Source organism: Bradysia coprophila, chromosome IV, assembly GCF_014529535.1.
Source record: "Bradysia coprophila strain Holo2 chromosome IV, BU_Bcop_v1, whole genome shotgun sequence".
NCBI lineage: Eukaryota > Metazoa > Arthropoda > Insecta > Diptera > Sciaridae > Bradysia > Bradysia coprophila.
In genome coordinates, this window is record NC_050738.1 from 1,305,982 (window position 1) to 1,556,097 (window position 250,116).

Genomic DNA, 250,116 nt, shown 5'->3' on the forward strand with positions numbered 1-250,116 from the left:
AAAACCTCTTTAAATAAAAGAGTTCTATCGACAATGAAGTCGCGGTAACGTTGTTATAACACATGTTATGTTATGTGACTACAAGCTAACAAAATAAACGATGAGCTTTGATCACAGCGAAAATAGACTCGTATTTTATACCACTCTGATGACACCGGACCCTGGTGAATCAGCTGGTAACACTCATCCACACATTATGTAACAATCCACGACAATTATGCAGCTGAACAAATTAATTTGTTACACACAACCATTTCAGCCGATCCGAAGGTCGACAACTAAATTTTTGGATAGAATTTATTAGCAATTTCAATGTAAATATTTAAAAAAAAAATTTTTGTTAGCTCGATTTTTTCAATTTGAGAACGGCGGACACCAGCGCTTTATCGATATCTATATACGAAAATGCGTCTTAAATGAATAAGTTAAATTTTTGGTTGTAGTCTGTACTAATATGTTCAACAGAAAGACACACATTTTGAGGAAGTAGGATGTTCCGAAGTACGAATTTTACTATCCCTGGACTCTCTTCAAATTTCTTTTTTTCGTTAATTTTGTTTGAAAAGGACGAAAAGAAACTCGAAGTGCAAATCTTTCAAAATTCTCATTGATCGCTTTTATCCCGCTCATATTGCCCTAATTACCATCCATAACATCCAAACGGTAACAATTTATTCCGTCTGGGCCCTCACAACGGTCATATGCAATAATGCTTTCAACTTTGTAAAAAATACAAAACAAGACATTTCCTCATTGGTTAGAAGAGTCTTATCAACGTACGGCAAGTATATCGATCGTATTTAACATTTTTCGTATCACTTGAACAATAATTTCCCACTGTACGGAGATATATTTATGCAGCAATTTTGTGTGTCAATATTTAAATGGTTATATTGCTGAGGCAGTTAGTCTGCAATCAGCCATCAGCGTGCGTATAAGTCGATATCAATTGAATGGAATTATCAACAACGAAAAAAAAGTTACAAAGTAAAACGTGCACGGCGAATATAATGTTTCTGCGTAGTGAATTTTCGTTACAATTTTTTTTTTCTGTTTGAATATCCGTTGAATTGAAACAGTCAATTAACGTTTAATGACCATACGCGATTGTGTTAATCTTACAATTTCACAAAAAAATTAAATAAAAAAATCGGCGTGTTGACGATCTCATTTCGGTACAATCAATAAAACGTCGATTAACAAATCCTTAACTGAAAGTGTTAATTGTACCGAAAGAGTGTGAATCCGCATCAATAAATTTACCGAATTACCGAATTCAAAACGGTTGTGCATTTTTATATTAATCCGAAATTATATTCATCGGTTGGTTCACCAAAATAAACAGTTGACAACATTCTCAATAAGCTCATCGAATCATGACAAAACTGGGTAAAAATTTCTATATTTAGTTCAGTAACGACAACGACAATAAATTTTTTTAAATAAATAAAATTTTATTGAATTATTGGCATCAATACAATGTTGACTGCTACTGTTGTTGTTGTTGTTTACACACAACATTGTGAACCTGAAAAATTGCAAACACTTTATCCACTTTGCATATCAATTTCAATTACCCACTTTGGCATCTAATACATCGAATACTTTGCAGCAGCAATTATCTTTGCATTTGGTTTCGTTCAATCATTGATTCAATTAACTGAAACCGTTGCTGATCAAGAATTTCAACGACCAAACGTAATATTTATACTTGCAGACGATTTGGTAAGAGTGAATATAATAAACAACAAAATAGAGAAATTCAAATTCAATTTACTTGAGATTATGTACGATGAGTGATTGTATGTACACTGATACGATTTATTACTCTAATTTTATGTGACAATGTCACGTATAGGGCTGGAACGATGTTGGATTTCATGGTTCGGTATGTGACAAATTAATTTCATGTTTTCAATACGGATTTACACAATAAATTTTGGTGTTAATATACGGTTGCAGGCGCAAATACCCACACCAAATTTAGACGCACTGGCTTATTCTGGTTTGATATTGAATAACTATTATGTTACACCAATATGCACTCCGAGTCGATCTGCATTGATGACTGGAAAATATCCGATTCATACAGGTAATGGAGAGATGCATACAGTTTGAGCCGTTTTTCATTTCTCTCATTTCGTTTTACCTAACATCAAAATTGGAACAATTTTTTGGTTTTGTTTACATAACAAATTGTTATTCAAATCGATGGCAACAAAATGTAATTTCTTTCTCTTCATGTAACCAAATTAGGAATGCAACATACGGTACTCTATGCGGCTGAACCAAGAGGATTGAGTTTGGATGAGAAAATTTTGCCCGAATATTTGAAGGACTTGGGGTGAGATAAGAAATTTTCTCAATTACTTGATGCGTTTGCGTATAAAATCTTTTACTTGCGTCGCAAACCGTAATTTTCATGTTTCAAGCACGGGATAACTCGGGATAAAAAGGAAAAGTCTTGTTTCCGTATGTTTATTGACCTCGGCTACGCCTCGGATCAACAAAATTCACACTAAAGCTCTACTATTAATCTATCCCTAGTCATGTCGTGATTATGATTAGGGCCTCGAATCAAAGTAGTGCTTGAAACATGAAAAGTACGGTTGTCGATGCATAAACCCTCTAATGGTACATTACGTTCTTGTTTGGAGATTTTTATCTTGCCGAGAGGGAGCCGAAGGCAAGGGCTACCATACCTCTTGGGAAAATAAAAATCTACAAACAATTATGTACTTGCCAAGCCCTGCGAAAATTAAAATTATCGCAAGCAAAATCCTATTACAAACAACAAACGTGCCGTCATTTTTAACGATTAAATCTGTTACTTCTATTGTTTAAAGTATAACTTAGCCTTTGATGCAAAATTGTTTACTTAATTCGTTTTAACATACAATTTGCTTACATAAGAGAACGCAATCCACGACATCATCGTCTTATTTTTACCGTCTTTATTGATAACAGATGACCTTTAACTTTATGCAGATAATTAGTGAATTTTCATATGATTTATAAGCCTCTATTGGCTAACACTATTACGGACTTTGCCAATTACAATTATAATGACATGAATTCTGCAAGACTGCCACGCTATTAGCTGAATAGCACAAAATGCGTTATGGCTATAGCGATCCCAATTCCTCTATCTCGACTGCAATGAAACTCAACTGACATGATTTTAAAGATTTTCATGTAACTCTTCTGAATTTTAGTCGAAGCAACGCGCTTTAAGCATGAGTGGTACTCTAAATATAGTACTGAAACTAGACAGCGCATCAAACAAATTTTGGAATTGTAAAAAAATCTGGAAAAGTTTTGATACCAAATAGTACTCTATTTGGCAGAGCTGTCACTCGAGGTGCGTTGGTCAAAGTCAAAAGTCAAACCGTTTTGGTGATGACACGTCAGACACGGTGGTGCGATGGCTAGAACACTCGACTGATAATCGAGTGGTCCCAGCTCGATCACACATGGTTACAAAGTAATTTTATTTTCAAATTTCAATTCAGTTTCGAGTCATTTTCACCCAAACAAACATTGCCGATATCCTCAGCCTCAAATGCCACCCAATCGTTAATTCACTACATTTTTTGACAAAGAAGTTTCTTCGATCTTTATATGAAATTCGTATTATTAGCGACAGCGCGCTATTTTGTTTTTCGAATTCAGTCGAATTTCCTTGGAATTCAGTGTATTTCGAAACAAATTTTATTTACGTCGGTTCCATCGGTCTACAGTATCAACAGTTATAATGTTGAAATACCTTAATCGTTGAATATAATGGATAATGGACAGACTTCCGTCATCTAACCTTTCTCGATGATTCTGTTCAGTTCGTCTTGCCTTGTTAAAGGTCAGTTCCACTATAGCATTTTTGAATTTTCATATTTTTGACCACCGACACTTCAGAGAGTTACAAAAAAAGTTAATGAAACTGTTAAATGTTGAACTTGATTTCATTACAGAAAGTTTATGTAACGAGGTTGAATTGAATCATTAAATGATTAAGCCGAGGGGTCACATACGTCTCCGTTAAGTGTATTGCACATTCAACATTTACCTACGTTGCATTCACAAGAATTCGTTTGTTCTTTCGTAAAATTCCGTGGTAACTGTAACGTAGGTAACCGTGGATTGAGGATCATTTAGTCAACCAATTGTGTCGCCCAATTATTTAAGCGTCAGTCTCTTCCAATGAAAGTGTAAAACAGGTATGGTCTATTGTCCGCCCGGAGGACATACAAATTTGATTTTCGTGCTTAAACGCACTCATTTTCATATTATTTTGACATAAAATGAGAGTGCGTTTAAGACGAATTCGCCGATCGACCATACCTGTTCTGGACTTTCATTGGTCTCTTCGACCTATCAACAATTCAAATGACAACTCGTCTCTCTTTCAGGTACTCGAATCATATCGTTGGAAAATGGCACCTGGGTACGTAATATTTAACCTTTTATAAATGGCAAACACGACAAGATATCAACCAAAAACCATTTCTAAATCTGTTACTTCTTTTGCTGGAATTATTGCTTAGTGTTTGATACACACATTTTGAACACAAACTTAAAAGAAAACATTTTGCTCACTGCTAATTTCTGTCAGAGTCCTCGATAGCCGTTTCTGAACGGCTAATCGGAAGTCTCTTAAAACTGATAAAAATGAAGTCCAGTTTCCCAGACTGTAAAATTTGAATGATTTTTTGGAACAGGGCACTTCAGGAGAGAATACACACCTCTGTTTCGTGGATTCGATTCGCATGTTGGTTACTGGACAGGCCATCACGACTATTTCGACCACACAGCTGATGAGAAACCATCTTGGGGTCTTGACATTCGAAGGGGTAGAAAATCGCATTTTGATCTTTTTTTTTTGCAAAAATTTTATGAATCACAATTTCACAATAGGTCTAGATGTGGCCTACGATCTTCATGGTGCCTATACGACTGATATAATAGCTAGGGAATCAGTAAAGATCATTCAGAATCACAATGCATCGAAACCATTATTCCTATACATGGCTCACGCAGCGGTACATTCAGGCAATCCGTATAATCCCCTACCAGCACCAGACGAAGCCGTTGCAAAGATGTCGCACATTGGCAATTATAATCGGCGCAAATTTGCGGCTATGAGTATGAATGATTAGTGAGAGTGAAGACTTCACTTTGAATGTTTCGAAACATGTTTTCAGTGTCCATTCTTGATGAGTCTGTCGGTGCCGTTGTAACAGCGTTGCGAAAACAGAATATGCTTCAAAATTCGATAATTATATTCAGTACAGACAATGGAGGCCCGGCTGAAGGTTTCAATTTGAATGCCGCATCGAATTGGCCATTAAGAGGTGTCAAGAACACATTGTGGGAAGGTGGAATCAGAGGGGCTGCAATGATTTGGAGTCCATTAATTGAGAAAACGAGCCGAATTGCCAATCAAACAATGCATATAACAGATTGGCTACCGACAATTATTTCGGCTGTTGGTGGTGATCTGAGGTACAGCGAATCTTTTTCTTTTTAATTTCGCACAAAATATTAAGGCTCGCTCTTACCTCTTACTTTCCAGTAACTTGAAGTCTAACATCGACGGCATTGACATTTGGAACGCACTATCCACTGATGGCACATCAGACCGTACTGAAATTTTGCACAACATTGATGACTTGTATGGAAATGCAGCAGTTACTCAAGGAGACTGGAAAGTGATGAAAGGAACTACGTATCAAGGCAAGTGGGATAATTGGTATGGTCCAGCCGGATCGCGAGACATTCGAGATTATGATCTGAGAGCAGTATCTGACTGTCCAGCTGGCAAAGCATTGAACGACATGAGATTACTACCTAACGAGGCGAAGATCATGTAAGTTCCATGAAGTTGTTGTACGATTAAGATGACGATTTGACGAATTCAATTTGTTGAACAGCGAAATGAGGAAGAACGCAATCGTTAATTGTTCGAAAGGTGGTTTTCAAAACAAGCGAACCGATGACTGCTTGCCATTACTGAGACCTTGCCTGTTCAACATCGCAGAAGATCCGTGTGAAATGTTCAATTTAGCTGAAAGGTTCGATGGTGTAAAATTACGTTGAAATGGTTCAAGAACCCAATCGATTCGTTGCAGATATCCAAACATTTTGAATACAATGCTGCAACTACTGAATAAATACAACTCTACAGCCGTACCGCCAGCAAATCTGGATCTTGATCCTAGAGGAGATCCGAGAAGGTGGGGCAATGTGTGGACAAATTTTGGAGACTACGAATAGTAATAGTTGTGGCGAAGTTGTGCAGCCATCAAATAGCCAAATTTTTTAGTGAATGTTGCTGAAAATGATCTCCAATCGAATTTTTTTTACGTTTCAAGGAAGACTTTGTAACCACAAATTATTTTCGCGAAGAATTGAATAAAGTTGACCTCTGAGCTATGCTCGAAATACGTTTATCCGTGTCAGCGAGATTGTTCTAGTCGGATTATCCATCCGACTAGCTACACACACTTTGTTCACTCCTATTGCACCAAGCACGAAGTTATGTAAATTAGCGTTGCGCCATTGCAACGACTTTCGTATTTGGGATGATTGAAAGGATATGATCAGTGTAAGCGTCACCTCGGTCAATGCTCCCTTTAGAAAGCATTGACTAGGTTCAATCTTTGATTGTAAGTATTTTCAACAGATCGATGCAAAATCTATTACTTCATCAGATTTAACAAATCACTGCAAGCCAAACACCACAAAGACGTTATCGGAATCACCATAACAACTTTCTATAGGTCGGCATTTCGGAACGAAGGGGTTTTCAGTCCTTCGGATTGAAGAAACGTTTCGTTATTGAGAATTCTAACTCAAGAACCACAGTTCTTCGACAGGATAAAAACCACCAACTTTCATCTCTGTCGATTGCAGACCATATTGGCAATTAACAGAACAGTTCTATCGGAGCGGAAAAGTTGAATCACCAAAAGATACAAAATGTACAACAGACAGTGGTGGACTGGTGGACACAAAATGCGCAACCGTGATTTACATGTATAGAAGGCAATATCATTTCTAGAAAATTATTCAAAAAATTGCGCCCATTCGGGTGGATCATTGGTGTAGTACTTTCTCGATATGTCAAAGTATCAAGCCATTCAAAACCTTCAAAACACATTCGTGACAAACTCTCGTGGCTTTCGTTTGTTGACAATTTTTCCGTTCAAAATAAAATCAGAAACTTGCATAAAATAATGAGTGAAACGACCACCAAGCCGGGCGAAGTTGTAATGCCCGGTGACACAGTTGACATTAACAAAGATTTGTTCAAGAACAAACGCATCATACTCGGTCCGGGACTTCGAAATGTTGACGATCAAGTGATTGCTTGTAAGCCGGGGATTTTACGCACCAAAAATCAAACATTCTGGGTGGACAGCTATCAGAAGCGATACATTCCGTGTCGCGGTGAAACGGTCATTGGAACGGTGACGCAGAAAGCCGGCGACATTTATCGGGTGGACATTGGTGCTAGTGAACCGGCCTGTTTGCCGTATCTCGCATTCGAAGGTGCAACGAAAAAGAATCGACCGGACGTGAATGTGGGTGATTTAGTGTTTGCCAAATTGTTGAACGCGAGCAAAGACTACGAATCGGAATTGATCTGTGTGAATTCGTACGGTCAAAAGCATAAACTGGGAGCACTGACCGGCGGTTTCGTGTTTAACTGTAGCATAAATCTGGTGAGGAGATTGCTGAACGAAAATGGGAATGTGCTTCGAGCTATTCAGAAAGAGATTCAAGTTCCGTTGGAGATTGTTATCGGAATGAACGGTCGAGTGTGGATAAATGGGAAGAATCCCAGAGACATCATTGCTGTGGCGAACGCTATTTTAGCAGCCGAAGACATATCCGAAGAAGAAGTTGCAGAGATGGTGCACAGAGTCGGTGGTTATTTTACGGGAATTAAGTGAGTGTTTGTACGATTCATTAGAGAAATAAATTGGTCAATCAATCAACGGTTGTCGCTTTTGTTATGGCGCTGGAGAAAATATTAATCAAATTCCCATCAGACTTCATAGACCTCCTTTGATGAGAGTAGAGCCTCCTCATTTAAGGGAGAATGACAAGGTGTTCGTGAAATTTTTATTTAACTTCTGACACATTTCTCTCAATAGCCTCAATAAGAACAACACACACTCTACGAATAATAGCGGCAGAGTCGAAATTTTGCTTGATTTTTGCAAGTAGTTCCAGGTGGTACCTGTGGTCCAATCGAAAAGTGATGTATGGAAGGTGCCCCTTATTTTTGATAATGTACAAGTCGTCCATACATCATTTTGTCCAAAAACTTCAAATTTAGCCGATATAATTTTGGGTCATTTTGACTCTGCCGCTATTATCCGTAGAGTGTGTGTTGTTCGTATTGAGGCTATTTAGCCTTACCTCTATCGTATAACATTTGTCACTCTCCATGCCTGTATTATCCTCCTATTCAAACATAAAATCCTTCAGATTTTCAAAATACAGAGGAAGAGATGGCAGCATGAGCCCTTCAATGCCACTTCTGACTCAATTTAGAATTGCATAGGACCCGGGACAAGGATTATCGACGTCAATATTTGATCATTGCTAGACATTGATCAAGAACGTTCGGCGATTTGGGGTACGTGGTACTATTAATCCTGGCACGTCGAACATTTTTTGTGCATAGCAGCCACGACTCTAGCATTGACTGTAAACACGTCAGATGAAGGAAAGGTCTGTTGGTCCACTTTACAAAGAAATTGGCTCAGTGCCAAGGGTTGAAGTTGTTAAATAGCTACGATCTTTCGTGATATCTGGCAGTAGAGGGACGAAGCGAACGAAAGTTCTTCACCAAATATTTTGTGGTTGCAGAGGGCATACAAAATCAATCCCAATGTCTTGCAGTGTACACGATAGATTAAAGGTGGCACGATTTTTAGTCAAAACGTCTGTATGTTCCCGTTGGAAACGTCTGGTAGAAAAGGAATTAAATCTTTGATCAGGTTGAATCCAAAATTGACCTGTTCAGTCTTAACTGCGTTCCCTATACTTAAACCACGGTGATGCAACGCAACAACACACAAATTTCCTACGAACAATGTCTCTTCAAATCAGTTGCCGAGTCACTTACAAGGTGATTAATGTGATCATTTTGTTTACAAATTTGGACTTGTGTCTAGCCTGGTTTTACAAAACTACTCCGATGTTCAGTCATTAATTTGACGGGTTATTCTAACGATCAACTTACCTTTTCTTGATTTTATGTGACCATCTTGTGTGTGTCTTTTCACTTGCTCATGGACGTTCTTCTAACAGAAATGACTGAGTCACTAAATTGATTTGGTAAAATTGTGCCGGTTGCATCACGCGTGTTAGAATATCACCAAAGTCGTAGCCAGTAATTCGTTTCGGTACGGATTTTAGATATTTTTCGTGCTTCGTAGGACTCTGCTCCACAGACACATCAGTTAGAATTTTGATCACTATACTGCCAGTCATTACGTGGAAAATTCACTCCACTGGGACATTGGTGATATCGAAACCAACAGATTCTCCAGCTAACTGATTTCCGTCACGGTTTCCATAATATCACCACCGTGGCACTCTTCAAGAACTGGACTTTCTCGGAGCAGGAAAAACGTTTACATGAATCTCGTAAGCTTTGATAGAAACTTTATTTTCGCCCAATTCGAGTGTCAAAAACAAAGAATTTATCGTTTTCCTCCGATTCGTGCTGCCGGCTTTTGCACATTCTTGGCGGCCTTCTGTTTCGGTTGAGCCTTTTTGGCTGTTGGAGCAGTGGTCGTTTTCTTTGCTGCCTTGGTTGCTTTCTTTTGATCTTTAGCAGCCCTAAAAAACGACAAGCACATGGAAAATCAGTTCAGCCCGCGAAAGCCACTTTGCGCAGACGAAACACTTACTTGATGGCCTGTTCCCGTTGTGCCTTACGAACTTCTGGTTTCATGTTTCGCTTAGCCATGATTTCTGTGAGGGAAGCGCCGACAATAGCCCGTTGGAATTTCTGTGTACGGCGTGTACGTTTACGGGTGGTCTCCTCTTCGATACCTTTTTTGTGTTTGCGTCGGTAAAGAACAGTCCATGTTACTTTACGTGGGTTACGCTTCATCAAATACGATCGCTCGCATTTCTTGTTGAGGAAAGTGAAGGTCTGTCGGAAAGAGAACAAAACGACATGATTGCAGAGGTTATGTTTACGTCGAATCGGAAATTTGTTTTGATCCGTGTGACTGGTTCAAAAGCACTTCCGCTGCCACACACACTTAGCCACAAAGGTTTCACGTTTTAAAATGCGTCACAAACATCCAAATCAAGCTTACCTTTCCGTCAATTTTGACCATAGTTTTACCATGTCCTGGGTAAATTTTGTACCCGCTGAAAGCGCAAAGTCCGATCCTGAAATTGAATAAATTTTATTAGATTACACTGCCGGCACACCCAAGGAACATTGTTTCAATCATTTCGATTGGTAAAAATGTAAGATGACGCCGAATTTTACGAATATTCGGAAAACATTTTCACTTACTTCATCTTGTCACGGATTTCTTAGCAAAAAGAGACAGATGTGCAGTGCTGAGCAACGATATTTTCGAATATGCGCTAGCGTTGTACAGAAAATGTAGTAAAACGTCAAAAAGACACAAATGTATTTTGACAGATCCACAGATCGAACATGCGCATATGTTCGATAATATTCTTGTATCGAACGGTGAGCTAAGTAAATACCTTAGTGTAATAGATTGGTAAAGCCAATTGAATTCACTGAATCATTGACTTTTCCCATAAGCTATAAATGGTAAGTAATGTCTGATGATGGTAAAGTTGCGAAAATGGTAAGTATGTTCTCGACAAGGTAAATAAACATAGTGAAGGCAACGCAAATCTGTAAACGTCACGGTTGTAACATATTTCATTTCATTTCATTTATTTCATCTTAAAAAAAATTCTGTTTGACATGACCTGCGTAACTCTAGTTTGCATTAAACAATTCAAAAGAGCTACCATAAAACATAACAAATCTAATATTTACCCGAAGCTTGGGGTCAGTATTTCTAGCTATTCCCTGACGGTTTGCGTTACCTTCAGTATGTTTATATAAAATGAGTATGTCATGTGTTCGAAGCAAATAGTGAAGTATGAACTAATTTTGTGTGTTAAAGAATCCATGTAACGTTTACGATGGTCAATAAGTATGTTCTAAGGTTATTTAAGATGTCAAGTCATAACCATAAAAAAAAGTTGACAAATGTTCACAGATAAAAATCGTAAAACGTTTTTATAATACGATGAAGCGGACTTATAATAAGTGAGTGAAGTTATGCGGATCGAGATGGATCAATGGTAAAAACGTTGAAGTGTCCACTCCACTCAACAAAAAGTACTCCGTGAGAGAGCGAGCTGTCAAATAAACAAGGAAAAATTGAAAAAATTCAATTTTGTCTCTCACACGGAGTACTTTTTGGTAAGAGGAAACTGAGCATAAGCATGGCCTATTTTGGGTATAATATTTTCCAATATTTTCTAAATTTTGCCAAAATTTCATGAATTTTCCTACATTTCCCCCAATTTTCCTAAAAATATTTTTTTGGAAAATATAGGAAAATGTGGGATGGTAAAGTTCAAGAAAATATGGAAAAACTACCCATTTATGGTAGTTGGTCTGTAAAACAGATTTTTGACAAACACAATATTCCGGAGCAGTTCTATTTCAAAACATACCACATAGCGAGTCATTTTAACACCTAGTTTTTGACATTTATTAAAAGACTTCAGGGTTATTTTGTCGAACTGTCAGTAGAAAATATTTAACCTTTTGGCACACTTATGGCGTGAATAGTGAGTGCCTTCAAGCTAAATCGACCGATTTTGAAGAATCGCCCATACCTGGTCATACTTACAAAGGTAACTGTCATGTAACCTCAATTTGAACGGTTCAGTTGATAGGATCCGTATAAATGTTTTTGTAATCGACTTAGATGTGCCGTAAACGCTCAAAAGCTCAAATAGAATCAGTAGGATCTTTTACCACAGACATCAGTGTTCCTGATGTAAGTCTATTTCCGATTATTTTTTTTTTGTTAAACTGTCAACACTGAACAGGATATGAAAAATCTGTCATTTTAGTTTCAGTTCACTTTTGACAAGCCAACTTTTTCTGCTGTCGATTGTTTTTTTTTATAGAAAATCGCGATAGATCGAAACATAGTGCAAAAATTGAAGATAAAACCAAAAGTGAATGATTGTTGAAAAAGTGGATAAAATTGACTGTTTAGCCAGTAGAAAATGATGTAGTGATCTGAATCGATTGACTAGTGAAAATAATTGAATAAAATCAAAAAAGTGAATTGAATTGAAACGTAAGTAAACAGTGAAACGACTCCTTCACCGAAAAGTTTATATTTATTTTTCGCATTCAAAATTTTATTTTTCTTGGCATTGCCAAGCATAAACATCGTATTCAAATCGAATATTTCGTTTCATTTCATAAAATCATAATCATAAATCAATCAACAAGTCAATGGGAGATAAAAGAACCGTGGTTCCACGTATAACTTCTACCCAATTTAACATTGAACTTGGGTGTTTTTTTTTATTGTTTTGCTAAAAGCATATACACACATCCTTTGGCGTTTTGTCTGACCCAGTTTCTTCGCATAGATATAATTCGTGTGCTATGTGTACTCGTATAACAAGTTTGCATACTAATTTGTATTTTCTTTGAGACAATATCAAGTGCAATGCTACACAGTAAACAGTTAATTTGTTGTTTTGCTCTTATTTACCTTTCTGAGATATTTACGTTTGAGTTGCTGCGTCCATAGAGTTTTTTTTTTGGCTCGAGTAATTGTCGGAACTATAAAAATTTAGATGAAAACATGCGCTCCAATTATTATATGTCACATGAGTAAATACATATTCTGATAGCTGAAGTGGACACTAAGCGGTGGAAAATACCATGACATATCCCGCAGCGTATGTATCAAGCATACATTTAAAAAAAACTTTGATCTGAGAACAACATCTGTTATCTACAACAATGACACAAAAAAACGATAACCTCTGTTTATTATGTTAGTTAAACGTATAGTGTAACTAATGAAGTAGAAGATTTTCTGACATTGTCGAAAATATTTGTGATATGCCTTACAGTCCGTGAAGGGTTAAAAAAAAAGTTTATTTTATAAAGTTAAGGGAGATGGTACAAAGAAACGAGAAGCTCATACATTTTAGATTATGTGTGATGAGAGACTGGCGCGTAGGAGTAACAATAAATAAATTGATACAAATAGCGAGGGAAGTAAATGTTTTACGTAAATACAAAGTTTGTGAATTATATTGGCAGGTTTTCATCGCAGAATTTATTTTAAAAAAAGACGTCAATTGAAGCGATGGAAACAGATATTGAATCTGCTTAGGAGGTAGGAAAATTGGATTCTGGAATGAAGAGGGTAGACCTTTGACTTCCTTTTTGTTTAAACAATCTTCCGTTCTTTATCACTAATATTTTCCCATTCTTACAGCACCTTTTCTGCCCTAAACGACTTATCTTTTGTTACTATCAAACTCAAAATTGTTCTAAAATTATTCTTGTGGTTTCGTCTCTTTGCTTGAAAAGTTATGACACCTCTCCCTTGGACAATTGATTTTAAAAATTATCGTATTTAGCCACCGTCCGCCACAACAAGAGAAATTGTCGACGAAATTGGGAAATTGTCTAAAACCAATTGTCCAGACTGGACAATTATTGCAAAAATCGATGTTATCGTAGATTCCATCACATGTTTTTTTAATTTTTTCTATTATTCTGAAAATGTCCCAGATGCGTGACTGACACTTTACCTTTACCAAATAAATTGTGGGAACGTTTCTGAGGGCATCAAGTTAATTCAGATAAATCTTTATCACGTTTATACTAAAACCCAGGTGGTACACACTTTTTTTTGTTTAACCAGTGACTAATCATCGAATTCCCAAGAATGACCACGATTACCAAATTACCCATTGACTAAAACTAGCATGACTGACAATGGAATTAGGTGTTAGGTTCTTAATAACCTGAAGATCTTCATACAATAAAATTCACTCGAAAATTGTTATCAAGATGAATACACTCTAAGGTTTCACATTAATATAAACTTCACAAAAATAATTTGATTCGAGGTTGATAACAGATTCAAGAAAATTCTGTCCTACCAATTTCTTCTACTGTTGTCTATTTTTCCTCTACTGAAAGACATTTCCCACCTATTTGCAACAATTTTGATCTATCAATAGAAATGACTTCTATTTTTACCAAGAGGTAATACTCAGTTTTACGATTTTGGAGCATTATCCAATGTATTCAATAAGTAAAGTAACTTATTTCCAATAAATTGCATCATTTTAACAAAACATTTCCAAGAATTCATCCGAAATTCTGGGAATTTCATTGTTTTTCAAATATGAATTTGGGATTTTGTTTTGCGAAATAAATTTACTCATTCAGTTCTCATTTCTTTATCTAATCATCTGATGTGCTTTCAACCATTTATGATTGGTTCTTATAATTTGACGATTCAGACTAACTGATTTTAAATAATTATCTGATTGCGATCGTGAGATTTTTTACATTCAAAGTGTTCGTTTACTCGCTACTAGAAAATTTTGAATCACGAACACGACATGACAACAATATGAGCTAGGGTAAGAGCTCGTTCAGGAACGAAAATTCTTTCACTGGAGTTGCTCAGTTAAATAACTATTGAGCACTTGTCTTTACGAAAAGTGAAGAAAGTGAGAACTGTCATGAAAGACGTTCGTACTATTTGTTCTTTATAAACAATGAATATTTTGATTTGATGCGGAAACTTATGTGATTCTTTTAGTGGTAAATAATTGAATTTTAACAGGTGCATACATATTTACGTGGAAAATATGGCATTTTATTGAAGTAATTGTTTTGTCTGTAAAGCTGAGTTAACGGCAATGTTTTTGAACGATTAAGTGTCGAAACAGCGCAGTTAATTTAACTTTGTTTAAGTTTCTGAACGAGCTCTAATGTTCCAGATATCATGTTAGTTGCATATTAGCAGTCGTCACTACCGACACAGACCTGTCATAGATTTTGACTCCTTTCGCCCAACTTCAATTTTATCATTTTTTCTGACATATATCAAATCGCCCAAAACCACTTGCAGTGGAGGTGTGACGCAAGTCCTGTTATCCACTTACAAAAGAACTGATATCGGTGTAGGTGACGCTTACAGATTCTACACGCAAAAAGATATGCGTCACAAATGGCAGCTGATGAGCAAAGTACGCGAAAGTTTTATCAACAAAAATCTTAACAGAAAAATTTTAGGAAGAAAATTATAATAAAAAAGTTTGCGTCAAAAAGTGGCAGATGATTCGGCTTTCTTCCGTTTGAATTCCATTCATTAAAGAAATATATTTCATAATTATAAAAATTTTCCTTCCTCAACATCTTCTCTTCTATTTCTCTTTGATATCAACCTTCCAGCTTTCATTTGACGAAAATCGAAAATTTTACGGAATTCAAAAATTTGATGAAAATCGAAAAGTCTAAAATCGAAAAATTCACGAATATCGAAAATTTGACCAAAATCGAAAATTTGAGGCACTTAAAACGCTCATAGCTCCCAAATAAGCGACTTTTTAAGAAAACCATGAAACACGTGTCGACTAGAATGTAAAACTCTATCAATTTGTCTTTTAAACGAACTTTCTATCTGCAGTATTTTCCGAGTTATGGCTGACATAGCTCGCACTTAAAACGCCCATATCTCCAAAATAAGCGACTTTTTAGGGAAACCATGAAGCACGCATCAACTAGAATCTAAAACTCTACAACTTTGTCTTTTACACGAAGTTTCCATCTGCTGTATTTTCCGAGTTATGGCTGACATAGCTCGCATTTAAAACGCCCATATCTCCAAAATAAGCGACTTTTTAGGGAAACCATGAAACACGTGTCGACTAGAATGTAAAACTCTATCAATTTGTCTTTTAAACGAACTTTCTATCTGCAGTATTTTCCTAGTTATGGCTGACATAGTTCGCACTTAAAACGCCCATATCTCCAAGATAAGCGACTTTTTAGGGAAACCATGAAACACGCATCGACTAGAATCTAAAACTCTATAACTTTGTCTTTTACACGAAGTTTCCACCTGCCGTATTTTCCGAGTTATGGATGACATAGTTCGCACTTAAAACGCCCATATCTCCAAAATAAGCGACTTTTTCGGGAAACCATGAAACACGCATCGACTAGAATCTAAAACTCTATAAATTTGTCTTTTAAACGAACTTTCTATCTGCCATATTTTCCGAGTTATAGGTTCCATAGTTCAATAGCTTAACACGCTCATAACTCCGAAATTATAAGCTTTTATAAAAATTCCTTCAAATTAGTTTCTTAGAATTACGTCCTTAACATACCCTGAAAATTTCAGCCAAATCCGCCGGTAAATTCAAAAGTTTCGGCTAACAGAGTGACAAAGTGACAGAGTGACAAAGGTTGGTAAAATTCATCAATTTCAAAATGTATGAAAATGAATTTCTTCATACAAATTTCTACAAATTTCCAAGTTTTGAAATTTAATATCTCGGCCAAATTTTAACCTTATGAGGCGTGTGATAGCTCGTTGAACTCGTTACGAATAAAATACTATGGGGGTAGTAGGAGCAAAGGGGGAAAAGTCAAAAAGTTCGTGTATATATTCCTCAGTCCTGCGGAAAAAAATTTTTGTCAAATTTTTCAGTGTGAACGGACTTGCGTCACGGCCCTTCACTAACGTAGGGCCATGACTAGGTATGCGCTGAAAGTACTAGACCTCAGCTTTGCAACGAACCCACTCACATCGCCCATTTATCGACCTTTGACGACCTTCTACCAGTAACCAACGATGGCTAGAGACTATTTGAGGTCTGTTTAGAATTCCTCAGACCAAGACCTTTCAAACGCTAAATGCATCCATCCCAGACGAAATGGGCCCGACAGCGGTAGGTGGTTTTTCAAATCCCTCGTAATGTCTGGTCCTGATTAGTCCTTCCTTATAATAATAACGCATGACAAAATTTGCTAGTCACCTATCTTATGTATGATTCATAATAATAGACCACTTACTACAACGACTACTCTTCGACAATAATCGACAATTTATCACTAAAACAAAACATGTGTCGCTGATACTTTAATTTTCACACAAACAATTTACTTCCAATCCTCGAAGCGTCTAGATTGTGAATAATCAATTAATTCGTCAACAAGCACATGCTCTAATTCCCAAAAAAAAAAAAAATGAAGAAAGAAATCCAGTCACATTATCAGCGATATAAACATAAATATAATAATCTCATCGAATGAATTGATAACATCGAACAACAACAACAACACGACCAACAAAAGCACAGCCCATTGTTGATTGAGTTGTAAACCATATTTTCCACCAGATAAGAATCTAATGTTTATTTCATTACCAAAACATATCTCCGCAACCCATCCATATCGTGTCAGTAGAGACAGAGGTGTAAGTGATTTTGATGTGATGGAGGAATGGAGGAATTTCAATTTTTTTTTCTACGTCTTCTCTCTTTTTGAAATTTCATCGGTTGATTATTGGTAGTTAGATTATGTATATAATTCATGCGCATCTGGTGTACTATAGGCTATATATATTGTGTACAATAATATACAGTCAATAATTCCAGAGGATTTTTTTTTTGTTTTTATTAAAAGAAATATTAAACTCAAGTGTTTGCTTTGGTTTTGTTCATTCATTAAATTCGAAATGAGTTTCAGTTTAATTTGATCGGCATTCAGAAACGGATCGACTAAATATTTTCGCTAACATAAATAAATCTTCAGAGACTGAAACTGAACGGCTGGTTGTTTCGTTCCAATTTTTTTTTTATTACTTTGACCATATTTTCCGTTGGTCCATCACTTGTTATGATTGAAATCATTCTTTTATTACTACACAATTCAGTGCGGTCGAATGAAATAAGTCAATAAAATTTTGCACTTTTATTATCGAGAGAACATTTCGTTTGTGAACTTCTATTAAATAATAGGAAATTGGATTGAATTTCTGGTTGTAATTGAATGTTTGAAAATTTTATTTTTTCAATATCACAGTGAATGACTGAGTCCCAACTATAACGTCGAAATCAAATTGCTATAAATAATAATAGAGTCAACGCTAGGAAAGTAATAAAAAATTGATATGCCTCATACGGTATAAATGTACACAATACACAGCACATACTTTATATCAGCTCACCTTACGCTTGATATATACCTAGCGTAGTTCAATTTCATTAAATTATTTAGTTGAATCATATTCTCATATCATATTAAATATCTTTTCGTGTGCTGTGCGTATATCATGTCATGGTGCTATTTCCATCATTTTAATTATTTCCATTGGAGGTGAATGGATTACATTTTTGGTACACTTCAGTCAGTTAGCTCGCATCGTTGCAGTATTAAGTGCGGGTATAAGTGCTCATAGGTTCTGTCTCTTCGGATAATGGTTGGCAAACTTGATAGAGTTTTAGTGAGATAATTATCTAATCGGATCACGAGGTGGCGGGATCTAAAAGTCGTCTAGAGCAAAGCATATTAGTAAAATGTTGCTTATGTCAAATAGAGTAATAAACTACGACCAGTGTAAGTACCATGCAATTTTTCATTTTAACACTATTCCAAGGTCATGCCGTTATTTCAAGTATTACTTTATTTGACACATGCATAATTCTACTGTGCTTTACTTAGATCATGGATGACAGTCCTTTCATTTCACATCTAAAACTGATAGATCGATGTCTATTGCTTGAAGGCACAACGGTTATGTTAGATATTTAATTCAAATTGAATGCTCTAAATAGTGCACTTTTGATGCTGTAAATACCTCAGTGAAAGCTGGCTTACATGGTTTTATTAGAAACGTAAACGAAAAAACAATGTAAAATGGTCACCTAAAACTTGTCGCGTTTAACATTAAGGTTTTCATGTTTTCAATCATTCCATACACAGACTGTTCAGTGTTCAACGGTTCAACATTGAATTCATGAATGTTAATCATCAATATACGAGATTTTGTGAGACGAACGATGTAAAACTGGTCAATATTGAGCTGATGTATGGAATAATTTGAAGTGAAAACGAACGAAAACTATAAAGATTTTGCATTCGCTCCGGTCAATTTGTGCACTGCTGCATTACTTCTGCAGGACAACTTCCTATTGCGCAAAAGGCTTTCGGTTAAATGAATTGATGAGATGATTATGAATAAAATCTTATTTTGTAAATTTATCATTCGGAGTTTTATAGAAGGTGAAAAATTTTTTGAATCGGACATACCATTTTTGTTTCCGGACGTTTATTTATGGTGCTATCGATAGGGAATTTCAAGGTGATCATTTCGTAGAAGAAGTTTTTTTTTTAAAACGACCTCTCCGGCTCGGGGCGACTCTGAGAAAATTTTAAAATTTCAAAATCATGACTTTTTCAGAAAATTTTTCCCCGTAGTGACACAACCCAGCTGGTTTTGATCTAATGGTAGTTTGTAGAGAATTAACAGACGATTCTAATAAAAGTATCGTCGGGTCGAAAGGTTGTAGCTGTGAGTCAGGGGGAGGCATCAAAGTCCAATTTTATGGTTTTATCAATGAGCACCCCAACCGATTTTTCATTTTATTTGCTTAAAATGAAGGCTTGCACATCCCATTTAACATATCAAAAAATTGATAGGGGGTTTTTCAATTTTTTCTAAAAATCTTAAAAAACTTTCTTGTGGGTGCCCACATTCCTGAGATTTTTTAATGGAAATGTATGGAAAGTTCTACTAAAAATGAAATTAATTGCTATATACTGGTTGTCCCTGGTCTACCGAACAATTACATGCACTAAAAAGAAATTTAACATTTTTACTTTGTGAACGTGGACAACTTTCACTGATTTTTTCACCATCGGGAAGCTTTCTGGTCATGCCTAGCTCATCCACTGCTGAGTATAGCTTCAGTTGCTACCATATCTCATAGCCTGAGACCGCACCTTTCCAAAAATACCAAACTTGCCCTATTCGCTATCTGGCTTGTATTCTTCACGGTGTCAAATATGTGGGTAAGTCGTATGTGGGTAAGAATGTATCACTTTGCATGTGAACTTCATTAAATCCAAGACCTCCTTATTTGACATAATTTGTAACTTTATTTCGGTTAAAATTGGAAATAAGAAACTGTCTCAAAAATCTTTCGAGTAGGTCGACTTACCCACATATTTGACACCGTGAAGAATACAAGCCCGATAGCGAATAGGGCAAGTTTGGTATTTTTGGAAAGGTGCGGTCTCAGGCTATGAGATATGGTAGCAACTGAAGCTATACTCAGCAGTGGATGAGCTAGGCATGACCAGAAAGCTTCCCGATGGTGAAAAAATCAGTGAAAGTTGTCCACGTTCACAAAGTAAAAATGTTAAATTTCTTGTTAGTGCATATAATTGTTCGGTAGACTAGAAAAAATCAATATATAGCAATTAATTTCATTTTTAGTAGAACTTTCCATACATTTCCATTAAAAAATCTCAGGAATGTGGGCACCCATAAGAAAGTTTTTTAAATTTTTTTAAAAAAATTGAAAAATTCCTCTCAATTTTTTGATATGTTAAATGGGATGTGCTAGCCTTCATTTTAAGCAAATAAAATGAAAAATCGGTTGGGGTGCTCATTGATAAAACCATAAAATTGGACTTTGATGCCGCACCCTGACACACAGCTACAACCTTTCAACCCGACGATACTTTTATTAGAATCGTCTGTCAATTCTCTACAAACTACCATTAGATCAAAACCGGCCGGGTCGTTTCACTACGGAGAAAAATTTTCTGAAAAAGTCATGATTTTGAAATTTTCAAATTTTCTCAGAGTCGCCCGAGCCGGAGAGGTCGTTTTTTAAAAAAAACTTCTTCTACGAAATGATCACCTTGAAATTCCCTATCGATAGCACCATAAACGTCCGGAAACAAAAATGGTGTGTCCGATTCAAAAAAAATTTTCACCAGAAGATATTGGTATCAACATAATTATAGAGCAAAAATTCGATGAGCTCATTGATATTAATTTAAAATAGCTTCATCAGGACTACGTTGATTGTCTGGAACGCATTTCTGACTACACGGTCCAATAAAGATCGATTTTTCGTCTGATGGACATGGAAGAGGAGGAATGGGACAAATTGGTACCATTTCAGCGGTCTAAAATAAAACAATTCTTTTGATTATTGACCCAAAAGGTTTTAATTTCATCACCTTCATCATGGCAAATAATAACACAACGCAAACGACAATTTTCATTTTTTCTCTTTACTTAAGAGTAACAGTTTGTGTCAATTTGAATAAGCGACTGAGTCACACACAAACGATCACATCGATTTTATAGCTTTTGTTAATATTATTGGGTTACTTAACGTTAAAAGCTAAAGTAAATAAATTGACTCAAAGGATGACGTAACGATGGCATTGGCCTAAATTTAAATAGCACACAAAAAAATGCTAATTGAAAAGATAACTTCCGAGATGTGCCTGAAAGTTGTACAGATTTATCGAAGGAGTTTATGGTTTTCAGGTTCATCCTAATTCAATTTCGAAATTACCTATCTTAGAGATCTAAAATCGTTAACTCATCCTTAGGCGCTTGGCTAAAAAGATTAATTTTAATCAGAAAGAAGATATCAAATTGTAGCTCAACGACAATGTCATGAAGCTTATCTAATCGCTGCTTAGTTTCAATTAAGCGATAATGATCGAATAGTTTTATAAATTACGTTCATAGCGAATATTGCATATTTGAAAATTAAAATAAATGTTAAAACAGTAGGGTCAATATCGAAGATACCGAACTTGTTTCTACAATGAATTGAAAGTACGCCTGATGTTGAAAATTTCCCAGCATCAGGATTTTCCTTATCATTTCTTCTATATTTATACGGTATCCGTTCTTTGGGTACTTCCGTAGCTAAACTAATACTACTGGAGTTAAATTGTTGGAAATATTTCTTTTCAATTTCTAAAAATTGAAACAGAAACTACGTTGAATCCTATGACGTTCGGGTTACACATTGAAATTATCGAATAAAACTCGAATCAAGAAACGGCGGGCAAAACTCTCAAACATTTTGCATAGAATCACAAACAATTTTTAGTAGTCTGACCTCTTAAAGTCTTTAAATCTGGTACTCCTTTTGTTCAATGTATATCTTAGTAAATAATACAAAATCTATTACTTCCCTTGTTTCAACTAATATTATCCTATAAAAGATAACATAGACCTCGCCCAGTTGACCACTTATTTTCGTCGCAGCTGTCCATAACATTCGTTTAAAAATATTTTTCTGTGTACAGCTTGCAGCTACACCGCATTAATAATAGACACACTGCACACTATTTCAACGCTTTTATCTTTTCGTTTTCAGCATAAAAACAAAATTAAATTAAAATGGGAAATTCAAGTACAAAATTAGCCGAAAAGTGCTCACTTCTATCCAGAGATGAAGTTCCAGTCGTTGCCAGTTCATTTAAATTTGTGAGCAAAAATTCGGAACGCATCAAAGAAGATGATCTTATGGTAATTAGCATGCCTAAGCCAACTAAAATTTCCTTTGATTACCAAATACGTTTACACTCCCACTCATGTAGAAATTCTGGGGCTCTCAAATGGATCCACGACTAGCACAATACATAACAAATTTCCTGTTCGGTTCACATGGGAATCGATCAACTGTCGTGGAGTTTCAAAGATTTGCCGAACTGTACGTTTTCTGTGTTCGCGGTACAGTCGATGAGCGCATTTCAGTGTTACTGTCTAGTCTGGGCTACGTAGTCAGTGAATCGTCAGAGATAGCATATCCACTAATCAAAGAGGTGGGTCATTTCGATTCATTAATTTGACAATTTGATGTTAATTCAATAATGTCCCCCAGTACGTCGAAGCTGTTGTCAGCAGTTACATTCGTTCGTTGCGGTTGCAATCCGGCCCGCAATACAAATCATGGGAAAGTAAGGGCTTCCGAGTGGTGAAAGAATGCGTACAGAAATTAGCTGAAAGTTTGGCTTGTGAAGTTGTTCAACCGAACACGCAAAAGGTCACCCGAACTGACGCGGAACGCTGGCTACAACAAAGTCCCACGTTTCTGCGAATGCTGGAACATGTCTTCCTTCACTTATATCACCATCGTCCGACAACTGCAAAGAGCCCACACGAAGACAAAGAAGTGATGTCCATCAGGCGTCGGAGCGTCGTACCCGATGCAAAATTGCTGCCATGTTGCGAAGGGTTACAATATGTTCCGGACTATCCAGCATTCACCGACATCTCACAGATGCTGTTTATCAATTCAAACCTGCCGATGGATTACAGGGTAAAATGGAGATTCCTATTTTCGTCACAAATACACGGGGAAAGTTTCTCCACTCTGATGGGCCGGATCATGGACCAAGGACCGAGCGTGATTATATGCGAAGATACGGACGGTTACATATTCGGAGGATTTGCACCAGATTCGTGGTCTTTGAGTCCGAATTTTGTGGGTAGGTCGATGGAGATTTTTGATATTCCGCCATGCCATTAACACCATTTTTATGCCACAGGTAATGACAGTGCATTTCTATTTACGCTTCGTCCGAAAATGCGATGCTTCCAGAGTACGGGATATAACGATCACTATCAGTATTTGAATTTACATCAACAGACGATGCCGAATGGATTGGTAACCATTTCTGGTTTTTCATTTTTATGACTCAGCAAGTAAATTTGGCGTTAATGATTGCAGGGTATGGGCGGACAGCACAATTATTGGGGTCTGTGGCTGGACAGTGAATACGGCAAAGGTGAATGTTCCGAATCATGCACAACGTTCAGGAACTACGTTCAATTGGGAGTCAATAAGAATTTCACAATCCGGAACATTGAAGTGTGGGCTGTTGGCGAGAAGCCAGTGAAGTCGACGGTAATTCAATTTTTTTGTTAAAACTTTTTAAGAGCTCTTGAGTTCTCATTGACGTTTTATAAACGACAGGCATGTTGTAACATAAGGATTTAATCTGACAGTTCTTCTTGATGTGAAATCTAGTACTTCTTTAGTTTAACTGTACATTTTGCTATGTATGAGAACCAGGACTATCTTTGGGACATTCTCCGTATTCTCTTGAATTTTCCCAAATTTTTCTACATTTTTCGAAAATAGTTTTTGGGAAAATATTTTCCCGAAACTAGTCCTTGATCCCCATCATTCACGTCGTTGTCAATAACGAATGACTAGCCGTAAATAAAATCATTTATCTTTACAGGATGGATCGCCGGAACGCTCGATTCTGGACGGAAACGTGGAAGAGAAAGCAATATTGGAATTGGCCGGACGGAAACAGTACTCTGACGGTTATCGGGATCCGGTTCGGGACGAACCGCTCGAATGAAAATCCACCAGACACGTGAAATTTGTTAGAGCACCGAAGTCTATTTAGATATCAATGATGAAGAGAAGGAAAAAAATTTTAATTTTAATTCCCACAAAATACGCTAGAGCTATGCTATTCAGTCAATTTGATTACCGGAAGTGAGTGTAGGAAAATTATTGGCATTTTTTTAAAACGTCTTGGTAGTTGCATAAAATGCACAAACCAACAATTTTCAGACGTTTTTGATTTGAAAACAGTTATGTAACAACAGCAATGAAACGAAGGAAAATGGAAACGACAATCGAATTTTTCACAAAAAAAAGAGTTTAAAAAAATGAGAAAGAAATTTCACGGTCATCGGACCATTGAGTAAATGAATTTTTTCTTTCTAAATTGTAAGAGTAAATGTTTAGGTAGCAGAGCCAAAAGTTCAATTATTTTGTGTTGAAAGTTCGATTGTTAAGTTGAAAAATTAAAAGTCCATCGATTGGCTTGCGTTAGATTAAGAAGAACAGAAGTATGGACAAAGAACAATTTTTTTTTTGATATTTTCTATCTTATGCAGGAAAATTGATGTTGAAAGTAGAAATCATCAGAGAAAAAAAAATGATTTTAAATTGTAATTCAGTGATCTTCTATTGCATGCCATACAACATAATATTAGAGATTAAAAATGAAAACAAAATGTCGGCGGAGTTCATCTTGAAGTCCTAGATTCAGTCTGGGAAAATGAAACTTTTAAGTAAAAAATTCGTTCAAAAAATGAAAACAAAAAAGAAACTCAAAGACAAAGTTCACTGAAACTATGCCAACTTAGAGGCTAACAATCAGATGTTACCACGCCGACAGATAAAGAAATTATTGTGATTTTGTTGTTAAATTTATTGTTATATTGATGTTTTGTCAAAGAAAAAGAAAATCTTTCAGACTTTTAAAAACACATTTACGTTTCAAATTTCACTTATATTTAGTCGTTATAGCGTTTGTACATATTTGTTTGCGACGAACAGCGGTAGAACATGAATGATTTAATCAACGATAGCAACCACTATAAACCTCTCACGGTCGGCAAGAATCTCACAAGCATCATTGCCGAATCTTCCACTTCTTTTGAACGAAGTATTTGCGACAGACTGAAACAAAATCTTGTACTTCATTAGCTTTAACAGACATTATTTTACTGTACAAGACTCTGACCATCGCTTTTTATTGGTGTCATCATACCGTCAACTGACTGTAGTTTTTTCGTCGATATTTAATCAAAGTCATCCAACAGCATTCTAACGAGTGTGACCATTTTCCAATTACAATCAGGCTGATCGGATCAGCTCTGAACTGATTTTTTGTATATTTTCGAAAAATGGATGAGAAAGAACTGGTGTGTACTCATTTCGTAGAGCGAGCCATTATCATTCATGTAGTCATTGCACAACATATCGAATTCGCCAACCAGAGAAACGGGGAAAGGTTTAGAGATATCAAACTCGTACTGAACAGAAAAACTTGTCTGTCTGTATCTGAATCTTATCCGATCTTTCCAGTAACAGATTATCAAAATTGTAGATCCTAGGTCAACGATGACGTGTAGCGGTCATTTTGCTCAGTTTGTGCGAAGAGCGGAGTTCAAATTGTTTAAAAGGTCAAAAGAGTTCACCTGACTTAAAAAATATCTGATCCTGATTATGACATGACATGAGTTGACCTGAGACCTGAATAAAATAGTCATCAGGTCTAACCTAACCCGAAACTTGGGAGATTACTCGAAAAATTGATATCAAGATTTCATGCAACCGGAAGCAAAATACGAAGTGCTTACAGGTAACTTAGCAAAAAAGGAACCACATTGGCTCAGTTGGTTCTGTTCTACAAATTCCATTATGTTCTACCGTCGCTGAGCGTTTCTGTTTTTATTAAATTTGTTTAAAAGAAACAATTGACCATTCGCATCATTAAAGTTTTGTTATATTTTTTATCGATGAGGAATATAGTTCTGAGGTATGCCTCGAAAATGGTTCGTGTTTTTTTTATAAATGACATGAACTGCCCCGGTTTGAGATTCTCATGTAGTCATGAAAAGTCAGGAGTACATTGCTAAGTGCTGTAGAACAATATTTTTTACTCAGAATAAACACGTTGATCAATTAAAAATGGTAATCCATCAGTCACAAAAAAAAACATCCTCTACCAGCTCTACAAAAAAAGCAGTACGTTTTCGAGGCATATCGTAGAACACTTTTTACTCAGAATTATATTCTGCATCGATAAATGATATTAAAAAAAATTGATGAGGAGAATGATCAATTCTTTATGCGGGGTTTGGGAGATGACATAACTACTTTTTGGAAAAGAAAGTGGCGCTTTAACCGTATGCTTTACACAATCAAGTCGTTTTTTTAATCATTGAGAGAAAGTTGACCTTGACCAAGGAATCAAATAAAATGCTTTTTACCTAGACCCTTAATTGACGATTAGTGACGAAAGGATTATGTTCTAGTTTGTATCGATTCGGAAAATTCAATTCATCGATAAAATTCGTTCAATTAAATAGCACCAAAATAAGCAACCAATTATGGAGAAGTTTTTCGTTTCATAAAATTTCGCCAAAAAAATATTTTTGTTAAATTAAATGTTAAATACAGAGCACGCAACGCATGATGCATATTTTAAACGATAAGTTTTATCTGAACAGGTGTGTTCAGGCAGTTTCAGAAAAACAATCTAACCTAACCTGAGCCATGTTTCATCGAGGGTTTCCACTACCAGTATAACGAAAATCATAGCACTAGAAAAACCGAAAACACAATGTCCCGCTAATCGATTCATATCGTTGCTAATGTTGCACTGAATTTCGTTGTGTCACTGTTGTGTTCATTAAAATTTCGGCGAAATTTTATAAATTTCAACATTTTCATGAACTAGAGCAAATAGACAGACATATTCGGTAGAAATTGTAGAAAATTTAGAGAAAAAGATTTATTTTGTCGTTTGTCAATTAATCAATTTTGTCAGCTCAGACACTGACACGAACCGTTGCCATAGTAAAAGGTCACATTTCGTGGATTGAAGATCCTATGGAAATTTGTTTTCACATTTTTTAGTGGGTTTGGCTTTGCTACACGTCCCATCACTAACGTTTGACCATGATGTAGATCATTTGACCAGGAACACAGCACTGCTGCTAGTAGCAGGGCTGTGCCAGGAGGGTTTGTCATGTTCGTTGTTGGTACGAGTGATGAGATAAAAATTATAATTATATGAAGGTTGGAGCTGCAGTGGCTTCAGTGTCAAATTATCTTCCCTTTAAACCAAATTTCAATAATTTCTCGCAACCATAGTCCCAGATGACTGTTCATTTGTTTGAAAATGGTCACCACATAATGACGTATATTTCGTCTCGTAACACACTTTTTTGACGATCGTAGTCATTTTGGCGTGTAAAATCCATTGCATAACTCGTGATGAAAATGAAAAGTCTCATTTTCGTGTGTTTATTGACCTCGGCTTCGCCTCAGATCCACAAAATTCACACGAAAACTTTTCTTTTAAACTTTTTCGCAGCACATAAGAGGTAAATAACTATTACATCTTACTGTGTTCGGTGCAGTGGTCATTCGAAGAAATTGAAATTGTTAAAATTGAAATTGATGAGCATTCGGCACAATAACATTGTCAAGTATTCGCAAAGATTGGTTCTATTTTGCAGCGATTCGGAAAATTCAATTCATCAAACTTAAATGTTAAATAATACAAAGCACGCAACGCATGATGCATTTTTTTAAAAACTTTGATTCTCTAATTAAGTAATGCAGATGCAGTCAAGCAATTATTATTCACATCAAAAAATACAATCAAAAACTTAGCAAGAAAACAAAGATGTTCATTTCGTCAAGATAAGTTTATTTTTTGTGTTCTCTAAAACCAAAAGCTAATGGTACAAAGTAGAAACTTAAGCAACCGAGTGCCAAATGCTTTATTGGACACTAGATGTGCAATTGTCACACGGAGCCGCAGTATGAGTGTTTTATTGTCGTGTGTATTTATCGTGTGATTAATAATAAAGCATTTTGACACCGAGTTGCATATACAATGTTTTCACAACATAGGTATCGAAATTGTGCCATTTTGGCACATTTATATGATGCCGAGTTGCGAAAATAAAAATATTTTATTATCTCAGTGTCAACAATAGTATTTTACATGGCTAGGGATAAACAGATGAAAAGTTGATTTTTCGTGTGAATTTTGTTGATCCGAGGCGAGGCCGAGGTCAATAAACACACGAAAACGAGACTTTTCATTTTTATCCCGAGTTCTGTAATGGATTTTACATGCTGAGGGCGTCGAAAGACGTGCTTCAAACATGAAAAGTACGGTTTTCGACGCATGTAGGATGTAAATATAATTTCCACAAAAAATGAGTCATAAAGTGTAAGAAAAAGCAGCAAACAGAAAAAATAAAAATATTTTTCTTATTTATAATTAAACATAGCAAATTTTATGTGAATCGATGTGATATTCGTACTAAATTGAAGAAATTTTAAAGAAAATAAATTCAATTTCAAAGAAATGCACAACAATATCCATATGGTTTTTCGTTAAAGATAAAATCTCCGGCCCCATAGAGTTATATACACTTCTTGTGGCCTTCACGTGGACAACCCTATTGTTGCAATATTTTTAGTTATATTCACTGAGACACTACTTTCACGAAACATTTAAAATTTGATCGTCTGTCGTTGTAAATGCTGAAGTGACTCGGGTTAGAGATGTAAATCATATGATTTGGTTTTGGTATTGGATCTGGTAAGTAAGTAAGTATTGGATCTGGTTGATTTGATTTGGTTTTCGTCATGTCCTTTGCTGGCAATTGACATATCTCCTTTGCCAGGCTTGTAACAAACCGAGCAAATTCTTCTGTTACAGTATCGTCGGTTGTCCGAATGCGATCTATAATTACACGAAGGTTAGAGCTGTATTGGCAATTAATATGTCCTTACCAAGTTTCTTTAGCTTCTCGCAACCATAGTCCTGGAGAATTGATAGCGTCAAAATTAAAAAAATAAAATAAAAGTTATAGCTCGGCTGGGACCATTTTTTCGAGTTTTTCTTAAAAAACGGCCTTAGCCAAGCTATAACTTTTAATTTTGTACTCAGCCGTTTGCTGAAACCTACAAAATATGATTCCTCTAATTAATAGCTAATGGATTGCTAAATACACTAAACCTGTACAACGTCATCTACACCCCAAGCCGAGGCTTTAGCCGACTTAAAAAAATATTTCGGCTCTCCACTCTGCTAAGAGGTAAAATAAACTACATAATTGTGCAAAAATCGTTGTTTTGACACGTGTGGTTTTACATCACGATGAGTAAACGTGTCTCGGGCTGAGGCCTTCGGATACTTTTACTGGATATATATCTGGATAAGAGATATCAAATTACTTCCCTTGTATAGCAATCTACTACTAAGCTCACATTAATACAAAAATTTGTACCTGACCCCAGTCTTTTTATATAATAATGTAAAGGAATCTAATCGAGAGAACGTAAAACCAGTCGAAACACATAAAGTTAAAATGTGACGCAAGTTCTTGTTATTTTATGTTGAAAGTTCGGGGTTGGTCAATTGATCATTAGCATATTTTTTTTATATTTTTTATCGATGCAGAATTTAATTCTGAGTAAAAAATTGTTCTACGGCAGGCCTCGAAAATATTTCGTTTTTTTTATGAATGACATAGACTACCCAGGTTTAATATTCTCGAGGAGTCGTGTAAAATCTGGAGTACATTTTTAAGTGGTGTTGTAGAACAACTTTTTACTCAGAATAACACGTTCATCAATTTAAAATTTTAATCCTTAAATAGTCACAAAAAAGTATTGATGCACTTGGAATTGAACCCTCTCTGGCTTTATAAAAAAGACGTATTTTCGAGGCATATCGTAGAACTGTTCTAGAACACTTTTTTTTACTCAGAATAACATTCTGCATCGATAAAAAATATAAAATTTTTTGATGAGAATGATCAATTGATATACATTTCATCCTCCCATCCAGATTCAATCATTAGCTTTAATCAGATACCGACTAACTTTGGACTACCCAGTATATACTACCTTAAATCTAAAAACAGAAATGTATTTTCGGCCATTAAAATAGACACACCGTTTCAGGGCCTACTTTTTGGAAACTAATTTCTTGAATTTTTCGAAATTTCTCGAATTTTCTCGAATTTCTTAAAATTTCTCGAATTCGAGAAATTCGAGAAACTTCAAGAGAAATTCGAGAAATTAGTTTCTTGAAATTTCTTGAATTTCTCGAAGTTTCTCGAATTTCTTGAATTTTCTGGAATTTCTTGAAATTTCTCTAATTCGAGAAAATCAAGAAACTTTGAGAAATTCAAGAAATATTTTTCGAAGTTTCTTGAATTTCTCAAAGTTTCTTGATTTTCTCGATTTTCTCTAAAAGTTTCTAAAAGGTAGGCCCTGCACCGTTTAGTCCCAAATATACCAAGAAAAGGCAATTATTATGTTGATTGGCGAGTTATGATTTACTTCTTCAATGAGTATATAGAAGAGAAACTGGCACGATAAGGTAAGTCCCAAATATACCAAGATTGGCCATCAGGGCCGACTTTTTGGAAACTAATTTCTTGAATTTCTTGAAATTTCTCGAATTTTCTCGAATTTCTTAAAATTTCTCGAATTCGAGAAATTCGAGAAACTTCAAGAAACTCGAGAAATTAGTTTCTTGAAATTTCTTGAATTTCTCGAAGTTTCCCGAATTTCTTGAATTTTCTGGAATTTCTTGAAATTTCTCGAATTCGAGAAATTCAAGAAACTTTGAGAAATTCAAGAAATATTTCTCGAAATTTCTTGAATTTCTCGAAGTTTCTTGAATTTCTCAAAGTTTCTTGAATTTCTCGATTTTCTCTAAAAGTTTCTAAAAAGTAGGCCCTGTTGGCCATTGATAACGTCCTTGATGGGAGGACGAAATGTATCAATTAAATAAATCCTAACTTTCAACTCTAAAGTTTTGATATAAGCTCATCCTATTAAACGTATTTCTTATTATTGGTCTTTTAAGTCCAGGTCCTTGTGTCAGAAAAAATGGCTCCGTTCGCCAGAAATGTGTACTGAAAAAGTCAATTTTCGAAAAAGGAAATTTGTTCCATTACGTTTCATTCCCAATCATGTATGATACCTGAAATCTCGGAAAACGTACAGCGAGCGAATTGACACAAGGGACCTGACTATTCAAATATCGATGTTGTCGGTTCCGGTTCACGTTTTCTATGTAAGCAATTTTGTGTTTTTAAAGAAAGCGAGGGATGGCGTTTGTATCGGACTTTCGTGCCACCAGCATATCTGATTCGGTTATATATAGTATTACCTCCGCCCATATATACCTTGGAAAAAGCAGTCCATTTAAATGGACTCATTGATTTGTTTTGAATTTAAGTTATTCGATATGCGCTAGATGTCATCACAAATTCAACCATCCTTCAACATACACAACTCCTCACATTGTTAACCTCTCAAACAACACATTACTCTTCTCTATGGCTTGATTACCTCAGCTGCTCTGTGTCGTAAATTACAGTCAAAGTCTTTTCTGTTCATTTTTCTAATTTCCTCGTTAAATTTTATGTTGTGGGTAAAGAAACCCTTCAACAAAGGTTTCATTGTTCGTTCATAGGAGTTGGAAGGCGTGAAGGTAAGTAATATACCGGGGACTGACCAAGTCTGAAATTGAACACGCCAAATATGGGTCTGTTTCAACGATTTTTGGTTATTAATTGAATTGTTTCTCATTTCCTTTTACAGATGATTGGATTTGGATCCAACGACTCATTTGAAGTCAAAACCGTTACATATGACGGATCAGATGTACAAAATGTTGTTAGGAGCAGCGGCAAATTGATTCCGTCTATCGCCATTTCTGGACAGCGATCAAAGGAAATCGACAACGCGGTTTTTGAAGATATTTGCATGCATTGCAACGAGACTGCAACGAATTTAACACTAAATTATATGGAACTGGATGTCGATCGCATCACCGTATTCAGTAAATTAAGTAAGCTGACTCTCTACTATTGTGACCTGAGTTACGAGTTTGTCAAATTTGACCAATGGTGTCCCAACCTAACCAAATTGGAAATCAAAAACATTGATTTTGGTAACGACGAATGGTATGATGATTGGCTGGCATTGATTGAAACTCACAAATCAGTGACGTTACGAAGCTTAAGTTTGGAAGCTGGCATCGACGATGTATTCGCATACTTCAAACTCATGGAAAACCAATTTCCACGACTGCAAAGTCTCTTTTTGTACTTTGGCACAGAGACCAATTTTACAGCAGGTCGAACACTGTTGTCTAGATTTTCAGGTCGAAATGATAAGTTTCTTACCGATGCAGAGAGAACCTACCGCCCGATGTATTTTAATCAATTGAAAAAGTTGAAAATCTTCGCTTACGGACAGTGCGAAGAGATTTTCAATTTCCTGAAAATATCCAACAAAAAGCTCACCGAACTGGAATTCTGTGGCATGATTGCTGACGACTTGGTGATTCAATCACTACTCAACTATTCAAAGTTGAGCAAATTACAGCTGGGTTGCTCGTACGTGGAAGAAGAAGCATTGAATCAACTGCCTGGTCATTTACCGAAACTGATGAGCCTGACGCTCGATACAAAATATTTGTACTGGAACCCGGTGAGCATCATCAAATTCATGGAAGATGCGCTGCGATTACGTCGATTGATCGTGACAGTCGATCGGAACAATAACAATTTTCGACTCGACGACGCATTCAAAAATCGATTCCAAGCGCTTGTGGATGGCGGTCGACGATTCTTGCAGTTGAACATCACATTTTTTGAGTCATCGCACTCGATTAAATTCTCTCGAAAGGCATTGCTTGACAACATAGATGAACTGGATTCGGATGATACGAAGGATGATGATTGGTTGATGTAGTTTTATTTGTTAAGGGAGCAAAGGCATCCTAACGTTGACTATTTTAAAGATTTTACGGAATGTTCAAAAACGTTCAAACGTCGTCGTAACTCGTTCGAAAACCATTTTTGTAATAAAATGACTTTAAGTTAAATTCACTTCGTTTTGATTGTGGTTCACAAGGAAGTGTTTGAGCTAAATGCACTGACGCCAAAGTATTTACGGAAGTAAGAAAACTGCGATGGATTGTAAAACGTTTCGATGACCAACGATTGAGTTCTATACCTTTCAAAAACCACGTCTCGAGGATTAAAACAATTTCAGTCGTACCATCGGTTCACCTTTGAGTGAATTAACACAATCCGGCGTAGATGAAAAAAAAATCGAATCATAAATCACTTGACCAAGGAAATGGCTACAGCCGAACTAAATTATCCGAATTGAAATCACTAAACACAAAAACAAATCAATTAATTTCAGTCAGATGCTTTCGAAGACGTTTGTTATCAATTTATAAATTTGAATGAAAAAAAACCAATTAGTACGCAAATTAGTCCGGCTATTTATACCTGACCACATAAATCAATGTCTAACGAACGCATTCGGTTCTATATAAAACGGCTTAGAGTTTTGCATTGGATCACATTCGTTTGTTAAGTTTTATCGGAAGAACAGAATATTCTCATTCAAAATTCGGTTATCGCACAACCAGTCCTCAATGGCTAAATTCAATCGATTCGTTTTTGTGTTCGTTGTGATGTTCATTTTTGCTGCAGTCGCTTTACAATCGGTAAAGAAATTTATTGGGATTTTCTTTAGTTAACCGAACCACCAGTTTACCTCGGCTGTTTTTCAGCTGGCACACTCATACATTCTCACTGTCTTCTACGTGTTTATAAGGTTCTACAACTCACGTAGAACCGTATAGACATGTAGGAGACAGTGGGTTTGTATAAGTGACCAGCTGAAAAACAGTTGAAGTAAATTGGGGCACTCATTTGGTTGGACTTTATCCCGACAGTGTGAAGTTAACCAAGCAATAGCGGTCGATTTGACGAGGGACCTAATGCATAATTAGGCCTTTGCTTTTGGTGCGAAACGTTTACTAATACAAATGCATGAAACGAATACGGAACGAGACTTAGGTCCATTCTTCGAATGTATTAGTGTCCTCTGCTCCTGCCACCGCCTGGTTTACTTTACTCTGCCGTTACTTCATCGATTTTAAATTTAATTTAAATTAAAAAAAACTCAATTCAGGTCGCAGCAGAGTCTCCATTGTGCGCTGTAGGGGGTTCAGCTTGTGCTGACGGATGCAAATCAGCAGGATACGAGGGTGGTGCTTGCGCACAGCGTGGAGAATGTCTTAAGTGCTATTGTATATAATGTGATAGATGATCTAATAAATGCATAGTGATGATTATAGAGTCTTTGTTAAGCTTACGGACGGAGAGTACATTGCGTTGGAAATTGATTGGGCGATTTTGTTACGTAACAAAAAAATTCTTTAATTTCCTTTCAACAAGAAATGTACAGATCAACATAACCGAATAGTAGACTCAACAGCAAAATAGAATCCCTCATTGACTTACACACACACACACACAACACTATAAAACTGACTGGTAGCCCTTATCCTTCCAGCATTCTTAAAATTTCTTCAAAACTTTTTCCCTTCGTTTCGGGCAATACGAAAATGCTAAATAGACAGCCAGCGAACGAACAGCCGGCAAAGAATGCCATACATCCATGCATGCCAATTGCACCACTCAAAATTGGTAAGTATTTGATCATCAGAAAGGCGAATATCCACAGTAGTGCCATGCAGATCGATGTGCCTACACCCCGAATCTGTGAGAAAGAATTTTGGTTTTATTTCGGATCCATTTTGTCTTGCTAGTCAGATAGAAAATTCTAACCTTTTCCGGTGTCAGCTCAGAAATCACTAGAAACGGAAGTGTTAAAACACCCCACGACGCAATGAAAAGGCAAAACGAAAACGAAGCAATCGGGATCCATGACCAGCCATCCATTTCGAAGCCAAGTGTTCCAAGGTATGTGTAGGTGCCCAGACAAGTTAACCCAATAGCTGTACCGCCCGACGAAATTGTGAATAACATCTTGTATAATAGAGAAGCAGAGATTGGAACGTCTGACAAATCTTTTTTTTTGCACAAAAAATTCCAAACCTTTCTTCCGGCCCGATCGACCAAAAACGTTGACATGTACGCTCCGAATAATTGTATTACTCCCACGATGATTGCGGACACATTCGGTGTTAGATTCGATCCGGCCTCGGCAAAAATGTTTGCTGTATAGTTTAACATGGCAAAGCATCCGCAGAACTGATTCAACCACACCAGAACCACTCCAATCGTAATAGCCTTCCTCGCTGACACCGAGGCTGTGTGATGATAGATATGATTTTGTTAAAATCTTTTCGCCACCGACCGGTTCACAAAGTCTACCGGAAGCAAAATCGTCACTTACTCAGATCGGACCAAGTGATTGACGTGTTTTCGTTGTCTTTCTTCAGAACTTGATTGCTCATTCGTAGCTTTTCCAGTTCCGTTTTGAATGGTTCAGTTTCGTCCGATGTCGTTTGTCCTACGTTGCGATAAAATCGCAATGACCTCTCCGCTTCCTGTTCGATAAAATGTCAACAAAATGAATGCTAAAGACACCGTCTGGCTTACCTCTTCCTTTCCGACTTTCATTAGATATTGCGGTGACTCTGGGAAAAATGAAAATGTCACGAAGAAGATTATTGGCAGCGACACAAGAACGACCGGCTGAACGGTGTAATGCAAATAATTGCCGCATATGAAAGCAATCAGTATGCCAATATTGCAGGATAAAACCAGCAACGATCCCAACGAGCCTCGAATGCTGTCGTCGGCTATTTCAGCTACAAATAGCGGAAGAAAGATGAATGCACCAGAACCGACAAAGCCGCACAACATTCTAGCAGCATACAGATAAACTGGACTCGTTGCGTAGATAATCAAGCCCCAACTGATCTATAAATGAATCAAGCGGCTGTGTTATCAACAGCATTCTTAGACGAAATTGCGATCGAACGAACCGTCATTGGCAGAGCGAGTGAAAGTAGAGGTAATTTTCGACCGTAGCGATTGGTGATGCTTCCATAAAATATATTTCCGACGAAACCTCCGACGCACATTAACGAAACCATCCAAGACAGTTCCTCCACGTTCATCGAACCGGTATGTAACGGCGTTTCGTCGTTGGAATTCAATACGGAGTATGCAGCTGAGGGCCATCCACAACCGGAACCGTATGCCATGGCAATCACATTTCCTGGAAGTGGAGACAGTACGATGTGACGTTCAGTTTTTATGATGTGTTCAAGGTGAGACACAACTCCCCGAGACGATGCAAAATTTTTGAAATTTCTAGGGTTTTCGATGCCCTTTAAGGCCAGTTCATACTCGCATACATTTTTGCGATATATGCGACCATGAACTGGCCTTAACCTCGCCTTTAACAAACTTAAAGGCGGCACATTAAGAAGTGTCGGATGGAGAGTCACAGTTTTACCTTTAACATATGTGGTCAGGCTCAGAAAAATCTGACCTGTCCTGAACCAGGTTTCTCTCAAAAATATCAGTTCAGGCCCGAAACTTTGAGCCTAACTGTTCAGTTGACCTGTCAGGTTTCATGTCAGTTTTTCCTGATTAATACATTTCAGGTTAATTCAGGTCTAGTCAAAATTGATCACATCAGGCTCAGGTCGAAACCGAACTTAGGCATTTCACACATAACGAAAGGATAGTTTCTGAATCGTTCTGAATCGACGTCAAAGTTGGAAATCTCTCCATTTGAAAAATATTGCATCGATGACAAGAGAGATCAATAAATTCGTTCGTTAAACAATCTCGAAGTAAGTCTTGATTTCCACGTACGAACTCCGTATTCTCTCCGTTTACACTTTAATCAATAGATAAGAGGCGTGGTTTAGCTAAATGGGGGCAAAACGGAGTGGTGTGAGTGGAAATCAAGCTTAATTATACTGTGGTGGAGAGGTCAGACAGTTGTGTCTGTGAAATTCATTCAATGCATTCAATTCACACAACGATATGCGGACTCAAAGGCATATTGCCTTTTCTATTCCCATATGAATTGGTGACCCCGACGATAAGATTTTTTCCAATGTCGATGTTATCGCAGCGCACATCGATACAATAAATATTTTGTTTTATAATAAACTATTTTCAAGAAACATTTAACAGCAAACAATCTTTGATTGCCATTCCATTCCAAATAAAGACGAATTAATTGTCTCAACAAAATCAGTTTGCTAATTTTATCAATCTTCATAGAAGTGGCATGTAATGTGTACATAATTCACACTAAAAGTAATTTTGTTTAATTGAGCAAATACAGGAGTCTTACTTAGTAGAATAGGAAGTTTTTTTTCACTTAAATTAGACTGAGTCAAGGTTGGTTTTTGACTGACAGAATGAACAACAATTTCATGCGGGCGTCGTGTTCTGCCTTATTTTCTCCCCTCAATCAATAGGTCATCAGAAAATTGTGTTTTCTTTACGATTGGTCGAATGCCATTTCTAGTGAGAAAATTTCGGCACTTTATCTCCTGTGTGGAGAAAATAGAACTTTTCTCAATGGAACTGTCAATTTGTTTATGTTTTCGAAAATTGTATGGCGAATTGACGTTTTGTTTTGTAGATAAAAACGGCCAAACTGCTCCTAGCATGAACATAAGAAATATTTGGAGGCTGATGAAGTCACAGTAGTCACTGCGTTTCTTTCGTAAAGATAGATGACTTGTTTTTGTTGTATGAGATAAAACACACAATCAATCTTAAGCGGTAGCTCTCATCACAAAAGCCTCCAAATTGGACATTTGTCAAAGGAGTGTTCATGCTAGCAGTGCGTTCCAAACGCAACATGCACGCATGAAAAACGTTGTGTTATCTCTGGGAGAAATAGGAAATTCCTACTCGAGCGAAATTGCTCTGGCTCTTGGTCAACAAATTACTATTTCTGTTACAGAGAGAACAATAGCCTTCCGTCAAACAAGTTGCAGTTTCGAATGTAACTTTTAAATTTCCAACATCAGGAATATCTCGATTTTCATGAAATTAGCCAGTACCAGAACACCATTGTAAGAAAACACTAGCACATGAACAACCGAAAAAATTAGCTCAAATTTCCATTTATCACACAATGTTGCCCCATACTGATAGATAACTCCACTTTTCTTCATTTTGTGGTATACACGGACTAACTTTAAGACTTTTTCTACAGCAATCGCGCTAACCGATTCATATCGTTGCTAATGTTACACTGAACGTCGTCTTGTCACTGTTGTGTTCATTAATCTTTCGGCGATATTTTATGAATTTCAAGATTTTCATGAACTTGAGCAAATAGACAGACACATTCGAGAGATAATTACAAAGCATTTTTCTGCCCGATTACAGAAGCCAAGTCAACTACAGTTAGAATTTTACTTGAATGAGATTTTGTTGTATAAACAACGCCGTTTTTTGATTTGTTGTTTCGTCTGCTTATTTATGATTATTTATGGCATCTAGAAGAGTTACAAGTCAATTGTTTCAGCGAATTCAAAAAGAAATAAAAATTTTCGATTTTCGATGATGAAATGAAGACAAAATTGCAGGAAATTCAGCGAAAAAGATTTTCTTTATTTCAATCATTCGAACAATTTAACATTTTCAAGCAACACCCAATCCGTACGTAGAGTCCCATTTTTCGTACTGTTCCAAATCATCAGCGGACACACTAGCACGAACCCTTTTCAACGCATTGGTAAAGTCCTGAAAACTGACCCGTGGAACATCCTTTGCGTCGATCGTTCTTAACAATTCCACTGGAATCAATCGCATCGGTTCCATTAACGCCTCATGGCACAAAGTTTTCATGTCGGCTCCGGAAAATCTTTAAATTCAGAGAAATTTTGCAATCAATTCCGTACGCAGTGGTGGGTGTCTGTACTACATACCCATTGGTTAAGCGACCGATTTCTGTTATTTCCGTTTCGTTAAGTTGATGCGACACCTTCTTCAAAAGCGATGTTAATATTTGGATTCGGGCATCGATTTCCGGCAGTGGAATGTACAATCGTTTCACCAATCGTCGCCGTGCCGCTTCGTCGAGCTCTTGCGGTCGATTTGTGGCACCGACAATAAGGACGCGCTCATCATCACTGGTTCGAGCACCATCGAGTTGAACCAAAAATTCGGTCTAAGGTGAAAAATATAGTGGAAAATGGCATCGGTATGGTATACGGTATAGTATACGCACCTTCATCCGTCTTGAACTCTCGTGCTCCTGATCGGAACGCTGTGACAACAATGAGTCAATTTCGTCAATGAAAATAACCTGAAAGACGAGACAGTGTAACAGCTGATTCCTTAAAACGGTGTATTTGATAAAATTGCTACCGAGGGTTGCTTAACCGCTGCAACAGTGAATAAGGCTCGAACCATCTTCTCGCTATCACCTATCCATTTCGATGTTAAACTTGAAGCAGATATGCTGAAAAACGTTGAATTCGATCTGGACGCAATGCATCGTCCAATCAACGTTTTCCCCGTTCCAGGTGGACCGAATAGTAGTATGCCTTTGGGCGGACCTCGAAGCCCATTGAAAATGTCTGGTCGTAGAAGTCTGAAAATCGATTTTCTTTCTAGAATGAAAAGGTCAAGTTTTAGAATCTGTGGAAACTTACGGATAGATCACCGCTTCCTGTATTGTTCGCTTGGCATACTCTGGAAAAATTGGCGAAATTTTCGTAATAAAAATTATTCTCAAACAAAGTTTGACAAAGTCTTACCTAGACCAGCTATGTCATCCCAATCTGTAATGTTAAGAAGAAATTATAGTAAAAATATGGTAGATCGAAAGGACAAGATTAGTAAGGAGGAATGACAGAACGACAAACACAATTCAACAAAAAGGAAAACCCAATGAAGTACGAGGTGTTCCATCATCAATGGTGTAAAAGGTCACAAAAGATTCAACTCAACACACATCGTCTACTTCAATGGGAAAACCCCCTGGTTTTTGCAAGATGCCACAAACGATTCCCTTACCGACATTCGCCGCCTGATGCATAATTTCATTCTGAATGAATTCGATCATCTTTGGATCAATATTTTTCAATTTCGCATCCATCTCGCTATCGCCACCTCCAGATTGTTCGTACGATGGCTCAACATTTACGGGTGTTATTGGTGGAACAAATTTACTGTTTACGTTCCGACGGGTACCTAAAGTTTTCGTAGATTTGCCGTAAGCGAACAAAGGAGGTGCGGATGACTGGTTCGCATTCTGTCCAGTATTCTTCAATGCTCGTTGTCGTTCCAATTCTTCTGTACCGGTGACGAACGAGTTCCTTTCGCGAGGTGCATTCTGTTGAATCTGCCTCTTAGGCATATCATAAGCGAAGAGTGGATTGGACGACGACGGGGAAATATTTATTTGATTACTTTGTTGTGGCGCGATAGGCGGACGATTAAAATTGATGTTATGGCCTGCCGGAGGTATTGAGTGAAGCGATGGCGGTGGTGCTGTTGCTGGTGTTGCATTAACGGAATTTGCATTTCCCTGTCGAAAAACAAATTTTTTCACTGGCTCATTTGACGGTGTTGTATCGGGAAACGGTCGTTTATTGTTTGAACCGACTGGTGTTTCTGCCTTAGGGAATAAATCATTGATGTCTTCCTGCGTAATTTTGTCACTGTCACAGTCCAGAAATTCACCGCGACACGGACGTTGCAGATACTTCTCAAAATCGTTGACATTGAGCGTGAAATCCCTACACGTTCCTTTAGTGTTTGACGATTGATTCGGTTGCTCGAGGATAAACTTTTGAAGATTCTCTTCATGGATGGCACAAGTGGCATCGGCTGAATGATTTCTATGATTAGAAGAATATTGAAATAAAATTTTGGAAACAGAGGAAACAAACGAAGACAAAAACCCTCACAATGCGATCGACGATTGAGCCAACAGCCAACCCAATCGAAGCAGATCGGCTGCACTTTTATCACTGTCAATTCGTTTATTATCGTTAGAAAGTAAGTCATCGTAGATCGAATTGAATGTTGCTTTATCAAAGCTCATCTTGGAATATTTTTCAAAGATTTCGTTGATTCGACAACTTTTAAAACAGAAAATCAAAACAACAACAAACGATCAACACATTGTTGTGAGGAACTGATATGACTGAGAGAGAGGCGGGAGAGCAACAAGGAGGCACCGCGCATAACAGTCATACTGGTAAACGTGCACTATTACGAAACACGATAAGACAAACAGCGCAATACTTTTGAAATTTCATTTAGAAAATGGAATGGGAATGAAAAAACATGTTGCACCAGCCATGACTGCCGAGATATTTTTTAGCCCCGTACGAAGTACTGGGGGCTTATAAGATTAATATGCCGTTTGTAACACGTCGAATTGGAAGCAGGCAGTAAGGGCAAAGCATTTGGTTATGTTCATAGATGACGAATCCGCAATAAAAAAAATGTCCGTCCGTCCGTCCGTCCGTCTGTGACCCCTCTAGCTTGAGTAAATCACAACCTTTTTTGAAAATTCTTTTTTTCCCCGATTGGTATCGACAAAAGTAAGGTCAAGTTCGAAAATGGGCATGGTAGGGTCGGCCCTTCCAGAGCTAGGGCCCTATAGGTGTTTTTCAGTCTTTCGACGATATCTACCGAAATACGCACGCAATAGCTGCTTGTGATATATCAAATGAAAGGTATTGACGAGTAGAACAAAGTTGCTGAACATTTTTTTTTGGGTAAGATGCAACGCGGGTTTGTTGGGAGGGCCCAAAAGTCGTTACTCGGCCCTAAGTGTTTTTTGCACATAAATCGAGTAAATCTCATCCGATTTTGCAAGATTTAGTTTTTTATGGAAGGTAATTGAATACCGAAAAGAACGTGGCGGAAAAAGTTTCAAATTTGGGCCCTTGGACTAAGGCCGCTACTCGGCCCTAAGTGTTTTTTGCACATAAATTGAGTAAATCTCAACCGATTTTGCTAGTTTTTGTTGAATACCCAATAGAAAGTTGGCAAAAAATTTTGGGTTTCTAAAATAATGTCGTAGATTGTTGGTTTTATTTGAAAGGTACTTCGTACGGGCTTCGTAATTGCGCTATGCGCAATTTTAAAAATGAACACTTTCAGTAAATTTGACTTGCATTTTGGTAACAGACGCATTAGAGGGTTGTAGACGTATTAGGGTTCCGGGCGTATTACGGCTACGGACGTATTATGGTTACGGACGAAATAGGATTACGGGTCGTACGGGGCTAGGTCGCAGCAAACGCTCCGACTGGTCTGATGCCTTGTTTTAAATAAAATCGTCTTCAGATTCAGATTATATTGCAGAACATATGACTCTTCAGCCAATCACGCCAATCAGTGGAATTTTTCAATGTCGAGACCTACTGCCCTCTGAACGTAATGACGATTCTCCAGCCGATTGAAAAATGTCTCGGTTCGACTAAATTTGACCAAATACTTGCCTGATGGATTATGAAATAAATGGTGGTAGCGTTACTCGTTGTGTATCGAAGTCGAAGTTGGAATAAATCCACATGGCTGTGCTGATTGAACTTATATTTTTATTCATTTGTGAAAGAGAAAACAACAAACTCAAAATTCACTTTTATAACATTTGCTTCATACCACGCTTAAGCGAACCATCGCTTATGCATTTAAGAATTTTCGCACTCGATTCGCATCGATCTTTGTCCGTTACCGCTTTACATTCGTCTAAAACTTCCTTCATATTGGCTATGGCTTTTTCATCTTTACTTTCTGCTGCATAAACTTTCATCACGGCGTCCACATTAAGTTGGTTGTCAGTAGTCATCTGAAGTGTTATCGATTATTATTTTTTTGAGTTGGTGGGCTAGTTCTCACCATTCCCATTTGTTCTCCAGCGCAAGCTTCCAAACATTTCACAATTGTTGGTTTCGGCTCAGTTCCACTTTTCCACATTTCCATATCGGCGTCTGTAGCTTTCTCTTTAGCTTTGCAAAATTCGCTGATTTTGTCCATTTCTGCATTGTCGCAGAGCTGCGGTTTTTATCGCAGAAAGAAATGAGTTTAGTTTTTGAAAAGTAAATTAATGAAAATTGCAAGACGGAGTAACATTTTTCTGATCAAGACGTTCTCTACATCGATTTCTAACCATTAAGCCATTTTGGCTCATTTCTGTACAAATAGAGAAAAGTGTAGTAGACAACACGATCTACACGTTCCCCTATTTGCACAAAAATGAACCACCATCGCGTTACGGTTAAAAGTCGATTTGAAGAATGTTTTGGCCAGAAATATGTCTAGCTCCAAGTTGGCTAGTGACGGTCAAAATTAATAGGAAAATATTAATTTTTGATAAGTATACCACATTGCCACAAAAACCAATCAAGAAAACTGCAACAACAGCAACGACTTTATTTAATTTCATCATTTTGATCTATGACGACCGATGTGCGATAACAATCAAAAGCTTTACACAAAATATTCTTCGGCACTCGTATTTATATTTATGTTCAGACGGATGTGGTCTAATGACACTTTTTGCAAAAAATTACTTTCGATTCAACGGAAGTTTTTATTCAAATGAAAATACGTTTTTGTGGCTTTTTTTTTAATTTAATTGGACCTGACAAAGCACTTTGGCCTTTGGAGCTTTTGGAACTGATGATGTAAAATATTGTAGAGCATCAGGTTCAAGGTATTTGTTTATGTAACTCTGTTGTAAGTAAATATGACCTATAACCATAGGTCATATTTACTTAGATTTTGCAAATTTTTTGTTCGAGGGGTAACTCACTTTGATTTAATAAAAATGAAAACAATGATTTATAAATCACTGGTTGACCATGCTAAATCGGGTTAATCAAAAAAAGTGTTTTTTTTAACAATAGGAGTGGATTCAAACATATGAAACGTTTTTTCTGTGGAGATTGTTCGTACGCAACATTTCTACTCCTGTTCTAGCCTGTCACAGACGGAAAGCATATTAACAGTTACTTAACGAAGATTTTCAGAGATTGATTTCAGAAATCTTTTACTTCATTTGTTTTGAACATGCTTTTTGCTATATAAGACCTCATAGTCAGAGCTTGTCGTTTATTATTGCTGTCGTTGTCGATAACAGATGACAGGCTATGTAATGTATTTCCTTTAATAAACGATACGATAGTTCACCTGTTTATCGATAACGATCAAATAAAAAACCATGGAACGTTGGGAAATGTTTTCAATACGTTCCAAATTCATTTTGTTCAAGACTTATATCACTGAGTTTGATTTTTATAAGGGCAATTCTCCAAATTACACTTTGAATCAATTCAGCTGATGTTTTCAATCCACCTCAGACTCGCGAATCCGATAAAAATTATTAATTAAAATAAATGGACTGACACTTAGTTACAGACTAAAACGATTTTCAGAACAAAAAACAACTGATCGACTACACACAGTATGTACGCAATACTGCGATGATTGCAGGAATGATTCAGTTCGTTACACCGACTGTCCAGTATGTATGTGAAGTACTGGCGAACTTGAACCTGCGAATTCTACAATAGAGTATTATGATGAAAGAGAAAGACATATTTTGACAAGTACCCCAAGGTAAGTTATAATAAACTGGTCGTCGGTCTTCTCACTCACATTGTAACATGTTGAAAGAGAAGCTAATACTTTGACAAACACCCCGAGGCAAGTTATAAATTAAATAGTCTTCGGTTCTCTCGATCTCGCTCCGGATAATAGTCCGGTCGTTGTGACAATCATTTTACATGACTTTCTACTGAGGAAAGTTCCAAAAATTCGCAGTTTCAAACCTGCCAAAAATCCAACTCCTTGCAGTTTGTAAAAGGATGAATAAAGTAGGAAAAAACCAAACTTCTTCCTTAAACAGAATTCATCCTTCAGTTAGAACAAACTAAATTCCTTCCTTACACAGTTTGCAAAAGGATGAATTCAGTTGGATCAAACCAAACTCCTTCCTTACACAGTTTGTAGAAGGATGCATTAAGTGGGAACAAACCAAACAAGTTCCTTACACCTAGGGTTACCATTCGTCCTCTATTTAGAGGACATGTTCTCTTCTTTCATCTCGTTCTTCTTTTTTACAAAAATTCTAAGAACATCACTGTTTTGAAGAAGACGTCGTCTTTGTCCTCTTTTTTTCAGCTCATACCTAAAGAACGGAAAATTTTCGTTGCGCGGATTTAACTAATAATCTTCTCTGTCAGAGAATCTCTGAACGGTAATACAACGAAATCTTCATCACAAAAAAAAAATTCGCTCGCTCCGCTCGCATTCTTTACCACATCATTTTTTCATACATTAAAGTAAAAGTTATTCATTTTACAAGAACGGCGTAGCGTTGTGTGAGATACCGAATATCACGCAAGGATAAGGTAAAACGAAGTCTGTATTCAGGTAATATGGTGTGGATGTTATCACTGAGAAGGAATCCAAAAGAATATCAGGAAGATTTCAATGTATATTGTACGCAGACTTTTTTGTTTTTAGCATGAACTGGTGTAAATTACACAATAGTTGCACAAAGAGCATGTACAGTTGCTCTAATTCCGTGTCAGAAATTCACTTTTCGTCCTCTTTTTTGAATGTGAAGGCGTCCTCTTTTTGTCCTTTTTTTGATGCCGAAATGTCCTCGTTTTCAAAATTGAAAAATGGGAACCCTACTTACACCGTATTATCGGGGAGCTGCGGTTTTTATCGCAAAAGAAATGAGTTTAGTTTCTGAACAATGATTATACCAAAGTAAATGACTCTATTTAATGGTAAATCACTGGTTAACCATTACATGATAAAGCATCCTTTAAACATCCTTTAAAAACGGTGGAACGTTGGACAATATTTTCACTAGCTCTCCCATGCGAAATTTAGCAATTTGTCCATTGCAAAATTGATTCGATTACATGTGTAGAAATTGAGCATCTGAGTGAGTATGGTAAAACCATTAAACTCATATCGATTAAATGGATTTATCACCGTTTGCTCATTAATATAATTTCAATGTTCCAGTTATAGTATTTCGGCTGTAAATTCTGTCAACTGGACCAGGTTCAGGTTCATCTGCAACGATGGCTAGTACAGGATTTTGTCATACTATGACATTTTGGCAAGACTGTGCTGCAATCTAGAACCGGACCGTAACACCGAGTAAGTATATAGAAACTTCCGATGAATATCTATTCTAGCTTCTATTTACTTAATAAATTTGAATGAACTGGAAGGTAGAGTAAAATGTTTCTAGCTCTAGCATCACCTTTAAATGTTTATAAATGTTTTAGAGACATGACATGGCTATCTTCATTGGATTGTTAATTGAATGGTGATACGTTTACTCCATACTCCACACACATTTTCGATTGGACGAAAAGTGATAATATCCATGGTTTTAAGTATACAATACCAGTTTCATCGAAGCCGTGAAAATTGATAGGTAAGTTTCTTAAACCACACAAAACAAAGACAAAAAATTAACCAGAATTTGCAATTGCAGGCCACATTTTGGCGGATGCTATTCGGTTTACCAATTGCTAACGTAGAAATACAGGTACAGCGTGCGAGTGATGCTGACAGCGGAGATAGCACTCTATTATTTGATCCTGTACAAAAGTCAAACGAATTGGTTGGAGTAGATGCAACCGACAGTTCTGACACATCCGGATCAACAGCACTATGAAAAACAGCGGTCTATATAAAATTCGATTCGATGTTTGATTGCTACTCCGATTTGATTGTTGTTTCTGGGTGTTGAGTCTTTAATTTCAATTTTTCGTTTATTTTCCTATCGGATCTTCGGATCACTTTCCTAAGAGCATAGGAATAATCTGTAACGGCTACTGATCGATCATCAAACCAAAATCCTGATTATTGAAGATTGGCTTCCCAATAATTTTCCAGTGTCTCGGTCAATTGCACAGTTTACAACCTAATGTCCTTAAATCATATAATTTAAAAAAAATCAACCTTGTATTGTTGCACAAAGTAAATAAAAGTCTGGTATTGTATATTTGTCATTATCATAAAATCCATAAAAACTCTATGTACAATTTATTTCAATTATAAAAAAAATGTTTTAACTTTTTCGTTTATAAATATTAGTTTATGAGAGCTGTAATGTTGTAGGTTATTGTAAAGTTTTGCGTTTTGTAGGTTATTGTAGTATAGCTGAGATTTCATTTATTTGTCGCATCTGTGCTCCGAGTACAGATTACGTAACAGGTCATATTTAATGGTAAATAAATTTGTAAAAAAAAAAAAATTAAATAAAAAAGATCACTGGAGGCACTGTATATATAGTCCGTTGTAGATGAGCCCAATGTTAGTTTGTTTATTGATTTTATAAGTTCACATAAAAGGAAGCCCAATGCAGAAAGATCATTGCTTTTTACGTATTTTCCTGATTTTTGTCGACTTGCCAGTGCTTCAATTTGTAAAAAAAACACCGAGAAACAATGGAAAAGACGCGTTTAGTACAAAAAGAAAAAACAAAGGAATTTTCGGCCTTGCATTCTAAGTAACGGATTGGTCCTATTTCTAAACACTTTCTAAAAAAGTGGAATATTAGACAGAGATGGTGAAGACAAGCAAGCCATCAATCGATTCGATATCTGCTAAGTTTTTAATGACTTAGGGGTCAGTGCCGGATTGGCCCTATGGGCGTTCGGGCGATTCCCGAAGGGCCTTTTGATTTTTGTATGGATAAATGACGACGAAGGGCTTTTTGAAAAATTTCTCCATACAACGCCCGAAGGGCTTTTTTGAGCCAGTTCGGCATTGCTTAGGGTCCATTTGAGTAGAGTTAAAACTTGAAATCAGTGTTGAATATCGAATATATATGTTTCGTCCATTGCTTCATAGAAATCTTAGTTACTTCGTCTAAATAAAAATTCGAGCTAAACAGATTCAATACGAAGAACAAACATTCCACTCCATGGATGACAGCGACCGATTTGTTTTCAAGTTGAGGTGTTTCCGTTAGTCTCTTTTCATGATTATTTCTCCCAAACATCACTTTCAAACTAAAAATTTAGCGCTTAGACTGTTAGAATGTAACCGAATTTTCACTGTGTTAGCCTTGCGTGTGTTCTCTATTTTGAGGGATAAACAACTCCGGAGTTCAAGCTCCGTTCAAATTCAAAAAATCATGTCACACCCGTTCTGGAAGTCATTTACCCCTCGGTATTAAGGCTATTTGATTGGATATTATTGAACAAAAAAAAATTTAAAAGAAAATTGCCTCTAAAATGCAAGACCCTAGCACGTTGATTGCTTTTGATTATTATTACCACCAAGTTCCATTATGGGACTCAGTTTTTGTACTTTTACTCCTAAAGTGAAAAATAAAATCAACCGAGAAAAGGATAGTCGTTAACTTACATCAACCCAATCCCATATTTATATCTAACGTTACCGTAATATCAATAAAACATTTTGATTGAATTAGAGAGTAGAAGTGGTGGACCTATGCTAACACTGTGTCGTATTTATCCCACTCCCACTTACTGATGAGTGCACTTGTCTTTACCTTTCTTCTTCTTATTATTGTCAAGTGAAATATTTCGTCGAGTTCCCTGAATCGGCATGTACGGCGGAGGCACCGCACTCGAGCTCTGATCCAAAAAATCTGGCAAATTTGTCGCCGGATTATGTTGGGCAATACTGTTCGGCGTTGTTGGACTTCCCTTCGATTCGACGTACGTGGGATCGATAACTGTAGCAATATTGCCCAATTCGTCGCGATCGGGTTTCGGTGGCCTTGGCGGCTGATGAGGCCGATTCAGGTGTCGAATATCTAAATTGTTCGGCCGTTTCGGACCATTATATTCGACGTCATTGATCGGTCGTTCATACATATCGTCGTCGTAGCGATGATTTGCCGGCTGTTTACTGCCGGATGAAGTCGGACTGCGGCTTGTTGATCGGATTAGATCCACCGGGTTCGAATAGTTGGCATCGTACAGATTCACAGCATCTTGGTAGTACATGTGTTGGGCCTGAGTTTGATGCACATTTCCGTCGCGGTTGGGATGAGTTGATTTGGAGCCGTCATTGTTTGCTATAAGATCGATTGGATCAGAATACGAATCTCCATCCAGCTCGGAATGGGTTCTTGAATGAGTCGAGCTGGCGTTTTCTGATTCTTCTTGTTTTTGCTGAAGTTTTCGTTGGCGTGCTCGCTCCTTAGCCCGTTTAGCTTTAGCTCTTTCCTATGGGAATACCATCAGGTGTTAGTACAGCTGTTCTCTTTCAACAATTTAATGAATTTTACCCTTTCTTGCAGCATTCTAGCCAATTCCTTATCCTGGGCTTCCATTGCAACTAGCCGATCCTGTTCTTCGAACGTCAAATTTTTATTTTCCTGTTGCTGCAGGAGACGGGCAAATTCCTGAAAATAAAGTTTCCTTAGAATCTACAGGCATTTCAATAAAGAACAAAAAAAACATTCGACCAACCTCATCCCGCTCCTGTTGTGCGATTCTGCGATCTATCTCGATTATTTCATCGGCCGGTACTCCCAACTCTTGCATAGCCTTGATCCTATCCACATTCCCATTGTTACCTTGACGATTTACATTCAATTCCACATCTTCACCACCTTGGGCACCATCACAATGATCATCCGCTTCATAGTTTCCCATGATCTGGTCATATTTTTCCAGCGACAACCTTTCAAATTGTGCTCTTGTCGAATCGGACTGGTTTTTCATTCGTTTAAAAGCATCCGTTTGTTTTAACATTTCGTGTTGCTTGTCGGTTCTTTCTGGACGAACTGGAGGTGCTTCATTAGAAACGGATTGCGAGTGGCCAATGTGTTGATGAGTGCGTATAGAACTGTTCTCATAGTGATCAGGTGATACTGTTCTATTCGGGTGTCGTTCAGTAGGTTCAGCGTTCGCATATAGTGGTGGTGACGTATGTCCGGAAATTTTCGTTGGAGTTCTCTGGCGATAATTTTGATCGAAATGCGGCTGCGGTTTCTTCTCTGGAGTATGAGACTGTAGATTTATGTGGTCGTAATGGTGATGCTGCTGTTCATTATAACCGGAAAGATCATAGTTCGGTTGTTGCGACTGTTGCGGCATCACTTGCGTGTATTGTGTCCTCGACGACGGTGATCGCTGTTGAATCAATTTCGCCGGTGGATTACTCAAGTCCAACGAAACGTAATTCAGACGTGAGTTTGTGGGTGAAGGTGATATCGGAGAATCTTCGACAACTGTTGGTGAATACTGTTGTATGTTTGCCTTTTTCGGAGAGACATTTGGTGGAATTAAATCATTCGGTGACATGGGCGGCATTCCAACACGTTTGTCACTGAACAATTCCTTTTGCAGTTTTCTGGCCATTTTTTCATTTTCCGCTGCTTGGTGGCGCTGTTCGATTTCCATTTCGGCTTTCAACTTTTCGGCAAGCTCACGCGCTACCCGAGCGTCGGCTTCCTCTTGTTCATTGATCATTTGATGGTACAATGCTGCCTGTCGTTCGGCATTCTCTTTCTCTTTATTTTGTTCGTTGAGAGCGGTTGGGAAATCTTCTCGAACAGTTTGGTTTCTGTAGCGGTTGCCCTTATAGTGCTCGTTGACTGAAGTAACGCACATAAAACAAAGAACTTTTTAATGGTCGAATGTTGGGTCGAATTTAAAGTTTAGAAAACTCACTCTCTTGTGACTGCAAATGATGAGCCAGGGCGTTGTCCTCGTGAACTCTCCATTCCTTGCATACTAGAAAATTTAATAGAGATTTCATTTAGTAATAATTCTCAGAACGATGTGTGTGGACTGTATACTACGGAAACAGCCCAGACTCGACGATCTACGCAGTGACTTCATATGAAAATATTTCCCGGTCTGACTCAGTTCGCTACAAATCGGACAAAAACTCTGGGCTTCATCGCTACATTGTGATATTTCTAATCTCCAGTTTCATGTCCACTCTACGGCGTAGAATGCCCATACCGCCCATACACATACGCTTCATACAAATTGAAATTCTTAATGTTGCTGGTTTGACCTTGCTCTCGCACATAATTTTATCGTTGTTTCATATCATCATTGTACACGCATACAGACTCACCCATGACCAACGATACAATCAGCGCGGATCGCAACGGTATAATATACAACACATCTTAGCGCTTAAGAAAACCGAAAGAAAGTAAAAATTTCATTTTCAAAATCATTTAATTGCTTGACTTGCCAAGCGAGTCTCTTTGTAAGGAATTTCAAAACAATCTTTTTGTCAAAACATTTTATCGTTAAATGACCCAGATGCGATTTGATCGTATGCATACCGATTAAATTTACAATAAAATGATACTGAAAACCGCTTGTGATGATGTTTTTTCCATACAAAAACACCGAAAAGTTTTGTTTTGATTTTTTGTTATTGTTTGGTTTTGCAATTTCACGGACACCCAAGGCATTGCGGTCAATTAATTTTATTAAAACAAATCATTTTAATTTCATGATTAACATTACTCACATCAGGTGGTATGTGTGTACCATGAACGTATAGAGCAGATAGGTATATTATACGATAGATGACCCTTTCGTTGGAACTCTTCTCTACGAATTACAACGTACATAATTACAGGAAATTGTTTCTTTTTTCCCACAATGTATTAAAAAAAATATGAAGAAGAAAAATGAATGAAACGAACGAGTAATATCGAAGTTAAACTGTGTTCATGTCGCCTATGACTGTGTCTCGGTAATCAGTCACACAATTTTTGACTCAGCCATTCCAATTAATTAATTTAATTAAAGTAAAAATTAACCTTCAGTAACCCGCCCGTTTTTTGGAAACGTATCCGTCATGTCTTGGTGATCTTTTTGATGTTGATGTTGCACAAATTCACATTCACAACACACGTATCACTTTTCTATCGTCTACTTAATCGTACAATTCGTTTGCGAATGTTTTTATCATTTTTCACTGAAAAGAAAGTGTAAAATTTAAGAACTCGTTCACTCAATTCGGTTGAATAAATAGATTATTTGCGAACACTTAACATAGAAGACCGTATAACACTTCATCGAATACTAATAAAAATTAAAAAATGCCAACGAAAGCGAACAAAAGATATCAAAGTTGTACGAACAAGAGGAACAAAAGAAAAAGTCGAATAAGTTGACGTTTCAAAAAGTTTGTTATTTTATTTCAGTGCTCTCGCTCTATCTTTATCTCTCTCGGTTACTTTTTTGCAAACAGATCCAAGAGCCACCGTTTCAGTTTTTTATCGTTTTAAAGTCGGTTGGTTTTGAGCGCGTAAGTGAAGTTACAATTTGAAATTACTAGAGTTCCTCAATTGAATCTGTTGTTACCATAATCATTTGAGCTCACGAACCAAACATGACGCTAATTATTTGAATCTTTGTTTTGTGTTTCTTACATCAGAGTTACGCTCGAGTTGATATGGTGGAACCAAAATTAATCGGCACACGAAATTTGCTTGTGGATCCAGATGTATTTTCATTTTCAACGCCTTGCGAAATTTTTCTTCAGCGCCCTTTTCGCATTTTATCATTGAGATTTAACAAACAGTCCGAGAGGCAGATATTCCTTAAAGAACACTGTGGTTAGTCAGTCAAACTTAGAAATTTCTTAAAGAAGAAATTACCTTATTACCACTTAAATGTCAGTTTTTGGCCTACACATTCCTAAAATTGATTTTTGACCGTGAAGCCATGATGGCACATTTCTGGCCAAGTGGAGAAAAATGTGGAAGGCAGCATGATTTTTATCTTTCGCCATTTGACCGAAAATATGCCATCATGGCTTTTCACGGTAAAAAATCGATTTAAAGAATTTGTAGGCTAAAAATTGACATTTAACCTTACCAGACCAGGTTGAAAGCGTTAATTCCAGCACACCAGGGCCCACTTTGACGGCCACGAGATGTCCCATCTGTGGGTCTGTCCCATAACAGATCTACCGTTTTTCGAGTTATCCTTCTAAAAACATTATGTAACCATGCAATGTCACAAACGTGCAACGATCCACACGTCAACTTTGAAATGGAAGGATACAATTTTATATTGCCTGCCCCATGCGAAAGTTGACCATTACATGACAATTTGCCCCCAGCGAAAATGATCCATTACATCAAGAATATTTTCGATTTTTTTCTATATTTCAAGCCACAAATATGTTGGAGTATGCTACGTAATACATTAAATCGGAAACAACCTTGGGACTTGCTTCTGTAACTGTTTCAATGTCAGATACTGAACGTTACTGAAGTTTATCGTTCAAACGCCAGCGGTTTCACTTTAGTTTTTCTAGCAAGTTATATTCAATTCAGCTCAACTAATAACAGAAACACATTTATTCAAGTCTAATGTCAATTTTCAAATGGTTACACAGTTTTTATTCCTGTTTCTTTATTGTTCTTCCTGTTGTCCCCGTTTTCCTCCGAATCGTTTCTCATATGGGCAATTTTTCAAATATGTTCGAGCCTTATTACATTCCTCATCTAAAAAAAGTGAGACATCCAACAATGGTAAAAATGATCAAAGCTAAAAAAAGTTGTTTAGTTTTACCGTTCTTCCACAACGAATCGGGACAGTGTTCGATGATCTGTTCATTGATACAAAAGAGAAACTTTTCCTTGACCATATTACAATGACCGGCGTGTCCCTTACGCCCTCCAGATCCTTGTACAGCGCGATTTTTGCACGTTTCTATCATCGTCGGTGATAATGATTGCCATTCAGGTCCTTCCAAAATTTTGTCTAGAGCTGGTTTGACTTCTTCGGTAATTATTTCATTATCTGATGTAACGATGTCTGTGGTAAAAATGCAATCCGATGTGCACTAATTTTTGACGGTAAATTGAATGTTGGTTTAGCTGAACTTGAATCTCAAAGTTTTGCCTACCCCAACATCACTCATATCAACATTTTCCTTGTCGGATGAGTTCCGCTTTTCCATCCATTTTTCTTTGATTTTTCGAGCACATTCCACCTGTTCTGGGCTTAAATTAACATTGCAACAATCCGTCGTTGACTGTAAAATATTCTTAATTATATTCAGAGTTTAATTTTGCGAAATATATTTAGAACCCCGTTTCGATGTGGACGGCCTCGACATTCCGGAGGGTCTGCTCCCTGAAATAAATATTGTTATACGGCTTCTTTCATTGCACTATTCCTAGCATTATTATTATTAAATAGGGCGTCTCCTTAATTGCTTAAGTAAACATGCACTTAGGCCGCCAGTGGGCCCATTGTGCTAGCATTCCTAGCATTAACATAGACAATATTGAAGGGCCTTTTGTGTTCGTCGTATGAGTCAGAACACACATGCATAACCATCTTAAGTAGCGCTTATCACTTAAGCCAATTATCCTTCGGCACTGTTCACTGTACTCACCACTGTACACCACACCATCCATAGCGTCGTTAGGGCGACAACAGAATAGACTTTTACCATTGTTGTTCTCCAACTAACAATAATCAAGTTGAGAATAGAATTTCGTTTGAATGTGAACTATATTTTGCTGCCGACTTGGCGCTTTTATATACAATAAGCTTTGACTAATTCCTAGAAAAAAATTGAGACAAAACTGATCGCTTCATTTAAAATTAATTTTTAATAACTCTCCTCATTGCCATGCAATTTTGTTCGTGTGCTAATAAAAACGACAAATGAAAATTAATTTATTTAGAGCTCATTAACACAATCCGATGATTAATCTGTAATACCGCTCTTTGATTCAAAAAAAATAGTTTGCACCGGTTGAATAAGTAATTAATTAGTGTGCACGTTGCATTTACAACATCATCAGTATAGAGTGTAACGAAGTGTATTACTTACCATGGAATTATTGAAATAACTAGCGGAAATAATATCTAATTTACCCATAGCAATGCTCCTAGCATTAACATACAAAATATTGACTTACCACAATTCTCAAAATGCATTGCAAAAACAATCTCGAAAAATATTCCTGTAGTCTACTGTACCTCGTTTCCTTGTTTCATGATATATCATACGAATCTCATCATAATCGATAAATGTAGAAAGGATTTGTTGAAAATAGAATAATCGATGAAGGAAGAGAATGATTAAAAGTGTTACCCGGTGGGTGTTTTTTCTGATATGGAAGCCTCAAGACTCAAGACAGCAGAAATGAGAGATTTTATGATTAAACCAAGGTATGCTTACAAGCAGACCATCCAAGAAGAGGACGCTCACCTTTTCGTTAAAAATGTAAATTATCTACACACCATCCAGTTGTCCATCAAAATGTCTTCGCTTATACGAAAAAAAAAAAACGTCTGCATGCCGTAGGTGGAACCACGGAACCTTACGAAGATGAATGGTCGATAATGTCATTACTTTTAAAATTTATTTGTATTTCGTTCGTTCAATAGAAAAAACTGAGCTTTGTTTCAGCACTTTTCCGAGCCCGAAAATGTCTTTCTGATTAATTCGTTGGTGCTCATAAAATTTGGCTGTATTGCTGCGTGTTCGACTGCTGACAGGAGGCCAACAAACATTATTTTCATACTGGCTTTTCTGTGCTATTGGTTCATCTTTTTCCATCTTGATCTGGCGATTCATCTTCGTTGTTTTTCCTTTATGATGGAATAACCACGGTACACAATTTTCAACCACAGTCTCACTTTTCCAATATTCTCTCTCTCTCTCTCTCACTCTTGAAATGATACCTGATGCCACTGTTGGAATAATTCCATCAACATTCCCCGGAAATATTGCATAGTCAATAGTGGCATCTTGTACATGAATTTTAATGGATGAAGACGTTAGAAAGAATATTGGAAAAGTGAGACTGTGGTTCCGAATTGTCTACTAGGGAACGTAACACTCAAGATGGTCAAGTGAATTACCTCGAATTTTTGTTCAAGACTTCTATCACTGAGTTTGATTTTTATAAGGGGAATTCTCCAAATTATACTTCAAATCAATTCAGCTGATGTTTTCAATCCACCTCAGGCTCGCGAATACGATAAAAAATTATTAATTTAAAAAATAAAGGACTGACACTTAGTTACAGACTCAGAAACAACTAATCGACTACCCACATTATCCAATACTAAACGCAATGATTGAGTTCGTTACACCGACTGTCCAGTATTGACAACTTAATATTCGTTAGCCACCATTTCAATCTATCAATCGCAATCAACTTAATCAAATAAACGGAAACTATTAAAATGCTTATCTGAGATCCTCTGAAGCCATTACCGATTATAGTGTGCCATTGGTTGATCTAGCTTAAAGGATAATATATGCATACCTCCACACAAAACTTTAAGCCAATTATTGGGAATTCGATATACTGAAATTACTGTTAAATGCCAAAATTTACCAAATTCAACAAATTTTTGGTCGGTAATTTTCAGTAATTTTAGTGCTTTGCTTTGCTACGAATCAAAGGACCTCGATTACCTCAATATAGGTCCGACGTTTTTGAAACATTCCTCATTAATCTTCCCCAAACAATCTCATCGTTTGCAGATGAAACTGTTGTGCTTCCTCTACATTTCATGCAGTTGTGGATGAAATTGAAATACGTTAAATTCATTCGCTAAACAAGCATTTTAGCATGCGTTAGGAAAATAACAAGCCGGTAGATATTTATGACATGACTACATACAGTAGTACAATACGGTACACGACTCTATTCATGTAGTGTGGACATTGAGGAAGTTTTGTCAGTTTTGGATATATTCGGTTTCACTAAGTTTATTGCGTAAACAGCATTAAAATTTGTAAGTAAATAAACAAACAGCAGATTGTCGATTGTCCTACCGATAAAAATTGTGAGAATTTTTTTTTTTTTGATGAATAGTCATTCCTGTTTGTTTATTATTCTGGACATCTAGAAAAAAAATCGACCAGCAACGAGATTTACATCATAGATAAAGCGTTTTCTGAGCTCCTCGATACTATCCTATTGTGTACTTTATACTAGTTGAAATATTTTATAATAATAATAATTTATACTGGGTTGAAAAATAAATTTTATTTTTCTCAAAAGCCTTGACCATTGGATTGAATGATCCAAGGTATTGAAAAACTGAAACTAATTTTTACAGCACAGAATCGTCTTGACACGGTTCGACAGAAAAACAATTTAATTTGTTATTATTGTTTTTCTTCTAGCACGGCAGAGTAAAATAAACCAAATCTTGAATTTTGAGTTTTCAATTTGTCTGGCATCGGAAAATTCTGAAAAATTTTTGTCTGACAAAGTGTTTTTGGTTCATTGGGATCTGTGGGCGTCTAATGGCACCCGTTTCGAGTCGTGGGGTCATCACGACAAGAAACTGCCATTTACCAGATTTCGTCTGGTATGCCCTAATCTAGGTAAAAAAAAAATCGTGTCCCTCACACTCATGAGCGGCCAATAGCATCAATGAAAGTCCGTGGGGTTATGAGGGACTCAAAATGTCACGGGGCAAAGATCTAGAAACTTACATATCTGTCACTTAATACGTAACTCTTTCGGCCTCCTCAATCGATACGTAAATAACTATTTTCTCTAAATGCTCTCAAAATGTACCAAGTGTGAATTTCTTACAGGACACAATTGGCTACCAGCACAATGTATGAATGTTTATTTGAAAATGTTCGTCTCACATCGCATTATCTATTAGACTTTAAATTCAAAACAAAATTAGTATATTTTGATCGTCAGCGCCAGTGAAATTTTAGCATGAATTTTCCAAGGTAAATATAGTGAGGAGGTAATGCCATTCAGACACGCGGCCTAGCACATAAGTTCGATGCCAATGACATCTTTTTTTAAAATGGTTGACTACGATTTACTTGCATTTCACAAAAATATTTTCGCTATCTCACAACAGATGGCCCGACTTTCTATTGCATTTTTTGCTTTCAACGAAGGGAAGAGGTGGCGTTTGTATCGAACTTTCGTGCCACCGCACATCTGATTCGGTTATATATGGCATTACCTCCTCACTATATTTACCTTGGAATTTTCTTCAGCTAATTTTCAGCTGATCCACACAAACAATCAAAACGGTATGAATTAATAGTTTCGTCGAAATTAATTTTCCATTATTATTTTGTGGTGATCGAGAAATTAGATTTTTGTTTTGAAGAAATAATTCGAAGAAAATATAATTTCAACCGAAGAACTTACATTTCTTATTTTGTCAACTGCTCATTGAACGATTAAAATTGGATTTCGTCTCTTTTTGCAATGAAAGTAGATAAGTAGGTATCTATTTACTTTCATTGTCTTTTTGATCTGAAATCTATTGATCAATAATTATAGTAGTAAAACACAATGAACGTCAACACAAGGTATGGTCGAATGTCAAACTTTGTCCGGTTTGTATGAACAGACCATACCTGGTTTATACTTTCATTGGTAAAACATAAATTATTCTTTCTAAAATTGAAAAAACATTTATTTAAAATGTCTAGAGTTATTCGAGTCATTCACAACCAGACAAACATTTGACTTTTTCATCACACGAACTACGAAAATTGTAATTTTCGGTTCCCAAACGGGAAGCGATAGTAAAAAAAATGCAAATTATGTATCGAAATCGGCTAATACATAATACGAAAGTCTATGAACATAATGCGAAAGTCAAATCTTGTCAAGATGTTTACTTTGATCAATATTGAACAATCCGTGCGCCAGTGCTCTGATTAATGTTAACATACAAAGTTGATGACGAATAATTCAAAGGATAATGTTGTCGTTTTTAGCCCCGTACGAAGTACGAAGGGGCTTATAGGATTACGATGCCGTGTGTAATTGATGGAATTCGAAGCAGACGGTGAGGGCAAAGTGTTTGCCTATGTTCATAGATGACGAATCCGCAATAAAAATTTGGGCCGTCTGTCCGTCTGTCCGTCACGTCGATATCTTGAGTAAATCAAATCCGATTTCAAAAAAAAAAAATTTCCCTGAAAGATAGTCAAAATAGTGAGGCTAAGTTCGAAGATGGGCATATTCGGGTCGGCCCTTCGTGAGTTAGGGCCACCTAAGTGATTTAAGGTCTTTTGGTGATATTTATGGCAAAATAAACGATGGAAATGTAAATGACACGGCAAATGATAGGTATTGTCAATACGAATCCATGAAAAAAAAGTTTTTTAAAATTGGGTGAGTGGACCGTGAGTTAAGGCCTTAGAAGTGAAAAGCTACTAGGGCCCTATGTGTATTTTACATAGAACTCGAGTAAATTTCATTCGTTTTTCGTAATTTTTGTGTCATTTGGAAGGTAATCGAAAGCCGAATAGAATGTTGTTGAAAAAAAATTAAATTTGGGTCCTCGGACTAAGGCCGCTACTAGGGCCCTATGCGTATTTTACATACAACTCGAGTAAATTTCATCCGTTTTTCGTAATTTTTGTTTCATTTGAAAGATAATCGAACACCGAATAGAATGTTGTTGAAAAAAAAATTCAATTTGGGTCCTTGGACTAAGGCCGCTACTAGGGCCCTATGTGTATTTTACATATAACTCGAGCAAATTTCATCCGTTTTTCGTAATTTTTGTTTCATTTGGAAGGTAATCAAAAGCCGAATAGAATGTTGTTGAAAAAAAAAAAATTTGGGTCCTCGGACTAAGGCCGCTACTAGGGCCCTATGCGTATTTTACATACAACTCGAGTAAATTTCATCCGTTTTTCGTAATTTTTGCTTCATTTGAAAGATAATCGAACACCGAATAGAATGTTGTTGAAAAAAAATTAAATTTGCGTCCTTGGACTAAGGCCGCTACTAGGTCCCTATGTGTATTTTACATATAACTCGAGTAAATTTCATCCGTTTTTCGTAATTTTTGTTTCATTTGAAAGATAATCGAACACCGAATAGAATGTTGTTGAAAAAAAAATTAAATTTGGGTCCTCGGACTAAGGCCGCTACTAGGGCCCTATGTGTATTTTACATATAACTCGAGCAAACTTCATCCGTTTTCAGTATTTTTTGTTTCATTTGGAAGGTAATCAAAGGCCGAATAGAATGTAGTTGAAAAAAAAAAATTAAATTTGGATCCTCGGACTTAGGCCGATACGAGGCCCTATGTGTATTTATACTCAATAAATTAAAATTTTAGGGCTATTTGAAATTTTTGTTCTATTTGAGAGGAACGTCGTACGGGGCTTCGTAATTGCGCTATGCGCAATTTCTAAGATGTACACATTACATAATAATTTTACTTTAACTACTTTAACCGGCGCATAGGCTTACGGTCAAAGTAGGGTGACAGACGCACTAGGGTCACGTACGCAATAGACATACGGGTTTGTACGGGGCTCAGTCGCAGCAAACGCTCCGACTGTTCTGATGGCTCGTTTACGTCTGATTGTTGTGATGGTTGATAATATTAATATTTTCTTTTACCAACGTGCTGCCGCCCCTGGCCCCCGCAAATGTCAGCATATGTTGGTTTAATTCATCATACGATAACGCCTCTCAATAGAACAAATTGACAAATTAAAATGAAAAATCATATATTTGAATGAGTGTGTGACAGCTTCGTGTACAGACAGTACACGGGACTCTTAATGTCAAAAATAAAGGGACTCATAATGTCAAAAGCAAAGCAATGTGTTTTCGTGTTAGTGATGTGTGTGTGATATAATTTTTCAATGAATTTCGGTCATAATTCCTCTAAGGTAGTCTACCTCTATGTGATAACGCATTTCTTCTAGTTTATGTGCCTCAATTACAATTTTCGTAGTTCTCGTGATAAAAAGTTATGTGGATCACACGGGACGACGTAAAGAAATTCAACCTGTGCAATTGCGGCCTCTTACTTTCGTCCCTTGTGATCCAAATAACTATACATGCTGACTTTGTTCATTTGACTCCATTCGCAGAGTATTTTTAACACTTTAAATATTTATGAATGTTTTAGAGAAATGGCTGCCTTTATCAGTCTGTTGAGCGAAGTCCATTGTGTGCCGTTTATTCCATGTTCATTTACGACTGGATTTGACGGGATAGTATCCATCGCGGTTAGTACAATGCCAGCCCTAGTCGAAGCAGTGAAGACTGAGAAGTGGGTTTAAACAACACAAAGACAAGAACAAAAAATTAAGCAGAATTTACAATTTCAGGCCTTACTTTCTTCCTCGGTTCGAAAAAATCGATTGGCGCAATTTGTTTGGTATTCCGATCCCGGAAGTTGATATTGAGGTAAATCGTCCAAGTGACAGTGATAGTGGGGCCAGTTCAATGTCAACCGTACCCGTCGAAAAATCGAACAACTTGGCTGCCATTGATGAAACCAACAGTTCTGAATCTTCGCCAAATACCTCCGGATCAACATCTTTGTAATCATTCATTTAATAATATATTTCTGATCATGTAGCCAGATCATCTTCAGTGTATCGGACAATTTATAGAATATCACATATCGATCCTAAGTAAATAAAAATCAGGTTTTTCTTATTATAATAAAATCTTGATGAAGATCTTTGTTCGTGTGCTAATAAAAGCGCCAAATGAAAATTAATTTATTTAGAGCTCATTAACACAATCCGATGATTAATCTGTAATACCGCTCTTTGATTCAAAAAAAAAATAGTTTGCACCGGTTGAATAAGTAATTAATTAGTGTGCACGTTGCATTTACTACATCATCAGTATAGAGTGTAACGAAGTGTATTACTTACCATGGAATTATTGAAATAACTAGCGGAAATAATATCTAATTTACCCATAGCAATGCTCCTAGCATTAACACACAAAATATTGAACAGTGCTGTGACTTACCACAATTCTCAAAATGCATTGCAAAAACAATCTCTCGAAAAATATTCCTGTAGTCTACTGTGCCTCGTTTCCTTGTTTCATGATGTAATATATCATACGAATCTCATCATAATCGATAAAGTAAGAAAGGATTTGTTGAAAATAGAATAATCGATGAAGGAAGAGAATGATTAAAAGTGTTTCCCGGTGGGTGTTTTTTCTGAAGCTCCAAGACTCAAGACAGCAGAAATGAGAGATTTTATGATTAAATCAAGGTATGCTCACAAGCAGACCATCCAAGAAGAGGACGCTCACCTTTTCGTTAAAAATTTAAATTATCTACACACCATCCAGTTGTCAATCAAAATGTCTTCGCTTATACAAAAAAAAAACGTCTGCATGCCGTAGGTGGAACCACGGAACCTTACGAAGATGAATGGTCGATAATGCCATTACTTTTAAAATTTATTTGTATTTCGTTTGTTCAATAGAAAAAACTGAGCTTTGTTTCAGCACTTTTCCGAGCCCGAAAATGTCTTTCTGATTAATTCGTTGGTGCTCATAAAATTTGGCTGTATTGCTGCGTGTTCGACTGCTGACAGGAGGCCAACAAACATTATTTTCATACTGGGTTTTCTGCGCTATTGGTTCAACTTTTTCCATCTTGATCTGGCGATTCATCTTCGTTGTTTTTCCTTTATAAATGAATGATGGAATAACCACAGTACACAATTTTCAACCACAGTCTCACTTTTCCAATATTCTCTCTCTCACTCTTGCAATGATACCTGATGCCACTGTTGGAATAATTCCATCGACATTCCACGGAAATATTGCATAGTCAATAGTGGCATCTTGTACATGAATTTTAATGGATGAAGACGTTAGATAGAATATTGGAAAAGTGAGACTGTGGTCTACTAGGGAACGTAACACTCAAGATGGTTAATTGAATTACCTCGAATTTTTGTTGAAGCTGAGTTTGATTTTTATAAGGGGAATTCTCCAAATTACACTTCAAATCAATTCAGCTGATGTTTTCAATCCACCTCAGGCTCGCGAATACGATAAAAAATTATTAATTTAAAAAATAAAAGGACTGACACTTAGTTACAGACTAAAACGATTTTCAGAATCAGAAACAACTAATCGACTACCCACATTATCCAATACTAAACGCAATGATTGAGTTCGTTACACCGACTGTCCAGTATTGACAACTTAATATTCGTTAGCCACCATTTCAATCTATCAATCGCAATCAACTTAATCAAATAAACGGAAACTATTAAAATTCTTATCTGAGATCCTCTGAAGCCATTACCGATTATAGTGTGCCATTGGTTGATCTAGCTTAAAGGATAATATATGCATACCTCCACACAAAACTTTAAGCCAATTATTGGGAATTCGATGTACTGAAATTACTGTTAAATGCCAAAATTTATAAACATCAACAAATTTTTGCTGTGAATCAAAGGACCTCGATTACCTCAATATAGGTCCGACGTTTTTGAAACATTCCTCATTAATCTTCCCCAAACAATCTCATCGTTTGCAGATAAAACTGTTGTGCTTCCTCTACATTTCATGCAGTTGTGGATAAAATTGAAACAAACAAAAAATGACAAAACATAGGACCAGAACTTTGAGGTCCCCTTAAATTAAGCAGAATATCCACGACAGACAAGTGTGAACGGATGCTGACTAGGCACGACATTCCTGGCTTTTAATCAGTATTTTTATCAACTCATGAATCGACCCACCACTACACGGTTGATAGATGTGATAAGTTAAGTTTGAGTAGTAGATAATTCGGGTGGGTGTATTGGATTAGTTGACCTACATAAAATGCTTCAAAATACTTCAAACTAAATAACCTCCATACAAACTGCACACACACTCTACGGGGAATAATGATCGAGATATCCGTCAGCGTTTTTTGTATTTCATGCGTCAGGGACCTCTGTCGGTTTTTAACGCGCGAAAAATTTGAATGAGTTGAGTTACATTTAATTTGCGTTTCATTAAATGGCTCATTTATTTAGTTTTTAATTGAATCAGGTTAAACTACGCGAAGTGAAATCTGCGTTTCACTTTCACAATCAGTTCTGAAAATGAGTTTTCATAGTTCAAACGCTGTAACATGAACTTTTTGAACAAAGGCAACACATCAGTGAAAAAGTTCGGGTTATTGAAAACGGGACACGGACAAATATTGCGAAAAATATGTTGGTGATGTTATTAATTGACATTCTTAGTCCTGTGAACTGAACGATTCATAAAAAAAAACTTCATTCAGTGTACTGGGATGAGATTTGCAGTGGATGTCGGTCATGTACAAAATAATTTACCCATCTTTCCTACGCGCGATCTTTGTAAAGGCCCTTTTAAAATTGTTACATCTTACTATTTCGCTGGTCGCTGGAAATTTTCTTACATACATATATGTTTGATGATCTTAGACCGGATTCGTCGGAGCTAAAGTTTATTGTCAAATCCTCATTCCTCAGTGAAGCTACAACAGCCAAGAGGTTTCATTCCAATTTTTATAAACTTTTTCGGTACATCACAGAACAAAAGAAGTAAATGCAAACACATATTTACTCGCCGACCCAACATTGTCCAAGAATAACGTTACAAATTTTATCAAAACAACAATTTCATGTTACAAACGAAAATAAATTTTGACAGTTCAAATTTTACGCAAGTAGTGGTTCTTTTAAGATAGCATGCAACGCAATGCAACGGACATCTCGATCATTATTCCCCGCAGAGTGTGTGTGCAGTTTGTATGGAGGTTATTTACTTCAAACAAATTATTATACGGAATTTCGAAGGGGACCATAATTGAACAATATTAAAATTGTAACCCTTTTTCGACTCATATCAAAGGAGCAACATCAATATTATTCAATAATAGTCCAGACGCTTGTGTCACGAAAAGTGGCTCTGTGGGATTCGAGGCTTTAAGATTTTTTGTGAATGGATTCTGATAGAGTATCAAAAGTTGTAGAACTAAATTTTTTTCTTGAGGTCGATGAACCGGTATTACCGGTAAAATTACCGTTTTCGTGTAAAACTAAGAATCGCTATAACTCGAGATACAAGTGACTTGGTTCGGATTTCTTTATTTTGTTAGAAAGGTACATGAATTACCGCAGTTTTCTACAAACTCTACAACAATTTCATCAACTATCATAAACACACTCGATTGTGTCCGAAAAAGTATATGTGAAATTCCATTGTTGGCCGGAGAGAGCGTCCGTGAAAGTAAATTTTTCCTAACTAGTGTTAAAATATCGCGACTTCGTCTATTTCCCACGTCTGTTAGGAAACGTTGTTTCTAACTTATGCTAAAGGGCTTTTTTTAGTGAATTCGATTGCAGCACTCGCCTCCGGCTCGAGCTGGAAACCTCTCATTCGCTAAAAAAAACATTTTAGCATGCGTTTGGAAAATAACCAGCCGGTAGATATTTATGACATGACTACATACAGTAGTACAATACGGTACACGACTCTATTCATATAGTGTGGCCATTGAGGAAGTTTTGTCAGTTTTGGATATATTCGGTTTCACTAAGTTTATTGCGTAAACACCATTAAAACTTGTAAGTAAATAAACAAACAGCAGATTGTCCTACCGATAAAAATTGTGAGAATTTTTTTTTGATGAATAGTCATTCCTGTTTGTTTATTATTCTGGACATCTAGAAAAAAAATCCGACCAGCAACGAGATTTACATCATAGATAAAAAACGTTTTTAGAGCTCCTCGATACTATCCTATTGTGTACTTTATACTAGGGTGGGTTGAAAAGTAAATTTTATTTTTCTCAAAAGCCCTGACCATTGGATTGAATGATCCAAGGTATTGAAACTAATTTTTACAGCACAGTCAAGCACAGCGAAATATCTGCACAACAAAATTCTATTGGAAATAAGCATTAAAGTCGTTTCTAGATCCAACCTAAACAACGAATTAGTCTGCACCGAAGATCTACTGGAGTCAGCAGAAAAAAAGAGTATTTTTCTGTGGTGGTTGTACCTTCTTGATAGTAATTTTCCATAGAAAAGATTTAGCATCAACTGCAGAAAACGGTGAGGAAATATTATATTGCATTGATACGGTCGACCACTTTGAAATTAGTGTTGTATTTCTTTTGAGATGTTTTTGAGCTGTTTTTCAGCTGATCCGCTGTTACAAACAAATATGTCTTTAAACGGTTTTATGATTACCACGCATATGTGTGTACATTCTTCATTCGTATAAACAAGCTGTCAGGTATTCTAGCAAGTCACTCGAGAGGAAATATAAGAAACAATCAAGAAGGCGTATGCGAGCAGTCTTTTTTCGCTTTGAATAAATAAATCAAGAAGGCGAGTTTCGGGGGAGAAGAATCTAGACAGCGAGAAAAGGTGTGTGTCATAGTTGTGTAATCGAGGAAGAAATAAAGAAATTGTCGGACAAGAGTTCGGGGGACAACATCCCCAAGTAAATAGTTTCAATGTAGAAAATAGTATTCCCATCAAGTGGCACATCTGTTTGTATAAGTGGAAAACAGCTGCAACCTCGGCTGCAACAAAATGCATCAAAATGGAAAGTCGCTGATTGTAGTGATGTTTGTGGAGATAATGAAACAAATGCCGATTTTGAAGAGTGTCCATGCAATTAAAATTTTATTTTTAGGAAACAGGCAACAATTGACCTTTTTGAAGCTTCAAAATTTTAAGAAGCAATATTTAAGAAAATATTGAATTACCAATGAACCATCGCATGAAGAGATTTTGTCATTCAAAATTGTTTTTGGGTTAGGGCATAGACTAAATACTAAAGAAATCATTTCTGCACCTCATTCACATAAAAAGTAGTGAATAAAACGTAGATCGATTGCATGAACATTTCCAAAACAAATCAAGAAATTAGTTCCCTGTTTCTCACAAATAGCTATTCATATTCCATGCACAAAATCTGAAGTCAGGGACTTAGATCTAAAATGAAAATTATTTTTCGACCACCCTATTACTACACATGCTTGCTAATGCATACTGTCCAACTGTTAGAAAAGAGAGAACCCTTTCAGAGAAATATGTAAAATCCAATTACTACTGCGCTCTTTTGTTTTTCTACAGAAAATGTTGGTCGTCTCTCTTAGTTGCAGAATCACACAAAAGTAGCCATAATATTTCAAAAAAATAAATATAAAATTTGATTACTTCATTACGCATTTTGTCTTTGCATAAGTATTCTGTTTAACGTTTTCAAGAGCTGAATTTTCGTTTTTCATAGAAATAAAAGCAGTATAATATTACCAGTGTAAGTTTTAGCATTTTAGCTGAGTGGACAAATTTCTAGACATTATGTTCGTCGATGTGTATGTGTATTGGCTTTTGTTTATCAAATTTGTTGAACGCAAATAATTCAGTGCAATTTAATTCTCAATCTCTGGCAAAAAATCGATAATTCGGGCAACATTCATTGAAGTAAGATTAATTTGTTTAACATAAAATCAATCCACAGAACGTTTTAAGTCCTTGTTTGACATGAAAAGTGCAGCAATTTACCAAATTCATAACCTCTACAAGAAGTGTGTGACAATCCATACAAACCTATTACAGTTTAGAGCGTCAAAAATGATTCTTTAGATCATTTTCATCATACGGTACTTGTCAACGTAACCCCACTTAATTTTTCGTCAAGTAGTCCTTAACCTCAATCAATTGACGTTAACTGCGTTCAACTTACTGATTTTTATATGAAAATCGTTCGTTCAATTCATTCGATATTTTTCGACATGTCTGACAGTTGGGATCGTGTCTGACGTTTACAAGGTCATCATGAAAATGATCTCGCCTCTGTGTCATAAAACGTTGTATGAAACTCGGTGCAAAGTACTTTATTAGGCTCACAACGTGTGATTATGACACACGGCCTGCGACCTCCTGTCATAATTACACATCTAGAGCCTAATAAAGTACCTAATAAAGCACTGCTTCTACTATATCAGTCTTCAAGTATTTTCTATGTTCATGTGTGACTCGTTTTCGTTGTATGAGTTAAAACATACAATACAAACAATCCTAAGCGGTAGCTCTTATCACTAAAGCCTCCAAATTTGACACTTGTCAATTTAGTGTTCATGCTAGGAGCAGTGCTGTGACTAAATAAAAATAGACTGGCCCTTCATACAAAAATTTTGTTCGAGCGCTGAAGCAAAAGTAAATACGAAATGTGTTAATTTGTGTGGATTAGTGTAAGTGAGTACCAAAAAATTTATGGCACTCGAGAATCGGTGCCAATGTTGATTTGTATGAATTATTTTTTCAAATTTTGTTTTGTTTTTGACATTCGATCGATGTATAAAAGCAACGCACTTCAAGCATGAGTGGTACTCAAAATATAGGGTGCTGAAACCTGAGAGTGTTACATAACTGTGACACACTGTAAAAATATTTTCATGTAAAATTGAGTACTTTCTGAAGCTGACCAATTTTGCTTGAGGTGTGCGTTGATGAATGTTGAGATGTATTTTGCATGTGTTATACGTGCGTTGACCGACGAATTTGAAGACACTTCAAGTCTAAGATTGCTCGGAACGAATGTTACCAGCAAGATGCTGTGGAATGAACACGTAGTGAGTGTGACGAAGGCAGCGGCAAAGAGATTGGGATTTCTCAGGAGATGCAAAAGATTCTTCTCGTCCACAGAGCTTGTGACTATATACAAAGCTTATGTAAGGCCTCTAGTTGAATTCAACTCTCATCTCTGGGTCGGTGCTCCACCCTCAACGTTGGATCTTCTCGAAAGACTTCAAAGGAGAGCTATCCGATTGATCGGTGACGAAAGCGTTACAAATCCAATTGACACTCTCGAACATCGGCGCATCGTTGGTGCTATTTCGTTGTTCTACAGATACTATTACGGTGAATGTTCATCGGAGATATCGACGCTGATCCCGCCTATCCACAATTCGACTCTTGTCACTAGGCAATCAGCACGAGCACATCCCCATGTTGTCGCTTCTGAATTTTGCCGCACGGCAAAGTTCAAGGGAACTTTCTTCTCAGTTGCGATTCGTTTGTGGAATAGTCTTCCGGCTCATGTCTTCCCCCCCGTATGTAATCCTCAACTTTTCAAGAATAATATTAATTCCCATTACCGAGCATTTCCCCCAATTATTTAGGCTAGACCGTGTTGATGTGAACCATCAACATCAAAGGGATATATCCCTTGTGTTTGTGCTTGCATGTAAAAAAAAAAAAAAAAAAAAAAAAAAAAGTAATATCGGTTTACTTTAGCTTCAGTTTTACCGTAAAACTTTTGCGTCAGTCTATACCATGATATTTAGTCTAGGATGTCATCCAACATATTCTAAACTTCTAACTATCAAAACATCAGTGTGCTGTTGTGAAATTTCGAAATTTTCGCTAAACGCATGATTTTTGAAAACTGCATTTACATACGAAGCATCGTCTAAGCTTTTGTTAATCGATTTTCAATAAATAACCAGTTCTGCAGTGATATGTAAATACTAATTGTTTTGAAATGTTTTCTATGTTTTTGCTGGATGTTTGTTTAGCTGGTTCAAAGCAATCAATTCCTTGATCTTGTATTGCTTGTGTGGACAACCAATGAAACAATTTGTTTACGAAAATTTGTTTATTGTTTCCCCTTGCATTCGGTCGTCGTTACCGACCATAATCATGGCTAAAACAATAAGTGGTCATAAACGAATCGGCTCTACATGTTCAAGCTGAGCTTCTCTTAAACTTACGTTACTTCTAATGTCACAACAATTTTGAATTAAATTCGATTTCTTGGCCGCAGATTATATCTGGGTTCAATATTGTGTTGATTGTTGTTGTTTGTGTTGACATGACCTATGTCAACATTTGTCAGAACATAGATAGGTCATGTCAACACAAACAACAACAATCAACACAATATTGAACCCAGATATAATCTGCGGCCAAGAAATCGAATTTAATTCAAAATTGTTGTGACATTAGAAGTAACGTAAGTTTAAGAGAAGCTCAGCTTCAACATGTAGAGCCGATTCGTTTATGACCACTTATTGTTTTAGCCATGATTATGGTCGGTAACGACGACCGAATGCAAGGGGAAACAATAAACCAATTTTCGTAAACAAATCGTTTCATTGGTTGTCCACACAAGCAATACAAGATCAAGGAATTTCTATGTTTGATCGCACACTATCCTATTCTGCATCAATCTCAGTTTTACATGACATTCAGCGAGATCAATTCCATACTCTTCGCTGCAGACAGATTTTCCTTAATCTGATTGTAAATGTTTTATTGTTTACAGCAGACAGCAGTAAGGCAAACATGCGAACAAAACAAACTGCTCGAAAGTCAACGGGATTGGGATTTATTCATAGTCCTCATGGATCCAAGGGTTCCAAAGGTTTCAAGGGTTCCAAAGGATCCAAAGGACCGAAGTCACATACACTCACAGCATTCCTCCGAAATATGCAAACGGCGCGCAAATCCACCAGTCACAAGTCGCCGGTGAAAAAAGGGTTCGCCCGAAAAAGTTGCACTCCCCGTGTCGCTTCGAATTCGCCACCACAAAGACACAACGATGCCAATGTTGTTAGACCACCTGGCTTTCGACACGCGAATGGAGCGAAGGCTTTAAAAGAGATTCGTCATTTCCAGAACACAACGTCGTTGCTAATCAATCGATTGCCGTTTCAACGGTTGGTGCGTGAAATTTGTCAACAGTTGAAGGTTGATGTACTCTTTCAGGTTGGATCTTTGGAAGCGATCCAGGTAATTTCTATCTATGTCCGTAAGAGTCATTTGGGTATGCCACATTCGAATCCATTGTTTCAGGTAGCCTGTGAGAGTTATCTAACTCAATTGTTTGAAGACACCAATCTGTGTGCCATCCACGCCAGACGGGTTACGATAATGCCGCGCGACATTCAATTGGCCCAGCGACTAAGACGATGGTAATACGACGTAAAGTGTAAGTTATTTGCATTGATTAAGTGCAGAATTATTATTATTTTTTTTTTTGATTTTGTTATGATGTTCCGTTTGTTACATTGAAAATCCACTGAACTATAATTTTGTGAAACATTGACCAAAGCGTAAGGTTCCTTTAAGATTTGAATTCCAGAATAAGATTGGTGTTCTAAATGAAATAAAGACTTGTTTGCGAGAATTTCTGTTGCGTTAATTGAAATAGCTTCGAGCTGATGTTTGAAGCTTGGTATTACTTATTATGTCGTTTGCATACGATTCCGAACTGGAGTAACGTAGCGCTAGAAGATTCTTGGTGTAACGTACCGTTTAGAAAACCCCAACCCTAATAAACCGAGAGCCTACGTGAAAATCAGTCAGTCTGAATTAAATCTCAGACAAAACAAAATAGTTTGTAGACCGAAGTTAGTGTCACGCAGAAAAGGCATCAGCACCGTATCACCATAGTTCAATTGTTATGGTCCCACAATATGGAATTTGAAATTGAATTCAACATTGAAAAGTGTGGCCTGATATGTTCAATTTTGAATTTTCTATTTGTCAAGCACACCAATTCATTCATTTTGACTCCTATGCGACGATGCTCGTGTTTTCGTAACTCCAAATATTCGTAAGTTGACAGTTGCGCGTATAAAATCTTATAAGAACTGTCAAGTAACGAATTCGTAGAGTTGAGAACGCCACGAGAATCTACGCCCTGTTGAGTGTGTTTACCATATGAAATATGACAGCCAACCGGTGCCTAATATTAGCGAAACAAATTTTAGTGAAATTTAGCGAAATTTTAGTAAAATTTTGTGAAATCTTAGTGAAATTCAGTTAACCGTTTCGCTGATATCAGGCCACGGTGCCAACGTGTTGTTGTCCTAGGCCGCGTAATAACTAACCATTAATTTCCCTCATGTGAGGCAAATAACATAATCTGATTGGCTCTCTCAGGTTAGGCTGATGATATTGTTTGATTGGTTTGTTTATTCTCTTTTGCTCTCTAAACTTGTTTGCCGATGTACGGTAAAAATACTATGCGTGTGTCTCATTCTTTCCCACTGTTCAATGGAAATTTAAACAATACCGTACAGCGACAAAAATTAAATATACAGCGGAACTGAGCGAATCCTCTCTTTGCGTCGATCTATATGGCATATCAGCCATCAGTGAGGCTGAACGAACTTTAAATAAAAGTGTAAGTTAACATCCCGGGTTTTTACATAAGTGAGTTGGGGGACGGAAGTGCTATTCAAGTAAACAAGTTTTAGCAAAATCTCCTGAGAACCAGCATCAGCGTCAGCCAGGGCTTGTGAAACACCGAGGACTTAAGACTGACATTGGAATTGATAGAGGGACAAATTCTAAGACCTACAGTGTAAAAATTATTGCTCTCGACATTTTCTTCATAGAGCAATAGCAGCTCTAATTTTATCTAGATAGCTCAGCTCTAGATTTGCGAGAAGAACGACCTCGATGCAAATCTCTTTCATCAACATTTCTTGTACCACCTTGATTACCATTCAGAGGCTTCCTCAGTTACTTCGTGTGGGAGATATCAGTCTTTTAACATGCTGAAATTTTGACTTTAAAGAAAATTACGATAGCAATAATTTTTACACTGTAAGTCTTAGAATTTGTCCCTCTTTCAATTCCAATGTCAGTCTTAAGTCCTCAGTGTTTCCCAAGCCCTGGCTGACTCTGATGCTGGTTCACAGAAACAACTCAGGAAATTTTGCTAAAACTTGTTTACTTGAATAGCACTTCCCTGCCCCAACTCACTTATGGAATAACCCGAGATGTTAACTTACACTTTTATTTAAAGTTCGTTCAGCCCCACAACAATACAATTCGCTGTGTAATACTTCATGATCCACAAGATAATTCCAAGAGCTCATTGGTTTTTTAGACTCATTGGAACAACAATCTCTAAGAAATTCACTACGTTGACAAAGTTTCGTTGACAAAAATATTTTATTAGTTTCGTTCACTGACTTATATGTCTTCCAAATCTGGACACAAAAACGATTAATTGCATTAGTTTTCACAGTACGCTACATCAAACACAAAACTCAAAAACTCCAATCAATTCAAAGCACTCGCATCACTCAAAATAACTGTTCGCTTCGTCGGACAAATACAGATTCTTCCACTTCTTAAACTGCTCCCAAAACGTAAGATTCAAAATTGTATGTGGTGCTGCACGCCAATAGTTCGCAACGAAACCTTTGTACAGGCCACGCAGTCCTTCGATTTTGAATGTTTTGTAGAAACAATCGAAAATGTTTCGGTACAGGAGTCCTCTGCCATTAGCGTCAACTCCTACAAAAAATAGTCGAAGGCGAGTCGTTTAAAATTGTGAAATTGGACACTGAGAGCATTCGGAGGACGAACCTTGATTGAACAATCTAGTAGCTACGACATCAAATGGTGTCATACCGACAACGAGGAAAAAACCGCTAACCATACTAGCTGCTGATGCGGTTAGAAACGTTGACTTCTGAAATGTCTACGATAGGAGAGATGAATTAATGCTTAGTCATATAAGGAAATCAGTGCCAAAAAATGTTTCATTTCGCAAATCAAATTGGTGCCAAATTTGAATGATCTTTTGACCGCTGCAACTACTACACAACACGTACCTCATATTTCAAGAAGAAATCTTTACATTTTGTAAATGTTGTCAATTGGATAGCGGAACCAACAGCAGTTCTAGGAACGATACCGGTAAAGCCTCTCCACAGACCTTTAAACCCCTGTGTCTTATACGTTGTAATCAATGCACTGACAGTCCCACGGTGTTGATGCTGATATCCTACAGCGAATTGACCGTGTGATTGGGCTTGTATTTGTGTCTTGATCATATAAAACGGACAACCAATAGCCGAACCAGCGATTCCTGCCATTCCACCTAGTTATTGCACGAAAATAAACAAATGAGCATCCGACTTTGGCCGACAATTTCTTTTTACTCACCCCAGAACACGCACAGAACCGGTGAATGGTCGTTCGTTTTCGAATATCGTGTCCAGCCTAATCGGTCAACGGTTTCGTACAATCCCAATCGGGTACTGTTCATAACAAATTGAAATCCCAGCGCTGAACCCAATCCTTTTTGTAAACCTCGCAGTCCTTCAGATTTGACTATTGTTACGATGGCCTGACCTAATCCCCGGTACGGTAACTTCGTTTTTGTATTCTTTTGCAATTCACCTTGTAATTGTTGCCGTGTTTTTATCACATCGAAGGGATTGCTGAATAGCCTTCGATGGTGGAATTTTGGATTGAAATGTTAAGTTAATTCAAAAAATTATATCGAAATCAATACCCTGCACACATAGCTGCTGTGCCGCCAATAAGAAAATCCATTGTTGTAAGAATTGACTATATTTCATTCACACCATAATATCTGTGGATGGATTTAAATACCAATGTAGCTTATATGCCTTCATTCAATAAGATTAGCTTGCAACTGAGAAATTGTTATTTTTCAATTGGGAGACAATTGTTGCTCTCATTGGAAAAGTTATCGCCATTCTTGAGACAGAGGAGACAGAGAAGAGACCGATTAAAAGGGAGATCTTCGAACAGACTTCGAATTTTCGATTATTTTTGCCTTACATCAACAACAGTAGACAAACAATGGACCAGTACAACGTAAAGCATTTTCAAAACTCTCTCATTTAATCGGTCTATTTCAGAAAATTTTGGAAAGCCATCGTTTTTAGTGTCGTTCTCCGCCTTTTTAAATGAATAATCTCCTTGTATTCCGCAGAAAGAATAGATCAAAACAAGCATCAACAGATAAATAGACCAAAAAAAATACAACAACAAAGACACGGTAGTAAACGTGTATCATCGTTGCCTCACATATGATTCAATCTATTTTCAGCGCATAATGAATGCAAGCGCACCGACTGCGATGATCAACATTCAGTCCAATAATAAACGCGGACACATTGAAAACAACGAAAAACTAACATTCTTTCAGTATGCAAGCAAGCAATAGTTCACATAGCGTATGCGCGAATGGCAAGACCTTTCTACCTTCAAAATTAAATGAAACTTACGTAAGAGGAAGATTAGTGCATCGAATTTTAGAGTCAAAATACAAATTAAGGTAAGTGGTCCATTGTTCACGCACGGTTGAGTGTAATTAAGTGACACTATCAGAACACTTGCAACATACACCACCACCGGGTAATATTTACTATAGAAACGATCGTCTTAACGTATAGTACCGCGCGTACGTGTGTATGGTAAAAAACAAACGATAACCACTTGACGTTATAAATGTTGTGCTATCATAACAGCGATAGCTTTACAACTGACTGAAAAAATAAATAAAAAAATATTTGGCCAACATTCGGTCGATTCATAAAATGGTGTGATTGTGGTGGTATGGTATAGCGTTAAGCGGCATTAATATTACGAAATGAAAACAAATTTTCTTCTGCTTTGCTACGAACACCTTTAATCCTTCTCGGTTTAGTAAGATTACAATCTTATCTGTCTGTAATCGAATTTTGTGATGGGAATCCAGTGGCAGGTTGAATTCGTTACGACACCGTAAAATAGTGAAATTGTCATTCTTGTTAGGAGGTACAGTCAGCGAAATGTTTGTTGAAACTAGTGAAGTACAAGATTTCCATTACTTTCTTATCAAATGACGTAACAGATTCGATGAATGGAATGGTGACATAATCCTCGACGATAGGAAATTGTGGGGAAATTTACTGAGTATTAAAGTTACAGTCGGCAAGATGTGAATTTCATTTCAGCTGATTCACTCATCTAAACAAAAGTGTTCATACTTTCCGTAATCGTTCCGTAACCTGTTAGAAGTTGTCGTAACTTGATGCTGGAATTGGTAAATGGGCACATTCTGAGATCTAGAGTGTAAAAATTATTGCTCTTGGTCATTTAGTCGCGGAGTAATAGCATCAGAAATACAAAATGGCAACATTTTTGGAGAAAGATGTCATCTTGGCGAAAAGGAAATTCCTGACGACATAAGTATCGACGACTTCCTAAAGAAAAGGTGACTAGTTTTCGTATTTCAGTAGCTCACAGTTTTTTCAGAAAGTCGTCGCTTCCTCAGGAAGTCGTCGATTATTGTCACCGTTTCTTCATCCTTCAACTTTTTTCTGTATTTCTGTACGTTTGGAAACGGCGATTTCCTGAAGATACGGCAAGAAGAATCAACAACTTACTGGAGAAAGGACGATTTTCTGAAGAAACGGTGAGTTCCTAAGAAATGACGACTATTCTCCGTTTCTTCAATAAGTTGTCGATACTCCTGTCATCGAATTTTCAGAACAATCTGAGATAGCCTGTTAATGGTAATTCTAGTCAAGGTTATACAAAATATTGAAAGTGGTGTCCTAAGTTACATTTCCAAAAAGTCAGTTTTTTCGCAACCCTCGGCAAACTATGGCTCTTATATACTATACCTTTACGGTACGGTTCACGACAACACTTCTCTCTTGTTTTAATCTGAATTCTAAGCTTCACAAACGATACCAAACATGTCATGCTTCAAGCCAGGGCCTACTTTTTGGAAACTAATTTCTTGAATTTCTCGAAATTTCTCGAATTTCTTGAATTTTCTCGAATTCGAGAAATTCGAGAAACTTCAAGAAACTTGAGAAATTAGTTTCTTGAAATTTCTTGAATTTATCGAAGTTTCTCGAATTTCTTGAATTTTCTGGAATTTCTTGATTTTTTCTTAAAGTTTCTAAAAAGTAGGCCCTGCTTCAAGCTTCATCCTCAACAAGAAGTCTTGATGATAGAGATGAAAACAAAATGGAATGGGCATAAGTGAAAAAGTGACCTTTTTAGCCCCGTACGAAGTACGAAGGGGCTTATAGGATTACGATGCCGTGTGTAATTGATGGAATTCGAAGCAGACGGTAAGGGCAAAGTGTTTGCCTATGTTCATAGATGACGAATCCGCAATAAAAATTTGGGCCGTCTGTCCGTCTGTCCGTCTGTCTGTCACGTCGATATCTTGAGTAAATCAAATCCGATTTCAAAATTTTTTTTTTCCCTGAAAGACAGTCAAAATAGTGAGGCTAAGTTCGAAGATGGGCATATTCGGGTCGGCCCTTCGTGAGTTAGGGCCACCTAAGTGAGTTAAGGTCTTTTGGTGATATTTATGGCAAAATAAACGATGGAAATGTAAATGACACGGCAAATGATAGGTATTGTCAATACCAATCCAGGAAAAAAAAGTTTTTTAAAATCGGGTGAGTGGACCGTGAGTTAGGGCCTTAGAAGTGAAAAGCTACTAGGGCCATGTGTGTATTTTACATTGAACTCGAGTAAATTTCAAAAAAAATTAAATTTGGGTCCTTGGACTAAGGCCGCTACTAGGGCCCTATGTGTATTTTACATATAACTCGAGCAAATTTCATCCGTTTTTCGTAATTTTTGTTTCATTTGGAAGGTAATCAAAGGCCGAATAGAATATTGTTGAAAAAAAATTAAATTTGGGTCCTCGGACTAAGGCCGCTACTAGGGCCCTATGTGTATTTTACATATAACTCGAGCAAATTTCATCCGTTTTCCGTATTTTTGTGTCATTTGGAAGGTAATCAAAGGCCGAATAGAATGTAGTTGAAAAAAAAAAAAAAATTTGGATCCTCGGACTGAGGCCGATACTAGGCCCTATGTGTATTTATACTCAATAAATTAAAATTTTAGGGCTATTTGAAATTTTTGTTTTATTTGAAAGGAACGTCGTACGGGGCTTCGTAATTGCGCTATGCGCAATTTCTACGATGTACACATTACATAATAATTTTACTTTAACTACTTTAACCGGCGCATAGGCTTACGGTCAAAGTAGGGTGACAGACGCACTAGGGTCACGTACGCAATAGATATACGGGTTTGTACGGGGCTCAGTCGCAGCAAACGCTCCGACTGTTCTGATGGCTCGTTTGAATTGGGTACAGTGAAAAAGTGAAACTGTCTTCTTCCTAGTACAGATATGACTCAACATCTTGGAGCTATGATGAAATCGTTTATCATTCGACGAGGCAGCTTCAAGTAAAATTTTCTGGAGTATATCAACCACCAACCAGCAGAGAACTAGTCGACTTTGCAAACCTGTAACTAGCCAGCCTATTATTTGATACCAACCCAGAGCAGACAAATGGAACTCAAAGTAAATTTAATCCTCACACATGGAAGAATGTTCACTCATGGAATTGCCATGGCCAGGTCATAACGAAAACGCAAACACGTTTGTGGAAAAATAGTTGACTTTTTATTTTATTTCAGTTAACTTGATTTTCTTCTTGCACTTTACTCAATTCAGCCTTAAACCGTCCAATGGTTTCACGAGCCAACTTCAATTTATCTTTGAGTGCAGTAATTTCGACTTTCACTTTTGCTTTTACTTCCACTATGTTGTCCATTGTCTTGACGATTTTGTCCTCGACTAAAACGAACCGAAATAAATCAATGAAATGTCCCGAAGAAAAAAAATTGGATAGACATCGTTCACGATAAGAAAATGACTTACAATCAGTATCATGCACCCATGGTTCGTTGGTAATTGGCTGAGAATTTGTTAAATAATGTTGCATCAGCTGTGTAGGTTCCTGAAACACTATTTCCTCATACGATTCCGAAACTAGTCCTTTTTTCCCATCCGTACCATCAACAGCAGCCCCATCAACGATGGGCGATTGAAACAATTTCAAGATGTGATATAGTGTGACTGGCCGTTCGGTCGGATCGTGAAAGTGTAACTTGATGACAACTTCGAATTCACCCCAACCAGTTTCGGTTACCTGGGAAGTGATGGATTTGTTTATTCGATGTTCGAGTATTCGTAGAACAAAAGCTTGGCTTACCTCGTACGGTGGTTTCGACACAATTCGATTCGGATTGGCATAGCTTTCGTGCAGTTTGAAATGGACCTTTTTCACATAGGTCGACATGTCTTCATTCATGTATGGTTTGACGTACACGTGCCATTGATGTGTGTGACCGTCTTCTTCTCGTTTCTTTCCGAACGAACGGGCAATGTTACCATAAACAATAGGTTTAACAATGGTAAGTCCCTGTAAATGATTGGTGAAAAAAAAAACTTGGTCAACCGGCTTTGGCACAAACCGTTCGGAGACACCGCCGTCCATATGTCGTATCCGAGAGATATAAAATCACAGATCCGGAATGGAACTTTTGAATATAAATAATTTACCTTCACTCTGCCTCCAGAATCTGCTGATGCATTAAAATTGTTCATATTTCTAGAGGGTGCAATTTATGCGGTGTTTACAAGCAAATAAATACAAGTAAGTGACATTTCATCAAACAAAAACAGAACATGAGCACCGCCTTCAAACAAAAATCGGCATTTAGACAATGAGCCGCATTTTCAGCACGTTGACATAACTTTACAATAGGTGTCGCTGTATAGAATTCTAGAGTGGAAATTTTGAATTGATCTTTATAGAGTGTCAACTAAAAGAAGTTGGAAAACCATTTCTTTTGTTTGGGTCTGAATTTTCTCCTTTTAAATGTTTGACGTTGTCCCTAAACTTTTCTCAATCTGTATACTTCCTTCGTTTCAATGTAACACTCACTTACATGTTATTCTAATGGTCAGTTGCCTAACCATCTCCAATTCATTGTTTAAATAATTGGAATACGTGGTTTATTTATTTATTTTATTATTTTTTCCGAGCTTTCGCACACAAACTGTGAGCTTCATCAGGGATGACAATAACTGATGAGACCTACTTATCGTTTTTCTAATTGGTGTGAAAGGGATGGGTTACTACGAATTTGGCTTTCTTGCATGAAATCTTTTATGTTCGGAATTATTGCATTCCATGCGTTACTCAAAATTAATCCTTGATCAGTGTTCATTAACGTTTTTGTACTTTGTTGGATTGCCAGTCCTTCTTTAATTTTTCTAAGACCAAAATCTTTCTCTTTTATGATTATTTTTCCGTTGTTCCAGTCAATTTCATGATTTCTGTTTCTGATGACATGTCTTGCAACTGCCGATTTCTTGTATTCTCTTCTTCTTACGTTGCCTTCATGGTCTTCTTTTCTTTCTTCGAAGCGGAAGGTTTCACCAATGTAAATGTTCTGACATGTAACACAGGGAATGGAATAGACTCCAGCTTGATTCGTTGCTTCTTTATCTTTGAGGCTTCGGGTCATGTTTAACATTTTTATCCCTGGTGTGAAAGTTACTTTCCATTTCATTTTTCGACGTAAATAGCCTCCAACTTTGTTCGAGATGTTTCCTATGTAAGGGAGTGGCACCCAATATTCTTCTTTTTCATCCTCGTTCTCGTCTTCATTAATTAAGATTGATATGTTAGAATTTGATTGTTGAAGTGTTTGTATTTGGATTTGGTTTTCGGTAACTGGTAAATTTTGATTTGGATTCTGTATTTCATTTTGAATTGTGTTTAGTGTTGTGAATTTTGAACTCATTCTTTCAATTCGTTTGTTAATGAATTCTATCGGATAATTATTTTCTTGTAAAGTTTCTCTGATGTGATTCAATTCATGTTGTAGATAATTTGGACTGCAAATTTGGAATGCCCGATATACCAGAGCGTCGATTACCGAAATTTTTTGTGATTTGTGATGGAAGGAATCAAAGTTCAAATATTTGTCCGTGTGAGTGTTTTTTCTGTAGACCGATGTTTCTATTTTTGTTTCTTCTGTTCGTTTGATGAGGATGTCCAAAAAAGCTATTTCATTGTTTTCTTCAACTTCCATGGTGAATTGTATTTGTGGATGGTATGAATTCAATTTTTCTTTAATTTCATTAGCATCATGTATGTCTCCTTCGATTATTGCAAAAACGTCGTCCACATATCTCTTCCAAAAAAATATCTTTGGATTTTTTGGAATTATGTTCTTTTCCAATTTTTGCAAATAAATATCTGCCACTGTACCAGATATTGGTGATCCCATTGGACATCCAGAATTCTGAAGATATAATTCGTTGCCATATTGAAAGTATGTGTTATTTAGACATTCCGTTAATAGTCGTGATATATCTGGAATAGTCATATTTTCGAAAATGTCTTTTTACCAATTCTGGTTTTCGTTCAATCTTTCTTCTATAGCTTGGATGGAATCTGGTATAGGTAAATTTGTGTACAGACTTGTGACATCGAAGGATACAAGAATGCATTGTTGTGGTAATCTCAATTCTGGTAGATGATTCATCATTTTATATGAATTTTTGATCGTTGATGTTTCGAAACCTTCGTTGGTGAGTGATATTAGTTTATTCAATATTCTTGCTAGTTTGTAGTTTACAGAATTTCGGAAATCGTTGATAGGTCTGAAAGGGGTTCCTTGTTTGTGTATTTTTGGAAGTCCAAAAAATTTTGAAATTCTTGGATGATTTTCAATCATGTCATTATGCAGTTTTTCATTAGACATTTGCCTTGTGTTGTTACTAATTACAGTTCTGTTGAAATCATAAAACTCTCAGAATTAAATCGCAATAGATTGAATATCATCGCTAAAGATTTAGATGTTTTAACGAAATTAATCGAAATAGTTTGCAGTTTATTCACAGCATGTCCATTAACATGCTTTGAAAGAATGTCGACAACAGTACATTACCAACCTGCGTCCTGGCCAGTAGGAAGTTTATAGCCCGAAGGTTATAGTTCCAAGTGCCAAAATAACAATTTGGAAGCAGTTAGGTACTATTTATGGTATCTGAGTGTGCGAGAACCCACTTTACCTCCCTAACAGATAGGTTCATCTTTTTGTTTCAGCAAGAGCGATTTCGCGATTTCGCTCGAGTTTCGCTCGAGTTGAAATTCACCCAGAGGTGAACACAACGGTTTCCATGTGGACATGGTGTGATTAAACATTCTTATTGCATACGCATGACGTTTTTCCGAATTAATATTGTTCTAGCACTTATAAAGAGACATTATTTCTATCTATCTATCTGTTTATCTATCATTCCCTTAAGTCTACTCTTTTTCACTTATGCAATAAAATAAAGCATCGAGGAAATCTCCGCAAGCCCCTCATACGTCAATAATCCACTCTCCACAAAACGAAAACATTAATTCGGCCAACGCACTTCAAGCAAAAGTGATACTCTAAATAGGACTTGACAGTGCTCCATACAAAATTTTACAATGTAAAAAGAGTGGGGATAAAATTTCATACAAAATAGTACTATATTTGGCAGATGTCAATCGAAGCACTTTTGCTTGAAGTGCGTTGATTCGGCACATCATTTTTGAAAACATAAACAAAGTTACAGTTCAAATTAGAAATGTTCAATTTTCTCTCACGGTAGAGAAAATGCTGAACTTTTCTCATTAGAAATGTCACACGACCAATTGTCAACAAAACACAATTTTCTCATGTCCTATTCAGTAAAGTTAGCCACGCCGCACGCATGAAAATAACGCCTAAAGAAGTGCTTGAAACATGTGAAGTTCAACATTGAAACTTCATAAGATTTAATTAGAAAATTGTCAATGCTAACACGTTAAAAATTAATAAGATAATAAGATAATTAATTAAGTCAGACCTCAGCCTCTTTAAATTTTCATACATGTATGAGTGTAAACTTGCATGTGTGTGTGTGTTTTAACTCACACCAAGAAAGTAGAGCTGAATGAAAGTAATACAAAGTCCATTCTGATACCATCAGCCACTAAATACTTTCTATGTTAATGCTAGCAGCAGTGTTATGCCTGTAGCAAACATATAGAATGGAGCTAACGATGAGAATTTTTCCTTTCGGTGCCTGAGGAATGCACGATAGACGGAAAAATACTTTTTATGCCACTCAGCATCATAATGTGTAAAATCTGCAAACTTTAGTTGCCTTCGGTGTCGTGTCATAATTACACATCTAGAGTCTAATAAAGTACTTTGCACCTCGATTACATAAATAACTATTTTACTTATTTATGTTTTCCCTAGGGTCGAAAGTTGCGCTAACACCACTAAGGAAAATAAATTTCAAAAGCATGTAAAATCCATTCCAAGACTCGGAAACTTTTTAATTCAAATAACTATTACGTAACAAGAAATTGTTTGTCTTGTGTGTGTGTTTAAATAAAGACATTGTCTCGTTTGAGACGAAGCATAGATATATTTCATTGTAGACTACCAAACCGCATAGATGGTGGTTCAATTTCTTATCTCAGCAGATGTCGCCGATGATACATTTTGAAATGATGACCAAGCATCCTCTCACCTCCATTTCTTTCATAATTTTAAACAAAATATCTTTCCTCTACATGTATCCTTCGCTACAACCACCTACTCTTAAAACTTATATTTCTGCAAATTTCAAAAGCAAGAAGAAAAAAACACAGAAAAAATATCACCATCAAAGTTATGTGTATGGTACTCGGCTCATTCGCGTTCACAGTTAATGCGGAAGGTGGTTTTAGCATTATTATAGTCTCTGTTCTGTGGTACATAAAACATATATAGTGGAATGGGGTCAGACATCCCCCATATTTGTTTCCTATTACCCTCCGTTTCGCGTTCGTCGACCTTGCATTTCGTACGCTTGCGTAAAATTGCCCTTCTCGGTGTGTTATAGCAACATTTTCTCGCCTCGACTGCTACTGTGGTACATACACAGCACACACACACTCACACAAAAATACTTATTATTGTAAAACGGTTTTCGGTTCTAGAAAATGCTAACAGAACATTTCTTCGTCAATTGAGCCATTGTGCTCTGCGATATATAAATAAATTGCAAACATGAACGAAATGAAAGGGTTTTTAGCAATGAATGTTGCAGACAAAATTGAATATTTTCCATATCACATTTCCATTGTACTGTTAATCTAATTATATGTTTTCCCTGGCGTCTTTCTTCTATCTCTCTCTGGGATTTTCCTGTAACTGTTAAACGGAACTTGTAATAAAGAAATGCCGAATTGATTTGGATAAATTGATATGTGCCATTTCACATCTATTACTAATACGAAGTGTGTAATTATGATAAGGTCTTGATATAGAATAGAAGGGATAGACTGGACATCAGATTATTAAAGACATAGACCTTGCCTTGTTGACAGAGGTCTTTCAACAGTGACCTCAGTTTAACAGATTTTATTCCTTCTTTTGATGGAAATATTTTCTGCAGATTGATTGAAAATCTTTTACTTCCTATAATTTAGCTTACATTATCCTATATGTATGATCAACCCATAGTGGAACACTTATTTTTGTAGTATTTGTCGACAATAGATTTCTCAGGGGGTTGCGGGAAATAGTAACATTTGTTAAAATTTTTTAATTCACTCAACTGTCACCGAAAAAATTAATTAGTTCACCCTTCTTCTAGTAAAATTCTCTAAATATAAAAACCTGCGTCACCAGGATTTTTCAATAGGTACGTAAATCACATTAGACTAATACATTAAGTGTCTACGAACCTATACATTCGTTACAAATCTATCCTTGAAATCAAATGTCACCCACTATTGTCTTAAAATCCTTGAAAACTTCTAAATATTTTGTGAATTCAATTTTTTCAGATTTCCTAAACAATAGTTATTTACATGTTTTTGCTTTCCCTAGGTTCGAAAGTGGCTTATTACACTCCTAGGAAAAACAAGAAATTTGGTTTAGGTTTTAAAAGCATGTAAAATCCATTCATAACTCGGGATAAAAGTTGAAAATTTCGTTTTAGTGTGAATTTTGTTGATCCGTGGCGAAGCCGAGGTCAATAAACACACGAAAACGAAATTTTCAACTTTTATCCCGCGTTATGTAATAGTACATTACTGCTATAAGGGTGTATATAAGAGACGTGTACGTATACGAGCGCTTGCGCAAGTATTAGTACGAGTCTCTTATATACTATACAGCCTTATATCAGTGAGGTATTTTATCGCAGTAGACAAACATCTCTTTTTCTAGTGATATAATTTTGCTTGCAAAACCTTTAGCACTCTAGGGTAAATTTGTTTACTCTTAAGTACGTCGTGTATATAGCGCTCAATACACACACACACACCGTACGCGCGAAGGACGGATGTCAAAATTACTTAACTAGAAGAATAATTCAAAAATTACACTTCAGGTCTATGTTGTTGTCTCGTTTTCGCTTATGTAATAAAATAGAGTACACACTTGTCACTATCAGTCTTGGCAAGCCTCCACTTCTTCGTGACAAGTGTGTAATACATTACATGCTTTTGAAACCTAAACGAAATTTCTTGTTTTTTCTAGGTGTGTAATTAGCCACTTTCGACCCTAGGTAAAACAAAAGCATGTAAAGTAAATTGTTTCCTCCATCTATGCTCTAAAACAAAAAAAAATCTGTGAATCGTATGAAAAATAAACTTTCAAAAGAGGAAGAGAAATGAATATGATCAAAGCATTTTATATGAATTGTTATGCTCCGTGCTGCAGGATGAAAGTACACACACGAAATAAAAGGTTTTTTTTTCGTCTGTAAAGTGTATTATGTACCAGAATCCATATAGCCAAAACTATGTGAAACAAATAAAAACTTCCACAAAGCAAGAGCTCTGCGTTGCTCTTCATACTACATACTATACGCGTGCTGTGGATATATATTTACGAAATCGATTTAAATGAGTCTCTGGAATATGAGAAGTCTGGAACAAGGTCATTGATCTAGAGTAATAGTACAGATGAGCGCTTTTCATTTATTAAAAGCTATCATATAGTGCATTTCAATGTCTGCTGCGTCTGCTGGCATACACTAATATAGTTTGTCAGTTTGTTGTGTACAATGTAAGTATCAATAATGTTGTAGACGTAGCAGTAGCTGGTGTATATAGTGTAATATTGATGCTATATTGAATTAAGCAATAACATTTAATTGAAATAGATAACTTTGCCATACGCTCCCAACAGTTAACGAGATGACAAAGTACTTTTCAAAGAATTTTTGCACAATTCATAATCTGAAGTAGTACATTAAACTTCAAAAGAATGAAATTATAACGGAAAGTATAAGAGAAAAATGTCTACGCCAGACGAGGGGTAAAGTACTAGCACGGTTCAACCATGATATTAAAATTGCTTCCTTTGAATCGTGTTTTTAGAGACTGTTAAACTTTTCATAAATATTACGACATTAATGGGGACAGGAATAGTTGGGCTCGCGTGACAAAATTAGTTTTTTTTTTAAATTGGCTCGGACAGACGTCGAGTTTCTTGGGGAGGGTAATTGACTCATTTTATTGAGTGACAGCCATGACAGCAGAAGTGTGTCTGTTGAATTTTAAAGAGGATTTTCAATGATTTCCTTACCGGTTTTCGGTGGACTTTCAAGGATTTCCATGAATTTTGAAGGATTTGCGTGAAGGATCTTAGATTTCTGAGTTTTCTTAGTTTTCTAAGGATTTTTGGAGGATTTTCAAAGTTTCAATTTTTTTTTGTCAGAAGATTTTCCAGCTTATGCCCCTCGCTTTAAACAAAAACAAAAATCAAATCATCACGAATCATACTTGAATACCGGCCAGACTTATCCGGATATTTTAAAAAACATTTTTCGCTAATAACATCTTACCACTTTAACAAATAAATGTTTTTACGCAATGCAGTACATATATAGTAGTTTGATAGTTTTGCCGTTCCGATTACGCAACCATCAAACTTTTCCTAATCAAATTATATAGCAAATGACTCATTCAAAATAAATTTTGCGATCTGGTACATATAGGAGAAAAGACACTTTGCGTGAATTGTTATATAAATACACATCGATTCATCAAACCGTCCCAACTCCCTGTGACTAAACGAATACACAAATATCCAAAAACACTTCCAGCGAATAAAAATTTATTGTGAAAAGACTATGACTCATTCGTTCTCCCTACATAAATGTGTACATTTATTAAGTCCTTCTTGTTTGAAAGAAACATCCCTCTTACCCTCTGTAATATTTTTTTCCTGCAAACATTTGCTTTTCAAAGCGCCTACACCTATTACATTCCCTTGGTTATTATAAATTTTATTTTTTTAATCAAAATTGTATAAATCACGCACTGTGTCGGTGATGGCATAGATATAATCGTTTATTTAGTTTAGGGCTTGCACAATAAGGTACTGCTTTTCAGGATTGACGCCGGTCTTAAGAATTTTAATGGTAAATGATTATCGTGACTGTGGTCTTATCTGATCGAGTTTCTTATCTTCTAGAGATTTGATATTTCTGAACAAAATGATTTTCTAGAAGAAAGTCCTCAAAGAATTATCAAGGATTCGAAAGGATTTTTTTGCCAATTTCAAACGAGTTTGATTTGATTTGAATTGATTCATTTATTTCTACAGGTTTTGCATTGCCTCTCGGTTCAATTAAATCAAAAACTGTTCATCCAACCATCTCACCTATTTCACGGTCGTTTCTAATTGCTTTCAAAATTGATTTTCTCTGATTATTGGTAGAATAATGAATCTTTAAACATGATGAAAATCAGTCGATTGGTTCAAAGTTGCTCTTGGCGAATAATGGAAAGTTTTTCTCTAATAATTACGCTAGTGCCTATAACAACAACAGCAAAAATAAAAGGTGGTATCTTGGGAAATATATTAAAACTTCCTAGGGTCGATGTTGACACAATGGCATTTCATAAGTTTGCTCTAAAAATTGTATGTTAGCAATCAATTCGCATCTGATCCTGGCTTCGTTTCTCAAATATTCAGTCTTGTTACAATAGAAATCATTGCCCTTGCGGTGAATAGACTCTAGCGGTCAATGGCACTGCAATGGATCAAATTTATTTTTAAGTTTTTTTTTCTTCGTACCAAAGTCGAAGCACTTAAAATTAGTTCGTCGTTAAAAATGTTATGTGTTGTGGATGTGTTACTCGTCGAGTCTGGGTTGATGTAATGCTGTGTTGATTTTTGTCCGATAAAAAGTTTTGTTTTGCTGTTTATCAACATTTAATTAGCAATAATTACGCAACATGCTCGCTTGAGTATGGTCATTACTCATACTGCCATAAAAATGGTCGTAAAAATGAAATAGATGTGGAATGTAGAAGCAACTGGTCATTTAAGAAGTTCTATGTTATCCGTGCATTAGAAGTATTATAATTAGCTAATCGGCTAGGATTTTTTACTTTTCTTATTTTGTACATACCAATCCCATACTAATGCAGTATTCCCTAAAATAAAAACGCGACAGTCGGCAGTGAGTAACTATACTTTTGTTGGCGTTGTTATGGAGTCGTATATAAATGAACGTACAACAAATAAAACCCCCATTGCAACGTGTAGTCTGGAGAAATGATATTAAATAAACACGCCGTTTATAATACATAATGTACAATCGAAATAACGAGATACTTCCTGGTAAATATCCCGACTTTTCCTCATTCCCGGTTCACGTTATGTACTGTATGTATTCGAACAGTATATAGAAAGCGGAACATGTTGTACATGTCTGGAGCCGAAAATATAAAGCCTAAATGTGGGGTAGAAGGTCTTGTGTTCACTTTTTATTATGTGCACTACATATCGGATTCGGAAAATGTTTCCTATATATAAATGATGGTAAATACGAAGACAAAATTCAATTTTGTGTTTATGTGTTAAGCGTGCTGTGTGAGTCACGATGGATGTAGCTGACAATAAATCTACGGGAAAAAAATGTTTGAGTCATTTAGAGCTTAATACAAAAGAAAACGCAATCAAACTGCCAAAGGCTGACCCGAGTCGGTAGACATAGAGACTTGTGGTGGAAATTTTTCTCAAAAGAAATATTGTCCCTACATGCTCCGTCGCACAAGAATGTAACTCTCAGACAGTTTAATTTTCGATGTTCGATTTAATCAGAAATTCTTCTGTCTGCGATCCTGAAACATTCCACTATCTACCCGGTTCGATCCATATACTAACGAATACATGCCAAACTGCATTCCTTCAATGTTACTATGACAACCCGGGCGTCGCGACGCTTCGTAACAACTATATGGATCGACTATATATATGTACACAAAAATTACCCTCCTGTCTGAGTAACACACTGGCAGGAATATCAGCTAAATTTTATAACACATTATATTCTGAGGGATACACACCGAATGTGTAACTACTATATATGGAGCCAGACGGGGATAGTTTTACCTTCTGAAATATATTTTTTACATTTGCTGCTTTGTCTGCGTTTATATAAATGCATTTTATGTACGGAAAAAAGTGTCGGAGCAGGATTGAACGTTTTTAATATTTAGAAGCCTACATTATCGACTTACCGATGAAATAATAACTCGCTCGGCTTACAGAGACGCCTGTTTCACAATAAATCTCTAACAGCTAATTTCATGAACGTTTCCTTCCTTGATATTTCTCATTCAATTGTTTATTCATCTTCAAAATCACAACTCTTTTGTTTGAGTGGCACTAAGAGCATAATATAGACTGTCAGCGTATGTTTACTTAATTTTAACATTCTAATTCAAAGATCAATAAACCCACTCCAAACAAAACAAAAAGCTTGAACTGAATCCTTAGGCACACTTAACGAGTCTAGAATTAGCGGCGTGCCATTTACACGTTAGGAAAATAGCTTTCAAGTTTGCATGCAAAATTAATATTTTCCTTGTTCTGTAAAAAAAGCCGAGTTATAATCAAAGGGATTATTACATGGGTTTCGTTTGTCGATTGCATACGTGGTGGTAGGTAGATGCATATTATAATGCAGTATACTTTAATGAGTCGGTTGTTTTTATGATGTGAAATATAATTGTAGGAAAATATCTTGAGACAAAATAAAGGGGGTTGTGGGTGGTAATGTATAATTGAGGGAGTTTTGATTGTACAATATAATTTTAGCGGTTTTCTTTATACAATTTAGAGTGATGTGAACTGAACACGAGCTTACAAAGTGCTTTGAATGTGCTCGGTTAATAAAATTGTATTTGGTAGGTATTAAGTTGGTTATTCGTTATGTTTGCATAAATTAAGAGGAATGTGATAAGTTTGTACCGAAACTCGAAAATATATCGTCAAAATTGTTTAATTGGAGTGTGGCGGAAAATTAATGTCAGACACAGAGAATGTACCCGAATGATGCTGTACGTTGCTAGAATTTCGCTCTGAAAATTATGTTGCACGTTTGATTTTCACGTGCGGTTTGTTATTTGTCTACTAAACAAATGCACACCGTTCTCTAAATTATTACGATTGCAAGACAAATGCTTTTTTGATTTTGTTAACCTTTCACAGACGGGAAGCATAACGTTAGCATAGCTGTACGTATAGAATCTAGTACTTCTTTCGATATTACAATTATTAATTGAAACCAAAAATTTTACTTCATTTGTTTTGACATACATTTTGCTATAATAAGACTGCTTTATCTAGAACTTGTCCGGCACTGACAAACATCGTAGAGAAATCAGATTTTAGATTTAATTGGAAATTTACCGTCAAACGAAATGTCTCACAATGGGTAACCGTCTATCGAAAATGTTGGCAGAAATAGGAACTAATTATTTGACTGTAAAAGCTTTGGGAACGATCGGAAGGCACGACGTAACGTTTCTGTATAAATTTGTCGACGATTTGACTGCGTTGGATCCAAAATTATTCACGTACATAGAAGATTCAATTAGGGGAAAATTAAAGGTCTCCGAGTGAAACGTAGTGAAGAGTCAGCCGAAGGCTCAATAACGTTTTTGGACACGATGGTGATTAAGGATCGTGACAATGGAATTCTAACGAGATGGTGGCAAAAAGAATGCAGTGCGCGGCAAATACTGAATTATCATTCGTCACATCCGAAAGCTTTAAAAGTTAACGTCGGGAATTTGTAAGGCATGCGTTAGCGGTTACATCTCCGGCTTTGTTCGGTATAACCGTAAAGAATTTGAGGAAGGTTTTGAGGAGGGTTTTGAGGAGAAGCTCGTATCCGTTCGGGTTTATTCAGGATATTTTGAAAGAAGTGTTAACGTCCATTGGTAATGTGTCAGAAGTCTCATCGGTTGGAAATGTGGACAATGGGTTTGATTTTGAAATGGAAATAGCAATCAGATCACAGATACAATCGGACAAGAGGACGCAAAATTCAACAAAATCAAAGGTGAAACGGTGTGGATACAGAAGGTTTGTATCATTTCCGTTCGATAACAGTAGAATATACAAGAAAACCGAGAAAATAATCAAGAAACACAAGGTTGAATGTAAGTTAGCACCGGCAGCAATGAAACAAAACAGGAAGTGGATATATTCAAGACTAAAGGACAAGACTAAACTTGCTGACATAAAATATGGGATTTTTAGCGTGGTTTGTGAAGATTGCGATTTTCAGAAATTTTACAGGACCGAAAATCTGGATTTGAAAAGAACGTTCGAACATGTAACGTTGAACGAAAAGTCAGCAGTAAGAATTCATGTGAAAAAGTTTCCGGATCACAGTATTTCAGAATATCCTGGTGAGGTGAAGCGGTACAGGAACGCGACGGATTTAATGTTCGCTTACGGAAGAATTTTGAAATGATGAATAATAAAATGAGTTTTGTCAGAGGTTTTTTGGCCTTGGTTTGATTTTGGTTTTTTCCGAGTTGTCCAGCTTCCGGCTTCCGGGTGTGTTTAGGTGCGATGAAATAGTTTTCAGTTTTGTCGTGTTCGAATGGGGTTTTAGAATTGCTAAGTGGCCTGAGAATTTAGAATTGCCTAGTGCTCTGCTGGTGAAGTAATTTGAATTGTCAATGAGTGAAAAGAAGGACGAATTAAAAGGAGGAAAGTGGCTCTTCAATGATTGAGGACGTTCAAGAGTTTTGATTTTTTGACTCCGTTCTGCTGCGTATGAGGGATGTTTTTCGAAGCAGCCTTCCGAAAATTGTTTCCGTATTTCCATCGTAAGGTGGCACGAAATTCATTGAACAAACTTTAATACAATAGTTCAAGCGTAAAGTTTGCGGCTGTATCGTGTAACGGACCAGTGGAAGCGATTGAAGATGGTTAGACCACGCTAACCTCTGACCGCCACTGGATCCGGAGGTCGAAACGGCAATTTGTCTCCACATTCGCTTCACGCGTACCATGGGAAAGGGAACAGTGATTCTGCTCTGTTTGTTTAGCTGTCTTCGATTGAACTTTACTTGTTCTGAGCTCAGGCTCCTTTTGTGAGAAAAATTTTTTTTGTTGCGTGTTAGATAACGCCACCCCTGGAATTAGTCTGGCTTCCAGGTAAAATAAAGTTTTGTACCACCGGTCGATTACAATCGTCTATAGTGTCCTGACGAGCCAGGAACAAGAGACAAGAGATTTTGGGGCTTAAAACCTTATTAGGGTTGTGACTCACGGTTAAATGGTTTCGAGTACGATTTCTGTATTAATTTTATAAACAAATTCGTTTGATGGCTAATTTTATGGTTTTGGCATGAGTGATTACATCCTTCAACAGAGCCGGAGTAGTATTTGTGATAATTGATGTAAATTACTGACATTTTCTTATGTTAAAAGCTCATTGATTTTAACCTTGTACATTGTTCAATCTACTGCTTCTTTTGTTTAACACCAGAAAAACGAGATCTTATCTTTTCTGGAATTCTGTAAAGAAATTTCTGGAAAGTGCGGTCAATTTGACCGCATTCTCGTTTTAGTGAGTATCACCCATACAAAATATTTTACTACATTAGTCGTTCAATTCTGATAATGGTGTTGATAAAAACAGTTGCCTAACCTAAAGACTTAAAATTTCGTAGATCATTCATTCATTTATCTAGGAAAGAACCATTATTAAGTGCAATGTCATTGTTATATGAAAATAAGAAATTAGTGCTTCACGTTGGTGATACCGAAATAAAATTCTAAATCTAAATGAAAGTTTAAAAATAATTCAAAGAATCGACTGTTAAACGATAGACTTAGGCCTGTTTTCAAGTATCATGACATTTCTACGATACAAATTGTTGGAATTCTCGAACTATACGAACAAACGAAAGAAAAACTATATGGAAAAACTATGATACCAATGCACTTCGTATACGTGTATTTGTATACGTTGTTAATGTCAACATTACCTCGGCTTTTCCTTTGGGCTTTGCCATACCGTAGTTCATCGAATTGTTGGTTAAATTTAGAATTCAAACATTTTAATTGAGTGGTAGATGGATATAATAGTCAGCTCCACTGCGGTAAAATACAGTTCTATAATTAATCTTATTTGTTAGATAATCTCTAATGATATGTAATTCATTCTGGCAACCAGCCATCCAGCTCGGCTACTCGTTTGACTCCGTACAACAAAATTTATGGTCATTTTTTACTTGATATGCGCAAATATGTTAGTATATAGATGACCATTAAAGGGATGCCTGTAACATCCCAGACACATAACCGATCGCTTGTCTGTGGAAAGAAGTACCATTTTTACCAATGTCTCTCACTTTTACTAAAATCCAATATCGCGGTCATTTTGTAAGGCACTCATAGCAGTACCTTCACTTTACGACCGACTCGTCGGATATGCTCTCACTCCAAGGGACCAAGTTCACGATCCGGTGAACCGACTTTCAAACTTTCAAATTTTTGGATTAATTTTTCCGGTCTGGAAAAATCACCAAAGTATGTATGGGAACCCCTCCCCCAATAAAAATTGTGATTTCGACCACTATCCTAGTGATTTTTTCGGACCAGAAAAACGACAAAAAAATGTTTGACAAAATTAAATTGTTTTCCTACAGTCGAAGAAATATAGATTTCTGAATTTTAAGAGACAAAATCGTTTTCAATGTTTTTCTTTAATCTCTCATTTCGCATGTTATTTCAAATCAGTCATAAAAGCCTTAAAGGGTAAATGTGACGCAAGTCCTTTACCTTGCGTGATATCGCTGAGGTTGACGCATTCTGCGGCTGTACGTAAAAGTTATTTCAACACAAGATGAGCCCAAAAAATTGTAGAAAGAAAATTTTACAAAAAAAGATTGCGTCACATAGTATGTGCTAAGTGCTTCCTATAAACGTTATTGTTTACTAACTCGCAAACCTCGGTATTTGTTTTACTAAAAATATTATAAAAAACAAAAATATCCAACCCTCAGACACGCTGTATTGTCTCAGAGACATTAAGTAAATTATCTTGCACATAAAATGAAACTACTTACATTTATAGAATTTATACTTTACACTCAGATAAGTTGGTTTGATGAGTGTGCATTTCAAAAATCCTTCATTTTATTTTCGATTCGTTTTGTTTTCCTTTTATTGTGTGTGGAGTGTATTCTCATTTTATTTTTAATCGCCATAAAGTACATTACCTCGCATCCATTTTATTTATCTAGCTTTCTCTTCCTTCTGATGCGATAACTCTTTTTTTTTCGTCTTCATTTATAAATTTAAATGAAATATTTATCTATGCACACAGCACACTGCACCATTACTTTATATTAACCATCCTACATACATGTGTGTAATGATACTGCCCTTGACCTCATGCAGTGCATTTGCATCAACTTTTATTACATTTATAATAGAGAGATAATTCTGAACTGAAAGAGCTCATCGTAAAATGTAACCAAAATATTATACGGAATAATGTTCCATTCAATACATCACGCTGGAAATAATATGTGAATGCATTGCATATATCACAGTTAAAATAAATATTTAAAAAAAAAAATCTTTGAATGGTTTGTTGTCTGAGAGTCAGATAATGGTTTTATGCAAGAGTAGGTAAATTCGGCTTATTTATTTGTACATTCCTCGCATGACATGTAATGTTATGACAAAAAATCTTGTATTACGAAAAATGAAAATGAAGCGATTCAGAACGTTCTGTTAGTAAAAAACATCGAGACTGATGTATGTTATCGCCGGCCATCGTATATTAGTTGTCCGACCATTACCATTATATTATATGGCAAAGACAGATATTTCTCTCTTCACTAAAAACTATTTTACTGGTTCCCATAATTTCCTCTACAATCTATCAATTATTACAAGTTGCTTAGCCTCGCCCGATCAGACGTCCCTTATTTAGTCCAGCACCGACAATACCCATTTCATTGTTCACCAGTGAACTTCGAAAAATGAATGATAAATTCACGCCGTAAGTGCGGTCGAAATTCAAAATGGAAAGTGCGGAGGTCTTTCTAACATAGCGTCATTTTCATACAATGAAGCGTTGAAATGCACTTTTCGGTTCACTTTTTCATCGAATCGTTCACTTAAAATTCAAATTTTAGGCACACTTACGGCGTGAATTAACAACTGCTACGAACTAACACACATCAACAATGACCAATTCATAAAAAGATAGTAAGTAATCGAAGTATAATTGGTTGATTACGTCCCTGTTTAGAACTTTTTATTTTGCCATCTCGGAGGGCTGATATAGCCCGAGCCGAAGGCAAGGGCTGTAATCACACACAGCAAAATATAAAGTCCCAAACAATACTGTTAGTTTTTTTTAAACACACTTAGCTCCCGGGAAATGATTTTTAACACATTGCAGAATAATGAACTTTAGACACCCTGGACACCCTAGTAGGTTACAGTGCATGCTGCGAAAATGATTCATTACATGGGGGAACAATTTTGAGATACGAGCAACTCACAAGTGTGTGTTTAAGCGCCAAGGTTTGAAAACTGTTATTTTGACAAGGGTAGAGGTTGCATATCCGAGCCGAAGGCGAGGTATGTAACTACCCGCGTCAAAATAACAGTTTTCAAACCGAGGCGCTTAAACACACACGCGTGAGTTGCGAGTTTCAAAATTGTTTCCCCAAGTAATGAATCATGGCAGCAGCTTGCACTGTATTCTATTTTATTGCTTGTCCAAGCGAAAATTGATTCTTACATATCAATTCCTTAACGCAGTAACAACGAATCTAGTATACCGCCGAACCCTCCGAAATTGGCTCACACGTCTACGAAGAAAAAAATCCCGAAAACAACACTAATGTTATGTTGGTATTGTTACAGCAGTAATCTCAATACACGTCACAACGGTCACAACAGTCGGCTTGTCACTGAATTGTTTTTCCGTTTCAGGATAATGCATTAATTTTGTTGTTTTCGTTATTTAGAATAAAAATTTTGCAGTGAAGTGAAGTGAATAATGTCTAACATAAGCAAAGTGTTTTGTTTAGTGTTCTTGAATAAGTGAAAAATACGCAACTAAAAGTGTTTGCCATGTGTTCATTACAAACATTGAATTTATTGCTGGAGCAAAAAATGGCTGACACTTTCAGTTTTGTAATTTTCTTTTCGAAATAATTCAAATGCTTTTGCGACATTCAACTCACGCCACTGGAAAATTTGTGTTCAAAAACACAAAACATCAATAATTATTTTCTTTTTTTCTGTTGGAAGGCATTAAATATTTCAGATGATGCATTCTCCTTCATCTGGCTGCACCCCGCGAAAACTCGTTTTACGTGAATGACTGTGCACCCCGCGAAAATAGAGATTCCTTGACGATAGTGTCACACAAATATCCCTCATGTAATCGACCATTTTCGCAGGGGCCAAATTGATATGTAAGAATCAATTTTCGCTTGGGGCAAGCAATAAAGTAGTAAAAGAGTCGAGGGTTACCTCCAAATAAAATGTAAAAAATCTAAAAGTGTCATCGCTAATGTCAATGAAATAATGACTCATTTTCTGGGGGTGCAGTAAGTAAACCGCGAACATAATGGTAAATTATACAAATTTTGCTCTTGAAAGGCATCGACAGCCTCTTAAGTAATTTTTGTGATCTGAAATAAGCTCTAAGAAATCGTTGGCAGGCTAATCCACAAAATCCCACAATCTTAAATATCAATCACGTGTCAACTAAAAGTTAAGGAAATTTTTTAGGGAATCTTAATTTTAAGAATCGTTCGTGACGCAACGTATCATGTCTCAATATCTAGGCAAATGTTCAAAGTACTTATTGACGCCAGCTTCACAAAATACCTGCATTCGTAGCAATCGATTCAGACTTGACCGTGGTAGATAGTTTCAAAGTTGAAGAATTTCCTGATTACTTTTTGAGAAAAACACTTTTTTTGGATTATTTTGTTTCAATTGTAAAAATCTTGTTCCACAAATTGTTGGTTATTAATCAAGCTTGTACGAAAAATAAAAAGAATTTTCCAAAAATGTTGTATCATTCAGGAGACATTTTCCGGCCAGAAAAGCAATTTTCTAGTATCCAGGAAAAAAATTCATTCCGAAACTTATCGTTTCCGCTATTATTGTTAAGAATGCTTATCTATAGAAGAATCGAACAGAAAATGAAAATCTCTAACATTATACTAACTGACGCGTATAATAGACAAAGTACAACGACACGGCTATGGGGTGTATAGAAGATGAAATATTGAACTGCTTTTCCAGCTGAGAAATCTGTATTTTATTGGATGGTCCACTAGAAACAATATATTCTACTGCGACGAAAAACAAGTAGATGCAATGACGGAAGCACTCCCAACTGAAATAATAGTTAAGTCTGCCGGATTCACTTTCAACGATGTTAGTTTGCACATGCCGACTAATAAGAAAAAGATCGTGACCGATTGGAATTGCATTGAAAAAGTGTTAACAATGAGATACGATTGGGTAGCTAACGCCAGTAAATTGAGCAGACATCGTTTGAATCTTAGTGATTCGGTTAGAAAATTTGTCGAGCGGCTGCCAGTAGATGTGGAACATTACACGTTGTAAGAGCTGCTCAGCGACTGGAGTAAATTATCTAGAGGCAAACCGTTCAAATCAAGTAAGCTCTGTTCATGTTCCCTGAAAATTTTTTTTATTTTTGACTACGATCTGCTAGGGAATGGTTTCCGAATGAAATTATTAATTTGATTTAGATAAGACTATTGACAGTTGATAGTCTGTTGGATTGTTTTTTTTAGAAACCACGAATGGAATGCTTATAATGCTTAGTTTCCTATCATAGCCGGATTAACCCATGGGCAAAGTGGGCCCGGCCCAGGGCGCTGGGAAAATAGAGGCGCTGAGAAATTAATTTTTTTCGACAGTGTAATCATTTCACGTTCAACATAAGTCATGTACAAATCAACGTCGATTAAAAAAAATTCGCGCTCGCTTCGCTTGCATCTGTACATTACATTCTTGGGGTAAATGTGAGCTACAAGAAATGCATATATACATCTAACTTGATATTTTTGAATAATACACACACATCGACTAACCCAAGGCTGTTCGTATTTGGTTATTTAAAGCGTTTTTATGATGGTCCTGCTTTAGAAAAGTTGAACTTTGAGGCTTCTGGCTGAAGACACTATAAATAATTTTCAATAACCATTCCATTGCTTCATTTTCGTCAGCCGCCGGTGATAGTCGGATGACGGAAAGCTTTTAGCTCATGAGGAATTTTCGAAAATTTTGTAAATTCCTCATGAGCTGAAACCTGCTCATGATCGCCGGACAACGGGAGTTTGGAACAAATAAAGCAGCTGGAAAAGCTGCAGAACAAATCCGTTTCCGCCCATTGAAAATTGTTCATGGCATATATTCGCGATTTTTTTTGTCGAAATCCAAGGCCAATTTTACCTAAATTTCAAGATCTAACACTTTCAGAGTGAAGACAAAGGATCATTCTAGAGTGCCCTAAACTTCAATACTTTTGGGATCCCGAGTCCTATATCCTTGAAATTGCTTCAACGCAAGTCGTTTTTTCCGAATCATGACCTTACCCAACGCACTGCTCCTAGCATGAACATAAGAAATATTTGGAGGCTGATGAAGTCACAGTAGGCACTGCGTTTCTTTCGTGAAGATAGGTGACTTGTTTTAGTTGTGTGAGTTCAAACACACAATACAATCAATCTTAAGCGGTAGCTCTCATCACAAAAGCCTCCAAATTCGACGTTTGTCAAAGTAGTGTTCATGCTAGGAGCAGTGCGTTGCCTTACCAAGTAGAGTAAATCTCGCAATATAATGAAACTGTAACAGTATCACAAATATTGTGTCAAAAATTCACGTTTTTTTCTTGGTTTTTCCTCACAACGCGTTCATGTTCTAACGATCTTCCAAGGGAAGTGAAAAGTGAGAATAATGAGAGGACATTCAAGTGTAAATTGAAAGAACACCTGAATGAAACTATAGAATTGTGATGTAAATTTGAATTGTATTGGAACTTTGTATTTGAAAATAGCTATTTGCTAAATAAATTTGTTTGATTTGATTTGTTCTTCAAGAAGAATTTCAAGAAAAAATTGTTTCGGATTCATTCTACAAACTTCAAACTTAAAATCCCGAAAAATACGAGCGAAACCTTTTTATAACTTTACTTGATTTTTGTTTGTGGGAAAGTTTTGCGAATTAATCACGAAAACTCTGGTTATATCATATATCTCTCATTCATATATGGTTATATGTTATCATAAGCTTGCCACCTCGCCGTTTCTAACTACACATTACTTAGAAAATAATATTCTTGAGGAAATGTTGAAAACATTTTATTTGATTTGGTTGACAATGTAGGAAACAATTTCTTTAATAAATTTTTCATGCGGCGCTGCAAGGCTCGTTGCCCAGGGCGCTGTAAATGCTAATCCGGCCCTGTTTCCTATTACCAAAAAAGTACTCCGTGTGAGAGACAAAATTGATTTTTTTCAATTTTTCCTTTGCTTATTTGACAGCTTGCTCTCTCACGAAGTACTTTTTGTTGAGTGTAATGGACACTTAACTGAGCTTCGAAATTGTTCCGTTAATAGATCAGTGTTAAATAGCGGTTTCTTCTCTCAAGTCAAATAAATTGTCCATTTCACAAAGCTAACCTAAAACAATGACAGCTTCATATAGAGTGTTATGGAAATAGAAGGAGATATTTTGACAAGTACCACACGACAAGTTAAAATCTCAACGTACCACGTTGAAAGAGAAGCAAATACTTTGACAAGTACCCCAAGGCAAGTTATAATAATTAGTCTTCGGTTTTTTCGCTCTGATCATAACAGTCTATACATTTTTTAATATTGTGCTTAGGTTTGCGAAATGACAACTTATTTGACGTCTCAAACGACATTGACAATGATCTATTCAATAGAGTTTTTATGTGATCTTGTGAGCTTTTCTGTCATCTGAAACAATATTTTTCCGGGCTACACAAAGTATTCTAGAATAGCAATTCTGACTTTCAACAAAAAGTTGATTTTTTTTGGTTTCTTTCTTTACCATCCGTGAACTTTCATTATGTTAGTACTTCATATGACTCACGTCACAGTTAGTTGTGGTGCTAGAGAGAGCATTGACTAGATGTTGTACACAAATTACATGTGCTTTTTTTAGTTATTTTAGATCCCTTATCGTATGATTTTACTTACAAAAATGCTATTTTGCATGAACCATACGATGTCCTTGACACCCCTCTACCCCAATTGATGTATACGTAATTTGGGGGCTTAGACTAATTTCGTGACAGCCGTATCGGTAGATTACCTAGATTTACAAGATTACCAAACATGTCACGCATAAGTCACGACAACTGTTGTTAGATTTTTTATTTAACACCTTTAAGGAATTAATTTCAGATGGACATGCCACAGAAAATAAATAATAATTGACAACTAGTAGGGTGACCTTTCATCAAAAATTCTACGTATTGGGACTGATGTTGCCTCAACCGACCATGATAAGACGTTTAAGGATTAAGAGATTTATATGGTCAATGTGTGCGTCACCATAAGTTTTTCCCAGAAAAATGCTGCAGTAAATATCTGTCCCCTTCAGGTCTTCTCCATGACTTTTCCTATTTCAGCGGTTGCAATTCAAAATTTGAAATTCCTCGATGTTAACCATGTGTTTGAGAATAACGTGAACGTGATATGTCTGGCCGATTCAAGTATTGCATCTAACTCTGAACTCTGAACTCTGAACAAACAGTACAATGAAGACATGAACTTTACAATTCATCTCTAAACATACCTTTGACCTTTACGAACACAAAGTTTGGCTACTATTGCTACAATGCGTTATAATTCTTCTCCGTCTATCTGTTAATGTACCCTTTGCTTGCCATTACTGAAATGAACTTGTTTTCGAGTACGAAAAAAAATTTGAATGGAACATAATGATTGTCTGCGTCTCTTCACAGATATACATTCTCTGTTCTAACTTTATCCTTTATGAAAGCTAACAGACAATGTACAGAGAAACTCTCATATCTGCAATGAAGTTCAAGAGTTCTTATATTTTTCCATCCGGCTTCCCCACATATATATATATATGCTCGTACTTACTGCCACACCATTCTTCGTTTGTCTGCATTTTAAATTTAACACAAAAATTCCCCATCTTTCTCTTTTCATCATTTTCACCGTATACACTTTGAATCGGGCAACCATAACTATCAAGCCCCAAAGCACCGAAGCAATCGCATTCACATGGTATGTGCACACACACACAACTGGGGCTGATGACCGAGTCGCTCGTAAACCCAGACAGGTCGGTGAAGGTCATTGCTTTCTATATGTAACAACGATGGAAAAAAAACGGCTCTGGCTTTTTAAACATTTTAGTTTTTTGTTTGCCATTATTCCCAACCCCATAAAATTGATACCGCAATGTTTTAGTTTTAGAGTTTGTAATTTTTCTTTTACAGCAACTATAAAATCAAAAAAAAAAGTTTTTCAAGCATTTTCTCCATTATACATGGCTGTGCCTCGGTATACACATATTGTATGTACGTACGTATACACACAATATTATGCGAATTCACAAACTCATATCATTATTGGTTTTACGCCATTCGGTGTTATGTATGGTGAAAAAAAAAACTTTGGCGACTGAAGGGTAAATTATACCTTGTTACAACTTGCATTGCAGTAACCGGTGATGTATGTGTATTACGTGGTATGCATTCCAGTAATTTGACGTTATGTTTTATTATACATTATGCACCCACATTAATAATGTGGAAAAGTTTCCATATTTGTTGGAATGAGGTGCAGACAGGGTGGTTTTTCGTTATACGCTATAATGGCAAGGAAGCGGATAGAGTTGCACGCTTTTTTTTGTTTGAATTGTCTGAATATAACTGGTTCGGTGTTGTAGCTTTGTTTGCTTTTTCTAGTGTTTTTCCGGTTATTTTGTTCCAAGCCCAGACTAGCTACAAACAATTTGATAAGTGTCATCAATCGAGAGAAAAAAATCTTGATAAAGGAAAATCAAATTAAAATGATTGATTCTGAGCATTTTGATTGGATTGTGTGTGATTCGAAAACAAGTATAGATTTACATAGCGAGCATTTGAACTGTTTTTATAGCATTCAAAATGGTAGTTGATAAAAACAATTTAAATGCTCGTTATGTAAGTCTATACTTGTTTTCGAATCGCGATATATTTAAATTGCTCAGAATCAATCATTTTAATTTGATTTTCCTTTAAAATACTTTGAAGCTATCGAAAATCCTTTGAACAAAGTCCCTTAAGTCACTAACATTTCTCAAAAACTACACCCAAAAAAAAGTTCTACGTTTTAATCGTCCAAAAACACGATAAGACCAATGGTTTACTCATCCGTACACCATGTACATTTAAAACGTACAGTAAGTGTCATACAGACTTTGACGTTTATTTGTCAATTTAAAAATAGATCAAAGCTAATTAACGATTGGTAATGATACAATCATATCATATCATCTGTTTTTAGTTTGGAAAAAGGATCACAAGCATAAATAATAAAAGAAAAAAAAACAAGTTTAGCTGGATTTGAACCGGGTACCTCTCACACGTCAGGCTAAGACTTTCCTGCTGAGCTAACAGGCCGTTGAGATAATCAACGTGAATTTCGACCGGCTTCTAATTAACGGTTAAAAAGTAAAGTAAATAATTGATTGGCACAGTGGTGCTTTTTTAGTTTCAGATTCGACGATTTTGTAAAAGTTTTATTTCGTTTTAAAATATTTCCCGACTTATATATCCAAAAAGTATAATTTCAAATCGAAGTTGGCAAAATCTTTTAAAAAATGACGTTCATGTTAAAAACTGACACGACAAAATTCATAACATCTTGTCAGTCATTAACATCACCTGCCAAATGACAGTCTTCCGCCATCAGCAAATAGTTTTTTCTACTTCCTACGTCTGTTGTGCTTCAAGCCTGTAGTCACATTTTAACCTAAGTGGGAATGGTAGACAAACTAGCTGCAAATTTTACGAGCAACATTACATTTATCAATCACCTTGATCGGCCTCATCAGATCAAAGTTAGGAATTCTTGATGTGGCTGCCCTCTCAGTAATTTCGAATCAAACCCACATCAGATTTTTTTTAACATTTTCATTTAATTTTTTTAATTCCACAAATAAAAATTATTATTGTCTAAGAAAATAATTGCAAAAAAGATATCTGAGGAGCGGAATGAGGTCAAATTGGTTGAAATATAGAATTCACAATTGCAACTGTGACAGTTGAACTGTCACATGATAAGTACGGATTAAATGTACAACAATGTACGAATAAAGTGTACATCAACATACGGATAAAACCTCCAAAAACACGATAAGACCAATGGTTTACTCATCCGTAAATTGTACATCCAAAACGTACTTTTTACGGGTTACTCGTAGAAATTGGGCGATTTTAATATACATCCAAAATTTCATTTTTTTGGGTGTAATAAAAATGTCCTGAAAATCCTTTAAAATCGATAGAGCAAATGTTTTGACATTCAAAGAGTAGAAAATGCTTAGAAAATTGTCTGACTTTTCAACCCCTAGATTTTATTCTCATAAGTCATAAAAGACGGTGTACTATAATTGAAACGGTTTTTGTCGTAAATTATTGTTTAATTCCAATGAATGCAGATTAAAAGTATCCTTTCATGCAGTGCTAGCATTGCCATAGAAAATATTTGGAGGCTGTTCGGATCGATATAAGCCTTGTACTTCTTTAGTTAAGACAGAAGTTATGCTTTCTTGATGTGAGTTAAAGCACAGCATAGTGCAAGAGAGAACGCCCAAAAATTACGCGGAAAAGGACGATCGTTGAAGAAGTCAGCAACCAAGGAAAAACCTGGAATAAGGTCAAAGCGCAGAATCGTGTTCGCTGGCGACAATTTGTTGTTGCCCCATGCTCCCCGCGAATTAGGACAAGATGATGATGATGATGATGATGAGGATACATGCATCAAAATTTGGAGGTTCTGTGACGTCTGGAATACTGTTGTCCCTTACAAAAATCATTTAAAAATAAATCACCCAACAGTAGGTACTCAATGATAAATGAGTAAAATGTAATATGCTTTTTGACGAATTTAACCGATTGCTAAGGCGGTAAGTATGATCAGATTTGAAATAATAGTGTATTACTTCCGAGGTTCCAAGTTGTGTATTTGATAAGTGGGGTGTCAAATAACAACTTGGAACCTCGTAAGTCCAATGCTTTACGTGATTAGGCAATGTAAATGAAAATGAAACATGCCGTAACACGTAAAAACCATCACTAAACTCATATCCATAACAACACCATTGCATTTCCATTGCAGAGAGTGTAATAGCCATGTTCTTATTTGGTAATGTTAAGGAAACTAACTTAATGCAAAAAGAATGATCTGAATTTTATAAAATGCAATCATCAATTGTGCCCACATCAGCATTAAAAGATAAAATTTACTTAACACTACAAGGTGAATACCAGAATATCGCATCAGAATTTCATATATATATATCTATGAACGTGTTCTCTTAAAAACAGATCTACAAAAAATTTTTCCGCTTTCTGCGTAGGTGAAACCAGTTAAATTAAAATTATCGTCCTAGTATTTATACACATTGTCATATCGTTCAAGGTCAGTTGTGATGATGATGATCTGCTTTAATTTTGTTCCTCATAGCAGTTGGTTTTCTGGTAATAATTTCATCAAAAACCACTTACTGCTTTACACAAACTGTGTTAAATAAAACAAGATTCGGTATGTAAACATCGACAATGACAACAGCTCTCTGATATATGATGAGGAAAATGTGATATTTTTTTTGGTTTGAATTCAATGTCGCTGAAAAATGAATCAGTAAGTAACTTGCAATCGTTCATAGAATTTTAGAGTATATTTCGTTGTTCTGAGACCCTCAGGTTGAGGGAATGGATGTGCCCTTACTAAAGATTTTATAGTAATCTGTTTGAAGAGTCTTATACCAAAAGAAGTACTAGATTCGCTAATTGTTTATATTCGATTCTATAGCCAAATATTTAGTTTTCTTACAATGACTAATTTTGTATCTTCTCTTATCGATAGAATAGGAAGTAAAATGTTCGTAGCACCTCTGGTGCAATAAAACTCTTCTATCAATATTTATATGGCAGTTACAGTAATCGATAGATTTTATCGCGTTGTCAGTTTGTTGTTTTGTTTTGGAACTCATAAAACGCCCACATGTCGAATTTGACTTTTTGACAGCAATAAATATAAACTATAAAAAATTTAACTGAGAAAATAAACGGACAATGCTTTTTGCATGGTGTGATAGACAGAAACTTTTTAAAAAAAGCTTAGTTATGCATTTTTGATATTTTTACAAATTCTTAGTCAGAAAAGTGTCCTAAACTTTCGTCGAAGCTAGACTCTCTCTCTCTCTCTCTCTCTCTCTCTCTCTCTTATGCATACAACAGATTGGTAAAGCCACTCCTTTTTTCTCTCATATGCATTTATTTCTAACATTTATGTAAATCAAGGATTGCTTCGAACGTGCCAATAGATCTCAGCAAAGAAATCTTCTTCTTCAAGATTTTCAATATTTTCTAGGAGATGTTCCGATGTTTGCTCTGAATTATTACATAATCTGCATAGTGGTGAATACTCCCATTCTTGCAAGGTGTTTATATAACAGATCGTGCCCCGTTTGTTTTCTGAAGCTATGTAGATTTTTCGACTTATTGATCGGATAGATGATGGGTTTATGTCCGGCCATGTTTTACCGTTTGAATCATTTTGCTGTTCCAATTGTAGTTCTTTTGTAATCGATGTTTGGATATTTTGTTTAGTTAAACGAAACATCCTTATTCTTGAGAATTTCTTTCTGTAACAGAACCTTCGTACTTTTTTGTTTAGTGGTAGCGAGTATTTGTCGTATAGTGCTCGTACTCGGTGAACACACGATACTTTAGATTTGAGGCGATTTTCTATACAATTGTAATTCTTCCAAATACTATTCGGTGTTCTCAGGATACGTTCGTACATTTTTAACGATGCTATTTCTCTAGAATATTAGAGCGGTCTGATGCCGGAAAACATATCCATCGCCATTATCGGTGTTGATTTCGTTCCGCCTGGGATGATTCTCAGTGCTTGGTTTTGTACGACATCTAGTTTGTTGCAATTAGATTTGCTGGCACATATTAACAACTCTGTGTTTAAACAGTGACCAAAATGTAAGCTTTCATCCGTTTCCAAACCAAATCATCCCACATGCGATGCTCTCGTTTATTTACTCAAATTTTTAAGTGGGTGAAGTGAGTTACAAGGAGAGAAAATTTAAATTCGATATGTAATTCTGCTTTGAGAGTTGTTGTGGTTTGTAAATGATTCCACACAAAATATGATTAGAGGCGAGGAAACATTTTTTAGCCCCGTACGAAGTACTGGGGGCTTATAAGATTAATATGCCGTTTGTAACACGTCGAATTGGAAGCAGACAGTAAGGGCAAAGCTTTTGGTTATGTTCATAGATGACGAATCCGCAATAAAAAAAATGTCCGTCCGTCCGTCCGTGACCCCTCTAGCTTGAGCAAATCACAACCTTTTTTCAAAATTCTTTTTTTCCCCGATTGGTATCGACAAAAGTAAGGTCAAGTTCGAAAATGGGCATGGTAGGGTCGGCCCTTCCAGAGCTAGGGCCCTATAGGTGTTTTTCAGTCTTTCGACGATATCTACCGAAATACGCACGTAATAGCTGCTTGTGATATATCAAATGAAAGGTATTGACGAGTAGAACAAAGTTGCTGAACATTGTTTTTGTGTAGGATGCAACGCGAGCTTGTTGGGAGGGCTCAAAGGTCGTTACTCGGCCCTAAGTGTTTTTTCCACATAAATCGAGTAAATCTCATCCGATTTTGCCAGATTTAGTTTTTTATGGAAGGTAATTGAATACCGAAAAGAACGTGGCGAAAAAAGTTTCAAATTTGGGCCCTTGGACTAAGGCCGCTACTCGGCCCTAAGTGTTTTTTGCACATAAATCGAGTAAATCTCATCCGATTTTGCTAGATTTAGTTTTTTATGGAAGGTAATTGAATACCGAAAAGAACGTGGCGAAAATTTTTTCAAATTTGGGCCCTTGGACTAAGGCCGCTACTCGGCCCTAAGTGTTTTTTGCACATAAATCGAATAAATCTCATCCAATTTTGCTAGTTTTTGTTTCATTTGAGAGATAATTGAATGCCGAATAGAATGATGGCAAAAAAAGTTTCAAATTTGCGCCCTTGGACTAAGGCCGCTACTCGGCCCTAAGTGCTTTTTGCACATAAATCGAGTAAATCTCAACCGATTTTGCTAGTTTTTGTTTTATTTGAGAGGTAATTGAATACCCAATGGAAAGTTGGCAAAAAAATTTGGGTTTATAAAATAATGTCGTAAATTGTTGGTTTTATTTGAGAGGTACTTCGTACGGGCTTTCGTAATTGCGCTATGCGCAATTTTAAAAATGAACACTTTCAGTAAATTTGACCATGCCCAACTTGACTTGCATTTTGGTAACAGACGCATTAGAGGGTTGTAGACGTATTAGGGTTCCGGGCGTATTACGACTACGGACGTATTATGGTTACGGACGAAATAGGATTACGGATCGTACGGGGCTAAGTCGCAGCAAACGCTCCGACTGTTCTGATGCCTTGTTTTTTACAATCCGGTTTTTCTTATTCAATCCACATACATTACAAATGTTACGACATTACGCATGTATTATAAAGTGAAAATCGCATGTGGTTTGAACAACAATTGGATTGCATTCGTTGTAAAATGTGACTTATGATTTATTTTCTCGCACTGTAACAAATGAAAATCTAGATTTGTGATTTTAGTATTTCATTCTTGAAAATAAAAATCTAGATCTTCATTTATTTAACGAAATTCTTGTATACAAGCCATAACAACTCTCAAATTAGAAAACATGTCGAATTTCTCTCACTGTATCTTATGGAAAGACCGAAGTTATATTTACTTCACTATCACTAAAAATTGGCTTTTAGACGAACTTTCGATTAATTTTTAAAATTATAATTTAAAAGCAAGGGTAAAATTTGAAAACTGAATGCACAAACAAAATAAATCACCAACAGACCAATAATTCATTTCTGTTTATCTAAATATATATAAATACCGTCGATACAAATCAAAGACAAATATTGAGGAAAATGAACTTACCAGACTATAAATAAATTCATAAATATTGTGCACATACTGTAGAAATTAATCCCTTAAGATGTTATGCGCGCTCATAGCAGAACATCTCTCTCTTCTTCTTTTTTTCGCAACAAACTGTGCAAAATGTATTTCATACACTTAATTGGTCAAGTTAAACTTGGAAATCCGCAAAGAGGAGAGCATTGCCACGTCATGACCTCTATAACCTTTCATGTATGTCTGCAAAATCCACCCAACCCATATACACAGTCTGTTCTAAATAATCACATTCTATTGTAAAGCGATGCCATGTTTTCTGTTTGGAGAGTTTTTAATGTGTGCGTTTTTCATAATTTCTACTACAAGTTCTGGGTTCTGGTTTCATGTTCGGTTCGTTCATGATGATAAAAATGTACAGCACATATGAAATTGTGCATAATTTATGTCTGTCTGTGCCTAATTCAGTGGGGTATATAATACGACTGGTTGGGGTATTCGATTTCGTGAAGAAAATAATGTTTGTTCCCTTTAGCGTGTACACGAAATGAAAGAATTTTTTTTCGAAAATGAACGCAAGTCTAATGTTAATTTCCTTTTGGATATTTAATGTCTCCGTACCTTCCTGGGTAAATGTAGTTTTCCGTCTAGCTGAGACAGACACATTGGTTAATATTTACGGGGGATTTTTCCGATTTACCAGATGAAAAAAAAAAACTTTTAATTCATACAGAATGTATCAGTTGGTTTGTGGGATCGCCCATGAAGAACGTCCACTAAATTTTCAGAATTCTTGAACCCCTTCTCCCCCTCGTCCACGTTTTTTCAACACCTATAACATGGCATGCACTTTGTCAAACCTTCTCCTCCCTTCCTGGCGAGCGTCCTACATGGACAATCCTGGTGGAGCCATTTTAAACTTTTATTGAATTTCAGATCTATTTAATGTGAGTGCAAAGTACGTGATAAAAATAAAATTCTTTAACAGCTTTATGCTGTTAAATGAAAAAATTATTTCTTTTTAAGCAGCAAGTGATTTGTCATAAATAACGGTTAAATCTAGTACTTCTTTTGTTTGAAGTATCGAATAATACACCTTTCGTACGCATCTATTACTTCGTTTGTTATAACACACATTTTTATATAATGAAGAGAACAGTAGCTATAGATCTTCATTTAGAGCTGATGTAGTTGTCATCATTAACATTTGATGAGATGATACATGTAAAAAGGCTGTAAGAACGCCTAGAAGTACAAAAAGATGAATAGCTGGAGATGCCTAATAAAATGGAATTTTATCGTCCTTTATTAAGTGTTTAAATGGACAATTTAATCTCTATCAAACATCTAAATTTAATCGACTTGAATGATAGAAAGTACAATTGGAGGAACTGTTACAGTATTCTTCTTCAATCGGTGGGAAAGTACACAAAATGCGTACGTGCAAACGCTCACATATTGTATACATGATTTTACTTCTCAAATATGTAGACATTACGTCTAGTGTGCGAACAGTAAATGTACCACAAACCAGCTGAAAGAAGTTGAGATTGGTTACCATATTCCATATTCTCGCTAATGTAATCTCCTGGATGTAAAGAAATTTGTAATAATAATGTCATATCACATTCTATTCCATTCTCGGAATTGCTTCAAATCGATTGATGTTAAGGAAAGAACTTTCGTCGAAAATATTTCCATCGTAGCAACAGTTCAGTATTGGTAAATTGTAGAATGCTTGTGCATGATAATTGGGTCATAAATTGACTTGATTGATGCATAATATCTCTACCAAAAATAAAATTCATTGCGTAAGATCTACAACACACAGCGTCCCTGATATACAAATGCAAAGAATACGTTTTTTTTCTACATTTTTTTGTCTCTCTTTTTGTTTGGTGATAAGGCCGAATTTCAAAATAACTGAACTAAAGCTGATAATGTGCATTTTTGAATGCGAATCATTCCGTTTCAAGTGATACCATCGAAGTTATAACAAGGTTATTGCAGCATAGTCATATAATGTAATATATGTATGTACGCTAAGAGTGGAGATAAGCAATTTTCTGTGTGTTGCCGAATGTAATACAACGCAGATCGGTTTTTTTTGTCACCAGTAAAAAGTACACAACTTATATTTTTGATACAATGAAAAATAATAAAAATCTAAAATCGTGTGTTTGTTTAATGTGACTTTGCGATGACGATAAAATGACAAAATGGCATTGAACTTGATAAGAAATGGTATTAATTGTTAAATATTCAAGGACAAATTTATAAAAAAAATATTTAATTTTGCATGGGAAACGAAAGTTTTGTTCGCTTTCAAATAGTTTCCGGTTCGAAAATAATGAGGTAGACGATGTTATGATTGCAAATGTAATTCAGTTTTAAGCTTAAAATACAATCGAATTGTAACACACTTTACGTTCTTTGTGCCACCAGTCAGTGAACACAATAGGTTAAGGTTACCCACTACAAGGTTAAACTATAATTTTCTACGTCAACATTTTTACAGTCAAAGACCTACAACCTGCAACTTAGTTAGGAAAAATACTATAACGTGTACCAGGAGAGGAATTACGGTATCAGTTTCCTTTTCTCAATTCTACCTACGAATCGTAGGCTTTTTGAAAGATGTCCCTACACCAAATCCGGTGTCTACAGAAAAATTATTAAATTTTACTCGACTGATTTAAGTCAAATAAAATGCCATTGTATAGCACATGACCTCGGGACTCTGGAACAGTTATCAGTTTTTAAATCGGCCCTATATCAGCTTGGAGAATTGTAGACTTGTAGAATGATGTCAATTGCTCGTTCGGGCAACAGGTCGCGAAATTGCTTAAAATCAATCGTCCAAGACAGGTACGTACGTAATTTTCCATGCAAAGTGATGAAAACTCGAAAAAACTCGAACTTATTTTCATCCACGAATGGTTGCCTTTGCCTTTGTGCTACGCATGTCGTGGCTTTCCTATCATAAAGGTAATAGTTACTGGAGCACGTGAACTTCAACCTAAGCTTTCAACTTGAAGTCGATTTGCTTACAGTTCTATCCTACAGAAAGGCATACATGCCATCATAGAGGTAGACTACCTAGAGGAATTATGACCCGAAATTCATTGAAAAATTGTATCACACACACCACTATCACGAAAACGTCAACGTTGCTTTGCTTTTGACGTTATGAGTCCCCTCAGACCCCGCAAAAAGTCTGCTTTTTTGTAGGCTTTACTTTTGACAAAGTCCCTTTTAACTGTCTGTACACGGAGCTGTCACACACACATTTAAATATATGAATTTTCATTTTAATTTGTAAGTTTGTTCTATTGAGAGTGCCCTTGCATGCCATTTACACTACCGTGCGTTTTCACAAGCGACTGAATTTTCCAAGACCTGAAAATTGATCCATTCCGTCCTGGAATTTCGGAGACTACTGTTCGAGCTACATAGAGAACTAAATTCACTAAAGCTCCAAAAGGGTCATAAGTTTCCATGTCAAAAGTTTACATGATTGAACATAAAATCTCTTTACCCGAATTGATCATTACTTCGACTAATCTGACATGTACATGTGTATCACTAATATAGCGATTCACTTTGTTATATAACCATTAAATCTTTTACTTCTTTTGTTCGAGGTGTCGCCTAGTGTATCAATACAAAATCTTTTACTTCATTTGTTTAAACATAAACTTTGCTTGATAAGTGAGCACTAACCGGAGATCATAGCGTTAGGTTTCAGACTTTGGTGTCGATAACAAGAGTTATCTTAACGCATGCTAAAAAGCTTTTCTAGCGAATGGACGATTTTCAGCACGAGCTGGAGGTGAGTTCTGGAATCGACATCGCTAAAAAATCCTTTTAGCATAAGTGAGGAACAACGTTTTTCCTAAATGACCCCGGAAATACGCGACAAAGTCACGATATTTCGACATTAATCTTATGTGCCGTGTGCCGTGATAAATAGAATTCAACTAATTTCATTCTGACACTGCAAACAAAAACATAAAAATAACAAAATCCTAATGCAAACATTCTCGCTATACTCACTTTATTGCAGAACAGCAATTTTCCGAATTTCAGAGACCTTCAAATCGATGAGACCACTAATATAGCTCGTTACTAAAATTGACCCGAGATGTGTTAATCAAATTATTTATTGAATTGGAATTAGCTGACTCAACTGAAGCAACTTGTATATAGGTATGAAAGAAATGATGTAATTTATCAGAAATTCATCGAGAACATTTTGTTCACGCCATCTAATCAAGGTCAAACATTTATTGAAATAAGGGAGAATATCGACCGAATTTATGTTTCGTTTATGTGTATATAAGGAAGTCTTCTCAACATGCTGTTTGGGTACTATACGAGAAAATATCCCCTCTGATACATATATGACTACTCAAACAACATCTAATGAAAAAATATTCCAGAGGAGTGTTGGAGTGGGTGTTAATTTCACTGAAGTAAGTACAAAAACGGTCTTCCAGCGTTATGATGATGTTCAGTTTTCCGCACGAATATATTCGAATATATTTAGGTTTCCTCAGTAATATAAATGACGACGCCACTTTTTTCCCTCTGTTAACAATAAGGGTAGCAATTTCGACCATTTCGTCTTATTTCCATCATACATTTAGGGTAAAATTCTTCATCGCGATTTGATTGTATTGGTTTCGAATGGAAATGAAATTTTATTAGTTTCTTGGGGGCAATTTCGGGTATATATGGCTGTGGCGCGTTGTTTAATCGCAAAACATTTTACTATCCACAATATCAGAACAATCAGATCAGCTGTTTGACTCAGTGTTTGCATGTTCGGTAAACGCAGAGGCAATGATAAATTTGCTTGATACCTAAAATAATTTCATTCGATGGGCTTATTTATAGCGGTAAGTTGCGCGATGCGAACAAAGATAACGATATTATCACCTTCGCAAATATGTCTTGTGAAAAGTTTGAACATCTTGTTTCTGTCTATTCGAACTGAATTATCTAATCGGTCATCCTACACTCTAAAGTGCAAACGCGCTTCACACCTTGTCTCATTGCATTATCATTACATTTCAAAATTTATGATTTCCAAAATTAAAAGTCGTTTTTCTTGAGCTTCTCTTTGTTGAATAATCTCTTATACGTAAAGGATAAAATGAAATACAAAAAAGAAACTTATCTTGCAATGAGTCAGTATTACTTCCAATACTAAGTTTGTGGGCAATCATTACGAAAGTACATTTCCATTCCAAATGTCACATTTAACCTTCATTTCACTACAATCTTCATAGCCTAATAACCCTGACAAATTTATCGTGTGGCCAAGTTATTTTTTTGGTGTGTACGTTATCTCTTATTCCCTACTTCTTTACGTGTTTATTTATTTACTTTAAAACAGTCCAAATATAAATGTATGAAATGAACACATTTTTAAAACGACGTCTCTATAATTAAATACGCGTATACAGGCGACTGATTAGTATTTTCTGTACATATTTGGCATAATAAATGAAAATCCACAATATGAAAACAAAAAGATTGTTTAATATTGAAATATTTGCGAAAAAAAAAACTTTTTTTCTGTTTTTTTATCTTTAACACTCAGATAATGTTAGCGCAGAAGATAGACAGTGGATGGTAATAACGTTCGTATTTAACATTTGTACCTAAACAATAGTCAAGAATTTGTTTAAAGACGCATCAGATCCATTCGCACATGCTAAGCATATCTCCCGAATAATTACTCAATCTATTACTTCTTTTGACTGAAGTAACGCCTTTACATTTTTTTTATATCAAAGTTCGGACTAGTTAAAACTGACCATTTATAGATAGTTCCTACATTTAAGATTTAAAAATGTATCACATTTAACATGCTCTGTTTGTGTTACTAAGTTGAGGTTCTTGTTAAAGAGGGTTAATTATCATCTTTTGGAACGTAACTCATTATAGCGTTAAGAGAGTGTTCATAAATTACGTCTGTGTTTTGGAGGGATGTCGATGACATCTATGTTCATATAAACAATTCTTTGCAGACAAGGAGGGAGGGGTCTAAAAACAGAGAAGAAATGCAGATATCATTTATGAACACTCCCTAAGTGTATCACTTAAATGATAAACTTTTGTTGCCTTTTTTGTATGCAACACTGCGATTGACCACGGGAAAAAGTAGGAAATTTCGATTTCTCAAGTGATTTATGGCTCTAGGTACGCACTGTCACAAACAACACTCTCGAAAAGAAATTTTTAACTTTTCTTCCCTCGATGAACAAATAACTATTTTATTCACTCATTAGGCCCATTGAGCGTTGATGATTGGTCGATGTTCATGTTTTCGCTTCGCCCTGGTCGAAAGCATCGCTCTTGTTGAAATTTCGTATTTTTTCTACTCGGTAAAGAAGCATAGTATATTTCAACATACCCCAATACACACAAGATGTGTGTGCACGCGCGGGCGAAGCCCAAGCGAAAACACACATCGAGTGTGTATTGGGGTATTTTGAAAGATATTTTTCTGTAATAGTGAGAGTGTGTTGGTGCATTCCTTCCCAACCGTTACTTTCCTTCTCGACCGTTTACTTTCCCTACCAACCGATTCATATCATAGCTCACCAATACACTCTCACGTATACAGAAAACTATTTTCCTAACTAGTGTTGACATATTGCGACTTCGTCGCTTATCTCCCACGTCATTCAGGAAAAACGTTGTTCCTAACTTATGCTTTTTTGGCATGCGTTAGGAAAATAACTATTTAGGTCCAAGATGTGTATTGTCAGACTTGAGTTGCAGCCTACATGTTCCGAGACGTCAGATAGAAGTGTGCAGCTTTTGTGGAACCATATGTGTAAGATAAAGTTTCTCACATATTAGTAAGATTGAGGCGTGGTTTTCGAATGTGCTGAATTTAAATTTGTTTAAAATTATTCCTGAGGGCATCATTTAAACGAATACGCGTTAAGCCAAGTGTGTCGCAATACTATTATCGATTCTCTTACTTCTTTTGATCCAAGTAGCGTCTCATGTTTGATTGAAAATCTATTACACTTAACAAAATTAACGAATTATCACATTTTCGTTTTCAACAGATTCTACATAATTTCTGGATCCACAAATTTGACAGTCTTGATATTGAATGGTTTTATTTGGTTTTTATCCCAGTAAACTGGTCGTTACAAATTTCGACTGGGAAAAAAATTTAAAATTGCATTCATTAACAGCTGTCAGAATCTGTGGGACTAGTATTATCAGATCCCACATAAAACAAAAATGTGATAATTCGTAATTTTTCATAATTGTACCTAATTCACGCGTTCTATTTCAAAACATACATCATAGTAAGTCACTCAGTTTAACACTTAGTTTTCGACATTTACAATACAACGTCAGCGTTATTTTGTCCAACTGTCAGTTGTTTAAATATTTAAATTTTTGGCGCACTTATGGCGTGAATCCGTTTTATTATACATTTTACTATTAAACACTCATGAACCGGAGGTTATCGTTCAATTTCGTTATTGCTTTCGATAACAGATGATGATTAACCCGTTTCTGTCTTGAAAATTTTCTTTCCTCAACGAACAGTTTATATAAATGATAAGTGCAATTAAACCAATTTTTTTAAACATAACATTTTCTATGTATATTACTTCACAATTCTGTTGTTGGTGTTGTCTTCATTTTATTTATATGTAACAGTCGTATTGATAACAGTTAGGCTTTCGAGTTTTTCTTGGTCACTGAACTGATATGAAATTGACATTGAAATTTTTTCAACGAGGTCAAATTGACTGCACGTCGTCATATGTTTTTCCTTATTGAAGTTTATTCGTTTTGCTTTGCTTATGACCGATTAAACGAAGTATGTTAGGTCCTTCTTTCAGTTTGTCATCGAATTTTATTTGTTCATCGACATTTTGTCCTCGTAAATCCCTAAGAAAAGCGCAAAAATTTATCACTTTGAACCAATCTATCTTAACGAGACGAAAAAGAAACCATTGGATGAAATACATATTTTGTCCTCATAAAGTCGTTTTTCCGATACCATTTTCGAGTACCATTAACAAAACGTTGTCGTTGAACTTTCAAACTTTCCTGGAATTTCATTCAATGAACTTGAGTGCAACAAACTGAGCCCCATCCGTCTTAAACCACCCATCCCAGTCAGTTTGATTTCCCACATTTTCCGTTTCTATTTTCTTTTTATCTTGCGAATATGTGAAATCGACTTTCACTTTTGTGGTGTGCAAAATACACCTTCTACCGTATGCTGTGTGGCCCCCAATCGAATGCCATAGGTATCAGAAAGGCAAGGACCTTTAAGCTACGCTACGCAAATATATTGGTGCCTTAGTGGAGGCAATAAAAACTTTTTCTCTCGTAAGGTGAAGAGTTTAAACGTTTTCGAAGACGTTGATCGCGGGAGTTCTAAATGTCGAGAAAATTTATGTCTTTTCGCCCACGGCATGCAGTACACTGTGTGTGTGTGTGCGACAACTATTGGAAGAAGTTTCAACGATTTATTTGTCTGCTCGAGTTAAGGTCTCATATACTTTCTAAACGAAAAGAGTAAGACGTTAACATCGATTGAATGTTACATCCTCAGACAAATATCCGATACTGTAAATCAACCAGATACAATTCCTTACACTTAATGTCAGAAGTCCATTAGTGAACAATGTGACAAACACAAGGACAAAGCCAATGATAGCCATAAAGACAGTTTTATAGTCGTTCAATTGTCATCACTCTCGTAATGTGTCTACAACAAAATAAAATCATAATTCCTTGTCGACAATGAAACCATTTTTTTTGATCAATAAATTAAATCAGGAAAAATAAATCGTAACCAAAAACCCGACGACTAAACATAAAAAGTCAGTTTTGTCCGCATAAATTGACGCTAAAAATTTTTACCCTATGGTAAGAACACAAAAGCATTTTGTAAGTGCGTCGTCTGGAAACTCTTTCCAAATACCCTCATTCTATTACAGACATATATGTTTGTGTATACGATTCACCCAGAAATCATCCTTGGGTGTGTTTTTCTATGTATTATGTTGCCGCATGTCGGTCATCCACCCTCTCAGATTATTCAACTCCGTTTATATATATCCTTGTTGTTTTTTGTCATGCACAGCTAATGCTTCTTCTTCGTTCGTTTTGCAAAGTTTCCATCAGCTACATACACACAATGGATGGCGTTGTGTTATGCGATATAGTGTTATTCGGTGGGGTGTGTTACACTTTTAGAGCAAAAAAATCTTTTTATTGAAATGTTATTCGGTTTTCTTATGCAGCTTAAATGTAAGCGCGCACCGGCGAAGGTACTGGAATATATCTATGGAAAATGATCATATCACAAAGTTTACTTTGTGATATTCGGATATTGTATCGTGACCAGCGACTGAAACATTTTTTTAAGAATTTTCGAATGCAACAATAGAGAAGCTAGAAAAGCCTTTGTCATCGTGATTTGGCAATGACGACAAATTTTTTGTACTGTTTGTTCAAATATGTGAAGTAACAGATTTTGCATAGATCTAATTATGTTATGGCTTCACAGGTGAAAATGGAAGAATGTTGCATATCAATAGGGAAATGATGTTTCGAAACTAAAGCTGAAACGTAATAGATTTTTGTACAATTCTAGTACATTAAATGTATACCGTTCTAGTACATTCGTCTTAAATTTTCGATCTATTTTTTATGAACTGACTTCACTGCTATGACATTTCATGTAGATTAACCAGAGTGAAGTTATTCACAAAGAATGCAGTACTGAAAAGAAATGTGGCGCCAATGACAAAAAGTTATAAAAAAACGAAGTTTGGAGAAATAATTCCTTTAAAATAGGCCCTGGTTGCAGCTTCAGCATATTTTTGGAAGGCAATTATCAAAAATTCCATAAAACTAACGCACTTCAAGCAAAGTACTATTTTTTTACAGCGCCAAAATATGTTTGATACACTGTCCTGTTTCAGTACTCTATTAAGTTTATTTGAATTGCGTTGATAAAACTCTTGAAAACTTAAAAATTCTTAGAATAAAATTTCGAGTCCCTTTTACAATTTAAACAAATTTTTAAGAACTTAATTCCAAAAATAAGCTATGGTTCCAGCTTGGGCAGCATTTGGCAAAATAGAATGTTCAGATCAAGGACGTAATCTGCTATTAATTGAATTCGATTATTGTACGAAAAATCATCTTTATTCATACACAACGCAATTCCAATTCACGTCGTAAGTGTGCCTAAAATTTGAATTTTAAGTGAACGATTCGATGAAAAAGTGAACCGAAAAGTACATTTCAACGCTTCATTGTATGAAAATGACGCTACGTTAGAAAGACCTCCGCACTTTCCATTTTGAATTTCGACCGCACTTACGGCGTGAATAGTCTCGTATCTCGTTGTAATAATTTCTCCTGAAAATGTTCAAATGTCTATATTACCGTATCGAGGGGAGCGCAAGAAACGTAAATTCCAAATATTGTTACAACCCAACGCTACAGTTATATGACACGCTGTCAACTTCCACTACTCTATTTAGAGTACCACTCATGCTTTGGTTTTTTACAGTGTTTTACAGTTTTATGATACCCTGTGAACTTTCAGTACCCTATTTAGAGTACCACTCATGCTTGCGTTGTACAGCCCCATTATTTGATGTATAGTAAACACGTCTAACAAAACATCTACTCAAAGTTGTAGTAGATTTTTAATTGAATTGTCTATGGAAGTCCCGAACTTGTGACAGCATTTATCAATTTGAAAAGTCGTTTGCGCCTCCTCGGTCCTATCTCAGAAATTTCGGTAACAATTAAAAATCTTTATTTTTAATCATCGCATTATTTCAACACTGCACTGGTGGATCAGTCATATTTGTATTGAATCAAACTTTCCCTTACAAAGTAATTATGCCGTCCAAGCTTTAATGCACGAACTTTTAACTAACAGAAACTGAATCATAACATAAAAAATCCATGAAGCTGAAGCTGGTGTTTGCTGCCATTTCAAGTGAAACCTTACAGAATCTATAGAAGTCAAAGAAAAAGGTGTGCTATTGTTATCGAAACATATTTAGGTATATGTCGTCAGCACCCCCACCTTTTTGGGCTGGTGTTTTCGTTGCTGATTATTATGAGCTATGTTTTGTGCTTTCGAATGACGCTATCCAAAAATTTTGTGCTGCTCAGGCGCCCGAGCACAAAACTACTTTCTGGTCAAAGCATGTCACTTTGTATGGGAGACCCCTAATATATCAACTGCAGCCAAAATACATTTCTAGGACTAAAATGTACACATTATGTGCTGACGATATCACCCCACCAAAAATTTTGTGCTGCTCAGGCACCCGAGCACAAAACTACTTTCTGGTCAAAGCATGTCACTTTGTATGGGAGACCCCTAATATATCAACTGCAGCCAAAATACATTTCTAGGACTAAAATGTACACATTATGTGCTGACGATATCACCCCACCAATAGTTTAGTGCTGCCACCTGTGTCCAGCACAAAACTACTTTCTGCTCAAAACATGTCACTTTGCAAACATAGAAGACCCTTCACAATTTTGAGAGTTTTGCATGCAACTGAATTCTTGCACAATAGCCTGAGTCCATTGTGCATGCAACAAGAGGCTTGCACAATAGTTAGAATTTATTGTGAATGCATCTCGATGCTTGCACAATAGTCACAGTTCATTGTGCATGCATCTCGATGCTTGCACAATAGTCAGAGTTCATTGTGCATCCAACAGAATTCTTACACAATAGTCAGAGTTCATTGTGCATCCAACAGAATTCTTACACAATAGTCAGAGTTCATTGTGCATGCATCTCGATGCTTGTACAATAGTCAGAGTTCATTGTGCATGCATCTCGATGCTTGCACAATAGCCTGAGTCCATTGTGCATGTAACAAGAGGCTTGCACAATAGTCAGACTTCATTGTGCATGCATCTCGATGTTTGCACAATAGTTAGAGGTCATTGTGCATGCATCTCGATGCTTGCACAATAGTCAGAGTTCATTGTGCATGCATCTCGATGCTTGTACAATAGCCTGAGTCCATTGTGCATGTAACAAGAGGCTTGCACAATAGTCAGAGTTCATTGTGCATGCATCTCGATGCTTGCACAATAGTCAGAGTTCATTGTGCATCCAACAGAATTCTTACACAATAGTCAGAGTTCATTGTGCATCCAACAGAATTCTTACACAATAGTCAGAGTTCATTGTGCATGCATCTCGATGCTTGTACAATAGTCAGAGTTCATTGTGCATGCATCTCGATGCTTGCACAATAGCCTGAGTCCATTGTGCATGTAACAAGAGGCTTGCACAATAGTCAGACTTCACTGTGCATGCATCTCGATGTTTGCACAATAGTTAGAGGTCATTGTGCATGCATCTCGATGCTTGCACAATAGTCAGAGTTCATTGTGCATGCATCTCGATGCTTGTACAATAGCCTGAGTCCATTGTGCATGTAACAAGAGGCTTGCACAATAGTCAGAGTTCATTGTGCATGCATCTCGATGCTTGCACAATAGTTAGAGGTCATTGTGCATGCAACAAGAGGCTTGCACAATAGTTAGGATTCATTGTGCATGCATCTCGATACTTGCACAATAGTCAGAGTTCATTGTGCATCCAACAGAATTCTTACACAATAGTCAGAGTTCATTGTGCATGCATCTCGATGCTTGTACAATAGTCAGAGTTCATTGTGCATGCATCTAAATGCTTGTACAATAGCCTGAGTCCATTGTGCATGTAACAAGAGGCTTGCACAATAGTCAGAGTATGCATCTCGATGCTTGCACAATAGTTAGAGTTTATTGTGCATGCATCTAAATGCTTGTACAATAGCCTGAGTCCATTGTGGATGCAACAAGAGGCTTGCACAATAGTTACAATTCATTGTGCATCCAACAGAATTCTTACACAATAGTCAGAGTTCATTGTGCATGCATCTCGATGCTTGTACAATAGTCAGAGTTCATTGTGCATGCATCTCGATGCTTGCACAATAGCCTGAGTCCATTGTGCATGTAACAAGAGGCTTGCACAATAGTCAGACTTCATTGTGCATGCATCTCGATGCTTGCACAATAGTTAGAGGTCATTGTGCATGCATCTCGATGCTTGCACAATAGTCAGAGTTCATTGTGCATGCATCTCGATGCTAGCCTGAGTCCATTGTGCATGTAACAAGAGGCTTGCACAATAGTCAGAGTTCATTGTGCATGCATCTCGATGCTTGCACAATAGTTAGAGGTCATTGTGAGGCTATTGTACAAGCATTTAGATGCATGCACAATGAATTGTAACTATTGTGCAAGCCTCTTGTTGCATGCACAATGGACTCAGGCTATTGTACAAGCATTTAGATGCATGCACAATAAACTCAAACTATTGTGCAAGCATCGAGATGCATGCACAATGAACTCTGACTATTGTGCAAGCATCGAGATGCATTCACAATGAATTCTAACTATTGTGCAAGCCTCTTGTTGCATGTACAATGGACTCAGGCTATTGTGCAAGAATTCAGTTGCATGCAAAACAAACTCTCAAAATTGTGAAGGGTCTTCTATGTATGCAAAGTGACATGTTTTGAGCAGAAAGTAGTTTTGTGCTGGACACAGGTGGCAGCACTAAACTATTGGTGGGGTGATATCGTCAGCACATAATGTGTACATTTTAGTCCTGGAATTGTATTTTAAATAAAATTGATTTATTAGGGGTCTCCCATTCAAAGTGACATACTTTGACCAGAAAGTAGTTTTGTGCTCGGGTGCCTGAGCAGCACAAAATTTTTGGTGGGGTGATATCGTCAGCACAAAATGTGTACATTTTAGTCCTAGAAATGTATTTTGGCTGCAGTTGATATATTAGGGGTCTCCCATACAAAGTGACATGCTTTGACCATAAAGTAGTTTTGTGCTCGGGTGCCTGAGCAGCACAAAATTTTTGGTGGGGTGATATCGTCAGCACATAATGTGTACATTTTAGTCCTAGAAATGTATTTTGGCTGCAGTTGATATATTAGGGGTCTCCCATACAAAGTGACATGCTTTGACCAGAAAGTAGTTTTGTGCTCGGGTGCCTGAGCAGCACAAAATTTTTGGATAGCGTCATTCGAAAGCACAAAACATAGCTCATAATAATCAGCAACGAAAACACCAGCCCAAAAAGGTGGGGGTGCTGACGACATATACCTAACATATTTTTCAATTTTTTTTACATTTTCAACCATTTCCCTTCGTTAAGAAAGCATTACTATGACAACCGTTTCATTTTTCCAATTATTATTCTACTTGGTCCTTTGAAGGTCGAATATATTTCAACTGACAAGAATCCACCGATAAATTGTATTTGTTTGCGTTTCAAGTAAAAAGATAGAAAGCACATGGATGTCTTGGAAGTCAGGAGTTCAAAATCATTAACAAAATTTAGATTCTGAAACAATCAGTGCATCCCATTTTATTGGAACCAGAACTACCCAATTCACAGATCCCTTCACTTTAACATTTCCAATATCCTTTCCTATCCTCTCTGTCTCGAATTACCTATTCCACGGTAACGATAAACCATTAAGATAATTATACAATCAAAATGTATCAGCGCAAAATGTCATTAGCCTCTCGTTGTCAAGTCATTCACTCGTAAGACTTCTACATTTTTTCGGGTTAGATGAACTCTAAAAAGGAAAACGACATACCGAGCACAAAATTCGTACTCTCAGTTGTCTGTTCTCACCAAATGTTCCACACCAGGTCGTTGCTCCACAAGACTGGTAATACACACACCATCGCTTACCGATTGCATGCATACGCGACATCCCCTTGTCATGATATTACCAATTTTTTTTTTGTCATTGTGCAGTTATTAAGAGAGTATTCCGATAAAATTCATTTCAGAACTAATTGGTTCATAAGAATTCATTGGAATTTAATTGGACTCGGTCTATCGATGCTATCAAAAAATAAACAAAAAAAAATCAAGCCGAAAATAATAAAAAAAGAAACTTCAACAGAAATCTTTCATTGTTTTCCACGAACAAATCATAGATTTTCCATAAATAGCATGCTATAATACCCTCAAGCGGCGATGTGTTACCATTCTTAATATAAAAGCATAAACTCGGGTGAACCGTCTCCAGAAATACACAAGAATCTCCGCTATAAATGTGTGTTAGTTTCCATTTTCCACACTCCACACGAACCGTATATACAACGAAAAAATGTTGTGGTAGTAGATTTTCCATAATTTCAGGGGCGGACAACCAAGGGCAAGGACAATCCGCATCTGCGCCGTAGCTTTCCCAAAGTATTATCGTAAATATATGTGGCATTGGCAAGACTTGTTTAATAAAATATTGTCTGTGAGGATGAAATAAAGGCATTGAAAATTGTGCTTGGGAATAAAATATTATTTTTTGCGAGTGTGTATTTGTGTGGGTTTCGGGTCGTGTACATGAGAATGTTGTGTAGGGATATGTTTATTTGATATAAGGATATGTTTTCGGTTATAAGTTGTTTAGGGTTGACAATGCATCAGGGAAGGTGGGGGCGAACAGTTCAATTAAATTGTGCGCAGTTTGTTTTAACAATTTGCCGTTTTTGATTTTAAGAGATTAAAATTTCATGGCCATAGATTGTAAGTGATTTTTGCGGTGTAAATCACCATGGAAATTTTTGTGTATGGTCAGTGATCTCGTTGGTATTTACATATATTTGTACGTGGTACCTGGCAAGAGTAATCAGTCCAGCAGAACATTTATTGATGATCATACTTTGATTCACATAATTTAAATAAATTTTAATTACAATCTGACCATTTCAGTATCTCTAAATTGCGATTCCATTAACCCAGTCAGCGGTGGAAACAAATCAATTTTTTTTGTTCATAAAAAAGTTACTTTCACATAACTCTTACAGACGAGTGATTGGAAATGCGCCAGTGAAAATTAGATCGAAATGAGTTTTATTTCATCTTTCAATTCGATTTACTTTTACTGATTTTGAAAAGGCAGTAGAAAGAAGAAACAAATCTAAGATGTGACAAATCTGTGACAGAATCATTGAACGCAAGATATAATTGATACGAGGAACCTATGTAAACTTGGCTGACTTTTAATAGGTTGATTAAGCAAAAGATTCTAAAAATGAAGTTCGGTCTAACGTCTCAACCCTAAAATTCGTATTCATATACAAAATTGCTGCGGAACCATATTCTTCAGTAGTTTAACTTGAACTTGCTGTCTGTTTCGATTCTCTATTCCTACATTTAACACCAACACAGAAAATCCTCTGTGCCACATACAAAGTGAAATTATTCCGGCGCGATAAAACCCTCATATCATCAACTAACAAAACATAATGCAACCGAATTTTCTCCTCCAAAAGAAAATCCGCAGAAAAGTGTTGTGCAAGTGTTTATATATATACACTACAATATCGCCGGTACATACGTAGTTCAGCCGGTTTGCAGTGTATTGTTATATATCACGGCACCGTAACCCTCACAATCGTATATAAAGTGAGGTTTTACTGGTATAGTATGATGAACTTCAATTTAAATCGAATTGGTATGGGAAAAATGCATGCGCAATAATAACAACACTAACACCATCATGTCCGCACTTTGTCGGTCTTATAAAACGCGTATGACGAAATATTATTTTCTGCGTTTTTGGTTCACAAACATAATGTAGGAGAGACACACACATATTGTGTTACGTTGGATGTACATACGTACATACGTATTTTCTCAACCAAACAAACAGATCGTAATAACATTTCCATATAATTCAAATTTTTATAGCCATTGTAACGTATGTAGCATCGAACAAAAATATAAAGAACAAACGCAAACACACATATTCATGTTTTGTGTCGCGCTTATAAACGTTATACGGCTATTCGGTGAAGTTGGTTGATACTTTTTTTTTATACTTCATTCTCTGTTGAACGCGATGAGTTTTTATATTTTCACATCACATACAGTTGCAGTTTAGTTTTGCCGGGTCGCGATTGCCTCCTTGGTTTCACTTTCATCTAGCAACCAGTAAGAGAAAGTACGGCGCGAGGAACGGTTGCGTTTTTCGTTTCATTTTTAAAATCAAAAAAACGAAGTTCTAAGATGAAATTTGTTGTCTAAATTTAGACAGAATTTGTTGTGATAAGTTTTTTTTCTGTTCCGCAGTATACTAAAAAATTGAAGTTAATTGAAATGGAATGAAAATTAAATTTTTTCCAATTTTGAACAATAAAAAAAAGGAAAATTCGGAAGGACTTTCAGTTAAACAAAAATTGAAGGAAAAAAACTTTTGATGTTTTCCCAAAGGAATCGAAGAAAAAATTGATGTGAATTAGCACTGTGTGACTTCTTGTAGTGAATAATAATGGTCAAGTGAACAAAAACCATACATTCAAACTTGTGACCAAGTTTTATCAAACAGACCATACACATAAACAATCAAGAAGAAGAAAAAAAGACGAGAAAAATAATAATTTAAGAAAAAAAATGTTTTCAGCTATAAATACGAGATTGCTAAAATTAAAATTCAAAATTAGTCACATTAACCTTGACTTTGAAGAGAGAGATAAATAATAAAAAGAATTCGTGGGTGAAATAACTAGCAAATTTCCTCGCTTACGCTCAAAAACTATTGTATTCTCTTAATTAAACACGCTATATAAGTGTTTGTTAGTTTAACATAAAATTGTTCATTTTTGTATAGTGTTCGATCTAATTATCATTGTGACATTTTCGTTGGTATATGAATGACATATTGAATGAACTTCTCGGTCACTAATCAATGACATTTAACAGTTTCACGAGTTACAATAAGTTTTCTTGCTGAAAAATTATCGATGTAGTTGTTGAAGAAAAACGGTAGTTTTATCAAACTTAATAATTAAATGTTATCAAAACGGTTGTCAAGGTGAAACTTTGACCATGAAAAAAAATTATAAACAAAATATATGAAAAAAAAAAAAATTGTTTTGAAGGTCCACTACAATTGTGTTCCGTGTGTGATTTTTATTTTTCTTCGGACGGGCATCTGTGTGTGTAACGATTTTTGACGAGTGTATATTATTCGCTGCTGTGTATTTTTGTATTTTACTCTTTTTTTTGCACACATGAATTTTTGGAAAAAGGCTGCCGATTCGCGAATGTGATTTATTGAATTCGGTATTGTAGTGTTGGACGAGCTTCTGTGTGGAATATCTATGCGGTAATGGGCAAGTGGGAAGTACAGATTCTGTGAAATTTAATTACGATTTATGTGTGGATTACTGTGTCAGCGTTTTAGGGTAAGATTTTACTAATTTTCAATTTTTTTCTTGTTGTCTTTTGGTTTTTTGATGCAGAACACTGCAACTGACTATGGAGTCTGTCTGAGTAAAATTAAAATGTTACGCTGCAAGCTTCAATAGTCGGAGAACTCTGAGTGTTCTGTAAATTTTTTACTGAAATCTAAATACATGCAGTACTACAAAGCACTGTCAGAACAGCTGAAAGAACCGAATTTAAATGAGCGCCTCCACGACGCAGTGTTCCAAAATTCTCATATCAATTCAGCTTGTTATGTTGGTATAATGGCACTGCGTTACGGACGTTCCATACAAACAAAATAAGTCTTGAATTCCACTTACCAAAAAAGTACTCCGAGTGAGAGACAAAATTAAATTTTGTCAATTTTTGCTTTGCTAACTTGACAGATTGCTCTCTCACGGCTCTCACTCTGAGTACTTTTCGTTGAGTGGAAACTATACTTAAGGGGTCAAATTACAGTTAATACGATCTGTTCCCTTGCCTGTTCTTGGAGTGTGTTGAGTAATAAAGTCGTCCTTTCTGACCGTCCATGACAATAGTGTTACGACTGGTATACATGAATCTTTGCGAGTGAAATGTACTCTACATAATGGTTTCCATATTAGTAAGAGTACGATTTTCACTAAAAAAGTAAAACTTCAGTAAAACTTGAAATTTTAAAGTATTTTTTCCACACAAAGTCAAGCCTGTTCATAATTACCAACTTCTACGTCAACCATGTCAACTTATAATTGTAAGTGAAAGCCGTGGTCTCCCTATTATTATTTCGACCTGTGAAAACAATAATCTCCAAACCAGTACGTAATCTCCTATTTGTTATAAATATTTCCTGTCTCGTCTGACAAACCCTTTCCAACGTGTCTCGTACTGTTTATAAAAATCTGCATCGATAGAAATATTACCAATCGTTATGACTCACTAGATAAAACAAACAAATCTTTGGCAAAAAGCGAGAACAAAATCAATATTACCTAAAATGACGAAATTGGCAGTTTATCAGCAGACCATTTAGCCAAATCTCTTCGCTGTTCGCTGTTCGAATGCATTCGAGAGAAAAGTTAGCAAACAATGCAAAACAGATGCGTCAGTTTTATAAGACCGTGAAGGTTTTTTAGTTAATAAAAGACAACAAATTTTGAACGAATATTTCAAACCGGTAGAAACCCATTGCCTTTCTAATATTGTAATGAAATCATTAAATCTATCGCTACTTTCTTTCAAAACCTTTCAGTGTTCGATGCAAAATCTTTCAATTCATTAGTTTTGGGTGTAAATGTTAGTATATATGAGAGCGGTAGCTAGAGCTAATCACTTATTTCTGTCATCATTATCGATTATCTTTTTTTAACTTTTTCTCTGACTGCAATATTTAAATCTTGAGAAGATTTAAAACTTCATGCCATTTCACCGAAAATAAATTCCTTCTTATACTCACGAAAGCAACTGTCAATAAAAACATTACCAACAAAGATTGGATCCTAATTTCATTTGTAAATGAACTAACCAATCACTTTCCTAGAGCAATTTCATACAGAGTGATCGTTTTCATGAAAGACGTCCAGTGCAAACGTTTTCCCAGGATTTCTTTGACTTCCGTTTTCATTGTTAGTTGTTTAACGTGATTTGCCTCCATGTGGCAATCTTAGAATTCCTCAGACTATAGACATGAAATCTCGAACATTATTACGTAAACCATGCAGAGAAATGATTAGTTGGTACGTCTGTGCAGCTAGATAGAATGAACATGTGAATGACAGCTATCAGAAAGAATGAAACCAATTTTGTATGCAAATCTGTTGCATTCTCTCCCATAGGTATCAGCTGTGATTCACATGTTCATTCTATCTCGCCACAGGCTTAACCAACTTATCATTTCTCTGATATCAAGTGGTCCCAATACGAAATACTTTTGGCGTAATAATTAACGAACCTCCTCTTTGATGAGTAGGCCCTACATTTTCCTATGAAATTAAACTGCTTCTTCAGATACAGATAAATTCTTGACGTGTAATGAGCTCAAAGCTCAAATAATAATAGAAGTTACATTCCGAGATAAGATTTAGTCACCGTAGGCGCTAATTGATTTTATTTTTCTTATTTCAGGAATATCCTTCAATAACTTTAGAACCGTGTGTTGTCTATTCATAAGAGGTACATTATATAGTGAAAAAGAATCCAAGTCTGATTATGTATATTAAGTGAACCAGAAAGTCTGATTTTTAAAACCAATACGAACAAGTGTCAAAAAAAAGAAGAAAAATTTAAATTCCCAAATTCCAAAAAAAAATTCAAATATAATCAAACGGAAATCGTTCTAACCCATTAAAACTGAATGAAAGTGAAAACTCAATAAATAAAAAAAATTTAAACACAAGAAACATACACAACAGAGACGTTCGATCACCACAGAAAAAAAGAAACGAATTATGAACAACTACAATTGACCGAGTAAAACACTTTCAAGTATAACAGCGATCCACATTGATACACCCGCCCGCCGGTCGTCTTGTATATGATATATGTACCCGAATTGTGTGTGGAGTACATTAATATTAGTGCAGAAACAAACGAAAAATCAACCAAAAGTCTAATTTAAAAACAAAAATATTTTTAACTCATCTGATTTTGCTTTGGCTTTTTTTTTCTCCTCTTGTGTTCAGATCCATAATATGTCTATATGGGTAGTATACACATAATATCGTCGATGTTTATATCGCGCTGATGTGTTTCAATACAGTTTCGTATATATATGTTCGTTTCACATGCGTAAAATAAACGCGTTTTTTTATTTTGAATGTCATGAATTAAGCAATGGCCTTGAACTCTATATTAAGTGATCGCATCTAAATACACGCATTTTATTGAAATAACTTTTCGTTTTGTTGAACCGTGAAAGAAACTGGTGCGACAACACGCAGTTTTGAACCCACAAAAAAAAGAAATAATTTTTGAACATAAAATGAAGAAAATGCGGGCTAAGAATTTTTTGAAATAAAAATGTATTTGTTACTGGTCTTTCCGTCTGTTAACAACGCGATACGAATGTGTGACAGTCATATAATATGTAGATACATTACGATGGTTCTTCGTTTATACAAAGCGTCAGCCTTGAACGAATAATATTCTCTTCTTTTCGGTTCGACCGTAAACAAAATTTGTATTATACCAGTCTGAGGGGAGTAGCATTTTGTATAGTGACTCACTCTAAAACTATTGAATTCTTTTAGTGACAAAATTCGTATCAAAGTTTTTGGTAAGGATTTGAGAGGAACGAACATTCAACACCTAAAGTGAAGGCTAATATTCTCGGTTGTGATCTATCCACGTAACAATTACATAAATACTAAAATGCAGTGCATTGACGGTAAATTGATCAAAGAAGAACACATGGAGTGTGACATTCGCAATGATCGTGCGGTCGTAATCAGTGAACAAAAGGTGATACTTTCGCCGCGCGTAGAAATCCATCGAGTTATGAAACCACCACCGGTACATGACTCAGACTCATTACCACCGCCGCAAATAATATTTACGTCACGTTCATCCAGCAATCAAATCCCCACACATCAAATACCCCAACAACGGGTGCAGGTCATCAAAGACGGTCGATGCTATGAGGAGTCATCGAATCGACAATATCACAGCAATGGTGACATGGCTGGTGTTGTACCGCCGAGCCATGGTTCACCAGTGGCGGAACCTAAAAAATTTGTGCTCAGTCGACAAGTGAATGTCATTTCGAATGTGGATAGAGATGTGAATGGAACGACAGTGTTTCGTCCGCCGGTTGTATCCAGCACCAGCACACCAATGCGTCCGCCACCGCCGCCACCACCTCCAAAGAATAAAGGAATTTCACCGGAAGAACCATCCAGTTCGATTCCGGATTTAGGTAAGTGATTTAGTTCTTGGTAAAAAAATTATAATTTTTAAGCTTATTATGATGCCATCTGTTGCCACTAAGATTTACAACGTCGAATCAATAAATCATCGTCTGTTGTCATCCCATGAATCTGTAACATTGTACCCTACTTGAGAGGAATACTGCATTTTTGTTGCAAATGTGTCTCTAAGTCAAGGTTGTACAAATTAATTCAAAATAACAATTTTATGAAAGTACACACAGAGTAACTCTTTGTCAAGCATAATTTATTTACATAAGTTTCTTCTCATCACATTTGTTATGATTGAATGCCATTCGATTATTCATTCCTTATCAGAAATACGTGACAAGTATTAAGTATATTGGAAATACCAAGCTGGCATCAATAGTTAATCTAACAATATCCTTCTTTCATACATAATATCGCCCACATCTACAGAGTGTTTTAATGGGCTGCAATAGTACTCAATAGTCTTTTACTCGGGATGAAAATGAAACGTCTCGTTTTCATCTCCGCCTCGGATCAACAAACTACACACAAAGGGTTATAATAAGCCACTTTCGACCCCATAATATCATCAACGAATCTATTACCATTTTTGTTTCAACTATTTTCTGGTTTTCGAATACTGAAAATCTTTTACTTCACTTGTTTAAAAAAAGACAACACACACCGTCAGAGGGCTTTTCGCCTAACTGACTGAATGACATTACCAACAAGCAATTACATGTAACACACGTTATCGGTACTAAATCCAAGACGCAACCTAATAACCGATTCAATCAGATGTCATTATTGTGTACAACAACCTGATGAAGCTGATTATTTGTGTTGCGGTTGAGTTTCGAACCCACAACTGGCAATTCAATAATTTAATGTGAAGTTACACACTATTGAGATGCTACAACCATTATAGTAAGAGAATCAAAACCAGAGTTCATTGCTCATTTTTGTTCCATTTATCGATACCAAGTGATTAACCATAGCTTGTGCAATGCAGCATAAAAAACTTAATCCAAAAATCCGCAATCGAAAATGCAATCAGTCGAATTACTAGAACCAACATGATTATCATACGGTACAGGAAAAATGTGCTACAGTTTTTTCTCTCTTGTTGTTTTGTTTGTTTGTTCGAGTTTCGTTTCGATACAATTTTATTATCACATTAATAACCAGAAATCAAATGAAGCTATAAGTTGATTTCTAGGTGAACTAGTGTCCCGTCGTCGTAATCGCCACCATTATATGTATATGAACCGAATGAGCATATTAATTAATTGTGATTTACATAACTTTTGTATTTGTGTTTATTATCTTGTTATAGAAGAATTTACCTTTGTTAGAGAGGAAAAATGAAATTTTACACGAAATATGAATAGTTTGTATATGTCTCGACAATACACAAACATGCCCACCTTGATCTTTACTTACGTTTTCCGTTGTTTTTTTTCTCTATTTTATTTTTCTTTGTTAAATTAACTTTATTTGAATCTTTTTGACGTGTTTGTTCAATGGATTAGCCGATTGTATAGTATGTGGACATGGAGATGATGATATTAGACACAGTTACTATGTGCTTAATATTGAGAATATCAACGCTGAGACCTCTAAACGATGTATTTTGCGCTAAAAAATTTGCTATTTTAAAAAAAATTATGTAAATTAATACCTTCGTTATTGAGTTGATGTATGATAGAGGAACAGGAAATGGAATCGTGTCATTGAGGAATCAATAAAACAAGTTTAAGGCTAACGAAAGTGCGATTGAATTGAGATCGTCACGAACAATATGAAATGCATTTTAGAAGCTCAAAAGATTTAGATAAATTGATCAGAATTGTCAGGAACAAATCTGTAAAATTTGGGATGCCCGAAGGGGAAATATTTGCAAATTTCGTTAACATAGAATTTTCAAAAGTAGAATCCTCTGAGGTATTTTCAAGTATTTTCCTATTGTTTTCTAAGGATTTTCTTCCCTTTATGAGTCGAACAACTTTGGGACCAGGGGTCACGGACATTATTGAGTTAAAGCTCATTCGATTCGTTGAACTGTTGCGAGTAAAACGTAGTACTACGTTTGGTGAACTTTATTTTTTTTATCGGTTATCGAGGTCAGGAAGTAAGGGCCCAAAATCGTTTTCTCGAGTAAAACAATTTTGGGGAAAAACTTTTTTAGGTAGCCTTGTGGGCCTTGGAGAGACGCACACTTTGAGTATACACACCACCAGGTCCATGTTGACCTGTTGGTGATATCAATCGTTTTAGGTGAAAAAATAGGTGATTTTCCCAAATCCCTGAGCGGCTGCAGTGACATAAGTCCGTGACATGGTGTGTATGGTGAGAGAGCCTAGCCTCTGTAGTACCATTTCATGGAAAAACAACCTTAGATAAGTTTCACTGCAAAGGTTTGGAGAGACTTTAGTGAAAGTTCATCCCAAGTCGACGAAATTCTATCCCTTTTTTTCCTTTTTCCCCCGCTTTCTTGCGGTTTTTTGTGTCGTTATTCATTATTTATTGCTAATAAGAGTGAGATTCACTGAAATAAAGAATTTGTCGATGTATCTAAGTGGTTCTTATACTCTTGGAACGCAAATTTCGATCTACTTATACTATATTCTATATAAAAGTGGGTTATGAAGCATTTTTGGACTTTTTTTGTGGTTATTCAATATTTGTTATCTGAAGTGAAGTAAACTAAAATAAAGAGTTAGTTCATATATCCATGTTGGTTACGTACACTACGATTTTCGATTACTGAAAAATAGTCGAAATATACGAGTAAAACGTTCGAAATTTTAAATCCGTGACCCCTTGTCCCAAAATATCTGGTTTTGTTCGATGTTTTGGAGATATCACCCTTATTTGATTGTCCTGAGCCTTTCAGAGGACTTTCTATTTTACGGATTTTCTTGAATTTTTTTTGATGGATTTTCGATGAATTTGAGGATTTTCTTTCATAAAATTTTGAAAGTTTTTTTTTGACTGCCAAAGAATTTTCTACTATCTCTCGGGTGTGCTAGAAGAAGAAGAATACCCTCTGTTTCTGTCTGTGCTCTGGGTCTCTATAAAGTTCATTTGTGTGATGGCAACAATTCCACAAAAACCAAACAATCACCCGTTCTCAGCTGTGTAATTGAATCTTATTTTATATTTATGTTACACAATAACATCCTTTAATACGAACAGAAATTATATTTTCCAAGTGGGTTTCCACTGACTTCGTACACAGTATATACAAATATACGATTCCATATCAAAGTAACAGCACACGTGTACGTACGTAGGTAGTTTACTTATCGAATGGTCTTATATTTCCTCTATGTTACATTTTATGAAGAGAAGCAATTACCTTAAGTATTGATGACTTTGTATTCGTTCAAGGACGAGATATATATTTGAGCCTTGAGGTTTAATTGGTTTTGTGTTTTCGTTAATCGAACTATCGGTTGAATCGAGAATTTCATTGAAAAAGAAATTATATCGACAAAGTAACGTTGTTGATGGTCAAGGGCATTGTTTTGATTACCATGACTAATTTATAGTATATTCAAATTCCAATATGATTCAGTGACGTTAAAGTTAATGTTCGCTTATAGTAACATGCTGGACAAGAACAGCAACAGAAAAGCGAAAGCCTATAATTTCAATGACCCCCTAAATATTAAAGTAGTAGCCACATTTCCAGTTGAACTCAATGTTAAATTCTGACCGGCCGAACAAAATATCAATCTACATTCTACAATAATATCCGGTCGTTAATGTGTTTATTATGTCATAATTCTTCATTCCGTTTTTTTTAGCTTCGTAACTAACCTATAACAATATCACAATGAAAAGCTTACATCAAAATCAATAATCCACGAATAGAATTCTTTTTGTTTCTGTTGATGGATGCATTATAATGTAATGTGACTACATAGATAGATAGATAGATATACACACCGCACAGCATAGATTATTATTTAACGTAACAATAAGAAAGACGAACGAAAAGTAAAATGACTATGAAGAGCTCGTTGCATTACGGAAATGGAATTGAGATTATTGTGGAAAATCACTTAATATTTTCTTTGTTCAGTTTAATAGAAGGGCATGGGTTTCTTCCTATGTCCAATTATTGCAAAGTTTTCAAAATTTGTTAATCAAAGTCGTTTCCATTTTATGATTCAATCAATAGTGTTTGTACAGATCGTGTTATCGTGAGTGTAGAGCTATCCCGATTTACCATTAGTATAACTAGGTCCCACTTGTTGGGTGGGTCAGATCCCTTGACTGTCTGAACCTGAACTTCTTAATAGTTGTTGTATTGGTAATGATTTATTGGTTGATTAAGAAGAACTACTAGAACAGTCTAAATCTGTCATTAATAATTTAATTCTGTTTTGTTTTACTGAAAATCTTTGTTAAGTCTTGAGACGTTATAAAACTATAGTAATTTTTCATTCACAACTTCATTTTCTGTTACTGGCCTGGTTTTATGCTCATATTAGCCTGCCTATGAATGCCTTCAATAAAAACTACACTCGTTAATTTTTTGTGGTTTATTCGCTTTTGTTAACAAGACAAAATAAAATAACAAGAAAGACTTATTGAAATAGATCAAAAAATTCGTTTAGCAACAGCAGCTACTACATCGTTAGACCAATATAATGTATCTTGAAACCTAACCTCAGGAATTCTGTGCTTTATCAAACATTTTTCTTTAAATCGGTTCAGAACACTGTAACTGGGGTTAACAAAGAGCAGAAAAGGCTTTTTCTGAGAACTACTTCCAGATGGTTGAACCAATACAACCCGTTTTCGAACTTGACCTGAGGATTTCAATACTTCGTCGAATAAAAAAAGTTTTTGAAAATCGGTTGAACTTTGCTCCAGTTATCGTGTTAACAAAGAGCAGAAGAGGCTACTTTCGAGAACTACCACCAGATGGTTGGACCGATACCACTTATATTCGAACTTGACCTGAGGATTTCAATACTTCGTCGAATAAAAAAAAGTTTTTGAAAATCGGTTGAACTTTGCTCCTGTCATCGTGTTAACAAAGAGCAGAAAAGGCTTCTTTCGAGAACTACCACCAGATGGTTGAACCGATACCGCCCATTTTCGAACTTGACCTAAGGATTTCAATACTTCGTCGATTAAAAAAAAGTTTTTGAAAGTCGGTTGAGATTTACTCAAGTTATCGTGTTAACAAAGGGCACAAAATTTTACATTTAACGTTTTTTCATCGCATTTCCATACATTTTTAATCATAGTGAACGTGTTATGTACGGTGTATTTGTTTTCGTAAAACCCATGACTTACAGTCAAGGGAATCTGTGGATAGTAAGAAATATGAACGATATTGATTTATGTGAAAATGGTAGAAAATGGTAGACTATGATCATGGTTCTGACGAACAGTTCCTATAATTCTTTATCAAAAAATATCACCACCAACCAACACAAGAATACAAAACTATTTTTTGTATAGTCCAATTTAGTCGTTCAAAAACGTACTACCATCTCGAGACTTTGTTTTTTTATTTTTTTATTTTATTTTCTATTCTTCAAATTCTATCTCTCAAATGCTGCGTATTATTTTTAAACTTGAATGGAAAATGTAGATTATGTCTTTAAATTGTCATGTATATTATGTGTGTGTTTACTTACGCACTGTGTACAGCACATATTACAACCAGCTCTTTTTATAAATATAACATATCCACACAACGTTTTTCATTTGTGGCCTATGAAGCTGAAAAATTTGTTAGCGGGGACATGGTTTGAACAATTTTTTAAATTACAAAACCAACACCAGTCGCATTCTCATATGAACGCATCATGAGTTCAAGCTCACTTTCCATCAACGTATACGACTATAAATATCTCGATAACATAAAAACACAAAGTTAAACAAAAGATAATTACACTTTTTTATGATCATTTTCGTTGGTATGTGATGTACTCTCAGTGTTGGTATTACAACTAAAGGCACAAACTAGCACTCGTTTGTTATATAGACGAGAAAAAAAAAACTAAATGAAATGAAATGCATTGAATGTTATGAGGTCTACTCTACATCAATTTCCAACTTTTATAATACATACACGACGACGTTATACTTATAAGTTGGAAAAACAGAAATAAAATGAATTTTATTGCAAGAAGGATGGGTCATTGGGGTATATTGAACTTGGTTTCATTGCCTCGTTTTCCTTCAAGTTTTATTTGTTGTCGTTTTTGTAGAATGGTTTGTGTCGCAAATAGAATTGTACATACAGCCGATCTTATAATATATGCAAATAATGTGTAGTTCATCGTGTTCTGCGTTGTGAGACCTGCACACACGCTTCACAGTCGTTTCGCAATTATTCCGTCCACCAAAATTTTATTCACTTTCTCGGAGATTTAGTCGTATTACCGTCAAAAAGACATTTGAAAGATTGACTCCTCAAGATCTCAAGTTCAACAATAGTCGCAGGAAACGAGTGTCAAGAGAACAATTTTTAAAAAAATGTACAAAACGTCCGACATTATAGTTGTATTAGATTGCATAGCGTACAGGCGACGCTCAAAATAGACAATTTGTTGTAGAAACATCAGACACAGCAATTTGAATAACAAGCTACTGCTACACTCTTATCTCGAGTTACGAATTGCATAACACTTTTGCTTTAAAAAAAAATACTTCCAACCGGCTGTCATTTTATTGCTCTACTTGATTCGACCAATAAAACTCAAGGACATGACAAACTGAAATTCTTCTGTAAGAAATGTAACATTTTATCCTCGTAACCTTTAACCTTAAACAATTTTGTGTGCGGGTGGTTAGCTGCCCTAGGTACATTGAACAAAATAGAATTGAATCTTAATGGGGTTGAATTTACACATATATATAGCACACACGTCCTTATATACACACACAAGCAAACGAACACACATGATTTACATGAGGGATCTGAAGGGATCATACCACCTACTTGCTATTTTATTAAATTGGTGAATTGGTCATAGTTGAATTGCGTTTTTTTTATCTTCTTCGTAATTTCGTTTTACTCCTCATAAATTACGAACGAATCGTTGAACGAAAATTGACTTGCAAAAAGTGAATTTTCAACAATTTCAGCATTCAATGTAATGTTTTAATTGTATGTAATACACAGCGGAAAAATTGATGTGCCATAAAATGTGAAACATAAATCGTAAACCTCATCATGTTCAACCTAAATATAAAAGTTGCTGAGTCCCTTCTTAATCGACCTTGACTGGTTCTGCTCGGTCATCCGCTTGTGTATTAAGAGATCAGTGCACTGAGTTCGCGATTCTTCGTTCCGATGCACATGTATACGTATTGTAATATATATAATACACACACTGTACACACCATCAATTTAATGCATTTTTCGCAGCGCTGCAAAATGCAATTTCATTTTTTACAAGTGCAACGACATCATTCGTATTAAATGTATTTTTCACTTAATGTAAATATATATGAGAGATATATGAGAGTATCATATTGAAATTGGTATTTGTGTACGGTGCAGAATGTGTGGTTTAGATCTTTTACTTGTGTAGTCAAATTACACCCGTACATACAACTTAATACTTGCGTTCAATTCAGATAGTTATTTATTCTAATTAATTGCTTATAAAAGTGCCAAATTTGGCTGAAACGTCTTATGACAATGACTACGTGGGCATTCTCTGCAGAGAGAGTGGTTTAGTTAAGATATCAGAGACAATTTACGATTATATCGGTCATAAGTGTTCTCAATGTGTCGGCGATCATTAAAAAAAAATCGTCAGACAACTGAGCGACAAGGTGGATCTATAAAAATGCATTTTAGTCATCATTTTTATGAGCAAGCAAACTGTGTCTGATCTTTTCTGTTTTCAGATTGAACAATATGAGTGGGTTCATGTTCCAAACGAGAAAAGGTTCAAATCAACCCTGCACGGATGGAATGATCGACACATTTTAAGAATTGAAATTAAGTCCAATTAAGGGTCAATCCCTTCGATATAGTTGAGGCTTAGAATTGGTCAATTGTCAGATCTTGGTTGTAAATTGATGTGGGCATTAGTGACTTTTTGGTACGTATGTCTCTGCTACCGTCAAGAGAGTGTTTGTTGGGCTAAAATTGTAAACAGTTGAGCCGACTTCAGTCTGACTTATGATGTCATTTTCATCTACAATCTTGCCTTTTCCAAGACGATTGAATTTCTAAAACGTATTTCGAGCTTAGTTAAGTCGAAATTTTGATTGAAGTATTGTTCTTTCACTAATGAAGACAATGTGACAACATTTCTAGAGTTCAGATAGCGATAGCAATACCCAATCTAATATAAAGCATAAACTGCAGCGAAAACAGTTATCTCAAATTGAATTTATTCTAAATTGTCTCATACAACTGAACTTCTCCTCTACATTCCACATCATATATTCCATGCGAAAACATTCGTATCCTCGAACTTCCCTGTCCTTGCACTTAAACATTCGTCCTTGTGCATGCGCATTATTATTTTCCAGGCAATTCGAACAATAAAATTTATTTTATTTTTTAGAATTTTAAATTAACAAAGAGCCAGCGAAAAATAGCACGGCTACAAAAACAATAATCACAATCCGGTTGTTACATGCATTTCGTGTTTTTGTTTTGTTTTGTTTTTGTTTTTGTGTTAAAAAAAAGAGTTTATGTTGATAATCTTGTGGCGACAATAATTTCTGCCACCAATCTCCACTACTCCCATCCACACAACCAGACATAATCTTTTTTTTTTAACTTCACTGCCATAGCAGATACGATATTGGCAGTGACACTGGATGCTCTTGAATCGATTATTTTTGTCGGCACACTATTGCACTGCTGAAATTAGCCGAACCAATACGCTGAAAGACAATATATCTCTCTAGCATGGGCTTGATATTATACCATCAAGAGTTTGCATTCCAATATTAGAAAATTATATATACTCCGTGCACTGTATGCAGTTTTACCACTACAACTGCATTTCGTTAAAGTGCATTTAGCATTTTGCTATATACAATACAGACACACAATTGCTGGAAAATTTGCAAACTAAGTGAATTGTATATGCGTTTGACTGTGGAACGAGCCGTTAATGGTGTGAGTAGTTTATGAAATAGGTTTCGGTTCAGCAAAAAAAAGAACCGTGTACCTTAAATTGCTTGCAACAAATGAATGTCAATCAAAATATTGTCCATTGCATGTTCTGAAAAAAAAAGAGTTCTACGGAAATATTATGCTAAATAAAATGGAATCAGACGCTCCTTAATCATGTAGTCCGGATGTGTTTTATGGTTTGTTGATTTTTCATAAAATAAACGAAACTAACTAACTGAGGAGAGTATACATTCAATCAGGGGGATTCATTAATTCGGCATTGTTAATGGAAGTTGCAATTACAAATTTTTGTATTTTTCGTTATATAAAAAAATGTCTAATTAGGACCGTTGGCGCCTGACTCTTCATTCAATATTTTCCTTTGATTTTCTCTAATCTTAGCTGAGATTATTGAGATTTACCATGTTCTATCCCTTCGATTTTTTTCCCATTTCATTTTCTACTGTCTGGCCTGCAAAGCATTGGGGTTGTCTTCTATTAAATTACATACATCAAGCCTTATATATTACTTTACATTGCCTCACAGACCCACTCCCGTTTATTTATCCACAATACCCAGATCGTGCATATAGACCATTATTTCCATCATTATATAACTGGAATATGTACTCCCCACAGTCCCAGTTGCATACACACATATAGGTTGAAAATCATTCCCTATTTTAGAATGCATTTGTAGTCGTTTTTCCATTTATTCTTCAATTTTATACCAAGGGCAATATATACTATTTGTACACATATAAGTTTCGGTCGTCTAGGTAACGCCCTTCAATATAATGGTACAAGTGCAACATTGGGATGGAATCAAAGGTTCAAGGTGCCGTCAAGTGTACGTTTTAATGATTTTCATAAAAACGTTGCATATAGATCTCTCTCTCCGATGGTATTTTATCCATTACCATTTTTTGCTGCCTATATACAATATTCTCAGTGCAATTGAAAAGCCTACCATCATCCGTATCAACTCCCTTCTGATTATGCTTTAGAGGGAATTTAATTACTTGGGGTTGTGTTGAATCGTTTCTGATAGAAACTCGGTATCACATTTGCCAAATTTATTCAGCGATTATTTGCTTACGATGTCATCGGGACATCATGTCGATTTCGATATTTGATTTGGTGATTAAGGCAATCACATGGAATAAGTCGGATGGCAAAACAATTTTTTTTTGGCGTAAAATGAACATGTAAAATCGATAGTCAATAGGTGAACGATTCCAATTGTCTACTGTCTACTCCCATAGGTCGATTTATTATTTACATCTAGACTAAACGCTAAACTTGAGTGAACAGCTATCCTTGAAGATATTCATTCATTCTGCGTACGATTTAAAACGATTTGTAAGAATCGCAAATATTTGTTAAAAATCATGGAAAATCACTCTATCTTCAAACGTATACAAATATTTGAAACGAAAGTGCAAGCTGCAAACTTGATACTTGCACCGTTTCTTCACTTGCTACACCTAATTTCTGCACCTCTCCAAACTGTGTGCAACATAAAGCACATTTTCATTTTGAAATCAAAAGCATTCAACTTCAACTATTCCACTGCAGGTGGCGTTACATACTGCATTGCAATCCATTGTAATCTTTCATTTTCGATGTGTAAATACGCCGTTGGTATTACATTCGAATGTTGTATATGGCACGACATTCAAGATATTTTACAGGAATTGGAAATTAGATAATTCAAAACGTCGGCGGACAATTACTGTTGAATTAATTAAATCTGTGAAGTATAACTGTATGTGTTGACTCTTTCGAAAAATTTAAAATATTCATTTCCATCTCTCACTCTGATCAACACCTATCAACAGCACACTCCACTCTACTAAGACTCGAGGTCAACAACCCAGAAAATATTTATTTTGCCTGTAATATCCTGTTCGATGAATTTGTCCTTCATCTTCCAATCGTATCTGCGCAATATATCGGAAACATGAAGAATAAACCATCGAAAAGCACATATTTTACTGAAAAATAACACTGCCATGGTACACAACAGCCAAACAACGACGTCGCAACAAAAATGTTGTTGTTATTTATGATGTGTCCCACAGGGAATTACCATTTTCGCTCTTTTATTTTCAATCCATTCAACAACATCCATTCCTCATTGAAGATGAACTGCGTAATGAGAACCATATCTTCGTGCTACTGTGGCAGGCACCGCTCAAAATAATATACAAAATTTCCTTCTGGGCCGTATTTTTTTGGTTGCCATTATACCCAGTATATACCCAGCCAATCGAGAAGAATTTTTCCGTTTTATTTTCATTTATCCCGAAATGTACACCCCACATACATATACCCTCTTTCCACCGAATAAACATTTATGTGCGAAATGTTGGGTATAACGAACGGCCTTGACTTACAATAACCTCGTTATCGATCGAGTGAAAAAGGCACACGTGGCACTGCCAACCCACATTTTAATGCTTTTCTCATCTGAGCCGGGTATCCATATTATATAATCTATGTAGCAAACCACCTTATTGACAGGGTTGCTTGTCGTACAATTTGTATATAATATTTTGTTGTGTCGCCTCCAAATTGAATGCAATTAAATTGCCGTAATTTGAGCATTGCCGAATTTCCGGTTAGGTAATAAATGATAAAATGATAAACCTCTGACATCTACGGTTCATTATGCAATATTTTCGGAAAATGTTTGAGACGTTTTTGTTTTGAATAACCCTGCCACTGTTATATAAGTCATTATGTTCCATGTTACGTGTTCGTTTTTCTGTTAATATGGAATGAGTTTGAAGTGGGTAACCAGGACCAAGTATATATACACATCGAACTGCGTCGTTTTAATCTGGGGACTTGCTAGATTTCGATGTGTGGGTGGACGAAATGCCGGGACTAGGTCAAAGTACTTTGTACTGCGTGTGTCTCTTCTCTATACATAAGCATGTGGAAAAGAAAATATTTTGGTATGTTTTCATCGCTTTCTTATGTAGCAGATGGTAACGAAAGCGAATTTCGGTGTACAGCAGCATATACACAGCAGTATCACGTTGAAGATGGTTTATGCAAGAAGAAAAATGTTTTGTTTTTCAGGTATATTTAGAAGCCGTATAGATTATTTCTATGTTTATAAGGGATGCTTGAAAACATCTTGATAATCAATCTAAATTAAATGATAATTTCGGAACCTACAGCTTAGGTCAATATAGTATAGGAAAGGTCATCAAAATTCTGGGTAGAAAAGTAGAAATAAGTTGTGCGAATGATGAACAAAAAGATATTTGGACTTAAATTTTGTGTTATTGTTTACATAATGAAAGCAATTAATTTTATCGACGAAAGTAAGGAAACACCGAACATAGGGATCAGCGAAAGTTTTTAAATATGTGCAACATCGCACTGAATGCAGACATTTAAATAACACTTTTGCCTAAAATTATGCTTTTGTTGACCACAGCCTGCACAACTTGTACAAACAACAAGCATAACAACAATTTAATTGTAGAATCTGAATCTGGTACTTCTTTTGTTCAAAGATATTTAATCACAGATTGATATAAAATCTATTACTTCATTTGGTTTTAACAAAAAATTGGCTATTTATAAGACCACATTGGACGTACATCCTTTATTTTCGTCGTCGCTGACGATAACATATGACTAAAGTCATCCTATTTTGCAATTGATCGTGACGACGTATCTCAAAAATGTATTGTTAGGTACCTAAACATCTTGACGGCTGAATCTGGCGATCATTTTTCGATGTAAAAGAGATAACGAGATAAGTTTCCAATTGTATTCTCGATACGCACAAGCAACAAGTTAAACTTACTGCAGAAAACACAATTCATATACTAAATGCAGAGACTGTTTCAGCTGTGTAGTTGAATGCGTGATTGATGCAATCGGAAGTGGGAATGTAAGTGGTATTTGTGAAGTGTTGGTTGGTGGGAGGTTTTTTCTAGTTTTGAATGTTCAAACATTTCATTCGAAAATTGTAAGTCGCACAGTTGCTTTGGGAATTCAAATCGAATTGAATTCTCTGCCTTAGATTCGATTCCATTTTTCCACTGTACGCGGAACAGTAAATGGAGCTGTTGAATAAAATTAATTGAGCAAACAATTATACCAATTGTGACAATCTTTAAATTATTGGCAAAAAAAATAATTAATATTTATACCGCGTGCTGATATCAAACCATTTTATTGTTATCAAAAAAATGCTACGCCATATGAAATTTATATGAACCAAAATAAACACCTTCTGATCCTCTCTGCGATAAACGTTCAAATATCTAATACTTTCCTATACACAGCACTGTTTTATTTGGCATTAAAATGTCTTATCTCACACAAAACATGATAATGACACATTGGGTGAACGACCGAGCTGTTGAACGACCTTCATCATCTAGGCCAAGCGAATATTTCTGTATACGATTCCTATATGTATATGTGCTTTTTTGCCGACATGAAATAGAATGGAAGTATGAATAGTTTGAATATAGTTGTTGAATGGATGTTTGTGAAGTAGTTCCGAGAATGAGACTGCGCATTGAACAGTATCTCACTATTCTTAGATTAGTGCTGTTCCATTTCTGTACTGTAATGTATGTGATGTTTATGACAAATAGGAAAACAAAAAATATTGCACAGATAAGTTTTCTAAAATTAGACCAGTAACGCCCTCTCATGCAACAGAACCGATAAAAATAATTCTAGAAAATTGACAAACAGTTCACTTAAAAGGGAAGGATTTCAAAATCCCGTAACCTTTTAGTCGCTACATCTCATTATTTTTAAAATTTAAAAGGGACAGGGTGAGCAGTTATTATCAGCAGTCACTCATTTTGATACAGCAATACAACGATCCAGATAAAATCAAATTTTCCTCAGTCATATTAGAAGGTTCTTTCTGTAATAAGTTTGAGCCTCTCTCAGATCTTAAATCGTTTCAATGCAAAATTGGTATGAGAGTGTGCAACGTTTTGTTGGAAGTGGAGGATTCGCGTAGCAGAACGAACAAAATAGCTTCAAATGAAACCAAAATTGACTTTATTGACGACTAAATAATTTAGATGTTTAGTCCTGCAGAGATAGTAACAGAATGCGTAATTTAATGTTGGTTTCATTTAAAGCTATATTGTTCGTCGTGTTACGCGAGTCCTCCACTTCCAACAGGTTATGGGCCCAGTTATTAGGAGAATAATAAACGAATGACAAATTTTGTATACGTCAATCAAACACATTTCCAATTCCACTACAACGAACAAATGAGCCCGTTCACAAAATCATTATGTCCACCGGGCCGACATTAGGTCATACTTATATACTTTTACTCACAGCATCCCCGGAAAATGAGTTATTACTTTCGTTGACATGAGCGTTCAAACTCATTTCCCGGTGGATTAGTGAGTATGAGTAAATTATCATACGGAAAGGTTTGAAACTTTATATTTTGCCTGATGTGGCTGCCTTCGGCTCAAGTTGCGCCACTGTAAGGTACAAACAATGACGTTATCTGTTTGTCTTAATGTAATTGCACAATGTAAAGACTACTTTTGCGAAAACATTTTCCAATATTTTTTTGAATGTTCCATCACTTTCATTTTTCCAAAAATGTATAAAAATTTAAGAAAATGTGGCGAGAATTTAGCAAAATGTTATTGAGAAAAATATGGGAAAATGGTTTCCCGAAAATAGTCCCCGATTTTAAGAGTAAAAACTTTTTCGGATAACATGAAATTTACAGATTTTACAAGCATTTTTATTGTAATTTATGTATAGAGTGGAATACAACACTCATAACTTATGAGTAGATCGCGGAGAGCGTAGAGCCGATTAATTTTTCTTGCTCTAATCGACATTCTTAGCTTCAACGAATTTTCGACGGCTAAAATGGAATGAACACATTAAATCTGTTACCTATTTCGTTCAACATATCACGAAGATTCCAAATCAATTTTTCGCTTCACTCGTTTTAACAGAAATGGTTCAATATTTGAAAAGACAACACAGATCATCGCTTTATTTTGTCGTGGTAATCGATAACAGATGCCTATCTGCCTGTGAAAGGCTACACAACTTATTGGGGATTCATCTTTTCGCCATTTTTGGCCATTTTTGAATCTATTGATATTGACAAACCTGACATGACAGATCTCATTTATTGAAAAATTCTTTAACTTCTGTTGTTAGTACCTCATAACACATATTATGAACTAATCACCCACCCTAATCCTATTCAATTTTTCTGCATCGTTCAGTCGCTTTTTCCAGGCTCAACTTAATTCTTAAACATTATTATCTATCACAATGGCACCTCTAGGTGTTTTAAGTAGATTTTATCTGCATTTGTCCACCCACTAATAAGATATCTTAAATTATACGTATGCACAAAACATACAATTACTACAGCCTCACAGTTGAACACGTTTTTTTTCCTCATTTATTATCGTAAAGCATTGAAATAATTGACACACAGTCAATGTACGATATTGGCACAGTTTATTCAACGCAACACCAACGTAACTCATAGTCGCGTTTCGCTTGTGTGTTTCATATATATATGAAGCATTAGAACTATATATTCGTTATAATATGAGAAATTGTTACTGTTCAAATGTCTCATAAAGCAAATCGACATGCGAAATTCATGTCGTAAACATTTTAGCGCACTCACTTTGCATGATTCAAAATGTACAAATCTTACTTTACTTTGAATGTTTCGGTGAAGTATAGATTTTTCTCTCGTCTGTATGCAGTACACCAACTGAAATTGAACGATATGTTTCAGGTTTTGTGATTATTGCACAGGGCAACAGTGGCGTCCTATCAGTTTCTACACTCCTAGAGTCTGTGAAACGTATTGGAGAATATTTGAAGTAATCTTAGAACTCGCCTCGAGTCCTACTAATAGCCTTTTAGTTACAATGGATCACCGTTGTAATGCAACAATGCTCACTGACACTGTTTACAAAACACCATTCATTCTACAGCTTTGGTTTTCAAAATAATTCAGTAGAACTGCACATAATAAATCCTATCAATTAATCTACAATGCAACATATTGAATATTGAGTTCAAATCAATAAGTCAACGCAGTTGTTTAGTTACCGATTTGAAAACCTTAAGCCAGTCGATTGCTCAATATGTGTGCATATAAGCAACAAAACTATTTAATCGTGTTACGTAACATACACGTAATTAATCAAAGGAAAAAAAAAACTCATGAACAATGGAAATAATTTCAATATATGCAAAAATACTCAGAAAAATGCAGTCCAAGTCGTTCACGGACCAGTAAACTAATATTTTCCGATCACCAATTGTGATTGCGCATATCGGAATTTACATTTGAGATAAAAGTTAAGTGTTTCGTTTCCATTTGTCGAAGTCGAGTCGAATTCATAAATTTATCGGAATTTTGGGAAGTTTAATCAACAAATCCGTTTAACATTGGATGGACTATTTAGAAATGGTTATGCATATCGATCGAGGGCAACATGAAAGAGCGTAAAACCATTTTTTAAACGACCATGTCTTTGGAACCACGGATTTTGCTAAATTTTGTTCCCCTGAAAGCAGTCAACATTTGTCAGATTTTGAGCCATATATTACGTTTAATTTACCAATGCAATGGTTCCAAAGATATGGTCGTTCAAAAAAAAATTGTAGGACGCCCTTCAGTCATGTTGCCTTCGATATACATGCGTAGTTCGCAAGGCTCGTCTTACTGATTGTCAAAATCGTTATGTTCGTCATGTTTTTATAAAAGAAAAACTTACAGAGAAAATATTCTGCAAATCTTGGCCAAGTCTTGACTTGATATCTTCACAGGCTACGTCCCATGAAAATTTCAATTTTTTGAATAACCACTGGCGGTTCTAAAATGTTACTGTTAGTAAGAGTCTACGAATTGTTTAATTCACGGCATGAAACCGTCGATGACGACAAGATTTATTACAACTTATAGACAGTTGAAGCAGGTGATATTACCACCAAATTTAAATCATAAATTTCATTAAATTATTGACCATTAAACCGTGGTCCATTCATTTTCTCATTCTTTTCTCTTTAACAATAAAAAAGTTTTTTTTTACTGTATACAATGACCGTTGATCCAATACATCTGATGGTAATACATTCTTTAAAAAAAAACAGTTTCTCATTTCATTGAAAGCGAAATTATTGTTTTTAATTCACTTTTTAAAATCATCATTTACCTGAAATTGATAGTGAAACCATTGGTGCGATGAAGAAATAAAATATGGAAACGAAGAAACCGTATTACAACCAGTACAGTTAAATGGTCGAGGTTCTTTTTTCCATATTGAAAACCGAATATCGTTTTGTTGTTTGTTTGTAATTTATTTTTGTTATATTTTTCACCGGAACTTGGAGTTTGGTTTTGTTGCTGTTTTTTTGCTTTAAACAAACCATTGTGTCAAGGTAGAGAAATTCAAAATATTGTTGTTTGTACTGTTGTCGTATTACACACATTTTAAATTCATTAACAAGCACGAGAATCATAATAAAACTATCAAAATGTGTATCGTTGTGAGGTGTCTAAATACGAAAACATTACAAACAAAAATTTTAATGAAAATATTTACCAAGAAAAATAATAAAATAAAAACTGAACTGAGCAAATATAAAAATGAAATGACCTATATTTGTACACCAAAATCCACTGAAATTGCCCAACGATCAGCGGTGTTTCTTATTAGCGACTTTACTATGTGTAGCGATTATGCTCGACCCCATTTATGTTTATGTTGTTCGCGTTTATGCGTTAATATTGTTGTATATATACATTCAAAGTTTCAGTCAAATCTAAACTATTTCAAAGATTCGAATGCTATTGCTCCACACAATTCAGTTGAAATTTCATTTTGGTCATAAAGTAAATTTGATAGGATTTCGACAATTAGGCAACGTTCTCGAAACACGAATGTAGAGAAGGGGCTTTGATGTCACCTTGTTGTAGGGCTAAGCTTGTATTTTAGGCAGTTTAGTTCAGGGACTATTTTCGGAAAAACATTTCCCCATATTTTCGCGAACTTTCGCATATTTTCTTAATTTTCCCACAAAATATATTTAAGAAAATTTGGAAAAAAAATGTTGGAAAATCCTGGAAAATAGCGAAAAATGTTTTCCCAAAAATATTCTCTGACTTTACCAAAATTCTTAAAATTTCAGAAAATTATTGGTTTTCAAGCGAATTTGAAAGGGACAGCGAAGCGAGGATCTACTGATGTTCCTTAAATATCCTTAAAAAATCAACAGCAACACGGTATTAAATCTAAATCTATTACTTCTCTTGTTGAAAGTATTTTCATACATTTGATAAAAATCTTTTACTTCAATGGTTTAAACATATATTTTGATAAATAAAAGAGGACTACCCAAAGCTCATCGCTCATTACTGCCTTTGCTGTCGATAACATATGATTAGCTTTATCTACGTGGTTTAGATCTCGAATTAGTAGTTCTGACAGTCTACTAGCAATTTTTCTTATTCCAATGACCTTTTGCCATTGTCCTACCTTTGTAAGACGATCTTTACGAGATTTTGACTCTAAACAGCGATAAAAAGACTGCAAAAGTCTTGTGCGAAATATCTAATGATTTTGATGGTAGATTTCTCCATCTGAACCTTACCTTCTTTATTCGAATAATTTGCCAATTTAAATTTAGTTTTTGTTAATGAGCCACACCAAACACGAATCGTCATTCGTTTTACCTATCAACGGCCAGATTTTGCTTAAGCCGTTAATTTCTTGAATCAAATTTTATTTATTTATTTGAATCCCAAAATATATCGGCCATGCTCTAATTTACATTGTAATTCCACAGCAATCAATACTTCCATAGTTCCAATTAAATTATGATTTTGTAAATTGATCGATATGCCATGCAATAATAGTTCGTAAAACCGAAAAACGTTATTTTTTTCGAGCTATAAAACTTAGCAACAAAACAACCCAAAGAACATTAAACTCGAATTAAAACAGAAAATGTAATTTACTCTCAATAGCGCATAATATTCGCTTTTCGTTCTCAATTCATTTTACATTATTAAACAATCGAAAAACTGTGTCGATGTCCTCGTCAAGGTTTTTGCAATAAAATATTCTCTAATACGAAAAACTCTAAACTCGCGGCGCTGTTTCAAACTCGGTTATATAGACGTGAGTATAGTGTTGCTTTGATATTATTAATAGAATGTATGAAAACGTAATGTAACGTACCACTAGATTTGAAAATAAAATGTTTTTAAGGTAGGTAATATAGCTTTACCCACTTTAATATGCTACAATCGGTGCACAAGTGTTGCATGATAGGATTCAATAGGTTTCGGTTTATATGAAATGCATTCGAAAAACCTTGCTGGCAAATTATTGGGTCTCAAGAGCTCTCACGTTGACGTATAATTGTAACATTTTAAAGTTCATTCGAACAGAATTTTTTCCATTTTATGATTTTATGGTTGTCGGAACTAACGGCAAGATAGGGAACGGTGGGATTTAGAAATCAACTTTGTTTGACATAAATAACCACGAATAAAGAACGAAAAATGGAAAAATGTAAAAATATGAAAGGGGGTGGTCATTTGGGATGGTTGAAATTATTCGAGAGAAATGAGGAGACGGTCCACAGTCAAGGTATTTTAATGTATTTAAGAAAAAAGAGCGCCATCAAACACGGTAATGACTTCCAAACTGCATATATGTTCCAAACTGCATATATGTTCCAAACTGCATATGTTCTAAACTGCACATGTACCAAGCTAAAGCCATACGTAGCTAGTCATATGATCCATAAAAATTTGTCGATTCCTATTTTCGTAAGCATGGTCTATCCACTCCCCCGATCAAAATCGAGTATACGTAAAATTCCAGTCTGTGCCTCAGCTGCTCGTCAAGCATAAAAATAATTATCGCAGCCAATAATTCACTTACATTCATTAAAGTAATAATACAATATTCTTCACCTATACACCAAATGAACGAATAAGAAACACTTCACGTATTATATATACAGCTTCGGATCGTGCATAACCGTTTCATTTTTATTTGCACACGATTTACATATCTGGGTATGACGTATTCCTAGCGGTGTGTACACTATAGAATATAACATCGTTGCACATGTACACCGAAATGTCATACCGATCGTAACAGTGCGCGAGATTTTCAGTAACCAGTGTCCGTTAGACATTTGCGCCATTCAAACGTGTGCCCATACAGTTTACATATAGTTTTTCTTTCTTTCTTTTATATTCGCTTCATTTCGCGTAAAATAATATCGGTCTGTTGTTGGTGATTGTATTCACACTTGGTTGAACGGACTCGATAAAAAAGGAAATTGGACAAAGGAAAATGATGATAGTGTTTCCCCGATAAAAGGAATATTATCGAGCAACAAGTGATACATAAGGCGAATGTTAATTTATGGAACACGTGTGACAATATAGGGCGCCAAGACTTTGCTCAATTTGAATTAAATTTTTGTTTTTTTGTGTGCTAATTTTGATTAACAATTCAAATTCTTGACAATACAACGAAGAACAATGAACCTATTCGTAATTTTGTTTGTGATCTAAAGAACTGTTTAGTGATTATGCCTAGACGAGTAAAACTGAAAGAAACTTGTAAATCCATTGTTGCCATTCAATTTATGTAAATAGAAGTGTGGCGTACTTATGTGTTATTAAGTAAAATAAGTTATAGATAGAGACACGATTAGTATACCAATTTAGAATCGCTAAGTAGTGAAATTTTGTTGTGGTTGTTTAAATTAAATACTTCAGCTATTAAAATATAGTATTTCCAATCGTCTTATCAGTATTTTTAACTGAATTTAGTTCAAAATGACCGTTGGTGAACGTGAAATTTTATTTGTAGACCCAAAAGAAACGGATCAATTGATTGGAAGAGTGTTAGCAGGTAACATACTTATTTTACTAATTAATATCCAATCCGTATCTGGAATTATTTCCGGACATTGGGTACGGCTTGCGTATTTTATTTCCTAGAAATTAATTTAAATTTATTGTCGCTTATCAAATTGGTTTCTTTACGCCACTACGCACACTCTTATTGGAAACTAATCATTATCATAGGACGCAGGTCTTTATCAAAGAAAATTGCAATAATTTACCAATTTCAAAATTTTTCTTGGAATCAATAATTTAGAAAAACTCGATCAAATGAACGGCAGAGATTTTTTTTGCAAAAACTGGCCTCGTAACAGGACCTGAAACCGTCTCAAAAATATCTCAATATGGCTTGACCTGACCTGTAGTTGACAGATTATTGCAATCAGGTCAAACGTGACCTCAAACCTGTCAGATTGCTCACGTTATCTACTGATCTGACAGATTTAAACGAAAACCTCGATAAAACGAGGTGGTACGGTCAGACTTTTTTCCTAATCTGAAATATTTTCCCATTTTTTCCTTAATTTTCACAAAACAAATTTTTGGAAAAATTTGGAAAAAATAAGGAAAATATCGGAAAATCTCGTCCGTTCCTGTTTTGTACTCAAGCTTTTTTTTACACGATCACCGTTAACAATTCCCTAAGATTTGTAAGCACTGAATCTAGTACTTCATTAGTTGAAGTAACTTTACCAATATTTAACATTACTTAACCTTTCGGAAATAGCTAGCAAATCACATAATCTGTTTAAATCTACTACTTCTTTCGTTTAAAGTATTAAAAAACTTATTTTATTCAAAATTCATCGCCTGTTTTTGTCGTCGTTGGTGGTAAGAGCTGACTAGCCGTTTCTGAAAAGTTGCAATAATGCAATGCCAGGAAATTATTCGTTCGTTAGTTAGATGAATATAACTTCGATTTAAAATTGTTATGACTAAGACAAAATGCATTGTCTGCAATCTATTAGAGTATAACAACTACATAAGTATACATATGTAAGCTAAACTCACACAATACACCATTATCAAACTATGATTTGACCTTCCAAACTCCAAGCGAATATATCTATTTCAATTAGCCTTTTACTCAACAACAATATTACAACCGAGCGCACGTCATAATCATATTTCTGTCGTAATGAGAATCATGTGCAAATTTTGTTTAAATTACTCATAGAATCTCCGTCTCTTTTACCACACACAATTAGTATCTCGACACTTTATAGTTTTGTTCAATTGAAATTAAAAAAATAAATTCATTAGAAAGAGAACTCCTTGACTCAAAAAGTACACAGAATCATATATCCTACAATATACAATTTAACGTTTGCTTTCATTTAAATGCAAGTGTTTCTGCTGCTCTGATATTGTCTGATCCGTGTAAAATATACGATATATACACATACACTTCGTTCATGAATATATATATTATGCACAATATCTCTTCTCGTGCATGTTCACATCTTCTTTACTCTTGCACAAAACGAAACAGAGCTGCTATAAAATTCGTTTTTCGTAAACTGGGTTACACAATAATTGTGTGTATATTGATGTCATACTGGGGATCATTGACCGCCGTCGATCCGTGGCCTAGTTGCTTGAGCAAAAAAAAAAGTGAAAAAAAAATGGTTTGAATGTATTTAGTGACTTTGAATTAGCGATAGGAATTTCATGTTAATGTTAGCAACGAAAATCACAGAAAACTAAAACGAAAATTCGAAACGAAAAATCTAATAGATTGCTATCGACGCGTCGTCGCCAAGGCAGTTAATTTGGGTCAATTTTCGAATCATGATCATCATGAGTCTGTGGAATGATACTCGCGGTAGTAAATCCAAAAACGATTTGTCAAAAGAAAAATTATCTGTCAAAATGACAGGCCTGCATTTTATCAGGATCCAAGGACCCACCTTTTGTTATAATAAATAATAATTTCGTTTTTCGACTGCTAACTTACCTAGAATTAAAGTGACTAAACATTTCTCAGGTCGACCATTTTTCTCTGATTTGGGAGCGAATCATACATCGCCTTTCGCTCTACCTATACATACGTCTTTGAGCACTCATCTTTTTATTGTCGATCTGCTCTCTATGTATTCAATTAAAAACGATACTAAAGCTGAATTATGCATTCGCCAAGGTTCCATCAATATTTCTTTCTGTTGCAAATATCAAACAGCTCGGCGTTCTACGAAAAATTTATGTCGAGGGTAATGAATCGGAATCTAGCGGACAATATACTGGAAAGGTTTCGTGCCGTATACTCGACGTCTGAGCAGAAATGATATTGGAATTAAGAAAATGGGCAGACCTCTTTACTTTTCATGTGTTTGCTGATTTATTTTGTTTGCATAAAATATTTCACTTTTTGCGAAAATATTTTTCGCACATAATGCTACATGATCCGCGTCTGCATGTAAAATATTTTATATAATTTTCGTCAATAAAGTTGAATATATTTTCACTTTTTAATTCTGTTATTTATTTCCAATGTACGTTCATACACTGTACACTGTAAATTTCTGCTTACAAGAAAAACCTAAACTCTAAAATACCAAATCGTCTGCTGCTAATCAAAGACGAATTTTATAGAAAGAAAAGTTATATTTTATTAAAAAATATTTAATTTTTTCATTTTTCAAATGAATTGAAGCCTTGAATTGAAATTTATAGCTCGAAACATTTATTGTATACGCAGAGACACTCCAATTTATATTAGATTTGCTAACAGTGTGACGAACTTAATGAAACACATACAGTTTCCGCGCAAGTAGGTCGTGTACGTGCGAGTTCAACGCACTTTATATTGAAAGAGAAACGAAGGCCACTTTATAAACGAGAATGAATATGAAAATCTTCGCTTACAGGTCGATGTGTGCGTTTATGCATGTGCGAGAAGGAGAGGCCGATATGAAAATATTAATTAAATTTTCTTTAATCTTCTTTCTACTTGTTCAAAATAACTAAAAAAAGAAATGATTCGAATTTATTATTCTAAAATCTCAGCATCGAAGCACAACAAAGATTTTCCAGTTAAATACACGGGACGGAAAATCTGTCTTGTATGTATATAATGCAAGAAACTGTTTATAAAAATGTTTTTTTTTCGCTTTTATTATATCAATATTTCACTATCTTTGTTTAGTTTTCGTGGTAGATTTGTTTTGATTACGATCTCATATTAGTTTCATTCGACGATCTGGGTCGTTGGAATCGTTGCTGTAGCCTGAATTGTCTGTTCTGTTTCGATAAACGATAAGAAGATACAATGGCACAATTAATGACACCTTTATTGACAAATGAACTTGAATTTCAGTGAGCCAAAACCTCGTTTATCGTTTACAATTGATATAATAGATGTAGTCACATCAAAATTGTGTATCTCATGTAATCGACAAACTCCACGTTCAGTATCCTAACTTTGATTGGAATGAAACATAATATTACTAAAGAACAGGGAAGACTTCTAATTCCTAGACCTTAGGTTATTACTTCCATCGATCAAAGTATTTTTTAATCTGTTGATTTCAAATCTTGTACTTCAATTTTTTTAACATGCATTTTACTATGTAAAGGACCATATTACTCAGAGCTTGTCTTTATTTTTGTCGTCATTATCGATAACAGATGAATAGCTGTATGTTACAGGTATCAAACAAAGTGAAACTAAAGATTTAATCGTTATATCACTAGCTTGCCTGGTTAACGATTTTCAGACTTCTAGTTGTTGTAGGTTCGAGTTGAACAGATATCTTCCAAGCTTTATATCGACAATTAGGGCGGAATATTATTTTTGTTATAAAACAGCAGATATATCGAAATATAATAGTTACATCTGTTACTTCAATTGTTAATGTTTGATCCATAAGTTAAATCTTTTACTTCATACATTTTGACATACATTAACCGGAAGTCATCGCTCATTTTTGACGTTGTTGTCGACACCAGATGGTTAGCCGTTTCTAAATGGATTTGACTTCATTAAATATCCATTAAATGTTTTTACGCGGAATGTACGATCAATTGTAAAACATTGTTGACAGAATTCACTTTCTTTCTCGAAAAAATTGCAAATTTTTTCTTGCATAACAATCGGTTACGCATTACATTCATGTTATTATTTAAAAATTTTTTAAACATTAAAGTAGGTAACGGTAACCTGTAATTAACACTTAAACAAAAATTCGGATACACAAATGATTGAAAAGTGAAATCGAATCATACGGAACCAAGGTATAAAGTTTATTGAACTCCATTCAAGACATTTTTTTTTTCAATTATAAAATGCGTCGGCTGTACGATATTTATGCTGGTACAATCGGTGTACCTTCATTTTCTTACAATTTCCGTTCTAGTTGTTTGAGCACGGCCATGAGTCGTACATTGTTGGTTTATTGGAAGAAAGATTTATGTCGATGTGTTACCAATTTCTTGATGCAAGCTTTTGTATTTTGCTTGGAATTTACGTTTTACAACCGTTCTTTGTTGCGAATAAAAATTTTCAAAATTTTCGTAGAATTTTAATGTTTTGTGAAGATAGAAAGTAATGAATTATCAGGCTCGGAAAGATACTGAGAAAAGCTCATTCCATATATTATGTAACACAAAAACATGAAATGAAACATCGGAAAAGACATACAGAAGTCACAGGCAGGGTTTTTCACTATATTTAACCTGTTACAGACGGCTGTCATATGTAATCGACAATCATTCAATATTCCGAAGGTACAAAACTTTATTTTACCTGGAAAACATACTAATTACAGCGGTGGTGTTATCTAATATGTAATACTTCGTCAAGTGACGTAAAACGTAAAACTAATCAGAACAGTTTTTTCCTAACTCAATGGTCGCGTGAAGCGAATAAGCCGACAAGCTTTTGAGAAATGAGGTCTTATATAGCAAAAGGCATGTTCAAAACAAATGAAGTAAAAGATTTCTGAAATCAATCTCTGAAAATCTTCCATCAAATGAAGTAATAGTTTGAATAGTAAGACTGTTAATATGCTTGCCGTCTGTGACAGGTTCATTTTTGAATAGTCTAGGCTCTTATGTCAGAAGAAATAGCTCCGTTCGCTAAAGAACAAGACGATTTTCGAAAATAAAGTCTGCTCCACAGATCATTCCCAATCACGTAAGATAACTAATAAGCTCGAAAAATAAGCGAGCGGATTGACACAAGGGACCCGACTAGAATGCGGGTTAAGGATGAAAGGATTATCTTAAAATTTGTCCAATGGCTAAAACTTGAAAAGATAAATTTTACTTTACTAATTTAGGCAGAGATTTTACTTGTCTCTTTATTTTAACTCATTCCGTTCGACAGTACCAATGAAATATGTTATTTTCACGCTGAAGATTGAACATTTTATGGTCACTCCTTGCAGTCACATTTTGCTGCCATATCTCTGCGCAATATATTTTTAGTAGATAGTCAACCCGAGTCCAAGTCGTGTTCATTCACACAAAAACTCCTAAAAACATATTGTGTTCATATTATATTCGACTATGCTCTGCAATGAAGGGAAAATCGGTTCAACTTCCTTATCTTCACTGTGTGCAGATGTTTTTTTTACTTCAGTCACACAAACGGTTTTTTGTTGTCGAAACTATAGCAATGCTTTAGCAATCCCATAACTCAAGGTCACCCAATTTAGAGAATGTTGAACTTAGCAAATTTGAACGATAAACATGAATGTATAGACCGTTGCGTGAATGAGGCGAATTATATATTTTGAGATGGAAAACGAAATTCACAAATTTGAAAGTAAAAATAAAAATATTTTTTTCATGTTTTCTCTTTCATTCCGCATGGAAAGTGTATCATTATAACACCCAACTAAAGAGAAATAGAAAAAAAATCTTTTATTTATATTATTCAACTCAATTTATCAGCAACATACGGACGCAGTCAGACATGGTTTACAGGATGGGTCTTCAATAAAAGTGATTTTCAGTCAAATTATCAATTTTGTTATTCAATGCCATTTCGCTGTAATTACAAAAAATTACAAAATTAGAGAAAAAATTAATTTTATGAAATAATGTTTCATACACAACATTGTGAACCATGCCAACGTGAAGGTCGTACATTAACCTGCGAGAAATGTAGGACGCGCAAAATACAAGCAAAATAATGCTGTATGTAGACTCAGACTTTTATAGCAATGTGCTATCGATTTAAAGTAATATTATTAACATTGGGCAGACGTCATCACGTATCTTATTGTATGATAGCAAGTTTGAATGTGTATATTATATGAAAATGGATTGATGTTGAGGTTGCAAACGAACAGTATATATATAGATGTATGTTGAGCGAGTATGTATGGTTTTATAGTTCAACACAAAACAGACTTTCGTTGGTTATTCCTGTATTGCCTTGTTTTGTTACCTAATCGCATGAGAGATTGTAGATTGAAATTGTAATCAGCGTTTAGGTTTCGAGGAAATTAGTCATGATGAATTGCTGATTGCTGGAATTCGCATGTTCTTGATACTTCAATTTTGAAGAGATTGATTTGAAATCCACAGTCTTTGACGATAGGGAACGAAACAAATACAGCAAAATGTCAATTGATTCATGATTGTAATGAAATAAGGATTACCGAAATCGTTTGCTTTAATGACGAGAAAAATCACAGGCATTTAATCCGAGTCTAACTCGTAACATTCAGAGTAGATAATGAAATAATAGAGCTCCAGCGTCATAGAAAAATTATTCATTGATACTGTCTACTGTCCAATAAAATCATACTCACACGTATGCAACCGAAATGCAAGCAGTGAACACTGTTCTCGCTCACAGTACACTTATCCCAATCAACTTATTTTAAGTAATTTTTTTTAAATGGAAAATGCTCGCTGCTCATTTCATATGCACTACTGTGAATGCATAGAACATAAAATATACATTCACGAGTTGCATTGTGAATTTAGATCGAGGTCATCCTCCTATTGTCGTTTACTATTGTACATACTTACACTGTACGTATTTTTATATCATTTACCAAGGCAATGTGTTCCAAGTGCATTGACTCTGCGACTGGATTTGGTCTTGGCGCATTAATGCTCATAAATTGTTCTATTTTCGAATTGCTTCTTTGTTGGGATGCATTTTAACAGCATTGAAACGTTCAAGTAATTTTCTTTTCGAGTTTTACACGATTAGATTGTGTGAACGTTATGGCATGGGATTTTTTGTTTTGTTTCTCTTGAATTATTTAGAAGGTGTGGTTGTGTTAGCCGCTTACCATGACTTTTAGGTTATCAGTATCTGGGATGGTATTTATTCAATGAGTTACTAGGTCGATGTTTCGGTATTTTTTTGTCATTGATTCATTGCTAATGTGGTTGAGAAAATTTAAGTTTGTTGCGATTTATGGCTTTCAAAAGTAATTAGTGCCCATGTCCCACGTCTCTAATATAATATGTTGCTTATATAGTTATCTGTTCTGAGAGATTTTGAGATGTGAGTACTTCAATTGGATTGCATGGAATTAAAACATGGACTATTATCGTTTCCTATTTTTTTCCTGTAATTTCACACATTTTCCCATATTTCCCTTCACAGTTTTCTTAGTTTACAACACATCCGTCATAATCTATTACTTCATTCGCGTAATGAATCTTCTAGTGTTTGATGCAAAATCTATTACTTCAATATTTTATCATCATAAATTTCTCAATACAAGTATTGTTGTCATTGTGGATAACAGATGACTAGTCTTTTCCATAAACTTGTTAAGTTATTGCCTCAACTGTGTCAACATGAGCCGTAACAGGTGTATCTCCATTTTTAGTCGAGGCCCATTAACTTACAAAAATCATAACTGGAGATGATAAAACTATAATAACTATCAAACTAATGTTGTAGTTGCAATGCTCTATTGTTGAATTTAAAAAAAATTACAATTACATATACCTGTCTGAGTGTAGTTCACCTTACATTCAAGGTAGTCCATACGTTCGGTCATCGACACAAAACCGCAATATACATAAACATAAGAGACTAAACTTCACAAAAAAAATTGTATTCAAAGCTCGATTCAACGAAAAATCTATTATTAAATATTTATCTAATTAATTATGTCATAAACTGTACGTTGTTCAAACATTTATATCGTGTGCATTTATACTCTTTACAGTATACACGTTCAATTAACCATGAATCGTTTCAATAACCGATAAAACATATTCAATGGCACTTAAAATGAACTTTATTGTTAATTACAAAAAAATGCTCAGCTCGAAACGAAAATAGTTAAATGGATTTTGTGTAAGCGTGGATTCCTAAAATTAATATCTTTTTTCTTTTGTTACAGGTAAGCGCCTCCACAATTAACAGTATGTTTAACGAATTATTTTCATAATAAGTCAGGTGAGATTTTTATTTATTTAAAAAAAAAAACATTTTTCACAGCTTTTATGTATACCAGCAGTGCGACTGTATCGCCACCGTTGAACGAATAGTATAAATATTTCGCACGAATAACTTTCATAAATTGCTGGCGGAAAAGTTTTTTCTCGCAGATTTATGAATTTGAATAGGATAAATAGGTTCAGCTAGTACTCACGAGATGGCGACATTGCGTTCAAAACTGAAATATTTTCCATTTTCTTGGCATTTTCCGATTGTTTTCCTTTTACGTTTAGAAATAGAAATAGATTTTGCTTTTAGGTTTCAAGATGCCTTCGGAGATTGCTCATTGAAAATGTGGTTGCTCACTAATGTTGCTATGTGTCGTTAATGAAACATTTTGATGGAAATAGCAAATAAGCGAAAATTATTATATTGGACGATTTTGACCTTCAGTGGATAGTTCATTATGTATGTACGCTTGATTCACCGAATCAAGTGAAGTTATGATGTTGAAAATGACTGTCTTTAGGAATATAGGATTAGGCCATTAGGATCTCTATCATTTTGTCGTCACGTCGGTAGTTTTACCATAACTAAAGAATGGGTGATATGATACCAATTACATTGATAGTTCTTGTCAGGACGACTTTACCGCGTAAAAACATTTGACGCGAAAAAAAATCCCACAAACTTTATGCTGACAAAAGAAAATCAAATTCCATTGTCCGAAGAACGCCTTGAACTCTCAATTTAACTCAATGTTGGCTAATACACTTTTCCATTATCATCGCTCGGTTTCCAATTTATTCACACAATGCTCTTTTTTCTAAGTTTTAATTTATTAGTCATATTTAAAACAGTTAAGTTCGTTGACAATATTTTTTGTTTTCGTATTCTTTCTATTCGCCTTTTACCATTTCCTATTGCTTAGTTATTCAAAACATTTTTGGTTCTTGATAAAAATTCAATTGAATCATTTACGTGGAATCCACAAAAAAAATGTTTTAAAGAAATTATGTTGTTCGTTGGTAAGTATTAGAATGGTTCTGATTTATTCTTTACTGCATTCGATGTGTGTACAAACGCTATTTATATGAGCTGTGTGACATTAACATAGATACATTAAAATATTACTTTGTATTGACTGGTGTGTCATCGTTTTTAGTGGAATAAATAGTGGCGTTCAATGGTTCGACAAACAATTCTTAAATGACATCAATACGTACAATTTTGATTTGGATATCATCGATCCGATTGTTGAATTAATGATACCAGTTTTACGTTCTCCCTTTATATGTCATAAAGGGTCGTTCGAATCGGCCGGGGAGATATGTTCACACCTGTTCATGTAGTTACGTGTACTGTGAGTACTACAACGACAACAAAAAAAACTTTCGTCATGGTTACAAACATCATAATTTGATGTACATAATGCAACCCACTGCATGAAAAATATAAAAACATTTCTCGCAGGTTCAGTGTGTGCATACTGAAGAGATCCCTTTATTTTTCCATGGAAATGTCAATGTTCTCTCTCGAAAAAGAACGTTTTCGATCAGAAAACAGAAACTCAACATTTTTATCAGAAATGACGGTCAATTAAATCAGATTTACGTACACGTTTTAAAGATTCGCTTGAATATTTCTGCACACAGAAGAAGAAAAAAAGAATTAAAATAAATAAAGTGGCAAAAGTAAATTAAAGCACAACAAGAGTGTCAATAATCTGCGTTGGTTTAACTGAGAGACGTATTTCATTGACCTGAGGTATTACACTAAATTGATGTTTACTTGAGGATTTGTTTTGTTGGTTAAATTCCAAACTGTATTAACCACAGTGATGTGACTAGTTTGTATATATACGGCTAAAAGTATTTGGCTTTTAGAATACCTATACACCCAGCTCCAACCATATCGAGCTACAATTAATTTTCTCCGATTTTAGACAATTCATTTTACAATTAAAATTATTGCAAATTGTATCGTGCACGTATAAGTACGACTTCAATAAATAATTTCGTTGTCTAACATCAACATTTTCATATTTTCTCCTATAAGTTCATAGACTCAACATTTACAACTTTTTTTTCTTCTTCTTCTTTTTTCAAGTTTCATAATCGCGCGCGTTCTCCTCGGTTAGTCGTACAATAGTGGCGTATTTGTTATTTAATTTGGATTTTCTATGGTAAATATAGCCTCGTATACCCAGTGCCAACAGTACATCTATATATACAAATTGTACGTACAAAGAAATTGCTATATGCATGTGTCGGTCATGTACCTTCCGACTAAGAGATCGATGCACTTGAAAAAAGAGTGAACGAACTCAACAAGAAATGTTTTCTGCTATAAAAGCAATTGTTTGATGTAGAGCTGGAATGTTGTCGTCTTAATCTTTTTTTCGTTTGAAAACTTAAAATCGAACAGAAGCAAAAGTTGAGAGTCGATGGGATGGGATGGTCTACAGAGAATCAGATTTGGATCGGTATTTAATAAGGGTTTTAACAACCAGTTTCGATGCCAATTTCGAAAGTTAAATTGTTGCTGAAGGGAGTCTACATGCCGTGCCAAAATTGCGATACGCATTCCATGTGATGTGATGTGATGTTACACAAGTACGAGTACACACATGTCCTTTTAAATGCTTGCACACGGTAATTATTTATGCCATTTTTCAAAGGGCCACACCATACAAACGGAAACCATACGAAGGAACATCATAATTATTATTATTTTCTTGTTAAAACCAACAAAAAAGACGGGTGTGTAAACAAAAATAAAAAAAAGATTTGCTTTCAAAAGGGGTTCCATAAAATTAACCTCAATAATCGTTGGTTTTACATACATTTTAGGTACAAAAAAATGTGCCATTTAGACCCATGATTATTTCGTGGTATTTTTTGGTCATGGTCAAAATGCATTGTTCTCTTGAACCACTTACAAATTAGGGTGGCATCATACGGTGCTGTCTTAGATTAGTTTCAAGGTTGACTTTTCTTGTTGGTTTATGCATTTATCTATTCGTCATGCCTTTCTTTTTCGTATTTTTTGTCGTGTTGCGAAAAAAAGTGATGCTAGAGGGACGCACATTTACACTCGTGGGGTTCCACTTGCAAAATTGAGATGTTTGACATGTGTGTTCTGTTAACGCATCAGTTTTAAGAAAAATTGTTTAATCGTCAGAAGCACACAAAACTGTCTCACAAAACTTAAAAAAATGCAATTTTCAGTAACAAAATGTCGCCCATCGCAGCTCATACATTTTTAGTCTTTCTCCGCCTAACGTCGTTACAAACCCGTATTAATGTAACAAACTTTCCAGAATTTTAAATTTGACGGAGAGAAAAGGGAAACTTAACATGTTTTGTATTTTGGGAGCTCCTGCGACTTGTGAATGATTCCACACAAAATTTGTTGAACAATTGAAAATCTAGATTTTTCATATGAGCATTACTGTTACGAGCGCGTTCGTAACCAAACTTCAGAAAATTAAAATCTAGATTTTCATTTGTTCAACAAAGTTCTTGTGGAACCATTTCCAGACTACAACCACTCCCAAATTGGAAACATGTCGAATTTCACTCTCTTTTCGTAGAAATGAATTCTGGTACTTTCTTTTCAACCATCCTTTCAACCGTCCAGATAGTCCATTGCCTTTTCGCCATCCTTTCCTGTCCAGTTTCACCCATTTTCCTGTATAAAATAGCTCATTCACAGCTCGATTTCTTTCAAACAAATATAAAATTTTTATGGGTGTTGAACGTATGGTGATCAGCTCCATTTCGACATTCAACTATCCCCCATTAAATCTATTATTTAACACTGACAACTCCATAATATCTACAATTGATATGAATCTCGTCACACTGCCTCAGTAAATTTCTTTTTGTCCAGTCATTACTCAATTCGTTGAAACGTTCATTGTGTATTAAAAAAAGAAAATTCCTAATGCCCTATTTAATGTTATGTTTCCATCCAGTAGCCTATGTCAGCAATTAATGTGTACATAATGTACAATCAGCCAACATTTCGACCGTAAAAAGCCGAAAACTTCACCGATACCACTGAAGATTCTTCATATTTTTCTTTTATAAAATTTTCGCATTCATCAGCAATACACTTAAAGAGTGTTATACCACACATTACCAAAAAATAAAATTTTGTGCGTTTTTTATTCAACGTTTTTTTTGTCTTCATTCTCTTTTTTTTTGTATGCGTGTCATGATCGTGAATTGTTTTTTGTTATTATGATATGTGTGAGTTGGAAGAAAAAATATATTTTGTACATAAGGAACCAACATTTTACTTTGGGCGAATACACATTAGCAGCAAATTCAAGGTTAGTCGGGCATTGACGTTGACTTTTTCGGAGATTCATTTGTTATTTTCGGTTATGTGTGTTGCGTGTCATATTTTTCTGATTTTCTTTTCCTCTTCCATTCAATGAAATTTAAGTTTTTTTTTTCTTATTTAAAAAAAAAACGTATTTTGGCTAGTGCACAAAATAAATATCTTCACAAAATATTATAATTGACAGGCATAGCTGCGTAACTTGGATAATGAAAGTGTGAGCAATGTGAATCGAAATTAATTTCTTTTTAGCGTGGCTTAGTGGCATAAAAAGGTTTTGAATTTCGCTTAGGTGTACACAAGTGTACTGTACACCAATAATATAAATTCGGACCGTAAAGGAAGACCTCTGTATGTCGTAGATATGTTCAACAGAGAATATAGTTTTCCACTAATTTATGAAATGAATAAAATCGTAATTTTCAACTTAATTTACGAGGAAAGTGATCCCTTCTTTGTATTGGAATATCAGGTGTGTATAACTCACCCAACCGAGCTTCTAATAATTTGTCGCATGGACCATTTTTGAGGACGAACTAATTAAACCTTTTAGGAAGAGCGCTGCAATTACTAAATCAGTCACTCGATTTATTTGTTTCCCTTAACTTTTGATCGAAAATCTATTACTTCATTTGTTATGACATACATTTTGCGATATAAGACGAAATTAATCGGGGATTATAGCTTCTTTTTGACGTTGCTGTCGATAACAGATGATTAGCAGTTTCTTACAGGGTCACATTTGTTGTTATCGTTTGTATCTTTGATCTCAGCCATGCCATGGCTACCAGGGTATTAACACAATCACGACTTAAGTTCCATAAATTGGAATTAGTGTCTAAATGAGTGATAGAATCAATTGGCATTGTGCCTGCATTCACATTCATTCAAAATCCATTTCGACTTGGTGTTGGAAAGTTTTTCCACAAAACAAAATAATTATCAGTCTGTTCAACAGTTCAGCTTGTAAAACTCGAGTTTAAAATTTCAAATTTATAATAGAAATCGGTTATATGGTATCGCCTCTTTAATAAACTGAAAACCTAACAATAGACATCGAGCCATTAAATTTTTAATTCCATTGTCAAACAGCTTTTCCATTTATACTATATCAGATCAGTTGTATTTAACTATGAAAAAAGCCTCCAATTTCAATGACATTGAAAAAAAAAACGAAAGAAAAAATCACTTTTTATTTAAAAAGAGAAAGTTCAATCATCTGTCAGTAAAAATTGTGACGTGTAATGCGTAAATTCGTAGTTCGATGAAAAAAAAAAATATTTTTTTTTACTACATCTGATCGGTGATCACACAAAAGAGATTTTTTTTCTGTATACTTCTCGTTCCGTCTATAAAACATATATCCGAATGTTACATTAAAACACACGTGTTTTTCCCCGATGAAGGTTATACGCAGAGATCGTATTTAATAAGATGGGCACGTGTATAAGATTTTATCGGTTTTGGTTTTTATTCTTCTTTTTTTTCTCCTTTTAGTTCGTTTCGATTCTTACTATTAAAACCATGAATTAGATGTTATATCGTTGAAAGGAAGTGTTTAATATTCATTCGATATTCAATGTATAATAACAGGATGAACATGGATCCAGTCAGGTGATAGGCGTTAAATTACAAACCTCTGGCGCTTCTTCTTTTTTTTCTCTTGCAATTTATTCAAATTATTATTCAAATAAAAATTGTAGAATGATCTGATGGTACAAGTGTTTGAAGCTTGTCTATAAAAATGTATATTCTCCATATGCCATCCTCTCGTTAGTTTTGCGCTAATTTTCGTATCTTTGTTGATTTCAAATCCGACAGAAATTGTTTTACCATATGAATCTGTGACCGAAAGGTAGATGACCTATAAATCAAGGTTTTTAACCGATCGCAGTTGAACACATAACGAAATTATATAAATAAAAAGACTTCACATAATAGTGAACTGAATATTCACATAATTCGATTTTTGTGTAGTTTTTTTTGGTAACTTCGTAGAGTTCGATACGCAGTTTAATCTTGATTGGAATTCTGTTATTCAATTTGTTCAGTGGTCATTAACATTTCTTACACAAATTTTTGGTAAAAAAGATTTCGTTGTTGAAGAAAAAAAAAATTGTTTTTTCTTTAAGTTAAGTGAAATTTAAAGACAATAATCTGACGTGAAGTACTTTCCCATAAATATATTTGGTTGATCAGCGCTTCCAAAACAAAACCGATAAATTGTAAACAAACCAAAATTTGCAATTTGATCAATTTTGTCACGGAAAATGTTTTCACTTTAAACTTATCGCTAAAAATGTGTGTAGTTTATTCAACCGCAATAAATTTCCATTTACACAATTGACATTGAAAATGGAATAGTAATGGAACGGGGTATACGTCGTTCGATTCGCGTATCATATTACACGGAATCCGATTACCAATTCGTTCGAATTCCATTACGCGACATCATCATAAAAGTGAATTCATTAATGACAACATAAATAGGGCATATGCAGGCATTTTGATTATTCCAATCCAACGGGTACGTTGTGAGATCATTTGCTTTTAATTCGCATAAATCACAAGGAAACAAATCGATGGATGTGACTTCATTTTCCTTGATTGCCAGTTAACAGCAAAGTCACACTATGTTTCATTATCAATTACTATCCGAGTTTATTTACCTTATTAAAATTTGGCTTTGAATCGAATACTTGGAACGAATCGTACACTTTAAAGGTCGGCTTTTGTAAAGAAACATTGTGAACAAAAAAGAAGAACATTCGCAAATTATTCCATGCATCCCATTTAATGTGTGGAAAAGGGTATTAAAAACCATAATGTGGATCGTGGAATTTATAATTTGAATGTCTCACCATAATCATGCCATTATACCCTTTACTATTGTCATCTAATCAACTTTTATAGAATTTTAGTGTATGTAACACTCTTATTGTCGCTGTTTTGGAGGTCAAATTCAATTTGTATCATACTAAAAAAAAAGTCTTTTCAAAAAAATCAACAACAGCTTATATTATAGTGGATACACGTAGTGTTGTCGTTACAATCAATATACAAATTTAATGTTTTCTGTTGACTTATTTATATGTGCATTATGATGATGGGTTTTTGGGTTGATTGTATTAAAGAGGAAGTCAATGAAAGTTCGTTGATTTTCGAACGATTGAGAGTGATAAAAAAATTGTATTTTGATGTTGTTGTTGTTGGTTTAAGGTATGCATCGTTTAATACATTATAGTGTCCTCGTATGTTGTTTATTTGCGATGTTTTTTTTATTATTTATTTATTTATTCGAATATTATGATTGTAATGTGATCATTGAACTTTAGTGGTTTGAATATGTTTTGATTTGGGAAGGGAATCGTTACGTAGGTTAGCGTTTATGTTTCTAGTCAACGTAAGAGTGAGGGAGAAATCACATCAGAAGTTGCACGAGGGAACAAGTGGTCCTCGAGGAAAAAGGGTTGTACCCGAAGAAATCTGAAAATCCTCGGGTGAAAGATTCACTTAAAAAAGTTCGTCTTAACAAACTTTCGTGTTTACATTACCACCAAATTTGAGTATAATCAGGTGCGAGTTCTCAAATAACACAATTTTCTGTTCAGAATCCGATTGTATCATCAGTCTATTTTTAAGACCATTCGAAAATCCTGTTCGCTTCATTCCTAATTTATATCCTAAAAATATTCAAATATTCTTTTCAATTTTATTGCTGTCATTGTTGCTAAATTATCGAATTCGCAAGAAACAAAAAAAAAATGAGAATCCTCTATTGACATAATCGTGCCATAAATTCAATATTCCAAACAAGTTTCCGCATAACCAAAAATGAACTTCCATCACAGTGTGTATGCTCATCAAAGTTCCTTTACCTTTGAAAAAAAACAATTTTGTTACTTTTTTTTCCCGTCCAATATACATACATTTTGTCATACCACCTAACCTTCTACGAGTCCAAATTCGACTTGATAGAAGTCATTTAACCACAACCGCGCTAAATTTAACTCAATAGCAAAATGCGATCGGGTATATAAAAATGGTACACTTATACGATGTATCGTATGGTAGATTTATAGAATTTTAATCAAACAAAAATAATTTTCTAAATGTTTGTTCCATGCGTTAGAGGTTGGTTGGATGAGGGCCGAAACGAGTTAGGTAAATGATCGAATAATATATTGTGAGTGTTTTTTTTTGTGTGGAAACATTTTCGCACAAGAATGTACGCGCAAACGTTTTCTACTTGATTGTTTTTTTATCGTTCCTCAGTGTACGTATGTATTATGTGTTCTCTGGTTATTATGGATGACTGTGAACTGAATCAACTTGGTCGTGATATCATAGAATTATGCATAGAATAGAGAATTATTTTTCTAGGTTTTTGGGTGTATGAGTTGGTTTTTAACTTGATATAATGATCTTCATCAGCATAGGTCAATGTCGAACGAATTTTAACCCCGCAATGGTGTGAAGGCTATTCAAATGTTTGTTTCTAACGATTTTTTTTTCTTTTAACGAAATTTGGCAGATTTTTTTGTACTTCTCTCCGGTAGGATGAGATGTTTAAACGTCTTTAGCTCTATATACTTTACACTTATGTAGAAATTGTACACACCATACGACCGGTGGGTTTTTTTTTCTCGTTTCATTTATTCAACCGAAAAATTCTTTGATCGTTAGATGGTTTCTATTCAGTTCTTCACAGTTGAAATTTTTGTTATTTTGTATTAGTGCTTGAACTTTTGGTTCCAATTCTTGATGAGAATTCATTTATTATTCTTTTCGCTTGTTGTTTCGATTTGGAAAACACTTTCTTGTAGAATTTATTTTTGTAACAACGCAATTTTTAGATTGTTGTTTTTTCTTTCTAATTCGGTTTTGTATTCAACGATTTGCTTGAGGTGTTTTTTTTTCTGTGGTGTGTGGATGGAATGTTTCGTGGGGCCTTTTTTTCGTGTGTTGTTACTCATTTGGAATCACTGGATTTCGATGGAAATGAGGTTAAATACTTTCGGTGCTGGCAATTTTTTTGAACAGTCATCGACAAAATAATTGTTGTTTATTTGAAACGCATTAACGAGAAGTTGTTTTTCTTTTCTTAAATCCGCTTACAAAGTATGTCAATCTCTTACCGCACAGGAACAAAAAACCATTGGGTAAACAAGATGATTTCGTGGAACATTAACTTACAATCGAGTTTATCATTTTACAGAAGACGAGCGAAACAGTACTAGTGACAGAATCTGCTACTTCATTTGTTAAAAATTTGAACTCTTATTCTTGATGAAAGATCTTGTACTTCATTAGTTTTCATATACATTTTGCATAAGATCACAATTGTCCAAATATTTTCACTTATTTCTGTCGTAGCTGACGATAACAGATGTCAGTAACATTCGAGGTAACATTATCGAACGTTTTCTTGATCTTTTCGTGAATAATCTAAACTGCAGTAATTATATAGAGGGATTCTTTTGAAAAACAGCCTACCGAAATCGGGCGTGTTTTCTAGTGGAACTTTTTATAGGTACCTAGAAAGGACTTCGACCCTAGAAGCCAAAACCACTCTCAAAAAAATTCTTCGAAGCTTTTATGGCTGGTGAAAGGTGATCGAAAGCCGAAAATTTGCACCAAAATTTCTCCAGGTACACGAGCCGTACAGGGTCGTGTGGGGTGTCATTAGAAAGGTAATCACATGTACTATTGAGCCGAATAGAGACTCATTGGTTTTAAAATTAATCCACACTGAAATATGTGCAGTTGAATTTTCAACCGAAAACTTGCACTTTTCTTACCAATATTTCTCCAGTTACACGAGCCGTACATGGTGGTGTGGGGTATCATTTGAATGGTAATTTTATGTGCTTTTGGGACAAATAGGGTCTTATGGGGTTTGGATGCATATGCGATGAAATATGGGCACTTAAACATTTCAACTTCTCATATTTCATCGCATATGCATCCAAACCCCATAAGACCCTATTTGGCCCAAAAGCACATAAAATTACCTTTCAAATGATACCCCACACCACCATGTACGGCTCGTGTAACTGGAGAAATATTGGTAAGAAAAGTGCAAGTTTTCGGTTGAAAACTTCAACTGCACATATTTCAGTGTGGATTAATTTTAAAACCAATGAGTCTCTATTCGGCTCAATAGTACATGTGATTACCTTTCTAATGACACCCCACACGACCCTGTACGGCTCGTGTACTTGGAGAAATTTTGGTAAGAAAAGTGCAAATTTTCGACTTTCGATCACCTTTCACCAGCCATAAAAGCTTCGAAGAATTTTTTTGAGAGTGGTTTTGGCTTCTAGGGTCGAAGTCCTTTCTAGGTACCTATAAAAAGTTCCACTAGAAAACACGCCCGATTTCGGTAGGCTGTTTTTCAAAAGAATCCCTCATAATATCTGTAACAAATGTCTTACCAGAGTCGTTTTGTGAACCAAAACTGGATACCTCACAATGCCAAAGTATTTGGAATATTTTATTCCACCCACAATTTTCAACCGTCCATCTACATCACATATAAGGAAGTGAATTGACATATAGATCACTGACACTATACGATTTCTACTCTGTTTCCCCACATTTTTGTTTTAAATGTTTTTTTTTTTGTGAAGTCATTACGAAAACACATTCTCACATGAACCTCAATGCCCTCTCTATGCAACCGAGAACAACGTCAACATTACACACTTTGTGGATCAATGCACTCAACGGCTGTTCATTGCCATTCTTTTTTTTCCCCATACACAAAGAGCGCTCGGAAGAAACGCGCACCGAAGATACAAAATGCAGTTTTCCCACACAAACAAAAATTTTGTTCGTTTCATTTTACCTCTTTTTCCACCGTGCATCGCGGTGTATTTATATATCGGAAAAAAGTTTGAAATTTTTTTTTTCTTTCTTATTTTATTTCTAGAATAAAATTCTAGTTCTAAATTCAAATGAAATTCATGGAACGTGTCTTGAATGCAAATGTTAAGTCGTTGGTCTTTCTTCTGATGGGCAACATGTATACCAAGAGTGTACAATGGAAACAAACCGTCTTAGGGACACAATTTCAACTTGATGCTTTCAACAGTCACTCGTATGCCACCGAGCATTTTGAATCTTTTAAAAATAATTCCAATTGAAAAGCCAAGGAATAGTGGGGTCTTTGAGATATGTTACCCTTTCAGTTAGGATATTATTAGCCTCTAATCACTTTCCTTAGGCTTATATTCATCGCTATACATTGATCGAGCTGAAAAAGAGCTGGAAATTGATTCCGTCATCTCAGCTGTAATTAAATGTGGAATCAGTTTCCTTTCTTTTAATCAAAACGAAATCGACAGCCAGTGAAACCGATCGCAATTTATTCAAATTTATACAACATTCAACTGGTACGTTTCGGCAGCCGAATATCTAGAACTTTAGATGATTTTTTGGCGAAACGAGTTTCGTTCTTCATGCTCTAAAATTTTGCATGTCACTCAATTGTGATTTTTTTTGTTGTGTGTAAATTCTCGCATTACCTAATAATCTGTCTATGTATTCAAATAAATCAACATCAACCGATGATGGTCTTGTATAGGACTCGATGTATATAAGTAAATCGGTAAAAAAAGCATCACATAATGGATGATGATGATGTGTTGAATGCGAAATAAATTCAAATTTATTTTTTGTTATCATTTTAGATGATATAATGAGCAATTTTATTGTGCTATTGGTATTTTCGCTGTTCGCCATGTATTGTATTATATATAGGTAGCTGAAATGCTTATATGAGATGGCCTACGCGCAAAAAAAATTACTTTAACCTTGACTTCTTCGCGGAAGTTGACCGACTTCGAATTGTTTAACTTTTTTTTTGAGGTATGAGTGTTGTGTATATGAGTGCGATCGCTTTTTTTGTTCGTGCGATAACGATGATGATGCTGGTGATGAATTTGAATTAAGTTACGTAAATTGGCTTTGGTGATTTGAATTATTGTTCAGGCATTTGCGGTAAATCTTTGCTGGTAGGAAACATTTTGTATTCTCCTTGACGACTTTTTTTCAACTTCTTAGAAAGAGTGAAGAAGACGAATTACTGTTGAGGATATCACTAAAAATTCTGAAGGAAGTTTACATGTTGCTTGATATAGCAATTCTATTTGTGAATCGAAAGCAATAGTATTTTACATGACCAGGTAATGACTGAGAAAAAGGTGAAAAGTAGAGTTTTCATGTGAATTTTGTTGATCCGAGGCGAAGCCGAGGTCAAAAAACACACGAAAACGAGACTTTTTATTTTTTATCCCGAGTTATGTAATGGATTTTATCTACCTAGGTGAAATAATAGCAGTGAAAAAGTGCTATTATTTCGCCGTCGGTAGATAAAATAGCGTATTCACCTCGGAAAAATATAATAGAACTGGATAGAAATGGATAGAGATGGTGCTTTTGATGTTGGAGCTGACGTCAATGTCAACAAATTATTTTTAAGTTATTAATCGAACTGTTAACTGTCCAATAGTTTAAAATACAGACGAACTATCCACGTTAATACACAAACCATACGTTAATATCTTTACTTTTGTAATGGATTGAATAAAGGAAATTGTAACTTCTTATTTGTCTCGGCTTGTTATAATATAATGAGCAGTTTCTATCATTTTACATCCCCTAGAGATGTAATGAATTTTACGTGTTACGGCATACTTCATTTTCATTTACATTGCCTAATCACGTAAAGCATTGTACTTACGAGGTTCCAAGTTGTGTATTTGATAAGTGGGGTGTTACAGCCCGACCCGAAGGGGAAGTAATATATTAATAACTCAAAAGTATTCTAATCCAAACAATTCATGAACCGAATTAAAACGAAAGTAACTCTTACATCACATAACCGATCCTTTGACTACAAGTCTTGCCTGCATTGTTCTCATTATTCTCCGACTCAAAACACAATGTAACAATACGTAAACTATGTAACTAAGTACATTGCCAGTGAAACGATCAAGCGACATACTGCCATGTTTATTGCTTTTTTCGCTTTACCACAACCCGAAGCATAAGAATTTTTCTCAACCGAAAAAAGATGAGTTTCGTTTCGTTATATTTTTCTTCAGGGCTATGACCTTGGTAATGGTAATGTGAAACCATGTAACCGAGAAAAACTTTGGCTCGAGTCAAGGTTCGGTGCAAAGAACTCTTTGTGCTATTTCGTTTCGAAACTCATGAAGAGTGTAGTACCTGGTGCTCTTGTTTGCTATATATTATATACTCTTCTACCGCAACAATGACAAAATTGTATTTCTGTTTTTCGTTGTTCGTAACAGGCAGTTATTAGGAGTTGGTTTTATTGAACTGAATAAATTTCCATGTTTGAAATTTCTAATTAAATTTCACTGAATCGTCAAAACAAAAGTAATTCTCTCTACGTAATCCGTTCGGATTGAAATCTGTTTTTCATTTTCTTTTTCGATTTGGTTGAATGTCTTGTAATACACAACGATTGTTACATAAAAATAGCAAATTTCTTTCCGAAGTGCAGGCATGATCATTGTTCGTTTTCTTTTCTTTTTTTTCAATGTTGCCTTATGGTAGTGTTTTTTTCGAGCAAGAGGTAAATGCTCTTACTCTTACCAGCTATTATCGTACATCAATTCGTAATCGTTTCAATGGTACAATTGGTAAATGATTTTCTTTTCTACATTCACATCCAACCAACATTCGAATACATCAGCGAATTAATTCTCACACCATTTTAATTGCGATCAAAACAAAATTTCTTTTACCTGGAACGATCGTTTCGCGTTTTTTTTTCTTCTTCATATTTATCTGTACATAATACATCACTGTATAGTATACACACAACACTGACAATCATTCAAAACCAATTTTTATATAGTCAAAGCATTTTACCCATGAACTTCATTGCCACTACCACATCGGAACCAGCTATCATTGTTGGATATAATATACGTGTGGAGTGCGATAGTGTGGATATATATATTTCTTTTATGAAGAAAAAACTAGTAACACATTCATACTATACACAACATAAAATAACCATGCCATGCATAACATATTTTCGTTCCACAACGAGACGATCTTGTTAGTTTGTGAATGTTTTTTTTTTAAATAAAATTTTTCGTATTAGTTGGTGTAGAAGTGTTTTTCCCCCCACCATCCTGACCTTCACGTTATGCATGGTGAATGATATTACGTTTGGTTTGCTGTAGGCTTTACCAGTACAAATTTTCCTTTCATTCGTGATGCCACGGAATAAACAACGATTTTTTTGAACGTTTTTAATCTTTTAAACATTTTTTTATTGGAATTGTGTAATCGAAATTCTCGAGTGCTTGTTATGAGACGAAAGTTTATTTTTGTTAGTATTCTTGTCAAATGACTATGTTACAAACTGAAGTGCTAGGCGCACATGGAATATCAGTATAGGATTTACAGTGAATTTATTTGTGCAATATACTTATGAAACAAGATCGACCGTCAGGTCCATTGTAGTGAACTTAAATATTGGTTTCCCTTTGGAAAGAACGAATAGTTTTTCGAATAAAACAACAAAAAAAATTGTGAATTGTTCACAGTGCAATCTGAAGTGCAATTTTCTTGATTTAAGTTTTAATCTGAAATGACTCTCTAGAAATAAGTCCATTTTCACACTGAAAACATTCAATCGAACTAAAGATCCAGAAACTTAGCCAAAATGTTAATGTCCCCGGATAGCAGTTCAAGAGGATCATTCAATCAGATACCATCTTCGGTGATTCGTGTTCAAGTTCAAGAATGTTCACAATCACAACAACCGTCCGCGCAATCGTCCTATATGGCAACGAGTAATGTAATATTTCTAAATAAAACCAACACTGTCGGTAATCGCATCAAAATGGAATCGAATGTTACGCCGAAATTGTTGCAACAACAGCAACCCGAACAAATATGTCAGCAACAGCGTCCTCAAACTCCTGAGTATACGAAATCGTTTCCGGTAATGGACACAACCGTTGCTAGTTCGGTTAAAGGTGAACCAGATTTGAATATAGGTATGTGACTTTGTCGACTGTCCTTAACTAAAAGCGAAACATGAATCGTCAATGTTGAGAATTATATTCTTCTTTGCCGTTGATTGACGAGCGGCAAGCTTATAACCATTGAATCTGTTACTTCTTTTGTTAAGATCGTTTGATACAAGATCTTTTACTTCATTTGTTGAGATAAATTTTACTATATAAAAGAACTCTTAGTCAGAGAACATCGCTTATTTCTGTTGTCTTTGTCGATAACAGATGAATAGACTACCACACCACCAATTTTTCGACTGAACTTAAAGATTTAAAGAAATTTATTAATCAAAACCATTCAATAAGCTTAACATTTAGCATCAAATGCGCTATAATAATCAAGATTCAATTTTTCGGTCTTACAATGAAGTAATTTCATTAAATAAAAGTTCTGCTGCGATTATCAAGTAATTCGAAAGAAAAAGATGACCAAAAACCTTAACACGACCAATTGTTCTTTAACTTCTCCAACTGCCTTCTCTATTGCATTAAACTTTCTGTCATCAAATCAAAAATTGTCCGTTAACGAAAAACTGACCATCATAAGACGCAATAGAATCCAAGTCAATAACCTTGAACTTAAATAAAAACTTCTATGATCAAACAAAATGCCATACAATCCAAATAAAAACGTAATTTCAAGTACTTAACGATGCTGTTCTTGTCTTATGCAATCGTCATATATATAGAGAGAGATCTTATTAGTCCCAAAAATAAAATGTGTGTGTGTGTAACTTGCATAACAAGACGACGAGTTTAACGATCGCGGCGTGTTAATTGTCAAAGAGACGAAAAACAAACAAATTTTCACTCACGTACTTCATCGATCGATCTTTACTTCTTCTTGTTTTTTTTGTGGTCTATTTGTCTAACACTTGAAATCCACTTAGATTAAACGTTAATCATCAATCTGATACTGCATTCACCGGGCACATATATACGTGATGGTTACGCATTCTCTATATACACACCAAATTTACCCTTTTCTACGAACAGACAGTGTCAGTAAACTCGAAAGTAAATATTTTCTATCAGAGGTTTTTTATTTCAAATTGAGAGAAAGTTTCCATGCAGTGCAACAAACTGACGATCACTTTTATTTATGTTTACAAAATATGAAGAAAAATAAAATCTCTTTTACCAACTTTGACTCCAATTCTTGGTTTAAATTTCATGAAAATCGGTTGCATGGATTGAAATACTGCTAACTTTATCAAAGAAAATCCATTTTACAATCTGATCTCTAATCACACTGTGCAATTTTGCTGATTCCATTAAAATCATGAGACCGCACTGCATTTAATTTCGATTTCAATTTCAACGTGTCTTCTTACTCAACGTCATCTTCAAATCACCAATCTCATAATCACAATACCCATCAAGATTATTCATTAATTGTTCATTCATTACTGCATTCAGCTCGTTTTCATAACATCAAAACCGTAGCTCAATCGGTGTACGAGAGAAAGAAAGAAAGAAACCGTCATTTCCATTGTAAACATTCAATATATCGACGATCGTATATGACGTATAAATTACCTCTCTGCTCATGATTCACTTAACCAAATCGCTTAAAGTGAGATTGTGGTGAAGGTGAAATGGTAATAAAAAGAAAGAAGAAAGTGGGTTAAAATGAAAATTTCGATTTCTTTCTTCTTTCTCTCGCGACGCGTCGTTGAACCGCAGAGTTAAATCATTTTTTGTTTTCTTACATCGAAACACACCGATGTTGGATGTATGCTTTCATACATTTTGTCGTTATGCTGCTGCTGGTACTGTATGTATAGGGAAATGGTGAATGGTGTGCGGTTCGGATTGTATATGGGCCTTTTTTCCAAGCAACGAACGTATTTGAATGTATTTTATCGTCGGTTTTGTTTTGGATTTATACGTTATGGTTGATTCAACTCTTTCGGTTTGCATTGAAATTCTATTGAGAAAGAAAAATTTATGATTTGTTGCTCAACTACTTTCTCTGGAAAGATTACAATAATAAGAATCTTGCATTCTGTTGTGAAAGTTACATCACAATTTTACAAGCGAAATGTCGCCGGGGTCAAAAGTTTGATTTTGCAGAAAATGTTTTTTGGACAGTTTTTTTTCGGGAGTGTTGAACTCTTTGATTTGGTAGGCTAGTAAGAGAATTTTCAGATATTCATGTTTCACTTTCACCTTCTCAAAGCCGGTAATCATGTCTCGGAGACACCGAATCATATGCATTACAATCAGCATCATCGTTTTATGTCTACTGTTGTAGTACTTTTTAAAAACAAAGTTTCGAACACATTCTTCGATATTAATCTAATGGTATAATGGTCACAACGTGACACTAAGTTAATCTATATTTATCTTACTTATTGATAAAATATCCAACATGACTTGTCACCGAAAACTTTCATCCATAGTTGCGTAAGAAAGTGAACTTAATCCACTTCGCAATACCTTTCCATTTTGTAAAATTTTGCATTCGAATTCTATTTAAAAAAAAACAGCCCAACCTCTCAACCCCGAAATTAGAAAGTTTTATATTGAAAAATTTTACTTTTATTTTATAGAATTCGATGGAACAACAGTGCTGTGCCGGGTGTGTGGTGATAAAGCTTCCGGTTTCCATTATGGCGTACACTCTTGCGAAGGTTGCAAGGTAAGTTAAACATATAGAACAACATTTTCTTTACAATTTTTAATCGACAATGCCTCACCTTTCGCTTACCCCAATTTTGACGAAAAAGGAAACGATTTTTTTTTCTGTTCTGTACCAGCTGATAAAATTGTGTAAGTCTAGTTACATATTGACAAGAAATGTAAAAGGAAAACAACAAAATATTGTGTCACGTGTGGAGTTGATTCAACCCTTCTGTGCGCGTGTGTTTTTTTTTTCTTTTTTTGAATGTCATTAACAGACGATCACAATTTCCATGTGCAACGTTATTTACTCAACTTCACCTTATTTTTTCGATCGTTTAAATATGTTCTGGACCAGAATCAGTAAACGTACAAATTGTAAAAAAATTCCATTTAATTTGATTCACACATTCTGTACATGCCTTGCCCTTGAATAATTTTTTTTTTGCTCGTTGTAACATTGTACACCTGTGTGTTCTGGTTCTGGTTGCTAAAGCAAAAACAAAATTCACGAAAATATAAAGTTATCTCCATAAACACATAAGCTCGACCTCAAATACCATTGTGCAAAATGGTTAAGTTTTCGTGTAGAAAAAAACACACACTTCACATTACAATGGTATTATATACTGGTAGGCGCTATATGATTCTGACGCACACGTATATACCATTTTCAATTCGAAATTAAATAATCACTTCAGTTCGCGAAATAAACAAACTGTACAAATACCACTAAACGATCGGTGAGTTCAAGATCGGACAATGACGGATAGTAATTGTACCGGGTATAGAACATTGAGTCACGAAAAGGGGATATTAGTTTCGGATCTGCACATTTGGTTGCTTGAAAATCTTTTTGATTTTGAAAGAATTACTTTTCGTAAAACAGTAGAATTGTGGAATTTAGTATTTTTGAGAAGGTGCCTTCAAGGTGCCTTCATTCAATACCTTCTGTCCATACCGACGATGATAACATTTTGATACACACGTCATTGCGTTCTTAAATTCCGAATCGTCGGCAGTGTAAACTATATATCTATAAATCAGTGTCTTTCTTACCTATTTCCTTTTAATGGTGAAGCCCACCTTTTGTTTTGTTTTGTTCGCACAGAAATGATTTTATTGAGCTGTTCGACTGGTTAACATTTTATTTCGTAAGACAAAGCGACACATACGCAAAATTCGCGTCAGGAAGAAAAAATATTTTCAATGAATCACAACAGCCAACAATCAGGAAATAATAAAATCTGAACGCTTGATCGTTTCGATAATTGATTTTTTTTACATCTCTCGCATATAGCGATTAAAATGATGAATAAATAATTCAAAAATCAATTTTTTTAAACCTTTTTTTTTCGTCTTATTTCGCGGTGTTGTTAAAGCTGTTTTGCTTAATTATTGTAATTTCATTTCATTGTTTTGTTGGTTTGATCGAAGTGGTATTTTGGTAATGTAGCAGGATTTTCAATGCTAAAAACTCCGATCGACGAGTCATTATTGTGAGCAAATAACATTTCGCGCTATATTTAATTTTGCGTTAGATTGTGATAAGGTGTGAACGCACCGTTTCAATGCCACATTTTGTAGGTTATTTGGGTGGATACATTATTGAAAATTTAAAAGTTTTTTTTGTTGTTCTTCGCGGATTCCTTTAGTGTCTCTAGTGTTTTGCACATAACAACGCAATTACATTCGTTACATTATCTGGGTATAAATGAAAACGACAATCTTGTAAATGATTTTTCGATTATTTCTTTTTTATATGATCGGCAACAATGTATACAATGAGAATTTGCGTACATTTTCGTTTGCCTACATGATAATGTTGCATTGAAATTGATTCAGAATTTAACAGGCAAGGTCATGGAGATTTTTTGTTTTGTTTGTTTATTGAATTAGTCGAATCATTTAATTGCGGATATGTAAAAGGTGTGATGTTTAACAAGACAATTACATTGATTACATTTATGTAATGGATTGATACTTAGGCTACTGTATGGGTGGATTATAAAGCACTACTGCTTTTAAAGCGATTCTTTTCTCGAAATATTCTGACTTCACAAATTTATTTGTTTTTTTCATGAGCAGAACTTGATACTTGTACCGAAATGATGTTTCATGCACATGTCTTACTTGTAAATGATGTATGAAAAGATGACTGTTCTTTCGATATCAAAGCCTTCCTAACGCATGATAAAAGGTCATTTCAACCATGGATAGGTTTCCAACCCCAGCCGAGACCTTCTAGCTTAACTTACACAAACACTTTTTTTTCGGAAACACTCGATAGCTCAACTGAATAGTGGGAGAAAAGTTTTTTTCAATTTTTTTCTGCTCAATTTCGAAAATGAAGCTCAATAACAAATCCTTTCTATTCTATGATAAATTCTCCATATTCGACAGTCCTTTCTGTTGAAACTTCCGATTGTTTTTCAACGGATACCATAGACACATATGCTGTTTTCTACCAAATTTTAACAAAAAATCGTGCGAAAAAATGTTAAAGCGAAAAAGATCTCATGCTCACCCCTTCATTACTATCAAATAACTATTTTTATCGAGAGCGCTAAAAAAATTCGCTAAACGATCTCTTTAACAACACCACCTTTCACATAAACCTATAATCCTCTAAAAAAAAACCATTTTGGTGTTCAATTCCAATAAAAACTCTCATTTCAAACAAGTTGTTTTGTAGGTTTTTCGTTCCAAAAAAAATGTGTTCATTGAAAGGGAAAACATGACGAAATAACGTAGGAAAAAAATGTCGAGTAAAAAAAAATTATGAAAAAAAAAACTCAAATGCATTTATGAGGCCAGACTAGACCCTTTTTTTCTTACATTATTCGGTTAAACCCTTTTTTTATGTTCTTACCAATGCACATGTAGACATGGAAATATGTTTTTATGTTTTGTTGTTATTGTACACCATGGACTATATTATGATGGTTCTAATAATGTGATCACTTGACAATCGCTCATACTGATGCACAATAAAACCAGAGGAAAGAAATTTGCTCATTTTAGTAGTATAGAATTACTTGATCGAAAAGAGTTCTGTTGATAGAACGATAATGTTCTCGGTATTTTGTAATCAAATTTCCGATGAAAAATGACTCGACTACGATAACAAAAAAACATTTTTAAATAACTAGAACATGAACCTCAGTCAACTATTTATTTGTAACACGAAATTGTTGCCCCCTTACCACCGAAATGTTCTCGTTTTTTTTTTCTTTATTCATTCATTCCAATTTAAATTTATTCAAATGCCATGGCACAGACGAAACACACCTTGCCATCAAAAATACGTGTACAAATGAAAGTGAAGGGTGTTCCTGATGTCGGTAGGGCCTACACATATTTTAATTTCTAGTTCAGAACAAATAGATAGAGAAGAAGGAAAGAAAAAAAAAACATTGTCTGGAATTCGGTTATTACAATGTTCTTGGCTGGTTCAATAACGAGTTTTTATTACTTTTCGAAATTATGTTTAGATAATTTTTTTGTTGATGCGATGGATTTTAGAAATTAGAACTTTCGGTTTCGTTTATACTGTTCGGCAGTAGTGTCGTTAATTTGATAACGATTCCTCCGTCAAAGGGTAAACTGAATAAATTAATTCATTAATAGAAGCTATAAGTGCATACAGATCGTTTTTATCTCGAATAGTCTTCACGGTGTCGTGCGCCTTTAATAGCAAAACAATCTGGTTGCATAAGTTAAAAAATCTTTTCAATTTCTTTTTAACAAAAAATGTGAAAATGAAGGAAAAAAAAAGACGTTTTTAGAGAGTTGTCTGTACCTACATACAAAACATACCATCCACAATCATATCAAAACACTCTCATGAATATTATAAAATATTCGAGGAAAAAAAACATACCAAGAAGTTTGAGGCCGATAAACTCATCCGCAGCGGGCAATGACTGCGATTTTTTTCTTCTTTTCATTCGCTTGATCCACTCGTTTGTGTGTTATGATGAACCTATAATATTCGTAGCTGTATAGTTGGTTCGTTTGGTTGATGGAAATGCTCGAATACACGAACGATGGAAAAAGGCACGTAAAGAGAAGATTTCTGTGTGAGCATTTATATACATTGTGTGAGGACAACGGCAGTCACAGAGAACGGACGTGTTTATGCGTTGCTCTCTAAAAGTGTTTCTTTTGTGTGGCTGTGTGTGAATTCATTTTCGATTTTGTCTAATTTCTGTGCCAACTTTTACGGCTTTGGTGTTTTTATTTTGCTGTAATGTTTAAATGGTGAAATTATTTTAAAGGTTTTATTAACGAAGTCAAAGTGTTGTTCTCGTAGGTCATTTTCTCTTTGATCAATAAAGTCGTTCTCGCCTCATTGTGCGATATCAACAATTGTGTTATTTCCTTTGTTATTTAACATGTGCTTCGTGGCGTCGGTTTACGGATTAACAATCGACTCTACCAGAAGCTAATGCTAAATTACGTGCTCGATTAATGTACGAAAATGACACATTGCCGTATGGCATCTGGCAGTCAATTTTAGTGCAGGTAAGGTACAAACGCTTCGGGTTCTCATTTGACACCCCAAAACCACATAGCAAATTTTTACAAATTTGCTGTGGTACAATCCCAAGATACAGAAACTATCTTGTACTCCAAAATGACCGCGAGGTTTAACAGATCTATTGATTGATACGTTGTATGGATGTCAAGGGATATGACGAAATACGAATCATTCAAACGCTACAACCTGCAACGCCAGAACGAGTTCAGTCACATGGTGGCATGGCGATTTATACGAAGAGGCAACTCATGGCCTATGGTGATTAGACACTTGCTATTACCTAAAACTAATAGCCGTAACCGTAACAAAGTCGGAAATATCAAAAAACCCAACATTCGCTTTCTCCATAAAAGAAACCATATCGACATAATGTCAATAGTAGAAAGAGCTACAACATGACAATGTTGATAGCGCCATCTTTGGGAAAATGTACAGGTCAATTAGTGATGGTTGTGGTATTCGCATACCACCCACGGCTTGGAGAATTCACAACGTATGGGACGTTAACACACGGTCGATTTGTGAACAATCTAAGTCGGGAGAGATATGATGTAAAATCACAGTCCATATGATCAAGAGACTTGTACAATAGCACAACAGGCCCATCTGAGGCTTAGGTGCTGGGCTTACACCCTCCCATCTAATCTAATCTAATCTAATCTATATACATTGTGAAGGGAACACATCTATGACGTCAAAAGTGCAACGAACGCATAAATTTGTGTATGAAAAGTTTATTTTATTAGGTTTTTTTTCGTTACGTTCGAGTTTATTTGTAAAACTTTTTTTTCATTGAATTAACTCGGTGTGTGATGTACAATGCATATGGCTTGATTATACGGTTAGGAAATTTACCAAATTGTTGTAAAAGGTGTCTGTCGATTTTGTAGAAATGGTTGTGGCTTAGCGGCTGTTTTCGATTACTCAATATGTTCAGAAGGAATTATGTTTTGGATTCGGTCATTACATTCGGGTGGCGTAATTGGACCTCTATAATTGGAATAGGTAAATCAGCAGCAAATTTAAGCCTCTCCATTTACATGGAATTTGGTGAAAGTTCACCATCACCAATTCGTCCCTGGGTTCACATGAAACTCCTCTTCTTTCGTCTGCAGTAATTTTATTCCAGATGTCAGCTTAGGTATCGCTGCGTTTTTTTTTTTTTACTGCCAATCAGCGCGAAATTCACATTGCAAATGGAAAAATATTTCTTGGTCAGACATATGCTCAGTTTACATCTCTTATATCACGCGCATTCTCATCAATGACGGCGAAACAAAAATGTATGCTACAAAATGCACTACACAAAATGCAGCCACACATTCGTACAATTCATTTTTTTACTATACTCGCAACCGTACCCGATTTTCATGCATATTACACTACCAGCGAAACAACGTTTGTGTATGTAAAAGGCTATGCTGAGCATCAATTTTGCACACCAATGAAAATGCCACAATGCATTCCCTTTTGTTTTCTGCACATAGACGGGTCATTGTACTAATGCAATTTAGGGCATCAACCTTGCATCTAGGTTACATTGCTGAATACATAGCATGCATTTTCTCATATACACACAAACTCTTCAACATTAGATTTTCCCACCCAGATTCACAAACATTCGTACGTATTTCTCTCTTCTTTTCTCTCTCTCTCTCTATCGTACTGCTTGATTTTCTCAACGCCGTGCCGTCGACTATAATACACCAACTTATACGAAGCAAACTATTAGGCGCTGTATTGGAACAGAAATCTCACCAATAGTTTGAAGCCATTGGTACAGAGGTGGCGCTAGTTGGTTATTATATTGGATTTTAAAAATGTGATGTCTGTGTGTGCTGGTGTTTCGTAATTGCAATAAAATTGCCGTGAGGTCAACGAACTCAATTTGATTGTTTGCGATTATGAATATAGCATGCAATTCAGTTTTTCTATGTGGTCGGAAGAAGAAAAACTGCAATTTTCATCAAAATTGTTTTATTTGATACACCTAGGTGCTTGCCAATGCATTTTTAACAATTTTTTTTTCGGTTTGTCATACTGGAAAGTGTACAACTAAATGGAATGAATTTTGATAAAAACAATTTTGCGTGGACTGTGATTACAGCAACACTTATTTAAGTAAATCAGTTGTCTAGATGATGCTCCAAGGGATATATGTGGTGATGGTGATAGTTAGATTAAGGCTGAAGTAGAAATCGATGACAAATTTGATTTCTGCAATTTTCTTAGATAAGGACTCGCAACGAAACATTGATAGGGCAATTGATAAATGTTCCCACAATTTAATTTGAAAGTGATTTACCGATTTTCGCCATTCAATGCAAATCTAGATCAATTTCGATTTTATTTCTGAAATAAAACTTTCAATGAACATCATGATCATTGATGTGTGATAATATGGAAGTTAACAATACGTTTCATAGTTAAACAAACAAAAAAAAAATCGATGGCCATAATGGCTGAGTAGTTTTGTCTACATAATTTATATAAAACGTTTTTCGTTACAAGGGTAATGACCAGTAAAACCATCAATAAACCAAATAAATATTACAGTCAATATATAACATGGCTGGTTCAATGTACTGAATGTCAATTGCGTCATATATTTATAGTGAATTTCAGTCGGTTATAGTTCTCGTTTTGTCCCAATGGCTTTGTGCAATGGATGTAGGTTGAAGAATATTATTTTTTTCTTTCGTCTTTTCGTTTTATGCGTCAACAGAACTTTGATTGATTAATTGAGATGTCAATTCCTTTTTTATTCATCACATATCGTCAAGGTATTTCCAATGAGAAATGATAGCAAAAAGAGACGGTTTTCTTATGTGTGGTAAAATCATAGTTCGACGAATCGATGATGTGTTTAAGCGAAGGCAATTTCTATGATGCATCATCGATTTGAATAGTTAATTCCATGTAAAACGAGTGTTTTCTATTTTAGTCATTTATTAATTATTGGATCATGGTACCGTACAGTCGGACAGATAAGAATGCATCGAAGGTTTCGTAGAAAATAGAAATATCGACTAATTACAATTGTTGTGCATTGCAGTTCGCCGAACTCAATTAGCCCCGTTGCGTTATCGTAATCGACCGCAACAAAGTGTAATTTAGAAATAATTTCTAATTTCGTCTCCCATATCTCGACAAATATGGAAATAATTTTTTTTTCCTTTTTTCTACAATAAATCTCCACAACCAGTTCCGATTTCTGTAGAAAAAAAAATAACAACCATACGCTCAGTCATTGCACTCAGCGGTACTTTCAATTGTTTCCCTAGCATAATTCGTTCTGGTAATTTCTTGATTGCTCTTCTTGACATTATATAAACAGACCCACACAATCAATTCCACTGCTCTCCACACACATATCATTTCTGTACCATACAGAGTACACGTTCAGAAATGGTTCGTCTTCTGCTAGAAAATTCAATCGAGGCACTCTTCGGTCGTGAGCCAGTGCCATGCGACAAACAGCATACATTTTAAACGATGAAAAGAGAGGCAAACGGCATATCAATTCAATATAATTTTAAAATTTCAAAAAAGAAAAAAAAAGTTGTTGCTGTTGTTGTTGTTGAATCATAGCGTATTGCATTATGTCTTACCAAGATACATTGCTCCCTAAGGTGTATTGTATATAATATACAAATGAATGCAACAGCAAAATGTACGAAGCAAAATAAAGGAAAATGTAATAACACTGACGTAGTGAGTGTCTGAAGTCATTGACTCTTGAAACAGTCAACTTTTAGTGTAATCTTCGACGGGTCATTACGTTTTTAATATTATATAAATCTCATGTGACGTGGTTGATGGTTGCATAATTCTCTCTTTTTTATTATTATTATTCACTGCAGGTATAGCACATAGAGCTGCAATTTTTTTTATAGTATCATTACGGGGGAAAAAATCGAATAGAAAAAAAAATGAATTACGAGCCGTACACGATGTCTTTCCGCTAATTGATTAGACGTGACTACGAAAATGTGCACAATCTTCCTTCTTGGTCAGACGACTTTTTTTTTGCCGTCTTCATCTTTCTTTTCCTAATGATTTAATACGCTTCGGTGTATTACCAAATGGGAAATTCAACGACGATATTTCTACATGAATTTATGTACAAGGAAATGAATTATGTCAAATAAATTTAACATCAATTTAATAGCTGTGTACCACAAGAATATTGTTCATCTTTCACATTTCGCCGTGTGTACGTTTCATACACCGATAGAGACACACGTTTCACATTTTTAGAACAAAAAGCGCTAACAAAACCAAAATTGTGCTTGCACATCGATATATTATACGACAAAAACCTTTAAGATGACACATCTCGTTTCAGTCTGTCCATTTATTGTTTGTAATGAGACGTTGGTATGTTTCGAGCAAAGTTTATAATGTCGTTGAAGCACACACATAGACCCATCATCATTATTCGACCATATGAGTTGGAAACAGATAGATTGAACTAGGTCAAATTATAAAGCAGAGACGAGAAGCAGAAAAAAAATGATTTTTTTTTTGTTTTAATTTTCTCGTTTGCCAGTCACGTTTGTTTAAATTAAATTAGAGTTGACATAAAATTAAAACACAAAAAATGGCAAGCGCAAATTTTATGAAATGACATCGTTGTTGAAGTGATGAAAATTGTAGATCGGAAATTTTACATTATATTTTCGAGCACCCGGTTCGGTTGGGCCTAATAAATTACCAATTTTAATATTGCCTCGACTTTTTATGCGAAAATTATGGTTTTCAATAAAACGCCGACAATGTAATTTTGCCGTCGTTTGCAATAAATAAAAAGGAATTTTGTAATTTAGACCCCGAACACCCGTGTGTGCACACGACACTTTCTGTACATGTTCAATTAGTTTAACTGTGCCGTACATCATGATGAGTAATAAGTAGCATACTTACAAAGCTATAAAACTTTGTGATGTTCATTTAGTATAGTACAATGACCTAGGTTGTTGCTAAATGCAAGAAATTGAAAGCATTTTTGTACTGGTCACGAATTGACATCGTGTCCAAATTTATAACAAACAGATGAATATTTCAACGAGCTTAAAATTCACCGATTTAGTTCATTGAATAGCCTACATTACCTCTTGTCACTATCGACATATATATAATGCATTGTAATGCAACATACTTGATACATTATGTATATAATTACCGCAACTGAAGTCCTTTTAATAGATATATACCGAATAGCCTTTATACTGATCCGCTCGTTATTTATGCTCCGAATATAAATTCAAATTCGATTCATTGTTTAATCCTAAATCGATTCTCGAAACCAATTTCTCACACAAACGACCCAATTAGATGTGTGCGCTTCAGAAATGAAATCGTCTGCACCGGAGAGTTCATACATACAATTCAGTTTAAGTTTAACAAGCTCAACGGCGTTAAATCAAAATTCTTTACAAATTAAATAGAAAAAAATCGGAAAAAAACGACCATTGTACCGTTACATATATTTGTTTTTCGACTTCTTCGTCGAACATAACATAGGATCAAAGCTCTCTATACACTAAACCAGACCAATATAACAACGAACTGAATATAATGGTCGTGAACTATACTTCTCAGTGCTGCTGACATAATGTTTTTATTTTGTTTTTAGTCACTTCTTTTTTATCGAACGTAAAAGCATTACAATGAATGTAAAAAGTGTGGTACATTTACTATGTACGCGCGCAGAGTGCAATCAGCTACATTCTGTTGCTGCCACCATCGTACACACAAGTCTTTGTTAATAACATTTAACATTCATCAGTGTTCAATGGAACGAGCTCCGAGTAAAACAATCGTTAAGACGATTTGCTGAACAAATTTGTTTATAGCTGGCTGGCTTATGCTACCATAATCTCTGTAGGTTGTAAAAGGTAATTGTACTTGGATATAATCATGTCTCGTTTGTATTATAAGAGGCATTGCATTCAACATTAAAACCGTCAGAGGAACGATGCAATTCTCTCCACAATTTAAATTGATTATTTTACGTTTTTAGATGGTGTATTCTTTGTGCATTATAAATTTACAGTTTCAGATAGGTCACAAGCTCTATCCATTTATGTTTCCACTTTATGTGAGGCTTGGTAACACGATTTTAGCATGACTGTAAAATGTCTGGTTTATGATAAATGGTTCCACCACTATGGTCCTTCATACGGTAAAATTGTATTAGAATCTCAGTTTGCGATTACGTTCCTTAAACGAATCATTCCGTTCGGTAGTTCAGCACTCATTATCATCGCCCATCATCAATATCCCATTAAAAGTTGATTAACCTCTTCAAAACGAAAACAAGGTTCAAGTCAACGAACAAAACGAAAAAAAATCATTTTTGTGTTGTAAAATCTTTCCATGAATTCGCATCACATAACGAAACGGAAATACCATTAAGTTTATTCATTTTTCAACGAATTTCTCTTTTATGCCTTCCACAGTTCACGTTTTATGTCACTCATTTATTGATCTCTGCACAGTTTCACATTCAATAAATCATTTTTTTTTTCGCTGGCGCATTACACTCGAAAGTCATATATACACCGAGTGATCAGGGCTTTTAAATGCCATTTTTAGATTTAAAAAAAAATATTTTTTTTTTGGTCGAGATGTACAGAAATGTATGGCTATAGGGCATGTAGAGCTAATGATTTTTATCCCTGTCAATGTATTAGCAAAATGAAATGTTTGCATTGTACTGGGTTACGTAAAGTTCGGGGATATTTGAAATGGTATACCCGAGAAATTTGTACAAAAATAAAATCGATGCAGAGGTTCAACGACCCGAATGGGAATATATATTGGCGATGGAATCGGAACTTTATATTGTGGAAGTTGAAAAAACATTTTTGTGGTGTAAAATTTCATTGGATATTGGTTTTGGTGATTTATTTGCGGTTGTTGAACACCTTCTTTTTTTGGTGGATTCTTTCTTTTAACAAAGGTAATTGTTAACCTATCCGTTTTCGATCAAAAGATCTGATTTTCTTGGATCTATTTTGTTTTCGTCTGATGTAATTGCAAACTGAAAGTGGTAATAATAGTATGTATGCTGCTCCTAATAGGCAAAAAGCGAAAAAAAAAAATTGGGCAATTATTAATAATTAAGCGAACACAAAGCGAATATTTTAAACGAAAAAAAAAATTAATTTGTAATTCTAAAATTTATAAATTTTAAATTCATTTCGATCTCATTGTTTAACAATAATATAAACCGTCCCATATCATTTTGCAATCAAAACCAATTTTTTGTTTCTTTTTTACAATTTTAATAAATTTCCATATGGTTGCTGTACGTTGCTGGGTTCGAAAACAGTTTCATTCCATTTGAATTTCATCTCATAACAAAAATCCATTACTTCTCGGCTTTGCACAGTCTTTTTGAACAAAAACAAAACATTTTTTTATTGAGTGAACGAAAGGTAAACGTTCGCTAAAATACTCGAGACATTATAAACGAAGTTTTTTTTTATTCTGTAACTTCAAATCCAAAAAGGCACAGAGTGTGTTAATAGCCAGGCTTGTGTTTCTTTTTTTTACATAAAAATAAATAAAAATTATTTTACATGAACTATGGGCAAAGTGAAAATTTACACACCAATGAATAGACGTATAAAATGAAAGCATTTCTTATGTTCAGGAGAAGTTACATTGCATTACATTATAAATGTTGTGTGGATTTTTGTTGTGTAACATTCTCGTTTTTATGTTGTTTTCGTTTGGTAGGTTTGTGTTGTTGTTAGTTTTTTTTTCTTTCTTTTCTTTCTTCTATCTTTCATTTTAGATTGTGCAATTTTTCTCTTGTTTTTCTTTCAAACGCAAAACTTAATTACTTTTGACATGAAATCAAAATGGTGAAAAGTAATGCAACAATATTGATAAATGTCTAGTGGAGGAGGTGTTTTGTATGTTGCGGTTCAGTCAATCAATCAACATTGGTTATTCTAATAATTTCCTTATGTGTTCGGATTTCAATTGAATTTCTTATGGTATGTACTAATTGAGCGTCCAACATTTTATTTCCTGGAATTGAAAATGAGTTGGAAATAGTGCCTACGTCGACTATCTCTGAATAACTGCATTACTTAGTACGGACCCTGAGCTACATCTTTCAGAAACGGCTACTCACCTGTTATCGACAACGATGATGAAAATAAGCGATGAGCTCTGGCTGTACTGTTATATATAGTAAAATGTTTGTTTTAAAACAAATGAAGTAAAAGATTCTGTACCAACCATTTTACGATAGTGTTAACAAAAGAAGGAGCAGATTCGTTCACTAAAGCTAGATATGTTTCCATAAGGCTATTATCGAAACACAGTTTTGTGATACTCAAACCAATCGATTAAAACTCCTACTTACATACTCCCAATTCTCAACGATAATTCAAAGTTTGAAAGAAATTTCCTAATACGATAAAAAAACCGTCCAACAAATTCCACAATTAATCACAACATCCTGCGCCCCCACAATTTGTAGTAATTATTGAAAATGTTAGTAATTTTCCACTGCTCTCATTCCCTTGCCCATTTCATATCCCTATATCTAATTTATAAATGAACCAGAATTTATTACCGCATTTCGTTCACTTATATACGAATATATCTATAGTCAACACCATGCACACCGAGCATTACAAGTGCCTGTGTGTATTATAGAGCAAGAGGTACACTTCAATATTATATAGCACACTTCAGTTCATCGACCTCGTCCCGGAAATCAGAATGACGTCACAAACGTCACACTAAAAAAAAGTTGAATGTATGTGGAATGGATGGTATGAGAGGGTTCGCATAAAATAAGGTCAATTGTGTGGCCTGGGTGAAATTGAATGTATCAAAATTATGTGTACAAATATGCATAAGTACAATGAAGACAATTTCTATATCTCTTTAGGGGGTTTCAAATAAATACAGAATGTGGCTGATGATTATATATGAAAATGATGAATATAAACAGAGAATGGAAAATTAAATGTACAACATTGTGTGCTATGTATACAATAGCTGCTATGGGGGTTATAAAACTGGGTCATCAAGTGACAAGAGTTTGAGTATAGAACGGGGGTTGGTTGGTTGTGTCGAGGACGAACATATGCGAGTTCATGAACCTTTTGTTCGGTGTGTGTTTTGGTATTTTAACCGTCTCGTTCCCATTTCTCAAATGACAATGGTAAACCGATTATGATTCGTTCGTTTGAAAATTTACAGTTAAAATCAATTTTATTGCGCGCTGAAACTATGGTTTTACTGTGAAAATATTTAACAAAACAACATTCTGTACAACAATACCGTCATCACCTTATACTAGGTAAATTAAATAATTTTTTTTTTCACGCGAAATTCTTTTTTCGGTTAAATTGAACATAAAAACATGTTTTTTCGCTAAATTCTAAAACAAACCATTTTCCACAAATGGTTGTAAACAAAGAAGTTCGACGACCCAACTTGTTATGATTCCATATACGCGTTAAAGCAATTTATGGTAAATTTTGCATTTTAAAAAGTCGGAGTCATATTTAACTGGCGCTTCGGATTTCTTCTACATTTTGTGTATATTCATATCGCATTTGCCGCTCGATGTAGAACCATCGACGAACACGTTATATTTTATACTCTTCAATCTTCATTATGTTTACGATATGAAATTAGTATGTGTTCAATTTAGCAAGAATTCCAAATGGAAGGAAGAAAAGTTCTGTTTTTTCTTTCTCTCCAATTCGTTTCTCGTTCACGTTATGTTTGCATGCAATGATTTTGGAACAGCTAATCCAAAGAACACACGAGAACAAAAACACAAAAAAATATGTGAAAGAACCACCATAACTATACGAACGTATTATGACTCATGAATGAATCTTACCAATGTGTTTTGATGACGGGCAAGAAAACCAGTCATAAATGTCGAGTTTATGGGTTTATTGATACTATAAACTTGAACTGATTTTCGTTCATTGGATTTTACAATATGTGAAATAAGAGTTGTTTTTTGTCCCGCTGTATTTTACATGGAACAGTGAGAGGCATACGATGGCAAAACGAAAATGCATTTGTCGAAGTCATTGACTTTTGACTGGTCTGTTATGTGTTACAATGTTTGGTATCGAGCAGCTGTGAGGTCATATCAATTCTAATATAACAAGCACCAAGAGCATTGACCGATTCTGCATTCAGAAGCACACGGGTTATGTATTCATGTTGTATATGGTGAAACCTTTCGCAATTTTATATACTCGACAGTATTTTACATTGAAAAATTCGTTTTAAGTAATATTGTGCTGTGGATGTCCCTTCTAACTTTCCCTCCCTGTGTAAATAAAAGTGTCCTTTGTTTGTGTGTAACTTCCGTCGACAAATATTTGACCAAAATATTACATCATTAGCTGAATGAATAAAAAAAAATTTGTAATCCACTCAAAAGTGTAAACGAACCCCAGCTAGAACAGGGATAATGCCATTGTTGGGGCTTCGTACAATCAATGTACATTTAAACGTTTTATACGTTATAATAGGAAACGGAATCCTTGAAAATTGGTGCGCATGTTCAAACCCAAAAACCCAGTTTTTCCTTCGATTGTATCTACCACACACAGATGTACTCAGTACACACTCTATGCAATCCCCCCGAAAGTTCGTTGAACTTTCTTCCAATAAATTTCAAAACCTAAAGTTAAATGTTTATTCACGAGATATGGGATTTTTGTACGTATGCCAGATTTTGCTGTTTCTTCTCTCTGTATTCGCAATATTTCGCGAGAAAAGAATGAGGAACGTTACTCGGTGGAACTGAACGTGAGTCTCTCTATACGCACGGTGACACATAGCACAAAATGACGTACAAAAAATCAGATTTTTACTGTTCGTTTTATGATATTTTTGCTAAAAGCCCGAACAAAAGAAATACCATTTCGCCGAGTCAATTTGATGAAGATGAAGAGGAAAAAGAAACATATCACACGACGACACGCGTTAAATGTAACACGTTTTATGACGAAACAGTACATGTCGTTCTTTGATAAAATTTCAAAAAGAAATAATTTCGCGTTTATTTACATTATAATGTAAGTAAACCTGTTTCATGTTTGAACTGATAGACCCATAGTATTGTTAGCAATATTTGCTATCGAAATACTGGTGACTGTACACGGAGATATATTACGATTTCGCATTAAAAAATTACACAACAAAATATTACGTGGAGATCGTTATTGCTGTTGAACCAATTTACTCTCTTAGGCTGCACTACGATTATTAGAAACGATTACGCTGATTTAGCTTTGTCACCTAATTATTAAGCGAGAAATTATTTTATAAAAATTTTTGGCTGCCTTTCAACCTCTATACATACAGACCATCATGTGCTGTGTGCATGTACATCTAATAAAATTAACAGCGTGTTCGAATGCATTTTAATCAAATTAAAATCCGTTTTAAATGCTCGTTTCTATTATAATTCGATGTATCGCTATATCGCCCCAGCTCTAATAATAGACGAAAAACGTGTGCTACGTGCAACGTGCCACAACTATCATGTCGTCATCCTCCAATACGCATTAGAAGAAAGAAAGAAATACAAAAAAAATGTTGACATTTTTATCAACATATCACTTCCGATTGAATCACTTCACATATTATAAATGAAAATACGATTGTGGCTAGGGACACCAAACAAAAAAAAACGTTACTTAATAGTAAAATACCAACAACAACAACGAAAACATATGAAACATCGAATGAAAGACGGTTCATACACACTCGACTCGAATTATTTAAACCAAAATCAGTGGATGTCATCGACCTGCCGAAAATTAGTAAACAAAACTCAACGAAATTCTTAGAAAGTCTATAGAATTTGGTTGATAGGCCGGTACGAAGTGAATGAGATTTTATGGATTTGGCTCTCTGTGTTGATTTATGATAATTGGATCAAGTAATACGGATTGGGCCCTACTGCAAGTGGATTCAGAAATCAGAAGTAAGAGTTTTACATCGTTCTGATTGATGTCTGGAGTTTGTTTTTATTTAAATTTATTTGTTGTCATCACAATTACTATCTATCTGACTATCTCAATATTTTCATCGGGTCTCACTAAATACACCCGAGCAATATATATACCATGTCCAGTCCAGTGTTTGCTTCTCTTCTAATAAGAAATGGGGATTTTTTTTGTTGTATGAATAACCACAAACTGAAAAGAATGAATCAATTTTTTGATGTTTGTTATGGTAAACAAATATTTGCCTTTTTTTCTCATCTGACTCCGAATTCTGTATTTTATATAACCACATATAACAAACAGAAGAAAAAAAACACCAAAATGTAAGAGATATAATAAATTATTGTTGAACACAACACAAAAAAAAATTCAGAAAAGAAATAATAGCAAAAGGGGAGTTCAGTGAACTGCAGTCCGAGAAGAGAAAGACCTGTGTTATGCAAGAAACTTTACATTTTAATTTTTTTATTTTTTTTTATTTTTCGTATATGCTTTGTGATTCAATTTGATGAATGTATTCAAAATCTATGCGAGTTAGTGCCTTTGTGATTCAAATTATAGTTCAGAGAATATAAAGTCCGTTGTGTTTATTTAAATGAGTGACACGAATGCCTCCCGTACATAAAGAGGTCTGCGAAAACCCAATTTTAGACAAAGTTTGATGATCAACAGTTAAACATCGAGTCAATTTCAGAACAAAACCAAATATCAGGGAAAATATTGACCTAAAGCGAACCTTGGTGTACTGTCTGAGCAACATTGGTTTATATTGTAACATTAGACGTTTCACACTAATTTCTACAAAATTGTGGTAAGGAAACTACACCAAAATATCAGACTGGTATAAACCACACTGAACTGATATCAAAACTTTCCATAAAATCCGGTACGTGCATTACATTCTACTTTTTTTTTCTGTTAAATTATATTCCCTAATTCCAATATATGTATAATGAAACGGTCAATCTTGCTGATGCGAATGACCCGTAGCCGTTCATACACCTTTCATTAAAGAAATTTTTGTGCGCGAACATAAAACAGCATTTAGAACGAAAATAAAAATAAAAACAAACTGTTGGTGAATGCATTGACCTCAAGTGGTATAAGAGTGGAATGGAGTGCATTTTCGAAGCACACACAAAATGTATTATATTATATTCGTATGGTGTTAGAGTATCGATTGCATTTAATGGGTTTGTTGATATTTCGTAACAGTTTATTGCTTACGAGAAAGAGAAACACTTTTATTGAGTGCAGGAAGTGTAAAACCCTTGATAGAGAATGGAATGGAAATAAATTTGTCAACCGATTTGGAGAGTTCGGAAATTTCTTGAAATTATTTCTGGAAGACTGGGAGTGGAAAAAAATCAAATATGAGAAGTTCAAATGAGCCGTAATGGAGAAGTCCTCATATTTCAGTCTGAATTCGCTAAAACTACACAGCTCCTACAAAATCAGAAATATTTCACATTTTTCTGCATACAAAAATCATTCAATCCGACCATTTCAATCTCCATATGCATAACGCATTACGCAATGCAATTTTCATAAGTTATTAACTTCATGACGCTGAACCGAAAATGCTCCAATTTCCATTGCAAGCCAGTTATCAACAGCAACAACAACAACAACGAAAGAAACAAAAAATCATTCCGAAACAACAATCAATTACACATATATTTATATTCCATTTAGCTGCGTTCATTGCCCGCTCGCGCCATTTTTTTCCTACTTACAAAACTACAATTTCTATTTAGGTTTTCGACTTTTAGTATATTATGTATGCATATTGTCGACCCGACCGAATATGACTCTATACACAACTCTCCGAATAGTTCTATTACACATATGCACAATAAAAGCCATTTAAATATAAATTTTATTTTTGCACAGTAGTGTGGTTTATTGCTATTGCTCCATTTAATAGAACCAATGCACACGTTCATTCACCTCACCAACACTGCAATAGAGGTATATATAATACGAGTGTAAAAATGAATACGATATGGCACAAGCAAAGGCATAAGCATACGTTAAGCTTCTCAATTCTTTTTTTTTTACAAAAAAATAAATAAAATAAAATTGGAACAAGAAGAATTACACATAAAAATATGGTCAATAAATGCTTTATGCAACCCATTAAAACAAAAATGTAAATAAAATGTAATCACAACCAGATTACGTAAGACAAAATTTTTATATTTTTTTTCTTAAATGGATCGGTAAACAATATGGGGTTGATGGAAATGTGGAAAAACGCACGTCATCCAAATGTATAAACCGTACGCAGAGCGGATGGCATTACATTGATGTTCAATCCATTCGTCTCTCTTCCCTATGTATTTCCATTCTAGACGGTTCTGTACACTGTCACAGTATACCTCAACGAATGGGGGGTGGAGCAGAGGCAAAAACGAAATTGGGTCAACGAACTCCAGCCATGTGCACGGTGAACTTTCGTACAATGGTGGAAAATTTCAATGTTCCAAGGGAATTTTTTTTTTCATTGCGAAAAAGTTTCATGTATAACAGAAGAGAGCAATTTAATTCAATGTTGCACTATGTATGCAACAAAAAATACCCTTTGGCCGATGTGTAGCGCCGTTCTACACAATTTGTATTTTTTTAATGAATGTGAAGAAAAGAGAGTAAAAAAAACATTTAACGCCAACAATTTCAACAAGAAAAAAAAAGATGATAAATCGCAATCAACACAACGAGATGGATTGCATAAGATCACTCGCAACAAGCAAATAAATTTTATTTATTATTTTGTACCAGAAAGAAAGTTTCGTTACGACATCATCCTCATCATCATAATAATATATCAACACATCGCCGGAGATATTACCTTTAACAAAACAGCGCATTTTATAGCCGAATTAAAAAACTTTTTTTTTTATAAAGACAAAAGTCGACTCATAAGAGAGGGCATGAAAGAAGTCTATTGAAAAGACAATAACAATTACGCAAATCATAAACCGAAAATGATCTAAAAACAATAAAAATGGCATTTTCTAAACAAATACTCGATTATTTAGCAATATGGACAAACGAAGCTAATAAACAGAAGAAAAAAAAAACAGATTTTATTAGTTTGCTCGGCCAAAAGACTCAATTTTTTTGCCTTCGTTCAATTCGAACGAGATATATTTTCGTACAAATAAAATATATACTTGGCCGCGTATAATATCGCGCTCGAGGCAATTCCTCTCACTTTCCTAACTAGAATCACATAAAAGGTGGCTGAACTGAAACTGGGTCACGAGACACCAATACCAGCGCATTTGCCGAGGGCATTTACGTACAAAACAACACTCGATGTGCGATGCTTTTCATGTTTACGTTGAATGTGTAGAGGTTTGTCTTTTTTTTATATTAAGCTGCTATTGGATTGTGTGTATAGAGATTTGCAATCGACACTGACTGGGTCGTTGAACTGAGTTGTACACCGCGAGCTAATGTATATATCTGTCAGCATATGTATAGTGTATACGTTTAATGTGATTCGGAGAGAATCTAATGCTCAGCGACGTTGTTGGAAAATTTTCCAACGAAGTGGTCGATTATACTATATTGAAATGTGAGTACGGAGCTAGTAACTGATTGATTTGAACTCCAGTTACTTGGATTAAAGGCTCAATGGGTTCCAGAGAAGTCTATATACAATCCTTTGTCACCTTAGTATAATTCGCTAGTGTTTAACATGGGTTAAAATATGAAAAGAAGGACACTTCCCAATAAATGTGACCATAAAAATCCAACTCCCTATTTCGACCACTTGTCAGTTTCGACAAATTCCCTTCAAATTAATATCTCCGAATGCCACACTCTCATTTAGAGCTCCATATCATACACATTCACGTATACCTTACCAATATAACGGTAGTAAAGCGATTTCATGCACTCTGTTTCTACTCGCTTCGTCTTTTACCTTCACACACATTTTCAATGAGCTGACAAAACACAACAGAAAGCAACAACAACAACACCCAACTGAATCAGCCTTGAGAGTGTATTCGTTTCGATGGAGCTGCACACACAGAGCGAAACAATTTTCTCTGGCTCTGACTTGGACGAATCGTCGTATTGGATTCATATGAAAAATCATTTTGATGTTATTCGGAAATGAACCGTTGTAGCGCGCACAGCTAAAAATTTACAAATTATGTTTTCGTTCATCTAAAAACAAAGTTGAAGAAAATAATATTTAAAAAAAAAAATCTAAAGTTCAAGTGAGAGAGATTTTTGGCGGAAAGTATAATTTGTGTGTGATAAATAAAAGTAAAAATAAATTTGTGATTTAACCCGATGAGACCGACTGGGATACCTGTTGTCCCAGCTTGCATCCCTTTGCATCTTTGCTGCATCCTGTAGGCATCTTTCACAAGATTTTGCATCCCAAAAAAAAATTTTAAAAAGAAATGAATTTATAGGGTTAAACCAAAATTTTATTAGCGAAAATTTTTATCAAAAAGAAAGACTTTTGGCCAAGTAATTCTTATTTCGTCTACTTCGAAACAACCGAACGGCCTGAAAGTTTTGTGATTTAGTGCAATAACATAAAAAGAAGTTTCTAGAGGACATTTTCATCGATATCATCTGTTGAACTCAGTGTCTAAACGAATTAGTAGAGTTACCAAAATGTTGTAAATCCTCGAGGCTTAGCCAATAATACCACGAGAGAACGAAAGACTTAAGACTTAGAACAATAACTTTAGTAGACCATATACCAGCCATACGAATTTTTAAAAATTTAAGTCACATCCAAAATGGGTTGCGCAATGCAAGAACTCCAACAGCAAACCAATGAACCGATTCGTATGGACCTAACTGGCTGTTATAGTCGTGTCAATGGACCCAGCAGTCCAGTCGACTTAAAATCAAGTCAACAAAAAAATAGTCAATTGAAAGAGTCGCACAGTGCGTTAGTGAAAATTCTTGAATCGGCACCGATTCAACGGTTAGATAAAGAAATTAATTTAGTCGGTGGTGGTAGTGATGGTACTGATACGAATTTATCGCCGAATACGGACAATCGCCATCATCATCACTATCGGAAACGTAATAAACATTTAGTGGATATGAACAATTGTGATAATCATGACAAGAGCAGTGAAGACGAGAGTAATAGTAAGGTAGAAATGATTTGTCCGTGGAAAAAGACTCGAATCGCACGGGAATGGCGTCAAAAGAACAAGGAGATGCAGGAGGCGCGGGAGCGTCAAGAGGAAAAGAATAAACTGATGGACTTGGATGACGATGAGGATGACGACAACGAAAGTTCGTGCGATTGTAGCGACATTTTGAGGAGGTCATCGTCCGACAGCATGGAGAGCATACAGAATGATTCGGGCTGTGACAGCGATTGTCGGGAAAATATTACGGAATTATGCAAGAAATTTGATGAGAATCTGTCCGAACAAGATGTATGTATGAGCTATATATATATAAGTCAATGTCGAAAAATGAATCCAATTTGGTTCAATATGCCTACAGATTTTATTCTGTCACCTTCACCATGCATAATGTACCTAAATCACTTAAATCTTATGATCTCCTTGACTTGATAAATTTTTATTTAAACACCAAAAAGTAAGACCCATGTTGGCTGTAGCATTGAAAACTCTCAACGTAAATTTTTCTGTATACAATATCGAAGCCAAGCTAAACAAACATATCGATCAGCAGCCGAATTCGATCATATAATCCAAAAAATATATATTTATCCAGTATAAATTCACATCACCGTCGTTGTCGTCGTCGTTGTTACATTATGTCCTTAACATAGTTTTTTATTAAATCCAAAATATTCATTGTTCAATTTTGTGTGATACAATGGTGCAAGGTGGGATTTATAATATCTTTTCATTAAAAAAAAACATTCAACGCGAAGAAGAAGAAAAAAAATTATAATAAGCGCACACCGTCCTTATAAAACGACAGATAGACGACATATATATACAATGCGATATATTGTTTTATTTACATGTTTAATTAGGTAGACCGTGAAGTCTCAAGTTGTTTTATTTATTGATTTCAACGTGATATTAATTTCTCAATCTTATTCCACTTATAAATGTCATTATTCTATTTCGTAAAAGTGTTTTGTATGTTGCGGACAATGAGGTCATTGGCCGATTTTGCTCTGTTCTCAATTTTTGTTTCCCCTCTCTATTTCTCTCTCTCCCTCTTCTCGTTGTGTATTTTCTGAGCGAGACTAATAATTTTCCTTCTTTCGTTTCCAGGGTTTCTTCAGACGATCCATTCAACAGAAAATCCAATATCGTCCATGCACGAAAAATCAACAATGCAGCATTTTACGAATAAATCGCAACCGATGTCAGTATTGTCGTCTGAAAAAATGTATCGCTGTGGGAATGAGCAGAGACGGTGAGTTTGAACACTTATTCTTTACTAGTTAAGCGTGGGAAAACATGGTTGAATAAGAGAGTACTTTTCATTGAAAAATCCGTTGATTCATCCTGAAACTTCATCCTTCACCCTTCCAATTAAAATTTCCACGAAAAAAAAACCTTCCAAGCAAATGAATCCAAAAACGATGCTAAATCGCCAGCAAAATCGTTCATATTTCCAAATTAAAATCGTATACGTAATAATCAAGCCCGAGTAGGTAGCTATAGCTAGCCTATCCATATCTATCTATGTATCGCATTATAAAATATGAAGAAAAAAAACATTTTCAATCCACCAACATTATTCAATTCCATACATAAAGTCCCCGAGCGTGCGCAATAGAAAGTGATATTTTATATATTTTGTACATTGAAAGTTCGTTGACCGCCTAACTGGGTCACAATCGGTTTGAACTCTATTCAGGGCATCGCCAATGTAACTTTTTTTTTATATTTCAATTTTATTTCATATAGCAAAATGTTATACTCTCGGTTTTCTCAGTCTCTCACAATTCCAATTTCAATATAATATGGCAATTGAGTATGGAAACATTTTTTCGTGTTTACAACAACAACAAATTGTTGCTATATTGCTGTTCCTTGTGCTGAATTTTTGTCATGGCTAAGTGTTTTGATATGAGTGTGCTGCATTCATAGCTATGTTTGAGCTGGAGCTATAAACTATAAACTCTGACTCTATCCACACATATAATCATCATTGTATTAAATTGAGATTTTTGAATTCCATTTAATATGAGTGGTGGCAATCAACTTTGAATCCGAAAAAAAAATGTTTGCATATTATGCTTGTTGGTATAGATGAAAAATATTGTTACCTTGTAATATATGTGCATAATAAATGTTATTTCTATTGTGCAATTTTGTTTTTCAACAAAAAAAAAATTATTTAATTTAAAGTTTCTTTTAACTCTCCGTTTTTTTCTTCTTCTTCTTCTCTGAAATATTTATTTGTATTTGTTGATATATATTATCCATGACTAAATAGCATTGCACACCGATAGAGAGCAGTGCGACTCAGAGAGCCAGTACAGTATGATACAGCAGCAACGAATGAAATAAAATTTAAAAAAAAAATAAAAATTGTTTCTTGTCCGATATACACTCAATAACACACTGAGTGTGTTATGTATAGAGAAGTCAATTTAGTTCACAAAAATAAAATAGCAACAATGAATATTTGTTGAATTGGGTGTAGAAGCTAATAAACTGTATCTAGTTCATGACGAAAAATTCGTTTTCGTAATTAGTATAAATGAGTGAGGTTGTGTGTTGTATTGGGCCGTGCTCGCTCTGAAAATATATATTAGTAGAGAAATATATACACACGACGAAGGAAAAAAAAAATCAACAAAAAATCGGTTTTCAGCTCAACCGAAAGACGATTTCATTACGTATGATATTGGCTTGGGTCGTTTCATTGGTGATGTATTATTGTATACAATCCCATTTTGTATTTAAACGGAATAATGACTTTATGCCATAAGTATTGACGTCTTTGAAACGATTTTTTTTTTCTCGTCGTCTTTAGTTTTTACTTTTCAATATGATTGCATGTAATGTGAAATGAGTATTAAGTCAGATAAATGTATAATATTCCGACGAGACTGCTTACATATATAATATGAGAGTGAAGACAGTTGATAAACTGGATTAAAATCGAAACTTCGAGAAATGTTTTGTGTGTGCACACACGCAATGCTTTTTTTATATTTCTTTCTTCATGTTGATAAAGTTTTATGCAGTGCTTGCTCACTGTGGTCTCTCTGGTCTTTGATAAATTCAATTTACAAACTGGTGAAGCATTGCAAAATAACTTCATTTCATTTACATTGGCAAGTTGCTGGTTCAAACAGTTTAATGTAGCCTATATTCGAACAGAAGGAACGAAAGAAAAAAAAATTATTTTCATACTTTCGTTCATATGGCTGGCATCAGCAGTTTACTGTATAATATGAAAATATAGAAATATTTTGTAAGCATTTTTTCGTGTCTATTTTCTTCGCCTTTGTGGCCTATTCTTGTCACATTAGTCATCGAAAATAGTTCGTTCCTTTGAACGTGTATTTATATAAAATCGGATCGAGACTAGGAAAAATATACAGATGCTTCGTTCGCTCGGCGTTAGATGAATGATTCAGTGCAATGAATGGCAAAGGTGAAACTTTTTAACCTTTTAAAATGCTGTGTCATTAGAGGAGTCATTAGTCCTCTTTATCGGATTTTCCAGTTTCAATAGATTCCACTTTACGAATCAGCGATAAAATTTTCCCAATCATTGCTCGTTCATCTCAAATAATAATATTTTTTGGCAATTATGTCAAATCTAGGACGATTACACAAAACTATCTGAAAATGAATTTGGCATTGTACCGTCCATAATAAACGTAAATTACGATCCGTAATTGAAATTGACCTAAATTTAAATATAAAAATAAATTCCACCGAATTGAATTATTTAAAGAATCAAAAAAAAAATCGAAACTGAAATGAGACTCTCCTTCACCAAAACGAAATGGTTCACAGAGACCGCAACAAAAAAATGTAGCCCAAATATTCAGACATCATAATTATTTCTGCAACAACAACAGCACCCATAACAGCCACAAAAACTCTCAAAAAAGTAAAACATTTATTGTTACGAATATCGCATAAACAATGTCTGAATGTATCTCCTACATTACCTAAAAAGAAAAACGAGCAAAATGCAATCTCAGATTAAAATAAATTTAATTTTCGTTATAAAACATAGCTGAGTAAAATACAATCATGTGTGTTAAATTTGTTCATTCTGATATACGAGATGCACACTGATGTGTATGCAATATACCGTGTTACATTATAAATACAATCTCAACCGATTGACTCTTGAATTCATTTCAATTTTTTTTTTCTTTTTTTCAAACAAAGTTATTTAAATGAACCAAATAAAAATATCCAACAGCTTTGATATGTAATATAGAGCTAAAAACTCTCTTTGCTCTGCGCGCATAACATATATCCACACATTATACGTTTCGTATGTTTCATTTTATTATTTCCATATTATATTTGGCTTAACCAAAATTAAGGTTATTTACCTTTTAACAGCTCATGGCTTTACTTACTTTCATTTTTCATGGCTCTGTGTTTATTGGTATTATAGTTATTACGTTAGTCTCATTTTATCACGTTTTGTAATGCTTTTGTGTAATTAATTTTTATTATTGATTTCATGTTTAGCAAGTATAGTGTCAGTTTAGCAATGAGATAATGTAGATCGAGCGGATGGGTTTCGTTACGGATTTTCTATCTAAAAGTATTTTTACATCCACCCATTTACGCCCCAAATTCTTTCGAAAAATTTTTCCTTCGCAACTTCTTCTATTATTCCGTTCAATCGCAACTAATTTTATCACAAAAATGTTTGCGAAAAAAAAAATCTTTTTTTTATCTATAAAATGCTTCACGTTTTTCCAACAGTGTAGCTAACCTAAAAAAAAAAACTTTTATCTGCGCTCTACAGTGTACTATATATCCATGAATCGGTTTGCGTAAAAGCGAATAAAGTCAGTGACTTCTATTTAGGTCATGCACGGTCGTTCACATTTGGTTCACATCACTCTTTCCATTTTCATATTATATGTATAATATACGTACTCGAGCACACACAACTCTATGAATTTATACGTACACACTGATACAACATATTGCAATTATTTTATTGGTTTTATAGTAAAGAGTTCGACTGTGTGGTTTTGTGCCAATATATCGTTTTAATAAAAAATTTTGTCGTTTTTTTTTCTGCTTTTCAACGAATTTTGCTTTGATCATCTACAATATTTTTGTACAATCGTATGATCCAACTATTTTTAGTTTTATTTACGGCGGCATTTTGTAATTTTATATTGTGGTACAGGACTGTGCTATCTGCACAAAAATGGTATGGGTTCATTGATCAAATAAAGCTCCATTGTCCATTATACAGTCTCATTAAAATAGATTTTGTAGAACAATTAGCATAGCAACGACAATCAAATAGAATTTACTCATGTCTCTATGTCATATTCTTTACATTAGTCATTGTCCCAGAAGTAACTTGCGCTGTATGTATACGCAAAGCAGTTCCCTGATATTTCTTGTTCTTTATAAATAAGACTCCAGTAAATTGATACGATGACAATTCCGCTGCGATTTGTTGTCGACCAAGCGAAAATTAATGGAGTCCGATCGAAACATTATGCATATCACCACAAGAGATTATGCGCGAAAAATTTAAAATTATTTATTAATCAACACAAATTGACCTGAATCTATTTAGCGAAAATATGTTTACTCACATTTCGTTTCGTTAATAAATCACATGAATAATGATATGGTGTAGTACGTTACATGGTTATCTATCAGCATTATAAATAAACAGTCAATTGCCAATACAAAAATGAGAAATTGAAAAGTGAAAGTTTCATTTCTTATTATAAAATGACACAAGCATATTACAAGTCAATGAATAATTATCCAACATTGTAGGTATATATATACACGGTCTAATATACATGCACGATGGAAACTTAAATATTACAAAATAATAAAAATGTAAGGCGAAAGCTTTCGACGAAATTTTCAAAAAAAATTATTGCAAAGAGAAGTATTTAAAGAAGAAATTTCAACAACAAAGCCTCTTCCGCAGTGAAAGTTAAATAAGTTTTTTTTAGTTAATTTAAAACTCATTCGATACTGCAATAAAATATGTAATCCTATACACACCGTAGGTATACATTCACAATTTTTAACGTCACGATGTTTAGAAAAAAGACTATCAAAGAGAACTCTCTGACTCTTCGATGGTGATGGTGATTGACCCCGGTGAATTGGTGAATTGAGAAAGAAGAAAAAAATTTATTAGAAAATAGATTTCTCAAAATTATATTTCAAATGGTTTATGGACTGTTGAAACTATCTCTTTGAATTACATTTTTGTTTTTGAATATTTATTTACGGCCGCTTATTATATGAATGTTTTCTTGTTGGAAAATTAATATATCATCAAATCAAGTGAAAGTTATAGCCGAGTTGATACACAAGTATATCTAATACAGTAGAAATACCGTTCCATTTGAAGTCGTTGACCGTTTCGAGGTGATATTTGAATTCAGTTTTTTTTTCTGTATTTCATTGACGTATATCTTTTGTCGATGGTATATATAAAATGTAAACGAACCAACAAATAGTATGGCCCCCAAGTGTATATAATATACAAAAATTGTCTATTATAAAAGCTCTACGAACGGAGAATAGCGATGACAGTAATTAATTGATTTCGAAATTCAAAATAAGAGTGAAAATATTACGATATCACCGCGCGTTTTTTTTCTCGTCTCTCCTTCATTTGAATTTATTACTGTGCGCCCGCTTGTCGATTGGCTTAGACAATTTAGTTTATGGTCATTTATTGTGTGTGAAAGCACACACAAATATAACAATTTCGATTGTGAAACGCCAGCGGTCGGCGCTCTGGTAAATTGTAGGTCATCGCATTTTTTTTCACAAAACGGATTTCATTCATTGTTCGTTTTGTAATTGAGGATTTTGAAAATGTGTGTCAACTGTTTCGAGATTAGGGATGTGACATACGCAATGAATAATCGTAACCATTTTTTCTGTCTCTTGAACAGTGACTCTGTTACGATGTTCGACACACAATGGAAAAACATTGACCTATAATCGTATAATAACCAGCACATTCTCGTTTCTCATGTTGATTATTATCAACTAATATGAATCATTCACTCTCCCATTCCGAGGGACGAACAAAAAAACCATTTCGTTACACATTCCTGGAATATGATACGAATCTTAATATATGGCCGTCCATCAAACGTATATCACCAAAATGTTTGTCGTGATAGCAATTAATCAAATCAACCTCCATCCATTTTACCACTAATTCCATTAATACTATAAAACATCACGTCCACCCTTATTGTTTTTACCGCGCTATTTCTGTCGAATAAATAATTTTTTTGGTGTGTACCATCCGCACCACAAAAAGGTCATCAACCGTTGTTATGACATAACAGAGAGCTCACAACTATTACACCGTATCAGCATAAATATAAATTCAGTCGAATGAAAAACTCTCACTGTTCGTTGAGCCGCTATACATTTTCCGACGTTTTCTACACACCAACATTTCGTGTTAAGTTGTGCGATGTATTCGCAATATTATATCATCCGACGATTATATTCAGACGAGAAATAAAAAAAAACAAATACGCAAGATATGACGATGGTTGCGATGTAGTGATATGATTTAGATGTATGCATAAAAACAGCAATAACGTGTGTGTGAAGAGACGAAATATACATGCCACAGTCGAGATGAATGTATGGAAATCTTTTAGAAAGAGAACTGTACTTCGATCGAATCGACGGAAAGAGAGAATTCCATCACATCCATTCACAAATTTATGTGAACGTTTGTGTTCTCTCTTTCTGTCGCTAATAAAATGTGGACGATTCGCAAGCGGTAACTTGGTAGTAGATTTTGATTTAAATTTAACTTTAACTTTAAACTGTAGCAATTGGTGTAGAGTTTGGAGTTGCGGTTAAATTTAATCTTAGATTTAATTTGATACTTTCGTTGTTTGAATGGTTTTTTTCGGTTTACGGTTTTGGATTCGAGTTTATAGCAAATATTTCTTGTGAAAAGTTCTGTTTACTTAAAAAATACTTTTTGATTAAAATGTTCCCCGAATTAATATCGAGTCAACAAAATTTGACACAAAATTGCAATGTTTTTGTTAATTTTCCCTCTTTTAAAAGAATGTTTTTTTTTCGGTAAAACATTTTGTTTTTTGTGTTCTCGGGCAAACATTTTGTGTGTATAATGAATAAGCTCGGTGTGCGTTCTCTCCTCTGCCACCATTATGTATTCGGTTCGTCCATACGAATCCACATTATATTGGGGTGAATCAAGGTTATTACGAGTCAAGGACATTGTACTCGGGAGTTTGTGCGTCGTTTCTATCATCATGGTCGATATAATATATGAAGAAGTAAAGAAGAACGAAAAAAAAACGAATAAATAAAAAAGAATAAAATCTTTCGATTGCCGCGTCTCCTTTATATTCCGTTCCTACGCGCTTTGTTATAATATTATACCTCTTGAATCATGTAGACCTTTTATAGATGAAATTTATTCACATGAGTTTTAGAAATGCCAAAAAAAATAGCACCGACTGTGACTATATAACGCTGTGTTCTTAAACACTTACATTTATATTTTTGGTGTAACGAATGAAAAGGAGTCAAGTTTTATTCTATTTTCACTTTATTATATACATAAAGCACTCAATAGCTCTGGAGCTAGTTTATTTATGGACTTAGTGCGTTTTATGAGACATATCTATACATATGTATACAAAAATGCTTCGATATTATATAGACAAATCCTGCGTTGTGTGAGGTTCGGTTATCCTGCAGTTAATATACAATCTGGGTGGAAGGTTTTTTTTTGTCAGATTTTTTTTTTATTTTTTTATTTTCTCATTCTCATGTATTTATTATACACGAATTATTCTGTGAGTGTTGTTTTTATTTAACGTAGGTAGGTATATAGAATATGCGTTGCGTCGTTATCCATTTTAAGGATTGTGTGTCCTTGGCAAAGGTCGTCCGGAATGGTGAGGTTGTTGTAGCTCGTTGTAATTATTTTTTATGATTGAAATGAAAATAAAATGCGTGTGTCCGTTCGTTTGATTATTCCATTTTTTTGTTTGGTTCATATTTAATTCGGAATATTTATTGGAACTCGGAATTTTGTTTCTTTTCATTTCTAATTGAAAGTCTTAATTATGGAACGCAGTTCGTGATTTCAACGGTTTTATATTCGGAATGTCCTTTATCATTCTATTTGTGATTTTCTACCTACACCATACAGTCACACTTCCTGTTACATATTCATAGTTGCGATAGTTGTCTCGCACCGATTTGTGTATTTAAACTGATTAATATTTCAAATGTGTTTATTAGCATACTGGCCCGATCAGATCGTCCGTATAGCAGCCGTTTCAATAATATTCAAAGCAAAAAATTTTATATTCCGATTCAGATTTATTATTATGAATGAACAAACGGTTTTTAGCTTTATATAGATAGAACATAGAATCCAATAAAACTGCAATATCAAGGTCTCTAGACGTGAAGTCTGTAATCAATAAACTTGTTCTTAAAGTAAAAATTTATTATTCATAGAAGAACGAAAGAAAAAAAATGTAAATAAACTTTTCTGTATTTATACCGACTGAATGATTGTTCTAAGCGCTCTTGTGTATTGTTGTTTATTGCAAGGTCGTGCGATTGTTTAAATGTAATAAAAAAAATAATCTGAAGCAAACAAAAAATGGGACTTGAGTTCTAAAAAAAAGGTCGGATAGCATTTTCACCAATAAAGTGTCTATACCACAGACCTTCGACATTAAAATACCGTTTTGTTGGGAACGAAAAAAAAAAATTGTCTTACGAACTGGTAGAAACAAGAAAAACATTGACCATAAAGTAGAATAATCATAAACATAACATTCAATAACCCAGCAAGAGGAAATTAATGACAATGGCCTTGTCGCGCTTCATTCCCAAGCGCTTCGTTGTAGCATATATGTTCGAAAAATCATCAACGAGGTCATAAGTCTCTTTATACGTTATTCAATTACTCACATTTTTTTCGCTTGATTTCGTCGTATTTTTTTTCGTAAAATTTCATTTTTATTTCTTTTTTTGATAAAGAAATGTAAATAACTGTCTGTGTAGGGACTTTGTACGCGCGCAGTCATCGACACAAGCAATAACAATATTGTATGGACGATCTGTAAATCATTTTATGTTATTGCGAGTTTCTTTTCTTTTGATTGCTCAGGCACTTGAAACATGAAGACTCCTTCAGGTCGTTCAGATAAAATTCAATTAAATCGAGACTGATATCAAGGGGCATATTTGTTTCAAAAGATTATTATTATCCTCTTGGTCACTATCGATTCCGTTTCGAAAGCCAAAAAAAAACCAACAGCTTACATTCATCAAAAATATGAAAATTGAGTTAATTTTACTCATAAAAATATCAAAAGGCATTAGCATATACACTCAACAATATTCCGTCGTTCATATTTATAATAATATGAGGCACGTCATTGCTTCATATCGGTGTGTGCGTGTGTTGTATACGAAATTGTAGAACTTGAAGAAGTTCAAGGGCAAAATCGACGAGAAAAAAAAACATACAAAACACTCACACACATCCATACAAGACTATAAAATACCGAGTTGTTAATTTATCGCGCATATGCGCAAAAGCTTCTAACCGTCCAATATTTTATACGGACAGTGTGTATCATAAATGTATTATTATATACACACGGCAAGCTAACACACAAATTATGAACAACGTGCTGCTCTGAACTAAAACATTCAAACACACCACAGAAAAAAAATTCCCTCTAAGTTGTTAAAGCACGCGTTTCTATTACATAGAGAAGCTTTTTTTCAAACGCTTCGTTGTAAAAAGAACTCACACCACCGTTTTTTTTCTACTCGAATCCCTACCGAATACGACTACCACTCAGTTATGAATGTGTGGAGAAGTAAATTCTGTTCATTGTAAAAATTCCGTTTGTGTGTATAGCGAAAATTATCATATACCGCCGAAGCTTTTTTATATTTCAAAAAGCACGAGGTGTATATACATCGATATAAGAGTGTGTATGCTTTAGCCGTATACATGAATGATATGTTGATTATGCTTTTCATCGGTTCGCTTTTACAGTTAGCCGCAATTTTGTTATGTTTTTAGGTGTATGTTTTTAGTTCAGTCGTATTCGAGACTTCTGAATGAAAACAGCAATTTTGCGTTTCGTGCTGTCGTTGCCGACGTTTTTGGTTGAAAAAGTGTGCTTTTGAGTCGAACAATATTGTCCGTTGATTGATATCGTACAAGTTCACCGGTGGTTGTTAAATTGATTTGTTTCGTATTGTTTCGTTAAATTCGGACAACCAAATATTTAAATGAATTTTCATTGATTTTTTGAAAATTTTGAATTTTTTTTAATTTTGGAAAAACGAATTTTTTTATTCGGATTGACTGTGTATCGGTGGTAGCAGTACATTTTTTTTGACTTAGTGCGTAGCAGCGCAGTGCTTTCGAAAATAAAAGAAATTAAAAAAAAACGAAATTAAAGGGAAAAAATAATAATTTTCAATCAAAGTGCGAGCCTATTGAGGGAAATTTAAATCAGGAATTTAATTGTGATGATGTTTGAATTGTTCCTAAACGAAACAAAAATTCATTTTATATTTAAGTGAAGTGACCAAAAAAGAAGAAAGAGAAATTTAACATAAGTTAACGATACAATAACAGAAAAAAAAAAATTGATAAAAATATCTGTAACTTCAATGTTTATTCAAAACCACATTCCGTTGATAGAAGTGGAACCCAGTGGAACTTAAAGTTGATAAAGAATTTGGAAAACCAAAAAATTTAGTGGATAAAATTATCAATTCAGGATTAAAGGATTATCAGTTTTTCGTTTCGTTTTTTTAATTTTAATTCGTAAAAATTGGATTACAATACAATCACACTATGGGGGAGCAGTTGCCGATTTTAAAAGGAATTTTAAAGGGAAACTTTTCTTACCACAATGCCCGTAAGTTTTACATTTCAAAGTTTGAATTAACAACCGAATGAGAATGTCCGGAAATGTCTCCTCCAAAATTGAAATTATTTTCAACTTACTACCGGCCCAACCTGTTTCAGGGATTGAAACGACACAATCTCCATTTTCGATACCAAAACCCAAAGAGAAATTGTCTCATTTGCCGTTCACAATTGATTTCAACAATATTTCACCTAACCGAAAAAAATAAAATTTCTCTTCATGCCAAACCTTGAACCGAAACTATAACGATCGATCATCAACCTCTCACCTATCCTAACCAATTTTCGTTGTACCAGTCTCCCTTCCAATTTCCTACATAAAAAAAAGAAACATTTTCTCTCTCAATATCGAAGCATCGAAATGAAATGAATAAAAAAAAAACTTTAAACTTTTCAATTTGACATGATTCAGACCGAACCAATATCAATACTATGGCACACACCGTATATATAAGTGTATAAAATTCATACAGAAAAAAGGCATCAACTAAACAAAGAAACGCCAACACCATGACCTACATCATATTTAAAATTACGATTACATCGAGTCTGAACTCTCTTTATTGTGAATTGATCATCAACACTCTGTGCTAAAAAAAATAATAATAATACGAAAACCTACCAAACCATACATCCGATCCGAAAAGACCATACGAAAATTGAACATACCAAAAATTTGTTCGGTTCGAGTTCTTTTTTTTTAATTGCTGTAACTGAAAAATATATACACAAAAATGGGTTTAAATTTTTAACAAAAACAACAACACCACAACAACAAAATACTTTTCCTTCCAATTTGCTTTTATGCATATATAGACTGTGTGTATAATCACCTATGATGATCTTCATACCAGATGTATGTACAATGTACATAAGCAAAAGAAATGAAAGAAAGAAATGGGAAAAACTCTCACCTTCATTTGAGACCACTTATTCGAGAAAGTAACATACTTTTTTGTGTGTTGTGTTGGATTTTACCGTCATCGCCAGTTTATATACAAAGTGATGTCTTTAATTTTTGTATTCATTATTTCGGAATGATTTTTCGTTTTTTTTTCTTCTTCTTTCTGCCTCTCTTTACTTTTACTGTGTGTCTTTGATCAGAAATGGATCACAATTTCGTTACTTGCCATGATGTATTGAAATGAAGACAACGAGAAAAAAAAATTGTTTTTCTAGGTGATGTATCCGTGATGGATGTGGGTCTGCTGAAATTTTCGAATGTTTTTTTTTTTGTATTCTCTGTCCGGTCAGTAGCGCAAGAAATATCGACATTTTAATAAAAATAAATTTCTTTTCGCTTTTGAACTTTATACCTAGGTTCATGGACGTATCTCCCGTTTGTATAGGCTTGTTGTTATTGAAACCATTCATCTTGAGATATCAAAATGTAAATAACAAACAAACGAGCATGCACATTGTTGTTATTCCACAATAGAAGAAAGTGAAGTTTTATTTTCTCTCTCTTTTCTTTTCGAAAGAAAACCTTGCAGTTTCAAGACAACAACAATGACGTTCAATTTCTGATTAAAAATAAATTGAAACAAAGAAACGAAAATCACTCCTCCAACGAGAAGAGAGATCAAATTTCCATTCAAATTACGTCTATCTGATTCCAAATGTGACATTAACTTAACATTTACCATATAAGTTAAACAAATCTCATTACAAATTTACAAAATGAAGATAAATTAACAGAAGAAGAAAGAAAAGAATTAGTGGAACGATGCCGTCGTTCATGTGAAAAGACAATAAAAATTCATTTGAAATTGATATCAAAAACCATATTAAACCAACCATGTCACAAAGAAAATGAAACAAACGAGAAGCACAAAAAAAAATTGTTTGCTTTTCTACACTCGTGTGAGACTCTCGACAATATAACAATTTAAATTGAGAAAATATGTTCATTTGTCAAAGAGTGAATTTGACGGTGAAAGTATTTGGTTCTCTTCACGTTGGAAAGTAATATAATAATGCGAACCCGTTCGATTAGGGCATTTACTTTTGCTGTTTGTCTTTGTTTTCATTTCAGTTGTCATGGTTCAAAACTGATGACACGATCATGGACCTAAATTCACTGACCAAATTCGATATTTCGTTTATGACTTACTACTACACCCGCAACAATATAAATACCTATCGTGAGATTAATTCCACAAATCAAGCACATTTTGTTGATTTAATTTAGAAAAGTGATTATTTGGCACGATCTTAATCGCAACAAACGACGAGCATGTGAAACGAAAAAAAAAGTAAAATAAATTCGGTTCAATGATTGACCTTTGAGGTCAACCACGGAAATATATCGCAGCAAAAAAATTAACAGACGCTGAGTAGAAAGTGACTGCTGAAAGTTATTTTATTTATTTTTTGTTCATTTCGTTCGAATGTTTCGCTTGCTTTACACATTTTGTTAATTATTAAATGTTTCAATTTGAATAAAAACGATGTCCGTCTGGAAATTATTTTAAATTTATTGTTAAGGTTACAATACACGGCATAAAAAACGTATTGATGTCTCTCACCTGAACATACGAATCGTTTTATGGGTCACACATCCTTTGCGAACGAAAACCGTTTTTATTACATTTTGCACATGCTCAGCTCGTTTACTTAAGTTACATTCAAGAAAAAACAATTGTGTCACGTCACTCATTATACATGACTTTCGATACAAAACTTTCATTCGGACAGTCAACAAGGGCAAGGTGTTAGGAGAAAATCAAGAGTCTAGGAACTCTATTCCTATCGAAATTGTTCTCAAATCTGCTTCACTACTGCTTCAACCATAGCCATAAATCATACACGGAAAGGTGGAGTTCTGTTTGCTCTACATCCTTGATTAAATCAAAAATAATTATTTTGCCTTACATTATAGTCGCGTGGCAGCTGTCTCTTTTTCATCTCAGCGTTAATGCCGTATTTTTACAACAGTAAATTACATTTTCGACCACCTGTCGAAAGTACATTAAAATGATATGAAATTCGAATGCATGGATGTTGTTGCAAACACGACCGATTTTTCTGTTTAGCTTGCACATATGAAAATGGCATGCGATATACGATGTGATATATAAAATTCGATATAGCGGTCAGGTTATGGACCCCTACAATTCCGCTAGCACACACAAAAATGCTTGTGGTGTTATTGTTGTATTTACGTTGAAAATATGGAAAGAGGGACAGAGACACAAATAATTGTGAATATTTCATCGTAACGAGGTCGATGCATTATCCTTGTGTAAATACAAAACAAAAATTCTCAAATGCATTCAAAAACTGCACATTGTCGTATTCAATAAAAGAAATTTTTTTTAAGGACAGGAGGTTAATAGAACAGATGTGTTTCGTATTTTCATTATACCATTTGTTACACCAAACTGACCATACAAAGTACTCCATTCGATTAATGGTTTTTTAATGATTTTTTTTTCTCCTCTCATTTACAGCTGTCAGATTTGGTCGTGTGCCGAAACGTGAAAAAGCACGCATTTTGGCGGCTATGCAACAAAGTACTCAAAATCGCGGTCATCAAAGAACATTAGCCACCGAATTGGATGATCAACCGCGATTGTTGGCGTCAGTGTTGCGTGCACATATGGAAACATGCGAATTTACCCGCGAAAAAGTGTCGTCAATGCGACAACGAGCTAGAGATTGTCCAGCTTATTCAATGCCCACACTGGTGAGTATCTTAGTAAACTGATTTTGTTGTAACTTTTGTCTTAACCGACACTTCAGTATGTAAATTTCGTCAAACATTCGCTTTTAAATATTAATATTTCCATGCGCGTTCATTTAACGCACGTCAGTTTCTCGAAATCATTCCACAGATTATAGTGTTCGTTCACCCCATTTGATTCGATTTTATTATTGAAATTAATAAAATTGTTCAACTAGCTCGAACTACAAAACGGTATTATATACACACACGCCACATAGACGTTAATATACGAAACGATTTCACTCTCTTCGAATCTATTTGAACGAAGAAGAAAGAAAAAATTCAACCGACCGACCGTCCAATTTATTTGTGACCGCATAACAATCTAATCAAATTCGCAGCAACCATTTTTACAATAGAAAATAGAGTTTGTTCCTTCAACAAAAAAAAAAGCGGCGCGGAATATGGATATCATTGAAAAATATTTCGCGTTCATTGATCTAGGAAGTTTGTACTTTCATGACAATCTGTAGTTATGTGAGTTTTTCCTCTCTACAATTTCAAAGCTATTTAAACAACATTGATACTAGGCGTTTTAAATTCTGTATGTGTTAATATACACAGAACCAGACATACACATTCAATTCATACACATGCCCTCTAATAGTTTTTTTTTAAACACAATCACTATTATGTACACACATCCAGTCAATGTAAAACGATCGAACGTCAAGTATAATTTTCGTATATATAATATACGTTCGATGTGAGGCTTTTTATGTCGTTCGTAATGGTTGTGTAAATGATGCGAAAAAGCTTCTTAAAACAGAACTTACTTACTTTTCCGACTTACTGTTACATATCTTATGTGCTCGTAGACTTTTTGTATATATAGAGAGAGAGGGAGAGAGCGAGAATAATGTGAGTACAGTTCTTAATAGATTAAATTTGAACTTGGACGGCGGTTTCAATGTTAAATTTATTTTATTATTATAATTTCGTTAATACGTTTTGCTTCTGTTTCTTTTTATGTGTCTGTTTCAATTTAACGTCTTAATCGAATTATGAATTCGTATTGGGGTGGATTGGAATTCAAAGATGATCACAATATTTGCTAGTCAAATATATATTCACCGTCCGAGATTCCATTCTCTGTTATAAAACCAAAATGACTCGTCGGTCTGGTTTAATTCAGGAAATGAAATATATATTGCGATTTCGAGCTAACCATATTCTCCAGCCTGTTTGTTAGTCTTATCTTCTAAGTAGAGAGGAAAAAAATAAATAAATTGGAATTAAAAATAAAATGAATGACGTAATTTGCACAGCACAAACACCACAGCAAGAATTGTGTGTATTTATCCAAGGTCCTTCATTTCAATATACACGTTTTCTTATTAGTTTTCGCTGTGAGCTACATCGTAAAAAGCAAAATAAACAAGCCGACAAACACGAAAAAAAAATTATCTTTTTTTTCCGAATTTTTGCTGAAAAAATAATATTTTTGCCATGTTTGCCAATGATTATGACGACAACAACACTTAAAGTGTTAAACAGACACAAGTGTTAAAGTGGTGGCCTTATCTGAAAATTGGTAGAGTGTAAATTTTCCGTATTTTTTTCACTTAAAAAAACGGCTCGCATATTACAGTTCAATTATTCAAATCAATCCTCCTCGTCCGTATTATGATCGTCTACAACATTTCGTCGGTGTCGCCTTTTTTTTCTCTCTATCTCCGTAAAATATTCTTTATTTCTTCGTTTGTTCTTTTATTTTTTCGCATATCATATAATACCGTCGTGTGTACGTCTTTACACATTATCATCCAAGGTTAAAAAATAGCAACAAGGTCGCTTGATGTCACGCGGACGCGCGACGGTGAATATTTATTCCATTTGAAAGAAGACGAACGAAATAATAATAAAATGAAAATAAATTTGTTAAACCAATAAATTTATTCAAAAAATTAACAAAAATTATTGTCGCGGTTTTTAATTCCACATTTTCTGTCGCTCGGGTTGTTTGGTTTTTTTTTTCTCTCGTACAGAAAGGATCATGATCATTCAAAACTAAATTTTCTTTTAACGAAATGTTCGAACGGACAAGTTAGTTGCTATGCCACCTTCTTTATACAAATACATTCAAATTTCGCTAGCAAAATATATTTTTTCAGAAAACGATCATTATGTATGTACTATACCTGGGTGTGCAGTAGCAGAGCTCTTCTTCGTCACCCACAAAAAAAAACTGATCATTGACAAACGTCTAGACTACCTTATATGTCGTCCTTGGCTCGATCGTTTCATCATATTTATATTTCCTTGCATTCATTTATCTAAACCCAATCAAAGGGAACTCTCTCTCTCTCTATCTCTCTCCCTCTCTCCATCTGACTTTACATTTCATTAAAAACAACAAAAATTCGTTACTACTACGACAGAGGTTTTTCCTTCAATGAAACAATATCGCGTATGGCATTGCTCAAACCTAACGTTTTCAATCTAAAACGAACTACGACAAAAAAAAACTGCCTCTCATCGCAACAATATGTTTAATTGTCTAACAAAACTTCAAGGGCTCTTATGTTTATAAACTGGCAAGGAAATCTCCCAACCGATTAGTTCCATCAGTTTCAGTTTACTCAGCGAGAAAAAAATTCAGATCTGATGATTAAAACATTGAATTTTTTGAATGATTTTTTTCAATATGAATTTCAATATATAAAATGGTCGGTTGATATGCGAGTGCTGCAGTAACCTAGTCACCTTGACCGTGAATTTAATATTGAATGACTGTCATATTCTAGAGACGAGGAAATTGATTCATCAGTCTCGTTGGAATGTCTGTACGTGTAATAAAATGTGAATGGCAACGTAATGCATTTAACGACGTATGTGGGAATTTAATCGTGCACAAGCTATCGGTGATACTATTTTTTATTATTATTATCATTCGCGTGTCAAATGAGGTGTTTTTGTTGAATGAATTACATTTTCGCCCCAAAAAACAGTCCCCGTCGACAATAAAAATGTTTTAAGATACTTCTGCGACACACTATACTCTTGCTAAAATAAACTACCGGAAATTGAATTCAAGTTCACTCATAACATTACGAAAATTACCACATAAAAACGGCAAGTACACTAACCATTTTTACACCTATAATCGTCAACTGAATCTTGTTTTTATAGAAAAAAAATTTAAATTTTTTTTGGCGCCACAACAAGACTTATTACATTTAAATAAACAACTTTGTTGCTTTGATCATGTACCCAAAAATACATTCGATTTTCAATAAAAAAACAAACAAATTTTCTGTTCTTTTCACCTTTTCCACATTTTTAGTCGGAAATATCGGGAAAATCACTCAGTGTGGTTCATCTTTCATTTCTTTTTTTAAAGCAAAAGAATACGCAACGCTAACAAGTCATCGAAAATTATATCCATTATCCAACATACAGCAAACTATATGTAACCACTCATCATCCATGCGAATACATATCTATAAATCATCGTATATCATGTATACAACATAAATACCTCTCTGAATCTATACGCAACGCATATTATATAGATGATGTTCGGTCTGGTTGAAAACCGCGTGGTTAGTTGATGTGTGTTGCTGTTATTTTTTTTTTCGTTTCTTAGTCGCGCGGATCGATAGCGTATCGTGTTGTTGAAGCTCGAAGCGTCAAGGTCGACGAACTGGGTTCAAGGTTTAAGAACTTTATAGTGTATAGTGAGCTCTTCAATATTTGAAAATAATTGTTTATTTCGCCCCATACATACGAAACCTAATCGGTTTTTTGTTGGATGGATGTGTGTGCGAAATTTTAATATTATTTTCTTCATTAGTTTTCATGTACATAACGTAGTTTGGGTATATGGGAAGCGATATAATGTGAAAACTATTTTTGATTCGATGTTTCGACGAACAAGTTGATGATGATGTTTGCTGCTTATTATTTTCGTTTTCGTGTTTTACACTCAATACATACCGCGTTGAAGAGATATATGACTGCGGAATACTGTATAACAAATTGAATTTTATTGTAGAAATTGGATAGGAAGATATGATAGGAATACAGACGATATTCTCCGGCATTACAACTGAAATTTTTGTGAGTTAACTCCATCCAACCTCGCGGTCGATTTGTAATGTTATACGAGTGGAAAACTGATGACTTCTCCAACTCTCACATCGATGACCGATGTTATAATTAGAATTTGGACGTGCGCGAGGTCTTCAAAATATAAATTCGCTTTTTTTTCCCTGTCAGTTTCCAAGCGAAATTATCATCATGAGTTTTCATTTCATTTATTCAAATTATGTGCCTTATATAAACACCAACGAATTTTATACACAAACATCGAACACTAGAAGATTATAGAGATATGTATAAACGAGCACAGCGAGTTCTTTTTTTTTATGATTCGCAATAAAACGAATGTCGAGGTCGAATCAATGATATTTTTGGATATATTCAATCAGAATAAATAAAAAGAATAGAATCAACGAATTAGGATGAGTAATATAATTCGTCTTTTTGGACAAAACGAAGCATTATGTCGAATTAATTTATGAGTTTTAAGTGGGCGTTGTCGTGCTCAACAGGAATTAATGTTTGGCTGTTAGGCACATGGGGTAATTTCACTTCATTTTTAATTTTTGATGTAGTCAATGAAGCCAACTCCACCTCTCGGTAATGGAATTATTCAGAAAAGTTCAAAGAAAAGAAAAAAAAACTGAAACAAATCAAAGCAAATTAGCACTGACTTAGTACCAAACCAATCAAGTTATTCAATTTGTGCATAGAACTCATAACAATCCGAAGCCCTTGGATAATATCGTTAAATAATCATGTCCCTCCATCTGATCGACTCCATTCACTATACAGTACAAGGAAATCGAACTGAATGTATTCAATGTCATTTCTCGATATTTTCATTAATGCCCACGATTTGACAGTATTTGAGCATTTTCACACGCGTCTTACAGCTAAAAAGCAACAATTATTTATACATTGATGTGTTAGCATTGAACTGTTTTCGCTTCTTTTGTATTTTAATCATTTTTTTCTCTCTCTCGTTTCGCTAAAAGTTTATCGCCTTTTCATCGGAATTATTACCTTTTTTTTCGTTAATCGTTTAAATTAGCATGAAAATAATCCATAACGCACGTACGTACGTGATAATATACCGGAAAAATATTATCTTATTATTGAATTGAAAATATAAAACAAATATCCATATGGCCATACCCACACTGTCGATGTGTATAGTATATGCTACTAACTTCGAATATAATAATGAAATTTTTTTTTGTGTTGTTTCATTTCGTTGTTGTTGTCATTTTTACATAATATCTCGAAAACGTTCGAGTATACTCATATTCCTATACGTAAAATGTAAATGATTTCATTTGATACTGGAATATAATCATATAATGTGTGTATTCATATGTGTTATTGAACAAAATCATTTAAGCAAAATTATTATCGTTTCAACCTTGAATTACCGTGACCGTGTGTACTTTAATATATTGTTGAAAATGTATGTAGTTGTTTGTAGTAATATACTACGTCGAATATAGTCACAATGTATGTGATGATTATGGTGTATGAAACGAAAGAAATAAAAAATAAAATAGCCCAGGCAACCGATAACAACACGTGTTTATAGATTATTTTATGGTTTTATATTGTATGGTCCGGACGGTCTACACACCTAAATAAAACCAGGTTCTCTGCTGTTAATTATGGAAAATCATGCCTTGGATTTTTCATTTAAAAAAATCTAAATAAAGAGCATTGGTCGTGTTTTTAGCACAGTTTTTTCTTTCTTGGAAAATTCGAATTAATTTTTTTTTCTCCTGCAATCAATTTTTGTTCTTCTCATTTTGTTAAAAATAAAAAAATAGAAAAAAAAATTTGCGTTAAACACCCATCTGGCGAAAAATGTCGATTAACCTTGAAAATATTATTTCAGATATTTATTTTTTTAATTAGTGTTCTGCCGAAAATATTTTCTTTAAATAATTTGACATTGAAACTGGCAAACACGGACACATATCGCGCCGCGCACACACATTTTTAAAAACCGAATAAATGTTTTTTTTTTATAATTCGCTTTTCGCTTCTTTATTTTAGTTTTTTTTTCCTCCTATACATGTTATAATAGCGGATTTTTTTATCATTATCATGACATTATACACCGGCTTCGCGCGTTAGTATATTTCTCTGGTTTTTTTTGGGTGTTTCTTTGACGATATTTTGATAGCTGGAAAATGAATTTTTTTCGGTTTGATAAGAAAACTTATTGTCGACATTGTTCCATGAACTTCAAGTCTGTTTTTTTTTCTTCGTCTGCGTCAACCTCTAATATAAACAATGAAGGAAAAAAAAAACGTTTTGTTATCTCAACCTATAAGGTAGATCGATATTTGTTTCGAAATATGTGGCTTTGAAATTATAAAACCATTTTTCTATTTGCATTTTCATATGATCTGTACGATGGTTATATGTGTAACGTAATACCAATTAACTACCGCAACTAATCCAGGAAACGATAAGACAATTAATTTAATGTTTTTTCAATAAATTAAACTGTTTGATCAAGTGGCATGCGTAAATTGCATGTTTCTATTCCGATATTGTATGGAAACCAGAAACAATACACAATACACAACATGAAGGTTACAAAGCATTAAGCAGCGATCGGATCTCAGATTGATATGGTTTCGGGGAAACGGACAGCTTTTATTTTAAAATTTGAAATTCATTTTTTACTGACGAAACTGCAGCCGCCGAAAAATGTAAATGGAAACGATTGCCAATCACTAGAAATAAGTGAAAGTAACGGAACATTTAAATGCATATTGAGTGGGCAAACACACTGAGCCAAGCAATTACAACTAGGAAAACCTTCGCCAAACAAACTGGCGTCTCATAAGCAATTAGCGATTGTAATCAATTGAATCGTTTTGATGAATGATTGATGTCACAATTTCATGTGTTCGATTTTGTCAATTCAGGTTGTTTTGATATTGAACCGATTGTACTGTTACAAATTTGAGTTTCGGTTCTATGTCCCATCGAGCAAAAACTAGATTTTTCATTTCATTGGGCTGATGATGTTGTAACCGACCTGCCGGTATTGACGCTTACAAATACATCACAATGACACGGTCATTATTGTAATTTGGTTAATTTTACATTTGATATTCGGCTGCTATCATAGGTGTTAGGTCGGTTATTATTGTTGTCGTTTTGGAAACACGATGATGTTTCAATGACATTGAGTCAATAAAACATTTGATCGATTTAGTTTTTGGACAATATAATATCAGGATGTAAAAATCAGTTGTTTAGCATCGAAGGTTTTGTATAGTTTTAATTGAAATATGATGTTGTTGGATGTTGAACTTGTATGGCATTGAGAATTATTTTGTGTGTACTTGAACATTGTCTGGTTACTGTTTGTTCAGTGTTTCGGTAATTTTTATTGAACGAGACAGTGTCTCCCACAAATTTGATGATTTCCTTGACGAACCGTTCTTGTTTGACGAATTTACATTTTACGCCCCGTTTCCGCAACCATAACTTACGAAGAATTTTCTTTTTTTCTTTTCCAGGCATGTCCACTCAATCCAGCTCCAGAACTACAGTCCGAACAAGAATTTTCTCAACGATTCGCTCATGTTATCCGTGGCGTGATTGATTTTGCTGGTATGATTCCCGGCTTTCAACTGCTCACCCAAGACGACAAATTCACATTGCTCAAAGCTGGCCTATTCGATGCATTGTTTGTTCGTCTGATTTGCATGTTTGACTCATCAATTAACAGTATCATCTGTCTGAATGGACAAGTAATGCGTCGTGACGCTATCCAGAATGGTGCAAATGCCCGTTTCCTGGTCGATTCGACATTCAACTTTTCGGAGCGAATGAATGCAATGAACTTAACCGATACTGAAATTGGACTGTTTTGTGCCATCGTATTGATCACACCGGATCGTCCGGGCTTGAGGAATCTTGAGCTGATCGAAAAAATGTATTCAAGACTGAAGGGTTGCTTACAATCGGTTATATCGCAGAATCGGCCAAATGAACCCGAATTTATGGGCGAATTGTTGAAGTTAATGCCCGATCTGAGAACATTGAGCACATTGCATACGGAAAAGTTGGTAGTTTTCCGGACCGAACACAAAGAATTGTTGCGTCAGCAAATGTGGTCAATGGATGATGACTCGAGGAAGTCACCGTCGTGGGGTTGCAATGATCAGTTAATGGAAGAGGTGGCTAAGAGTCCGATGGGATCAGTGTCGAGCACTGAATCAAGTGATACAACTTCCGACTATGCACATTCATTATCCGCATCAGCTCCTCTGTTAGCAGCTACTTTATCTGGTGGATGTCCGTTGCGCCATCGTGCCAATTCTGGATCGTCAGCTGAAGATGATATTGTTGGTACGGCCCATTTAACACAAAATGGTCTGACCATTACACCTGTCGTTCGTTCCGTACCACCAGCCCATCACATTCGTTACCGTAAATTGGATTCACCGACCGATTCTGGTATCGAATCCGGCAATGAAAAAGGCAATGATCAAAAACCGGCAAGCAGTGAATCATCCTCCTGCTCCAGTCCACGATCGTCTGTTGAAGACATTACTGAAGACAAGCGACATATCGTTGAAGATATGCCCGTGCTGAAACGTGTGCTTCAAGCACCACCATTGTACGATACCAATTCGTTGATGGATGAAGCCTATAAGCCACACAAGAAATTCCGGGCTCTGAGACATCGAGAAAGCGATGCTGAAGCCGAACCAGTACTCCTACCACAACAACATTCGCAACCACCTCCACCACAACAACAGCAACAAAGCCAATTACATATGCATTTAACGCGCCCACAGCAACAGTCTTCCCTGTCAAGCACCCACTCGGTTTTGGCACGATCTCTGATGGAAGAACCCCGAATGACACCCGAACAAATCAAGCGCAGTGATATCATTCAAAATTACATTAAACGAGAATCACAGGCTGAATTCCAAAACAGTTCGTCGTCCAGTTACAAAAGTCCGCACCATCAAGGCTTACTGGTCTGCGCTCCACAATCGGCTGAATCGCAATCAACATGCCCCTTTTCCGGCCGATGGCAAGGCGGTCTCAGTGTTATAACAACAACGCGACACCAACAGACCCCATCTCCATCGTCCAGCAATTGTAGCACCAGCGATCAACAACGCTATTTCCAATCGCCGCATTCAACATCCGTGTCACCTCCACGTCCATCACCATCCGAACCGCGTCTGCTCGAACTGCAAGTGGACATTGCTGATCCACAGCAACCATTGAATTTGTCGAAAAAATCGCCGACACCACCGCCACGTTCCATCAATCACAATAAGGTGCTGCTTGAAGCGTAACCCGTACAGTGCATTCATTTTATGTTAGAACATTTGTTAGATTCATTTTAAGTGAAAGCCGGAAGTAAATATTTACATTTTTGAAGTAAGTAAGACAGAGAGTGAGAGGAGGCAATATTTTGTAAAATGGATACAATCATATGTGATGGACGCATGCAAAAGCAAAGCGGAGGGCATTTTCAGTTCAGTCTTTTTTTGTTACAAAAAAAAATATGGAAAAACAGAAACAAATTTTGATTTTTAAAATCGACGAAAAATTTGAAAAAGAAAACAAAGAATTTTGCTGGTTTGTTAATAGTTTCGTTAAAAACGAATGTTGATAAAATGACAACACCACCGCCGACGACTAGCCGTCGTAGCCCATTTTTTTAATTAAATTTAAAATGCATTAATAGTCAAGGGAAGGGAGAAATATTTTTTCATTTTATTATTTTTGCTTTTATCCATTTCCGCGTCAGCAAACAGTCAACCAATTTTTATTTTCTCTACTAAAAACGAGCTCCTTTTGCGTGTTGAAATTTTTGAATTTTTTTTTTATAATCTCTCGATTGAGTGGAAGTTGTGTAGACCAAAGACATTATAACTAAAGACTGGCCGTACATAAGAAACGACATAATGATGGTGGTAAATGTAAGCATGACAATTAATTTAGATGGGTGGAAAAAAAAGTAACATACGGGGCTGTGACGGCTGAGGGAGGAAGAGAGGACAGAGCAGATAGTGTCATAATTTATTGAATTTTTATTTAGAAAAAAAAAATTGTGGAAAATGTATTCCAGTGAGAATTATAGTTATAATGTCATTGTTATTTGATTATATTTTTTAATTACATTTTTCTTGTCAAAAGACACAAAAAACGGTGAAAACGTTTCAAAAAAGAAAATTATTTTAAATTTTTGATTCCACAAAAGATCGTGTGTCAACACTCTTGGCTTTCGATGGTTTTTTTTTCTGTGAAAAAAAGAAGAAATTTTAAATGAAAAACAATTAAATGTTTAAGAAAGAATGAAATTATTTAACTGAAGAAAGGAAAATTCGGTTGCTGGGGGCTGACAATCTGAAAAAGTGTTTTGGAAGGCGAAACAAATGATATTTAATTTGGAAAAATGAACACAAAACAAACCTGCAAAACAGAGAAACAAAATAAAAGGTGAGAAGAATTTAACTATTTTTGTAGTAGCTCTAGTAGATGGCAACCATAAAAAAACTACAACAAAAACAAATTGTACTAGATCTCTTCCTTAAAATTTAAAAATTAACACAAAAAATTATAAATTAAAAGTAAAAAAAAATTCAAAATGAATAAAAAAAAACAAAAAAAAACTTTAAATTTAAAAAAGCAAAAAAATAAAAAATGAAAAAAGTTATTAATTAAAAATTAAAGAATTAAATGTGACTATAGAATTGATGATAGAAATTTTTAATAATTTTATTTAAGAGCATTAAGCATAATAGCACGGTAAGTTTAAAAAAAAGATAAATGAAAGAAAGATAAAAGAAAAAAAAATTAAATTTGAGAAATGGTGAATAATAAAAGAAAATTTTCAAATGGAAATAAAAGTCTTGTGTGTATTAAATTAAATAAAAAAAATGAATAAAAATGAAAACAAACCAACCAAATAATTTATTTAAATTGAAATATTTTGTACATAATAGTAAACTAAGTGAGAAAAGAAAAAAATACTTTAAATTAAAGGCAAAATGTTAATTTTAAAATGATAAACAATGAGAAGAAAATAAAATAAAATGTTACATAAAACTAAGATTGAGCTAGAATTTTAAATATAAATGATGAGAAAAAACACAGAATGAAAATAAGGATAAAAAACAAAAGAAAATTTAAACAAAAAAATCATTTAAAAAAAACTTGTAGTGAACATAATAAAAAGAAAGAAAATTAAAGAAAAAATCAGTTTTGTTGTGTGTATAAATGTATAAAAATGAATGATAAAACGTCAAACAAAATCCCAATATTTTATTTGAAAGATAAAAACAAACACAAATCATTCTATCATGGATCTTATAAATAAAAAATAAAATTGAAAATATCCCGACAATTTTTGTAGTAGTCGTAGTTCGTTGTAAAGAAGATAAAACAAAAAAAACTTAAACACAGAATCAGATTTGAAACATAAAAAATGCAAAAATTGTAAAGATAAAATGAAAAATCTTACACTCACACAGACAAACATTTAAAAATGATTTTTTTTTGTCTTTTTATTTAACAAAAAAAAATAATTTTTTTCCGATTTATTTTTCAAAAGAGACAAGAAAACCTGAGTTGGGAGTAAACAGTGAACATTTTATCATAATTTGCCGACGACACAACAAACAAAGCTCGTTAAATTTTACCATTTTTTTTGTAATTTTAATTTTGTTTTAATCAACCATCAAACCACCACCACCCAATTTATTTTGATTTCAAAATGCTTAATTCTGTAAATAATTTTTTTTCCCTTAATAAGAGAAAACAAATTTGATTTTGAAATTAAATTTACGATGAAAAAAAAGAGAAAAAAAAATGGAAATATTTAAACTTTAACTATAGGACCAATTATTATTACGTTTAACGAAACAAAATGCAAAAGAGTAAATAAATGAAACACACACAAAAATGATTTTAAAACAACAGACACATACACACACATTGTAAGACAAAACTAAAAAAACAGAAAACAAAATGTAATTCAACAATTTACGAGATGGGAGTATCAATTTCATTGTTAAGTGAATGAAAAAATGAAAGAAAGAGAGAGAAAAAAAAAGAGAAAACTAAAAATTGTATGATTTTTTCTTCTTTTTTTGGATGAAAATAAAAACAAAATATTTTAAAAAAAATTATTCTTTTTATTCGTAACAAAAAAATTCAATAATTCCCTGTCCCACAAAACCTTCACATCTTCACAGACCATATAAATGAAATAAAGGTCCATCAGTTAATCACTTCAACCACAAGAGAGACCACACAGTTTAAACATTATGGTAAGTCCGTTCGAGGCCATTCGCTTAAATGACCAAATCAACACACATCTTCTCAAACCATTTTCGCAAGAATGGATCACCGAAATTCTGCGAAAAGGAATACAAATTGTGCAAGGGCACCAGCATATGATAATCTCTCAGTTGATTCAGTTGCACTTGAGGCACAGAAAGTTGAATAGCACACTCGCGAGGTGAATAGATTCGAGAGGTTAATGGCTGATGCGTTAAGGTCGATCTGATTAATTGTTATCAGTATGTGTATGTAATGTTCAGGATAATAGTCTGCATAGTCTACATAGTATAGATAGACATGTAATTCATCTGTTAACGACAGTAAGAACAGAAATAAGCGATGAACGCTGGTTTTGATACCGCCTTATATAGCAAAATATGAGTAACAACTCAGGAAGTAATAGATTTTATATGCAACTATTGAAAATGGTTTAATCGAAAGAATCAAATGATTCGCAGGGGTGCAACTATGGAGTGGCAATGCCAATTTTAATTTTGCGATTATATTTTGCGATGCTTTTTTTGCTGGCCATCGATTACGATCTTATTTGGCTACGGGTCAGATGATTTAACAATTGCATTGGTGATATGTTGGCTGTCTGTCTGTGTAAAAGAGCATGAGCAATACCAAAACATGTTTTTAATCAAAATTTGTCAGATTTAAACTTTTACCTCGTTCACACTGTATCAACTACGATGTTACGGCCAGTCCTCGACAGTGTGTAATGAATTTTACATTTCGAATCAAGTCAGTGAAATACCTAGTTCAATCATCAACCGATTCTGGGAACCTTGTAAAATCCTTCCTTTTGTACTTCCGTTACAATGGTTACCATTCAATGGACATAAATGAATTATCCATCATCCGTATAACATGCACCACCTCTAAAGGACAAAATAAAAAGTTCAACGATGACAAAAAAAAGGCACTTGCACTCTGCCACTCATTATAAAATTGAAAACTTTACACCCACCCTTGAGTGTCACGTTCAACAGATATTATCATAATGATACACGTTGTCATAACTACATCAGCTATAATATGCATAAAAAACTTCTTAATTGAAAATATGAGTGTCCTTCTGTTCAGTGACTGTTATACAGTTAAAATGCTGCACTGGATGGATTATCATAAATTTTATAAATTGAAAAGTTTTCCAGTTTTCACAAAACTATTGCATGCCAAAGTGACTGGATTGTCGCTGCCCATAAATAATAATCGATCGATAGAGCTTGTGTTTGAGGGTTATTTTCATTCAAGTTCAAGAGCAACAAAGTTTTGTTTAGCGCATTCGCGGTCATGACTTTCGACTGGGAGATTGGTATATACTGGCTATGTGTGTTTTATTGAAGTGTGCATTTGAGTTACACTGTCGTCTGCAGTTTAATGAAAATCAACCCACAGAGTTGTAAATGAGGGAAAACGGTTTCGTCGACGTTATATACTTTTCAGTTGTGTTTGTCCATATGGCATACTATGATCATTAACTGAGACTATTCAAATACATTCTTGGCGAACCTCTTTTTCTAATCAGTGAATTGGTTTGGTGTTTGGTGATAAGCAGATGTCTCAAGTCAATGTATTGTTTTAGACCTGTCCATACGAAAATTCTGACTTGTACCAATGCTTTCTCTAGCTCTAATTTAAGTCATCATTAAGCTAGTCCAAAGAATATTTTATGGAAAATTTGAAAAAATGTAGAAAAAATCGGGAAAATGCAAGAAAACTTAGAAAGATATGGAAAAATGTTTTTCCAAAAATACTTCCTGCATCGAATCGAATCGCACCCAAAAATAGTTTTCGGTCCTTCAAAATAAAAATGAAATCGCCTACAACACCCTCTCTGTACGTACATAATGATTTGATTCTACAAAAAAAAGTGACGCAAAAACATCCAGCTTAATCGAGGATTTCATTCTAATGATAAACGTTTTTTTCCCAGAATTTCACACCTAGACACCGCATTTCTACCAGCAATATATCTCCAACATTTTATCAGTGTCGAGTGTAAAGTTAGATTAAATCGATCGAACGTCCTTCTAACCCAAATATTGAACGCCCAAAATAAAAATCAATAAAGTCAACCAATGTCAAGTTTGATAATTATATCGAGATTACATTTTGTTTATGACATTCTTAGTCCACACGGTATGAGTATCACAACGGAAAATTTTTCGCTATTTTCGCATTTTACCCGCAAACGTTCCGTTCTTATTTGTTGCAAGACTCATTTTTTATATAGAATGAATAACAATTGTAACAGCCAAGAAGAGGGACATGTTCGTCTGAGTTTAATTTTCTTATTTTGCACACAAATGTAGTGACAGAGTTAAAAATTTGGGATTAAAATTTAGGTCCATGTGGGATTACTTTAGATTTTTTGGGACGGTTAAGAACTAAGAACTAAGAACGTATTTTAATCCCACTGGGATTTTTTTCTATGTAAACACCGACGGGATTAAGAAAGCAATGGCTCAGTGTGAAGATTTTCGGATGGTGTGCTGTAGGTTCAAATCTCGTCAGGTACATGAACTTTTTTCTACATAAAATTCAAACATTTTTCATTTCAGATGAATATAGAATGTCTCGAAACACGTAGAAGATGTCGACACATCTAAAAAATAGTAATTTTACCAGTTCGAAATGTAATGAAGGTAATTCCCAAGGGATTAAACTTTAATTCCAAAAAAGATTCGGTCGCGCTGTCAATCTCTAAAAGATTAAAATTTATGTCCATATTTGTATCTGTTGATAAATGGACTCGTCATACTGTGTAAGGATTTCAGCGAAAGTGTATTGATAGTTCACGATAGTTTTCATCATTCATCCGTCGGTTCATATTACATTTTAATCGATCGGGTACTTTTTAGTGAACAAGGGAAGAAATTTCTTAAAGCTGAATAAGCCCGCAGATAAAATCCAAACGTCGTCGTACAGTAATAATGAAAGTAGAGCTGGCTAAAAATGTTTACAAGACCAAATTCCACCACTCGTCTGGACTGTAGACAACGAACGAAATGAATAAATTTCCAGATTGGCTTTTCACTCTCTGCCTAAAAATAGTACGACGATGACGCATCTGTAACAATTATCACCAATATAAAAATGCTTATCATTTTTCGCTTGTTTTTTTTTCGCATGCTTTAACCTTGACAGATAACAAGTGTGTGGTAGTGTGTGATCTCGTAAAAAAAATATTTGTTTGATTAAACTTTATAGCTATGTACTGCGGTCGTGTATATACAATTTAGGAATTAGATAATGAGATTAGACGTTTCACATTTTGGCGGAAATTACTATGTATACAGGAAAAAAAAAAACAACACCACGCTCCGTACAGGCAAGCTGAGCTCTGTTTCTATAAGGAAATGAGTTGAGGTCGAGACACATGCCGACAGGGAAGAAAATGGTTTGTTTGCTGGAGAACATCTTAATCAAACAGACGGCAAATGTCTCACCATCAGTCGAATTATCGGGCTTAAGTATTTTAGAAAGTTTGATGGGAATCTATTACTTCATTTGTTTTAAGATGCAATTTGATATATACGACCAGACTAACACTAGATAATCGTTTTTTTCCTGTTCGCTCTTGTCGATAACAGATAACTTTGAATAATGAGGTGGTATAAGGTCGTTTCAGCCGCTGAGCTATTTCTGAATTTTTGCGTCAGAATGTGAAAAAAATCTAGTACGATTTCGCAGAATAATGATGATACTAGGATCAGCCTTTTGATACGTGTCCTGTCCTAAGAAACACAAAAAACATGCGAGTTACCCATATTAGTGAATATTCTAGCTTCTCCTATCAATGACGGACTTAAAGGATATTGTGAGGACTTAGAGTAAGAATGCCCTCTACTTCAAATGGACAGCGAAAAGGACATATCCCTACATTGATGCCACTACGAAAATAGCATTTCGATCCACTACGCGAACATTTATGCCTTTAATCGTCTGATGGACAGTCACTCACCACTTCAAACATTCAATTTTTTTTTTTCGGTTGTTTTGGGGTCATTTACTTTTCACGTTGTTCGAACAAACGCCCAATTATATTATGGCGAACAACCGAAAATTTCCAGATGTCGATGTGGTATAGTCGAAAACAAATTTCAATGTCTTGTTCGTTTCAGCGAAATAAAGGGAATCCGTACACTGTGTATTATACACCTTAGCCTTGAATTCCATAAAAAACAAATGAGTGATGAACACGTTTGGCACGAAGATTCATTGACCTTATTTTCGTAGTCATACGTGCTGTAATCCAAAGAGTATAATAGAACGTTTTAGAATAGAAGGTAAACGTATCGAATGGAACAAACGTAAAGCGAGAACATTTTGCGCGAAAATGTTTTTTTTTCTTCGTATACAACAAAGTGTTTGACATTTAAGGGACGGGATATCGGATTTCGTCTCTTTAAAATAAAAATAAATTTTTTATAAGAAAAATGTGATTCTAGGTAGAGTTAGCTAACGCAGCACAATTATTATCGTATTACAAAGTTTAGTCTACTATCTGCACTACACAAAGCAATGGTAATTACATTTTGCTTACAAGAAAGCGGTGGTGTCTACCGCGAGCGGATAATTTCCAACATATTTTCTCTCGACAAAATATCCGATTTCGTTTATCAGTGGTTGAGTTCTGTTGAACCTTATGTATTTTGCTTATTTCGGTCACCATAATAACAATAGCAATTTTATCACACAAAAATTCTCAGACAGTGATAAGTTCTATAACCGCAATACAATTGGATACGGTCGGTCATGCACTTATTAATGTAAGTAAAATGCAATTACTTCTCACAGCCGTTCGGCGAATTATAATTGTACTCGATATTAGCTTTGACATGGTTGATAGCCATTTAAGATAAATGGTGTCGATCGAGAGTTTTATAATTTGAGATTCCTGGAATGGGATGGCTTATCGGGTTTATCGTTGAAGCAAAACTAATTCGAAATAATTGCGAAGTTTTGCTTCACAGCAGAATTTTTGTTTAAACAAATGTTTACCCGTCTTGTGAAGACGAAAAAAAGAATTGAAATTAAGAACTCGACCACTTCTTTACCACATTATGATAAATACCAGACGAAGTGGCGATATTTCCACACTAGTTAGGAAAAACATTTTCTTGAATTTTCCTCAACGTTTTGCATTTAAAAAATGTTATTCTCGGATCTATTACTTCATTTGATCTAAAGTTTTATCTTAAGATTGATTTCAAATCTTTTACTTCATTTGTTTAATCATGGTTTTAGCTATATTAGGACCGCATTAATCAGAGCTTATCGTTTATTTATGAAGTTTGAATGGATAACAGATGAACTATCTGAGATGATAAACGTTCGCTTGTGCACCGTTTTTTTTCTGCAACGGGAGTCACCTTTCAATCTTACATCGTTTAGGGTTCAGTAGTATTCAGTGTAACTGATATGTATAATTGTATAGGAGTAACACGAAAACGTTTTAGGAAGGTCTACTGTGTCGAGTATTTTCTCTGTTTGCTAGCTTTGATCTAATTTACATAATCTCCATCAAGAATACGTCAAGAATTTTTCCAATCAAAGACTACAAGAATTTCCCAGAAGATTAAGCAAAGTCATAAGTTTACGTTTCAAACGAAGGCATGGAATGATCACCCCGGAAACAAACCGTTGCAATGACGTCAAAATGTGATATTAAAAAAAAATTGTCTCCATTCAAGGACGAACATCGTCGTTCATCATTCTTTTCGATGATGAAGTGAATATTATGCTAACTGGATTGTGATAAAATTAATTTCAAGTACACGCACCAACACCAGTAAGTGACCCATTCCGAAACACGTGTTCACACAATTTTTTTCGAAATAAATTTTGCATTGAAAATTAATTTCTGTCGTTTATGTGGCGGGTGTGGTGAGAAATTGTTACATACATGTGAACGATGTCGTCGTTTTCCTAGTCATCGCTCGTCATTTATCAGTATTCCGTCTATATACACTGAACACATACACACCACATACAGCTCAAAGAAAATACGCAAATTCTGTATGCTATTTACTGTTCGGTCGTTATTACTTCCGCGTTTTTCATTTTCATTGAAACGAGAAAACGTTCAACGTGGAAATGATCAAACAATCAATTATAGTAGGAACGAAACAATAATTTCAAATTATATTACGGCACGAGCAGCAATTTTGTTGATTTATACAATGTAAATAAACCTTCAATGGATGATGGTCGGAACGAGAACTTTTTGATGTCGTCGAACACAATTCGGTTTCTCTAAAGACGTATAACATTCGGCGTCGAATTTATCAAGAAAAAATAAATGAAAACGACGAATAAGTTGGGACGATATGCTAGCTATCATAAAAATCATAAGATGAAAGTAAAGTTTAAACCCAAGACGCACAACCAATGAGAAGTCAAGGGACATACAATAAAATACTTAGAATCTACCTGAGCCTGAAAAACTGCAATATATGCACTAAGCCTTGGGACAAAACATTTCCATGATGACCAAAGGTTTTTTGTTTGGAAACTCGGAGAATACGATTGATTTCTAGTATAGCTGAAATGCGAAAGAGGATGAAAAGCTTCTGCATTTTGAATTGCCAACAGATAACAGATCTGTTGCTAAGGTAATTGACAATATGTACACTTGGACTTCCATGAACACACATTCTACGGTTTATTTTTAAATTGCTACATACATCAAAATATAATTGGATGGTAACAATAGAATAGTATTTCTTCTATGGAAATAATGGAAATTGAAAAAGATGTCGATACACAGCCGTTCCATGAATGGATGGCTAAATTTAGTTGATTTATGTAAGACCCAGACCGGTACAACTCAAGCGAATTTATACTCTGGCATTACAGTACAAATTAAAAAAACATTTTTTTTTATTTTTAACTCACTTTTAAGACGGATTTCCACTCAAATGCAAGGAGAGCTTAAAGCCTGTGAAAGCTTTTATAAAAATTACAGACAATTACATAGTACTCAGTGCCACCTGTTTCTTGCGCCAGGGACAATTTTTGTTATGATTACATATGGACACTTTCACACTTTGGGTAAGTGCCCGTGGCGCCCAAAAAGATTGGCGCGTGAGACTAAAAAAATGTTTTCTGAGCCACCTACGTCATGTAAATTTAACACAAGGCGCCAAAGGTGAGGTAATTACTGCAATTTATAAAAGAAAACGTTTGTGCCCAGTTTATGTTAAAGGAGCTGTAATCTTGGCTACAATCACAAACCCTCAACTGAGTTAAGAAGTTTGACTGAGGCAAAATTACTTTATGTGAAATTTAGAAGAAATAAAAAAAAATCTTATTTGGTTACATCACAATTATTTACTGCAAGTGTGTGTGCGTTTAGCATTTTATCAATTATACCTTGAGACAGTTGAAGAAAAATAAAAGCATGAAACCAAAAAAAAAAATTGCGAGATAAATAACTATAATCTTACGCATGTCGTAGACATGTCACATTTTTGCGTTATATACAATTTATCGCTGACCTTCAAATTTATTTTTAATAGAATTTTATTTTCTGCAAAAACAAAAATTAAACGAAGGAATTATTTTTCTTCCTACTTTCATCGTTTCATTTGAGTGAATGATAATAGTTTGGTCACTACACTGGGAATTTGGAACGCAAAACAACTGTTGAGATTAATGGGAATTTCATTTACTGAGTAATGAAGTCACTCATGTTTCATGTCATACTCATACAAATAGAACAAGTTCGTGAAATTTAGTTGTTGTTGTATCTTTATAAGTATATTTTCACTCAATCGTCAATATTGAAGTTATTTTCTTTCATTAATTTAAAAACCATTGCTTTTATGGTATCCGACAGGAGCTACAAATCATCTGAGAAAGTGCCTATAGGTGCGTCAGGTATTACTTGATCAAAAATGTACAACCTTACGACATCTTAAACCCTATTATACGGCAGGAAGCATTCAATGTCGGTTTTTATAGCTACAAAGATAGAAATATAGACCTAGATCTCAGTCTTTTAGGGATTAACAGTGTGTGAACTCGACCGAATCTTTTTTGGAATTAAAATTCAATTTTTCAGTAATTCCTTTCATTTAACCCCAAATCATTAGGTCCTAGAGTAATTATATTTTAATCTTTCAGATGTGGTATTACATCTGATATTATTAGTAGTGAACTGATGAAATTGGAACCCAAGACAGCACAAACGTGAAGTCATGTGTCCCACTATTACCATTTTAAGAGGGTACACAAGTGTTTAGCTTCGAACAAGAACCAAAATTTCGCGAAAAATAGGGCATGTTTAGGAACATAATTCTCAGGATTCAAGAGATGGAATACAGCAAAAAGGGGATTGTCGGTTAATTTGAACCTTACTTAACAGAAATGTGTTTTCGCGTTTATAAAATTACTTGATTTTCGCAATTATTTTTCACAATTAAAACACGTCTGCAAGGCAATTTTTTTCCACTTTAGGTACATTTTTTCGGCAGTACATCGAGAATAATCACATAAGTTGCTATATCAAAACCGTTTCTTATGTCACAAACAACGAAACTATGTTTTCAATTTTTTGAAATATGTTTTTATTTTTAAGAAATTAACCAAAAACAATTTTGTTTCTATCACGGCGGCCATTTTGTTTTCACAATATTTTTATGATGGGTGTCTTCGATGTTCGATTTTCTATTGTTATTAAAGAGAAAATACGAGTTTCATTTCAATTAAAAGATATGACGCTATAGTATTTGGTTTTGTACGAAGCTAAACCCTTGTACGCTCTTAATCCACAGAAGATTTGAATTTACTTAATCCCTAGCGGGATTACAATGTAATCCCAGATATATTACTTACTGGAACTAATCCCTATCGGGATTACAATATTAATTCCATTTCTTTGTGCAGCACAGCGGGTATATTGTATAGACCGGAGCACGCTCTTCTCAAGAAAATAATACTAAAAGAACCGAGTTGGTATTTGGTACAAATACAAAATAATTTTGAGATTCTTCTTCTTATTTTTCAGCCAGTTTCTATCTGTTTCTACTGCTGGACGTAGGCCTCCCCAATTCTCTTACGAACGATCTGTTGCCACTTGTTGCCAATATGTGCCTGTAAGTCTCTTTATACCATTATTTTATCTCTCTGGTGGTCTACCTGTAGGTCGTGTTTTATGTGGTCTCCAGTTCATGATCTTTTTGATCCAATGTTCGTTAGTTCTTCTTGCAATATGTCTCTTGTCCCGCCATAGCTCCACTTTAAAGTTTGATTAGATACATTTTTCTTTAATCTTGTTAGTATAGAATAAATCGAAAAATTAAGACAATCGTTGGCAAAAACAAGCAATGAGGAGCAATGTAGCAAAATGTTTGTTGAAATGAATGAAGTAATAGATTTTCTATAAACCGCAAAAAAAAATAAACAACCGATGTTACAGATTCTATTATTAAACTGTTGGCAAAACATTTATGGAATGCCATAAAATCATAATCCTTTTCAGTTCACAATGTGTAACGTCTACAATTTCGTTTTTTTTTACATTCAAAATGTTCCAAGTACACAAACAACATTCGTAACGACCACATCACTACCATACCACTTTCATAATTTTTGACCATTAATCTGTAAAATGCGAAACAATGAACATTTTTCACTATTTTGCCGGCTGTCCAATTTTTTGAACAGCCATTAACCGTTGGCATTTTATATACCGAGACACCGTATCGGTCGTGATACATATAAAATACACACAGCGCTAAAGTTTTTGGTCACATAAGCTAGATTCAGATAGAAAATTGAAATTGTGTCAACAACGAAAAAATTATGTTTTGTAAAATCGAAAAGAGAAATAAATTTCACTTTTACTTTAAAAATAATGTGAAATGCAAAATTGCTTTCGTTATTAAGAAATTAAGAGAGATATAGCCGAGGTAATAACAATGACCTACTTTTGAACAGTATACAAGATATGGGGTCGATGGCTTCTTGTACAATATTAACAGCAACCATATAGCAAGACATGGTTGTGTTGACGGTAAAATGTTAATTGTGGTACCTAACTCGAAATTAATTTGTACAACATCATGGAAGCCACGAATAGTCCAATACTTAGCGCATTCGGCATTCAGTGTTACAGCCAAAAATGTTTTCCCATCAGAGCAAGTTTACGTACGTCGGGTTTAGACATTTTTTTGTTGTATCTCGATGTACATTTATTTACACATTTTTTTAATGTTCTACAACTCTCCTCATGTACATAAATTATATACATACAATGCAGCATGCTGTGGCATCAATTTTCCGGCTTAGAGAAATCGAGAGTTTTGTACATGATTGTGAAAGTAAATATTTAGACGCGCGATTAAAAGTAACAGCTCAACATCGCACTGGTTAAGTGTATTTTGAACAGAAACTGGTTTCGTTGATAAATTTGAATTTGATTCGTTCAAATGAATGGAGCGGTGCGTAAATTTTCAACGGTTCGTTGTCAGTTTCGGTAGATGTTGATATATATATTTAATATGTCGTTGCAATAGCACAATATACAGTGACCAACTGGTCGATAATTTAAATTTGAATTTAAAATTAAGTTCGTGCATCGCTTGTTAGTTGCTTATCAACAAAAGAGGTGAGTCCTTGGTCAAAACAAACCGTAGGTTTGAGGCTTACATTTAAATTACAAGACATAAGCGAAAGTGAATGCAGAGATGGTAAGTCTACATAGTTTACTCCTACAACACTTGCTTTGCAAATCGTCTGTATGTACCCCGACACAATCATAAAATCTTGTACTTCAGTTGATTAAAACATCATTCAAGCGTTCAAGCGATTCAATAGTATTTGCCTTGCACATCCTAAGAGCTGGAGGCGAGGAACAACAATTTCTCCAACGAACTTTTTTTGGAAATCGCGATATTTCCTCACCAGATAGAGAAAATCTACTACTTCATTAGCTTTAACGCAAACTATAGTCTACCGCTTAGTTTTTCGTCTAACAAATGTATTGACAAAATAAGTAATTATATGACACCGACTGATTAATACTTTTTTAGGCACTAAATGTGTAGAGTGTCACTCGAGGCTGTTGGCCCATTGGAACAATACACATCGTGTGCCTATAATAGTTCCTAATGCATTCTATAGCTTTCCTTTTTAGTGAATGAGAGTTTTCGAGCTCGAGCCGGAAACGAGTGCTGGAATAAAATTCGCTGAAACAGTCGTTAAACATAAGTCAGGGACAACGTTTTTCCTAAACGATGTGTGACATAGGCGACTAAGTCGCTATATTTTTACACTAGTTAAGAAAAAGCATTTATCTTCGAGTTGCAAACAACGTTTTTATCAAAACAGCCAACGAAAGTTTTTAGTGAAAAGCTCATATCATTTTCGTGAAGGAACAATTGAGCAATTCAGATTGACCGTAAGTAACTGACGTGACGATTGCATCGAACTCACAAACAGTTTTAATCAATATTGCGATATCATCATAACCATTGAGTCTATTACTTCTTCCGCCTAAAATTTCACCAAGTTTTTGATAGAAAATCTCGTACTTCATTCGTTTTAAAATATATTTGACTGTATAAATGCCTCGGCAGAGTAAAAAATAATGAACCGGAGTTCATCGCATATTTCAGTCGTTGCAGTACCTAACAGATGATTACCGGTGAAAAATAGGTTTGCACAACCTTCTTTTCTCAGCACTTTTTTAGGAATAGCTGAAATACCACGACACAACAGTTAAACTATCGATGAGTTTAATACAACGTTGGTTTTCGCAACAAAGCCAATGTAAGCTTTACTCACCGAGATGTGAAATAGTTATTTATGACATCGAGTGCGAAGTACTTTATTAGGCTCTAGATGCGTAATTATAACACGAGGCCGCAGGCCGAGTGTGAAAATACACATCGTGAGCCTAATAAAGTACTTTGCACCGAGATTCATACAACGTTTTATGCCACAGAGGCATCTAAGGTTTGCAAATTTTGCATATTATGTTGCTGAGTGCTAAAAAAACTGTTTTTGGCATTATGTCATGTTATAAATTGATGCATGAATCTGTTCAATTTTTGCAACATTTTTGCAGAAAGACACTTCCGCATAAAGTAAACTTTTAAACTCTTTCTCATGTCAAAAAGGGTGAATCTAATAGGGTTTCGGGCTACAAGTTTCGCAGCTTATGTATGGTTCTTAGTAGGACTTAGTAGGAGTGGAACTAGTAAGAGTAGAATACCAGTTCTACCAACAATGGCACTGAATTTTTCTTAACTTGAACCGATTTCATTAGTTTTGATTTGATTTTTACAAATCTGATAATGGTTTGAAATCTGTTTGGGGTAGAGTTACGAAAGCTCGAACTAGAAACTTAATTTCATAATGGAGCAATCGAGGGTATAATGAATAAGATGGTGTTGATACTAAAAAAATGTGACTATCCGTGACAACACAAATGTTCCGCTAGATCTCGATCGTTGTATGTTTAGGGTATAATCTCATCGTTATTGTTTTTTAAATTCCAGTCGACTGAACGTTAAATCGAATCAAATATTTATAATGTCATATTTTATCCCCATCATCAATTTCATTAAACGAATGTTGTTGACTTTTCCAAGGAATGCCAGTGGAAATGGTAAGCAACAGAATTCGGTGGTATATCTATTCCATCGAATCATTTATATATACGTAATGGAAACCACGCATAGCATTATGTTGGTCCGAATTTTGCGGTTCAACCCCAACCAACTGGAAAAAATAATATTACAAAAAGCCATACAACAAAATCACTCAGAGAGTACACACAGCCGATGCTGGTATAATATTATAAGTTCAAGGCCAACCCGATAATCGTTCTTCAACACGTGGCAAATGACGCAAGTGAAACTTTCCATTTCCAGCCCCGACAAAATAAAAATGCGAATATGCCGACAACATATAACATGATTATTTACCCTCGGAAAGCTTTACCGTTTTACATATATAAAGTATATGCCACAGCTAGACGCCCACACGCACATTTTCGGTCCTACTCAATATTTATGTATATATATACCTTTCGCTCTTGAATATTGCGTTGGAGCTGTGGAGTGGGTGGAATGGGATATTCGAATGAAGGGATGACTGGAGGGCGGTTTTGTCGGTACCGAATATGCTAAGATTGAGGTAGGATTTGGCTGCACATTGTGTAATAGGGTTTGTTGGTGGAAACCAGGAATCAATTTATTAGGTTTAGCATGGCGTTTTGTTGAATACATTTTCGGTTAAATGCTCAGCTTTATTGCTTTTCTCTTTCGTTTCAGATGAAAGAATGGAAATTTAATGTATATGCTTTGGGTTACAGGCACACAAGAAATGATTTTCAGATGATAATGGGATACTAATTTCAATTCAAGAAATCGTATTTGCGTATCAGAGCCCCGACGGAATTAAATGTTTTAATTCTTCAAAAATGACGGAAAACTCCTTCAAAGCCAACCCAACAAAAGCCTGAATTAATTTTCGATTTACTTCTGAAATTTGAATGTTCCCCTCTATGTGAAATAAAAGATTTCGATTTCTTGGTATTTTGGCGAATAAAATGTAACGAAAATGAAGTAGTTAAGTGAATGAAAAGAGAGGGTTCAAAAGAGCTACTGGGAAGCAAATTCATAATTGATTGTGTTACACAAATTGAAAACCATCAAACGAAATAATATTTCTTTTATCACCTCTGATTCAACGTCATGTCATTGCTAATACAAATCTCGAAACCATACACACAGCCAACCGATATGAGTCCATAAAATTCACTTATTTTATCGAATAATTTCTGTCATCCCTGCGTTCATATACGCCACAGTAAAACATAAACCTCTACCGAACAGTTTTTAGCTGAAATTTTGTTGGTAATAAAAAGCAAATATCGTAATTTGTCATGAAAAGGCCCCCCCTCTTCATAAGCGAAAGTGAAAATAAAACATTTTCCGTTTCAAGGTTACTGGCGAGGAAAAATGCGTAGAAGTTGTTATCTTGTCCTTCATGTAAAAGTTGCGCGGTATTATGTGTATAGTGTTTGAAAAATGTTTTGTAATACGATCGGAGATTTCGTTTTTCGTTGCCGTTTAATTTTGAGTTGAGTGTATAAATCAGTTTAAGTTTAGTTAAGGCAAGTACTCGTATACAAGTCATGTTCTTTATGGATGAAGTAAATGTCAAGCCCGCATTTGATTCATCGCTTAAAATTAGAAAATTCTATTAAATGCTAAGGTCATCGTTCTGTATCCAGGCTGTAAAAGCTCAAAAATAATCGACAAAAGGAAAATTAACCACAGATCGTTAGATGACTCATCTTAATGAAAATAATGAAAGCAGAACATCCCGCGTAACGTCGTGGCCTTTTAGACCTGGACACAGCTGCGAATAGCAAATGTTTGACTATTTTTGCAAAAACATTTTCTTCAATTGTCCCACATTTTCCTTAATTTTCCACAAAAAATACTTTTGGAAAATGTGGAAAAACTCTTTCCCAATAATAGTCTCGATCAAATTGTCCTTGCAGCATCGATGCCATTCAGACTATGAACCACATCCGTTGCGAACAATTTCACGGTGACATACGAGAGCTGAATATGGCTAGTTCTGAAGCGATTGGCTGGATTCATTATTTGGACATTAGGTTGTCTAAATCGAGTTGATTAAGACCTTCAATCTTTAATTCGAGCGACTTAGTTTTGAAATTGAACTTGTGATGAAGACTTTGTTAGTCTTAAGTAGGGGGTAGCTAATCTTGACATATAGCATTCTCACCAAGACCTTGAAAATTCTGGCAATTCTCGAAAAAAATTCACGAAATTCTGATCAAAATTGGGAAAATATTACGATAAGCCCAAATGAATCAACGTCCAAATTTTACCATCCATTCTCAAAATTGCGATTAGACTTATAACGCGTTATTGAAAACATGTTTCATGTTTCGGCCTCGACTGCCTGTGATACGCAACAATTATGGACCTGTTTCTGTACTAGTGCATTTAATTGCAGTGAGTTTGGTGAGTTACGGTGAATTGAATGAAAAGAACTGGCCTTAGAATCGGTCACAGTTTTTAACCAGCGCCATCACCATCTATAAGGCTTGTCATAATTTGAATATTCATAACATGGCAAAGTATGGTCAGTGGTCGCTGGTCAGAAAGTTTCTTTTTAAATGGTTTACGCTATTATTGAAAATATAAAAAAAAAACAATTCTTTTAAACATTGGGCATGTGGTAGAAATACTATTTAGGTCTCAATTCATTCTAATTTAATTCCATTTAAAATGTATTGTTCACCAGTCGTCCGTCTAGTGCTATTTTTAAATTGTAACAAAGCGGACCTTCGTACAAAATATTACAATAGAATCAAGTTATTAATTTTCAAACGAAACATTTCCACAATGTCAACATATGTGACCATACCGAAGAAGAGTAAAGTAACATTCGAAAATGTTAAATATCAATTTCTGGAAAGTGTTTTTTGGTAGCTAAAATTTATCTTTTTTGGTTCTCCTTTGGAGATTTATTGAAATTTGAGAAATGTTTTCATCACAATTTGTCCGTGAATACTTGTCAATCAACTTCGACTAAACGCAGTTCCTTTTTACATCCAGAAATTTCTTCAACACTTTCAGCAAACATTCTCGTACTTGCACAAGGATGCCCGGTAGGATGCGGAGAGATTGATATGATTTTATCGAAACTGGAAGGTTGGCTCGGAAAAGGAATTGAAACTGCAGATAGAATTAGAAAAATTTAAAGACCGGTGAGTGTCTTTGCATCGATTATGCTGAAATCATTCAAATGTTCATGTTTGTAAATGTGATTGGAATTGTCAAATATATTGTACCTGAAATGAAAGATCGGAATTTGGAATTTTTGGGAAGGGCCAGAAAACCAGACACAAAGTGATTGATTGTAGAAAACATATTTTTTTCGAACGGCTCCTTAAAGTCATACTTTTTAATTACCTACATCTTCTCAATTCGCCTTTGCTTCACAAAGCAGTTGAAGTATTCTATTCTACCGCCTACCCTTTACCGAAAGCTCCTTTCATTAACACTATGAAACAGCGACTGTTTTTAGGAAAACATTTTCTCAAATTTTCCACTTATTCATTTCTTTCTTCATATTTTCCCAAAATTTTCAACTTTTTTTGCGAAAGTTGTCTTTCCAAAATTAGTTACTGCTTTCATTTCATTGGCATTTTCTCTAGCTTTCACTCTTTCGTATGGCATTTCCTTTCTAGATGTGACACCATTTACTCTAGTCGAAATTTTCAAGTAAAATGGATCACTGGATAGCATCATACGGAAAATCGTATCAACGTCACCGAGCACCTCAAAAAGGAGAAACTCATTCCGTGATCATTATCATCATTATCAAGACTCAATTCGTCCGAAAGACAATGTTCGAATAAAATTATCAGCAGTGCACAACCATAAAAAACCGAGTACCAGGGAAACATTGTTAAAAGATCCAAATGCAGCATATAACTCCAATTTGATACAAATGTCGAGAAATGTATTCAAATAGAAAGCCTCAATTAATTACCATACAATTCAAATTTATTGAGATCTCTCTTCGGTTAATTAAACGCCGAAATATCCGAAAAGAAGAATCTTTATCCCCGATTCAAATTGTATGCAAAACATTATAAATGCGTGCAATCAATGTGTCATGTCATCCCATATAAAAGCCGTACCTCTCACATTATTAATCTGCCTTACATATAAATGCTGTTGTTGATTGCACGACCATCATCTCCATACAGCTACATATAACAACGTTCGTTCATACCATTTCTATACAATTGAAAATCAGCGTCATCAACGCATATAACCCACTAAAAGGTGAATAAGAGTAAAAGTAAACTCTTTCAAAAGTGTGTCATGCTTTTGAACAAACATAAAATATTTTATGTTTTACTACCATTTCTAATCGACACGAGGTCAATCACACAGCAGCAACCAAAAAATCGTCGCTGCATTATATACCCACAATTTGTACAACATTTCCGAAGAGAGGAGAAATTTCGTTTTCTATTTTTTTTTTGATTTAAACTTTTATAAAATAGAAAAACTGAACTCGGCCGGCGTATAATTTAAGAGTCACTTTGCGAAAACTTTGACCAGCTGATATAAAATTTGGAACCAAGGGATCTCCAATCTTTATGAGTTTTTTGTCTTCGTTGGAAAGCTTTCTTCAGACAGAGTAATTTGTAGAAAAAAAAAATCTTAAAAAACTTTTACCTTAAGTGTGGACTTTTGAGAAAAATGCACAACCGCGGATGGGGCAAAAATATAAATGTAAAATTATGGTCAAATACTAGCCTCAATAAGGTACAAATTTAGCAGTATCGATATGTTCGAAAAAGTTCTGCTAAGTCGCTCCAGCAGCAATTTTACCTCGAAAAATTGACCATTTAAAAAGAGGTCTGTAGGGCGGCGGTTTCCGATAACCTGCAAACTAACGATATAGGATGTCATCACTAGGCACCTAGATTCGAACCACACATAAACCACTTAGGTTAAGTGGTCGGCAGGCAACAGTATAACTTTTTCGAGAAAAAAAAACACAAAAATGGAACCCTCGTGAAGCTTCAGTCGCTCTAGCTCATCCGTATCAAAACTTTTGATAGACAAATTTTCTTATAGTCTTATATTCTTCCCTGAGCTCAAACCTTTCGATTGGCACCTTTTACAATATGATCCGACAGCGAAAAGTATGATTTGTTGTCACGCTTTCTCGCTATCTCGATTTTCAATTGGTCGACGTTATCGCAAAGTGACTCTTAAAGAGTGTGTGATCTTATGGTCGGATTTTTTGTTGTTGTTATGAACTCTGTTTTTCAGGGAAAATATCTTCAAGCCAAAAATCGAAAGATTTTTCATTTTTATGTCGACTGTTTTCGCTGCGGTATAAATAATTCCTCATTTCGGATTCGATTCAGACGACTGCATAAAATTGAAATGAAACAAAAATCAAAACATTTGAAAAGCGAAAGCGAATGCTCACACACTTTTGATCAGCGATTTAATTTTAATTTTATTTATTTTTTCACTCATTAATTTGATTGTTGATTTTTTTCCAATTTTTTGTTTCTCTTCTCTTCCATCGTTTTTATTGGTTTACGATGATAGTAGAAGTAAAATGCGCGCACTATAAACGTTGAATGGATAAAAATGGTGTGTAGGCAATTGTTAAATTGGGATATTGTTAACGATGTGAATTAGAAAGAGTTATGTGAATTAAAGTCAGCCACACCACATTTCTATCTAAGACCGAAATGAAGTAATTATTTCGTTGGTGGTTAAGAGACGTGACGTGGTGTATGCAAATCACGAACATATACAAAACTAAAAGGTTAGAAAGTCTGATACTGGGGCCTGATGCCAACAATTATGATCGAACAAAGTTGGGAAAAGTAAAATTCAAAAGAAGAATTTCTTTTTGAACCTTAATAGGCGATGATCTCCGACTGTTGTGATTTAAATCTTTGTTAAAACTAATGAAGTAAAAGATTTTGCATGCTTTTGTACTGATACCAGTTCATTTCATCAATAAAACACTTTGTTCTGTGCCCTCAACATGTAAAATATTGTACGTAATTCGAACGAAAAATAAAAAGTCGCGTTGTCGGATCGACCCACTTAACGCAAAAACTCGAATTTTCAACTTTTTCGTCCCTGTGATTATTTTAATGTGTCACAAAAAATTTAATCGAAGGAAGTAGCAGATAACTTTGCTATATGAAATGGATGCTCCATTCACCTTGACTAAGGAATAATAATCATTAACAAATTGATAATGAAGCTTTGCAGTCTGTCGAGTACCAAAACTGAACTTATTACGTCCTGTCTAAGTGCAAGCATCGGATATTACAAATTATCGAAGTAGAAAATGAATAAAATAAGAACAGACACGATGATTGCATCAATAAAACCATATTTATGTAGACTGTTCTTTGCTGCGAGAAATTTAATCGTACCTTGTCGAGGAGTTAAGCGTTCATAGGGCTTGCCTATTTACAATAGTCATTTGCTCGACTGGATATGAAATAAGGAAACATGTTTTTCGAGGGTATAATGGAGGGTACAGTACTCCCGAGAAAGCGCAACTGTCCCTTTGCTCCCTAATACACAATATTTTTCATGAAAACCTCAACTCAACATTTCATACACGGCACACGGGGACAAAATACCTATTTTGTCCCTTCTTACTCCACCTACTGCCTGTGCTGGGGAAAAAATTTCTTTTCATTTAGTCGCACTTTATTGTATTCTTGTTTCCATAAAATCGGTGCTGACAAGTGGCATGGGTACAGAAGCACTTTATATTATAGATCGTGGTTCGCTAATCGTTTTTTTAAGGGCACCGGCACATGACTCATTGTTTCAGAGCAAAAACCATTGACATTAAAGATTATACGAAGTGAATAAAAAAGACGTAAAATTTTCGCAATTATATCATTAGCTTGACCTTTGCCCTCGTCAATATTTAATGAATGTTCTGAAAGAACATAAAAACATCTCTACAAAACACGAGCTCGACAAAATCCCACTAGAATATACTTTTTTTTTTTGTTATTGTTTCGTATTATGTACTGACAGTGTGTTAATATTGTAGCAAACAATAATGTATAACTCTCCGGCAGAGACGGTATTTGAACTCCATCTTCCAAAGTAAAACCCACCCGTTAACTGTACGTTTGCTATATAACGTTAACTGTTCGGAGAAGAGGTGGATATATGAAACACATTCACAGTTCAAATAAAATTTCACAAGGGGTTAGATTCAGCCTTGACCGAATTTAACCTTGAACAAATCCCCCCTCTGTCAATGCCTACAAAAATATTCAGTATTTTATGTATGGTGGATTTCGGGTGTTGTATGCGTGTGACAGTTATGTGTGTGCTCTCTGTTAAGAATTCGGCTTCATAAAATAAAGCTTGTGCCCTTAGTCGAGTCGTCTTGAAAATTAGATTATTGAAAAAGTTTCAACGAGGTGAAACCAATTTCGCATTTAAACTTTTGAATGGCAAATTTATGGATGAATTGTCAGAGAATTTAAAATTCGATTTAAAATTCGACACGCCATGGGAGAAAGTAAAATTACCGCAGGTTGCAAGCTTATCGAAATCACCGTCCGTGTCAAAGTTAGAGATTAATTTTTCAGACAATCTAGCACAACACATCGTTCTCCTACACAAGATGCTTTCCTACATTTTTTGGTTAGATAGAGACAACAAAAATAGCTTGCACTGACTGGGCTAGTGTCGTTCACTTTATAGAATATTGGGGAGCCCGAATACACACAATGGCATGATTTGGGTTTGAAATTATATAATTACACATTCCTATAAAAGTTTCGCGCCACATGCGCCACTATGTATTAGGAGGGTGTATTATAATGATGTGAAAGCTAATAAAACTACCCATCCCACCGCTCAGAAATAAATGACAAGCCTTATTATTGTGCTTACCGTTGTAGAATGATTCTATAACGGAATGGATGATATGCTCAATTCAGCGTATCTATTTAAGGGAATAATATCGTTTTATTGCCTTGCAAATGAAAGTGATTCTATTTACAGGTTATTGTTACATGTATCTTGGTTAGTACGTCTTTGTGTCAAGCCATTCGTCATATTTTAAATTTTGTTCTGATGTGGGACCGCATAGGAGAATACGGCGAAGCTAGTGTGCCAGCAGAACTATTATGTTGACTAAAATTCTGTGAAATTCGCTAAAGATTTTTTCTTTAGAAAATGTCAGGTAACCAATCTTTTATAGCAAAATGTCTGTGTTTAAACTAATGAAACAATAGAAGTAGCAGATTTACTGACTACAGTGTGTAGTCATTAGACACTGAGAAAGTTTTAAATTTAAAATAGCTATTTTGCTAACTAGTTAGTAAATGGGGTTGTTTTGCGCAATTGATGTGAGATTGCCGATACGAGCCGAAGGCGATCCTAATTTTTACAAACGTCAATTTACGCATAAGTCTGTAAAAGATGAAAAATCGTAGACACTTCGATGATAGCTAATTAATATATTGCGCTCGAGCCATCTGGACTAAATTCTGGGAACACAATGCTTCACTCTGACTTGCATTTTTATTGCTAATGGACTATTAGTCCTAAAAACAAATAACATTTTCGAACACAAGTTATAGTGATTGATGTTAAGTACCATGTTAGATAACATCATGAGCCAAAATAAATAAATGAACACACACAGAACGTGTAATCGTCTAAAAATCTCGTAAAATCTGATTTTATTTTCCATACCCAATCCATATACCCACACAAAAACTGTGAACATAAAAGGGATGATAAAAATGTGTGGAACGACAACAGCAATAAATGGAAGAATATATATCGGAGCGATAGTCGAACACAAGCTCAATTTACTCGCATAGGCGATACACCACAGTTCACTAACAGGGTCAACGCGAGGCCACGGTTTAAACGCTTTCAAGGTGATAGTGTCTGCGCCTGCGTCAGCATACCTTAATAACAAAGGTACGTACAGATAGGATGTTGAATGTACAGTTCGAGGTCATATTCGGTTTGTGTAGAGGACATTTGATTAGAGGGAAGGTTAGATGTGAATGGGCGTTTGGAATGATATTTATGGTTCGTACTATATTTATATATGCTATGCTACATGTGCCGTCGTAGGCATTGGAATATATACGAATCAGAGAAATTTTCTTTTTATTAATTTTAGGATGTTAGAGGATTCGCTTATAACGGTTATGGATTGCTGTGGATTGATTGTGTTTGGTAGAGTTCATAATTTCGATGTAAATTTGTAGCCGAAATTCAATAAAAACTAAAGTAAATAAATTGTCGCCAAACATTTATGCGATAAATAGTTGATAAAAATACCCAAATATAGAGCTTTTATCATCAATTGGAATGAAGAAATAAATAAAAAAAAAATTTGTAATAAACTCCGAGAATTTAGCTGGTGATATAATACGTTCACATTTTTATATATTTGATATACATACACATACGAACGTGTATACACCATGATGATGGTTCATGTTCAGGGTTATTTGAAATTGCGCATCTCTCATATTCGGTGTAATGTTTATAAACTGATAGCGACTGTTTGCTAGGAATTTT

The 250,116-nt window shown here is 35.0% G+C and overlaps 14 protein-coding genes and 3 long non-coding RNA genes across 30 annotated transcripts; 9 read left to right on the plus strand and 8 right to left on the minus strand.

Annotated features, from left to right (window-relative positions):
* Positions 1-800: 800 nt before the first annotated feature.
* LOC119066638 (arylsulfatase J) lies at positions 801-6,455 on the plus strand. Of its 2 annotated transcripts, none has more exons than XM_037169206.1 (12): positions 801-1,389; positions 1,616-1,725; positions 1,859-1,888; positions 1,963-2,092; positions 2,257-2,344; positions 4,407-4,441; positions 4,716-4,847; positions 4,912-5,139; positions 5,199-5,499; positions 5,570-5,863; positions 5,928-6,068; positions 6,126-6,455. In XM_037169206.1, exons 1-12 carry the CDS (start codon positions 1,377-1,379, stop codon positions 6,268-6,270), a joined length of 1,647 nt encoding a protein of 548 aa, XP_037025101.1. In that variant the 5' UTR covers positions 801-1,376; the 3' UTR covers positions 6,271-6,455. The 2 variants fall into 2 exon arrangements, with proteins under 2 accessions (XP_037025101.1, XP_037025100.1); XM_037169205.1 differs by having other exon boundaries at positions 802-1,389; positions 1,613-1,725.
* Positions 6,456-7,134: 679 nt separating this feature from the next.
* LOC119066640 (exosome complex component RRP40) lies at positions 7,135-7,993 on the plus strand. The gene has a single exon (XM_037169208.1). It carries the CDS (start codon positions 7,233-7,235, stop codon positions 7,950-7,952), a length of 720 nt encoding a protein of 239 aa, XP_037025103.1. The 5' UTR covers positions 7,135-7,232; the 3' UTR covers positions 7,953-7,993.
* Positions 7,994-9,656: 1,663 nt separating this feature from the next.
* LOC119066643 (60S ribosomal protein L24) lies at positions 9,657-10,690 on the minus strand. The gene is made up of 4 exons (XM_037169210.1): positions 10,550-10,690; positions 10,344-10,419; positions 9,927-10,174; positions 9,657-9,855 (listed from the first exon to the last, which is right to left on the minus strand). Exons 1-4 carry the CDS (start codon positions 10,552-10,554, stop codon positions 9,717-9,719), a joined length of 468 nt encoding a protein of 155 aa, XP_037025105.1. The 5' UTR covers positions 10,555-10,690; the 3' UTR covers positions 9,657-9,716.
* A 1,456-nt stretch (positions 10,691-12,146) lies between these two features.
* On the plus strand, positions 12,147-25,161 carry LOC119066647 (MTOR-associated protein MEAK7). Its single transcript, XM_037169218.1, has 7 exons — positions 12,147-12,380; positions 22,498-22,649; positions 22,721-22,945; positions 23,005-23,611; positions 23,672-23,790; positions 23,854-24,030; positions 24,371-25,161. Exons 2-7 carry the CDS (start codon positions 22,521-22,523, stop codon positions 24,494-24,496), a joined length of 1,383 nt encoding a protein of 460 aa, XP_037025113.1. The 5' UTR covers positions 12,147-12,380; positions 22,498-22,520; the 3' UTR covers positions 24,497-25,161.
* Positions 25,162-31,978: 6,817 nt separating this feature from the next.
* LOC119066648 lies at positions 31,979-33,536 on the plus strand. Its single transcript, XM_037169219.1, has 2 exons — positions 31,979-32,194; positions 32,305-33,536. Exon 2 carries the CDS (start codon positions 32,305-32,307, stop codon positions 33,460-33,462), a length of 1,158 nt encoding a protein of 385 aa, XP_037025114.1. The 5' UTR covers positions 31,979-32,194; the 3' UTR covers positions 33,463-33,536.
* A 527-nt stretch (positions 33,537-34,063) lies between these two features.
* LOC119066653 lies at positions 34,064-34,865 on the plus strand. Its single transcript, XR_005085779.1, has 2 exons — positions 34,064-34,231; positions 34,702-34,865. It is a non-coding gene; the product is annotated as an uncharacterized LOC119066653 (long non-coding RNA).
* Positions 34,866-34,929: 64 nt separating this feature from the next.
* On the minus strand, positions 34,930-38,800 carry LOC119066646 (facilitated trehalose transporter Tret1-like). Of its 4 annotated transcripts, none has more exons than XM_037169215.1 (7): positions 38,715-38,800; positions 36,527-36,762; positions 36,138-36,461; positions 35,932-36,085; positions 35,631-35,845; positions 35,361-35,561; positions 34,930-35,292 (listed from the first exon to the last, which is right to left on the minus strand). In XM_037169215.1, the coding sequence occupies exons 2-7, from the start codon at positions 36,746-36,748 to the stop codon at positions 35,074-35,076; spliced, it is 1,335 nt and encodes a 444-aa protein (XP_037025110.1). In that variant the 5' UTR covers positions 36,749-36,762; positions 38,715-38,800; the 3' UTR covers positions 34,930-35,073. The 4 variants fall into 4 exon arrangements, with proteins under 4 accessions (XP_037025110.1, XP_037025109.1, XP_037025111.1 ...); XM_037169214.1 differs by having other exon boundaries at positions 38,647-38,800; XM_037169216.1 differs by lacking the exon at positions 38,715-38,800 and adding an exon at positions 37,111-37,550.
* Positions 38,801-39,113: 313 nt separating this feature from the next.
* Positions 39,114-41,685, minus strand: LOC119066645 (fidgetin-like protein 1). Its single transcript, XM_037169213.1, has 8 exons — positions 41,441-41,685; positions 40,545-41,371; positions 40,286-40,309; positions 40,181-40,220; positions 39,894-40,119; positions 39,754-39,831; positions 39,452-39,693; positions 39,114-39,387 (listed from the first exon to the last, which is right to left on the minus strand). Exons 1-8 carry the CDS (start codon positions 41,575-41,577, stop codon positions 39,165-39,167), a joined length of 1,797 nt encoding a protein of 598 aa, XP_037025108.1. The 5' UTR covers positions 41,578-41,685; the 3' UTR covers positions 39,114-39,164.
* Positions 41,686-43,067: 1,382 nt separating this feature from the next.
* On the minus strand, positions 43,068-44,004 carry LOC119066652. The gene is made up of 3 exons (XM_037169227.1): positions 43,873-44,004; positions 43,389-43,544; positions 43,068-43,338 (listed from the first exon to the last, which is right to left on the minus strand). The coding sequence occupies exons 1-3, from the start codon at positions 43,936-43,938 to the stop codon at positions 43,132-43,134; spliced, it is 429 nt and encodes a 142-aa protein (XP_037025122.1). The 5' UTR covers positions 43,939-44,004; the 3' UTR covers positions 43,068-43,131.
* A 3,660-nt stretch (positions 44,005-47,664) lies between these two features.
* Positions 47,665-52,630, minus strand: LOC119066644. The gene is made up of 6 exons (XM_037169211.1): positions 52,528-52,630; positions 52,300-52,457; positions 51,182-51,244; positions 49,976-51,105; positions 49,792-49,908; positions 47,665-49,729 (listed from the first exon to the last, which is right to left on the minus strand). The coding sequence occupies exons 2-6, from the start codon at positions 52,337-52,339 to the stop codon at positions 49,022-49,024; spliced, it is 2,058 nt and encodes a 685-aa protein (XP_037025106.1). The 5' UTR covers positions 52,340-52,457; positions 52,528-52,630; the 3' UTR covers positions 47,665-49,021.
* A 1,168-nt stretch (positions 52,631-53,798) lies between these two features.
* LOC119066649 lies at positions 53,799-55,054 on the minus strand. Of its 2 annotated transcripts, none has more exons than XM_037169220.1 (5): positions 54,897-55,054; positions 54,587-54,631; positions 54,402-54,530; positions 54,065-54,338; positions 53,799-53,997 (listed from the first exon to the last, which is right to left on the minus strand). In XM_037169220.1, exons 1-5 carry the CDS (start codon positions 54,954-54,956, stop codon positions 53,906-53,908), a joined length of 600 nt encoding a protein of 199 aa, XP_037025115.1. In that variant the 5' UTR covers positions 54,957-55,054; the 3' UTR covers positions 53,799-53,905. The 2 variants fall into 2 exon arrangements, with proteins under 2 accessions (XP_037025115.1, XP_037025116.1); XM_037169221.1 differs by having other exon boundaries at positions 54,402-54,520; positions 54,581-54,631.
* Positions 55,055-67,391: 12,337 nt separating this feature from the next.
* Positions 67,392-71,410, plus strand: LOC119066651 (histone H3-like). 4 transcript variants are annotated; one of them, XM_037169224.1, is made up of 3 exons: positions 67,392-67,554; positions 70,567-71,033; positions 71,097-71,410. In XM_037169224.1, exons 2-3 carry the CDS (start codon positions 70,587-70,589, stop codon positions 71,217-71,219), a joined length of 570 nt encoding a protein of 189 aa, XP_037025119.1. In that variant the 5' UTR covers positions 67,392-67,554; positions 70,567-70,586; the 3' UTR covers positions 71,220-71,410. The 4 variants fall into 4 exon arrangements, with proteins under 4 accessions (XP_037025119.1, XP_037025121.1, XP_037025117.1 ...); XM_037169226.1 differs by having other exon boundaries at positions 70,570-71,033; XM_037169222.1 differs by lacking the exon at positions 67,392-67,554 and adding an exon at positions 67,561-67,721.
* A 1,784-nt stretch (positions 71,411-73,194) lies between these two features.
* LOC119066654 (solute carrier family 25 member 35-like) lies at positions 73,195-75,568 on the minus strand. Of its 3 annotated transcripts, none has more exons than XM_037169228.1 (6): positions 75,307-75,568; positions 74,563-74,647; positions 74,211-74,497; positions 73,877-74,145; positions 73,629-73,743; positions 73,195-73,556 (listed from the first exon to the last, which is right to left on the minus strand). In XM_037169228.1, exons 2-6 carry the CDS (start codon positions 74,601-74,603, stop codon positions 73,339-73,341), a joined length of 930 nt encoding a protein of 309 aa, XP_037025123.1. In that variant the 5' UTR covers positions 74,604-74,647; positions 75,307-75,568; the 3' UTR covers positions 73,195-73,338. The 3 variants fall into 3 exon arrangements, with proteins under 3 accessions (XP_037025123.1, XP_037025124.1, XP_037025125.1); XM_037169229.1 differs by having other exon boundaries at positions 74,563-74,643; positions 75,305-75,568; XM_037169230.1 differs by lacking the exon at positions 75,307-75,568 and adding an exon at positions 75,105-75,123 and having other exon boundaries at positions 74,563-74,643.
* A 2,916-nt stretch (positions 75,569-78,484) lies between these two features.
* On the minus strand, positions 78,485-79,599 carry LOC119066655 (YEATS domain-containing protein 4). The gene is made up of 4 exons (XM_037169231.1): positions 79,450-79,599; positions 79,100-79,309; positions 78,766-79,036; positions 78,485-78,681 (listed from the first exon to the last, which is right to left on the minus strand). Exons 1-4 carry the CDS (start codon positions 79,492-79,494, stop codon positions 78,518-78,520), a joined length of 690 nt encoding a protein of 229 aa, XP_037025126.1. The 5' UTR covers positions 79,495-79,599; the 3' UTR covers positions 78,485-78,517.
* Positions 79,600-82,880: 3,281 nt separating this feature from the next.
* On the plus strand, positions 82,881-92,302 carry LOC119066656. The gene is made up of 3 exons (XR_005085780.1): positions 82,881-82,942; positions 87,442-87,444; positions 92,291-92,302. It is a non-coding gene; the product is annotated as an uncharacterized LOC119066656 (long non-coding RNA).
* Positions 92,303-92,716: 414 nt separating this feature from the next.
* LOC119066658 lies at positions 92,717-111,179 on the plus strand. The gene is made up of 3 exons (XR_005085781.1): positions 92,717-92,814; positions 105,911-105,915; positions 111,170-111,179. It is a non-coding gene; the product is annotated as an uncharacterized LOC119066658 (long non-coding RNA).
* Positions 111,180-125,515: 14,336 nt separating this feature from the next.
* LOC119066659 (ecdysone-induced protein 75B, isoforms C/D) lies at positions 125,516-227,645 on the plus strand. Of its 4 annotated transcripts, XM_037169233.1 has the most exons (6): positions 125,516-126,835; positions 128,961-130,749; positions 178,122-178,210; positions 201,003-201,147; positions 215,328-215,563; positions 223,177-227,645. In XM_037169233.1, exons 2-6 carry the CDS (start codon positions 130,206-130,208, stop codon positions 224,974-224,976), a joined length of 2,814 nt encoding a protein of 937 aa, XP_037025128.1. In that variant the 5' UTR covers positions 125,516-126,835; positions 128,961-130,205; the 3' UTR covers positions 224,977-227,645. The 4 variants fall into 4 exon arrangements, with proteins under 4 accessions (XP_037025128.1, XP_037025130.1, XP_037025129.1 ...); XM_037169235.1 differs by lacking the exons at positions 125,516-126,835; positions 128,961-130,749 and adding an exon at positions 151,002-151,795; XM_037169234.1 differs by lacking the exons at positions 125,516-126,835; positions 128,961-130,749 and adding an exon at positions 174,740-175,548.
* Positions 227,646-250,116: the final 22,471 nt, after the last annotated feature.

Excerpts from the sequence above, each read along its gene's own strand:
- LOC119066638 (XM_037169205.1), top strand. Across the intron at positions 4,848-4,911 it reads GGGTCTTGACATTCGAAGGG|GTCTAGATGTGGCCTACGAT; the intron begins GTAGAAAATCGC and ends ATTTCACAATAG. Across the intron at positions 6,069-6,125 it reads ATGTTCAATTTAGCTGAAAG|ATATCCAAACATTTTGAATA; the intron begins GTTCGATGGTGT and ends GATTCGTTGCAG.
- LOC119066640 (XM_037169208.1), top strand. The coding sequence starts at position 7,233 with ATGAGTGAAACGACCACCAAGCCGGGCGAAGTTGTAATGCCCGGTGAC.
- LOC119066643 (XM_037169210.1), bottom strand. Across the intron at positions 10,175-10,343 it reads TGGTCAAAATTGACGGAAAG|ACCTTCACTTTCCTCAACAA; the intron begins GTAAGCTTGATT and ends TCTTTCCGACAG. Across the intron at positions 9,856-9,926 it reads CAACGGGAACAGGCCATCAA|GGCTGCTAAAGATCAAAAGA; the intron begins GTAAGTGTTTCG and ends GTCGTTTTTTAG.
- LOC119066647 (XM_037169218.1), top strand. The coding sequence starts at position 22,521 with ATGGGAAATTCAAGTACAAAATTAGCCGAAAAGTGCTCACTTCTATCC. Across the intron at positions 23,612-23,671 it reads TTTGAGTCCGAATTTTGTGG|GTAATGACAGTGCATTTCTA; the intron begins GTAGGTCGATGG and ends TTTATGCCACAG. Across the intron at positions 24,031-24,370 it reads AGAAGCCAGTGAAGTCGACG|GATGGATCGCCGGAACGCTC; the intron begins GTAATTCAATTT and ends TTATCTTTACAG.
- LOC119066648 (XM_037169219.1), top strand. The coding sequence starts at position 32,305 with ATGATTGGATTTGGATCCAACGACTCATTTGAAGTCAAAACCGTTACA.
- LOC119066646 (XM_037169214.1), bottom strand. The coding sequence starts at position 38,692 with ATGAAGAAAAGTGGAGTTATCTATCAGTATGGGGCAACATTGTGTG. Across the intron at positions 36,462-36,526 it reads CACTCGCTCTGCCAATGACG|ATCAGTTGGGGCTTGATTAT; the intron begins GTTCGTTCGATC and ends ATTCATTTATAG. Across the intron at positions 35,293-35,360 it reads CTGAGCTGACACCGGAAAAG|ATTCGGGGTGTAGGCACATC; the intron begins GTTAGAATTTTC and ends TCTTTCTCACAG.
- LOC119066645 (XM_037169213.1), bottom strand. The coding sequence starts at position 41,577 with ATGAGCTTTGATAAAGCAACATTCAATTCGATCTACGATGACTTACTT. Across the intron at positions 39,694-39,753 it reads AGAGTTCAAGACGGATGAAG|ACCGAATTTTTGGTTCAACT; the intron begins GTGCGTATACTA and ends TTTTCACCTTAG. Across the intron at positions 39,388-39,451 it reads ATCGGTCGCTTAACCAATGG|ATTTTCCGGAGCCGACATGA; the intron begins GTATGTAGTACA and ends CTGAATTTAAAG.
- LOC119066652 (XM_037169227.1), bottom strand. The coding sequence starts at position 43,938 with ATGATGAAATTAAATAAAGTCGTTGCTGTTGTTGCAGTTTTCTTGATT. Across the intron at positions 43,545-43,872 it reads TTGGTTTTTGTGGCAATGTG|CTCTGCGACAATGCAGAAAT; the intron begins GTATACTTATCA and ends TAAAAACCGCAG. Across the intron at positions 43,339-43,388 it reads CTGGAGAACAAATGGGAATG|ATGACTACTGACAACCAACT; the intron begins GTGAGAACTAGC and ends ATAACACTTCAG.
- LOC119066644 (XM_037169211.1), bottom strand. The coding sequence starts at position 52,339 with ATGACGGATACGTTTCCAAAAAACGGGCGGGTTACTGAAG. Across the intron at positions 51,245-52,299 it reads AAACGGGCGGGTTACTGAAG|TATGCAAGGAATGGAGAGTT; the intron begins GTTAATTTTTAC and ends TAAATTTTCTAG. Across the intron at positions 51,106-51,181 it reads TCATTTGCAGTCACAAGAGA|TCAACGAGCACTATAAGGGC; the intron begins GTGAGTTTTCTA and ends GCGTTACTTCAG.
- LOC119066649 (XM_037169220.1), bottom strand. The coding sequence starts at position 54,956 with ATGGTAAAAGTCTATTCTGTTGTCGCCCTAACGACGCTATGGATGGTG. Across the intron at positions 54,632-54,896 it reads GGATGGTGTGGTGTACAGTG|GGAGCAGACCCTCCGGAATG; the intron begins GTGAGTACAGTG and ends TATTTATTTCAG. Across the intron at positions 53,998-54,064 it reads CGATTCGTTGTGGAAGAACG|ATGAGGAATGTAATAAGGCT; the intron begins GTAAAACTAAAC and ends CACTTTTTTTAG.
- LOC119066651 (XM_037169224.1), top strand. The coding sequence starts at position 70,587 with ATGCGAACAAAACAAACTGCTCGAAAGTCAACGGGATTGGGATTTATT. Across the intron at positions 71,034-71,096 it reads GATCTTTGGAAGCGATCCAG|GTAGCCTGTGAGAGTTATCT; the intron begins GTAATTTCTATC and ends CCATTGTTTCAG.
- LOC119066654 (XM_037169228.1), bottom strand. The coding sequence starts at position 74,603 with ATGGATTTTCTTATTGGCGGCACAGCAGCTATGTGTGCAGG. Across the intron at positions 74,498-74,562 it reads ACAGCAGCTATGTGTGCAGG|GCTATTCAGCAATCCCTTCG; the intron begins GTATTGATTTCG and ends CCACCATCGAAG. Across the intron at positions 73,744-73,876 it reads ATTTCTTCTTGAAATATGAG|ACATTTCAGAAGTCAACGTT; the intron begins GTACGTGTTGTG and ends CTCCTATCGTAG.
- LOC119066655 (XM_037169231.1), bottom strand. The coding sequence starts at position 79,494 with ATGAACAATTTTAATGCATCAGCAGATTCTGGAGGCAGAGTGAAG. Across the intron at positions 79,037-79,099 it reads TGTCGAAACCACCGTACGAG|GTAACCGAAACTGGTTGGGG; the intron begins GTAAGCCAAGCT and ends ATCACTTCCCAG. Across the intron at positions 78,682-78,765 it reads ATGGGTGCATGATACTGATT|TCGAGGACAAAATCGTCAAG; the intron begins GTAAGTCATTTT and ends GGTTCGTTTTAG.
- LOC119066659 (XM_037169232.1), top strand. The coding sequence starts at position 199,527 with ATGGGTTGCGCAATGCAAGAACTCCAACAGCAAACCAATGAACCGATT. Across the intron at positions 200,184-201,002 it reads AGAATCTGTCCGAACAAGAT|GGTTTCTTCAGACGATCCAT; the intron begins GTATGTATGAGC and ends TTTCGTTTCCAG. Across the intron at positions 201,148-215,327 it reads TGTGGGAATGAGCAGAGACG|CTGTCAGATTTGGTCGTGTG; the intron begins GTGAGTTTGAAC and ends TCTCATTTACAG.